Source organism: Oncorhynchus clarkii, chromosome 17, assembly GCF_045791955.1.
Source record: "Oncorhynchus clarkii lewisi isolate Uvic-CL-2024 chromosome 17, UVic_Ocla_1.0, whole genome shotgun sequence".
Lineage (NCBI taxonomy): Eukaryota > Metazoa > Chordata > Actinopteri > Salmoniformes > Salmonidae > Oncorhynchus > Oncorhynchus clarkii.
The window spans coordinates 63,955,877-64,218,943 of record NC_092163.1 but is presented as its reverse complement, the minus strand read 5'-3'; the positions used below and the strand labels follow the sequence as shown (position 1 = coordinate 64,218,943).

General features: G+C 43.1%; 7 protein-coding genes and 2 pseudogenes across 29 annotated transcripts; 3 read left to right on the top strand and 6 right to left on the bottom strand.

The window, feature by feature from the left end:
* Nucleotides 1-6,260: 6,260 nt before the first annotated feature.
* LOC139369876 (protein snail homolog Sna-like) lies at nucleotides 6,261-10,863 on the top strand. The gene is made up of 3 exons (XM_071109157.1): nucleotides 6,261-6,605; nucleotides 7,329-7,841; nucleotides 9,426-10,863. Exons 1-3 carry the CDS (start codon nucleotides 6,530-6,532, stop codon nucleotides 9,608-9,610), a joined length of 774 nt encoding a protein of 257 aa, XP_070965258.1. The 5' UTR covers nucleotides 6,261-6,529; the 3' UTR covers nucleotides 9,611-10,863.
* A 32,514-nt stretch (nucleotides 10,864-43,377) lies between these two features.
* LOC139369480 (myosin-7B-like) lies at nucleotides 43,378-50,929 on the top strand (annotated as a pseudogene).
* Nucleotides 50,930-52,418: 1,489 nt separating this feature from the next.
* On the top strand, nucleotides 52,419-70,708 carry LOC139369479 (myosin-7-like; annotated as a pseudogene).
* An 842-nt stretch (nucleotides 70,709-71,550) lies between these two features.
* On the bottom strand, nucleotides 71,551-83,560 carry LOC139371253 (short transient receptor potential channel 4-associated protein-like). 2 transcript variants are annotated; one of them, XM_071111509.1, is made up of 17 exons: nucleotides 83,294-83,560; nucleotides 80,769-80,897; nucleotides 80,534-80,650; nucleotides 80,274-80,331; nucleotides 79,962-80,017; nucleotides 79,726-79,854; nucleotides 79,381-79,582; nucleotides 78,964-79,152; nucleotides 77,969-78,111; nucleotides 77,733-77,864; nucleotides 77,542-77,600; nucleotides 77,358-77,459; nucleotides 76,882-77,197; nucleotides 76,638-76,749; nucleotides 76,370-76,482; nucleotides 73,685-73,891; nucleotides 71,551-71,905 (listed from the first exon to the last, which is right to left on the bottom strand). In XM_071111509.1, exons 1-17 carry the CDS (start codon nucleotides 83,417-83,419, stop codon nucleotides 71,768-71,770), a joined length of 2,328 nt encoding a protein of 775 aa, XP_070967610.1. In that variant the 5' UTR covers nucleotides 83,420-83,560; the 3' UTR covers nucleotides 71,551-71,767. The 2 variants fall into 2 exon arrangements, with proteins under 2 accessions (XP_070967610.1, XP_070967611.1); XM_071111510.1 differs by lacking the exons at nucleotides 80,274-80,331; nucleotides 80,534-80,650; nucleotides 80,769-80,897; nucleotides 83,294-83,560 and having other exon boundaries at nucleotides 79,726-79,851; nucleotides 79,962-80,018.
* Nucleotides 83,561-83,806: 246 nt separating this feature from the next.
* On the bottom strand, nucleotides 83,807-90,614 carry LOC139369875 (src-like-adapter 2). The gene is made up of 8 exons (XM_071109156.1): nucleotides 90,111-90,614; nucleotides 89,655-89,770; nucleotides 89,428-89,527; nucleotides 89,261-89,347; nucleotides 85,976-86,079; nucleotides 85,641-85,790; nucleotides 84,808-84,940; nucleotides 83,807-84,605 (listed from the first exon to the last, which is right to left on the bottom strand). The coding sequence occupies exons 2-8, from the start codon at nucleotides 89,725-89,727 to the stop codon at nucleotides 84,470-84,472; spliced, it is 783 nt and encodes a 260-aa protein (XP_070965257.1). The 5' UTR covers nucleotides 89,728-89,770; nucleotides 90,111-90,614; the 3' UTR covers nucleotides 83,807-84,469.
* Nucleotides 90,615-94,976: 4,362 nt separating this feature from the next.
* Nucleotides 94,977-144,776, bottom strand: LOC139371252 (protein NDRG3-like). 4 transcript variants are annotated; one of them, XM_071111504.1, is made up of 16 exons: nucleotides 144,529-144,706; nucleotides 130,026-130,109; nucleotides 127,120-127,152; nucleotides 107,499-107,604; nucleotides 107,072-107,255; nucleotides 106,902-106,962; nucleotides 105,531-105,617; nucleotides 105,349-105,405; nucleotides 105,087-105,190; nucleotides 104,897-104,962; nucleotides 104,626-104,677; nucleotides 104,421-104,468; nucleotides 104,255-104,290; nucleotides 104,097-104,148; nucleotides 96,930-96,968; nucleotides 94,977-96,413 (listed from the first exon to the last, which is right to left on the bottom strand). In XM_071111504.1, exons 2-16 carry the CDS (start codon nucleotides 130,080-130,082, stop codon nucleotides 96,241-96,243), a joined length of 1,155 nt encoding a protein of 384 aa, XP_070967605.1. In that variant the 5' UTR covers nucleotides 130,083-130,109; nucleotides 144,529-144,706; the 3' UTR covers nucleotides 94,977-96,240. The 4 variants fall into 4 exon arrangements, with proteins under 4 accessions (XP_070967605.1, XP_070967606.1, XP_070967608.1 ...); XM_071111505.1 differs by lacking the exon at nucleotides 96,930-96,968 and having other exon boundaries at nucleotides 144,529-144,776; XM_071111507.1 differs by lacking the exons at nucleotides 127,120-127,152; nucleotides 130,026-130,109; nucleotides 144,529-144,706 and adding an exon at nucleotides 112,580-112,965.
* Nucleotides 144,777-145,241: 465 nt separating this feature from the next.
* On the bottom strand, nucleotides 145,242-166,596 carry LOC139371251 (PHD finger protein 20-like). Of its 19 annotated transcripts, none has more exons than XM_071111491.1 (18): nucleotides 166,457-166,596; nucleotides 165,381-165,513; nucleotides 163,528-163,631; nucleotides 163,125-163,296; nucleotides 162,865-162,949; nucleotides 162,694-162,770; nucleotides 157,763-158,378; nucleotides 157,448-157,498; nucleotides 157,078-157,347; nucleotides 156,779-156,979; nucleotides 156,190-156,288; nucleotides 154,829-154,984; nucleotides 150,479-150,660; nucleotides 150,130-150,229; nucleotides 149,262-149,457; nucleotides 148,700-149,171; nucleotides 148,371-148,557; nucleotides 145,242-147,686 (listed from the first exon to the last, which is right to left on the bottom strand). In XM_071111491.1, the coding sequence occupies exons 2-18, from the start codon at nucleotides 165,408-165,410 to the stop codon at nucleotides 147,544-147,546; spliced, it is 3,141 nt and encodes a 1,046-aa protein (XP_070967592.1). In that variant the 5' UTR covers nucleotides 165,411-165,513; nucleotides 166,457-166,596; the 3' UTR covers nucleotides 145,242-147,543. The 19 variants fall into 19 exon arrangements, with proteins under 19 accessions (XP_070967592.1, XP_070967591.1, XP_070967589.1 ...); XM_071111490.1 differs by having other exon boundaries at nucleotides 163,116-163,296; nucleotides 166,457-166,593; XM_071111488.1 differs by having other exon boundaries at nucleotides 156,761-156,979; nucleotides 163,528-163,628; nucleotides 166,457-166,589.
* Nucleotides 166,597-169,374: 2,778 nt separating this feature from the next.
* LOC139369478 (rho GTPase-activating protein 39-like) lies at nucleotides 169,375-217,847 on the bottom strand. Its single transcript, XM_071108734.1, has 10 exons — nucleotides 217,715-217,847; nucleotides 192,882-193,886; nucleotides 178,860-180,123; nucleotides 176,153-176,792; nucleotides 175,881-175,970; nucleotides 173,697-173,770; nucleotides 173,100-173,299; nucleotides 171,679-171,770; nucleotides 171,428-171,597; nucleotides 169,375-171,147 (listed from the first exon to the last, which is right to left on the bottom strand). The coding sequence occupies exons 1-10, from the start codon at nucleotides 217,726-217,728 to the stop codon at nucleotides 170,953-170,955; spliced, it is 3,744 nt and encodes a 1,247-aa protein (XP_070964835.1). The 5' UTR covers nucleotides 217,729-217,847; the 3' UTR covers nucleotides 169,375-170,952.
* Nucleotides 217,848-219,184: 1,337 nt separating this feature from the next.
* On the bottom strand, nucleotides 219,185-237,434 carry LOC139369873 (extracellular sulfatase Sulf-2-like). The gene is made up of 19 exons (XM_071109155.1): nucleotides 237,260-237,434; nucleotides 230,335-230,574; nucleotides 230,071-230,222; nucleotides 229,650-229,819; nucleotides 225,160-225,310; nucleotides 224,887-225,062; nucleotides 224,615-224,743; nucleotides 224,469-224,525; nucleotides 224,166-224,295; nucleotides 223,748-223,964; nucleotides 223,205-223,466; nucleotides 222,796-222,892; nucleotides 222,553-222,707; nucleotides 222,259-222,428; nucleotides 221,884-222,026; nucleotides 221,677-221,785; nucleotides 221,533-221,566; nucleotides 221,171-221,224; nucleotides 219,185-220,807 (listed from the first exon to the last, which is right to left on the bottom strand). The coding sequence occupies exons 1-19, from the start codon at nucleotides 237,432-237,434 to the stop codon at nucleotides 220,777-220,779; spliced, it is 2,652 nt and encodes an 883-aa protein (XP_070965256.1). The 3' UTR covers nucleotides 219,185-220,776.
* Between the last annotated feature and the right edge of the window lie 25,633 nt (nucleotides 237,435-263,067).

The window sequence follows — 263,067 nt, the reverse complement described above, 5'->3', positions numbered from 1 at the left end:
ACATTCTTGGTTATTTATGTATTTCTCAATTTTTTTCAAGAATTCTCATACATAGTAAACACAAACCCTTTATCCATTGACAACAAGTTCGAAAGCTAGGTAGGCCGCGTGATGTGTCAAATGTATGATAGCTATAAAGTGTGTTACAATGTATACAGCCTACAATGCATTCAATTCCCTTTCGTGCACTCACTTGATTTGACGCGGTGGGGGTGTGTGAGGGTCTACTGGGACAGGGTGGTTTACTGTGGCTCGGGCGGGATCTAATTTGAAAGTCGCATTTACAACTAGCCAGTGAAAACCTCGCGAGAGAGATAAACTAGGTTTGCGTTCGTAAATTCAGAGCACCGAATAACTGCGGAATTTACGAACGTGCAACACCCTTGAATATGGCCTGTGTCAGTAAATTTACTTAAATTGTTACAGTCATCAACGCTCTAGATAACATGTACACAGCATAACTAGGGTTACTCGGCCTCTCCTAGGGCGAGTGAAATGAGTTCTCTCATTTGTGTCTGGAAGTAGCTAGCCAACTTTAGCCAGTTTACTTGGGTGCTCGAGTGCCATTGTGAGGTCAGAAAGCTCGGATCAACCCTACTTACTCCTTGGCCAGAGCTTCCAGTGTGCGCTCTGAATTTATGAAAGGACAATCTGAATTTACCAATGCGCCCTCAGGCACTCCAGAGTGAATTTATGAACACACCTTATGTAGATGTCAGATAAGTGCAGTGTCAGTAGATGACGGAATATGGCCCCTTTTTGTTAGCTGAACTCATATGGTATATGATACCTTTTATAATTGTATAATTCCTTCTCACATCTATGCGCTCTCCTCCTCTCACCTTTTCCCTTCACTTGTGGGCAGACTTCAGTGCACAACACATTAGCTGTCTGTGACCAGGCGTAAAAACCTTTCCAAGCAAAACCTTCAAACCGCTACACACAGCCTACATCGTTGTCATCATGTTCGCTAGCATCATGTCAACATAGCTACTAGAACTAAAATTTGAGTAAACTGCTACAATCATGCAGTACAGTGCACAGTCAGCAAGCAGTTTAGTAGTTACACTGGTGGGCCCAGGTGGCATTAAATTAATAAAACCAAAAGCTTACCTTGACTTGGAAGAGTTCCAGTGTTGGATAGCCAGCTAACTAACATATCATCCCTTTCTGTTTGAGCCAGGTGTTCGAGTAGGCTAACTAGCTAGAAGCATTCGTTAGCTAAGTAAGTGAAACATTTTATTTTTATTTCTCCTTTATTTAACCAGGTAGGCTAGTTGAGAACAAGTTCTCATTTACAATGGCGACCTGGCCAAGATAAAGCAAAGCAGTGCGACACAAACAACAATACAGAGTTACACATGGAATAAACAAGCGTACAGTCAATAACACAGTAGAAAATAAATAAAGTATATATACAGTGTGTGCAAATGGCGTGAGGAGGTAGGCAGTAAGTGAAAATACAACCAAATATCCCTCGCTTGCTTCTTAATTTTTTAAGAAATGAATTTGTTCAAAACAGTTCAATTATTGTCTTTCTCTCTCATGGTGTCAACTACTCACCACATTTTATGCTATGCTGTGCAGTGCAGTGATAGCTAGCTGTAGCTTATGCTATCACTACTAGAATTATTCTCTGATCCTTTTATTGGGTGGATAACATGTCAGTTCACGCTGCAAGAGCTCTGATAGGATGGAGGATGTCCTCTGGAAGTTGTCATAATTACTGTGTAAGTCTATGGAAGGGGGTGGGAACCTCGAGCCTCCTAGGTTTTGTATTGATGCCAATGTACAGAGGACAGGAACACCATGGTGCTACCATATAGAGTGCGGTTGAGGCTACTGTAGATCTTCATTACATAACGGCGTGTTTAATCAATTATTTGGTGATGTGAATATATTTAGCATAGTTTCATCTACAAATGATAACTTTTTAAATGTTTCACTATTTTTATTTTTATGAAATTCACTGAGCAGGTTTTGGTCCTCCCCTTCCTCCTCTGAGGAGCCTCCATTTTGACACACACACACACACACACACACACACACACACACACACACACACACACACACACACACACACACACACACACAATCACACAGGGCCAGATTAAGAAATCATAGCCTTTGTTTTTTTTCTCTTCCAGGCACACCATCATTTTCTGTAAACAAATCTGTGCACTAAGATGCAATTCAATGTGTGGTAAAAAATAAATAAATGTTTAAAAAAAATAGCATTTACAATAAAGCCATAATAACGTTTGCCATGTGGTATAGGCTACAGTTGAGCAGAGGCATTTTTAGAATTTCCACATATGAAGATGTTTTGTTGCAGGGTTAAAAAAAAATCTGTCTTTTAAAAAAGCATTTCATGCAATTCTAAGTAATTTACATGGCAGAAGACAGCTGAATTTGTTTTAATACCACACAAAAGGCATGAGTGAATACTCTATCTGACAAATTGAGATCAATTCAAACAAACAATAGCCCAGGCCAACGAAGTGAATATTAGGAGGAAACATATACAGCTGAAGTCGGAAGATTACATACACCTTAGCCAAAAACATTTAAACTCAGTTTTTCACAATTCCTGACATTTAATCCTAGTAAAAATCCCCTGTCTTAGGTCAGTTAGGATCACCAATTTATTTTAAGAATGTGAAATGTCAGAATAATAGTACAGAGAATGATTTATTTCTGCTTTTATTTCTTTCATCACATTCCCAGTGGATCAGAAGTTTACATACACTCAATTAGTATTTGGTAGCATTGCCTTGAAATGGTTTAATTTAGGTCAAATGTTTCGGATTGCCTTCCACAAGCTTCCCACAATAAGTTGGGTGAATTTTGGCCCATTCCTCCAGAGAGAGTTGGTGTAACTGAGTCAGGTTTGTAGGCCTCCTTGCTCGCACACGCCTTTCTCAGTTCTGCACACAAATTGTCTATGTGATTGAGGTTAGGGCTTTGTAATGGCCACTCCAATACCTTGACCTTGTTGTCCTTAAGCCATTTTGCCACAACTTTGGAAGTATGCTTGGGGTCATTGTCCATTTGGAAGACCCATTTGCGACCAAGCTTTAACTTCCTGACTGATGTCTTGAGATGTTGCTTCAATACACACACACACACACACACACACACACACACACACACACACACACACACACACACACACACACACACACACACACACACACACATACACACACACACACACACACACACACACACACACACACACACACACACACACACACACACACACACACACACACACAGGGGATTTTAGGTTGATGGTCAAGGTCATAAGGATTAAGTAAACGTAGGCCTACTTCTTGGTATCCTTTTAGATAACATGACGTTTAGCAGCCTCTTGTGCATCCCTACAAGGAGGCATCACCCAGCCTTGTCCCTGGCTGTGCAGGGAGCAGGTGCCAAGGACAAGCTATGCCTTTACTAAGTAAACACAGTAATACCAGGGACTCCCTCTCTCCCCCCTCTCACTCTCTCCCACTCCCTTCCTCTCTCACCCCCCACCCTCTCTCCCTTCCCTCTCTCCCTCCACTCTCTCTCCCTCTCTCCCTCTCACACCTGTTTTTACAAACAAAATATTATGTAATGTTTCTTTTTGACTGAGTCTAAAATATATTTTTGTAGGTATTGCACTTGTACACAACATTTTGTTTCATTCTCCTTACCCCCCTTACTTTGTCCTGTTTTATTTCAAATTTATGTAGCAGAACTCATAACATAGACCTACTACAGGCTGATACCGCTGTGAGTCATTCTCCCTATCTCATCCATTGAGTTCCATACCGAATAGGCTACTTTCAAAAGCAAATAACAGACACAAAGATTATGTACTACGGAAGTCTAGATATACCAGAAAAGTATATCTTGACAAAACAACTTTGTAATGTAGGGATCATGAGAAAAATAAGTTGTAATAAGAAGAGACATTTGACTTTTATTCATATGTCCTCGCTGGACTTCCGTAGATCTGTCCTTCAGCAACACAATATTGTGCCCACCATTTGTGCAGCCTTCATGAATTGTCACTTTCCCCGTTTTACCAGTTTTATTTTTCTGTACTGCTTGTTAATTGTTGTTTGTGACTGTGTTTTTGCTGCTATTGACAGGCCAACCTCTCTGTTAAAATTATTAAAGATATTAAAATAAACTTTTATTGGTAGTCTCGTAAACTTTCATTGGTAGTCTGCAACCACAGACCTCAATGTTAACTTTTCTTGCACTGAACATTCCACATTCCACATTCAATCCATTTCAAAACATGTCTTTAAATTTGAATTGTATTGGAGACAAAACTGGAAGCCACCTATAACTGACAGACATAATGACATTTCTGCCTGGGTTCATCTCTAATAAAAATGAATGTGTTGATCCACCTTGGGCTCTGCAGCCTATCATCAATACTGCCACTCCTATTTAAATGTAACCGCATGAAATGGCCTGCTAGTTAGCGGGGTGTGTGCTAACAGCGTTTCAATCGGTGACGTCACTCGCTCTGAGACCTTGAAGTAGTTGTTTCCCTTGCTCCACAATGGCCAAGACTTTTGTGGAGCAATAGGTAACGATGCTTCATGGGAGGCAGTTGTTGATGTGTGCAGACAATCCCTGGTTTGAGCCCAGGTAGGGGCGATGAGGTGGGCGGCAGCAACACTGTTACATAGAGTTTATTTCATGATTTCCACACACCAACTTTTGTTATGTCTTGATCATGAGAAAATTTTATTGTGATCTCGACAAAACAACTTTTGTTATGTTGTGATCACAAAACATATATATTGATCTAGACAAAACTAGTGATTTGTTTTAATTATTCATATGTCCTCTCTAGATTTCTGTAGTGGACTTCTATACCAGGCTGCTTATTTGTACATTTGACTGGAAAATTGTTCATGATAAATAGGTTGCATGCCTAATAGAAATGCAGGAAATTAACTGCATTTCATTGATTTCAAACTTCTCTGCTTTTGCAGGTGACTCATTGTCAACCACTCTTCGAAAATATGTGACATAGCGCCATCTTGTGTGTATTTATCGAACTGAAACATGCTGCTATTGAACTTGTTTCAGCTACTATTTCTTCCCAAAGGGTGGCGCCATGACATACCAGGAGTAACCTAGGCACTGGTGGCAACTGTAAATCAGACCTATTTTTCACAACATGGTCTCAGAGCATTTCGTATTATTCTGTACGTAATTCCGAGACACCCTGTTTAGTATGATATGTTACGTTTGGTATGGTTACATAAGAGAGATGGTTACATAAATATGGCAGAAACTGAAGTATGGTGGTTGGTCGGATGTTAAATGGAAATGCCTGGCAACCCAAAGGTTGCTAGTTTGAATCTTTTGAACTACATATACTTTTTTTGTTGCTAATTTGGCACTACATAGCATGTTAGCTAACCCTCCCCTAACCCTAACCCTGAACACTTTTACCTAACACTTCACCTAACCCTAAACGTAACCCTTTTAGCTAACCCTTCCCCTAACCCTTTAACCGAACTCCTAAACTTAACCCAAATCCTAAACCAAATTCCTAGCCACCTTGCTAGAATTCATAACATATATGTTTTGAAAATTCGTAACATATTAAACGTTTGGCAAATTCGTAAAACATACAACACATTTAGCAAATGTGTAACATATTGTACGTTTAACAAATTCCAGATTTAAATAATAATACGAAATACTCTGAGACCAGGTAGATTTCTTTACATAATAAACGCTTGCCAAGTATTAATCCCACAATATTTAAATTATTTATCGTTTCTGAATAAGGAGTCCCTTATCCAAATGTTGCACGTTGATCATGCTGAAGAAAACAATAAAAAATGGACTGTCTCGCCCTATGTGGCCTAATCAGTTGGACTGTTGGCCTATGGACCTATTGATATAATCGACACACACAGCAGTCAAACCATCATTCTCCTGTTTCAGACATACTGGCGTCTTAAAGAACAATCATTATTGTCTTGAAGTCGAATAAATGAGCTGTTTAGTGATCTGACACGTTTGCGCAATTGTCTCCATGCACGTCTCCAGATGGGTCAATCTGTTTATGGAAGCGCGCTATTGCCCTCAAGTGTTTAATTTGCGTAATCGGAATGGTCAAAGACTATTGCATTGATGTGTGTTGTATGCAGGTCAATTTGATAGATGGCCATTGTTATCGCTTTTGGGGCACATGTTTTTGTTTCGGAATGGGTTAGCGAGTGTCGCTTCCTGCGCTCATATGTAGGTGGGGTGTGCCCTCGGAGCGAGCACACCCCCATTGCCTGTGTCAGAGTATTTCAGCAAAGCGAGAGCAGCATTTTGGAGACAGTCACACAGTGGTCCACAGTTGAACAAGTTCAGACAAACTGGTGGACTATACGTTTCAGTAATCTTTTATTCTTTCTATATACCGCCATTCTCATGTGGATCTAAATCCTAGACGTCTGCCTATTTCCACAGTTTGAACCAGTGGATATTTTGCGCACATATTTCGCAAAGTGGAAAAATGCCTCGGTCTTTCTTGGTAAAAAAGTATTTCGCCAACAAAAAACCCAACTACAGTGAACTGGAGTGTCAAAATGGTGAGTAGCTTTACTTTATTTATTCCTTGTATGAAGCTGAATACATACATGTATAAAATATTACAGAATAGGAGACACCTATTTTCTCTATTCGTGTTCCTTACAATAAACCTTTGGAAATATATATATATATATATATTTACATGATCTTAAGTTTTTACAACTTTATCCATTACAACTTTCTCCTTGTATGAAGCTGAATACATACATGTATAAAATATTACAGAATAGGAGACACCTATTTTCTCTATTCGTGTTCCTTACAATAAACCTTTGGAAATATATATATATATATTTTTACATGATCTTAAGTTTTTACAACTTTATCCATTACAACTTTCTCCTTGTTGGCAACCTTTATAAATTATACTCTCTCTCAGTTTTCAAGTAAGGCCCATTATAAAAGTTCCCCCTAAACTGTACAGAGCTACCATTCATGTTTCTACCCCATGTAAATATGTGGGAGGAAATGGCCCATGAAATCTCAGCTTTGCTGAAACTTCTTTTTTGTGTGTGTAAAAATACTCTGGAGAAACTTGACAGTGGCAGTTGTTGCTTTACAAGTTGAAAATATGTTGCCTATCCAAATATCATTATATATTTTTTATTGTGTTGTGTCGTTCCAGTTACATTAATCGTATGTACATGATGAAAACATCTTAGTATCTGACAACAGTGCTGTAAATGTACCTCTGTATTCTAACCCTTTTCCTCATCCCTCAGCCACCTCACTGGAGAGGTACCCACTAGCTGAGCTTCCAGCAGGAGACAACAACTCAGCTACCACCTGTTACACAGCGGGACTGGTATGGGACGTGAGCTTCCTTCCAGCTCTCTACGTCCCCACATTCCCCACTGATGCCTCTCCCACCCCCGGTCCCCTGGACCTCAGCTCCCCCTCCAGCCTCAGCAGCAGTGCCAGTAGCAGTGGGGAGGAGGACGAGGGGCGCACCTCTGACCCCCCCAGCCCCGAACCCACAGACACCTACCACCCCTCTCAGCGCCCCAAACGCACCAGCACCAAGAGTCATGGGGCCCCAAACGAGGATGAGAGGGTGGCCCCAGTCACTGCAGCAAGGCCAGCCTTCTTCTGCAAGCACTGCCCTAAAGAGTACACCAGCCTGGGGGCTCTGAAGATGCACATTCGTTCACACACGCTACCCTGTGTCTGCCCCACCTGCGGGAAAGCCTTCTCCAGGCCCTGGCTGCTGCGCGGCCACATTCGCACACACACTGGTAAGAACTCCTACACTTGCCATTTGGTATGACTTTGGTGGAAGGGAGGTTTGGTTACTCAGTTGATTGGATCATCATTACAGTGTAGTGGTAGACATGAGCACATGAAGAAGCCCTGTGGGCTCGTTGGTCATTGATCACTCATAGAGTACCACAGTATGAGTCATGGTACCCATAAAATCTAACGGTCAAATAAGGAAATAGTTCCAATAGTTTTTTTCCCCCCACAAATAATTTTTCCCATAGGGGATTTTTAGAAACACTTACAAGACTGTGAAGTTGAGGAAAAGGTCATAATCTCTGGATTAACTATCTAATGTTAGATAAATGTAGTAATTCATAAATTAGTTACATTTCTTTAAATGTGCCTGTTAGCAAAGGTGCCAGCTAGAGATGATGTGCAGGAGCTCGCAGGGATTTGTTGTCTTGCATGATGTCTACTTTGATGCTAGTTAGCATTTTCGAAACTCTGAGAGTGAATAGAGCCGAATATATTGATGAAAGTCACCTTGTCTGAGAAACATTTACATGGCTATCAAAACGTCACACCAGGGTAAGCCTACACTAAACGGCCTGTATTTTAAGCGTTTCTAAAATCCCCTATAGGAATAATGAATGGTTGAAAACCAATTGGAACCATTTCCCTGTTTGACCTCTAGGTTTTATGGGTATTATGACACCTCCACCATGGGGCTCTATTGTGCTCTATTACTGCATTTTTTATATATTTTTTTTATTGTATCTATTATTTAACTAGGCTGGTCAGTTAAGAACAAATTCTTATTTATAATGACAGCCTACCCCGGCCAAACCCGGACAACGCTGGGCCAATTGTGAGCCACCCTATGGGACTCCCAATCACGGCCGGATGTGATACAGCCTGAAATGAAACCAGGGACTGTGGTGACACCTCTTGCTCTGAGATGCAGTGCCTTAGACCTCTGCACCACTCGGGAGCCCAAACAATGACTCACTGAGAATGATCGTATCATTGGCTACTGTTTGAGACAACAGAATGCAGGATTATTTTATGATGAAGGGGACAAAGAGCATAAGGAAGCTCTCAGCTATCAAACTGCCCACTTACCACCAGCAGCAACTTGAAAGTAGTAATCTAATTTGGCACTGATTTAATCATGTTAATTCAAGCCTGGTAGTGATTCACCTAGCCTGACACCAGATTCATCATTACCCTTTAAATGAGCTTTGAGGGTGATTCACTAAGGTGTTAATGAACCACTCTGCTGAGCCTGAGACAACCAAATTGATATTATTGTGTGGGGGAGAAAAGTTAGCATTGTATTGCTAATCAAAGCCAAGGTTCACAGACCCCGTCTCATATACAGACAGAGGCTTAAAGGCTTGGACACACCAATAGCATTTGCGGGCCGAGAGTACTTCGCCCCTCTGAACAGAGTGCCGGCTGTGTCTGTCGGTAGTCAGACGTACATCAGCAGATGGTCCCTAAAACACACCACACAGATGAACGGCAGATCAACATTCGGTGCGGTGTGTGTGGTCCTTAAAGTCACAGTTAGTGTCATGCATCTCTAACCCATGCTCCTCCTACGATCTCCTCCTTAGGTGAACGCCCGTTCTCCTGCCAACACTGTAACCGTGCCTTTGCTGACCGCTCCAACCTGCGGGCGCACCTGCAGACTCACGCTGAGGTGAAGAAGTACCAATGTGGCGTGTGTTCCCGTACCTTCAGCCGCATGTCCCTCCTCCAGAAACACAGTGCAGCCAGCTGCTGCTCCTCCACAGCGTGAGCAGGAATGAGCCAGGCAGTTATCCGCAGAGGGACCTCAGGGCGGTGGGGGCATCTACAGACCCATACCATAAGCAAGACTAGAGGAGCCTGAACCAATCTGCCAACAGAGACCATAGATCCACCATTTACTAGTAGAAGAGGAAGTTGACCCTGACTATTCTCTTTGAATGCAACTTCCATAGCCATCTCAGTTTCTCTGTTTCAATCACATTTAAGGAACTCCTCAGATTTTCAAACTCCTCCCATTGCAAGGCAAATCTGGTAGATGTTCTGAACTCTGTAATCCTGCCATTCTCCCAGTCCCAACATTGTTATTTCTCATACATATTGTAGACTCATGGGGGTTAGTGTGACCGTGTACTTTTGAGTCTAGCCCAGCCTCGGTGTTGGCCAAGCCAGCTCTGGATCATCATGGCCTAGACACAGACACAGCTGCTGAGAGATGTAAAGGTGCGTGGGTGGGATACATCTCTCAGCATGACATACACACACAGCTGTCGCTGGTAGAGTGGTGTAGATAGACAGGGTGCTAACAGGTGCTCTGGCCCTGACCTCTACTGGGCCGATAACAGGTGACTTCCACCGCCCCTAGAAAGAGGAAGTATGTCATCGTCACAAAGAGGATGGAGTCCGTTGGTCCCTTTGTATGCTTTTGTCTCCAGTGGGTTTGTCTTAAGCCGTTATTTTGACCACACCAAGCCCCACTGTAATCTGATGTGTTTCCGAAATAGGATAAAGCCATTTGTATCTGTCGTCATTCCTCATGGTAGCTTTGCTCCTTCAATGTTGTTTAAATTCCTGAAAGCCATGCACTCCAGGTTACCACAGTGTTAAATATTCCCATTGTTCTCGACAATGGTAGAGAGAACCATCATTTTTGTAAGATATAAACTTGTTGTATGAAATGTATTATTTTAAACCAAAGATGTGCCGTGCCTTCTTACCTCAACTGGTAGTAGTTTTTTAAATGTTGACTAAGTGTATTAATATTATGCATCAAACACTCAGAACTGGGGGAAGAAGGGGCCAAATAAAATGTCTCATAGAAGCACGGTTTCACAGCCCTGGCTATACAGAGATGGATAAAAAAAAATCCTAAGCCTTATATGGTGGTGTTTTACAGTGCAATGTTCAGATTGTATGTAGTCTTATTTCAATGTTTTACTGTGTTTGTTTGTCTTTCACTTCTATTTCAAATATTTCATAGCTGATGGATTTACATTCAATAAAGTAATTTATGTAAAAAAAAAAGTGTTGTTTTAAAAGTGTTGTTTTAAAAGTGTCCTTTTAAAATGAGCAATTTTTTAAAAGTCTGAGTTAACACTGCTTATGCAACAGCCAGGTATGTACATGTTTGGTTAGAGACTGATAATTGGGATATGGCTCTCTTTCAGCAACTGTAAATGTAGTGTGTTGGACATTGTGAGTTTGGAGAGAGGCAGGTGAACACACTGAGTGATGGACAGGTACAACTGCATGCACCTGCTCAATGTCTCCACCTGCCACTCGCCTCCTGCAGCCACTGTTTAAACACTGCGCAAGTGTGTGAAAGAGAGAGTAGATTTGTTGGCCAACATTCATCTTATTTAACCTTGTTCCAAGTCTTTATTTCCTTGTTTTGAGGGGGTTAAGTCTCCTACTCTGTAGCCCAGACAGTGAGTCAGAGTCTGTGTAGCCAGGAGAGTCCAAGTTCCCATGGTTTTCTGAGTGATCAGGTCTGGTCACAGAGCAGTGAGGGTGCGTGGGCTGTGGCAGAAGGTGATGTAAACTGTTCCACTCAGCCTCTGTCAGCTGGAGCAGCTAGCCACATGCTTCTTAAACTCATCATTTCCTTCACAGTCAGGAAAATATTCACAGAGCTGGAGATAAGACTTCTGTTGTGAGTTTTAGTCTGTTTAGTGAATCACATGACACATGCTAACCACTGGGTCTGGGTAGTTGTTAGAAAGAAGAGCTCTAGACATTTGGTCATACAGCTGTGTACTAACAAAGAGTCTTATATGAGTCATTTGGTTGTTACCATTGCACCTTTGACCTGGATGTTCTTGTACAGCAGGCCTTTTAAGTTCCAGCTGCTTGGAATGAATTGAGAGCAGTTTTATGTTGTGCATTTTTAACCTGTTCTCAGGCAAGGGTATCAGCTCTTCAAATAATATCACACAGCATGGCAAGTTGAAGTGACTAATGGTTATAGTCGGATTATGCTCTCTAGTTAGTCAAAACTTCTTAATACTACATTGGAATCACTCTTTCTGTTGTATGAATCATGTCTCTGTAGTTTAATCGGATCTTTGCCACAAAGTTTATGTAGAACCATTTTAAACACAAGCTACCATTTGAAACCCCACAATATCATAACCCTCACCACACTCAGAGTTACTGTATATATTTCAAAACATTTTAATAACTGAAAACAGTACATGACACTCCTCTTCCTTTGGGAGTGTAGAATGCCTGGTTCTGAAATCGGAGAACTTTTTCCTGCTGCGCGCTTCCCAGTGCCAGAACACTCACTGTAATTTACCAAAAGTGGCTGCTATTTATGCCATAAAGCATGTGTTTAACATTCCAGAGCCCCACTGTGTTTGTGTATTTCTCTCTCTCTCTCTCTCTCTCTCTCTCTCTCTCTCTCTTGGTTGTATATCTATTTATGTATATGTATGTGTGTTAGTGTGAAGTGTCCCTGCAGAGAAGCAGCCCTCTCTCTCTTCACAGGAGGATCATCTCTCCCCCTCAGAGACAGGCCGGCAGGAAATGGGAGTTTACATTGGCCTACTTCACCCAAAAAAAGACAGGCTAGGAGCCGAGGGGCTAAAGTGCTAACCCTCACTGCTTACTGCCACTGCACCAAATCCCATCCCCCCCACTGCTCCCACCCACGCCCGCTCCCAGGCCCAGTCCCAGTCAGGGGGGAGAGAGAGAGAGCGGCCTTCAGTGCAGCAGCAGCCAGGGCTCACAGAGGGCTCAGGGCCTGGGATACAGGAAGGAGCTGTCAGCCTCCCATAAACACGACTCATCCTGCACCGATGATACAGAAGGCCTGGGGGTAGCTCTCCCTGGCCACACCGCTGCCGACCCGCAGCTTTACACTGAGTGCTGCTGAGTTCTACACTTGTGGATTCCTACGGGGCTTTCCTTCAGGTGCCAGTCCCTGTCTGTGGTTCTCTACTCTGCATGTTTCCCAACATGGCAGTGCAGTATGCTGATTTCAGGGGGCAGTTACATTGTTTTTTCAATGTGTGCCGTGCCAAGAAATATAAACTCAACAACTAAGTAAATTGTCAGGAGAAATGTTAAGTGCAACTAGTTTTATGTTGATAGTCTTTGTAAGAAATCGGGGTGTGTTTTACTTGCATTAAAGGTATAATCTCCCCTTGAATAGCTATCTAAGCACCTCTCACCCATGTACAGTACCAGTTAAAAGTAAGGACACACCTACTCATTCAATGGTTTTTATTTAGTTTTACTCTTTCCTACATTGTAGAATAATAGTGAAGACATCAAATCTAAAAAAATAACACATATGGAATCATGTAGTAAACTAAAAAGTGTTAAACAAATCAAAATAGATGTTATATTTTATATTATTTTAAGTAGCCACCCTTTGCCTTGATGACAGCTTTGCACACTCTTAGCATTCTCTCAAACAGCTTCATGAGGAATACTTTTCCTACAGTCTGCTGAGCACTTATTGGCTGCGTTTCCTTCACCCTGCGGTCCAACTCATCCCAAATCATCTCAATTGAGTTGAGATCAGGTGTTTGTGGAGGCCAGGTCATCTGATGCAGCACTCCATCACTCTCCTTGGTCAAATAGCCCTTACATAGCCTTGAGGTGTGTTTTGGGTCATTGTCCCGTTGAAAAACAAATGATACTCCCACTAAGCTCAAACCAGATGGGATGGCGTATCTCTGCAAAAATGCTGTGGTAGACATGCTGGTGTGCCTTGAATTCTAAATAAATCACAGACAGTGTCACCAGTAAAGCACCCCCACACCACCAAACCTCCTCCTCCATGCTTCACAGTTGGAACCACACATAAAGAGATCATCTGTTCATCTACTCTGCGTCTCACGAAGACAGTGGTTGGAACCAAAAATCTCAAATTTGGACTCATCAGACCAAAGGACAGATTTCCACTGGTCTAATGTCCATTGCTCGTGTTTCTTGGCCAAAGCAAGTATCTTCTTATTATTGGTGTCCTTTAGTAGGGCTTTCTTTGTAGAAATTTGACCGTGAATGCCTGATTCATGCAGTCCCCTCTGAACAGTTGATGTTGAGATGTGTCTGTTACTTGAACACTGTGAAGCATTTATTTGGGATGCAATCTGAGGTGCAGGTAACTCTAATGAAATTATCCTCTGCAGCAGAGGTATTTCACTTTTTATCTAACCCTTATTTTAGAAGAGGTAACTCTGTGTCTTCCTTTCCTGTGGCGGTCCTCGTGAGTGCCAGTTTCATCATAGCTGTTATTGTCATGCCCTGGCCATAGAGAGGTTTTTATCCTCTATTTTGGTTAGACCAGGGTGTGAATAGGGTGGGCATTCTATGCTCATTTTCTATGTTTTGGATTTCTGTGTTGTTTGGCCGGTGTGGTTCTCAATCAGAGGCAGCTGTCTATTGTTGTCTCTGATTGAGAACCATACTTAGGTAGCCTTTTCCCACCTGTGTGGTGTGGGTAGTTAATATCTGTTTAGTGTGTGTTGCACCTGACGGAGCTGATTCGGTCGTCTCTTTGTTGTTTTGCATTTTAGTGTTCAGTTTCAAATAAACATGACGAACACGTACCACGCTGCACTTTGGTCCTCACTTTCTTCCACCAACGGCCGTTACAGTTATGTATGGTACAACGTGCTGTTCGTCGTACTGTACGTTGTTATGGTTTAAGAGAGTGTGTGGCTTTACGGATGAATGGATTGTCAGAATGTCAGAATGAGTGGCACAGGTCTTTAGAATGAGAGCAATGTGAAACTGTGCAGATGTGCATTCTTTGACAGCTAAGCTAGATATAACAATAGCGTTTGATGGTTTTTGCGACTGCAAAGTTCTTGAAATTTTACGCATTGACTGAACTTCATGTATTAAAGTGATGATGGACTGTCATTTCTCTTTGATTATTTGAGCTGTTCTTGCCATGATATGGACTTGGTCTTTCACTGAATAGTGCTATCTTCTGTTTTCCACCCATACTTGTCACAACACAACTGATTGCCTCAAATGCATGAAGAAGGAAAGAAATTCCACAAATTAAAACTTCTTCAGGCTAGGGTCCTTTTTTCTCAATTTCCGACTGACTGACTTGCCCAAAGTAAACTGCCTGTTGCTCAGGCCCTGAAGCCAGGTTATGCATATTATCGATACCATTGGAAATAAGACAGTTTGTAGAAATGTTAAAATAATGTATAACACAATAGATATGGTAGGAGAAAATCCAAAGAAAAACCAAACAATTTTTTTTGAGAGCCCATGCTCTTACAATGGAACGTATAAGGAAATAGTTAAATCTAGCTCCCAGTATGCAATTCCTATGGCTTCCACTGGGTGTCAGTAGTCTTTGTTAAAGGTTTCATGCTTGTTTCTTCCAAAACGAGTAAGAATAATGAGTTTTAGTACAAAGACATCTGCTTGGAAATTCATGTGTGCACCGGCCATGAAGACAAGGCGCACCTGCTAATATCGGTTTCCTATTGAACATATTTATTTCAGTATGGAATATTTTAGATTGTTTACATTTTAGGGTATCTGAGGATTAAACAGAAATGTAATTTCACTTTTTAAAACAAAGTTTAGGGGTAGATTTTCTGATTCCTATCTTGGCTTGTTGAACGAGTGGATTACTCAAATCAATGGTGCCAACTAAACAGACTTTTTGGGGTATAAAGAAGGATTTTATCTAACAAAACGACACTACATGTTATACCTGGGACCCTTTGGATGACAAATCAGAGGAAGATTTTCAATAAGTAAGTGTATATTTAATCGCTATTTGTGAATTTATGAAACCTGTGCCGGTGGAAAAATATTTTGATGTTGGGCGCCGTATGGCATGCTTTCGCTGTAAAGCCTACTGTAAATCGGACGGTGCAGTTAGATTAACAAGAATTTAAGCTTTCAACCGATATAAGACACTTGTATGTACCTAAATGTTTAAAATCCATAATTTTTATGATTATTTATTTGAATTGTGCACCCTCCAGTTTCACCGGAAGTTGTCCCACTAGCGGGACGCCTAGCCTTCAAGACTCAACTGTTAATTGAAATGCATTCCAGGTGACTACCTCATGAAGCTGGTTGAGAGAATGCAAAGAGTGTGCAAATCTGTCATCAAGGCAAAGGGTGGCTACTTTGAATAGTCTCAAATATAAAATATATTTAGATTGGTTTAACTATTATTTTTGGTTACTACATTATTCTATTTGTTTTATTTCATAGTTTTGATGTCTTCACTATTATTCTATAATGTAGAAAATAGTAAAAATAAAGAAAAACCCTGGAATGAGTAGGTGTGTCCAAACTTTTGCCTGGTAGTGTATACTCGCCAACCCTCCTATCGTACAGAAAATAATGGTCTCCTCTTTGTATGTTGCCTGTGAAGAGAAAGCTCACACGAACAAATTCACCTATACTGCCATTTCTCTGTCTGCAAATAGGCCATGGACAACTGCACCTGGTAAATAAAGAACCCAACAACAGTAACACCACAAGTATGTCTAATGATGGATTTCATCAGGGTTTGGAGTCTGCCTGAGGACAGGATTGGAGAGGTGGTCGAGTTGTTGGGGTGAATAGAGTGCATATTAAACAGTAATGAATCACACACTCAGTCACAGGGTCGCCAGGGATGAATGTGCTCTCTGTTGGTTTTCCTGGAGCCTGGAGTTTACTAACTGATGACGCAGGCTGCACTTGATCAGAGACATGTGTTGCTGAGGACTCAGTGCCAGTGAGAAGCAAGGAGAGGGGGAGAGGTTGAAGGACGGATGGCACTTAAGCCCTCTCCCTCTCTCCCTCTATCCCTCCTGGGCATTGCCTCACACTGGGGATTGGGGAGGAGGGGTGGCCCGTCCCACTCTGGGAAAAATAAACCCAGCCTTTATGCCAGGACAGGAAACAAGGGATCTTGACCTAAATCCACCCATTCCTTACAGTGGAGGTTCCTCAGAGGAGGAAGGGGAGGACCATCCTCCTCAGTGAATTTAATAAAAACGTAAATTGTAAAACATTTAAAAATAAATCATTTTTAGATAAAACTATACTAAACCAAATAACTGATGAAAACACACTATTTAGCAAATAAGGACTGCAGTAGCCTCAACAGCACTCTGTAGGGTAGCAACATGATGTAGCCGGAGGACAGCTAGCTTCCATTCTCCTCTGGGTACATTGACTTCAATACAAAACCTAGGAGGCTCATGTTTCTCACCCCTTCCATAGACTTACATGGTAATTATGACAACTTCCGGAGGATGTCCTCCAGCCTATCAGAGCTCTTGCAGCATGAACTGACATGTTGTCCATCCAATCAAAGGATCAGAGAATTAATCTAGTACTGAAAGCATACACTTAAGCTAGCTAGCATTGCAGTGTTTAAAATGTGGTGAGTAGTTGACTCAAAGAGAGAGAAAGACAATAGTTGAATAGTTTTGAACAAATTAATTTATTCCAAAATGAAAGAGAAGCAAGAGAGAAATAGAGTGTCCATTTTTTTCAGTTTCACTTACTTAGCTAGCAAGCTATGACTTTACAACACAACATTGGAACTCTGCCAAGTCAAGGTAAGCTTTTGGTATTACTCATTGCTTACTGACTGTACACCAACGTTACTGCATGATTGTAGTGGGTTTACTACTGCGGTAGTTCTAGTATCTATGTTTATGACATTACTTTAGCTAATATAGTGACAACGATGTAGGCTGTTTGAAAACGTTTGGCTTGAAAAGTTTATTTTTGCTCATTTTGTCTGTCATAGTTGAAGTGTACCTATGATGAAAATTACAGGCCTCTCTCATGTTTTTAAGTGGGAGAACTTGCACAATTGGTGGCTGACTAAATACTTTTTTGCCTCACTGTATTTTTGAAACAGTAAAATGTACAGAAATGAGCAATGCCACTGATGTACTCCAGCCAAACAGCTACAGGGGAGATCATTGTCAGTCAATGTCGTTTAAGATGAGGGAGGATGATTATGAAATTAAATGAAAGTTTATGAATGAAAGTTTACAACGTAGATGCACAGGTTGAGAGAACTTTGAGTGACACAGTGACACATTCAATACTACCTTGCACACTCTTGTCTGCATCTAGCTGATCTAGGGTGTAATCATTAGTCTAACCGTTGCAAATGAGAGTTTCAATTGAACAAATTCAGGTATGTTTATCCCCGTTTCGTTCCGTTTGCTTTTGTTTAAGAAATGTTTTTCAACAGAATCGACTAAATGAATACACTCCTGATCACGCGCAAAAGGTTCATAGCAGCCACATACAAACAGCATGATCACTTTGCTCGTTGTATAATTCCTTGTCGCAACTATCTACGCACTATCCTCCTCTCACCTTTTTCCTTCGCTTGTGGACTTTAGTGCACAACACATCAGCTGTCTGTGACCACGCAAAAAAACCTTTCCATGCCAAACCTTCATATCATGACTGCTAACCGCTACACACAGCCTACATCATTGTCACATTGGCAATATGTGCCATGTTAAAAAAAGCTAATGTTTAAGTTCCTTGCTCAGAACATGTGTCACGTTCTGACCTTAGTTCTTTTGTTATGTCTTTGTTTTAGTATGGTCAGGGCGTGAGTTGGGTGGGTAGTCTATGTTCGTTTTTCTATGTTGTGGTTTTGTGTTTGGCCTGGTATGGTTCTCAATCAGAGGCAGGTGTCGTTCGTTGTCTCTGATTGAGAATCATACTTAGGTAGCCTTTTCCCACCTGTGTGTGTGGTGTGGGTGATTGTTTTCTGTTTTGTGTCTTCACCAGACAGGACTGTTTCGTTTTGTGTCATTCTCTTTGTTATATTTGTTTTAGTGGTCTGAGTTTAATAAATATCATCATGAACACGTACCACGCTGCACATTGGTCCTCCGATCCTTCATCCTCCTCAGACGAGGACGACGAACGTTACAACATGAGAACATATGAAAGCTGGTGGTTCAATATTCCCAGTTAGGAAGTTTTAGGTTGTAGTTATTATAGGAATGATGATGCGTCGACTATTTCTCTCTATGCCATTTGTATTTCATATGCAGTGCCTTGCGAAACTATTCGGCCCCCTTGAACTTTGCGACCTTTTGCCACATTTCAGGCTTCAAACATAAAGATATAAAACTGTATTTTTTTGTGAAGAATCAACAACAAGTGGGACACAATCATGAAGTGGAACGACATTTATTGTATATTTCAAACTTTTTTAACAAATCAAAAACTGAAAAATTGGGCGTGCAAAATTATTCAGCCCCTTTACTTTCAGTGCAGCAAACTCTCTCCAGAAGTTCAGTGAGGATCTCTGAATGATCCAATGTTGACCTAAATGACTAATGATGATAAATACAATCCACCTGTGTGTAATCAAGTCTCCGTATAAATGCACCTGCACTGTGATAGTCTCAGAGGTCTGTCAAAAGCGCAGAGAGCATCATGAAGAACAAGGAACACACCAGGCAGGTCCGAGATACTGTTGTGAAGAAGTTTAAAGCCGGATTTGGATACAAAAAGATTTCCCAAGCTTTAAACATCCCAAGGAGCACTGTGCAAGCGATAATATTGAAATGGAAGGAGTATCAGACCACTGCAAATCTACCAAGACCTGGCCGTCCCTCTAAACCTTCAGCTCATACAAGGAGAAGACTGATCAGAGATGCAGCCAAGAGGCCCATGATCACTCTGGATGAACTGCAGAGATCTACAGCTGAGGTGGGAGACTCTGTCCATAGGACAACAATCAGTCGTATATTGCACAAATCTGGCCTTTATGGAAGAGTGGCAAGAAGAAAGCCATTTCTTAAAGATATCCATAAAAAGTGTCATTTAAAGTTTGCCACAAGCCACCTGGGAGACACACTAAACATGTGGAAGAAGGTGCTCTGGTCAGATGAAACCAAAATTGAACTTTTTGTCAACAATGCAAAACGTTATGTTTGGCGTAAAAGCAACACAGCTGAACACACCATCCCCACTGTCAAACATGGTGGTGGCAGCATCATGGTTTGGGCCTGCTTTTCTTCAGCAGGGACAGGGAAGATGGTTAAAATTGATGGGAAGATGGATGGAGCCAAATACAGGACCATTCTGGAAGAAAACCTGATGGAGTCTGCAAAAGACCTGAGACTGGGACGGAGATTTGTCTTCCAACAAGACAATGATCCAAAACATAAAGCAAAATCTACAATGGAATGGTTCAAAAATAAACATATCCAGGTGTTAGAATGGCCAAGTCAAAGTCCAGACCTGAATCCAATCGAGAATCTGTGGAAAGAACTGAAAACTGCTGTTCACAAATGCTCTCCATCCAACCTCACTGAGCTCGAGCTGTTTTGCAAGGAGGAATGGGAAAAAATTTCAGTCTCTCGATGTGCAAAACTGATAGAGACATACCCCAAGCGACTTACAGCTGTAATCGCAGCAAAAGGTGGCGCTACAAAGTATTAACTTAAGGGGGCTGAATAATTTTGCACGCCCAATTTTTCAGTTTTTGATTTGTTAAAAAAGTTTGAAATATCCAATAAATGTCGTTCCACTTCACGATTGTGTCCCACTTGTTGTTGATTCTTCACAAAAAATACAGTTTTATATCTTTATGTTTGAAGCCTGAAATGTGGCAAAAGGTCGTAAAGTTCAAGGGGGCCGAATACTTTCGCAAGGCACTGTACCTTTGACTATTAGATATTCTAATAGGCACTTTAGTATTGCCAGCCTAATCTCAGGAGTATATAGGCTGCTCAGTCAGACTGCTCTATCAAATCATAGACATAATTATAATATAATAAACACAGAAATGCAAGCCGTTGGCCATTAATATGGTTGAATTTGGAAACTATTATTTCGAAAACAAAACGTTTATTCGTTCAGTGAAATGCGGAACCGTTCCGTATTTTATCTAACGGGCGGCAACCCTAAGGCTAAATATTTCTGTTACATTGCACAACCTTTAATGTTAAGTCATAATCATGTAAAATTCTGGCAAATTAGTTCGCAACGAGCCAGGCGGCCCAAACTGTTGCATATACCCTGACTCTGCATGCAATGAACGCAAGAGAAGTAACACAATTTCCCTAGTTAATATTGCCTGCTAACATGAATTTCTTTTAACTAAATATGCAGGTTTAAAAATATATACTTCTGTGTATTGATTTTAAGAAAGGCGTTGATGTTTATGGTTAGGTACATTCGTGCAATGACTGTGCTTTTTACGTGAATGAGCTCAAATCATCCCCCGTTTGGCGAAGTAGGCTGTGATTTAATGATAAATTAACAGGCATTGATTATATGCAACACAGGACAAGCTAGTTAACCTAGTAATATCATCAACCATGTGTAGTTAACTAGTGATTATGTGAAGATTGATTGTTTTGTATAAGATAAGTTTAATGCGAGCTAGCAACTTACCTTGGCTCCTTGCTGCACTCGCGTAACAGGTGGTCAGCCTGCCACGCAGTTTCTTTGTGGAATGCAATGTAATCGGCCATAATCAGCGTCCAAAAATGCTGATGACCGACTATGAAAACGGCCCTAATTAATCGGTCATGCCTTAATTAATCGGTCGACCTTTAGTGAGAACCATGAACCTCTTAGGTTTTGTATTGAAGTCTATGTACCCAGAGGAGGACAGAAGCTACCTATCCTCCTGCTACACCATGGTGCTACCCGACAGAGTGCTGCTGAGACTACTGTAGATCTTCATTTCAAAACAGTGTTTAATCAATTATTTTGTGATATGAACATATTTAATATAGTATTATTTAAAAATGATAAATTTTTAAATATTTCACTATTAATATTTTTATGAAATTCACTGAGGAGGATGGTCCTCCCCTTCCTCCTCTGAGGAGCCTCCACTGGGGAGATTCACATCCACTACAAAGACAGTATTGTTCTAACCAATGTTATTGATATAAAGTTTACATTGGGGATCTAAGGATGAAGTAATTCCACATGCAAGGAACTGAAGTTATAATTTAAAAAAATCTCATGTAGCTTTCCATTCTTTACCTGATGCAATTGTATCAAAACTCTTGCTCCAGCTTTGAGGTCTCAAAGAACCTGCTGTAAACCTATTGTAACGAACCTTGCCTCGGTAGGCCTAGGTGGATTGTTACGACCCTTATTGGAGCAGTGGTTAGCAGGTCTGCCTATAGGCTGGGAGACCTGAGTTGCCATTCTCAAAAATCGTTGTAGTGGGATGGTGCCTTGCGGGCCATAGGAGAGGTGTGCATGCGTGAGGGACTTGGTATAGTGAAGTGTGGGGACACGCTCTCCCTAACGGAGGGGATAGTGAAATGAACCTTGCATAGGTAGGCCTGTTACGACCCCAACTCCTCTGGTATTGGCACGTGTGCTCTAGAAAACAGTGCTCTGTGCAGATAGTATCTGAGTGCAGGTATTTACATCAGCAACATACATCAGGGGTCTCCAACTGTCACGCCCTTTTCTTTATTGTTTTGGTTAGGTCAGGGTGTGACATGGGTGATATATGTGTTTTTATACTGTCTAGGGGTTTTGTAGGTTTATGGGGTCGTTTACTATCTAGGTGTTTATGTATGTCTATGGTTGCCTAGATTGGTTCTCAATTAGAGGCAGCTGTTTATCGTTGTCTCTAATTGGGAACCATATTTAGGCAGCCATCTTCTTTGGGTATTTCGTGGGTTATTGTCTATGTCTAGTTGCCTGTGTCTGCACTAGTATTATTATAGCTTCACGTTTGTTTTGTATAGTTTGTTAAGTGTTCTTCGTCTTCATTAAAAGTATGTATTCATCTTACGCTGCGCCTTGGTCTCCTCCGTACAACGAACGTGACACCAACCCTCTTCCTGGAGAGCTACCCTCCTGTAGGTTTTCGCTCCAACCCCAGTTGTAACTAACCTGGTTCAGCTTATCAACCAGCTAATTCTTAGAATCAGGTGTGCTAGATTAGGGTTGGAGTGAAAACCTACAGGATGGTAGCTCTCCAGGAACAGGGTTGGAGAGCCCTGGCCTACATGATGAGATTATTATGGAGAAAAGAGCGAGATTATTTTATTTGTCAAATGGCAGCCAGCCAAGTGTTGATGATCATGTAACCAGAATAAGACCCTCGATATCTATTGAAAAGGAGCATCAAGGTCATCATCACCTTGCAATTTCACAACCATGTGAAGTTAATCAATATTGATGTTATCTGTAGGCTAATAAACTGCATGCTTTCCCAGCGAGTCATGGGAGGATCACTCAACGTGTCAATGTGCGACTCCAAGTTTACTTCAATATGATGGTTATTATATCAATATTCGAGCATAAAAGCATTTCCACCATTATTTCTCTCAAAATTCATTTTACCGACACAAAAAGATTCCACATTGTATATCATATTTTGTTTTGTCGACATTTGGAAAGTTTACGTGTCACGTTCTGACCTTTATTTCCTTTGTTTTGTATTTATTTAGTATGGTCAGGGCGTGAGTTGGGTGGGCAGTCTATGTTGGTTTTTCTAGGTTTTGGGTATTTCTATGTTTCGGCCTAGTATGGTTCTCAATCAGAGGCAGGTGTCATTAGTTGTCTCTGATTGAGAATCATACTTAGGTAGCCTGGGTTTCACTGTGTGTTTGTGGGTGATTGTTCCTGTCTCTGTGTTTGCACCAGATAGGACTGTTTAGGTTTTCACTTTTCTTGTTTTGTTTAGTCTGTTCATGTATATGTGTATGTCTTTATTAAAAACATGAATAACCACCACGCTGCATTTTGGTCCGCCTCTCCTTCACCACAGGAAAACCCTTACATTACGGGGGAAAAAACCTGTTTCCATCAGGCCTGTCAAGACATTTTTTTATCCGACATGTACTTTACGCATAAAAAGGTTGGATGGAAACCTGATTACTGTTGCCATTTGCAGAAATAGCTACATTATTTAAAGCAGCCAGTCAAGATTTGGCTCTACTCTAAAGGCCTACTCTACAATCTGGAATCAGCAATTTAAAGCTGCAATATGTTACTTTTTGGATGAACTGAGTTATAGATCTGTCATTCTCATTGAAAGCAAGTCTAAGAAGCAGTAGATCTGTTCTATGTGCACTATGTTTATGCTTCCTGTGCTTAAGTTTTGTTTTTGCTACTTTCGGTTTTCTACAGCTTCAAACAGCTAAAAAGACAATATTTTTGGTAATGGCAAATATAGCGGTTTAGATGGTACAATGACGGTACTCGGTTGTTTTGTCACATAAAATGACATTTGGCAAACTATTAGAAATTTAGCAACCAGGAAATTTCTGCATAGTGCATCTTTAACATTTGTGGCTAATGCACCTGCGTGTATTTTCCCAGAGTAGGTGAAAGGGGATGTTAACAGTTGCTGGAGGCAATGTGAGAGTATTGTGAAAGTAGCAGTGTCAATTTGTGTCTTCTTGTCAGGGCTTGTCAGCTTGAGCATAACCAACTAGAGACAGTGTGTTGAGAAATATACTGTTTTGGTAGATTATTACTGGCTCACATGAAGCATTCATTTTTCCCAGGATTTGACTTGATGACGACCATTGGTGCAAGTGACATCTTGCTTAAACAAGGATTGCTGAATGTTGGAGAGTACAGAATGTGTCGATACAATTTAAAACTTTATTAATAGAGTGTGATAGTTTCACGTAGGAAGCTGTCCATCATATAGGTCTACCACTGCCTCTCTCCCATGAACAACCCCAAAGGTGCATGACGTTCTGGCTCAGATCCAGACCCCACCCCAGTATGACACACACAGAGAGATGTGTTCTGTGGGAACATGTGCACAGTCTGTCACTGTCACTGTTCCAGTTAACTGTAAGGTGCTGGAGCACCTCCTCCCAAATGGAGAATCAGAAGGGATCAAAGAAAGTTAAGAGTCTGGCAACAGCTGAAATGGCTGGAGTGGTGGAACAGATGCATAAAATCTAAATACTTTTACAGATAGTAACACAAACACTGACCATCAACAGCTGTCATATTGCATCACAACCCTGCTGAAAAAAATAACTGGTTTATGCTGGTCAAGCAGGTCTGACCAGCTGGTCAAGCTGGTGATGCTGGTATGCTGGTGACCAGGTTAAGCTGGTGACCAGGTTATGCTGGTGATGCTGGTATGTTGGTGACCACCTTATACTGGTATGCTGGTTATGCTGGAATGCTGGTGACCAGCTCATGCTGGTATGCTGGTAGGCTGGTGACCAGTTTATGCTGGTATGCCGGTGACCAGTTTATGCTGATATGCTGGTGACCAGTTTATACTAGTATGCTGGTGATGCTGTATGCTGGTGATGCTGTGATGTTGGTAATGCTGGTGATGCTGGTATGCTGGTCCAGCATGGTATAGCTGGTCTTGCAAAACCACCCCCAGCAATATCATATATTCCAAGCATGCGCGATTGCGGTTAGATTTTTAGAATTGTTTTTATCCTTTTAGTTTGTGTTTTTGCATGTGCATTGATTGATTATGCTACACAAAGATAAATAACATACACCTTTCCAAACTAATCCAATCTGTTAATTGGACTTATTACACCTTTATTGTTTGAGTTTAGATGGTTGAGCTAGTCTCATTCATTTACATTTCCAACCCTGGAATTCATTCAGAATGCGATTGTTGGTGAACAAAAGTTCAAATTGTTGGATATCCCCACTCTTGCTGGATTCCAATAGGAATTAACCATCACTTTGCAAGCCAGCATAATGTGACTTGCAGGCCTGATGTGGCCACTGTACTAAGGAAAAACTAGGCCTTCAAAGTAAGGCCTTGTGACACGGTACATGTAATGTACTATCTCAAATAATTAAGAACTTTGTTGCTGGTTTTGCTGGTGACCAGTGTCCAACACACACGCTGGTATTCTGGTCAACAGTGTCCAAAGCCCAGTAAAGGTTGGTCACCAGCAAAAACAAAAGGGAAGGCACCAGAAAAAACAAATCGAAGGCACTGCAAAAACACAGTGAAGGCTGGTCGCCAGCAAAAACACAGTGAAGGCTGGTCGCCAGCAAAAACACAGTGAAGGCTGGTCGCCAGCAAAAACACAGTGAAGGCTGGTCGCCAGCAAAAACACAGTGAAGGCTGGTCGCCAGCAAAAACACAGTGAAGGCTGGTCGCCAGCAAAAACACAGTGAAGGCTGGTCGCCAGCAAAAACACAGTGAAGGCTGGTCGCCAGCAAAAACACAGTGAAGGCTGGTCGCCAGCAAAAACACAGAGAAGGCTGGTCGCCAGCAAAAACACAGTGAAGGCTGGTCGCCAGCAAAAACACAGTGAAGGCTGGTCGCCAGCAAAAACACAGTGAAGGCTGGTCGCCAGCAAAAACACAGAGAAGGCAGCAACAAGAAGACAGTGAAGGTGAGTCACCAGCAAAAACACAGAGAAGGCTGCAACTGTCACGATCGTCGTAGTGAGGAGACCAAAGCGCAGCGTGGTGTGAATACATACGAATGAACACGAAGAATACACAAACAAACAAACAAACAAACAAACAAACAAACAAACAAACAAACAAACAAACAAACAAACAAACAAACAAACAAACAAACAAACATACTAAGTTGACCGCTATCAATACTGTGTGCAAACATGCAACATCAAATAGACAATAATCCACAAACCACAATACAAAACAGGCTACCTAAATATGGATCCCAATCAGAGACAACGACAAACACCTGCCACTGATTGAGAACCATATCAGGCCAAAACACATAGAAACAGACTAACTAGACATGCAACATAGAATGCCCACTCATATCACACCTTGACCAAACAAAACATAGAAATAAACAACTCAAATAATGGTCAGAGTGTGACAGCAACAAAAAGACAGTGAAAATGAGTCACCAGCAAAAACACAGTAAAGGCTGGTGACCAGCATGAATAGCCTATGCTGTTTCAGCAGGGAAGCCATCAAACACACCATCCCCCCCAAGACACACACACACACACACACTGAAGAGTGATTCTCTGCGTGGGAGGCCAAAGCAGCAGCTGGATATGATGGAAAACCTCCTGCACCCCCCACTGACTTACACCCCACAGGCTGTCCTTGTCACACAGTGACACACGAAGCACTATTGCCTTGGAAGGTCTTATTCTCTAAGGAACTCAAGGAGAGGGGTCCGTTCATTAATGGTGCACAGCTGTCAAAGTACAATTGGATGAGAGAATATTATTCACACACAGAGGAATAAGAAGTCACACACTCACATATGCTCACATAGTCACATGCACAAGTACACACGCACACACATTTGCACTCACACATGTTGAAGCCATTACTCTGTAGCTTGTTAAGTCATTACTCTGTAGCTTGTTATTTTCTCAACCCGAGAGAAACCAATCTATCCAGAGAGAGCTTGGAGAGATTTGCCACTGGATTGGGCCTTAGGATATAGAGGTTAAACTGAAATCCAAAGCATGTGAGGAAGCCTGGTTCAAATCCCCACTCTGTCTTGGTGAAAAATCTGTCAATGTGCCCTTGAGCAAGGCACTTAAACCTAATTACTCAGTCACCAGATTAATAAAAAATGCATAGATGTGTTACGGATGGTGTCTTTCAAAACTTGCCCGAATCAAAAACCATGGATTGATGGCAGCCTTGTCTGGAAACTGAATGAGAGAGATGCTGCTTATTAACAGGGCAAGGTGACCAGGGACAATTGTATGGTTAAACAGTAGAAATTTGACCTATGCAGATCGATCAAGATCGCAAGACACAAGTATAGGGACAAAGTGGAAGAGAAATTAAGCGGGTTGGACACAACGCAAATGTGGCAGGGGCTTCTAACGATCACAGATTACAAAAAGAAGGACAATCACGTTGCCGACATCAATGCAGCCCTACCGGACGAGCTAAACATATTTTTCTCATGCTTGGAGCTTAACAACTCTGAGCTACCGAGCAGAGTCCTCAAGCACAACAAGGACTACATGATTATGCTCAATGGAGGAAGTATGTAAGTCATTCAAACGTGTTAACCCTCGCAAGGCTGCCAGCCCAGACAGCATCCCTAGCTGTGCCCTCAGAGCATGTGCAGACCAGCTATCTGATGTGTTTTCTGAATTTGAAATCTCTCTCTAGCTCAGGCCACTATCCTCACCTGCTTCAAGATGTCCACTAGCATCTCTGTTCCCAAGAAAGGGAAAGGAGCTGAACTGAAGGACTACCGACCCGTAGTTCTCACTTCCGTCATCATGAAGTGCTTTGAAAGGCTAGTCAAAGACCACATCACTTCGATCCTCCCCAACACACTCAACCCTCTCTTTAATTCGCCTACCGCCCTGAAAGATCCACGGACGCCACAATCGCCATTGCACTGCACACTGCCCTCATCCCTCATTTGGGGGCTCCCAAGTGGCGCAGCGGTCTAAGGCACTGCATCTCAGTGCAAGAGGCATCACTACAGACCCTGGTTTGAATCCAGGCTGTATCACATCTGGCTGTGATTGGGAGTCCCATAGGGCGGTGCACGTTTGGCCGTCATTGTAAATAAGAATTTGTTCTTTAACTGACTTGCCTAGTTAAATAAAGGTTAGATAAAATGTTTATTATTTAATCCACCTGGACAAAGGGAATGCATATGTGAGGATGCTGTTCATCGACTACATCTCGGCCTTCAATACCATGGTGCCCTCTAAGCTTACCACAAAGCTCACAGCCCTGGGACTGAAGTCCTCCCTATGCAACTGGGTCCGGGCCACCCCCAGCTGGTGAAGGAAGGCAACATTACCTCCTCCACACTGATCCTCAACACTGGTACATCTTCCGTCTCCTCCTGTACTTCCTGTGTACCCTCGACTGCGTGGCCTCACACAGTTCCAACTTCATCATCAAGTTCGCTGACGACACGACAGTAGTAGGCCTGATAACTAACAATGACGAGGTAGGCACTCTGACGCCGTGGTGCCAGGTAAACAACATCTCCCTCTACGTCAGCAAAACAAAAGAGCTGATTGTGGACTTCAGGAGGATCCAGGCTTGGCACGCCCCCATCATCATCAGCAGGGCAGCGGTGGATACGGTCCAAAACGTCAAGAAATGTAGTCTGTCCCCTCCCAGTGTTCTACAGGAGCACCATTGAGAGCATACTGTTGTGCAGCATTACAGCAACTACACCACACAAGGATCTACAGATTGTAGTTATTGTTTTATTCACTTCTCTTTAACATGCAGTGTTGAAGCTCAGAGATGAATAATTTCATTGTTTATTTAACTACGCAAGTCAGTTAAGAACAAATTCTTATTTTCAATGACAGCCTAGGAACAGTGGGTTAACTGCTTTGTTCAGGGGCAGAACAAGAGATTTTTATCTTGTCAGCTCAGGGATTCGAGCTTGCAACCTTTCGGTTACTAGTCCAACGCTCTAACCACTAGGCTACCTGCAATTACAGCTGCAACCCAGTACATGTGACTAATAAACTCTAATCTATTCTAAATATAATTGCTCTTGTAAGTTGCTCTGGATAACAGCGTCCGCTAAATGACTAACATGTAAATGTGAAATGTAAGCCTGTAATTTTCCATCAGAATCATGTCTGTAAATCGCAGACAGCTCTGTGCTGCCCATGGGGAGCCCCAGTTGTGCAGACATACTGATGACAATGCAGAACAGCTTTACTCAGCCAGACGGACTGGGAGGAACTGACACGGTCCAAGAGCTTTGACGTGTTCACAGCATATCCTCTAGATCTGTATTCCAATTCCCCCTCTCTCAAGACAGTGAGTTTTGGCAATTGTACCTTGAAATGGTTGTGTCTATTAAACTTATTGTGTTATCACTGGTAGGCTACATGAGTATAAAAAATAACATGAGAAAAACTGAAACAAACAAACACCTATAGGCAACACTAGATGGTCAGTGTGTGTTCCCGTGGTGCTGCTCTCGCCCCATATTTCTCTCCCAGAGCCCAGAGCCCCCCCCCCCCCCTTCCCTCATGGTTCATTGGGGTTTATTATCAGAAACACAACTGGCAGGCCTTTCACATCATCCCTCCCAACATGGCTGAAGCAACCCTCCCAGAGCCTGGCTGGGCTGGTCTTCATGGCTGGGCTACTGCCACTCTCACCGGAACACTAACGGGTGACACATGCCCTACAGCTCCGCCACTTACACCTAAGATCAAAGCATGTGTCCGGGCAAGGTGGAGGAGGGGGTTGTTTTACACTCTAGTGTCCCCCCACCCTGTCATTGACACCAATATGATATGACTGTCTGTGGGACCAAATGTGGAAGCACCTGTCCTCTCTGGTGCTGGGCTTAACATAAGCAATAATGCAGCGTAGGTCAACTGTTTCAACTTGACAAGTCCCCCTTCAGATTTTATTGATTTATTTCCCATCTGGATGTGAAGTCAGCTCAGATAACATATGGCACACTGTGGCAGATAACACCCTCTTAGGCCTCACTCCCCCCATCTGAGATACCTACTGCAGCCCTCATCCTCCACATACAACACCCATTCTGCCAGTCACATTCTGTTAAAGGTCCCCAAAGCACACACATCCCCGAGTCGCTCCTCTTTTCAGTTCACTGCAGCTAGAGACTGGAACGAGCTGCAAAAAACACTCAAACTGGGCCGTTTTATCTTCATCTCTTCATTCAAAGACTCAATCATGGACACTCTTACTGACAGTTGTGGCTGCTTCCAGTGATGCATTGTTATCTCAACCTTCTTGCCCTTTGTTCTGTTGTCTGTGCCCAATAACGTTTGTACCATGTTTTGTGCTGCTGCTGTACCATGTTGTGCTGCTGCCATGTTGTGTTGCTACCATGTTGTCATGTTGTGTTGCAAGCATACAGTGTTTTCATGTGTTTCTGCCTTGCTATGTTGTTGTCTTAGGTCTCTCTTTATGTAGCGTTATGGTATCTCTCTTGTATTTATTTGATTTATCCCAGCCCCCGTCCCCGCAGGAGGCCTTTTTCCTTCTGTTAGGCTGTCATTGTAAATAAGAATTTGTTCTAAACTGACTTGCCTAGTTAAATAAAGGTTAAATAAGCAATAAATAGGCACAATTCAGCTTGATTGTAGGTAATCGAGAGATGCGCAAGACTCAAATTAGATATGCATCAGTGCAGTCACAGTCAAAACTATCCGTCTCAACATTTTGGTGGAAATCCTCAATGGAAAATGAGTAAATAAATGGAAACTGGATTGCAGTGGTTTGGAAGTATCCAACAACTTTTAACTGAGAATCCCTGAAGTATCTTACATTATGTGGAATAATTTACCTCATCCATCACAGTTTGGTGAAATACTCTGTGATTAGTTTCCATCTCTCAAAGAAAGAGAGATATAGAGGGTAGGGAGAGGTGGGGGGCTGGCAGGGCAAAGACAGGAAATCCCAATGCAACCTGAACTTCTTCTACATAGTTCTACATAGTTCTACCAGAGTAGGCTGTTGTAGCAATCCTCCACCCCCTCCATCCTGCCTCTCAACCAACCTCTAACACGATATATTGCGGCACTGTGACCCCCCCCCCCCCCCCCCCCCCACACACACACACACACACACAACAGAGAGAGAGAGAGACAGAGAGAGAGAAAGAGAGACATATACAAACTCCAGCAGTTCACTCACAGGCCATTACTCAGCAGTGGGGCGGGGGATCAAAAGCTCAGGGTTCCCCAATGTCTCCATGCACAGTCCCACTGTGGTTAGGTCTGAGACAGATAGGCACCACTTCTAAACAGAGCCCCCAGATGCCAAAAAAAACTCCAGTACACTGTACACCAATAGTGTACACCAATAGTGTACACACAGACACACACACACACACACACACACACACACACACACACACACACACACACACACACACACACACACACACACACACACACACACACACACACACACACACACTTCCTGTTTCCCTGCACAAATTCCTTACGGGAGGAAAGTTATCCGTGACACATTGAAGCCTTTCTCTTCCACAGATTTGCCCGGCTCTTTCTTACATTCCACGGCAGTAATTCTCCACACAGTATTCCTACTATCACTTGTTCATTGAGGGTGCATATGCTCTTCATGTGACTCCAATGAAGACAGCTCTGTAAAAACAATTGACAGAAACCCTGCTCTGTTCTCTGTATCCTTGTTTTACAGTTATACTAATTTACAAATGCTAATTTCAAATCAGAGATTGTAAATGAGTGCAGTACAGGTCAAAGAAAAAACACTGAAACATTTTGAGGAAAAAGTACAGATGGAAAATAAGTTTTTGGAATCAATCTGATTTCCTGTATGTCGTGCTGAGATCTCATGCAGAGTCAGGTCCTCCAAAAGCACAGCAAGGTTTTTCCTGATGAACCGAGTGCTATGGAAGTGGCAAGTGTGAGAGGACAGGGTTGGGGGATGGATAAGGCACCTTGCAACAGCTGGTCTGAATTATCCGGAGGGGTCGAGGGTGGCGGGGAAGGGGTGGTGGGTACAGAGACTCCTGGCGCCAAGATCGGGGCAGCAGGTCAGGGAGGATGATGATTACCAAAATACAAACGGGCAGCCGTACCCTGGAGAGCAGGGGGTGTTCTTGGCTCAGAGAATCCCAGCTAGAGGCTGGGGAGGCTAGATGACTGCTGCGGTGGAGCGACGAGGACAAGACAAGGACAGGGACGGGGGGCTCCTACTCCGACTTCCTATCAGATAACCCCTTCCTTTCCAAATGACAGCCCAAAAGAAACCTATTGAAAGTGGAAAGACTATTTCTAAGAGTTGCCATTACTCAAACTGGTCAGTTTTATTAGATGAAAAGTTGTGTAGTTCCTTAACCATACAGTTAGTGTGATAATTTCACCCACATGTTGTTATTGCCCACACAAGCTTGGCATGTTACTGGTGTGGGATAAAATGACTGGATGCCTGTTTTCTATTCTTAAGGTGTAATGTAGGTTTTTATAAGAACACATTTACAATATCATCTTCACAAGCTCTGTAGTATGGATCAGAAGCAGGGTTTTGTAAATTTGGTTTATCAATAGAAACCTGGTAACACTGCTGTTTGCAACACACTGTTTGTTTATCTGTCACATGTCTGTCCTCAGGTCATTTGTGATCGACCAGACCAGTCAACTGATTATTGACGTCATGGCAGAGCATGGATCCCTCTGCTGGCAATTTGTTTATTTGCATCCCCATTAGCTTTTGTAGAAGCAGTAGCTCCTCTTGCAGGGGTCCAAAAGCAGCGTACTGCTGCCACAAGCCTTCATCATTACAGTCAGAGAATTCAGAGGTGGAGGAGCCCTATTTGGAGGGATTAGGGTAAGAGTTGAGCCAGGGTTGAAAATAAGGCTATGGTTATGGCTAAACCAGGATGTGGACATGAAGCTAGGGTTAGGGTTATGGCTAAATTGGGGTGTGGACATGAAGCTAGGGGTAGGATTATGGTTGAGGTTATGGCTTGGGTTAGGGTTGAAATGGGGTGTTAACATGAAGTTAGGCTTAGGGTTTTTTTTTTTCAGTCCATTGAATGACATTGAATTTATGAAATGTACATTTCTGAATTGCACATACGGTATGTGGTTATTATAGTTGTAACACTTGCACCTCCATACTTGCCGTAGTTGTGCCGCAGAGCATCATGGGGGTTTGCATGTGTTGTAGATGATCACGTTCTAGATAAATGGTTGGGCTGAATTTCTGTCTTCTGTTTCATCATTATTGATTTGTTATAAAAAAAAGTGGTTATGAAACCCACAGTATGGTTGTCTGGTCTACTTTTAGACTACAAGCATCTCAATATTCACATCACTGGGCATTCATAAGAAGATCCATACAACACCCCAAAGGAGAACTGTGCTAAATACAAAACATCACTGTCACAAACCAAAATGTGTAATGGATGGATGGATGGATGGATGGATGGGTGGGTGGGTGGGTGGGTGGGTGGGTGGGTGGATGGGTGGGTGGGTGGGTGGGTGGATGGATGGATGGATGGGTGGGTGGGTGGATGGATGGATGGGTGGATGGGTGGATGGATGGATGGATGGATGGATGGATGGATGGGTGGGTGGGTGGTTGGTTCGGTGGATGGATGGGTGGATGGATGGATGGATGGATGGATGGGTGGATGGGTGGATGGATGGATGGATGGATGGATGGATGGATGGGTGGGTGGTTGGTTGGGTGGATGGATGGGTGGATGGATGGGTGGGTGGGTGGGTAATTGAATGAATGGTGGGTAATAAAAATAATTATGCGGTTAGCCCCTTGTTGCAATTAGAGGGCGACATTGTTGCTGTAGACGGCAGCATTATTCCAGTAGAGGGCAGCATTGTTGCAGTAGAGGGCAGCATTGTTGCGGTAGAGGGCAGCATTTTTGCAGTAGAGGGAAGCATTTCATTTTCAAATTCTTATTTCCAATGACCCAGGACGACGCTGGGCCAATTGTGTGCCAGCCTATGGGACTCCCAATCACGGGCGGTTGTGATACAGTCTGCATTGTTGCAGCAGACTGAGTCTACAAAAGGATATTAGCTGTTCAGTCTCCTGCTTTTCTTTCTGCTAACTTGTCATACAGCTGGCTGCATTAAGAACTAATCTGTTAGGCTGTATGGTTATTCATTCAAATACAAGTTTGACAAATCAAATGAGATAGATGACCTTTTGCCTTTCATGCGTCACGCTCTCAACAGGTAAAATAACACAAAGTTCTCCGTGAACAGGACACAAATCTTTACTGTCACTCAAGAAAACAATTGACCGTAAATGTTTAAAGGATAGTGTAATGTGCTATTGTGTGCTATATTGTGTATTGAGACACACTTCTATCAGTGTCTGTTCAACTGTCTGGCCTGATGCCAGGAAGTAACACTTCTCAGGATGCCAACTAATCCCCTTCACCTGCTGCTGCTGGCTACTGGGACATCACACAGCTCCTCCAGACCTCTACACACAGAACAGACAGAGTATAGAACAGAGTATAGCTCTGGTAAAGCTTAGATTCATTGTTTACCACTGGCAGAAGCTGAATTATTTCACAGAACCAGGGAAGCAGTGTTGTTGTGATCATTGACAAAATCAAATAGATTGTGTTAAGGTGCCCCCTGCTGGCTAGACCACTAACATGACAGGAGTCAATCTGTCAACCAGTTGTGTTAGTAACATCTCGTGGACAGATTCTGGGAAGTAACAAACTTTCATGAGAATTTTGCATCTAGAAAACTGAGATTATGTTGTTAATCATCATAGATAGATAGATTACTGTTAGGGTGGCATTAGCTTTAGCAACATTCCTGAAATTCTGGCTGGATGTTTTCAGGAATTGTGAGGGAATATGCAGGGGAACCTGGAATCCTCCAACCAGGATTTCTAGAAAACCAGGGAATTTTTGGAAAGTTACCAGAATTTTGCAAACCTAATTACTGTAAAGTATTACATCAACCTCCAAAATAGTTAATATGTGCTATCTATTCCAGAATTACATAAAGAGATATTACTTAACCAGCCTCATCAGTGGGCTGAATTGCCGGGACACACTGATCATCATGGTGTAAAAAAATTCAATCCCTCTGCTTGAAACTGAAATTCACAGTTTGACAACTTTGTTCAGACTGCTGCCACAGACGCTGGTGTAAATGTACTGTGCGAGTGTGAATGCTCACATGCAATCTAATCAGGCAGTCAATATGCAATGAGGCAGTCACCATGCAATGGAATTTAGCATTTAAGTGACACTTGTAATTTCACGGGACTCCAAACCCACCGATTCGATCTTTATGGATGTGTCTGTCTGCTCATGAAGTAATTTGTCACTTTAACACATGCACCGCCTCAGACGGTCAGTTGTGTCTGTGTTTGAGCAGTTGCCGTGGGAAATAGGTGCCATTGTCTTATGGTGTGTGTGTGTGTGTGTGTGTGTGTGTGCTAGCGTGCGTGTGTGGGTGCATATACAAGTATGCGGGAATAGGTCAGGACTTGGAGACTGTGTAAACTGTGAAAGAGACCCTGTGCACCAGTCACACATCCCTGTTGGTTTATGGTTTGACACTGGCCCATTGGCATTCCTCTTATTGTCACCAGAGATTTCATATCTCATATCAAAACACCATAGTGGCAAAATCCCTATCTCAGGTCTGTGTAGCCACCTGTACCCCATGGGCCTGTTTAACGGATCCCCAGGGGCCCCAGAGACACGCCTGCCTGCTTGTAAAATAGGTGAAGATGCGTCTACCCTGACAATGAGATGTCAAATGGTAACATACTGCAGCTCTCACAAGCAGCCAGACAAATAGCCTCCAAGTCTATTGTAGGTCATGCAGAGCAACTGAAACCAAGGCCCACAGTACAGGACATATTTTTATGTTAGGCTACTACTAAATCTCCAATATTATGGAAGATCATCTTTCGATACTTTCATATATTCATGCCCAAAATACACAAGACAAGTTGACAATAACTGAATTGTCATATAACATGCACAATACCAACAACAAGTGGACTACTTCTTGTTTTGGAACTTTTATCCACTGATAACTTGAGTAATATTTGTCTGTACTGTTTGCTTTGCCTTGTTCATCCCTCTCTTTTCTAGTCAGTCTCCGTGCGTAATGGGGAGGCTGGAACAGGCTTTCAGTGGGATCCCAGAGTACGTTGGATTGTCTGCAGGGCTGTGATAAGGCAGCATGCCCATTGTCTCTGATGGGCCGCGAGGCTGAGCTATGCCTCCATGCTCCGGAAATAGAAAGACAGTTGAGGGCTTCCATACCCCGGGCAAGGCCGGGCGCACAGACAGAGACTTAACACAATGAAAGAGATACCATTGTTTGGAGACGGGGTAATGGCAGAGGTACTGTATCTCAACCAAACAAGTTGCTAAAAGACTGATCGTGTTATTGTTGCCTGTGTGGGCAATAGCTGCTCAGTAGGAGGTGGCATGGAGGGAGCTCTAACAGAGGAATGATTGAGGCTTTGGCCTGTGTGACCATCTTTTTGTCTCCTCTCTGACAAATTGATTACTAAACTTGAGCTTCTACAGTTGATGCCAGCTTTTGTAGACAATCACTGGGCGATTACAGAAAAATGATAATCCAATCAAATGTAGAATAGAACATGTACGTCCACCACGGTGTCTATGCCGCTCGGTTTTGCTTATCTAGAATGGAAAAGTATGCGAGTGGATGCTGTATTCTTCTCACTAATAGAAATGGGGAAGAGAGGGGAAAGGGGTGAGAGTTTGATCAACAGGTCTTACTTTTGTTATTGTGTAATTGTGTGCATGTGTGAGGTGGAGAGAGAGTAAGAGAGAGACAAAGAGCATGTGTGGTGTTTAACACTGCTGAATGTAGTACACTCGTAAATCTCAATCTCTTTGGATCCCTCTGTCTTAACCACATGGCATTCTGTGAACGAAGATCTAAAACAACTGTGGCCCTTCAGAACATCCCAGGTCTGATTCCTGGGATTCAGGTCTTGTCATGACGTCCCAGGTGACTACACTGGCTCTCCACATTGAGATCACTTTACTGTTGGTCCAGTAAACACACAAGCATACAGTCTATAATCAAAATATGGGCATTTTGGTAGAGTATTTTCAGGATGTAAGGAGAGCTGTTGTTTTCAGGACTCAGCTGTTGCATTGGGATGCAGTGTGGGCGGCACTACAGAGGCATGCTGGGAAGGTCCATGCTACATTACAGAACATTTCATACAGTGTTCTAAAGCAACATCAGTGGACTTTGGAGATTCATCTCTCTCATTTGTTCATCATCATGCCAGCTTTTTTTTTTTACTCACACAGTACACAACACAGCCACCACTACTCTAAAGTGCACAGCAGGTTGGTGGCACCTTAATCAGGGAGAACGGGCTCGTGGTAATGACTGGAGCGGAGTTTGTGGAAGGGTAACAAATACATCAAACACGTGGTTTCATTTGAGTCATGCCATTCCATTTGCGCCGTTCCGGCCATTATTATGAGCCGTTCACCCCTCAGCAGCCTCATGTGCTAAAATGTCCTGAAATAGCTCTGGCCTGCTATATCTAACCGATGCCCAATAAAGTTTAAGCCATCAACGCAACACCTCTCGCCCTCCCATGGCAGGATATAGTGCTATCAACAAAGATGGCTGCCTCTTAATCCTAGATTTCCATGTAGGACTTTGTTTTCTCCTATCGTCACAATGGAGCCCTGCACTCTCACACATGAGAAGATTTGAACCCTGTAATTTGTGTACTCTCTCTGTTTGTACTGTGTCTTAAAATGTATCCCAATCACATTTTGGGCACTTCTTCAGTACTGCTGTGGCTACAGCACTGGAACATGAACGTGTGCTACTGTGCCTGTTTAACAATTAGATATGTCTAACAATGAATCTTTCATTCAGAAATGCTGGACTCTGGCTTTGTCTATTCTGGGACACTTTGAAATGTGTTTAACCCAACCCCTCTGAATCAGAGAGGTGCTGGGGGCTGCCTTAATCAACATCCACGTCTTCGGCGCCCAGGGAACTGCCTTGCTCAGGGGCATTGGGCACAACATAATCCGAAAAACAATCAAAACAAACTGCAAACGCATCCAACAAGTTTGTAAGTGTCACAAGCTTGATGCAGTCATTGCGTGCTAGGAATATGGGACCATGTACTCGATAAGTGAATTTATCCAAATACTTATGACACCTTGAAATGGGAGGACAAGATACATAAAGTGCTTTCATTTCTAAAGGGTAAAACAGATAAGTATGAAAATACCATCAAATAAACATCAAATAAAACATTTGATCTCAAATCCAAAATGCTGGATTATAGAGGCAGATTGAAAGTTATTTAGACAATTATTTAGAATAGATTTCAGGATGACACTTTTATAGACCTATCTGCTCAATTGCATTTTCTCTTTTTAAACCCCTTGGGTTAACAAATTCGCAGGGACCTTAAGCAGATGATCAATAAAAACGTATTGTGTTTCAGTCCAGCTAATAGCAATTACGCATTTTCATCCTGCATCAAGTAGATTGTGGTTCCACAGCTAACAATGACTCCAACGTGTAAAAAGCACGCTCAATCATATTGTATTTCTGTCTACCACATCTCCATATGTACCCTACATAAAATAACACAGCTATAAAATAGCCCTCGAGTTTACCCAAAGATAAAAACGTTGCGTTCCTTTTGTGTCAATTGAGACACGAGGTCACCACCAATAGGCGATGGAGGAGGTGGCATATGCTAATTAGGGACGGATCTACTCTGACAGTGACCTTGAGAAAGACAATAAAACGCGCACAAACCTCTCATAATAGTAATCCTGTTTTGAGCACCCTGAGGTCAGTTTACAACTTTCAACTCGTCTGTTTTTGTTGTTGTTTTTTGTTGTTTTTGTCACTACGCACCGGTACCATATCCATGTGTAGTTGTTTCTCATGTTTAATTTTTCATACAATTATATTTATTCTTGCTAAAAAAAAATATCTTGATATTTCTGTTCTGCTAAAACAACTTTTTCGTATATTGTCAATAATGGATATACTCGTTATATTACGCGCGAATTGTACATTTTGATGTCTTCACTATACATCTACAATGTATAAAATAGTAAAAATTAAGAAAAACCCTTGAATGGGCAAAAAATGTAACAAAATCGGGTGGGTCTGCGTTTGGAGTTGCCAGTGCCATCATGTCCTGCTTTGATGCGAATAAGTTCGGAGAGGCTGGTCCTTTTCCACGAAAAACTGATCTGGAGTTGCTGGCTGCGCGAATCTTCTAATTTGATGGTAAAACGCCAGCATGGGTTCCAGACGAAAAGGAGGCTTACATTGAGGATAAGAACAAGCAGCTCGACGGAGACAATGTTATCGTTGAGACCAAAGATAGAAGAAGGGTGAGTGCTGCGCTCAGGGATTTGACACTACAGTTGACACACAATCAGAAAATATTACCATGCATCAACCCTTAATTTCTTTGCAAGTGTTTATAGATATAATAAAATACTACTAATAAATATAATATAGTCATTTATTCTGATACATCATTATGAGTTGTTTTTAAGAATAAAATGGTATATAGTTTGCAGTGACTGAATATGATATGAAAACATAACCAGAATATATATGACGACAGAAGCAGACCTCCCCAGTTCACCCTTGCCCAATGCCCCAGTCTCACTGCATTGCCTCTTCCTCCTTCCTCTCCCCAGCTCTACAGTCTCTTACAGTGAAAGAGGAGAACATCCAGCAAATTAATCCTCCTAAATTTGACATGATAAAGGACATGGCCATGCTGACACACCTAAACAAGGCCTCTGTGCTCTGTCAATTATCTACAGTACACACCTGCTCATTCAAGGGATTTTTTATTTATTTTTTTATTACTATTTTCTACATTGTAGAATAATTGTAAAGACATCAAAACTATGAATAACACATATGGAATCATGTAGAAACCAAAAAAGTGTTAAACAAGCCACCCTTTGCCTTGATGGCAGCTTTGCACACTTGGTATTCTCTCAACCAGCTTCATGAGGTAGTCACCTGGAATGCATTTCAATTAACAGGTGTGCCTTGTTAAAAGTTAATTTGTGGAATTTCTTTCCTTCTTAATGCGTTTGAGCCAATCAGTTGTGTTGCGACAAGGTAAGGGTTATGGCAAGAACAGCTCAAATAAGCAAAGAGAAACAACAGTTTCTTCAAGTGCAGTCACAAAAACATCAAGCACTATATGAAACTGGCTCCCATGAGGACCACCAAAGGAAAGGAAGACCCAGAGTTACCTCTGCTGCAGAGGATACGTTCATTAGAGTTACCAGCCTCAGATATTGCAGCCCAAATAAATGCTTCACAGAGTTCAAGTAACAGACACATCTCGACTTCAACTGTTCAGAGGACACTGTGTGAATCAGGCCTTCCTGGTCAAATTTCTGCATAGAACACTACTAAAGGACATAAATAATAAGAAGAGAATTGCTTGGTCCAGGAAACACAAGCAATGGAAATATATCCTTTGGTCTGATGAGTCCAAATTTGAGATTTTTGGCTCCAACCGCTGCGTCTTTGTGATACGCAGAGTAGGTGACCAGATGATCTCCTCATGTATGGTTCCCACTGTGAAGCATGGAGGAGGAGTTGTGATGGTGTGGGAGTGCTTTGCTGGGGACAATGTCAGTGATTTATTTAGAATTCAAGGCTCACTTAACCAGCATGGCCACCACAGCATTCTGCAGAGATATGCCATCCCATCTGGTTTGCGTTTAGTGGGACTATCATTTGTTTTTCAACAGGACAATGACCCACACCTCCAGGCTGTGTAAGGGTTATTTGACCAAGAAGGAGAGTGATGGACTAACAAACTCCAGACAGTAATGGAATATGACTTGACTAAAGTAAAGCTTTACCAAAATACATGGTGACGTAGCACTACACTACACGTAGCACGTACACAAGCCTTTCGTAACAGCTTATTCGGTATCATATCTGAACAGATCAAGAGAATCAGTCCATGCTCATTTAACCTTTAGTTAACTAAGAACAAATTCTTATTTACAATGACAGCCTACCAGGGAAGAGTGGGTTAACTGCCTTGTTCAGGGGCAGAACAAAAGATGTTTACCTTGTCAGCTAGGGGATTTGATCCAGCTGCCTTTCAGTTATTGGCTCAATGCTCTAACGATTAGGCTACCTGCCGCCCCACCAATCACATAATTAAATCCATGTCAGAATGTTTTGCTGTAATTACTGTTACAGTATACCCTGTATAGTTTGCTGATATTTCACATACTACTACTAAAGCAGAAGTAAGTTGTGACATTCACCTTGTCACTGTATGATAAATCTTACAGTATTCAGCATCCAAACACAGCCACTGTTAAAGCATTTTTCTACAAAACAATATATACAGTTGAAGTCAGAAGTTTACATACACTTATGTTGGAGTCATTAAAACTCGTTTTTCAAGCACTCCACAAATTTCTTGTTAACAAACTATAGTTTTGGCAAGTCGGTTTGGACATCTACTTTGTGCATGACAAAGGTACATTTTCAGGTGATTTCACTTATAATTCACTGTATCACAATTCCAGTGAGTCAGAAGTGTACCTACATTAACTTGAGTGAGCCTTTAAACAGCTTGGAAAATTCTAGAAAATAATGTCATGGCTTTAGACACTTCTGATAGGCTAAATGACATAATTTGAGTCAATTGGAGGTGTGCCCGCGGACGTATTTCAAGGCCTACCTTCAAACTCGGTGCCTCTTTGCTTGACATCATGGGGAAATCAAAAGAAATCAGCCAAGACCGCAGATAAATAATTGCAGACCTCCACAGGTCTGGTTCATCCTTGGGAGCTATTTCCAAATGCCTGAAGGTACCACATTCATCTGTACAAACAATAGTACGCAAGTATAAGCGCCATGGGACCACGCAGCCGTCATACCGCTCAGGAAGGAGATGTGTTCTGTCTCCTGGAGATGAACGTACTTTGTTGCGAAAAAGGCAAATCAAACCCAGAACAACAGCAAAGGACCCTGTGAAGATGCTGGAGGAAACAGGTACAAAATAATCTATATCCACAGTAAAACAAGTCCTATATCAACATAACCTGAAAGGCCGCTCAGCAAGGAAGAAGCCGCTGCTCCAAAACTGCCATAAAAAAGCTAGACTGAGGTTTCAACTACACATGGGGACAAAGTTCGTACTTTTTGGAGAAATGTCCTCTGGTCTGATGAAACAAAAATAGAATTGATGGGCCATAATGACCATCGTTATGTTTGGAGGAAAAAGGGGGAGGCTTGCAAGCCAAAGAACACAATCCCAACCGTGAAGCACAGGGGTGGCAGCATCATGATGTGGGGATGCTTTGCTGCAGGAGGGACTGGTGCACTTCACAAAATAGATGGCATCATGAGGAAGTAAAATTATGTGGATATATTGAGGCAACATCTCAAGACATCAGTCAGGAAGTTAAAGCTTGGTTGCAAATGGGTCTTCCAAATGGACAATGACCCCAAGCATACTTCCAAAGTTGTGGTAAAATGGCTTAAGGACAACAACGTCAAGGTAATGGATTGGCCATCACAAAGCCCTAACCTCAATCCCATAGAAAATTTGTGGGCAGAACTGAAAAGGCGTGTGCGAGCAAGGAGGCCTACAAACCTGACTCGGGTACACCAGCTCTGTCAGGAGGAATGGGCCAAAATTCACCCAACTTATTGTGCAAAGCTTGTGGAAGGCTACCTGAAACGTTTGACCCAAGTTAAGCAATTTAAAGGCAATGCTACCAAATACTAATTGAGTGTATGTAAACTTCTGACCCACTGGGAATGTGATGAAAGAGATAAAAGCTGAAATAAATAATTCTCTACTATTATTCTGACATTTCACATTTTTTAAACAAAGTGGTGATCCTAACTGACCTAAGACCATTTTTACTAAGATTAAATGTCAGGAATTGTGAAAATGGAGTTTAAATGTATTTGGCTAAGGTGTATGTAAACCTCTGACTTCAACTGTATATATATATATATATATATTGTGGCAGACCAGGGGGTTTGGTCAAGACGTTTTACACAGATCAGACACGGACAGAGTATGATTAGCTCGGTTTCAAGGGTGTTTATTAAATAATAAATCAAAAGAAAAGGAAAGGTCTCCCCCATGAGACCCTCCCCGGGATACTGTCTTCTGGGCTCCGGGTCTTGCTATATCCTGTTTGGCACACAAACTCCCTCGGGCACCGTCTCCAACTACACAGAAGTCACCTTACTTCCCCCAGTCCTCCCCTGTGTGCTGCCCTTCTGGCAGCTTTATTGGCCTTGCACAGCTGGTGAGCAATCCTCCCTTGATTACACACCGCCTCCCAATCAGCCCCAATTTGTCCTGTCCGGAGAGCCCGTCGAGACCTGGCACGTCCAGCAGATGGAGCCACCGCCTCGTGATGTATACGCAGTCTGTTACAAGGCCTCGATGAGTCTCCCCCTGGTGGCTGACCTGCTGTACCCCACAATAAATATATATATATATATATATCTATCACTGCTCAAGAAAATAAAGGGAACACTAAAATAACATCCTATAACACATCCTAGATCTGAATGAATGAAATATTCTTATTAAATACTTTTTTCTTTACATAGTTGAATGCAAAAATACAAAAAAAATACAAAAATTATCAATGGAAATCAAATTTATCAACCCATGGAGGTCTGGATTTGGAGTCACACTCAAAATTAAAGTGGAAAACCACACTACAGGCTGATCCAACTTTGATGTAATGTCCTTAAAACAAGTCGAAATGAGGCTCAGTAGTGTGTGTGGCCTCCACGTGCATGTATGACCTCCCTACAACGCCTGGGCATGCTCCTGGTGAGGTGGCGGATGGTCTACTGAGGGATCTCCTCCCAGACCTGGACTAAAGCATCCGCCAACTCCTGGACAGTCTGTGGTGTAACGTTGCGTTGGTGGATGGAGTGAGACATGATGTCCCAGATGTGCTCAATTGGATTCAGGTCTGGGGAACGGGCGGGCCAGTCCATAGCATCAATGCCTTCCTCTTGCAGGAAATGCTGACACACTCCAGCCACATGAGGTCTAGCATTGTCTTGCATTAGGAGGAACCCAGGGCCAAACGCACCAGCATATGGTCTCACAAGGGGTCTGATGATCTCATCTCGGTACCTAATGGCAGTCAGGCTACCTCTGGCGAGCACATGGAGGGCTGTGTGGATCCCCAAAGAAATGCCACCCCACACCATGACTGACCCACCGCCAAACCGGTCATGCTGGAGGATGTTGCAGGCAGCAGAACGTTCTCCACGGCGTCTCCAGACTCTGTCACGTCTGTCATGTGCTCAGTGTGAACCTGCTTTCATCTGTGAAGAGCACAGGGCGCCAGTGGCGAATTTGCCAATCTTGGTGTTCTCTGGCAAATGCCAAACGTCCTGCACTGTGTTGGGCTGTAAGCACAACCCCCACCTGTGGATGTCGGGCCCTCATACCACCCTCATGGAGTCTGTTTCTGACCGTTTGAGCAGACACATGCACATTTTTGGCCTGCTGGAGGTCATTTTGCAGGGCTCTGGCAGTGCTCCTCCTGCTCCTCCTTGCACAAAGGCGGCGGTAGCGGTCCTGCTGCTGGGTTGTTGCCCTCTTACGGCCTCCTCCACGTCTCCTGATGTACTGGCCTGTCTCCTGGTAGCGCCTCCATGCTCTGGACACTACGCTGACAGACACAGCAAACCTTCTTGCCACAGCTCGCATTGATGTGCCATCCTGGATGAGCTGCACTACCTCAGCCACTTGTGTGGGTTGTAGACTCCGTCTCATGCTACCACTAGAGTGAAAGCACCGCCAGCATTCAAAAGTGACCAAAACATCAGCCAGGAAGCATAGGAACTGAGAAGTGGTCTTTGGTCACCACCTGCAGAACCACTCCTTTATTCGGGGTGTCTTGCTAATTGCCTATAATTTCCACCTGTTGTCTATTCCATTTGCACAACAGCATGTGAAATGTAAGTTGTTTAAGTATTCCATTTATTTTTTTGAGCAATGTATTATTTTTGTGTTACATCTCAAGATGTGAAAACAGGAGTTTTTTGGTACTCGTTTTTGTTTCAGAGAGAACATTCTGGTATTTTTCCCACACTCCTATAGCGGAGAATCCGGTGCTGGCAAAACTGCCAACCCAAAACGTGTCATTCAGTATTTTGCCATTGTAGCAGCTCTTGGGGAAGCAGCTGCTAAAAAAGGAGTAAGGTCAATATGGCATTGCGAATTTTTGTTTCCCTCCCCCTTTTAAAAATGTTTTGTTGTTTTTTTTCATAAGAACTCGCTCAATGTTTTCCCTCTTCCTTTATGGTGTCTTGGTCATACTCCATCATTGAGCATCTAAACAGTGAATGTACATTTTCATTCTTACTGTCCTTTGTGGCTCAAAGTCTGTTCTTATTTGTCATGTGTACAGCCCTCTTTTGTTACTGCTTGTTATCTTTCAATTATTTTAATGATTTTTTTTATTCATTCAATTCTTACAATTTCCCTTTTTGAAATCGTCTGTTGTTATTAACATCGTTACAGCCCCACCATCTACATTTTCTTCTCACTCCCTATTTAGATTTTCCTCTTTAAACCTTTTATAAAAATTGATAAAGTTTAAAGAGGAAAATCTAAATCAAAAATCTAAATAGGGAGTGAGAAGAAAATGTAAATGGTGGGGCTGTAACGATGTTAATAACAACAGACTGTTTCAAAAAGGAAAGTTTTGTATTTTTAATACATTTACAAAAAAACAAACTGTTTTTGCATTGTGTGTAGATTGATGAGGGGAAAAAAACAATTGAATCCATTTTAGAATAAGGCTTTAACGTAACAAAATGTGGAAAAAGTCAAGGGGCCTGAATACTTTCCGAATGCACTGTGTGCCCATGATTTATTGTTTATTTTATTTAACTATGATTTATTTTCTTTGAGATATTCTGGAAAATCCAGAGGTATATTTCACTAACCTGGGGAGAGGAGCTACCATCTACTATCAGATCATGTCTCAGAAGAAACCAGAACTTATTGGTAAATTAGGATCAAATCCAATACTACTCAGAAAGTACTGCAGTGTTTGTTGACCCAATCACATGAGTTTTGATTGACTAAGATCGTCTCCTCCACAGGCTGAAGGCACTGAAAGTAAGGGGGACTACCAATTTGAGACATTGCACAAAAGTGGACTGACTATTGTCTAATAGTCAAGACATACATAGAGACCAGATCAGGACCATATACATTGTAGCCTCCAACCAACAGATTGTTATGCATGTGTGTGTCTCATCATTAACATCTTTTGTATGTTTGTCCAGGTGCTGACAAAGCCTCCTCCCTAATGGAAGTCAGTTCAGCTGACCTCATCAAGGGGCTCCTGCACCCCAGTGTGAAGGTGGGGAACGAGTAAAGGTACAGAGCGTCGAACACCCCCACGTAGTCAAAGGACATTAATCAACTGCATCTGTACGGTAAATGTAGGTTCATTTGTCTTAATTTAGCTCCGTGATTAGCATTCCAGCAGGGATAGGTTCTTAATATTCAATCAATCAAATACTCAACACATCACAGACCATAGAATCTGCTATCCAAGCAACAGGGAGTACCCATGCGAATGACAGCTGCGTACCCTGTGTGTGCCGTGTGTGTGTGTGCATACAGTTGAAGTCGGAAGTTTACATACACCTTAGCCAAATACATTTAAACTCAGTTTTTCACAATTCCTGACATTTAATCCCAGTAAAAATTCCCTGTCTTAGGTCAGTTAGGATCACCACTTTGTTTTAAGAATGTGAAATTTCAGAATAATTGAAGAGAGAATGATTTATTTCAGCTTTGATTTCTTTCATCACATTCCCAGTGGGTCAGAAGTTGACATACACTCAATTAGTATTTGGTAGCATTGCCTTTAAATTGCTTAACTTGGGTCAAACGTTTTAGGTAGCCTTCCACAACCTTCCCACAATAAATTGGGTGAATTTTGGCCCATTCCTCCTGGCAGAGCTGGTGTAACTGAGTCAGGTTTGTAGGTTTCCTTGCTCGCACATGCTTTTTCAGTTCTGACCACACATTTTCTATAGGATTGAGGTCAGGGCTTTGTGATGGCCACTCCATTACCGTGACTTTGTTGTCCTTATGCCATTTTGCCACAACTTTGGAAGTATGCTTGGGGTCATTGTCCATTTGGAAGACCCATTTGTGACCAAGCTTCAACTTCCTGACTGATGTCTTGAGATGTTGCTTCAATATATCCACATAATTCTACTTCCTCAGGACGCCATCTATTTTGTGAATTGCACCAGTCGCTCCTGCAGTAAAAAAAACATCACAACAAGATGCTGCCATCCCCGTGCTTCACGGTTGGGATTGTGTTCTTCGGCTTTCAAGCCTCCCTCTTTCTCCTCCAAACATAATGATGGTCATTATGGTCAAACAGTTACATTTTTGTTTCATAAGACCAGAGGACATTTCTCCAAAAAGTACAAACTTTGTTACCATGTGCAGTTGCAAACCGTAGTCTAGCTTTTTATGGCTGTTTTGGAGCAGTGGCTTCTTCCTTGCTGAGTGGCCGATAGGACTCGTTTTTACTGTGGATATAGATACTTTTGTGCCTGTTTCCTCCAACATCTTCACAAGGGCCTTTGTTGATGTTCTGGGATTGATTTGCACTTTTCGCACCAAAGTATGTTCATCTTCCTGAGCGGTATGACGGCTGTGTGGTCCCATGGTGTTTATACTTGCGTACTATTGTTTGTACAGACGAACGGGGTACCTTCAGGCGTTTGGAAATTGCTCCCAAGGATGAACCAGACTTGCGGAGGTCTACAATTATTTTTCTGAGGTCTTGGCTGATTTCTTTAGATTTCCCCAGGATGTCAAGCAAAGAGGCACTGAGTTTGAAGGTAGGCCTTGAAATACATCCACAGGTACACCTCCAATTGACTCCAATTGACTCAAATGATGTCAAAAAGCCATGACATCATTTTCTGGAATTTTCCAAGCTGTTTAAAGGCACAGTCAACTTAGTGTATGTACATTTCTGACTCACTGGAATTGTGATACAGTGAATTATAACTGAAATAATCTGTTTGTTAACAATTGTTGGAAAGATTACTTGTGTCATGCACAAAGTAGATGTCCTAACCGACTTGCCAAAACTATAGTTTGTTAACAAGAAATTTGTGGAGTGGTTGAAAAACGAGTTTTAATGACTCCAACCTAAGTGTATGTAAACTTCTGACTTCAACTGTATATGGTTGGGTGATGTAGGTTAACTATTCCGTTGAAGCTCTGGCCAAAGACACTTACGGCCGGCCGCATGTTGACATGGCTGATGGGACGCATTAACAAGACCCTGTACAAATCCCTGCCTTGCCAGTTCTTCATAGGAGTGCTGGAAATAGCTGGCTTTGATTTTTGTTGTAGGTCTATCCACGCCACAGTTTTCACAGGGTGATATCTTTTGAGGCAATTCACAAACAAACATCTTTCTACCTGGATCTTTCACTGCTAGTTAGCAGAAAACAGATGGTTCGTCATTTGGGTGTGGTCTGATAATGTTTACATAATTTTTCAGCAACATATCACAAGACTAAAATCTGAAGTGCTTTATGCATTCTTAAAATCCAAGGATTTTATTCCACTCTATATGTAGGCCGTCATTGTACATAAGAATTTGTTCTTAGCTGACTTGCCTAGTTAAATAAAGGTTAAATAAAAAATATATATACAAAAATATGCTTATTCTGAACCCATGTCCCTTTCATTTCAGCTCAACAGCTTTGAGCAGCTGTGCATCAACTTCCCCAATGGGAAACTGCAACAGTATTTCAACCACCACATGTTCATCCTGGAGCAGGAGGAGTACAAACAGGAGGGCATTGAGTGGACCTTCATGGACTTCTGGCTCAACCTACAGGCTGGCATTGACCTCATAGAGAAGGCATGGGGAACAACCACTTCTCAAAGACATTGCACTGACATCCCACCTCAGATGAGGTATTGAACCTAAGGATGTGTTTGCTTGCTGGTATGTTTTATGATAAGAATCTGTATCTGTTTGCAGGATTTGTTTTATGTATTGTACTGTATTTGATTGCATGATGCATCTCAGATTCACAATCTGTACTGTATTTGATTGCATGATGCATCTCAGATTCACAATCTGTACTGTATTTGATTGCATGATGCATCTCAGATTCACAATCTGTACTGTATTTGATTGCATGATGCATCTCAGATTCACAATCTGTACTGTATGTTAAGTTGAGCCTTGTTTCTCCAGCCCCTGTGGGATCATGTCCATCCTTGAAGATGAGTGCATGTCACAGGAAGGCCAAAAAGATCATCAACCACCCGAGCCTGTTCACCCCGCTACCATCCAGAAGGCGAGGTCAGTACAGGGGCATCAAAGCTGGGACCGAGAGACTGAAAAATAGCTTCTATCTCAAGGCCATCAGACTGTTAAACAGCCATCACTAACACAATGAGCCTGCTGCCTACATACAAATCATTGGCTAATTTAATTAATTTAAAAATGGATCACTAATCACTTTAATAATTCCACTTGAATGTTTACATATCTTGCATTACTCATCTCATATGTAAATGCTGTATTTTATACCACCTATTGCATCTTGCCTATGCCACTCGGTCATTGCTCATCCATATATTTATATGTATATATTCTTATTCCATTCCTTTACTTAGATTTGAGTGTATTAGGTAGTTGTTGTGCAATTGTTAGATCACTTGTTAGATATTGCTGCACTGTCGGAACTAGAAGCACAAGCGTTTCGCTACACTCGCAATAACATCTGCTAACCATGTGTACGTGACCAATAAAAATGTATTGTATTTGTTCCCCAAGGCGACAGACGACAACTTTAAAGCCAAGTTTTACGACAACCATACTGGAAAGTCAGCTAACTTTCAGAAGCCACAACCTGATAAGAAGCGCAAGTACAAGGCCCACTATGAGCTGATGCACCACACTGAAGTGGTAAGTATGTAACAATGGTATACTATTGTATTACTTTAGATAGTGTTATTTGATATAACTTCCATAATGACATGTCTTAGCGAAGTAATAATATTTTTTTCAATTGAAGTTTATTGTTTCTTAACAATACAATTGGCACAAAGCAATCCAATCAAATTTTTGTAACATCAGCAGATGTCAAAGTGCTTATACAGAATCCCAGCCTAAAACCCCAAACAGCAAGCAATGCAGACAAACAGTATAGGTTTTATTTTTCACCCACAACTCTCAATATGACTCTTTTGGCAGTAGTTAGAGCAACTTGTAGCCATATGAGCTTCTCAATCCATCAATATCAGTGATATTCAGTAAAAGCAGAGCAGGATTTTGTGGTACCCCGAGTATCTCATTTCTATACCAGAAAACCATGTGTTTTCTGCTATAGGGTGCATTGTAATTATCTTGTACTCCATATGAAAACAGAAACTATTAAGACGTTATCCTGACACTCCAGGTACTGTACAACATCATTGGCTGCTTGGATAAAACAATGACCTGTTCAATAAGACGGTGGTGTTGTGCTTCCAGAAGCCCTCCAACAAGCTGCTGGCCTGCCTCTATAAGAACTATGTTGGCTCTGACTCAGACCAAATGACTGGAGGCAAGGAGAAGAGGAAGAAGGCTGCCTCGTCCCAGTGAGTCACAGCTACATAAGGTGAGGGACAACTTCCTCTGTTGGCAAGTTGCTCGCAAAGTATTTCATATAGCTAATATAATGCAATCATGCTAGTTTATACTTTATCTAGTAGACAGTGAAATTATACAAGTATTACAGTTTAATAAACAAGCAGAAAGGACATAGCTAGTTAGGCAGTGAAGCTGATTCTACATTGAGAGATAATCTATCCAGTGCTGAGAAGGAGACAGTTAAGACTTGTAGTGATGTCTAGGGAAATTATCACATGAACATCACTTTAAGTCTCTGCTGGCTCCACTCTCATATGCATCACATACTGTTTCCTCCCTGAAGTCAATGGATGAGCTTCAGCTGTGCACAACAACTGAAGGAGTGAGGGAGAGCATATTCTCATTAACTGCAGCAAGAACTTAGATATTGACTAGTTTATTTTGAAAACGCTATATCCACACATTTTTCTAATTTGTATTTATTCATCAGAAAGTATTGCTTATGGGTACCTTCATGTGTTTGTAAAATATTCTTATTCTCAGACTTTTAATTAATAGATTTTAGATGTGTATGAAAATGTGTTTTTTTGCTAAACACTATATATCCATTGTGTTGCTGAAATGGAATGTTTGTATCCTGTATATTTGACTGTGATATGTGGTTGTCTCACCTAGATTATCAGGAATCAAGGTAAGACCCAAGTGCAGGGGCAAGCAAACGACAGGTCAAGGCAGGCAGGGGTTGAAAATCCAGAGTGGAGGTCAAGGTACAGGACGACAGGCAAGCTCAGCGTCAGGTCAGGTCAGGTCAAAATACCAAGAATTTTCAATCCCAATGATAATAACTAACAATCAATAGCTTTGACCAATCCCAGAGGTTTGTAAAACCATGGGTATAATAATTAGGCAAAGACTCAGTTTATGCAAAAGGTAAATATAGTTTATTCAGAGAACGTTCTAAAATCAAAAATGCAAACACAGTCTTTATAACACACACAAACAAGTTCAAATCTTAAGCTACGCCTTGCTCAGACAGTCAGCGTTTTTCCACTACATAGATACATTGTTTCTTTAATCTGCAACGTTTCATAATTTTCTGCAAGCCTAACAGTTTCTCCCCTCCACGGGTGGAGACAGCATGTCCTGTAAGGAACACAGTAGTACAACTCATCTGTCGATAGCTCCTCTTATCATTTGTTTCCCACTTGCACCCTGCTTACATACTAAAAAGGATTGAAATGTCCTTGTTCTAATTCTGACTAAAACTACACACATCATCAGATTATAGTTTTATGATTCTAATACATTTCATACAATTATATGTTTTCAGAGTGGAATTATTTAATCATTATCTTTAAACATAGAAATTATTTTATCACAGAGGTCGGTAATCCAGAGGTGGAGCAAAGGTACAGGACGGCAGGCAGGCTCAGAGTCAGGGACAGGCCGAGTGGTCAGGTGGGCAGGTACATGGTCAGGACAGGCAAGGGTCAAAAACCAGGAGGGTGAAAAAAAGAGACTGGGGAAAAACAGGAGCTGAGACAAAACGCTGGTAGGCTTGAACAAACAAGACCAGACAAACTACCCAGGGGATAAGTGGGGAAGATGGGCGACACCTGGAGGAGGTGGAGATGAGCACAAGCACAAGGACAGATGAAACAGATCAGGGCGTGACATAGATGAATGCACTTACTTTATGTCGCTCTGAATAAGAATCTGAACAAGCTGATGACTAACCTCTGCTGCACTCACTTTGTCCTTAGCCTTATCCCCAACGAGACCAAGACTCCAGGTATAGCATTCAACTGAGATCCAATTAAATCTGAGTGCCAAGGAAATCGTAGGAACATATGTTATTTACTGTAAGTGCTCCAGAGAGCGTCTTCTCTCTGATTGATAACCCCCTCTGCCCCGGTCCTCTGCAGTGATCATGGATGCCTTCTTGAAGCTGCACCAGCTTCGCTGGAACGGTTTGCTGGTGGGTGTCAGGATCTGCAGGAAGGGATTTCTAAACCACATAATCTACGCAGAGTTTTAAGAGTGGTGAGTGTGATAACACACTTTCATTCCCACAACACACACACATAAAATAAATTTGGAATCAATCATATACAATACAATGTTTTCTTTTTACTCTCAGCTATCACATCATGAACCCACATGCCATCGCTGATGATGCGTTTGTGGACAGCAGGAAAGCAACAGAGAAACTGCTCGGGTCCCTCGAGGTCGACCACAACCAGTACAAGTTTGGACATACTAAGGTAGAAGGCTGAGGGTTTACATGTGTTTTTGGTCAATTAATCACAAACACACATTGGATATATAGGCAAATTAAGTTGTACAGTGGCTTGCTAAAGTATTCCCCCTTGGCATTTTTCCTATTTTGTTGCCTTACAACCTGGAAATAAAATATATCTTTTTTGTGGGGGTTTGTATCATTTGACTTCCACAACATGACTACCACTTTGAAGCTGCAAAATATTTTTGGGTGAAAAAAAAACAAGAAATAACACAAAAAACAGAACTTCAGCATGCATAACTATTCACCCCCTCAAGTCAATACTTTGTAGAGACTCCTTTTGTAGCAATTACAGCTACAAGTCTCTTGGGGTATGTCTCTATAAGCTTGGCACATCTAGCCAATGGGATTTTTGCCCATTCTTCAAGGCAAAACTGCTTCAGCTCATTGAAGTTGGATGGATTCCGCTGGTGTACAGCAATCTTTAAGTCATACCACAGATTCTCAATTGGATTGAGGTCTGGGCTTTGACTGGGCTTTTCCAAGTCATTTAAATATTTCCCCTTAAACTACTCAAGTGTTGCTTTAGCAGTATGCTTAGGGTCATTGTCCTGTTGGAAGGTGAACATCCGTCCCAGTCTCAAATCTCTGGAAGACTCAAACAGGTTTCCCTCAAGAATTTCCCTGTATTTAGCTCCATCCATCATTCCTTCAATTCTGACCAGTATCCCAGTCCCTGCTGATGAAAAACATACCCACAGCATGATGCTGCCACCACCATGCTTCACTGTGGGGATGGTGTTCTCAGGGTGATGAGAGGTGTTGGGTTTGCGCCAGACATAGTGTTTTCCTTGATGGCCTAAAAGCTACATTTTAGTCTCATCTGACCAGAGTACCTTCTTCCATATGGTTGGGGAGTCTCCCACATGCCTTTTTGTGAACACCAAACATGTTATTTTTTTCATTAAGCAATGGCTTTTTTTCTGGCCACTCTTCCATAAAGCACAGCTCTGTGGAGTGTACAGTTTAAAGTGGTCCTATGGACAGATACTCTCATCTCCGCTGTGGAGCTTTGCAGCTCCTTCAGGGTTATCTTTGGTATTTTTGTTTCCTCTCTGATTAATGCCCTCCTTGCCTGGTCCATGAGTTTTGGTGGCTGGCCCTCTCTTGGCATATTCTTTCCATATTTTAATAATGGATTTAATGATGCTCCGTGGGATGTTCAAAGTTTCTGATAATTTTTTTTAACCCAACCCTGATCTGTACTTATCCACAACTTTGTCCCTGACATGTTTAGAGAGGTCCTTGGTCTTCATGGTGCCACTTGTTTGGTGGTGCCTCTTGCCTAGTGGTGTTGCAGACTGGGAATCTTTCAGAACAGGTGTATATATACTGAGACCTGTGACACTTAGATTGTACACAGGTGGACTTTATTTAACTAATTACATGACTTCTGATGGTAATTGATTGCACCAGATCTAATTTCGGGGCTTCATAGCAAAGGGGTGAATACATATGCACGCACCACTTTTCCATTATTTTCTTTTTGAAACAAGTAATTTTCTTCATTTCACTTCACCAATTTGGACTATTTTGTGTATGTCTATTACATGAAATCCAAATAAAAATAAAATTACAGGTTGTAATGCAACAAAATAGAAAAACGCCAAGGGGGATGAATACTCTTGCAAGGCACAGTATGTGATCTTCCTGACTGGGTCTGGATGGGGTTATCCTTCTCTAGGTGTTATTTAACACAGGTCTGCTGGGGCAGCTAGAGGAGATGAGGGATGAGCGTCTGGCCAAGGTCCTCACGCTGCTCCAGACTGTCAGCTGAGGATAGACCTCCAGAATGTGATGGCGAGAAGGTAACAGATCATGGCTTAATTTGCTCTAGTAAAGTACCTAAATGAATTCCGTTGTCCTAGAGTATTGGGGAGGTACTGTATTATCTCTTTGGAGTGCAGGAGTGTTGTCACATCATAATGGAACAATTCCGGAACACTTCATAGGAATATAAATACATCAGTGAAAACAAACCAACTTCTCCACCAGCTGCTTCCTCCAGCAGGTTCAATAGTAATGTGATCACGTGCACCTTTCAGTTTGTGATATATTATAACTTTGTGCACACTCTCATGGTCTTGTATGTGTGGTATGTAAGGGCAATGTTAGCAGTGTGTGTGAGGCGTGTGCTTGTTCATGTATGGTTGCCGTGCAAGTGTGTGGCCCCATGTTAATATTGACCCCATTCCCCCCTCGCTCACACAAATTCTTCCCCACTCGTCCCCACCCCTCTCCCCTCTCTGCTCTTCCTAAATTAAACAATGCTGATGGTGTCCTTAGAGCCAGGTGGCGACATGTGTCAAGTAGCAGCTGCTCGGGCCCACACTAAAAGTACCCCCGCCTGCCCCGTGGCCCCTAGCCTCTTTTGTTCCAGGCGCCTGCAGTTCTAAGTGAGCACATAGATGGGATATGTGGTGGGTGACAGAGGATTATAGCCTGTCGTCTAACAGAGGGCTTTAGTTTCTAAATAAACACAGACGCTCACGTTTGAGAAGCAATGAGCACAGAGTCACGTCTGAAATGCAATCATACTCATACCACAGCGACCACCCATTCACCCATTCACCCTGCTACCCCCGACACCCTGCCTGGCCATGGCCCTGCACTCACTCACGCACACATTCACAACTCTGACAGGAAGTGCCTGACCATGTTGCAAAAAGGTCATTTTTGTCTTCATACAATGCCACATCGTATTGCCTGCCTGTTATTAGATTTCTTAGTTTTACTTTTTTTCCAGCCACCTAAACTTTGACATTCCCCATAATCTTCCCTAAAACAGTAGGGAGGTTGTTTGGAGCAAGAGAAGAAGGTGCGCATGGACCTGGAATGGGTCAAGTGCAAGCTGGAGGGGGACCTGAAGCTATCCACGGAGTCTGTCATGGACCTGCAGAATGACAAGCAGCAACTTCAATAGAAGCTGACCAAGTGAGAACAATCTACTTGATTGAAGACTGATCAGTTCTCTGGTCAATGATCAATAAAAACATATTAATGTAATCTACTCTTCTTTCGAATCAGGAAAGACTTTGAAATTAACCAGATCACCACCAAGATTGAAGATGAACAAGCCTTGACCATTCAGCTCCAGAAAAAGATCAAGGAATAACAGGTATGAATGTACAACCGGGTCTAGAAATACTAACAGCAATTTCTCATGAATATAATATAATACTATTACATTTCTCAATAGATTACAAAGATCATAGATCACAAGCTGAAAATATCCATTGATCTCTTCGTCTATGCCCATGTCTTCTCCCAGGTTCGTATCGAGGAGCTGTAGTCTGACCGGGCGTCCTTTGCCAAGGTGGAGAAGCAGCTGGGTGATGCCAAGATAGAGGCGAACGATCTGGCATCCAACGTGGAACAGCTCTCCAAGAGCAAGGTAGAGAGATGAGCATACACACACCTGTTCAGAAGTATGTCAAGTATATGTGGGCTGGTTCTGCAGCTGATCCCACTTGTATTTCCAGGCTGATGCTGAGAAGATGTGTCGTCTGTATAAGAACCAGATAAGCGAGGCCAAGGACAAGGTGGATGAGCACCAGAAGTAGAACAATGACACCAACTCCCAGAGAGCCCGCACTCAGGCCGACTGTGGTGAGGCCCTGTCCTAGAGTATTATAGAGACAGAATGTGTAAAACCAAAGGTTCCATTTTAAAATCCCCCTTCTCTGACTGACTGGTCTCCCACTCTCTTCCCCATCCCTGTAGCCGAGTTTGGCAGAAAGCTGGAGTAGCGGGAAGCCGTGGTCACACAGCTGCAGCGCACAAAGCATTCCTTCAGTCCAACATTCCATGTCAGCAGCCCTATTCTGTAGTGGAGTGCTTATTCAGAATTGGGAATGACATGGAAATGAATGGGATTGGGAATAATAGTATTTCTGGTTCCAGCATCAGTCTGGTAGCAAAATGAATGTGTATAACCATCTCAATATACATACACCACCTAGTTGTGCTTAAAAGTACGACTGACCTTACCTCCTTCCACCTTCTTGGCGCTATCTCCACTATCATTGTCTTCAGACATAGAGCGCCCTGGGCCATGCTTTCCAGTCCTCCTGCCATGACTGTGACCTGCTGAGGGAACAGTATGACGAGGAGCAGGAGACCAAGGCTGACCTGCAGGGAACCCTGTCCAAGGCCAACGCTGAGGTGGCTCAGTGGCCGTTACAGTCAATACTACTCACCAATGTGCTATCATTGGACAATAAACTAGACGAGGAAACCACTCACCCAGAGGCGGCGCTCCTACTGGCCGGAGACTTTAATGCAGGGAAACTTAAATCAGTTCTACCAAATTTCCATCAACATGTTAAATGTGCAACCAGAGGGAAAGCAATTCTAGATCACCTATACTCCACACACAGAGATGCGTACAAAGCTCTCCCTCGCCCTCCATTTGGTAAATCCGACCACAACTCTATCCTCCTGATTCTTGCTTACAAGCAAAAATGAAAGCAGGAAGCACCAGTGACTCGGTCTATAAAAAAGTGGTCAGATGAAGCAGATGCTAAACTACAGGACTGTTTTGCTATCACAGACTGGAACATGTTCCGGGATTCTTCCAATGGCATTGAGGAGTACACCACATCATTCACTGGCTTTATCAATAAGTGCATCGAGGACTTCATCCCCACAGTGACTGTACGTACATACCCCAACCAGAAGCCATGGAATACAGGCAACATTCGCACTGAGCTAAAGGGCAGAGCTGCCGCTTTCAAGGTGTGGGACTCTAACCCGGAAGCTTACAAGAAATCCTGCTATGCCCTGCGACGAACCATCAAACAGGTAAAGCGTCAATACAGGGCTAAGATTGAATCATACTATACCGGCTCCGACGCTCGTCTTATGTGGCAGGGATGGCAAACTATTACAGACTACACAGGGAAACACAGCCAGATGAGCCCAGTGACACGAGCCTACCAGACGAGCTAAATCACTTCTATGCTCACTTCGAGGCAAGCAACACTGACGCATGCATGAGAGTGTCATGACATTGGCCTGTTGGGGGAGGTTTATGACCCCCATATATTCCTTTCCCCTTTTCTCTCTCTCTACTTTATAGATTTGACTCTTGTAAAGCCTTTGTAACATAGAGAGAGTCTGGTAGCATCAAAAGTTGGGAAACGGAACCATATTTCGGTAATCCAACCAGTTGAAAATATGCGTTGGTACTTAATGAATATGATCTCAGATCAATTGTTTTCTGAGACATTACTACTAATGACAGGATGACATAAACTGTATCTTGGAAAGTCGACACATGGAATTGTTGTGCAATTTAAATGTTTAAATATGAAACTATTTGTGAAAAGATTAAATGTAATTTTAGCTTCTTAAATGAGAGAACGGTTTGTCATAGAGAATTTCTGCTCACTCAGAGGCGACGCCCAAGTGAACAGACATTGGTTGTAAACTATGAAACACGCCCTTCTTTTACCACTATATAAACCCGTTGACGAAAATTCATCTTTCTGAGGACTTGCGGTCCCCACGTTGAAAGGACAAAGATCACCTACAGAACTAAGCCAACCTCAGGGTGAGCTCTGGTTGAACGACAAGAACCTAACAAAATTAGCATCGAATTTCAACGTGAAGATGCCAATCAACTCACCGAAAGGATGAATTTCGACTATACCAGCCAGAACATAGCATGGGCTTGAAGTATGGCAACTTGGTATGAACTTTGAACTCTTATTCACTAAAGAAGTGATACTTCCTAGCCGTTGCATTAGCAACAGCAGCTGTAAACGTGGGCTAGGAGAGGATGGACAGAGTATCCATTCTACTACGTTCCAGTTCACAACTAGACATTCCTCAGAGGACAAGAGATCCATGCTGGACAACCCGGCCTTCTATCTACGACCAATCTACCGAAGCGCAGCTCAGAGTAAATATTTATATTTACCTTTTTCAAATGGGCGGTTATTTAGAATGCATAAGATACTGTATTTACGATAGCATAGCCTCCTACGGCCCGAATGAGACACAAAATATTTTTGTTCCTCAGTCTTCCCGGTCTTTCATTCAAAACCCAACCCCCTTTCTTTGTGTTTTTTTATTTTTACTTAACTAGGCAAGTCAGTTAAGAACAAATTCTTATTTTCAATGACGGCCTAGTGGGTTAACTGCCTGTTCAGGGGCAGAACGACAGATTTGTACCTTGTCAGCTCGGGGGTTTGAACTTGCAACCTTCCTAGTCCACCGCTCTAACCACTAGGCTACCCTGCCGCCCCAGGGTAGCCTAGCCGTCATATCTGTTCCGTCCGCCAGGGATGTTTTCCTTTATGACATATTTTGTGATCAATGTATGATCCATTCTGTGTAGATGTAATTCTGTGTGATTATTTAGGTATTAAGTAAATAAATAATTCAACCAAATTTTGAATTGCTGATTCAACTTGTTAGCCAGGGTCTGTGAAGATAACCGAGAATTTACAACTTTCAGATGAGACTGAATAAGGTGAGGATTAAATATTGACTGTTAATAAGGTAAAAGATGACCAGGTCTTTAAGAGTTTATTCAGAAGATAACAGCTCCATAAACATTATTTTGTGGTGCCCCGACTTTCTAGTTAATTACATTTACACGATTAGCTTAATCAGGTAATATTAATTACAGAGAAATTATTTTATAGAATAGCATGTCATATCTCTTAATCCGGCATAGCCAAAGACACGACAAGAGCACAGCTGTTCCGGACGACTGTGTGATCACTCTCTCCGGAGCCAACGTGAGTAAGACCTTTAAACAGGTCAACATACACAAGGCTGCGGAGCCAGACGGATTACCAAGACGTGTGCTCCGGGCATGTGCTGACCAACTGGCAGGTGTCTTCACTGATATTTTCAACATGTCCGTAGCCATGAAGTGCTTTGAAAGGTTGGTAATGGCTCACATCAACACCATTATCCCAGATAACCTAGACCCAGTCCAATTTGCATACCGCCTAAACAGATCCACAGATGATGCAATCTCTATTGCACTCCACACTGCCCTTTCCCACCTGGACAAAAGGAACACTTATATGAGAATGCTATTCATTGACTCCAGCTCAGTGTTCAACACCATAGTACACTCAAAGCTCATCACTAAGCTAAGGATCCTGGGACTAAACACCTCCCTCTGCAACTGGATCCTGGACTTCCTGACGGGCCGCCCCCAGGTGGTGAGGGTAGGTAGCAACACATCTGCCATGCTGATCCCCAACACTGGAGCTCCCCAGGGTTGCGTGTTCAGTCCCTCCTGTACTCCCTGTTCACCCACGACTGCATGGCCAGGCACGACTCCAACACCATCATTATGTTTGCAGACGACAAAACAGTGGAAGGCCTGATCACCGACAACGACAAGACAGCCTATAGGGAGGAGGTCAGAGACCTGGCCGGGTGGTGCCAGAATAACAACCTATCCCTCAACGTAACCAAGACTAAGGAGTTGATTGTGGACTACAGGAAAAGGAGGACCGAGCACGCCCCCATTCTCATCGACGGGGCTGTAGTGGAGCAGGTTGAGAGCTTCTAGTTCCTTGGTGTCCACATCAACAACAAACTAGAATGGTCCAAACACACCAAGACAGTTGTGAAGAGGGCACGACAATTCCTATTCCCCCTTAGGAGACTGAAAAGATTTGGCATGGGTCCCCAGATCCTCAAAAAGTTTTACAGCTGCACCATTGAAAGCATCCTGACCGGTTGCATCACTGCCTGGTATTGCAACTACTCTGCATCTTAAACTAAGGCGCTACAGAGGGTAGTGCGTACGGCCCAATACATCACTGGGGACAAGTTTCCTGCCATCCAGGACCTATATAATAGGCTGTGCCAGAGGAAAGCCTATAAAATTGTCAAAGACTCCAGTCACCCAAGTCATAGACTGTTTTCTCTGCTACCTGCACGGCAAGTGGTACTGGAGTGCCAAGTCTAGGACAAAAAGGCTCCTTAACAGCTTCTACCCCAAAGCCGTAAGACTGCTGAACAATTAATCAAATGGCCACCGGACTATTACATTGACCCCCACCCCCTCCATTTGTTTTATACACTGCTGCTACTCGCTGTTTATTATCTATGCATAGTCACTTCACCCCTACCTACATGTACAAATGACCTCAACTAACCTCTACCCCCTGCACACTGACTCGGTACTGGTATCCCCTGTATATAGCCTCGTTATTGTGTTACTTTTTATAATTTTTTATATATTTTAGACTTTCATTTATTTGGTAAATATTTTCTTAACTCTTCTTGAACTGCACTGTTGGTTAAGGGCTTATAAGTTAGCATTTCATGGTAAGGTCTACATATTTGGCGCATGTGACAAATAAAGTTTGATTTTATTTTGATGGTTTTTGCTACTGTACTTGAAGAAAATGTTCAAGTAAGTTCTTGAAATGTTCCATCTTGACTGACCTTCATGTGTTAAAGTAATGGTGGACTGTTGTTTATCTTGCTTATTTGAGCTGCTCTTGCCATAATATGGACTTGGTCTTTTACCAAATAGGGTCATCTTCCGTATTCCAAGTCTACCTTGTCACAACACAACTGATTGGCTCAAATGCATTGAGAAGGAAATAAATTCCACAAATTGGCACATCTTGTTAAAATTGTAAAATTGATTGAAGTGCATTCCAGGTGACTACCTCATGAAGCTGGTTGAGAGAATGTAAAGCGTGTGCAAAGCTGTCAAGGCAAAGGGTGGTTACTTTGAAGAATCTCACAATTTGTTTAACACTTTTTTGCTTACTACATGATTCCATATGTGTTATTTCATAGTTGTGATGTCTTCACTATTATTCTACAATGTAGGAAATAGTAACAATAAAGAAAAACCTTGAATGAATAGGTGTGTCCAAACTTTTGTCTGGTACTGTAAGTATTCACACCCCTGAGTCAATCCATGTTACAATCTCCTTTTGCAGCGATTACAGCTGTGAGTCTTTCTCAGTAAGCCTCTAAGAGCTTTGCACACTTGGAGTTGTACTCAGTGATGTGTTGTGTTGAATTTGCCCCAAATATAACGCTTTGTATTCAGGACAAAAAGTGAATTTGTTGGAAAACCTCCCAGGTCTTTGTGGTTGAATCTGTGTTTGAAATTCACTGTTCAACGGAGGAACCTTACAGATAATTGTATGTGTGGGGTACAGAGATGAGGTAGTCATTCACAATATTATTGCACACAGAGTGAGTCCATGCAACTTACTAACTGACTTGTTAAGCAAATTTGTACTCCTGAACTTACTTAGGCTTGCCATAATAAAGGGTTTAAATACTAATTGACTGAAGACAAATAGTCCGGGTAGCCATTTGATTACCTGTTCAGGAGGATTATGGCTTGGAGGTAAAAACTGTTGAGAAACCTTTTTGTCCAAAACTTGGCACTCCGGTACTGCTTACCATGCGGTAGTAGAGAGAACATTCTATGACTGGGGTGACTGGGGTCTTTGACAATTTTTAGGGCCTTCCTCTGACACCGCCTGGTGTAGAGGTCCTGGATGGCAGGCAGCTTAACCCCAGTGATGTACTGGGCCTTACGCACTACCCTTTGTAGTGCCTTGTGGTCATAGGCCGAGCAATTGCCGTACCAGGCAGGATGCTCTCAATGTTGCAGTTGTAGAACCTTTTGAGGATCTCAGGACCCATGACAAATCTTTTTAGTTCCTGAGGGGGAAAGGTTTTGTCGTGGCCTCTTCACAACTGTCTTGGTGTGTTTGGACCATGATAGTTCATTGGTGATGTGGACACCAAGGAACTTGAAACTCTCGACCCGCTCCACTACAGCCCCATTGATGTTAATGGGGACCTGTTCGGCCCACCTTTTCATTTAGTCAACGATCAGCTCCTTTGTCTTGCTCACATTGACAGAGAGGTTGTTGTCCTGGCACCACACTGCCAGTTCTCTGACCTCCTCCCTATAGGCTGTCTCATCGTTGTCGGTGATCAGGCCTACCACTGTTATCGTCAGCAAACTTAATGATAGTGTTGTAGTCATGTTTGGCCACACAGTCATGGGTGAACAGGGAGTACAGAAGGGGACTAAGTACACACACCCCTGAGGGCCCCCAGTGTTGAGGATCAGCGTGGCAGACGTGTTGTTGCCTACCCTTACCACTTGGGGGCGGCCGGTCGAAGTCCAGGATCCAGTTGCAGAGGGAGGTGTTTAGTTGCAGGGTCCTTAGCTTAGTGATGCGCTTCGTGGGAGCTATAGTCAATGAACAGCATGCTCACATAGGTGTTCCTTTTGTCCAGGTGGGAAAGGGCAATGTGGAATGCAATTGAGATTGCGTCATCTGTGGATGTGTTGGGGCAGTATGCGAATTGGAGTGGGTCTAGGGTACCCGGGATGATGCTGTTGATGTGAGCCATGACCAGCCTTTCAAAGCACTTAATGGCTACCGACGAGAGTGCTACGGGGTGGTAATCATTTAGGCAGGTTACCTTCGCTTCCTTGGGCACAGACACTATGGTGATCTGCTTGAAACATGTAGGTATTACAGACTCAGTCAGTGAGAGGTTGAAAATGTCAGTGAAGACATTTGCCAGTTGGTCCGAGCATGCTTTGAGTACACGTCACGGTAATCCATCTGGCCCCGCGGCTTAGTGAATGTTGACCTGTTTAAAGAGTGTTATCACCCAGTAATCCAGAACAGCTGGCACTCTCATGCATGCTTCAGTGTTGCTTGCCTCAAAGCGAGCATAAAAGGCATTTAGCTCGTCTGGTAGGCTTGCGTCACTGGGTAGCTCACGTCTGGGTTTCCCTTTATAGTTCTTAAAAGATTTCAAGCCCTGCCACATCCGATAAGCGTCAGAGCCGGTGGAGTAGGATTCAATCTTAATCCTGTATTGACGCTTTACTTGTTTGATGGTTCGTCTGAGGGCATTATGGGATTTCTTATAAGCCTCCGGATTAGTGTCCCACTCCTTGAAAGCGGCCGTGCTTCACTGTGGGGATGATGTTCTCAGGGTGATGGAGGTGTTGGGTTTGCTCCAGACAGCATTTTCCTTGATGGCCAAAAAGCACATCTGACCAGAGTACCTTCTTCCATATGTTTGGGGAGTCTCCCACATGCCTTTTTGCGAACATCAAACATGTTTGCTTGTTTTTTTTCTGGCCACTCTTCCGTAAAGACCAGCTCTGTGGGGTGTAAGGCTTAAAGTGGTCCTATGGACAGATACTCCAATCTTTGCTATGGAGCTCTGCAGCTCCTTCAGGGTTATCTTTTGTCTCTTTGTTGCCTCTCTAATTAATGCCATCCTTGCCTGGTCCGTGAGTTTTTGGTGGGCAGCCCTCTCTTGACAGGTTTGTTGTGGTGCCATATTATTTCCATTTTTTTAATAATGGATTTAATGGTGCTCTATGGAATGTTCAAAGTTTCTGATATTTTTTTGGAACCCAACCCTGATCTGTACTTCTCCACAACTTTGTCCCTGACCTGTTTGGAGAGCTCCTTGGTCTTCATAGTGCCACTTGCTTGGTGGTGCCCCTTGCCTAGTGGTGTTGCAGATTCTGGGGCCTTTCAGAACAGGTGTGTGTGTAAATATATACTGAGATCATGTGACACTTAGATTGCATCCAGGTGGAATTTATTTCACTAATTATGTGACTTCTGAAGGTAATTGGTTGCACAATATCTTATTTAACAAGTACTTTTCTTCATTTCACTTCACCAATTTGGACTATTTGGTGTATGTCCATTACATGAAATCCCCCCCAAAATGTACACTGCTCAAAAAAATTAAGGGAACACTAAAATAACACATCCTAGATCTGAATGAAGGAAATGTTCTTATTAAATACTTATTTCTTTACATAGTTGAATGTGCTGACAACAAAATCACACAAAAATTATCAATGGAAATGAAATTTATCAACCCATGGAGGTCTGGATTTGGAGTCACTCAAAATTTAAAGAGGAAAACCACACTACAGGCTGATCCAACTTTGATGTAATGTCCTTAAAACAAGTCACAATGAGGCTCAGTAGTGTGTGTGACCTCCACGTGCCTGTATGACCTCCCTACAACGCCTGGGCATGCTCCTGATGAGGTGGTGGCTGGTCTACTGAGGGATCTCCTCCCAGACCTGGACTAAAGCATCCGCCAACTCCTGGACAGTCTGTGGTGCATCCATCTGTTGGTGGATGGAGCGAGACATGATGTCCCAGATGTGCTCAATTGGATTCAGGTCTGGGGAACGGGCGGGCCAGTCCATAGCATCAATGCCTTCCTCTTGCAGGAACTGCTGACACACTCCAGCCACATGAGGTCTAGCATTGTCTTGCATTAGGAGGAACCCAGGGCCAACCGCACCAGCATATGGTCTCACAAGGGGTCTGAGGATCTTATCTCGGTACCTAATGGCAGTCAGGCTACCTCTGGCGAGCACATGGAGGGCTGTGCGGCCCCCCCAAAGAAATGCCACCTCACACCATGACTGACCCACCGCCAAACCGGTCATGCTGGAGGATGTTGCAGGCAGCAGAACGTTCTCCACGGCGTCTCCAGACTCTGTCACGTTTGTCACGTGCTCAGTGTGAACCTGCTTTCATCTGTGAAGAGCACATGAACAGGGAGTACAGGAGGGGACATTTGCCAGTGGCGAATTTGCCAATCTTGGTGTTCTCTGGCGAATGCCAAACGTCCTGCACGGTGTTGGGCTGTAAGCACAACCCCCACCTGTGGACGTCGGGCCCTCATACCACCCTCATGGAGTCTGTTTCTGACCGTTTGAGCAGACACACTGCTGGAGGTCATTTTGCAGTTCTCTGGCAGTGCTCCTCCTGCTCCTCCTTGCACAAAGGCGGAGGTAGCGGTTGCTGCTGGGTTGTTGCCCTCCTACGGCCTCCGCCACATCTCCTGATGTACTGGCCTGTCTCCTGGTAGCGCCTCCATGCTCTGGACACTACGCTGACAGACACAGCAAACCTTCTTGCCACAGCTCGCATTGATGTGCTATCCTGGATGAGCTGCACTACCTGAGCCACTTGTGTGGGTTGTAGACTCCGTCTCATGCTACCACTAGAGTGAAAGCACCGCCAGCATTCAAAAGTGACCAAAACATCAGAAAGGAAGCATAGGAACTGAGAAGTGGTCTGTGGTCACCACCTGTGGAACCACTCCTTTATTGGGGGTGTCTTGCTAATTGCCTATAATTTCCACCTGTTGTCTATTCCATTTGCACAACAGCATGTGACATTTATTGTCAATCAGTGTTGCTTCCTAAGTGGACAGTTTGATTTCACAGAAGTGTGATTGACTTGGAGTTACATTGTGTTGTTTAAGTGTTCCTTTTATTTTTTGAAGCAGTGTATTTCAACTCCATGTTGTAATGCAACAAAATAGAGAAAATGCCAAGGGGGATGAATACTTTTGCAAGAATCTGTACGAACCGAAGAGGACACAGCAATTTACTTGGTTAGAGATATTCACCTCTTCACCATTACTGAACAGTAAGTGTAGATCAGTGGTGTGACAGTGTACTATTGACAGAGCTGGAGAATGAGCTAGAGTCTGAGCAGAAGAAGAGCCAAGAGTTCCAGAAGGGTGTCTGCAAGTATGAGAGGAAGATCAAATAACTCACCTACCAGGTACTGAAACACAGCACCTTCATTAGCCATGGGGAAAATGTAGGAAGAGATCTGTCATGCAGTTCCCCAATGTTATGATTTTGCACTTCATTAGGTTCAAGTGATCATCTTAATGATGGATCATATTGCTGATTATATTATTTTTCTATGATGTAGTGATGATGTAATGGTGTAGTGCTTCATGCTGCCCCCTGCTGTTTGTTTGTCCCTGCAGACAGAGGACAGGAAGAACCTGGCTAGTCTGCAGCAGCTCATAGACAAGCTGCATGCCAAGGTGAAGAGCTACAAGAGGCAGGCTGAGGAAGCGGTAAGTCCCCATACCACTTCCAGTTTACTGTTGTGTTACTGTATGGAATGGGGGTCTGTTTCCAAATGACCTACAGTGGTATGATCTAGTTACCTGCTCTCTCTGATCTCTCACTTTGTCCACTTCCCTCAGGAGGAAGAAGCTAACTTCAACCTGACCAAGTTCAGTAAGATCCAGCATGAGCTGGACGACGCAGAAGAGGGCTGAAATGGCCGAGACCACGGTCAATGAACTCAGGTCAATAAACTCAGAGTTCGCACTCGGGACCAAGGGCCCAAGGTCAGTAGTACATTTTATGGAAGATACCGGTTTATCACATAACATGTGGCTAACAATTGAGGGAAAAAATATTATATTTGGATTTGTAACAAAAAATTCACTACACTCAACCAGTCAGCTGAAGTTGGTCTGCTCTGGAATATTTAGGGCATATAACTGAAGCATATTTAACTTGTGGATTTCAGTTTAGAGTAATCCAGAGGATAATTCCCCAACCAAAGATATCACAGCCAACCAGCTGCAACAGTTGTGGTGTGACTGCAATATAGACCAATAAAGACTTCTGAAAGCATTTATAGTACAATCTGTCTCATTACTGTCTGCAGTCAGTGTTGTGTGGAGAGATGCGTTGAGTAAAGGACGGAACACACCATAAGGAATGTCGGCCGTGTGCAGGAGTTTATCTGCTGGGTGTCGACAATAGCGATTCAACTTGTGGAATCTTCAGGAAATATCATTGTTTTTACAGCCTGACGTTCTGAGGCAAGATGACATTTGTTATTGTGTCCCATCAATAAGACCACTGAACAAAATACACCACACACATTCGAGAGAAAGTTGAGAATTTATTATGCTTATCCTTATATTAAATTCACAAACAAGACTTAAATAAATGAAGTCAACATCAACATTAGATGAACAAAAAGAGTGGAAAATGGAATCTTAGGGGGAAGATGGTGGACTTTGCGTCAGGATTGAGAGTGGTATGTATAAGGTAAGTCCAATGCACACCTAACACTTCCTAGGTACAGATGGCTCCTGTGTGATATCAATGAATTACAAACAAGTGTTCATATGATCGCCACCCCCATATCCAATGTCAAATCAAAAGCTCCACGTACAAAAATGATTTGATCATGTTTCAGAAACATGTTGAAGTCTAAATGATAAAGGTTTGCTGAACAAATTTCTCTAGGTACACACACAATCATGCTTTTTAACCCAGTCACTGTTATACCACACACAGTCAAAGGAAACTAACGTGCAATATATGGCAAAAAACAAAGATTTACATAAAATGTACCTACTGTAAGAAGGGTAGTACAATCAAATTCAAATAATTAAGCACCAATTAGCTATTTAATCAAAATATCAAAAAAGACCAACTGTTTCTCAACATGTATTGGATGTAGAGTATGAAGCCTGCTATCTTAGCGTGAAGCAAATCTGCAAAACCACATTTTGAATGGATTGCTTTTATACATTCATTCAAGTGAACATACGAAAAGGTTTAAGAAAAACATTTGAACAGGATAAGTTCCACTTCGACACACACTGACTGACAAAGTGGTTCAATCCGGCAGGGTAGCCTAGTGGTTAGAGCGTTGGACTAGTAACCAGAAGGTTGCAAGTTCATACCCCCGAGCTGACAAGGTACAAATCTGTCGTTCTGCCCCTGAACAGGCAGTTAACCCACTGTTCCTAGGCCGTCATTGAAAATAAGAATTGGTTCTTAACTGACTTGCCTGGTTAAATAAAGGTAAAATAAAATAAATATGGTGCTGGGTTGAAAAATGCCGTAGCTCAATCATTAGTAATTTTCTTGGATTCTCATTTAAAATAAATCAACTATTTCACCTTTATTTAACCAGGTTGTTGAGAACAAGTTCTCATTTACAACTGCGACCTGGCCAAGATAAAGCAATGCAGTGCGACATTCTTTTGTTGGAGAGAAGCAAAATGCTTACTGAGCTCAGAATCCATTTCCACGACAACGTCAGCACATTCTAGCCATAGCAACATGACCACACCTCTTCCCCCTATAGCCAATCAAAGGTGAAACCAAGCACAGAATCATCACACAAAGACGAATGAAGATTGTCTGTCTAGGCCCGTGGTGAGAGAAGAGAAGTCAAGAGTTAAGTGGTCCACTGGGGGAGCAACAATCAAGTGATGCAGCACAGAGTGGCTGTTTGGTTGAAGGCCATTCATGCTAAGAGGATTTAAGAAACCTTAGGGCGGCAGGTTGCATAGCGGTTAATATCGTTGGGCCAGTATCCGAACGGTCGCTGATTCGAGCCAACCAGGTGAAAAATCTGTAGATGTGTCCTTGAGCAAGGCACTTAACACTAATTGTTCCTATAAGTCTCTCTGGATAAGAGCGTCTGATAAATGACTAAAATGTCAAATGGAACCGTTGTGAGAAGTGTCTGGGACAGAGAGAGTGGGTTTGAACACGAGAACCTGCATAGTTTATTATTCTATAAAACCACCCTTCACTTGATGGATACAAAGTACGGTACAAAATGTAAATGTATTTGATCAAAATAAGTGTTAAAATACAATAAAGAATGCACACAATTCCAACAGTGCATTTTTTTTTATCTACAATTTATTTATAACTAAAAGCAATTCTCTTAACAAGACACAAACAAAAATAGTGTCTGAAAAACAAAAAGGTGAAGTCATGAATGGGTTGGTGGCATCTTGGGAGTGGTACTTCCAAAGCCCCATCTCACCCACCACATGGCCCCACAGACTATGAACCATCAACAGATCCACAAGCTACCTGGACGGGCTGAGTAAAGCCACAAGCACTGGTCAACTAGATTCATCCTAAAAGAGACAGGCCAACATCCATACAGATCAGTGAATATGCTGTTAATTCAAAGACCACTGGACAAGACTGATGCCACCTCTGCATCCAATCATGATGAGCAGCCTTCTGTGGCATTGTGTTGTGTGACAAAACTCCACATTTAAGTGGCCTTTTATTGTCCCCAGAACAAGGTGCACCTGTGAAATGATCATGCTGTTTAAATCAGCTTCTTGATATGCCACATCTGTCAGGTGGATGGATTATCTTGGCAAAGGAGAAATGCTCACTAACAGGGATGTAAACAAATTTGTGCACAAAATTGGAGAAATAAGCTTTTTGTGCATATGGAAAATTGCTGGCATCTTTTATTTCGGCTCCAACACTATACACACATTCAAACTATTGACTTGTACTGTGTGTATGAGTAGGTGTGTCCAAGGGTTTTTATTTTTACTATTTTCTACATTGTAGAATGATAGTGAAGACAGACATCAAAACTATGAACAACACACATGGAATCATGTAGTATCCCCCCCAAAAAAGAGTTATATCAAAATACTTTATATGTGAGATTCTGCAAAGTAGCCACCCTTTGCCTTGATGACAGCTTTGCACATTCTTGGCATTCTCTCAACCAGCTTCATGGAGTCACCTGGAATGCATTTCAATTAACAAATGCTGACATTGACCTTAGAACGGTAGAAATCTGTCCAAATTAGAAATTTTTGGTTCCAACCGCTGTGTCTTTGTGACGCAGAGTAGGTGAACGGATGATCTCCGCATGTGTGGTTCCCACCATGAAGCATGGAGGAAGGGGTGTGATGGTGCTTTGCTGGTGACACGGTCAGTGATTTATTTAGAATTCAAGGCACACTTAACCAGCATGGCTACCACAGCATTCTGTAGCAATATGCCATCACATCAGGTTTGAGCTTAGTGGGACTATCATTTGTTTTTCAACAGAACAATGACCCAACACACCTCCAGGCTGTGTAAGGTCTATTTGACCAAGAAAGAGAGTGATGGAGTGCTGCATCAGATGACCTGGCCTTCACAATCACCCAACCTCAAACCACTTTTGATGGTTTGGGATGAGTTGGACTGTAGAGTGAAGGAAAAGCAGCCAACAAGTGCTCAGCATATGTGGGAACTCCTTCAATACTGTTGGAAAAGCATTCCAGGTGAATCTGGTTGAATACCAAGATTGTGCAAAGCTGTCAAGGCAAAGGGTGGCTACTTTGAAGAATCTAAAATATATTTGTATTTGTTTAATTAACACTTTTTTGGTTACTACATGATTCCATATGTGTTATTTCATAGTTTTGATGTCTTCACTATTAAGTAAAGAAAAACCCTTGAATGAGTAGGTGTGTCCAAACTTCTGACTGGTACTGTATACATCTATTTTGTTGCATCGTACAAATAGATTTTTCCATATATTTATGTAATATATAAAAAAAGCTTCATTTGATTTCACCTAAAGCAAACCACCAACAAAGGAGTATTTCAAGGTCCAATAAATGTATATTTCTTTACTGTGGGGTCTGGGACAGGTGCAGTCTTCTCTTCTTCTCCTACAAAGAGAACAGGAGCATAGAGAGAAGATGTCCAGCATTGTAGAATCATCCCTATTATCTTCAGTAATGGCCCCCTGGCCAAGTTACAGACAGCATAGCAGCGAGTTGGTGTCCTGCCGCAGTCACATAGCACTTCCAGGTCGCTGGATGACCCTTGATCTGGCTATGCTCTTTGGCGGGGTCATCAACCATGATAGGTGTCCATACCCTAGCAACCCCCGACAAGCCCAGCCCAAACTCTCCTAGGGTTAACACTCTAGCAGGTCCATGTCCAGGTCCATGAAGGGCTCATCTATGTAGCTGGCTATGGCACACAGAGAAGTCCTGTCTGAGCGCAGCAGCACTGACACGGTCTCATTCCAGTAGCTGAAGGGGATGCAGGAGCTCTGAGGGAGAGAACAAAACCGAGGGTTAGACTGGTGAAAGACAATTTCCCCAAGGAGGAGAAGGGGATATACATTCATGGTAAAAAAAATATTAAAAATCCTGACGTGAAACTTCTCTGCCCGCAAACATCTAGAACGCCTATTAAGAAGACCCCCAGTCTCCGGGCAAAGACAGATCAGATCAACTCACTTCCCCACATTTATCACCTTTCAATGCTGTTAGCTAGCTACATGCTCCTCTAACCCCTTACACTCGTGGAAATTGTCCTATATGGCTAGAGCCAAATTTAAATGTTTCTAACAAAATAACTATAAAAAGCATATGCATGACCATGGTAGCAACTGTTGGTTTTATGTGCATTTTACATTTACTGTACTTTTCTCAGCATTTGTCAATAACGAGATCTGAAAATACTATTGATACATTCAGTAACATATGAGAATTCATTGACATTTTGGAGTAGGTGCATGATAAGAAAAACCAATGACAAGGGTTTGAGTGAGAGGTCTAACTGGTGTCTCCAAGTGGCCACACACCTCTCCAAACTGGGCACAGTTCCTAAGCAATTTCAATGCACTTTTATCAAGGAAAGAGCCTTCAACTTTTTGGTGCTCTTTTTGAGCTCTCCGAGCTTTGCAATTGAGGAACTGAAGCAAGCACACTTCTACATTTCTGTTTGGAACACAGCTCCTGTGTCCCCACCATCACACAATCTAAAAATGTTCCATTCATTTGAAAGCTTGTTCTATTGCCAACATGGATAGTGAAGTTATAAAATACGATCTTACAGTGTTAGGCTTTCAAAAGACACTTCAGACAAACCGATTGTAATTTTGGTGCGCATAGAATGGAGTCATGAGTGCATTCAAGTGTGTGTTCGGTGGCTAATTTTCTTAACAATACGATGAAAATATGTTCATTCTGTTCAGTACAACCCAGGGCATGAAGCCATGTCATCCTTATAACTGTGGATCAAATGTAGCGACCATAAACATTGATACTGTAAATGACATGTTTTGACATATGGCTGTGGTTTTGACATATGGCTGTGGTTTTGACATATGGCTGTGGTTTTGACATATGGCTGTGGTTTTGACATATGGGTGTGGTTTGCTTGTATGACTTTGACATCAACGCAATGTTTATTATAATCCTCAACATCTCATCTTTCAGAACACATCAACTCCATTCGATTTACAGCATTTCCCTCATTCAGACAACAACAAATGTACAAAAGTAGCCTAATTAGCGGAAGGAATAGGGGCATCTTGTCGTGCACGGTGCTCAAATTTATAATGGCTGTCAGCAAAACCCATACAGCACTCAGAAGCGAAGAGCCTGAGCCCTGATGTCATGTATACTATGTTATTGTACAGCCACTGCATTCCAATTTTGGCACGGAGCAATGAAAACATCTGCCATTTTCGGGATGACGGTGTGTGACAGGAAAGGGCTACTTCGAAGCATTAAAAGATGTCAAGTTGAACATTGTTTGCACAACACCAGAAATGGTTTCTCATTTGAAAACGTATTTGTTTTTAATAAACAAAAAGGTGGTGGACTGCCTAATGAAAACATAGTATAAATGTATGGGGCTAGTTAATGACAGGCCGGCCAGTCTACAGGCTGCAAATAGATAGTAGAGCAGAGAAAGCAGGCTTGATCAGGTGGGCTAATAACATTCGTAGGAAAGATATTCTGAATGTAAAATATACTATTGGTGAGTTTGACGGTTTTTCCCTGTTTGGGACGGATCAGGCCAAGAAGAGTACACTCACGTTCTCCAGACAAGTGCTGTCCTTGTCCCTGTTGAGGTAGTGACGCTGCCAGAAGCGCAGCAGGTTGTGGAAGTTGTTGAGCAGGCAGCCGGGGAACTTCTCTGCATGCTCCTTCTCTCTCAGGGCTTTGAGATAGAAGGGCAGCTTGCCCCTCCTCCTGGCCAGCATCAGGACCACTAGGCTGGTGTTCAGACAGCTCACATTCTCCTGGGCAGGGCAGAGGGGGACAGGTGAGCACCACATGTGGGAGAAGAACAGCCTCAAACCCTCAGAAACTGGGGCTACATTAATCTTAAAAGAGCGGTACAAGGTGGTCTTGCTCTCGAAAACTCTAGGCGGCAGTCTGCCTTCTCCCTACAGTTTTCTGCTATTAGCTTTGCCCACGACTACCTCATGTGAACTACAACCCCAACACTGTGTTTTAACTTTTAAAAACGTCAATAATAATCATTGCTTACAATATGGCTTTTTGAAACATATGGTCCTTATCTTTCGTCAGAGAGAAATAATACTTCAAATACAGATCCATACAGCTACGGAGCCTCCATCTGACCAAACTACACTGTAGCAGTTACAGAACCATACAGCCACGAGTGCCTCCATCTGACCAAACTACACTTCCGCTACACTTCCTGAGTTGAGCCGAAACACCTGTGTGTAAGTGTATGCTAGATACAGTTGAAGTCGGAAGTTCACATACACCTTAGCCAAATACATTCAAACTGTTTTTCACAATTCCTGAAATTTAATACTAGTAAAAATTCCCTGTCTTAGGTCAGTTAGGATCACCACTTTATTTTAAGAATGTGAAATGTCAGAATAATAGTAGAGAGAATGATTTATTTCAGCTTTTATCTCTTTCATCACATTCCCAGTGGGTCAGAAGTGTACACTCAAATAGTATTTGGTAGCAGTGCCTTTAAAGCTTCCCACATTAAGTTGGGTGAATTTTGGCCCATTCCTCCTGACAGAGCTGGTGTAACTGAGTCAAGTTTGTAGGTCTCCTTGCTCGCACACGCCTTTTCAGTTCTGTCCACAAATGTTCTATAGGATTGAGGTCAGGGCTTTGTGATGGCCACTCCAATACCTTGACTTTGTTCTCCTTAAGCCATTTTTCCACAACTTTGGAAGTATGCTTGGGGTCATTGTCCATTTGGAAGACCCATTTGCGACCAAGTTTTAACTGATGTCTTGAGATGTTGCTTCAATATATCCACATAATTTTACTTCCTCATGATGCCATCTATTTTGTGAAGTGCACCAGTCCCTCCTGCAGCAAAGCACCCCCACAACATGATGCTGCCACCCCCTTGCTTCACGGTTGGTGTTCTTCGGCTTGCAAGCCTCCCCCTTTTTTCTCTGAACATAACGACGATCATTATGGCCAAACAATTATATTTTTGTTTCTTCAGACTAGAGGACATTTCTCCAAAAAGTACGATATTTGTCCCCATGTGCAGTTGCAAACTGTAGTCTGGCTTTTTTATGGCGGTTTTGGAGCAGTGACTTCTTCCTTGCTGAGCGGCCTAACAGGTTATGTCGATATAGGACTCGTTTTACTGTGGATATAGACACTTTTGTACCCGTTTCCTCCAGCATCTTCACAAGGTCCTTTGCTGTTGTTCTGGGATTGATTTGCACTTTTCGCACCAAAGTACGCTCATCTATAGGAGACAGAACGCGTCTCCTTCCTGAGCGGTATGATGGCTGTGTGGTCCCATGGTGTTTATACTTGCGTACTATCGTCTGTACAGATGAACGTGGTACCTTCAAGCATTTGGAAATTGCTCCCAAGGATGAACCAGACTTGTGGAGATCTAAATTCTGAAGTCTTGGCTGATTTCTTTTGATTTTCCCATGTTGTCAAGCAAAGAGGCACGGAGTTTGAAGGTAGGCCTTGAAATACATCCACAGGTACAACTCCAATTGACTCAAATTATGTCAATTAGCTTATCAGAAGCTTCTAAAGCCATGACATAACTTTCTTGAATTTTCCAAGCTGTTTAAAGGCACACTCAACTTAGTGTATGTAAACTTCTGACCCACTGGAATTGTGATACAGTGAATTATAAGTGAAATAATCTGGTTGGAAAACGTACTTGATGTCATGCACAAAGTAGATGTCCTAACCGACTTGCCAAAACTATAGTTTGTTAATTACAAGAAATGTGTGGAGTGATGGAAAAACAAGTTTTAATGACTCCAACCTAAGTGTATGTAAACTTCGACTTCAACTGTAGCTAATGAGCATAGGTGGTCGCGTCTTGTCTGTTTTCCGTAAACAAACGATGTAACATGGAGATATGGCCGTGTGGGAACACTAACCCTAACAAGGTGTATCAATTTAACCTTTTGTTCAAAATAATAATAATCTCACTGATATGAAAGATGAAGGTCTTTAAACTTCCAAAACTGTACCATGACGTGTTAATATTCAGATTGAGCAACGGGGTTTTAACAAAACTCCCACGTACAGAAGACGCCTTCGTCCTATGACTTATGTGTAATGTAATGTAACAGAGTCATGATCAAGGGCTCAAGGTTGTCCAATCCTAGCAAACATACTGGGAAACGTTATTCTTCTTTCTCATGGGCTGATGTGTGTGTGTGTGTGTGTGTGTGTGTGTGTGTGTGTGTGTGTGTCTGTGTGTTTTTTGGTGTTAGAGAGAAAGAGGGAGGAAAGACCTGTGTGAGAGTCTGCACGTTGATGATGTTGACCAGCCTGAAGAGGAAAGACAGTCTGTTCTCCACCTTGGCCAAGTAGGACAGCAGACAGCATTCAGACAGCACCTCCACCACTGCAGGACCACAGTCAGCAACAATTACATCATAAACAACACCTTTATAATGCAGTCAAGGCTTGAATTTATTCAAACATTGGCAGCTTGAGATCATACATCTGACCCGCTCTCATTGGTCTATTCACTTGCTATGGGAATGAGTGGGTGTTTACCTTTTCTGTCCTCTGTTTGGGTCTCGAAGTGGTCCAGGGAGAGAATGATGCAGCGCACCAGCATGTTGGAGTCTATCAGGGAACTGTTGATCTGGCTCATGAAGGTCTGGAACTGCAGCCGAGCCAAACAGAGGGATGGGACACCCAGCATTATAGAACACACACAACTCTGGGGACAATGAGGACTGACAGGGTTCTCTCACATTGTGGGGGGGTTGCTATTTACTAAGTGTTTCACCTTCACCTTGTTATCTGTGCTGACGTATATGTTGAACCTCTTGAAGGCGTCGATGTTGAACTTCATGAGTTCCCCCAGGAGGTCGAAGTAGCTCTGCAGGACATCTTTGGACTTACAGCCACTGTCTATGATGCAGAACAGCATGTTTTCTAGAAGCCCCCTCTTCAGCAGAAACATCTGGTCTGCATAGGAGGTGGCTCCACGGAGGAAACTCTCCACTGCTCTGGCCTGCCAGAACCTGAAGGAGGAGTCTGGAGGCTCCTTCTTCATGACAGTGAGGAGACGAGTGAGGAGACCTTTCTTCCCATCACACACTAGACTCCTGCAGGAGCACAAGGAGACAGGGAGAGGGCATTTGTGTGACACACAATATAGTATTTAATTTAAGTTCAGAGAACATAATGCCTCTTTTGCACTGTAGTGTGAAGTATTGAGGGTGGAGTTAATGATGGGAATAGATGATGGAACCAGATGATGCATACCTGTCTGTATTGACTAACGCCTCCACCTCTGGAATGTTGGCCTTCAGAGAGATGGCACTCAGCTCGTTCAGCTCCTGACTGTTTAGAAGCAGGTACTTGTTCCTGAAATAAATGAAATGTTGTGTGTTAAATTCAAGTGAAGCTAGCAGGGAACTTTCAGTCAGACTGTTTGAAAGTTACTCACTCATGGTGGTCGCTGAAGCTCTGGAGAAGCCTCAGAAACTGGATCTTGAAGGATATTTCCTAAGGGAAGGACAGAATCAGAGTGATTAACATTACAATGTTTATAACACTGCAATGGTAATATGAACCCAGAGCAAGGATCCCCAAAAAATTTACAGTGATAGCGGAGTTTGAGAGGAGTGCACTGCTTACAGGACTGCAATCACAGTTCTCATTCTGGCCATGCACCACATGATTGGATAAGGTGTACTTCCTCCAGATTAGCTTGTCAAACAAGTTGTTGAGACCTGGGATCAGACGGAACTCTGCTAGCATCTTGTGTACCTGAAGAAACATAATGGTCAAATAAATGCAAACAGACAGGAGTGGCTACTCCTACGAGAGCCCTGCATTGGGTGAGTTATCTGTTTTGGCCCCTAGCCCCTCACCTGGTTCCTATGACTACCCATAAGCAGCACACAGAGCACGTACAGCACCTCCACCTTGTACATGATCTCATGGACAATCTTCATGGACTGGGGCAAGCGGTGCATGAGAGTACTGGTGGCCAACGAACTCTCGTCTGACGACTCTGTGGAGGAGGCATAATAGAATGACAAAGATGTAATGAGATGTTCATAGATCGACAGAGGTACAAGGGTAGGTGGCAGAAAGGTCTTCACGAAATGGATCCGGGGATTTCCCACTGAGACCCGATTATGCATAAATATATTTTTTTTAATATAGAGACCCATTCCAAACAGACCAGAGGACAACTAGACCTGTTCCATATAGACCTCGTCGGATCCAGACCCGTTCTGAACAGAGTGTGGTAAGCAGCAGAAAAGTCATTTTTTAACCTACTTTATTACCCGGAGATGATAAAGCGTGAGGAGTGAGAGAGAGATGCCGATCTGCCAGGCAGGGGGGGGGGGGGGGGGGGCGTACCATGGGGAGCACGGGGAGCAGGGAGGGAGCGACAGCAACCAAGCTGATTCGCGCTAGAGTAGATAGTTGCCATAGCTAGGTTATTTATCATCCAATATGATTATGTAGTACCGGTCTTGACTGCATCAAACTGGGAGAAGCTAGTTAAGCTAGCTAAAGGCTAATTGAGGATGCAGTGCATGCACTTTCTGATCTGACAGTTACAAATCACAACAACTCCATTTAGAATATTAAGTAGCAGCCTACCTGTTGGCTCTTGGTCGATGTAGCCTATCTTGACTAGACATCTCCTAACTTTTGCCACACACGGCGCCTCTATGACTGTAGCCTAATGCCGCTTTGATTACTTATGATTGGTCAACAACAAGCTACACGCGCCACACTCCACTCTCTGTATAGTACTATAAATAAGCATTTCATAAAGAGAATGGTTAGACCTTTTCAATGATAACTGACGTTTAAGGCAGTGGTACAGAGCAGAGGAGAGGCTGCTGACCTGTGCTGGTGTGCTCAGCCTGCTCCATGGCCATCTGCATGAGGGCGTCCAGCACCAAGGCGTTGTCAAGCCACGTATACCAGTCCTCCACCTCCTGCAGGAAGTTAGACGCCCCCGTGGCCTCAGACACCTTTCTGGTGGCCAGCTTACACAGGCGCTCGATGAAGCCCGGGATGTTTAGGAGGGTCACTGGGAACAAGGAGGCAGCAGAGTGGGCTCATTCAAAGATCATGTACTCTCCTACAGTTTTAGGTTAAGGGCTGAGAAAACTTTTGGACAGATTAAGGGCATCAAATCAAATAAGTACTACAAATCAACAGATTAATGAAACAAATCCTTCAACAAGACCCAATGATAGGGTAATTGATCTAAAGAAAAAGGTAATTTCTCCACTGTGTTTCTATATCCCTGTCCTACCTTGGTTGACCTCTGCACATGAGAGGCTAGAGTCTTGTTTCTGCTGGGCATTCTTGGCCAGCAGGGTGTGTTTTTCATCATTCCCCACGTCGGGTTCTGAGACTGTGACAGAGAGGATGCGGCAGAAGTTAGCCAGCTGCTGCTGGTCAAAGCTCTGGACCAGACCAGACAGGTTAGCAATCCCTTCCAACTGGATCATCGCCTGTGGCAGAAAGAGGACCAACATATGGGTCACCATTGGCAATAAGATGACCATGGGATATAAAATCTCCACCCAGCGCAAACCCACAAACTCTCTCGAGGTGAGCAATATTGTAAAAGATTTTGATGTGAAGTTCTTCTGACCTTCTTGACTCCGAGAATATCCTCGATTAAAGTGGCAGTCTGTAGAAAAGTCTTCTTATTCGTCATCAAGGTAAAGAGAAACAGGACAAAGTAGTCTCTGGCTGCAAGGCTCTTTGTTACCCCTTCCTTCTGAGAAAATTAGGGGAGAGATTTAATGATTAATGAATGTTTATATTAAAAGGGCAGACGTTATTCCTTTTTTTAACGAAGTGATGTTCTGCGGCAAGTGTACTTACACATATGCAGCAGTTGTAAAGAACACTAAGGCAGTCATTGACCAAGTCATCATTCACTGCAGGGACAAAACATAATGAATGTACTTTATTCTCCCGGATAGTCACCAGTTGAAGTATCCTGGGGTAAGGAATGTTTTGGGGATTTTCAAGTCCCTCAGTTGAGACCTGATCCCCCATTTAAGCTGGGCTGAAGTGCATTTGGGTATACCTTTTTTTACACACTCATGAATATCAATGTTCCCCTATGTGAAAAGCGCAGCCTTTGAGGTTATATCAGACCTAAACATATCACACCTGACTTTTTCTACTTACTTTTAAGTTTCTTCTTTTGCATAGTGAGTGTAGGCCTCATCAAGATCTCTACAAGCAGCTTTTATTGGAGGAAAAAGAAGCAGCAATGAACAAACTTCATATCCCACCTGATAATATCTCAGAAGGCACTGATACACAAAGACACTGCAGGATGAGGTAACATGGTTGATTCAAGACATACAAACAGGTAACTGATATGTTTCCACCACAACACAGAACATAGGAGTAACAAGCGCATAATAAACCGCATGTTAACTTACATCGACTCCACCAAAGAGGTCAAAGGTGTATGTGACGGGAAAGGTTGATTCCTGAGCACTCTTCCTGTCTTCTGTGACAAAAGACATCGCCTCCATGGAAAGTAGGGATGATAGTTCCTGTTATGAAGAACTGATAATTAGGCCTAGTCTTAATCTTAGAGTAAATGGCCCAAAATCAGCAAGGTTAAAGCCTAGGAGCTTTACTGATGTAGTGGTGTGTATACTATGTGGGTACCTTTAGTACACTGTGTGTGTAGGAGAGGTCACTGTTGGGATGGCTGCTTTCATGGAGCTCCTGCAGCAGCTCGGGGATACTGTGCCATTTGGCCTGCTTATCCCTCTCCTGGAGAAGAGCCTCTGGGAGCTGGAACAATGAATTAATGGTCAATACAGGAAATATACATGGACAGCTTAGAAAATGTATCCAGTATGTTACGATGTCAAAAGAACACTGACAGTTGATCATTTTACCCTACCCTCTGCACACCCATACAACCTCAAATCAGATTAAATAAGTCTAGGTCTTCGATGTTGGTGCCAAATAAACACATCCTCTCCTAATTCCAGTTGCAGATGCTGTCTCTTGGCACCAGTTAAGTCGGAAGTTATTTCAAATCATGCCCAACTGAAATCCATCACAAATGGAACACAATACATAACTTTCAGTTCTCATAGCTCAATTATTACAAATGAGGCTCAAACTTCCATTTCAGACTTTTTATTGGAATCAGTGGAGCAACACATAGGCCTTTGGGGCAAGTTGGCAGTGAGTTGAATAGGTCACTTTTCACCACAATGGAATTCGATGGGCTGGGTGTCTGAAAGGAGAATTCTAGAGCTAAGTGCTTTTCATGTCAAATATACAATTCAAGGAGAGTTAAAAATCACCACCACAGAATTCTGCAAATCAGATCATGACTCTGTACTCCTGCTTCCTGTATACAAGCTGAAGGTCAAACAGGAAGTAACCATGAGAAATGGTCATCAGAATCAGAAATTATGCTTCAGGACTGCTTTGCTAGCGCTGATTGGAATATGTGCAGAGACTCAGTCAATCAAGTCAACGAGCTAACCACGTCCGTCACTGGCTTCATTAGGCAATGCATCAGAGCGACGTTGCCCCCAAAGTAAAGGTTTGCTGCTTTCCCAATCAAAAACCCTGGATCAACACAGAGGTTGGCACTAAGAGAAAGGACAGGGCTACCGCACAGTTCTATCACAGACAACCCAGATGCTAGGGCTGAGGACAGGAACAAGATGTCATGCTACGACATCAGCAGATTCATCAAACGAGCAAAAGGACAATATAGGAATAAGGTGGAATCATATTACACATGCTCCAATGCCCACAGCATGTGGCAGGGATTACAAATGAAGACCCAGCTGTGATCTGCCCAAAAATGCCTCTACCAGATGAACTCAATGCATTTCATGTATTGACAATAACACCGTGCGTGAGGGCCCCCACTGAGGACTGGGTCCATTGAGGACTGAGGACTGGGTGACACTCGCAAGGCAGTAGGGCCGGACGGTATTCTAGGGTGTGTTCTAAGAGCATGCGCAGAACAGCTGGCCGACATTTTCAACCTCTCCCTGTCCAATCTGTAATCTTAAACTGACCCAAGAACTCTAAGGCTTCATGCAACAATGACTACCACCCTGTAGCACTCACATCTGCAATCATGAAGTGCTTTGAAAGGCTGGTTACGGCAGATATCAAGTCCATCACACCCTATACCTACTCAAATTTGCATACTGACCCAACAGATCCATAGACGACGCAATCTCAATTGCACTCACCCACCTAGATAAGAAGAATATGTACACTATATATACACAAACGTATGTGGACACCCCTTCAAATTTTAGCTATTTTGGCAATTTCAGCCACACCAGTTACTAAAATCGGGCACACAGCCATGCAATCTCCATAAACTTTGGCAGTAGAATGGCCTTACTGAAGAGCTCAGTGACTTTCAACGTGTCACCATCATAGGATGCCACCTTTCCAACAAGTCAATTCGTCAAATTTCTGCCCTGTTAGAGCTGTCCCAGTCAACTGTAAGTGCTGTTATACGTGCCCAGTCACAGTCCACAAATGGGCGTGGCTGGTATCGTCACGTAATCACCCGTGCTGTTCATCCAGTATAAACCCACATTATTATTAGCCCTAGTTAGATAGATGGAAGAAACAGCCTGTCTGAATACAATGTAATGGTTTACTCCCACTCTGCTGATGAAACCCATAACCAAACTAAGGGCATTAGCTAGTAGTGCACACTTTCAGTTGAGGAAACCCATGTTGACGTTAGCCAGCTAATATAACATTGAGTAATATAGCTAGCTAGAGATGCCAATTGCATGTATAAATGCGAACAAACAAACCAAAGACGTTAAGCTAGCTAATAGTTAGCTAAAACGGGCATCCTGGATCAACAAAAGAGTTAGCTAGCTAGTGCAGGCTACATGGAGGTTCTCAGCTGGCACTGTGTAACTGGTTCACGGTGTATATTCCAACTTTGTCATGTAAATGAACACATTATTTTGGAACACAGCCATCTAATGTTAGCCACCTAACCAGCAAGACAGGCAAACAGCTACTTCATCCAGGCATCCAGTGTGTGCCTGTACTGTAGCTAGCTAGTTACTGTACTACTAGCTCTCTGCAGGGTTGCAAATGCAGGTCCCAGGCTTAATTGAGTCTTGCTCCCCCTTTTCAGATCGTTTCATTGTCAAGACATGGCACTAGTTGTGTCTTACCTGTGTCCCTCGGCTGAAACCCCGGCCAACGATCTGACTATGTCTGATCTTTGCAATAATATTTCCATTACGAACACTTCGTTTTCCTCCAGTCCAAGGGGACTCCAACCCCAGAAGCGTCGCCATTGTTTGTTATCCCTGAACTGTTCCAAGCAGGAAGATTTAGCTAGCTAGATCTCATAAGATTCCACAGTCACAAGGTCAAAATTGGCTACAATTTGTTTGTGTTAATTCAAGGTTAGGGCTAGGCATAAATTAGCGGTTAGATTTTAAGAAGATCAATTGTAGAAATGGGCGGTGTTTATGACTTTGTGGCTATATAAGCTTGTGACGACCGCTAAGTCTTGATACACATATTCAAAAGTAGCGGCATCTAGTGGTAGGATTTGAAAATAGTTTTGACATGGGACGCTTTCTGCGTGTGGCCCAGATAACTACAGCATCTGTTGTCTTGTTTTGATGCTCTTTTTTTGTATGAAAAGGTTGGCAATGACAAGAAACAAAACTGTCATATACAACTTAATGTATTTATTCCTAATTCTCACAACCAGAGCATGCAGAACCATGCTGCCACGAGCCAAATGCGCTAAAAAGTCAGAGTTCGTTTCAAGTTAGTTCAGACATGGCATTTCATTCATATACAAATGGATTGCAGAGTAACAGATTGCAAATCAAACTAACAATCGATTCAACATTTAGTACAATTAAAACGTCCTTGTCGTTCAGTGATCTTCCTTCTTTGGTAAAAAAATAAATAGACCAATGCATGGGCATTTCTGTGTGGACAAGCGGAATGGAACCTTCCTAGAGCTGAAAGGAAGTGCTCATCACATCATAATACCAAAGACAGTACAGATAATACCTTTCGGTTCCAGCCTCTGAAATGTGCTCTTGAGCACATGCACAGCTACAGCATTAGAAGACTTGAGAAGTGCCACATAACATGGCTTCCCTGTGGCTACCTGAACCCTAACACACATTCTACCATCAAAACATTGATTGTGCTTGTAGTTTTCATTTTTTTCATTGTGGTTGTAAATGGTAGGCTTACTTCTATCAACTTCCACTATGCTTTTATGTAGATCATCCTTTCTGGCCTAGTACCATTACATCTACACAACAGCAGACCAGACAGCATAATGTCTGGCTATTTTACTCTCATAGTCCTCCCTTTCCTCATGTATCCCAGTGTTTGCCACAGTTCTGGCAGCTGGCCTCTGTCATATAGAGGTATGAGCTGACGGCCTCCCTCAGACCTTCGCTCACTAGAGAGTCCTCTGAATCCACTCTGGCCTTATTGAAGATCATTGAACTAGAAAGACAGAGGCATATGGCATGTGATTTACTTTTAACTACCATCAGAATGCATCATCTTACAATGTGTATACAGTGCAATTGATTGCATAGACAAATCATCACATTTCATTTCATATTGAAAAACAGTGAAATAAATAGTGTGTAGGTCACTTTGGACACAAAATATGATAGATGGAAGATTTAGGAATGTGCCCCACCTGTCTACGTCATTCCAGTTGAGTGTGGGCCTCCTGCTAGCTTTGGGATACGGTCTGGTGGTCAGGGTATTTTTGTTTGAGCCTTGGATGATGCAAGGCTCCCTCAGTAAACAGCACAACCCATCTGCTGACTCTGTGGATAGACACGTTTCCAAATGTTTAAAACATTCTGTAGCCAAAAAACTCCTTATGATTGACAAGAGTGTGAAAGCTGTCGTCAAGGCAAAGGGTGGCTACTACGAAGAATCTCAAATATAAAATATATTTGATTAACACTTGTTTGGTTACTGCATGATTCCATGTGTTATTTCATAGTTTTGATGTCTTCACTATTATTCTATAATGTAGAAAATAGTAAAAAATAAAGGAAAACCCTTGATTGAGTAAGTGTGTCCAAACTTTGACTGTTAGTGTATTTTTCATGTGTAAACCCCCATGTTAAACACCAATGGCATTCACTGTTGATTGTTTATATTTAGGATAATGTTTTACAGCTTTGTCAATATATATATTTTTTTCAAAAATCATCTTCATGTATTATTTTATACACTGTATATTACATGTGATGAGGCCGCAGAGAGCCAGAGATAATTAAGACACCTGTGATAATCTGAAGTACCCAAAAGGCCACTAGATGTCATCTGATTAAAAACATGTTGTTAGTGTACTGTTACACTTCGAAGGTTTCCAGTAATATAACCTCCCCTTGCAACCCTAGTAAACAGATCGCTACAGTAGTACCATACAGTCCGCCCTATTTGCATACTAGAGTATGAACTGTGCTACATATTTAATAATAATGCATTTGAGCCTGTTGATGGGCTTGTACCCACCAGAGTAGTGTTCCACTAATTGGCCCAGGGAGTAGAAGGTGAGGCTGGGGGAGATGTAGAACCAGCCGTTTTGGAGGCGACAGATGCGGTAGTGTTTCACTGTGGCCAGATATGAGTCCATCTTCACAAGGACTGAGAGGGAGTAGGTTTCTGTGAGTAAAAATAACACCGGACTCTTGTCACGCTACAGTCAAGAAAAAGTGCACGCAATAGTTATTGTGCTTATATCAACTTTTTTTTTTAGATAACTCATGGGAACATTTTTAAAAACTTTACATAGCATTCACTAAAATGAATTTAATGAAATGAGCGTAAAGCCATGAACATCACCTAACCTGTGTTTGTCTGACTCTCTCGGATCAGGAAAGCCCCTGTGTGATTGTGTGGCAGCAGCAGCAGCTCCTCTGCATTCAACCTGCTGATGCCATTATACTGCCACCTGATTAGAGCGGGATGAGAAAGTTAAAATATTGACTATCAGAAGAAGAAGAATATACAATGAAACTCCCACTACTAGGAAACTACAGTAGTAATTTCCTACGGTTGTAGGCCTACACACTAAGAAAAGAGGGTTCTTGGGAAGGGTGATGGTGCTATGTGGAACCATAATGAACCCTGTGAGCCATTCAATGGTTCTTTGTGGTTCACAAAAGTAATTTTTTTCTCTTTTAGTGATAAATAAAATGAAGGGGCGGGAGCTCATTAGAATAAGTGGTTTGCTCACAGCTCTCTTTGTACAACCGTGTGTTTGTCATTCCAGTTGATCTAATCTGTTGTGTTATGCCATTACACGTTATACATGACTATGGCCAGTGACGGTGTCTTGTGAAAGACTTACATATGGCCTTGTGTGAATTGAGAACGGTAGAATACAATTCATCAAATGGCCACCGGGCTATTTACGTTGACCCCCTCCCCATTTGTTTTGTACACTGCTGCTCCTCTCTGTTTATTATCTATGCATAGTCACTTCACCCCTACCCCCATGTACAAATGACCTTGACTAACCTGTACCCCGGCACATTGACACGGTACCGCTTGCTATTGTTATTTTATTGTGTTACTTTTGATTCTTTTTTTTACTTTAGTTTATTTGGTAAACATTTTCTTAGCTCTTGAACTGCACTGTTGGGTAAGGGCTTGTAAGTAAGCATTTCACAGTAATGTCTACACTTGAACCCTGTATGGTTCTTCAAAATGATCTACAAGGAAACTTTGAGATTGAGAAAGGTTCTTTATAGAACCATTCTCCATAAAGGTTCTAAAAATAACCATTAGAAAGGGTTCTATATAGCCCCAAAAGGGATTGTAACCATAATGGAAACCTTATTTTGGTGCTATATAGAACCAGAGAAAATTGTCATTTATAGCACCATACAGGTCCAATTTAGAACCTTATGAGCATGGTTCTTTATATAACCTTTAAAAAATGCTATATATAGATATACAGTGGGGCAAAAAAGTATTTAGTCAGCCACCAATTGTGCAAGTTCTCCCACTTAAAAAGATGAGAGAGGCCTGTAATTTTCATCATAGGTACACTTCAACTATGACAGACAAAATGAGAAAAAAAATCACATTGTAGGATTTTTAATGAATTTATTTGCAAATTATGGTGGAAAATAAGTATTTGGTCACCCACAAACAAGCACGATTTCTGGCTCTCGCAGACCTGTAACTTCTTCTTTAAGAGGCTCCTCTGTCCTCCACTCGTTACCTGTATTAATGGCACCTGTTTGAACCGCCCGGGCAACGAAGGAGTGGCTTCGTAAGAAGCATTTCAAGGTCCTGGAGTGGCCTAGCCAGTCTCCAGATCTCAACCCCATAGAAAATCTTTGGAGGGAGTTGAAAGTCTGTGTTGCCCAGCAACAGCCCCAAAACATCACTGCTCTAGAGGAGATCTGCATGGAGGAATGGGCCAAAATACCAGCAACAGTGTGTGAAAACCTTGTGAAGACTTACAGAAAACGTTTGACCTCTGTCATTGCCAACAAAGGGTATATAACAAAGTATTGAGATAAACTTTTGTTATTGACCAAATACTTATTTTCCACCATAATTTGCAAATAAATTCATAAAAAATCCTACAATGTGATTTTCTGGATTTTTTTTCTCATTTTGTCTGTCATAGTTAAAGTGTACCTATGATGAACATTACAGGCCTCTCTCATCTTTTTAAGTGGGAGAACTTGCACAGTTGGTGGCTGACTAAATACTTTTTTGCCCCACTGTATAGCGGCAAAAAGGGATCCGTTATGGTTACAAGACAAATAACCCTTATTTGGCAAAATATAGAACCATTTGTTTTTAGAGTGTACATTACATTTTCACACTTCTCCACACTGTTAGGAAACTCAACTGAAACTACAGCTGCAATCATACCCCACTGAGGGGGGATGATGATGTCATTGAGAGCGAGAGAACAAAATAACTCTGCCTACATACACTAGAAAGTCACAGTTCACCTACGCTGTTAGAAAAAAAGGTTACTCGGCTGTCCCCACCCTTTGAAGAACCCTTTTTGGTTCTAGGACCAGGAATAACTATTTTGGTTCCAGGTAGTACACTTTTCGATTCCATGTAGAACCCTTTCCACAGTGGCTTCTACATGAAACCCCAAACAATTCTACATGAAACCAAAAAGTGTTCTGCTGCACTGTAAAAAAAAATCTAGTTGTTTCAACCAAATATTCTTAAGTATTTTTTTTGTTTACTCAACTTTTCAGTTAAAGTGTTACCTGAATTTAACATTTTTAGTTTTCCCAAATTTAGCTCCAACACGAGGAAACGTAGGAAAACATTCAGTCAACTTTAAATTATGTGTTTGCTCAATTTGTCTCAAATGTTCCATCAACTCGAAATTATTGTTTTGGCATTTTACAAAGGAAAAGGCTGTGAAACTAGTCACGCACAGTACATGATTACATTCTGTATGTTCATTTATACAGTAATTGGCAATCAACATGACCTAATCTGGGATTGGAACTCACACCTTCTTGGTTCACAGGATTCCAATCTTCCTGCTACGCACCTGTATTGCTACACTTTGCACTTCAAAGTAAATCTGAGCTCTGTTAAAAATACATTCAAGAAAAACTATTTATCATAGCGATTAAGGAGTAACATAAAAATAGAGAAATATGACCTACCAACATTCGATAACTACTCAAATTAAATAAATTAATGATGAGAGAATAGTCGGATTAACTGATTATTGACACAGACATGGTGGCGTAGCAGGAAGGTTGCTGGATCGAATCCCTGAGTTGACAAGATAATAATCTGTTGTTCTGCCCCTGATCAAGACAGTTAACCCACTGTTCCCTGGGCGCCGAAGACGTGTATGTCGATTAAGACAGCCCCCCGCACCTCTCTGATTCAGAGGGGTTGGGTTAAATGTGGAAGACACATTTCAGTTGAAGGCGTTCAGTTGTACATCTGACTAGGTATCCCCTTTCCCCTTTAGTGTACACACAATCTCCCACCCTTAAGTGGAGTCCCCACCTCTCTCTCTTTCCTATTGATGAATTCCAATACCCACTCTCTCATGACATCCACTCAACGTAAACAGCTGTGACAGTCAGAAATAAAAAGTGAGAGCAAGTAGTAGTTATTCTTACCTGTTAATTACTTTGGCAGTGTAGTTGCTGGGGATATAACTCTCATTGCCTGTCGTTGTGGATCGCACCACCGAAAAATCCCCATCGCTGCAATTAAAGAGATCAGTGTTTTCAACCAAATTACCACATACACTACATGTACAGCTCCATGCAGGTATGACACTTACTCTAATAACACCGTGAGCCTCTCCCCTATATGGATGCTGGATTCCAAGGGACCTTGGGAGGGGATGTCATAGAGGGATACCACCATGGGCCTGTTATCGTCTAAAAAAAGAAGAATGTTTTTTAATAGTTGCAATCAGCATTCAGGCTGGCTGGAGGATTCTTTCAGATTGAGTTAACAAATCAATAATTCAAATGACCTATGGAAAAAGCTGGTGTTTAGTCTTACCTGACATTGCAGGTTCAGTTGGATTCTTCAGAGTTGGCATATTGGACCATACTTTGATCGGGCAAGTCCCCATGACCAGCTGCTTCTCTAGCTGTATGTCTGGATGGCTCCTTAGGCTGAGAGAGAGAGGAGTGTACTGTCAGCTATCTTCTTTTGTCATTCGGGTTACACAAACAAGATGACACAGGGACAGAATTAACCACAACAAGAAACCATCATTTCCTCAATAATCTGACAAGTTTCCATTCAAAAATTATTATGACGAGCCTTGTACGTAGTCCTTATGATCTAAACACTGACTCTGACAAAATAAAGGGTTCAGGTACACTTTACAATACACAGGCCTTATAGAAGTATAACTACCAGTGGAATAACTTTTCATTAGTGTAAATGCAATAAAACATGCTTCCATGGTACTGTATGTTAATGAGTTCTAAAGTAAAAACTGAAACTTACCTTATTGAATTGGTGTTTAACTGTTGGGTAATTATGGTGGGTCACCACACACAGCTGTCTATATCCTCCTCTGTGTAGCTGATATACACTCAGCAAAAACCAGTGCTGCAACTAAGATCATGAGTGTTATGTGTCCTGTCTTCAGTGTCTGCCTGAACACTGTACATTCAAATGTATGTGTATGTGTATGTGTGTGTGACAGTGTGGCATCAACACCTTGTCCTATCACAATCTGTGAGAAAGAGAAGGTGTCTCTCCCTCTGCTCCGTTTCTTGGGAGAGTACTCTATCTACACAACTGTGGCTGAGGGGGTAGATAGATGAGGACTCAAGACAGAGGCCCACTCGATGAGGACAGGTTTTTTTGTCTCTTGTAGCTTTCTGTGATGCCAAAGTTCCTGACATCCTGACACAAAACAGTGTGTATTGAGGGGTTGACATCATTTTTCATGTCCTTAAAATCGCATTTCTGCAGAAGTGTATAGTATGCACAAAAACATGAGATAAAAATTCTGCTTAAATGACATACTACTTTTCTAGGCTAATGTAATCTATCAGCAATCAGCATCAGAGCTTTGAGTCATGAATACACCACAAGAACGTATACGCCTACTGAAAATACCATAACCAGCTGGGAGGACTGAGTGTGTCAGATTTACAGTAATATGTATACGCTTCTCTGAAAACAAGTTGCAGATTCAAATGAAGTAGAGGAATGTTACATCCTGTAATGTTATGATGCATTTGATCAGTGTTTTTTCCACAGCACTGTAAATATGTTATTATTTTATACTGTAATGGGTAGGATATATACAGTGGGGCCCGAAATTAGTGACACCCTTGCTAAAGATGAGCAATAATTACTATATAAAATATATAATTCTAATACTGAGATATATCGTATGCTCAACATCTTTCGGAAGTTCTATTATTTTAATCTAATGCAATTGCTCAGAGAAAGAGATTTTGTTCAACAAGTCATATTGATTTAATAATGATTGACACCCCTAAAGATTCCTAAAAAGTAAATTAGTCAAAAGTTTAGTATTTGATCCCAGTTTTGCTAGCACGGAATGACAACATCAAGTGTGTGATTCTACAAACTTGTTGCATGCATTTGCAGTTCGTTTTGGTTGTGTTTCAGATTATTTTGTGCCCAATAGAAATTAGTAGTAAATAATGCTTTGTGTCATTTGGGAGTCACTTTATTGTAAATAAGAATATAATATGTTTCTGAACACTTCTACATTAATGAGGATGCTACCATGATTATGGATAATCCTGAATGAATCGTGAATAATGATGAGTGAGAAAGTTACGGAGGGTCAAAGATCATGCCCCCAAGACATGCACACCTCCCCTGTTATTGTTAATGGTGCAGTGAGGCTCCTCAGAGGAGGAAGGGGAGGACCATCCTCCTCAGTGAAATTTCATAAAAATTAAAATAGTGAAACATTAAACTATACTAAATATATTAATGTCACCAAATAATTCATTAAAACACACTGTTTTGCAATAAAGGTCTACAGTAACTTCAACAGCACGGTCGGGGGTAGCACCATGGTGTAGCTGGAGGACAGCTAGCTTCCGTTCTCCTCTGGCTACATTGATTTCAATACAAAACCTAGGAAACTCATAGGCCTCACCCCCTTCCATAGACATACATGGTAATTATGACCACTTCTGGAGGACGCGGTCAAAGATTTTTCAGTAATAACTGACATATTGTCCATCCAATCATAGAATTAGGATCAGAGAATTAACCTAGTGTGTTGTATTGGGGTTGTGCCACAGAGCATTATGGGGGTTGAGAGGCTTGGTGGCATTGTTGAATAGAGATTGAGAGAGAAAAGTGTCGCAAACACCATTATATCAAAGTAGAAGAAGAGAGTAAAGAGTGATAGTTGAGAATTTTGGGGATATTATTCAACTCAAATTTAAAAAATCTAATTACAGGTGACGGGGAGGTATATTATGAATTGTTTTCTTGGTTTCAGAACTTTATTTCTGTGTCCAGTTAGCAGTGGTGTAAAGTAGTTCAGTAAAATACTTTAATGTACTACTTAAGTCGTTTCCTTTGGGTATCTGTACTTTAATTTACTATTTATATTTCTGACCACTTTTACTTTTACTTCACTACATTTCTAAAGAAAATAATCTACTTTTTACTCCATACATTTTCCCTGACACCCAAAAGTAGTCGTAACATTTTGACTGCTTAGCAGGACAGGAAAATGGTGCAATTCATGCACTTATCAACCGAACATCCCTGGTCATCCCTACTGCCTCTGATCTGGCGGACTCACTCAACACAAATGCTTCATTTGTGAATTATGTCTGAGTGTTGGAGTGCCCCTGACTATCTGTAAAAAAAGAGAAAAAAAAGAACATGGTGCTGTCTGGTTTGCCTAATATTTTGTATTTTTATTTTATTTACTTCACCTTTATTTAACCAGGTAGGCTAGTTGAGAACAAGTTCTCATTTGCAACTGCGACCTGGCCAAGATAAAGCACAACAATTCGACAAATACAACAACACAGAGTTACACATGGAATAAACAAAACATAGTCAATAATACAGTAGAACAAAAGAAGAAAAAAAAGTCTATATACAGTGAGTGCAAATGAGGTAAGATAAGGGGGTTAAGGCAATACATAGGCTATGGTGGCGAAGTAATTACAATATAGCAATTAAACACTGGAATGGTAGATGTGCAGAAGATGACTGTGCAAGTAGAGATACTGGGGTGCAAAGGAGCAAGACAAATAAATATATACTGTATGGGGATGAGGTAGGTAGATAGATGGGCTGTTTACAGATGGGCTATGTACAGGTGCAGTGATCTGTGAGCTGCTCTGACAGCTGGTGCTTAAAGCTAGTGAGGGAGATATGAGTCTCCAGCTTCAGAGATTTTTGCAGTTCGTTCCAGTCATTGGCAGCAGAGAACTGGAAGGAAAGACGACCAAAGGAGGGATTGGCTTTGGGGCTGACCAGTGAGATATACCTGCTGGAGCGCGTGCTACGAGTGGGTGCTGCTATGGTGACCAGTGAGCTGAGATAAGGCGGGGCTTTATCTAGCAATAGACTTATAGATAACCTGTAGCCAGTCGGTTTGGTGACGAGTATGAAGCGAGGGCCAACCAACGAGAGCGTACATGTCGCAATGGTGGGTAGTGTATGGGACTTTGGTGACAAAACGGACAGCACTGTGATAGACTGCATCCAGTTTGTTGAGTAGAGTGTTGGAGGCTATTTTATAGATGACATCACCGAAGTCGAGGATCGGTAGGATGGTCAGTTTTACGAGGGTATGTTTGGCAGCATGAGTGAAGGATGCTTTCTAGCCAATTCTAGATTTAATTTTGGATTGGAGATGCTTAATGTGAGTCTGGAAGGAGAGTTTACAGTCTAACCAGACACCTAGGTATTTGTAGTTGTCCACGTATTCTAAGTCAGAGCCGTCCAGAGTAGTAATGCTGGACGGGCGAGCAGGTGCGGACAGTGATCGGTTGAATAGCATGCATTTAGTTTTACTTGCGTTTAAGAGCAGTTGGAGGCCACGGAAGGAGAGTTGTATGGCATTGAAGCTCGTCTGGAGGTTAGCTAACACAGTGTCCAAATAGGGGCCAGAAGTCTACAGAATGGTGTCGTCTGCATAGAGGTGTACCAGAGAATCCCCAGCAGCAAGAGCAACATCATTGATGTATACAGAGAAGAGAGTCGGCCGGAGGATTGAACCCTGTGGCACCCCCATAGAGACTGCCAGAGGTACGGACAACAGGCCCTCCGATTTGACACACTGAACTCTATCAGAGAAGTAGTTGGTAAACCAGGCGAGGCAATCATTTGAGAAACCAAGGCTGTCGAGTCTGCCAATAAGAATGTGTTGATTGACAGAGTCGAAAGCCTTGGCCAGGTAGATGAATACGGCTGCACAGTAATGTCTCTTATCGATCGATGGCGGTTATGATACCGTTTAGGACCTTGAGCGTGGCTGAGGTGCCAATATAAGGAATTTGAAATCATTAGTACTTTTACCTTTGACACTGAAGTATAGCTTAGCAATTACATTTACTTTTGATACTTAAGTATATTTAAAACCAAATACTTTTATACTTTTACTCAAGTAGTATTTACTGGTTGACTTTCCCTTTTACTTGAGTCATTTTCTATGAAGGTAGCTTTACTTTTACTTGAGTCATTTTCTATGAAGGTAGCTTTACTTTTGAGTCATTTTCTATGAAGGTAGCTTTACTTTTATTTGAGTCATTTTCTATGAAGGTAGCTTTACTTTTACTTGAGTATGACAATCGATCATGTAATGGACCAAGATCTGCGTATTCAAACTACACACCACAACGAGAAAGTAAGAAGAGACAGGGATTTTCTCAAGCGGTTTATCGACACCACTGCATTTTTGGTTATGCAAGAATGAGCTTTTAGAGGACAACAAAGAGAGGGAAAGTTCCATTAACATGGGCAACTACATGGAGCTTGCAGAGGTAGTTGCATGTTATGATGCGTTACTTTCTAAACATTTGGAACTTTCTACTGTCTTTTCTGGTATCATTCAGAATATGATAGCTTCCATCACATCATCCATTAAAAGTGAGAGTACAAGAGAGGTGAACTCTGGATGTAAGGCACACCTACTGTACAAGTCTCGGATAGCATGGAGGTACAAAAGCCTGGACAGCAAGCGATTCCTGGAGTTGTTAGATGGTAGTTAATTTGATTCATTCAAGACAAAACAGAAGTATGTCACCTGTTTTAATCTGAAATGCTGACTATTTTTCTTAACCCTTTGCTAGTATTAGATTGAGTGTTATCGTGGAAACACAAGATATAAACAAAGAAAATGAACTATTTTTCATCTTCTAGCTTTATTTAGTAGCACAGTAGTATAAATGAGTTGAATCAGCAGACAGTGGGAAGCACCACTGACCCTCAGTGAAGACTGAACACATTTCCACATCATAACAGGCTGAAGTTGTTATTCATTGTCTATGTCTACTCAAGAGATGAGTCAACAGACTAAAAAAACTACAAAAGTGTAAAACAGAAAAAGATGACATCAATTACGAAGAAAAAGCATTTTTAAAACACACAGATGAAAGGAACATGTAATCTACACAATCACATTGGCCCACAGTTCTTTCCTATTGCCTTTCTTTATGCTTTTCCATATTCCTCCTAAAAAGCAAGTATAATGTCCTAGTCCAACCATAATACAGTGCATTCATTCTGTGAATTGGGCCACTATATATTTGTTCATGTGTTTTTTTTGTCACATACACCTGGGAAAAGAACACAATGCAGAGAAATGTATTGAAAATCATGAATATTATGTTTTGTACCCAGCTTGAGTGATCATTCTACAGTGTGAATGGAGTGACTCGGCAGAACAGAGCAATGCAGCAAGGTACAGTACAGTATATCACACATCTACACTTTGCCACACAATCAAAGGAGGCGTGTGTTCACAGTTCACAACGTAAAAAATATCAATTAAAAAAGTGGTCTAAATATGTGCAATGAATGTAGGTATTTAGTGTAATTGTTTTCTAGATAAGAGGAATAGAGAAGGACTGAGGAGGGAGTGTGTGTTTGGGCTACAGTGAATGTGAGAGATGGGACTCTTCAACCCTTCCTGTGACACAGGAACCAATCCTCTACACACAGACACATGGTGAACCAAATAAATAAAATACGAGAAAGGCAATAATGGGAAAAACTAAATAAGAGGAGGGACATATAGTAATTGAATCTGGAAGAGTAAGTCTCCAGATTCACTTTGCACAAGGAGACATGCACACGTATCAAATGAAAGGTGGGGGATTGTACCATCTCTAGACCCTTTGCGTATACAGTATATGTATATCTGACTCATTCTTTATTTTGTCCCCTCCGCTTGTGACTGGAAATTTGACGTGTATACAGTATAATATTTAATATGCATTTGTATATATATTCTCATATTAATCACACAATTCATCACATAACCCCCTGGGATTGAGTAATTTAGGAGCAGGGTTGGAGAGAGAGACAGGGAGACATAAGTTACTGGAGGAGGATAGGGGCACCACTGAGGGCTGCTACCCAGTGTGGAGTGAGGAAGAGATAGGGAGGTTTAGCAGGAGACCTCCATGGTCTGGGGCCCAGGCTGGTTGTCCAGACCCCCAGTGGTGTTGGCTCCCTCCAGCAGGTTGTTGATGTTGCGGCTGCGGCTGCTGTCCATGGAGGTGATGCTGGTAGAGGAGGTGGTGCGGGATCGGGCCAGACGAGTCATTCCAGCCGTGGGCACTACGACACAACACAGGAGTGTTAACATGCCAGTCACAATGCCAGTCACTTCATGCAAATGCAGGAAGCATTATGATGTGTTCCCTCTGTTTGGGAATTACATTCATAAATCATACAACTACTGAAGATATTCACCATGCAGACAAATCTGAGGAAATAAAGGCACCGATAAAATAAAGAAAAAGCTTAAATACAGTATGCAAGTCAAAGACGCTGACAAGAATGCCTTGCAATTAAGGCAATGCAATACGAGCATAAAGCACAGAAAAAAACATATAAATGAAGGCAAAATGAAGCAAAACATATCAAACTGAGGGCAGTCAGAAGCAGATCGATGCTTACAGGAGCAACATAACCACCTGACAAAATGTCAACGTATGCAGACAGTTCTCCACTTAATTGAACAATACAGATGACTGAAAATACCAATATGTCATGACTTTCTGAGCATACCTTGACATTCATCTAATGTGTGTTAGGCTGAATGGAGACTGCTACTGCTTTAAAACCTGGTACCTGATTCGTTGCTCAGGTGACTGAGAAGAACGTAGGGAACTGTTAGCATTGATGGAGGGAGGAAAGGATTGAAAGAAGAAGAAAGGAGAACATATTGAGAGGGAGTAAGGTTCATGAAAGAGCAGGTAATGAATATAAGTATTTTTTTAAGGGAAAGACAACTGCTGTATACCACAGAGACAAAGGAAAGAAAAGATGTGTTCTTCCTGGGTCTGATTCTATCTGGGGTAGGTAGGGGAGAGACAGAGATAGCCCAAAGGGACAAAGCAGAATTACTCATACTAAGATGATGATGAAAGATAACAGTATGAATGAGACAAGATGCTGTTTATGTAAATAGGTCGTCTTGATAACTATTGTGAGACACGACTGTGAGAAACTGTAACCACAGAAAGGTGTTTGATGTCATGCTGAGTTGTTATTTCTATTCGGAATCCTTCTCTAAATGAGAAGAGGCTTTAATCATCTCTAATCTGGCTGTGACATTTCCTCTGCAGGGAGTGATTCTGTGCTCCCACTGAGGAAGGCTGGGGGAGGAAACAGAAGAGCCTACTACCATAGAAATACTGTGCTGGGGCCTCATTTATAAAACAGACTTACGATCAATTTTGATCTTAAGTATGACTTACGCAGAAAACCACGTGTAAGTAGTTATTTATAAAATCTCACTTTGACATGGAAATAATCTTATCTCTACGCAAAGTAGAGATAAGCTGCTGATGTTTACCCGTTGTTGTCTTAGCTAGCTCTCCCAATCAACACGTGATTGCTTTACGCCTCGCTTTATATCTCTCTCTGTCAATATGCCTTGTATACTGTTGTTTAGGATAGTTATCATTGTTTTAGTTCACTGCAGAGCCCCTAGTCCCACTCAACATGGCTCAGATACCTCTTTTGTCCCAGCTCCCACCCATGCGGTGACCTCACCCAGCATAACTAGTGCGTCCAGAGATGCAACCTCTCTTATCGTCACTCAATGCCTAGGTTTACCTCCACTGTACCCGCACCCCACCATACCCCTGTCTGTACATTATGCCCTGAAACTATCCTACCACGCCCAGAAATCTGCTCCTTTTATTCTCTGTCCCCAATGCACTAGACAACCAGTTTTGATAGCCTTTAGCCGTACCCTCATCCTACTCCTCCTATGTTCCTCGGGTGATATGGAGGTTAACCCAGGCCCTGCGTGTCCCCATGCCCTCTCATTTGTTGACTTCTGTAACCGTAAAAGCCTTAGTTTCATGCATGTTAACATCAGAAGCCTCTTCCCTAAGTTTGTTTTACTCACTGCTTTAGCACACTCTGCCAACCCTGATGTCCTTGCCGTGTCTGAATCCTGGCTTAGGAAGGCCACCAATAATTCGGAGATTTCCATCCCCAACTACATTTTCCGTCAAGATAGAACTGCCAAAGGGGGAGGAGTTGCAATCTACTGTAAAGATAGCTTGCAAAGTTCTGTCTTACTTTCCAGGTCTATGCCCAAACAGTTCGAGCTTCTAATTTGAAAAATTAATCTCTCCAGAAATAAATCTCTCACTTTTGCTGCCTGTTATAGACTGCCCTCAGCTCCCAGCTGTGCCCTGGACACCATATGTGAATTGATTGCCCCCCCATCTATCTTCAGAGTTCGTACTGTTAGGTGACATAAACTGGGATATGCTTAACACCCCGGCAGTCCTACAATCTAAGCTAGATGCCCTCAATCTCACACAAATTATCAAGGAACCCACCAGGTACAACTCTAAATCCGTAAACACGGGCACCCTCATAGATATTATCCTGACCAACTTGCCCTCCAAATACACCTCTGCTGATTTCAATCAGGATCTCAGCGATCACTGCCTCATCACTGTCAAACGCTCCCTAAAATACTTCAGCAAGCAGGCCTTTCTAATCGACCTGGTCCGGGTATCCTGGAAGGATATTGACCTCATCCTGTCAGTAGAGGATGCCTGGTTGCTCTTTAAAAGTGCTTTCCTCACCATCTTAAATAAGCATGCCCATTAAAAAAATGTAGAACTAAGAACAGATATAGCCCTTGGTTCACCCCAGACTTGACTGCCCTTGACCAGCACAAAAACATAGTGTGGCATTCTGTATAAGCATCGAATATCCCCTGTGATATGCAACTTTTCAGTGACGTCAGGAACCAATATACGTAGTCAGTTAGGAAAGCTAAGGCTAGCTTTGCATCCTGTAGCACTAATTCCAAAAAGTTCTGGGACACTGTAAAGTCCATGGAGAATAAGAGCAGCTTCTGCCAGCTGCCCACTGCACTGAGGCTAGGAAACACTGTCACCACCAATAAATCCACGATAATCGAGAATTTCAAGAAGCATTTCTCTACGGCTGGCCATGCGTTCCCCCTGGCTACCCCAACCCCGACTAACAGCTCCGCACCCCCCACAGCTACTTGCCCAAGCCTCCCCAGCTTCTCCTTCATCCAAATCTAGATAGCAGATGTTCTGAAAGAGCTGCAAAACCTGGACCCGAACAAATCAGTTGGGCAAGACAATCTGGACCCTCTCTTTCTAAAATTATCCGTTGCCATTGTTGCATTCCCTAACCCCTAGACCCAAACTGTTACAGACCTATATCCATCCTGCCCTGCTTTTCTAAAGTCTTTGAAAGCCAAGTTAACAAACAGATCACTGACCATATAGAATTCCACCGTACCTTCTCCACTGTGTTATCCGGTTACCGAGCTGGTCACAGGTACACCACAGCCACGCTCAAGATACTAAACGATATCATAACCACCATCGATAAAAGACAGTACTGTGCAGCAGTCTTCATCGACCTGGCCAAGGCTTTCGACTCTGTCAATCACCGCATTCTTATCGGCAGACTCAATGGCCTTGGTTTCTCAAATGACTGCCTTGACTGGTTCACCAACTACTTCTCAGATAAGTTTAGTGTGTCAAATCGGAGGGCCTGTTGTCCCGACCTATGGCAGTCTCTATGGGGCTATCAAAGGGTTCAATTCTTGGGCTCTTTTCTCTGTATATATCAATGATGTCGCTTTTGCTGCGGGTGATTCCCTGATTCACCACTATGTAGACGACACCATTCTGTATACATCTGGCCCTTCTTTGGACACTGTGTTAACAAACCTCCAAACAAGCTTCAATGCCATACAACACTCCTTCAGTGGCCTCCAACTGCTCCTAGACGCTAGTAAAACTAAATGCTTTTCTACCGATCGCTGCCATCACTACTCTGGACGGTTCTGACTTAGAATATGTGAACAACTACAAATCTGGCTAGACTGTAAACTCTCCTTCCAGACTCATATTAAACATCTCCAATCCAAAATTAAATCTAGAATCGGCTTCCTATTTCGCAAAAAATACTCTTTCACTCACGCTGCCAAACATACCCTCGTAAAACGGACTATCCTATTGATCCTCAACTTCTGCGATTTTTACAAAATTGCCTCCAACACTCTACTCAGCAAACTGAATAGCAGTCTATCACAGTGCCATCCATTTTGTCCCCAAAGCCCCATATACCACCCACCACTGCGACCTGTATGCTCTCGTCAACTAGCCCTCGCTACATATTCGTCGCCAGACCCACTGGCTCCAGGTCATCTATAAGTCTCTGCTAGATAAAGCGCCGCATTATCTCAGCTCACTGGTCACCATAACAACACCCACCCGTAGCACGCGCTCCAGCAGGTATATCTCACTGGTCATCCCCAAAGCCAACACCTACTTTCGCCGCCTTTCCTTCCAGTTCTCTGCTGCCAGTGACTGGAACGAATTGCAAAAATCGCTGAAGTTAGAGACATATCTCCCTCACTAACTTTAAGCATGAGCTATCTGAGCAGCTTACCAATCGCTGCAGCCGTACACGGCCCATCTGTAAACAGCCCATCCAATCTACCTACCTCATCCCCATATTGTTTTTAACTTTTTTGCTCTTTTGCACACCAGTATTTCTACTTGCACATCATCATTTGCACATCTATCACTCCAGTGTTAATTTGCTAAATTGTAATTTCTTCGCTACTTTGGCCTATTTATTGCCTTACCTCCTCACGCATTTGCACACACTGTATATAGACTTTTTCTATTGTGTTATTGACTGTACGCTTGTTTATTCCATGTGTAACTCTGTGTTGTTGTTTTTGTCACACTGCTTTGCTTTATCTTGGCCAGGTCGCAGTTGTAAATGAGAACTTGTTCTCAGCTGGCCTACCTGGTTAAATAAAGGTGAAATAAAAATGTTACACATTTTAAAAAGTCTGGACTTGACCTAAGTGATATTCCTGCTGGTTATGTATGGCTAATTGTTTTTCCCCTTGCAGTTTAAGGTCAGACCATTTATTTTTCACATCAGCTTTTCTCTTTTGGTCCATGGCTATTCCTGACTAAACCATCATTTGTGCTAGCATTCTATAAGGGGAAATTGCTGATTGTAAGGCATGTTCAGGTGCCGTCAATTTTAAGGTAATTTGAGATTTATAGATTACAAAGAGCCTGTTTAAGTCTGCACTTTGCTTTGTGTCACAGGAGGAGATGCATCTTAAACAGTTTGGGTAGAAAATAAAAGTACACAAGGCAGGTCGAGAGAGTCTCTCCCACGCAGAATTCAACAGGAAAGTCAATTGCTGTTCAGTATGTCTTTGGTGCAAGTCATTCATGCTACAATCACAATTTCTCACCTACTGACAACTGAGGCTATGCAACACTGCAAAGATGAAAGAGGAATTGGCAGCTGTGAGGCGTGAGGGGTGGCCTCCTCTCCGTGACCAGTGTGACAAACAGAGGGTCTTTTCAGAAACTACTGGCTACACTCCAAACCCAGGAGGGGGTCTAGCAAAAGCTCATGGGGAAACCGTGATGAAAACAATACTTAATTGAGCAATAGTTGTTATTTTTCTCACGTCAACAGGAAATACATAGAGAACACAGATCTTAACCACAAATACGTACAACAGCTTGTTAGTGGATAATCAATAAGAGTAAAGTTCCAGAGAGTAAAGCGGCCAGAGTCAATAAATGTATCTATGTAAAAAGTATATACAGTGGGGCAAAAAAGTATTTAGTCAGCCACCAATTGTGCAAGTTCTCCCACTTAAAAAGATGAGAGAGGCCTGTAATTTTCATCATAGGTACACTTCAACTATGACAGACAAAATGAGAAAATCACATTGTAGGATTTTTAATGAATGTATTTGCAAATTATGGTGGAAAATAAGTTTTTGGTCACTGACAAACAAGCAAGATTTCTGTCTCTCACAGACCTGTGACTTCTTCTTTAAGAGGCTCCTCTGTCCTCCACTCGTTACCTGTATTAATGGCACCTGTTTGAACTTGTTATCAGTATAAAAGACACCTGTCCATAACCTCAAACAATCACACTCCAAACTTCACTATGGCCAAGACCAAAGAGCTGTCAAAGGACACCAGAAACAAAATTGTAGACCTGCACCAGGCTGGGAAGACTGAATCTGCAATAGGTAAGCAACTTGGTTTGAAGAAATCAACTGTGGGAGCAATTATTAGGAAATGGAAGACATACAAGACCACTGATAATCTCCCTTGATCCACGCAAGATCTCACCTCGTAAGGTCAAAATGATCACAAGAACAGTGAGCAAAAATCCCAGAACCACACCTAGTGACCTAGTGAATGACCTCCACTTAGGAAGCAACACTGATTGACAATACATTTCACATGCTGTTGTGCAAATGGAATAGACAACAGGTGGAAATTATAGGCAATTAGCAAGACACCCCCAATAAAGGAGTGGTTCTGCAGGTGGTGACCACAGACCACTTCTCAGTTCCTATGCTTCCTGGCTGATGTTTTGGTCACTTTTGAATGCTGGCGGTGCTTTCACTCTAGTGGTAGCATGAGACGGAGTCTACAACCCACACAAGTGGCTCAGGTAGTGCAGCTCATCCAGGATGGCACATCAATGCGAGCTGTGGCAAGACAGTTTGCTGTGTCTGTCAGCGTAGTGTCCAGAGCATGGAGGCGCTACCAGGTGACAGGCCAGTACATCAGGAGGCCGTAGGAGGGCAACAACCCAGCAGCAGGACCGCTACCTCCGCCTTTGTGCAATAAGGAGCAGGAGAAGCACTGCCAGAGCCCTGCAAAATGACCTCAAGCAGGCCACAAATGTGCATGTGTCTTCCTAAACGGTCAGAAACAGACTCCATGAGGGTGGTATGAGGGCCCGACGTCCACAGGTGGGGGTTGTGCTTACAGCCCAACACCGTGCAGGACGTTTGGCATTTGCCAGAGAACACCAAGATTGGCAAATTTGCCACTGGCGCCCTGTGCTCTTCACAGATGAAAGCAGGTTCACACTGAGCACATGTGACAGACGTGACAGAGTCTGGAGATGTCGTGGAGAACGTTCTGCTGCCTGCAACATCCTCCAGCATGACCGGTTTGGCGTGGCATTTCTTTGGGGGGCCGCACAGCCCTCCATGTGCTCGCCAGAGGTAGCCTGATTGCCATTAGGTACCGAGATGAGATCCTCAGACCTCTTGTGAGACCATATGCTGGTGCGGTTGGCCCTGGGTTCTTCCTAATGTAAGACAATGCTAGACCTCATGTGGCTGGAGTGTGTCAGCAGTTCCTGCAAGAAGAAGGCATTGATGCTATGGACTGGCCCGCCCGTTCCCCAGACCTGAATCCAATTGAGCACATCTGGAACATCATGTCTCGCTTTAGTCCAGGTCTGGGAGGAGATCCCTCAGGAGACCATCCGCCACCTCATCAGGAGCATGCCCAGGCATTGTAGGGAGGTCATACAGGCACTTGGAGGCCACACACACTACTGAGCCTCATTTTGACTTGTTTTAAGGACATTACATCAAAGTTGGATCAGCCTGTAGTGTGGTTTTACACTTTAATTTTGAGTGTGACTCCAATTCCAGACCTCCATGGGTTGATACATTTGATTTCCATTGATCATTTTTGTGTGAATTTGTTGTCGCTACATGTTGTCAACTATGTAAAGAAAAAAGTATTTAATCAGAATCAGAATTTAATAAGAATATTTCATTCATTCAGATCTAGGATGTGTTATTTTAGTGTTTCCTTTATTTTTTTGAGCAGTGTATATATATATATTTTTGTATGCTAGAAAGGAGTGGTTATTGAGATCACACAGTTACAAAGAAAAGTAAGAGAGTTATATACTTACTATAACCCATACCCTGAACAAAGTACTTGAAGGCCTCTGCCAGTTTCCCTGGCTGTGGAGGAGATTACAGTAAGTTACTTATCAAAAATATATATTTTTATGACAATGATTTAAAACCTATATTAACATATAATAACTTTCAGATCATCAAACCTCACCTGCACAACCTGAGGTAAGCCTCCACAATCAGCCATCTACAGAGAGAAGAGGGAGAAAGAGAGAACTTCTGAGTCGCTACACATGATGCAATAGCTTAGCATATAATATTGATTATTCAGGAGGAAAATGCATAACACACACAGAATATAACATGCTTCGCTTAACCTTAAACAGTGTAGTCTTGGTTGGATTTAACCTGGAATTGCACTCCACCTGAAACAAGTTTAAAGAGAGTAAATTAACATAATTCATTACATAAAGGAACTGATATTCAACATTTAGTTCCATCATCCTACTATATATGCACAAGGATGTATAAGTGCATGATCTATAATCACAAGCTAAACAACAACCACCCTAACTAACTCACCACTGCCTCCACTGCAGGAGATGTGTCTCCAACCACCAACAGAGAAGGGCACCTGGAGGGGAAGAGGAGGTTCTGCTTGAGCATACAAATGCATACAGCCAGTAGTGCCATTCACCCCAAACATCGGAGGCTGCTAGGTGGCTAGTAGTATTTATTTATTGTATTATTATAATAATTATTTTAAACAGGACAAATCTGCGCCCCTGTGCCCCCTATCGGCATGACGCCTGTGCATTCTGCCGAAAATACAGTAACACCAGTTGAAACTCACGTCAGTGTGTTCACTGTGTCCTCATTAAGACCAATGACTGGCCTCTCGATTTCCAGATCCCGACGACTGTTATTGTAAAAGAAAAAAAAAAGACAAGGTTAAAGCCACATTCGTCCAGCCAGTAGTAGAGCCAACGACTATGGTGGGCAGGAGTGAATCCCTGCTCCCTCTCCACTCCTGCCCAGCGTACCCGTTGTAGGAGGCACAGAAGAGGGCCAGGTTGTCCTGATTGATGTCCTGGGCGATGTGAAGGCGGTAGGTCTGGACCAGCTCCTGGTTGTCTGTCAGCTCATCCTGGAGGGACACACAAGGCGTCAGAATGTGTGTGGATGGTATCATGATGTCGTCTTATCACTTTTAAAACTATACAAATGTTCACTTTCAAACCAGATTATCAAAGGTGAATGGAACTCCTAGTCAAAGATGGGCAGATGACAACCCATCATACTTACAGTGCTGAAGTGATGAGCCATCACCGTGTCCACAATGTTACTGGTCCACCCAGAGAGCTGTTGAGAAAAAAACAGGACAAGGTCTATAAATAACGCATAGCTAAAGTGGCAGTCTTCTGGGAGATCACAAGGATCTATGGCTTTGCATTCAAAGATGGGTGATTGGTAAGAGAACTACTGACCTTGGAGGCAGCCCAGTCGATCCATCCCTCGGCACACGGATCCACGTTGATCAGAACCAGGCCCTCTACCAGAGTAGGGTTGTTCAGCTGCAGGCGAGAGGAACAACATGTCAGTCCCCAACATGAGCTGAAGTAGTATAGGAGCATACCAGTCTTCATAAATGGTATAATAAGGAAGGAATGATGATGATGAACATCTTAGGGAGATGTAGTGATTGGCATTATAACTGCATTCAGAATGCTACAAGCTTTTGTCATTTTCAAGACAGGCCAGATGTATCAACAGAGGCTGCTGAGATGCTGGTTACCTGAAACTACGTTTCTAGAATTTGAAAGTCTAATTAATTCAGAATGAGAGCAGACGTCCAGAAGAACATCCAACTATGTGACCCTTATAAATGGACTTCTAGGCCCTTGAGGTCTAGAACATTAAAAAAATATATATTGTTTTTCCATATCCAATCTTTTTCAATCTACACAAAGAGCCTCTGGGTCTGTGTTGGGGGCTCTGGAGTGGGTGGGATGTGGACAGAGATTTATGGATCATATTCTAATAATAGCTTACTACATCATTAATCAGATATGAGAAAGACAATAAATGCCAAACAAATTGAAAATCCAATCATGTGTGAGTACTTATGACTGAGTGTGTACAGACTACAGAGCTTCCTGTCTCCTTTCCAGAGCCCTCTCAGACGGGACAAGGAGGAGCTGAGAGTTAGCACCGGGCAGAGGATCAGCTGGTTCCCTTGGAGATTTTAAAATGCACTGCTCCCGAGGTATGACTGCGCAAAAATCTAGAATCATCAACTTCTCTGAAAGCTTGTCCTGTTTTTAAATCAAATGCAGCAACAGTTGTTACCAATCTAACTTGTTTCCAATTCATTCCAACTGATGGAATTAGAAAATCTAATTTTCCTCATTAATTCTGAATGAGAGCAGACCCCCAGAGGAACATCCAACTCTGTGATTCCTAAATCCTCCAGACTAATTCCACCCCAACACCCCCCTCCTCCTCCATCTTTCAGTGCTCTTTTTCTACTCCTTCTCTACGTGCTCTTTCTGCTCTCTTGTAGAGAGAGAATTCAGCAGAGCTAAAAAACAAAACAGGCATTGAGTGCAGAAAGAGGAAGAACACGAGAGGGACAGTGAGAGATTGAGAGTAAAACCAGGTGATTCACCTCCCTCAGAATGGCAAGGTTTATAATAAACAAGAGGACTGGTGAAATGCTGCTGCAGCGGTCTGATGTGAAGCACTGATGTACAGACTGACAAACAACCTCTATAATAGACCAGAATGAGAGAGACAGGAGATTTAGAAAATTAAAATGGACAGATGAGAGAGTTGCTGTCAGTGTTATGTAGACTTACTGCAAACCGGGATAGGATGTAGGCTCCTGCTCCCACGCCAATCCCAATCACACTGTTCACCCTGTGGACACCAGGAAATAGATCACACCATCAGCAACACCAACTTACTGGCATTACAGTCTATCCATCACCACCTAATGAGTCAACTGGTCAATGTCCATGTCACTCACTTGAGCTGAGTCATAACCGAGGGCAGCATCTCAGACAGTTCGTCCATAGTAGGGTACTGGTACCCTGTGGGGAAGGGTGGTGCCGCCTCCTGCTGTCCAGGGGCATCCACATGGACCACAGCAAAGTGCTGCGTGATCTCCAGCATGTCCTCAAAGTTAAACAGCGTGTTGAAGCATGACTTATCTGTACAGAGCGGGGAACAAAAAGATAGCAATGCAAACCCATTCATAAGAGATAAAGAATAAAATGCATCTAGAAACAAGATACACAGGAATGGCACAAATCTGTACATATCATACATCAAACACAGATCCATGGCATAAACCTAAAGCATTACTCATAGAAGTTATGTTACATGTTTAGAACCACACTGCATCTTAGATAATGTCTTAGATAATTCTATACGGGTTAATCGTGCACACTCACGGTTGAGGCCGATGTCATGGTAGGTGAGGATGACTGGCCGGTTGCCCTTGGGAACGCCCCTCATGGTCACATGGAGCACACCATGGGTAGTCTCGATATCATGCTCCTGCAGCCAATCAGAAAGGAGAACAGATAGGTCAGGGTGTAGGCAGACAGATGTAAACAGTATGGAAGTAGGGAGGGAGACATCCTGGTGGCCAGACAGACCCAATAGGTCCTTTGAGGTCTAGGATATTTTAAACATTGTTTTTCCATATCCAATCTTTTTCAATCTACACAAAGAGCCTCTGGGTCTGTGTTGGGGGCTCTGGAGTGGGTGGGATGTGGACAGAGATTTATGGATCATATTCTAATAATAGCTTACTACATCATTAATCAGATATGTGAAAGACAATAAATGTCAAACAAATTGAAAATCCAATCATGTGTGAGTACTTATGATTGAGTGTGTACAGACTACAGAGCTTTCTGTCTCCTTTCCAGAGCCCTCTCAGATGGGACAAGGAAGAGCTGAGAGTTAGCACCGGGCAGAGGATCAGCTGGTTCCCTTGGAGATTTTAAAATGCACTGCTCCCGAGGTATGACTGCGCAAAAATCTAGAATCATCGCCTTATTTGAAAGCTGCCACTGCAGGGAGGAGTAACCCTCCGCTATTAAAATTCAGACACTGAAGCTGCCTTCACTTCTCTCCATGCCTCTCTCTGTGCGGTAATGTCTTTATAAGAGAGTACAGAGACTACACCAATCCATAACATTATGATTCCAAGTCTGTGCATTAAGTTGTCAGTGTAAATGAGTCTTGGTGAGTGGGGCAAATTGAGCTTCATCGATATCATGACTTGAAACAGGAAGGGATGTAACACACCAAGAAAATAACATCATCATTCCCTGACGCGCCTCCAAACGTTCTACAGACCTATCCTGGACCTTTCTAGACTCGTGACAGAAGTATCTGCTGACGTCACACACCACAACGCGGCGCAAGGTCGGCATGACTTGGGACTGCGTATCTGAGTGTGGGTGTGTGTTTAACAGCATGAGGGAGTGCTGGGCCTAGTCTCAGGGCCCAGTGGTCATCAATAATAAAGAAAGAGAGAGAGGGGGGGGGGGGGAGCTTCCTCTGCTCAGAATCAGGGCTGGGAATACTGCAGCAGGCACCATTTTAGAAATGAGAATGGTGGCTATCAAAGTTCCTCTGGAGATGGTGAAGGTTAAACCTTCCTGTCAAGGACAAGGCAGCAGTATCTCTGTCTGAGATCTCAATCAGACACACCAGCCATTTTCTATGCTTTAAAATGCACTAATATGAGGTTATTGTCAGATTAAGACTTCAATGAAATGACAGAGACAAGTACATGCAGTAATAATCAACCAGACACCCACGGAGTGTAGACACAAACAGCAGAACAGAAACATGAAGACACATGCAACAGGTTAACGCCTTTACTATTATCCGTTGTACATATGAACGTACTATAAAAAATAAGAGAAACTTTAAAAATTTAAACAACACGTGCACACACACACACACACACACACACACACACACACACACACACACACACACACACACACACACACACACACACACACACACACACACACAGTATTGGAAAACTAACCTTGTGGGGACATACAATTCAGTCCCATTCAAAATGCTATTTTCCCTAACCTAAACCTAACTCTACCCCTTACCCTAACCCCAAAACCTAACCTTAACGCTAAACGTGAACCTAACTCTAGATCCTAACCCTAAACATAATTCTAACCCTAATTCCAACTAGTAATAGCATTTGACCTTGTGGGTACTAACAAAATGTCCCCAGTTGGTAACATTTTTGTTAGTTTACTATTCTTGTGGGGACTTCTGGTCCCCAGAAGTTAAGTTAAACACGTCATCTACCTCAGATCCAGTCATCTACCTCAGATCCAGTCATCTGCCTCAGATCCAGCCATCTGCCTCAGATCCAGCCATCTACCTCAGATCCAGTCATCTACCTCAGATCCAGTCATCTACCTCAGATCCAGTCATCTACCTCAGATCCAGTCATCTACCTCAGATCCAGTCATCTACCTCAGATCCAGTCATCTACTTCAGATCCAGTCATCTACTTCAGATCCAGTCATCTACTTCAGATCCAGTCATCTACTTCAGATCCAGTCATCTACACTATATATTCAAAAGTATGTGGACACCCCTTCAAATTAGTGGATTGGCTATTTCTGCCACACCCGTTGCTGACATGTGTATAAAATCGAGCACACAGCTATGCAATCTCCATAGACAAACATTGGCAGTAGAATGGCCTTACTGAAGATCTCAGTGACTTTCAACGTGGCGCCAACATAGGATGCCACCTTTTCAACAAGTCAGTTCGTCATATTTCTGCCCTGCTAGAGCTGCCCCGGTCAACTGTGCTGTTATTGTGAAGTGAAAACTTTGAGGAGTAACAATGGCTCAGCTGCGAAGTAGTAGGCCACACAAGCTCACAGAACGGGACCGCCGAGTCCTGAAACACGTAAAAATATTCTGTCCTCGCTTACAACACTCACTACCGAGTACCAAACTGCCTCTGGAAACAACGTCAGCACAATAACTGTTTGTCGGGAGCTTCATGAAATGGGTTGAGCAGCTGCACACCATGTGCAATGCCAAGCGTCGACTGGAGTGGTTTAAAGCTTGCCACCATTGGACTCTGGAGTATTGGAAACGCGTTCTCTGGAGTGATGAATTACGCTTCACCACCTGGCAGTCCGGCAGACAAATTTTGGGTTTGGTGAACGCCAGGAGAACATGACCTGCCCCAATGCATAGTGCCAACTGTAACATTTGGTGGAGGAGGAATAATGCTGTTTTTCATGGTTCGGGATAGACCCCTTAGTTCCAGTGAAGGGAAGTCTTAAGGCTACAGCATACAATGACATTCTGGACGATTCTGCACTTCCAACTTTGTGGCAACAGTTTGGGGAAGGCCCTTTCCTGTTTCAGCATGACAATGCCCTCGTGCACAAAGAGAGGTCCAAACAGAAGTGGTTTTCGAGATTGGTGTGGAAGAACTTGACTGGCCTGCACAGAGCCCTGACCTCAACCTAATCGAACAACTTTGGGATGAATTGGAACGCTGACTGCGAGCCAGGCCTGATCCCCCAACATCAGTGTCTGACCTCACTAATGCTCTTGTGGCTGAATGGAAGCAAGTCCCTGCAGCAATTTTCCAACATCTAGTGGAAAGCCTTCCCAGAAGAGTGGATGTTATAGCACCAAAGGGGGGACCAACTCCATATTAATGCCCATGAGTTTGGAATGAGATGTTCGACAAGCAGGTGTCCACATACCTTTGGTCATGTAGTGTTCCTCAGATCCTTCTCATTGGGTAGTACTGATCTTTCTAGGAGTAAGACATGCTCACACTCTGTTTTGCTTCTTCCCTTCACCTCTATCCCTTTACACACACACACACACACACACACACACACACACACACACACACACACACACACACACACACACACACACACACACACACACACACACACACACACACACACACACACACACACACACACACACACACACACACACACACACACACACACACCGCAGTTGTGCCTCAGACGCAAACAGACCTGGGGTGGGGCTGCTGGCCTGGACAGGGAGGGGGAAGAGTAGTGAGCACTGCAATGGCTGCTGCGACCCTTTACCCTTAATTAACAACAGTGGAACTAGGCTTCTGCAATGGGGGTTTAGACAAACTTCATAGAATGTGGAGGAGAATGCTAATGTGGGGTTTAGGTTTGTGTATGGTCAGAGATGGCTGATAATTATCTATAACAGACTAAGCTGAGGGCTAAGCTGAGAGGTGTCTGCAGTGACACCCAGAGGAATTTGCCAAAGATGGAAACACAGTCACACAGAGAAGGAAAAGAGGGAAATAATGAGGAGAGGGAGACGGAAGAGGAGGGGAGAGGAGAGAGATGGTGAGGAGAGAGAGGGTGAGGAGAGAGAGGGTGAGGAGAGAGAGAAGGAAAAGGTGAGGGAAAGTGAAAAGGCAGAGTAATGTGTCATGCCTCACCTATTCCTGCCAAGGGTGTGTGTCTCAGTCACCAGATCTCAACTCAATTGAACACTTATGGGAGATTCTGGAGCGGCGCCTGAGACAGCGTTTTCCACCACCATCAATAAAACACCAAATGATGGCATTTCTCATGGAAGAAGGGTGTCGCATCCCTCCAATAGAGCCCCAGACACTTCTGTGCCAAGGCGCATTGAACCTGTTCTGGCTCATGGTGGGCCAACACCCTATTAAGACACCCTTTAAGTTGGTGTTTCCTTTATTTTGGAAATTCAAGACCAGAGAGAGCCTGTCTATGTCAGGGGGTTGAAAACAGCATTTAGCCTGGAAAGGCACTTGTGGGATATCTTTCTGACTGCACATCTGTTGTTGCTATGTGGGTGAAAGATCAATTCCTTTTCACTGTTGCAGTTCATACGGATACATACACAGGGATTGCAAGGCCTGTTTAGCTGGTCTCTGTCACCACTGATCTGTACAAAGAAAATAGCTATTTTTTCTTCACGATCTGGCAAACACAGACACAAAAAAATGCAGTATGTGCAGAGATGAGCACACACAGACAGACAGACACATACCCATATTCTCCTGTATGCTCAGACTCCTGAACGCTTACGCACATTCATATTTCATGCCATTATATTGACATGCACCTACAACGCACAATAACATATTCATGCCATCTATGTTGAAAACACACACATGCACAAATACACGTACTCACTCACACACAAACATGCACTCCCCCGCACACAAATTACGAACAGTCTCGACAGTAAGTGCACTAAAACACACAAATACAGTGTCCACCCGCACAAACACCTCTCTGCACACTGAAACGGCTCAGCTGCTTAGCTGGCTGTCTGAAGAGGCAGTTAGGCAGGCAGGTATTCTGCCAACCAGCCAGGGAGACCAGCCCCTCCCATAGAGCCAGGGTCTCTCTACCCAGACCCTGACCCAGCCCCGTGAAACTAAACCCAGCGAGGTGTGTCAGTCAGACGCACTCACCACTGCATTCCCAGAGCATGCGATCTGGTCCAGGTCCAGAATGGCTGACATGTTTCCCAGGCAGGAGAGGACTGTGTGCTGCTGGGAGCTTTAAAGATCTCCACAATGAGGGCGGGAGAGAGGGAGGGAGGCAGCGCAGGAGGGAGAGTGAGAGAGCAAGAGAGAGAGAGACAGAGAAAGAGAGAGAGCGAGAGAGAGAGTGAGCGCAAGAGTGTAATGGGGAGTTAGAGAGACTAACTGCACCAGCTAGACCAGCAAGAGGGAAAGGAGATAGTGACAGAAAGGGTGAATATTTTTTATGAGAGTGGGAGGGATGGAAAAGATGCAGAGCGAGAGGACGGGAGATAGAAGGAGAGACAGAGTGAGTGAGACTGCAATTTGCGATTGGTAAGCACAGCGCATCCGTGCTTCCAGGGCTGTGTACCAGTTATTCTAATTGGATTTCAGCAGGTCAGGTGGGCGGGAAAGGGGGCGAGCTAGAGGAGAACAGGGGATAGGGATGGGGGATGGATGGATGGATTGATGGAGAGAGAGCGAGAGAGAGAGAAAGAGAGCGAGAGAGAGAGAGAAAGAGAGAGAGAGAGAGAGAAAGGAGAGAGGAGGGGGTATTAAGTGGAGGCATGCAGGCAACCCAGGAGACAAACAGCACTCTGACGTCACAGAGAGAGAGAGTGGTTTTGTAGAAGGGATGCTGACTTTGACGATTGACCGCTTCCTTCCAGTGAATTCTGCAGCTCAGCAGCAGCAGTGAAATCAATGTCTGATCCTGATTCAATTTGTGGGCTAGAATTGGATTAAACACTATACCTGTCATCAATGAGCAACCAGGCTAATCATATGAAGATAAAATAATATCTTCTTGTTGCAGAGTGAAAACTCAAATGGCAGTGGCAGTGAAACATCAAATTGCTGAAGGTATTTTGGGCTCTGAGGGAAGAAGGTCTGCATTGAATATCAATAGGATCTCAGTCTTCTAATGCACCAATATGATTTTGTAACATCAGATTTTCCAGTAAGAAGACATTCAGTAATGATTTTTCTCAATAACGACTTCGCAATGAACCAGCTGTGACCCCATGGTCATCCAAAGAACCATCACCATGACGGGCTGCAAAAGAGAAATTTGTATCCAAAAGAGATTGACAAATGTCTATATTACACTGTAATAACAATCCATGTTGCGCTAAATCACGTCTGTGAGTGAGTGTGCGTGTATGCATGCATTCACTGGAGTCAGTATATGTGAGAGAGTGGTGCATACAGCGATACACAGATCTTTCCCTGTAAACGTCTCTCCTTCTCTATCGAACCTGATAACCTTTTTTTATTTTAATTTTTATTTCACCTTAATTTAACCAGGTAGGATAGTTGAGATCAAGTTCTCATTTACAACTGCGACCTTGCCAAGATAAAGCAAAGCAGTGCGACAAAAACAACAGCACAGAGAAACACATAAACAAACGTACAGTCAATAACACAAAATAAAAATCTATGTACAGTGTGCGCAAATGTAGAAGATTAGGCAGGTAAGGCAATAAATAGGCCTTAGAGGTGAAATAATTACAATTTAGCATTAACACTGCAGCGATAGATGTGCAGATGATGATGTGCAAGTAGAGATACTGGGGTGCAAAAGAGCAAGAAGATAAATAACAATATGGGGATGAGGTAGTTGGGTGTGCTATTTACAGATTGGCTGTGTACAGGTACCGGTGAGCTGCTCTGACAGATGATGCTTAAAGTTAGAGAGGGAGATATGGGCCGTGGGGGGAGACAGGGATGCAGCTTAAGCCCCACCCTCTTCAACATATATATCAACGAATTGGCGCGGGCACTATAAATGTCTGCAGCACCCAGCCTCACCCTACAAGAATCTGAAGTCAAATGCCTACTGTTTGCTGATGATCTGGTGCTTCTGTCACCAACCAAGGAGGGCCTACAGCAGCACCTAGATATTCTGCACAGATTCTGCCAGACCTGGTCCCTGACAGTAAATCTCAGTAAGACCAAAATAATGGTGTTCTAAAAAGGGTCCAGTCACCAGGACCACATATACAAATTCCATCTAGACACCGTTGCCCTATAGCACAAAATAAACTATACATACCTAGGCCTAAACATCAGCGCCACAGGTAACTTCCACAAAGCTGTGAACGATCTGAGAGACAAGTCAAGAAGGGCATTCTATGCCATCAAAAGGAACATAAAATTCAACATACCAATTAGGATCTTGCTAAAAATACTTGAATCAGTCATAGAACCCATTGCCCTTTATGGTTGTGAGGTCTGGGGTCCGCTCACCAACCAAGATTTCACAAAATGGGACAAACACCAAATTGAGACCCTGCATGCAGAATTCTGCAAAACTATCCTTCGCGTACAAAGTAGAACACCAAATAATGCATGCAGAGCAGAATTAGGCCGATACCCAAAAGATTATCAAAATCCAGAAAAGAGCCGTTAAATTCTACAACCACCTAAAAGGAAGTGATTCCCAAACCTTTAATGACAAAGCCATCACCTACAGAGAGATGAACCTGGAGAAGAGTCCCCCAAGCAAGCTGGTCCTGGGGCTCTGTTCACAAACAGACCCCACAGATTGGATTGGAGATGCTTAATGTGTGTTTGGAAGGAGAGATAACAGTCTAACCAGACACCTAGGTATTTGTAGTTGTCCACATATTCTAGGTCAGAACTGTCCAGTGTAGTGATGCTAGTCGGGCGGGCGGGTGTGGGCAGCAATTGGTTGAAGAGCATGTATTTAGTTTTACTAGCATTTAAGACCAATCCGAGGCCACGGAAGGAGTGTTGTATGGCATTGAAGCCTGTTTGGAGGTTTGTTAACACAGTGTCCAAAGAAGGCCCAGATGTATACAGAATGGTGTCGTCTGCGTAGAGGTGGATCAGAGAATCACCAGCAGCAATAGCGACATCATTGATGTATACAGAGAAAATAATCTGTCCGAGAATTGAACCCTGTGGTACCCCCATAGACACTGCCAGAGGTCGGGACAACAGGCCCTCCGATTTGACACACTGAACTCTATCTAAGAAGTAGTTGGTGAACCAGGCAAGGCAGTCATTTGAGAAACCAAGGCTATTGAGTCTGCCTGATAAGAATGTGGTGATTGACAGAGTCGAAAGCCTTGGCCAGGTTGTTGAAGACGGCTGCACAGTACTGTCTTTTATCGATGGCGGTTATGATATCGTTTAGGACCTTGAGTGCGGCTGAGGTGCACCCCTGACCAGCTCGGAAACCAGATTGCATAGTGGAGAAGGTACGGTGGGATTCGAAATGGTCGGTGATCTGTTTGTAAAATTGTCTTTCAAAGATTTTAGAAAGGCAGGGTAGGATGGATATAGGTCTATAACAGTTTGGGTCTAGAGTGTCTCCCCCTTTGAAGAGGGGGATGACCGTGACAGCTTTCTCAGACAATGCGAAAGAGGGGTTGAACAATAGGGATTGCAACAATTTCGGCTGATAATTTTAGAAAGAGAGGGTCCAGATTGTCTAGCCCGGCTGATTTTTAGGGATCCAGAACTTGCAGCTCTTTCAGAACATCAGCTGTCTGGATTTGGGTGACGGAAAAGCGGGGGTAGGAGTGGGGCTTGGGCAAGTTGCTGCTGGGGGTGCAGAACTGTTGGCCGGGGTAGCCAGGTGGAAAGCATGGCCAGCCGTAGACAAATGCTTATTGAAATTCTCAATTATCGTAGATTTATCGGTGGTGACAGTGTTACCTAGCCTCAGTGCAGTGGGCAGCTGGGAGGAGGTGCTCTTATTCTCCATGGACTTTACAGTGTCCCAAAACTTTTTGGAATTAGTGTTACAGGATGCAAATATCTGTTTGAAAAAGCTAGCCTTAGCTTTCCTAACTGACTGTGGATATTGGTTCCTGACTTCCCTGAAAAGTTGCATATTGCAGGGGCTATTCGATGCTAATGCAGAATGCCACAGGATGTATTTGTGTTGGTCAAGGTCAGTCAAGTCTGGGGTGAACCAAGGGCTATATCTGTTCTTAGTTCTACATGTTTTGAATGGGGCATGCTCATTTAAGATAGTGAGGAAAGCAGTTTTAAAGAGCAACCAGGCATCCTCTACTGACAGGATGAGGTCAATATCCTTCCCGGATACCCGGGCCAGGTCAATTAGAAAGGCCTGCTTGCTGAAGTATTTTAGGGAGCGTTTGAAGATGATGAGTATGGTCGTTTGACCGCAGACCCATTATGAGGCAGTGATCGCTGAGATCCTGGTTGAAGATAGCAGAGGTGTATTTAGAGGGCAAGTTGGTCAGGATGATATCTAAGAGGGTGCCCATGGTTACGAACTTAGGGTTGTACCTGGTAGGTTCCTTGATAATTTGTGTGAGATTGAGGGCATCTAGTTTAGATTGTAGGACGGACGGGGTGTTAACCAGTTGGATATAGAGGGCGCTATTTTAATTTTTGGATGAAAAACGTTTGTTTTAAACAAGATATTTTGTCACGAAAAGATGCTCGACTATGCATATAATTGACAGCTTTGGAAAGAAAACACTCTGACGTTTCCAAAACTGCAAAGATATTGTCTGTGAGTGCCACAGAACTGATGTTACAGGCGAAACCCAGATAAAAATCCAATCAGAAAGTGCCACATTTTTTGAAACCGCCTCATGCCAATGACTCCTTATATGGCTGTGAATGAGCTAAGAATGAGCTTACGTTTTCCACGCATTCCCCAAGGTGTCAACAGCATTGTGACGTCTTTTTAGGCATTTCCATTGGAGAATAGCTGTAAGGGACCATATTTGGCGAGTGGTCACATGGTGTCTCCCGGAGAAAATCTTGCGTAAAATACTGAGGTAGCCATTTTTCCAATCACTTCTTATGAGAAAACAATTGCCTCCACGGATATATTATCGAATATATATGTTAAAAACACCTTGAGGATGGATCCTAAACAACGTTTGCCGTGTTTCTGTCGATATTATGGAGCAAATGTTGAAAAAAGTTTGCCGTTATTAGTTTAAGTATTTTTCGGTCGATTTCTCAGCCAAAACTGATGAACAAACGGGAGCTTTTTCGACCTACAAAAATTTTCTTTTTGGAAAAAAGGAACATTTGCTATCTAACTGGGAGTCTCCTGAGTGAAATCATCTGAAGTTCTTCAAAGGTAAATTATTTAATTTGGTTGCTGTTCTTATTTTCGTGAAAATGTTGCCTGCTGCCAGCAGAGCCTAGCATAGCATTATGCCATGCTAAACTTACACAAATGCTTGTCTAGTGTTGGGCTGTAACGCATATTTTGAAAATCTGAGATGACAGTGTTGTTAACAAAAGGCTAAGCTTGTGTTTGAATATATTTATTTTATTTAATTTGCGATTTTCATGAATAGGAAAAGTTGCGTTATGCTAATGCATTTGAGGCTATGATTACGCTCCCGGATACGGGTTTGCTAGTCGCAAGAAGTTAGCATATCCTAGTTTAGGTCACCTAACAGTACGAACTCTGAAAATAGATGGGGGACAATCAATTCACATATGGTGTCCAGGGCACAGCTGGGGGCTGAAGGGGGTCTATAACAAGCGTAAACGGTGAGAGACTTGTTTCTGGAAAGGTGGATTTTTCAAATTAGAAGCTCGAACTGTTTGGGCACAGAGCTGGATAGTATGACAGAACTTTACAGGCTATCTCTGCAGTAGATTGCAACTCCGCCCCCTTTGTCGGAAAATGTTGTAGTTGGGGATGGACATCTCAGGATTTTGGTGGCCTTCCTAAACCAGGATTCAGACACGGCTAGGACATCAGGGTTGGCAGAGTGTGCTAAAGAAGTGAATAAAACAAATTTGGGGAGGAGGCTTCTTATGTTAACATGCATGAAACCAAGTCTTTTACGGTTACAGAAGTCAACAAATGAGAGTGCATGGGGAATGGGAGTGGTGCTGGGGGCTGCAGGGCTTGGGTTAACCTCTACATCACCAGAGGAACAGAGGAGGAGTAGGATAAGGGTACGGCTAAAGGCTATAAGAACTGGTCATCTAGTGTGTTCAGAACAGAGAGTAAAAGGAGCATATTTCTGGGTGTGGAAGAATAGATTCAAGTCATAATGTACAGACAAGGAATGGTATGGTAGGGTGTGAGTACAATGGAGGTAAACCTAAGCATTGAGTGATGATGAGAGAGGTTTTGTCTCTAGAGGCACCAGTTAAGCCAGGTGAGGTCACCACATGTGTGGAGGGTGGGACAAAAGGGCTATCTAAGGCATATTGGGCAGGGCTTTGGGCTCTACAGTGAAATTAGACAATAATCACTAACCAAAACAGCAATAGACAAGGCATATTGACATTAGGGAGAGGCATGTGTAGCCGAGTGATCATTGGGTTCAGAGAGTAGCGATAGGTGAGTCAGGGAGCCGATTCAGTAGTCGCAACTACGCTAGGCGAGCTGGAGACAAGGCGATTTAGACAGCTAGCGGGCTGGGGCTAGCAGATGGGCCTTCGGCGATGTCGCAATGGAAGAGCCTGTTGAAACCACCTCGGACGATTACGTTGGCAGACCAGTCGTGATGGACTGGCGGGGCTCCGTGTTGGCAGTAAAGGGTCCAGGGAAATTAGCAAAAGAGGTATTGTAGCCCAATAATTTACTGGTGGACCTCTTCGACTAGCCGGGAGATGGGAGTAGCCACTCAGATTGCAGCTAGCCAGCTGCAATGATCCGGTGTAAAGGTTCAGAGCTTGCGATAGGAATCCGGAGATGTGGTAGAGAAAAAGTTGTCCGATATGCTCTGGGTTGATATTGCGCTGTGCAGACTGGCAGGTAATGACGGAGCTGAGGCTGGCTGGTGTCCGAGTTAGGGGTGAAGACCACTAGCAGTAGCTAACTGACTACTAGCTAGTAGCTAGTTAGCTGGCTAGCTGCTGATGGGGGTTCCGGTTCTAAAGTATAAAAATAGCAGATCCGTACCACATTGGGTGAGGCGGGTTGCAGGAGACTATATTCAGCCCGTAGATGGAAAGTGAGATTTAAATCAATTTTTAAAAAACAGAGGAAAACTATATTTACACGGGACAGGACAAGACAAAACACATATCCGACTGCGACGCCATCTTGGAATTTTGATTCTTCATAATAGCCACCCTTTGCACACGCTTGGCATTCTCTCAACCAGCTTCATGAGGTAGTCACCTGGAATGCATTTCACTTAACAGGTGTTGTTAAAAGTTAATTTGTGGAATTACTTTCCTTCATTTGAGCCAATCAGTTGTGTTGTGACAAGGTAGGGGTGGCATACAGAAGATAGCTCTATTTGGTAAAAGACCAAGTCCATATTATGGCAAGAACAGCTCAAATAAGCAAAGAGAAACAACAGTCCATCATTACTTTAAGACATGAAGGTCAGTCAATACGGAACATTTCAAGAACATTGAACGTTTCTTCAAGTGCAGTCACAAAAACCATCAAACGCTACGATGAAACTTGCTCTCATGAGGACCACCACAGGAATGGAAGACTCAGAGTTACCTTTGCTGCAGAGGATAAGTTCATTACAGTTACCAGCCTCAGAAATTGCAGCCCAAATAAATGCTTCACAGAGTTCAAGTAACAGACACATCTCAACATCAACTGTTCAGAAACAGCGTGAATCAGGCCTTTGTGGTCGAATTGCTGCAATGAAACCACTACTAAAGGACACCAATCAGAAGAAGAGACTTGATTGGGCCAAGAAACATGAGCAATGGACATTAGAACGGTGGAAATCTGTCCTTTGGTCTGAGGACTCCAAATTTGAGATTTATAGTTCTAACCGCCTTGTGTTTGTGAGACGCAGAGTATGTAAACGGATGATCCCTGCATGTGTGGTTCTCACCATGAAGCATGGAGGAGGAGGTGTGATGTATGGGAGTGCTTTGCTGGTTACACTGTCAGTTATTTATTCGGAATTCAAGGCACACTTAACCAGCATGGATACCACAGAATTCTGCAGCGATACGCCATCTCATCTGGTTTGCGCTTAGTGGGACTATCATTTGAAACGACATCCGCTCTTCATTCAATCAGCCTATTGAGTCCACTGGTCCCACTCACACAGACGGACCCTACAACTTGACCTCTTTTTCCCCTCTCTTTCCAGAAGAAATTCTGTGTCTAGTGAGGTCTGGCCGCCCAACAACCTGCCTGCTTGACTCCAATTCCTCACTTCCCTCATCAACTCTTCCCTGACCAATGGCTGCGTCCCCTCTGACTTCCAAATGGCCCGAGTCGCTCCCTGCAAAACCTAAACCCATAGGGGAGGGTCCGGGTGGGCATCTGTCCGCGGGGGCGGCTCTGGCGCGGGACGTGGACCCCACTCCACCATAGTCTTGGCCCACTTAAGTGGTGCCTTTGGAGCGGCGACCCACGCCGCCGAACTCGGACTGGGGACCCTTGCAGCGGGCCCCGAATAGACGGGCGACTCTGGCAGTGCCGGAGTGACGGGCGACTCTGGCAGCGCCGGAGTGACGGGCGGCTCTGGCAGCGCCGGAGTGGCGGGCGGCACAGGATACCCTGGGCCCGAAACGGCATACCGGAGACCAAACACGCTGAGCTATCACAACACGCCCTGGCTGGATGCCCACTCTCGCATGGCACTTGCGGGGGGCTGGCCTATAGCGCACCGGGCTATGAGCGTGTACTGGCGAAACCGTGAGCTTGACCGCATAACACAGTGCCTGACCAGACGCAGAGTATGTAAACGGATGATCCCTGCATGTGTGGTTCTCACCATGAAGCATGGAGGAGGAGGTGTGATGTATGGGAGTGCTTTGCTGGTTACACTGTCAGTTATTTATTCGGAATTCAAGGCACACTTAACCAGCATGGATACCACAGAATTCTGCAGCGATACGCCATCTCATCTGGTTTGCGCTTAGTGGGACTATCATTTGAAACGACATCCGCTCTTCATTCAATCAGCCTATTGAGTCCACTGGTCCCACTCACACAGACGTACCCTACGCCTTGACCTCTTTTTCCCCTCTCTTTCCAGAAGAAATTCTGTGTCTAGTGAGGTCTGGCCGCCCAACAACCTGCCTGCTTGACTCCAATTCCTCACTTCCCTCATCAACTCTTCCCTGACCAATGGCTGCGTCCCCTCTGACTTCCAAATGGCCCGAGTCGCTCCCCGCAAAACCTAAACCCATAGGGGAGGGTCCGGGTGGGCATCTGTCCGCGGGGGCGGCTCTGGCGCGGGACATGGACCCCACTCCACCATAGTCTTGGCCCACTTAAGTGGTGCCTTTGGAGCGGCGACCAACGCCGCCGAACTCGGACTGGGGACCCTTGCAGCGGGCCCCGAATAGACGGGCGACTCTGGCAGCGCCGGAGTGACGGGCGGCACAGGATACCCTGGGCCCGAAACGGCATACCGGAGACCAAACACGCTGAGCTATCACAACACGCCCTGGCTGGATGCCCACTCTCGCATGGCACTTGCGGGGGGCTGGCCTATAGCGCACCGGGCAATGAGCGCGTACTGGCGAAACCGTGAGCTTGACCGCATAACACGGTGCCTGACCAGACGCAGAGTATGTAAACGGATGATCCCTGCATGTGTGGTTCTCACCATGAAGCATGGAGGAGGAGGTGTGATGTATGGGAGTGCTTTGCTGGTTACACTGTCAGTTATTTATTCGGAATTCAAGGCACACTTAACCAGCATGGATACCACAGAATTCTGCAGCGATACGCCATCTCATCTGGTTTGCGCTTAGTGGGACTATCATTTGAAACGACATCCGCTCTTCATTCAATCAGCCTATTGAGTCCACTGGTCCCACTCACACAGACGGACCCTACAACTTGACCTCTTTTTCCCCTCTCTTTCCAGAAGAAATTCTGTGTCTAGTGAGGTCTGGCCGCCCAACAACCTGCCTGCTTGACTCCAATTCCTCACTTCCCTCATCAACTCTTCCCTGACCAATGGCTGCGTCCCCTCTGACTTCCAAATGGCCCGAGTCGCTCCCTGCAAAACCTAAACCCATAGGGGAGGGTCCGGGTGGGCATCTGTCCGCGGGGGCGGCTCTGGCGCGGGACGTGGACCCCACTCCACCATAGTCTTGGCCCACTTAAGTGGTGCCTTTGGAGCGGCGACCCACGCCGCCGAACTCGGACTGGGGACCCTTGCAGCGGGCCGGAGTGACGGGCGACTCTGGCAGCGCCGGAGTGACGGGCGACTCTGGCAGCGCCGGAGTGACGGGCGACTCTGGCAGCGCCGGAGTGACGGGCGGCTCTGGCAGCGCCGGAGTGGCGGGCGGCTCTGGCAGCGCCGGAGTGGCGGGCGGCTCTGGCAGCGCCGGAGTGACGGGCGGCTCTGGCAGCTCCTGACAGACGGGCGGCTCTGGCAACTCCTGACAGACGGGCGGCTATGGCAGCTCCTGACAGACGGGCGGCTATTGCAGCTCCGGACAGACGGGCGGCTCTGGCAGCTCCGGACAGACGGGCGGCTCTGGCAGCTCCGGACAGACGGGCGGCTCTGGCAGCTCCGGACAGACGGGCAGCTCTGGCAACTCCTGACAGACGGGCGGCTATGGCAGCTCGGGACAGACGAGCGGCTCTGGCAGCTCGGGACAGACGGGAGAACCTGGAGGGAGGAGACGGAGAGACAGCCTGTTGTGTGGGGCTGCCACAGGACCCACCAGGCTGGGGAGACCTACAGGAGGCCTGGTGCGTGGAGGAGGCACCGGATGGACCGGGCTGTGGGGGATCACTGGAGCTCTGGTGCACTCCTCCAGGCTGGATGACCCCTTTAGCCCGGACCCTCCAGAGTGCAGGCACAGGTTGAACCGGGCTGTGGGTGAGCACTGGAGATATGGTGCATACCACTCGCACCTCTCCCTTAGGCTCAATGCCCACATTCGCCCGGCACGGAGACACAGCACGCAGCGCCGGCACAGGATACCCTGGGCCAGAAACGGCATACCGGAGACCAAACACGCTGAGCTATCACAACACGCCCTGGCTGGATGCCCACTCTCGCATGGCACTTGCGGGGGGCTGGCCTATAGCGCACCGGGCTATGAGCGCGTACTGGCGAAACCGTGAGCTTGACCGCATAACACGGTGCCTGACCAGTATTGCGCTTCTTCCGGTAAGCACGGGGAGTTGGCTCAGGTCTATCGCCTGACTCCGCCAATCTCCCCGTGTGCCACCCCCCTCTCGTGCTTGTTGCTCTGCTTTACCTCATATCGCCGCCGCTCAGCTCTCGCTGCCTCCAGATCTTCCTTGGGGCGGCGATATTCCCCAGCCTGTGCCCAGGGTCCCTTGCCTTCCAGTATCTCCTCCCAAGTCCAGGAGTCCAGAACCCTCTGCTCCGGGTTACCACACTGCTTGGTCCTTTGGTGGTGGGTAGTTCTGTAACGGTTTTCCTCCTCTTCTGAGGAGGAGTAGGAAAGATCGGACCAATGCGCAGCGTGGAAAACAACTACCCACAAATCATAGTGGGAAAACAGGCTGCCTAAGTATGGTTCTCTATCAGAGACAACGATCGACAGCTGCCTCTGATTGGGAACCATACCAGGCCAAACACAGAAATACAAAACATAGAATACACAACATAGAATGCCCACCCCAACTCACGCCCTGACCAAACTAAAACAGAGACATAAAAAAGGAACTTAAGGTCAGGACGTGCCAGACACATTTACAATGTACAAGCACATGTTGACTGGTCTAATGAGGATGCATGCATCTCTGGTAAAAATCCCCCCCACCTGGATTATCAATAATCTATTCACAAGTGACTGCTATCTCCACACACACTGAGAAATCACCACCATTTTATTTCAGGTATACATTTCTGATTAGAGTCTGTTTTGTTTTAATTCCAATGTCACCTCAGAACGCAATCATAGAGACTGTTTCTATGTTTCTCTGCCAAAGGCAGGCCAGTGACAGTGTCATAGCCAAGCTGTCACCTCTCCATCCCTGTGAGTCATACAGACACTGTTGTCTCAGCACCAACCACCCCATCCAAGGAGACGGACGGACAGAGGAGAAAGTGGAGGACAGGGATAGCAGCTTAAAAAAGACACTGATGTACTTCTTCTCATTGCACTGTTTTCCCCACTTCTCCTTCAGAGCTACATTAACCAATATATTAACCACATTAGCCTTCTGCATTGTACAGGCACATCTTAGACACAAAAGTCTAGCGCCTCTGCTCTGCACCATCAGTCAGGCTTAGAGCGCCCTCCCCTGGGCTAAACGAGGTCAGCAGAACACAGAGGGCCAATGACTTGCAATCCCAGTTTGATTTCATATGAAGCCATTTGCTCCACCCACCGAAGAGGAAGAGAGAGGAGAGTGCATTCCTGGAGGAGGCTAAGATCAAGCCTAAGAGGTTGTCAGGTTTTTTAGCTTATAAAGTGAGTTCCAAAAGGATTGGGCTGTTTTTTTGGCTCTGTGTTCCAGCATTTTGCATTTAATTTAACCTGATACAATGACTATGAGCATAAAGTGCAGACTGTCAGCTTTAATTTGAGGGTATTTTCATTCATATCAGGTGAACTGTTTGGAAATAAAACACTTTTTCATTTCATAGTCCACCCATTTTAGGGGGACAAAAAGTATTGGGACAAATTCACTTCTGTGTAATAAAGTGGTTAAAAGTGTAGTATTTGGTCCCATATTCCCAGCACACAATGATTACGTTAAGCTTTGCTGTTTGTTTTGGTTGTGTTTCAGATTTTGTACCATATAGAAATTAACGGTAAATAATGTGTTGCGTAATTTTGGAGTCACTTTTACTATTTATTAAAAATAGAATATGTTTCTAAACACTTCTACATTCATGTGGATGCTACCATGATTACGGATAACCTCTCAACAGGGCAGGTTAGCATTTTTGGGGGGTAGGATATTTATGCGTCTGTAACTTTCTCACTATGTACAAAAAGTGATGTAATTTCTAAACGGTTCACTCGATATGGATGAAAATTAAAGCGGTCTGCACTTTAACCTCACAGCCATTGTATCATTTCAAATCCAAAGAGCTGGATTACAGATCCAAAACAACAGCAAAAAATGTCATTGTCCCAATACTTTTGGAGCTCACTGTACATAGAACAATATATCTGAAATGGATCACACCATTGTCTCTGCTAGATCTAAGGAGGACTGAATTGTTATGTTGAACAGAGCTGAGCACCCCGTTACTCCCCCCTCAGTGCCACTGCAGCTCCCAGAGCACGTCTCCTGATTCTGCACTCATTTATTAGCATCACATTTTGAATAGCCATGTCTAGCTCCATCATTTTGTTCAGAATTCCTGCCAAGAGTGTAAACATATAAGAATGTGTGAAGGGAGGGAGGGTGACACACATCTACTATGCTATGTTTTTGTCTTACTTCTCTCTTTATGTAGTGTTGTGGTGTCTCACTTGTCGCGATGTGTTTTGTCCTAAATAAATGTAAAAAAATGAATAGATTGTGGCTACCTCAATGTGATGTAAGAGAAACATCCTCAGGTTGGGACTGCATCATCCAGGTGGAGAATGAAGACTGATACCCTATGCCACACCATCGGGCCCTGTCGTCACTTCCCATCCACATCCACACACACCGTCTCTGGGTGATGACGTCACAGCAGTGCTGCAGTAGAATGACTAATGGGAGCTCTGTAATAATTATACAAATCCTGGTGGATTTACTGGCTAGATGCAAACTCTGCTGGTACAATGTCCCGATGGATGTGGTAAAAGGAATATGTCTGAAAGTGTGTGTTTGTGTGTCTGACAATGCCTATACATGTGTCTGAGTGTATGCATGAAGGGGGGGTGGGTGCGCAGACAGGCCCACATGGAGGAAAAGAGCACCAGCCCTGCTCTACTGAGTATGTTTACCATCCTACCTGCAGTAGCTATATTTAGCCCAGGATGTGATGCAGAGAACAGGCATGACTGCATGGAGGCTGGGAAAGCCAGCATTAGTTAACTGTTTACAGTCTCTGGGAAAGGCAGCATCCACCTTACTGTTGAAGTGCAACCTTCATAAGCATGTACCTTGCACTGTGCAAAGACCACTGTCCACTGTCAGCAGATACAAAAATAATGAAGATCCATTTCTGACTGTAGCCTATGCATGTAGCCTAATAATAACCCTGTATTGTTCTATCTGCATGTGGAAAAGTATGTAGGGGTGGCAGGTAGCCTAGTGGTTAGAGCATCGGGCGAGTAAGCGAAAGGTTGCTAGATCGAATCCCAGAGCTGACAAGGTAAAAATCTGTTGTTCTGCCCCTGAACAAGGCAGTTAACCTACTCTTCCTAGACCGTCATTGAAAATAAGAATTTGTTCTCAAATAAAAAATAAATGTAGACACACCTTCGAATTAGTGGATTTGGTGATTTCAGCCACACCCATTGCTGAAATGTATATAAAATCAAGCACACGGCCATGCAATCTCCACAAACAAACAGTGGCAGTAGAATGGCCTTACTGAAGAGCTCAAGTGTCTGGGCCCTTCATTTTCACATCACTGAAAATGATCAGTACAAATCAACACCCTTCATTTAGAACTGGAGACACTCACCTGGCAGTCAAAGTCCTGGAAGTTACGTGAATTCTGAGAGAAAAGAGAAAAGAATGGTATATGTTATTGAGGTGTTGGATGGTAGAAATTCTTTCACCTGCAGTATTTTATACTGAACAAAACTATAAACCCAACTTTTAAAGTGTTAGTCCCATGTTTCATGAGGTGAAATTAAATATCCCAGAAACTTTCCATATGCACAAAAAGTTTATTTCTCTCAAATGTTGTGCACACATTTCTTTACAACACTGTTAGTGAGCATTTATCCTTTGCCAAGATAATCCATCCACTTGACAGATATGACATATCAAGAAGCTGATTAAACAGCATAATCATTACACAGGTGCACCTTGTGCTGAGACAATAAAAGGCCACTCTAAAATGTGCAGTATGGCCACGCAACACAATGTCACAGATTTGTCAAGTTTTGAGGGAGCTTGCGTTTGGCATGCTGACTGCAGGAACTCTGTTGCCAGAGTATTGAATTTTCATTTCTCTACCATAAGACACCTCAAAAATAATTTTTGAGAATTTGGCAATATGTCCAACCAGCCTCGCAACAGCAGACCACGTGTATGGTGTCATGTGGGCGAGCGGTTTGCTGATGTCAACGTTGTGAACAGAGTGCCCCATGGAGGCAGTGTGGTTATGGTATGGGCAGGCATAAGCTACAGACAAAGAACACAATTGCATTTTAGCGATGGCAATTTAAATGCTCAGAGATACCGTGACGAGATCCTGAGGCCCATTGTCGTGCCATTCATCCACAGCCATCACCTCATGTTTCAGCATGATAATTTACAGCCCCCTATCGCCAGGATCTGTACACAATTCCTGGAAGATGAAAATGTCACAGTTCTTCTATGGCCTGCATACTCACCAGACATGTCACTAAATTGAGCATGTTTGGGATGCTCTGTATCGACATGTACGACAGCGTGTTCCAGTTCCCGGCAATATCCAGCAACTTCGCACAGCCATTGAAGAGAAGGACAACATTCCACAGGCCACAATCAACAGCCATCAACTTTATGCGAAGGAGATGCTGACTGGTTTTATGGTCCATGCACCAACAGATACATATCTGTATTCCCAGTCATGTGAAATCCATAGATTAGATCCTAAAGAATTGATATCAATTTACTGATTTCCTTCTATGAACTGTCACACAATAAAATCTTTGAAATTGTTGAATGTTGCGTTTATATTTTTGTTCAGGATAGAAAACACCACTGCTTAATTGACATACTCTCAATATGCTATCCTATTTATCACCTGTATGCCTCTCCTGTCAACTCATTACTGTCTGTCTGTCCTCACATCTATCCTGCAGGCTCCTGTCTGTTGGATTCTTAATGAGATGGCCTGGCCACTAGGTGGAGTGAGAGGTCAGCCATAAACCCATTCATTCAGAGGAGCTCATGGTGCTGCCTTCCATCCACCTGTCTGTCCACAGCCAGCCCACTTCACCAGCACCACTGTCAGGTGATGAATGGCCTGTTCAGCCCATGATGTATGACACAATACCCTCTGCCTCAGCCTATACATCAACTCATGTCCTGTGATGCAGGGAAAGCCTAACAGTGGGTTTTGACCAGAGGCCGTGCCTCCTCTTGACAACGCTTCGCTCCAAGGCTTCACTTTGATTTACATTTGCATAAAGTAGAGCATAGCATAACTTTTTCTACCACTCCACTAGCATGGTTCTTTCCGCTCACCTTCCCACAATACCCTGCACATTTATCCACGTGACTTTGTTGAAAACGAATGGGGGCTGAACTTCTCCTGCCAAATTTGTTTTTGGTGAAAACCTTCTTTAACTGCCTGTAATATCGCCCTGGAACTGTCTGGAACAGAATAGTACCCTCTGAATATAAAACGGGTCAATTTACACAGATGGGCTGACTTCCTTCTACTTGCCCCAACCCAAGGCAGGCTGGGAGCTCATCCTCTCCTCGATGCTGGAGGTCCTTAAGGAATGGTGGGAAGAAAGCTTTGATCTGCTAATTTTTCTCTCTCTCATCTGAATCTTTCAAGCAAAAGAAATATGCGTTTCTGCAAGGTTCCCCTTTGATATTCCTGTTTTTCCTCCCCTCCCTCTTGCTTTCAAGCTTCATCTGCCTACTCTCTCTCTCCATCTCTCTGCATCTCTCTCTTAAGCCTAACTCCATCCCTTGATTTTTCTTCTATTGACTCTTATTCCTCTATTTTCTCGAGTCTTTTCTCTTCCCTCACTACAGTGAAGCAGGGATTCTAAATAATTCACTTTGATGAACAGAGTTCTGGAGTGGGGAGGAAAGCACTGTTCACGATGGATAAGATTGAATAAGTCTCAAAACATGAGTCTACAAAACATTAAGAAAACCTGTTCTTTCCATGATATAGACTGACCAGGTGAATCCAGGTGAAAGCTATGATCCCTTATTGATGTCACTTGTTAAATCCACTTCCATCAGTGTAGATAAAGGGGAGGAGACAAGTTAAAGAAGGATTTTTAAGCCTTGCGACAATTGAGACATGGATTGTGTATGTGTTCCATTCAGAGGGTGACTGGGCAAGACAAAATATTTAAGTGCCTTTGAACAGTGTATGGTAGTAGGTGCCAGGCGTACCGGTTAGTGTCAAGAACTGCAACACTGCTGGATTTTTCACGCTCAACAGTTTCCCATGTGTATTAAGAATGGCCCACCACCCAAAGGACATCCAGCCAACTTGACACAATTGTGGGAAGCATTGGAGTCAACATGGGCCAGCATCCCTGTAGAACGCTCTTGACACCTTGTAGAGTCCATGCCCCGTCGAACGCAACTCAATATTAGGAAGGTATTCCTAATGTTTGGTATACTCAGTGTATAGGCATGTGTATGTGTGACTCTCCCTCGCAGGTGGTCATCTCATACTCTCACCTTATTGGTCAGCAAGGGCTTGATCTCAGTCAGCTGCACATCCTGTAGCTCATCCATCTTCCTGTCTGGTCACTCTACTCAAAACTGAGAGGAAGACAGAGAGAGAGAAGAAGACAATAAATGATCCTATGTAAGCCACACATAACATACTTTCAGAAATGAGAGCTACACAATTATAGCACATACTATCATACAAAGACTATTATTTGCGTATTCACACACACACACACACACACACACACACACACACACACACACACACACACACACACACACACAGAGAACATACCAGTGATCTGAGAGACTGCTGCGTCAATAAGTTGTTCAGATTCATGTCAGCTTCACGCTATTAGTTAATATGGGAGTGGTTAGTAACAACACATCAGGCTGATTGATCTATTTGTATTGGATGAGAGAAGTAGGCAATGTGTCGTGCTGTGGCTCTGGCCCACCTGGCCCTGTCATTCCTCCCCTGAGACCCTCATACACAGACCTGAGCTGTATCGCCGTGACACGCATGTGATGAGGATGAAGCTGAAGGGTTGAAGGATTGAAGGGCATTCTCCCTCTCTGTTTGCTCTGTGAAAGGTCATCCCAGCCTTACATAGCGTACACCTAAGGACCAGGCAGCAGTAAGGCAGGGGGGCAGGCAGGGGGGCAGGCAGGCAGGGACACCACACAAATCCCTCCTCATTTGTTTTCCCTTGGAGGAAAATAATTACACAGAGAGAGACTGAACGGTGTTCTGTTACCTGGCTCTCTGAGAGAAGATCATGTGACTGAGGGGATAACAGGGGATAGAATCTAAAGAGACAGGCCTAGGTCAATGCTTCTAACAACATGTATAATAAAATAAAACTTATCATATTGTAATTGTCTCTCACTTGCATTTATTAGTAAGTTAATACTCATATATTAACAAGCTCGACAATTCATTGAAAATCGCTCTAAAAAGTAACAGTACAAATACAGTGAAGGCTGGTCTACAATAGAAAAGGGCATGGCTATTGGACTGACAACAGCCAATGGGAGTTCCAGTACTATAAACACTTCCTGTGTCAGGGCCCACCTCTCTCTAACAACCTTGAGCTGAACATATAACCTACTGAGTAGGCTGGTGATGTGCTTGAATAGCCTGGAACTCAACCAACCAGAACAGCTCCACTCCACAGATGACATCATCCCAGTTTGAGTCAGAAGGAAACATTAGGTTGCTCTCAGACCTGCTATGGTGTCTCACCCGTGTGCATAACCTCCATCTGATGAGTGAAATATAATATAGCCCTGTGGCAAGACATTATTACCTTCCCGGAACAGACTGGACATACCATCAAAACCATAACCTATGCCTGCACATCAATCGTCAGAAGTAGTCAGTATGATGAAAATATGCCCAGCAATGCTGCTGACAAATACGGGTCAAAGGAACAAAATATTTAGACAAGGAGCGAGAAAAAATAAAAACAAATATCCTACATGCTTGAGCAGATTCAGCGTATTGGCTGTATCATTCCAACACTTCCTCGGGCTGACGCAGAAAGTGGGCCGGTAGCAAAGGCCAACTGCAATCGGGAAGGGTCAGGGTAGACTTATACCCAAATGACAGACAGACAGTTCCTAAAAGCTATCCTACAATATGAAGTTGAATTGTATTGTCCTGTATTGTATTGTATTGTATTGTACAGTACTGTACTGAATTGTAATTCATTGTACTATATTGTAGTGTATGATTGTATTGTACATTTCCTATGGCCCGACCCTGTTCCAACTATAATAACACCAGGTCTCCAACAGACTCACATTCCATTGTACGGTGTGTGCTGTGGTTGCCATAGAGACAAAGCCAGTGATGTTTATTCTAAGACAGGAGCGCCTTGGGACAAATGAGAGACAAAGAGACAAAGGGAACATATAGAGGTTGTAATGGGAGAAACAGATTGGGGCAGTGCAGGTCTGGGGAGAGACGCTGCATTATCTGGTTTTACCAATGATAACTTCTTCCGATCCAGTCATTCAGATACACATTATCCAGACAATGAGAGTTGAAGGAGAAAGCCCAGGCCAGGGTTTCCCAGACTCAGTCCTGCCCGTAGCACTACACAGCTGTTTAAAATAATCAAAGCTTAATGATGAGTTGGCTATTTGAATTAGCTGTGCAGTGTTAGGGCAAAAAACGAAACGTGCACCAAGGGGGGAACCCAGGACCGAGTTTGGGAAACTCTGGCCCAGAGGCCAGATGGATAGACAGGGAATGTGTTTGCTTTGCTGTGGGGGAACATATTTGACTGGGAATCCATTAGAGATGGTCACATTTGGTTAAATACATCTGACATCAGACGATGCTCAGAACATGCTATGTGCGTGGATGAATATATAGTATGGGGGAAGGGGAAATTCTGGAAACAGCTGACACAGTACAATGAGGTGCATACATGTGACCTAATTGTCTGGAAAGTCTGACTGGTGGTGCATTATGGATATTCTAAATACATTATGTCTCTTAACTGTCTTGTTTATGAAGACCAATACACACACGTATAAACACACATGCACACACACAGTTCCCCTGGTCAATTTAGCGCTCAGCAGGTTGCTCCTGTAGTGCCACTTACATCACGCTACACTGCACCACAGTGACTGAGAACCGAGCACTAGGAAAAACATCCCCGAAGATCATGTCTGAGGAAAACCACGAGTCACGAAAGTCACCACAGAATTAAACAGACAAAATAGTCCTATTTTAAAATGTCTGAATGTGTATTCTTCTGTTCCCAGTCTTCCATCCTGTGTGTGAAACTACACTGGGCCCCCTGACCTGGGCTGGAGAGGTGTTATTAGCTTTAGCGTAGTACTGATACACACACACACACAAGGGAGTCCTGTAGCCGCCTTGTCAGCAGCCGGTGCTGAATGATGGATTGAGAGGACACATTCACACTCCTCCCCCTGCCTCATCCTCCTGCCTCACCCCCCTCTCCATCCATCTATCTCCATCTCACCTTGGAGAGCAGTGCACTCTGGGAGAGGCTCCTATTATGGATTACAGTTTCCTAAGAGTCGTGATGCTGACCCTGAGGTAGCCCTCCTTAAATGGCAAATGTTGCTATGGTGACCTTATTTCTACCTACCAAGACGTCGCCATGGAAACGCTAGGCCTAGGGTAACCTATAGACGTTGGCATGGTGACCCTGATTTGACCTACCAAATGTCACCATGGTGGCTTGAGTTAACCTACCTGTATGTTGTCATGGTGACACTGATTTTACTTACCTTAATGTCACCTATGACAGGCTGATGGATCTGCTGTGAGAGCAGGGCCCTGACAACAAGCTGAAATAGAGGGACTGTCTGTGTTGTGTGGCTGTCCCTTTTATCTTTGGGTCAAATAACTTTGATGACACAGTCCCAATTAAAGAACAGAGGAACCTCTGTGTGGGGGAGATGCTTTGGGGTAAGTAGTCAGGCATACAGAAAAACACAAGGAAAACAGGGCAAGACAAATTCCTTAGTAGCTCCCGCCTCCCTCCCAGCCAACCAGTGAGAACAGATCCCAGTCCTGCTTTCCTTTATGTGACTCAGTGGTGCTGTTATGGCAACCATCTGAAAGGAACAACTAACTGGTCTGTGGAACATCTGAATAGAAACGTCTGCCCTGGCTGCTCCACATCGCTGCCCCCACCCCCTCAGACACACGGTTTACAGCGCTTAGTCTGTGTATAATCCGCCCCAGAGTATAATTCTGTGACTGTGTCGGGCTCAGTTCCAGATTATTCTTAGCACTCTAACCCAGGCCATTCGTTTGGTAAGAGAATTAGAGGGAAAATCTCTCCATTTGACATTTTTCCCTTTCACTTCCTGTCAGGGGATTAACAACACAACTATAGTGTTAGTCTTACGTTCTGATCCAATCCCTCTGCTCTGTTCTGATCCAATCCCTCTGCTCTGTTCTGATCCAATCCCTCTGCTCTGTTCTGATCCAATTCCTCCGCTCTGTTCCGTTCTGATCTAATCCCTCTGCTCTGTTCTGGCCGGAGGGGGAGAGACAAGTCGGACAGACAGAGCAACAGAACTGGGAGAAGATTCTCTCTCTCCCTCCCTCCCTACCATCACCCCAGGAGATTCCTGTGAAGCAGGAGCACCCAGGCTTGAGAGGCTGCAAGCTCCTAGTGCTCCAGCCTTAATTACTCTACTCCTTTCCCAGTCTGTTCTCCTGGGGCCCAACTCTCTCTTGTTACTGCACTGAGGCCTATTGATACAAGCAAACTAAACCTCTCCTTTGTCATAGTGCACACGCAACCTCCCAACACAGGGTCGGTTCAAAAACCATAGACTTCAACTGAAGAGCACTCACACACACACCTTTGCCAAAGTATTCAATCTAGAATCAACACACACATCATTCACACATTTAGAATTCACAATTCTTATTCACAAGCAGTGTGTGTAGTAGCATAACCATGTGTTCATTCAGGTGAACGCAGGGAATTATTGAGGTGACCATTTAAATGGACTTCCCTGGATCGTTGAAGGATTAGCAGCCAAATCCATTAATCCAAATACATAATCCATTAATATAATTAACTCATAATCATATTGAAAAACACAACCACAATCTCACACACAGATTTCATTTCCTGGCCCTCCTATAAGCATTACTCAAAAGACTGGCAATAATTCCCTGGTTCTATACAGACAGTTGATGAATGTTAAGAGCCACCCCTCCACCCTCCCCCCCTCTCTCTCTCCCTATCTGGTACTAGATTAGGGCTTTGATAGGGAGATCGTAAAGGGGCGGAGGGACATGACCTTGTGGAGTCTCCTCCTTCTTACTCAATATCAGTATCTGTCTATCTATCTTATCTCTCTGCCTCTCATTTCAAATCAAATCTAATCAAATTGTATTTATCACATGCGCTGAATACAACAGGTGAAGACCCTACAGTGAAATTCTTACTTACAAGCCCTTAACCAACAATGCGGTTTTAAGAAAAATTCAAAAAAAAATAAAGAAATATAAAAGTCGCAAATAATTAAAGAGCAGCAGTAAAATAACAATAGCGAAGCTATATACAGGTGGTACTTATTTTCCACCATAATTTGCAAATAAATTCATTAAAAATCCTACAATGTGATTTTCTGGATTTTTTTTTCTAATTTTGTCTGTCATATTTGAAGTGAACCTATGATGAAAATGACAGGCCTCTCTCATATTTTTAAGTAGGAGAACTTGCACAATTGGTGGCTGACTAAATAAATACTTTTTTGCCCCACTGTATTTGTTGAAAAAAAGGAGGAAAATAAATGTACAACTGAAATGTGTCTCCTGCATTTAACCCAACCCTACTGAATCAGAAAGGTGCGGCAGGCTGCCTTAAATCGACATCTACATCATCAGTGCCCGGGGAACAGTGGGTTAACTGTTGGAGCGGTAGGTAGCCTAGTGATTAGAGCGTTGGACTAGTAACTGAAAGGTTGCAAGATCAAATCCCTGAGCTGACAAGGTAAAAATCTGTTGTTCTGCCCCTGAACAAGGCAGAACAAGGCAGTTAAACCCACTGTTCCTATGATGTCATTGTAAATAATAATTTGTTCTTAACTGACTTGCCTAGTTAAATAAAGGTAAAATAAAACAACTGCCTTGCTCAGGGGCAGAATGACAGACTGATAGCTTGGGATTCGATCCAGCAACCTTTCGATCCGGTAATCACTAGGCTACCTGCCGCCAAGAAGGTGGGGCTCATCCCACGGCCTTGTGGAAAGAAATTGTGTTCTTTGCCAATTCTCTTTGTTACAGTCTCTCTTTTCATAGTACATCACCCAGTTTTGTGTCAGAGGAAACCCTGCTCCACAGTCACTGGTGTGTGAGTGTGTGTGTGTCTCTGTGTGTGTGTGTGTGAGAGAGAGGCTCAGATCATTATCAGAGCCCTTACTGGCACACAGCAGTCACTGATCTGAGAGGGGAAGCCCCTCTAAACTCAGGACTGTCACATCCACAAACAAACAAACACATAACCACACACATTCAAGTGCACGCGCACACACACACACACACACACACACACACCAGTGTAACATGCTGTCAAGTCTCTCTCTTTCAGCACATCTACTACTACTCTCATTACTCTCAGAGGGCTTTTAATGCATTGCATTATTCCCTGCAGGGGGCACTTTATCTGCCAATGGTCTTGTGAGATTAAAAAAGGCATTTCCCATATTGATTTAAGACCTCATATCTGTAGGCATCAGGGCAATTCCACAGTAACAGAGTGACACTGAGACTCAAACCAATGATTGCAAAGTTAAGCATAAGTACTATTTTTAACAATTTCCACTGAAAATGATAATAAAACACATTTACTTGAAGAACAGTGCAGATGCAACGTTTGGTAACAGAATGACAGTTTGGGCTTTTTGTTTGTTTAGTCCAAAACAAACAAACAAACAAACAAACACACACACACACACACACACACACACACACACACACACACAGCCTCAAAGGAATTGTGTCCTGCTCCAAGAAGTACATTGATTCCCAGAACGTATTATGACCTAAATCATTATTTCTCCAAAATTCGGAGAAAAACTGGATGCTAGATTTACTATAAATAAAGCAAAAAACCTGCAGTGTATTTTGTGCCACTAAAACTAACAAACGGGATAACTCAATTTAAACATTAAGTCCAACAGGGAAGCATATGTATAAACCATAAACAAGGCATCATCGTGACATGATGGTCTGTCTATGAGAGCTGATTGTTTGAGTAAGTTTCCCATGTTTCCAGTGTGTAGCCTACATCCTCAGCCTCTCCGACTCAGCAAGCTCTATTTTGGGATTCATGTATAAGTCATGTGGTGTTCTGAGCACTACACTCCATGCACTTTTTGGGCGATGTGATTTGACTGTTCGAAGCGCTTGTGTCTATTGCTCTCCCTCTCTTTGAGGACACAAAAAGCAATGATACATCAAGGAGGGGTTGATTATACAGCATGAAGATTGCACTGAACCACTGACTCAACACTAGCAGTGAAAAATGCAATACGTGTATGTTCACACCACATTATGTTATATCCACAGATTGAAAAAGAACACTGGTTAACTTCTACCTATTCAAAATAGTCTGTTTTCTACCAGCTAAAAAATGGTGAGGTGTCTCTAACATTCCAAAGTAAGATTAATTAGAGAATGGACACTCTGCCCTCCTATTCTGACAATAGCAACTTGTATGCATTATCGCTACGACCCAACACGGCCCTCACAAAAGGCATAGGAGCAACTCAAAAAAACATACTACTGAGCGGAATGACAATAGATGGATGACTACTAAATCTACTGCAAGCTATAAGATGGGCCTGGTCGCTACCAGCGCTACTCCTGCTAAAAATAGGCTGATGGTTCTCAGTGCTGCTAATAGAGTACCTGCCTGCCTCTGCCTGTTGGCTCCACTCCACTCAGCTCTGCTTGCTGGCTGCCCTGCCCGGGAGCTGGTGGGGACTGTCTGTAGGGGATTCCTAGCACTGCTTACTCGTGCAGATAGGAGTGGAGAAGTGGAGTGGATAGGCCGGGCAGAGGACAGGGTAAAGAGAGATAGAGGTAAAAAGAGGGGTAGAGAGAGAGGTACTGTAGAGAGAGAAAGAGCAGCTGAGTCAGGGGTTCACACCAGAGTTGAGTCACAGTGACAGTGAGCCTAACTCCAGATAACAGGTATACAGGGCTCTAATGTGTCTACACTACAGGACATAACACTGGCCCAGAGACGGATGACAGAACCCCAAGGCCATCGGTACATGTTAGTGTGACAACAGCAAGGTTCACACTCAGAGATAACCAAGACACTGCCACACACACAAAAACCTAGGTCGTTTTCTTTATTTAACACCAGTTTCTGAAAGTATCTATGTGGATGGCAGGTAGGTAGGTTGGTTCTAGGTCAGTCTGTAGAACTGTATGGACCTGTTGGTCTAACCAAGCAAGGCTTTCTCCTGATAGAGCCATCACACACAGCCATGGCTGGCTGTCACTGAAACAGATCAGGACAACCTAATCTCCCAGAGAGAGACAGAGGTGGACCCTCTCAGAAAACCACTGGCACCATCTCTCCTCTCCCGGTCGCCAGGGAGGATGGCTGTGTCCTTGACAACCACAGGGGGCTGTCGACCCCTCTACGCAGCACTGCTGGTGAAGGCATGATGACCTTTTCATGAACATTTACATAAAACCGCTCATCAGACCAACCCAAACAGCTTAGCAACCACAGTAGGGCTCAACAGTGTAAAAACTGCCCTTAGTATTATGGAATAAGAGCCCGAAAGCTGACCATTCAGATAGGCTAGATGGATAGGGATAACGTATAGATAAATAAAGACAAAGTACAGGAACTAAAAAAATACAGTGAGATAAGAATGCAAGCTCTGAATCAGATTCCTGCATTCTGCAGCACAGATATATCCTGTACACTACAAACACAGATCTATCCTGTACACTACAAACACAGATATATCCTGTACACTACAAACATGGATCTATCCTGTACATTACACACACATATCTATCCTGTACACTATACACACATATCTATCCTGTACACTACAAACACAGATACAGTGGGGAGAACAAGTATTTGATAACCTGCAAAATCGGCAGTGTTTCCTACTTACAAAGCATATAGAGGTCTGTAACTGTTATCATAGGTACACTTCAACTGTGAGAGACGGAATCTAAAACAAAAATCCAGAAAATCACATTGTATGATTTTAAGTATTAATTTGCATATCATGTACACTACAAACACAGATCTATCCTGTACACTACACACACAGATCTATCCTGTACACTACAAACACAGATATACAGTGGGGCAAAAAAGTAGAAGTTACAGGTGTGAGAGAGCCAGAAATCTTGCTTGTTTGTAGGTGACCAAATACTTATTGTCCACCATAATTTGCAAATAAATTCATTAAAAATCCTACAATGTGATTTTCTGTAGAAAAAAATTCTAATTTTGTCTGTCATAGTTGAAGTGTGCCTATGATGAAAATTACAAGTGTACCTATGATGAAAATTACAGACCTCTCATCTTTTTAAGAGGGAGAACTTGCACAATTGGTGGCTGACTAAATACTTGTTTGCCCCACTGTATCCTGTAAACTACAAACACGGATCTTGTCACGATCGTTATAATGAATGTCGGACCAAGGCGCAGCGTAGATAGAGATCCACATGTTTAATTGAAATGAAACTCACAAAAACAAAGAGCAAAACGAAATGTGAAGTCAAACATAGACATACAATAACCTAGATAACCCACCCTGGTCACACCCTGACTAAACCAACATAGAGAATAAAAGGCTCTCTATGGTCAGGGCGTGACAGTACCCCCCCCCCCAAAGGTGTGGAACCTGACTCAATAGGGAGGATCCGGGTGGGCATCTAACGTCCGGTGCGGGGCAAATTATCCATTCCGCTCGCGGATATGGAGCCGGGTAGAACGCCGTGCCTGGACTGGGCATCGGCACAGAGAAGGACTCCTGCCATGGAGCTGGACTGGACGCCGTGCTCGGACTGGGCATCGGTTCAGAGGAAGGGTCTCCATGGAGCGGGACTGGACAGCGTGCCTGGACATCGGTGCAGAGGAAGGCCCCTCCCATGGAACGGGACTGGACGCTGTGCCTGGACTGGGCATCGGCGCAGAGGAAGGCTCCTGCCATGGAGCGGGACTGGACGCTGTGCCTGGACTGGGCACCAATGCAGAAGAAGACTGTGGCCTTGGAGCTGAACTGGACGCCGTGCTCACACTGGGCATCGGCGCAGGGCAAGGCTCCGGCCATGGAGCTGGAGGTTCCAGACTGTTGACCGTCGTTGGAGATTCCAGACCGTGGACCGTCGTTGGAGGTTCTGGACTGTGAAACGTCGCAGGAAGCCTGGTGCGTGGGGCCGGCACTGGTGGTACCGGGCTGGTGACACGCACCTCAGGGCGAGCGCGAGGAGCAGGCACAGGACGTACTGGACTGGGGACACGCACTGGAGGCCTGATGCGTGGGGCCGGTACAGGTGGCACCGGACTAGTGACACGCACTTCAGGGCGAGTGAAGGACAGCACAGGGTATCCATAGGTCCCGCTTGGAATCACTCCATCTTCCTGGATCAACGAGCCAGCCACCTGCGCTCACTCTCTCCCTTTTCTCTCCCGCCCTCACCACCGGACTGGTTCCACATGTTTAATTGAAATGAAACTCGCAAAAACAATAAAGAGCAAAAACAAAAGGTGAAGTCATGGAGTGCTCACAGGCCACTACACACAAACAATATCCCACAAAACACAGTGGGGAAAATGGCTGCCTAAATATGATCCCCAATCAGAGACAACGATAAACAGCTGCCTCTGATTGGGAACCAAACCAGGCAAACATAGACATACAATAACCTAGAAAACCCACCCTAGTCACACCCCGAACCAAACCAACATAGAGAATAAAAGGCTCTCTATGGTCAGGGCGTGACAGATCTATCCTGTACACTACAAACACAGATATATCCTGTACACTACACACACAGATCTATCCTGTACACTACAAACACAGATACATCCTGTACACTACAAACACGGATCTATCCTGTACACTACACACACAGATCTATCCTGTACACTACAAGCACAGATATATCCTGTACACTACACACACCGATCTATCCTGAACACTACACACACATATCTCTTTTGTACACTACAAAAACAGATATATCCTGTACACTACACACACCGATCTATCCTGTACACTATACACACATATCTCTTTTGTACACTACAAACACAGATATATCCTGTACACTACACACACCGATCTATCCTGTACACTACAAGCACAGATATATCCTGTACACTACACACACCAATCTATCCTGAACACTACACACACATATCTCTTTTGTACACTACAAAAACAGATATATCCTGTACACTACACACACCGATCTATCCTGTACACTATACACACATATCTCTTTTGTACACTACAAAAACAGATATATCCTGTACACTACACACACCGATCTATCCTGTACACTATACGCACGTATCTCTTCTGTACACTACAAACACTCCACAAACAGCAGGGTCACGACTCACCAGGGAGCCGCACGATTAAACACAGGCCCAATCTCCCTGAGTGCTATTCACTCAGTAAATGAGTGTTTGATGTTTGTTTGTCATGTTCCTCTCGCTCTCCATTTAACTACACTCACAGAAACACAGCCCTTGGAGGGATTCAATTTGCTTCACTGCAATTACAACTGGTAGGGTATTTCATTTTCTGGACCTGATAAAATCCTTCTACTCTTTACCTTATCTGAGACATTCCATCGTTTGACTCCCTCCTCTGAAGGCTGAGTGTGTAGTGGTTATCACAGGAGGCTGCTGAGGGGAGGACAGCTCATAATAATGGCTGGAATGGAGCGAATGAAATGGCATCAAACACCTGGAAACCATGTGTTTGATGTATTTAAAACCATTCCGCTCCATCTATTACCACGAGCCCGTCCTCCCCAATTAAGGTGCCACCAACCTCCTGTGGTGGTTACTAATGCATGGGAGGAGCCTGACCACAAGCATTGACCTGTCTGTGAAATGTTTTGTGGAACAGAGCACAGACCAGCAAAGCCCTCACAAGAGGTGCTTTAGCTACAGAACATTAGAAACATCAGAAATCTATAACCAAAGGTAAACACAGCAGAACTGCAGTCTTTCCATTAACAGAAGACAAAGAACGAATAGTAAACATCCATTAATTACTGTCCAGTCCATAGGCCTTTGAGTTTGCAAGAAAGGCATTTCACTGTACTTGTGCATGTGACATTAAAACCTGAATCGATCAGAGTTTTTAAGTTCAGTCACTGGACACTCTCACAGCAACTTAAAGCTTGTTGAGAATATCCAACTGTGTAGAGATAGCCGGATGTCGACTGAGTAAGTCTCTGTGGTAATGTTACTAGACTACATTTCTGTCTCCAGAGCCGATGTTTCTTTTTACTGCAGCAGAGATGTGTGTGTGTCCCAGGCAGCAGTGAAGGACAGCACAGGGTATCCAGAGGTGTGTGTGTGTCTCAGGCAGCAGTGAAGGACAGCACAGGGTATCCAGAGGTGTGTATGTGTGTGTGTGTCCCAGGCAGCAGTGAAGGACAGCACAGGGTACCCAGAGGTGTGTGTGTGTCTCAGGCAGCAGTGAAGGACATCACAGGGTATCCAGAGGTGTGTGTGTGTCCCAGGCAGCAGTGAAGGACAGCACAGGGTATCCAGAGGTCCAGCTTGGAATCACTCCATCTTCCTGGATCAACAAGCCAGCCACCTGCGCTCATTCCCTTTTCTCTCTCTCTCTCCTTCCCTCCCTCCCTCCCTCACCACCTGCTGCTGCTGCTGATGCTGATAAAGAACAGAGAGAGACAGCTCCCAAAGGTCTGATCCAAGAGATTAGCATTACCGACAAATGTGAGGAAAGGATACCACAGGAGCTTCATATGACCACGAGGAGACTGTACAGGGGCTTAGAGAGGTTTACAATGTCCAGCACAGACTATACACACCAATCACCTCGGTATTGTGTGTTAGGAGATATAGACTAGGTAGGCCTATGTACTTAGTGTTATTACAATGTAACAAGACTGACCATATAAGTATAGCATAGCCCCAGGTTGTGAAAATTAGATATATAGGCACTGCCACAGGACAGGATCCTGTGCATCAGCTCTTTCCTCTGATAGTTCCACTTAGCAGATAACCTGCTGCGCAAAGCAGGTACCGCTACAGACTGCTGGGACTTGCAAAGCTTGAATTACATGCACACTGTTCGTCTACAGAAACTAGAGACACATCACTGCTTTAGGGGGAAATAGGTGAATTTGAATGAATGTGTCAAACAAACACAACACATTTAGATAAGGGTATATAGATACAGTAGCACATAACTATACTGACCAGAGAGTGAGAAAACAACTACAATCAGTGAAGTTGTCTGATACTCTAGGCCAGGGGCTTCACTACTAGAAAACTCACTATCAGAAATGTTAACAGCCTGAGAGTAAGACATGGATGTGTTCCTGGAGGTGTGAAAACGTCAAGACGTTGAAGACGCATGACTCCTCTCGTTGCCATGGTTTACAGGGCTTTGTTTTGCCCTCTAGCCATGACAGACAGACAGACAAGCTGAGGTGATTGTTAGGTTCAATCTGACTGGCTGACAGCCAGCACAGCTTAATTAAATATTTCATCTCCCCTGTGGCCAGTATTCCCTGACATTCATCTTTCTAACTCCGTTAAAAGTCTCACGTCTCTCCATCACCAAACTCCTCACTTATGGGAATGGGGTAGTCAGGAATCTCCTTTGTGTGTGTGTATACCTGTGGTGTTTACCTGTACACCATGGTTTCAGGTGTAGTATATGTAGGAGAAATGTCCAATACATTGGTCTCCTTCTAAACAACTTCTCAGCATGGACAATGGCTAATCAACAACTTGTAAACACTACAACCAGTTAGGCATGACTTTTTACAGTGATAATTAACCATGATGGACTGCAGTTCCCTCCCAATTGAATAGAAGGCTATTATGATAACACTGTCCAAAGTATACTTTTGGTCAATCTTTCAGTCACATACTAAAGCCTCGTAAGACCATAATAAACTCACAAAAAGCATGTAGTGGTATTTGAATGGGAGCACTGTTGTGAATGACAACTGGAAACTATGTCACTGTTTGTTGTGTAAACTCTGCCCTGCTTTGGTAATGATATGGCATTGTTGAGATCATTCAATAAGGGAGGACTCCCTCCCAAAAACTAAATTCAAACACCTGCGTTGAGGTCACACCTGAATCCAATGACCTACACCAGAGTGACCTTCACCAGGTGACTGCTGACAATGTCATGTAGTGCCAGAAGAATGATAAGTAATATCTCCACGCCACCAGTTGCCAACTACAGCATGGACTTGCCAAGTCATGTCTGTTTCATTCAGCACTAACATACATTAATTTATTGAGCACGAAGCAAGCAACCATATAATTCCGTAAACTATGCATGCTTTGTAACGTGGATATTATAATGAAAGGTTCCAGACACGAGGGTCGAACAGGCACCAAGTTGTAGATCGAGGATGGTGAAACAGTAACATAAATATTCAGCAACAGTAACCTTCCTAACCGTTCGATGTTGAATTTGAGTCATTATAGATATGGGCCAATGATACGGTATTAAGTAACAAACCTGTGACTCATGAAAAATAAGTTACTCATTCAACAGGAAATATCCTAAAAATGGGAATCGCGGATTGATACAATTGTGATGTTTGACTACTCATAGAAATAACCTAGGCCTACAATAGAACTGCCTGGAAAATGGATATGGAATATCATATCAAAATTAAACCGCGAGCTGGTGGGTTATCGACACCAATGGCCACATCTGCATTTGGCACAACAGCCTATTAGAAAATTCTGTCTCGATCGACACTTACCGTTTGGGTTGAAGACGTATCCGTTCGATCCGCGTCAAATCCTCCAGGATAGATTTATGTTTAAATACCGGTGTTTAAACCGCACCTTCTCTTTGCCTAATTCCTTTCCTATTCCAACTAGTATTACTATTTCGATGTCACTCTTTCAAGGCGGAACTACACATTGCGTCCTAGACATTAGGGAGGACAAGAGAAACGAACGAAGCAGCCAATACGAGGCGGCAGTACAAATTAAATTCGAACGCCCCCAAGAGGTTAACTGAGAAGATGTCCAAATACTGTGTATATACAGTACACAATTTTTTTTCTTATTTTCTTTTAGATGGGGCCCATCATTCCCATCAATGTGTTGACCCATTTCTCGGAGATTATGCGCTTAGAATTCACATGGAGTTTATATTTTCAAGCCTCAACTGATTGTATAAGCATACAAACAGGATGTGCTGCTGTAACATGTTACAAACTTATTTTGATCTAAATCGCCAGCTTGTTTTCTTGTTGTATTTCCAGACCAGCTGTTTAAATGTAGGGCTCAGTAGGACTGTTTACTGAAAGTGCTCATGCCATGGAGACAACCGACATTAATTATTATTATATATTGGGGGGGGGGGGGGGCTGAATTGTGTTGTAAAATGTGTGGCCAAGAGAGCACAATTGATGTTCAAAACCATGTGCTTCTTTATCCTCAGACAGATCAACAGTATTCATATCAATGGGAGGGATAGTAGTTTATTTATGTACCAGCATCTGTTGCACTTCTTTCAACATCTCGTTTGGTTCTTAACCTGGCTGACACGAGTAGGGCAAGGTTATTTTTGGAGGACTGTTTAAAAATAACTAATCAATACAAATTCAACCCAAGAAAATAACATTCAGATGCATTTACACAAAATATTGCAAATAAACAGTACAGGTGAAAGAATACAAGAGAAATGTATAGGTCCGTCAAGTCTTTCACTGAGAACAGAGCACATAATGCTGAGGTCATAGCAGACATCTCCACAATTATTTGCAGCAAGCCAAAGGTCAAAGGCTACAGTGAAGCAAAGTTGAAGGTCGAGTTCCTACCCAACTAGATGGGCAGGTGTTGCATTGCATCAACCAATGGTATTGTGATAAGTCATCGACTGTGGAATCAGGCACCTGATTGCGAGATCATTTGATGTGGCTAACTAAAAATGTTAAATACCTATCTATACATGCTTTCAAAGATCTGGCATACAGCTGCAATGTAGTCGGGCAGGGATTCAACCAAAGACATCGAGACAAGAGTGAATAGGATAGAGGATATCCACAAGAAAACAATGCGAATGGAAAGAAACCAAACATTTCAACTAATATATATATATATATATATATATATATATATATACTTTCAATCCACAAATGTCACTTGTCAAAATGTGTGACACTGTCCCTCCAGTGTCTATAATACAGACACTAATTGTATAAGCTGTAGCAATATAATTCACTGCGTAAAATCAGAAAGACAGTACTTATCTACCTACAGTGCCATTATATAAGAATATATAGTTTGTATTTTCACTCCCTATTTAAAATCTTATGAAGTAGGCCTGTGACAATACCGGTATCGCAAAACATTTCCCATGGCAAAAATGAAAACAAAACTGACTAAACTTGTTTATCCTTTAAAAACCTGCCTAATGTAAAATAGTGTGCTATAGCTTGAAATATAAATAAAATGTGACTCGATGACAACAGAATGATGTTTGTTTCTAACATTATGGCTGTTTTCCTAAGTAAGTTAAATCCACAGTGTTATGTTTCCTTGCCACGGCACTAAATGAGTATTGAAATACTGGTATCGTCCCAGCCCTAATATTACGGCTATGCTCCGTAAAACAGTCCACATGTTCAACCAACATAAGCTTAACAATTATGCAATGGGAGATAATCAAATACTAAGTACTTTACAGAAAGGAAAAAAGTTTGCTGAACATGGCTCCAAGGAAAGAGTTCAGTCAGTTACTGAAAGTTGACATTATGAAGATTAAAAGTGTGCCTATCAGAAGTTCAGGTGAAGTCTTTGAATACACATTGCAGCGCAACAATTTGGTAAGTACTTGACAGCAAGCTTCAAACTGAACCTCAGACCAAGGCATTAATATGATGCAGGTTTGCACCAACAAACCCATACTACCATAAACTGTCCCTGTTGGTTCTCTTATATTTACTCCATCCATTACCATCTGTATCTTTGACTATGATACAGTACACTTCCATTCTGTGGAGTTTTCCCTGTACAGACATGAGGTCTTAAAGAGGAAGACCAACTGACATCCTCAAGCATTCAACCCCATGCCGTGAGATGCGCCCACCAGTCTACAGCATAATGAAAATAAGTGCATTTGCATTAAATTATCTGGTAAATTCTCCTCAGTCCAACCCCCCAATGCCATAGATAGACCAGTTAGTGCTGCTCTCAACTGCAATGAGGGAGTTCAATTAAGTGCACCGGGCTATGGCCTGTGACGGGTAAAAGCCGTGATGGAGGAGCGCCCTTCTCAAATTGAACAGTGATCTGCGCCACTCGGTCATGTTGTCAACAAGGCAGCCTCCCACTGGGCACAGATGCCAAATCAACATCTATTCCACATTGGTTCAACGTCATTTCATTGAAATGACATGGAAACATTGAATCAACCAGTGTGTGCCCAGCGGTGCATCATTCCGAAACATATTTTATGGAAAAGAATAATGTGTTTTCATTGGGAAGGCAGATAAAGCCTTCTCAAAAGCAATCACTTTTGCATGTGAAAACAGAACCCTACTCATTACTCCACATGCTTAACCTACGTCACTTTAGTTTGGAGCAGACTTTGTGGACGGCCAAAACGGGGCACCTGGCTCACGTCCGGGAGGCAGCCCAGTTCCAAAACTAATGCAAACAATGCTGACATGGTTCACACAGGGCCGGCCCGGGGCATTAATCAAATCCCCTCATTGTCTCTCTGAGTGCTGTGAACATGGATGTCACACTGCTCACTTGCGCCCTCATGTGGAGCAGCACAGAGCGATCTGCTGCACCTTGGCCAGCTCTGTAAGCAGCAGCTTCATGCGGTGTTTGAGCTGAGGCAGCCGGGCCAGGGGCTCTGGGGGCTCCAGCTCTCCTGTGTAGTCCAGCCAGCTCTCCAACACTGAAGAGGAGAGATGGAACATTGTCAATCACTGATGTTTAGTTCACAATACATAGCGGAGAGATTATTATTATGAGTCTCTCCGACTACCTCAACTAACCAGTGCCCCCCGCACATGGATTCTGTACCAGCACACCCCAGTATATATTGTTATTTTTTACTGCTCCTCTTTATCTACTTGTTACTTTTCTCATCTGTATTTTTTGAAACTGCACTGTCGGTTAGAGCCTCGTAAGTAAGCATTTCACTACAAGGTTTGTTGTACCTGTTGTATTAGGCGCATGTGACTAATACAATTTGATTTGATTATTAGGGCAGCAGGTAGCCTAGCAGTTAAGAGCATTGGGCCAGTAATCGAAAGGTTGCGGATTTGAATACCCGAGCTGACAAGGTGAAAAATCTGTCGATGTGCCTGCCCTTAAGCAAGGCACCTAACCCAAATTTGTTCCAGGGGTGCCTTACTATGGCTTACCCTGTAAAACAACATTTCACTGCACCCATGTGGCAATAAGAAATAGGTTAATTGATTGTAGCTACAATTGTGATGGACAAGAAAGAAAACTCCTGTCTTTATTTGACTTGTTTTGCATGAAACTCTTATTCACTCTACATATACGATAATTGTGGCATTAAAATGCTTTCCTTGCTAATAAACAGAAAACAGAGGGGCTGTTGTCATCTCACCATCCAGCTCCCTCTCGATGAAGTCCATCCTGTGTGTGACCTCGTCCTGGACAGCATCTATGTGATCCAGCAGGTTGATCTGCCACTGGTGCTGCTGGCCACTGCCGTCCACGTCCCCTCCCCCACCGCAGCCAACACCCTCCTCTCGCTTCACCTCGGCCTGGCCCCACCGACCAACATCTGAACCCTGGACATATGGGAAAGAGGACTTTTTAGAGTATCTACCACTCTATAGTGTATGCGGGATGTATGGATGGATAGATGGTACAATATAGACAGACGGGTAGAGATGTTGAAGAAGAATGTCTGAAGGCTGAAACAGAACTGACCTTGGTGTGAGTGTTCAGATGTGTGGGGGCTTTGGGCCTGGCTGTCTCCAGCATGCCTCCATAGCGCTGCTCTCTCTCCAGCAGGTCCTCAGTGCTTCTTAGGCTGTCCTCCAGCTCAGATCCCCTCCGTGTGGTCTCCACCACCAGCCTCTGCTCCACTGCTGGGTAGTATGCCCGCGGCTTCTGGTAGCAATGCTCACTCATTATGTACGAGTCCTGGAACGACTGATAGGGCGAGGAGGAAGACGAGGAGGAGGAAGAGGAGGCTCGGCTAAGCTTCTCCATGGCGGCTGACATCAGAGCTTCTGCGCCACCACGGGCGAGACTCTTGTGGTCCTTCTCGGAACCCTCGTCTGTTAGCGCAGGAGAGGGTGCTGCGTCGGTGCCCGTCCCCGAGCCACCTCTCCTCCAGGGCCTCTCTGCTCTCTTCCAGGGCTGGCACCACAACTGCAGGTCTGGGTGGGTCTGGGTCCTACAGGGGAACACAAGGGCAATCAGACTCCAAACATTTTGTAAGGATAGATATTGATTCATATGAGTTTTTCCATTCAACACTACTTACTGTAGGACGCTCATTTTGAGCTGGAGGCCATTGAGCACCTCCACCACACGCTGTACGTCTCCTAGTAGCTGGTGTGTTGCTGCAATCTTCTTGGCATTCTGGTGGGAGTAGTTCTCATCCAGGAAGGACAGACCATACATGTGACCACTGCTCAGCCAATCACGGTCATACCGGTAGCGCAGGCTTTGCCTCTGACCTGGAACAGAGGTTACGTGATATCATAAGTGTGATGGGAAAATGTAAGGTGAAAAGTTCATATTAGAGTGATTAACAATGTTTAGCATATTTATATATTTTCCCCTTTCTGTAACACACACGATTTCTAGTGTTCTATTTGTCACACTCGTGTGTAGGATGGTGGTCACTAGAATTGATACTGAACATTACAAAATGTCCTCATATCTGTTGATCGTCAGAGCTACTGAAGATACGAAAGAGGACACTGATTATTATTCTATTGATGACATAAAACAATGATTCTGTAGCAGCTGGCAGTCATTGCCTTTTGTTCGACTTCCTACAAACCTCTCGAGCTGGTGTTTGGAAAATACTTGGTGCCACCTGATTAGAGTAAAAAGGTCCTCTATCCAGAAGGCTAGTTAGACATTGTCTCTGCTTCTGGGCTGAAGGTGTCTCCCTGTTGCAATTTGTAATAAACCGGATTGATTTTTGATTGAACTTACCAAGGACTGCTCTCCTTTATGTTCACCTGGAAATTCTTATTACAATAAGACACAGACCCAAAAACCACAGTTAAATGTACTGGCTTGTCTTGTGTTAACCTCTCCTTTCCCTTCCCCAAGTAACCCCATAGAGAAACCTGAGATGGAGTTTCTATTAAGCCAAGTTGTGTGTTGCTGGCTCTCACCTGGTGGGTCTCTGCAGACGTAGCAGGCGTATTTGTCCGGGACGTTCTCCTCCAGGAGGCCCATGCAGGTGCCATGCTGCCAGCATAGACACTCCTCACACTGGAGAGACAAGGCCAGGGAGCAACACTATCAAACTGAGTTTTCCTCCCTCCTGCTAACTGTTGGCCTGAGCTTGCTTTTAGAGAAACTGAGTTGGGCTCGACCTTGAGTTTGGTGCGGTTTGACAAATGTGATTGATTTAAATGATTGAGAGACTAGTGGATTGCCACCAACTATTTATTTCAGACTCAATTATGTGTATTGGAGGCAGATCAGGGCTAGAGTCAGGTAAAGCCCCAAGCAGCTCACCTGTATCATGAAGTCGTTTTCCTCTTCTGCCTCACAGACGCAACGCACAACCTCCTGACTGCCTGTCTCCAAGGCAACAGAGCCCAGACTTAGGGGAGTTGTTGCATTGTCCAGCTCCGCCCCCAGCTCGTCATCACTCCACTCACAACTGTCAGTGGACCAATCACTGATGCTATCCTCATCTAGAGGAGAAATCAAGGGATGGAAAGGGTTAACTAATAAAGACAACCCTGGTCAGTGACCCTAGTTTCCATTAGTAACATTGTAACGTCGGGATTTCCTCCATGAGCTGGTTTCAGTATATTTGCCAATGTGAGTCCTCAGGAGATAATGTCATCTGGATGTAACTGATATGTTTGATCAAGAGATTATTGCAACACAAGCAGAGGGGGTTCTCCATGGTAGAAATATAGGAGGAAACTATAGCTCATTTTATCTACAGCATTGTAACATACTAGAGGTTGACCGATTAATTGGAATGGCCGATTAATTAGGGCCGATATCAAGTTCTCATAAATCGGAAATCGTTTCTTGGACACCTTTATTTAATATCTTTACTTAACTAGGCAAGTCAGTTAAGAACACATTCTTATTTACAATGAAGGCCTAGAAACGGTGGGTTAACTGCTTCGTTCAGGGGCAGAACGGCTGACCTTGTCAGCTCGGGGATTCAATCTTGCAACCTTACAGTTAACTAGTCCAACGCTCTAACTACCTGATTACATTGCACTCCACGAGGAGACTGTCTGTTACGCGAATGCAGTAAGAAGCCAAGATAAGTTGCTTGCTAGCATTAAACTTATCTTATAAAAATCCATCATAATCACTAGTTAAACTAGTAATATCATCAACCATGTGAAGTTATCTAGCGTGTCCTGCGTTGCATGTAATCGATGCGGTGTGTATTCGTGAAAAAGGACCGTCTTGCTCCAATGTGTACCTAACCATAAACATCAATGCCTTACTTAAAACACAAGTATATATTTTTAAACCTGCATATTTAGTTAATATTGCCTGCTAACCTGGCTCGTTGCAAACTCTGTGAAGACTATTTCTTCCTAACAATGACAGCCAACTTCGCCAAACGGGGGATGATTTAACAAAAGCGCATTTGCGAAAAAAGCACAATCGTTGCACGAATGTACCTAACCATAAACATCAATGTCTTTCTTAAAATCAATACACAGAAGTATATATTTTAAACCTGCATATTTAGCTAAAAGAAATCCAAGTTAGCAGGCAATATTAACCAGGTGAAATTGTGTCACTTCTCTTGCGTTCATTGCACGCAGAGTCAGTGTATATGTAACAGTTTGGGGCCGCCTAATTTGCCAGAATTTTACGTAATTATGACATAACATTGAAGGTTGTGCAATGTAACAGGAATATTTAAACTAATGGATGCCACCCCTTAGGTAAAATATGGAACGGTTCCGTATTTCACTGAAAGAATAAACGTCTTGTTTTTGAGATGATAGTTTCCGGGTTCAACCATAATGACCTACGGCTCGTATTTCTGTGTGTTATAACTAAGTCTATGATTTGATAGAGCAGTCTGACTGAGTGGTGGTAGGCAGCAGCAGGCTCGTAAGCATTCATTCAAACAGCACTTTTGTGCGTTTTGCCAGCAGCTCCTCGCTGAGCTTCAAGCATTGTGCTGTTTATGACTTCAAATCTATCAACTCCCGAGATTAGGCTGTGTAACCGATGTGAAATGGCTAGCTAGTAAGCGGGGTGCGCGCTAATAGCGTTCCAAATGTCACTCGCTCTGAGATTTGGAGTGGTTGTTCCCCTTGCTCTGCATGGGTAACGATGCTTCTAGGGTGGCTGTTTGTGTTCCTGGTTCGAGCTCAGGGAGGAGCGAGGAGAGGGACGGAAGCTATACTGTTACACTGGCAATACTAAAGTGCCTATAAGAACATCCAATAGTCAAAAGGAATATGAAATACAAATCGTATAGAGCGAAATTGTCCTATAATTCCTATAATAACTACAACCTAAAACTTCTTACCTGGGAATATTGAAGAATCCTTAAAAGGAACCAATAGCTTTCATATGTTCTGAGCAAGGAACTTAAATGTTAGCTTTCTTACATAGCACATTGCACTTTTACTTTCGTCTTCAACATTTTGTTTTTGCATTATTTAAACCAAATTGAACATGTTTCATTTTATTTGAGGCTAAATTGATCTTATTGATGTATTATATTAAGTTAAAATAAGTGTTCATTCAGTATTGTTGTAATTGTCATCATTACAAATAAAATATTTGATTTTTATACATATACATACATACAGTGCCTTGCGAAAGTATTCGGCCCCCTTGAACTTTGCGACCTTTTGCCACATTTCAGGCTTCAAACATAAAGATATAAAACTGTATTTTTTTGTGAAGAATCAACAACAAGAGGGACACAATCATGAAGTGGAACGACATTTATTGGATATTTCAAACTTTTTAACAAATCAAAAACTGAAAAATTGGGCGTGCAAAATTATTCAGCCCCCTTAAGTTAATACTTTGTAGCGCCACCTTTTGCTGCGATTACAGCTGTAAGTCGCTTGGGGTATGTCTATCAGTTTTGCACATCGAGAGACTGAAATTTTTTCCCATTCCTCCTTGCAAAACAGCTCGAGCTCAGTGAGGTTGGATGGAGAGCATTTCTGAACAGCAGTTTTCAGTTCTTTCCACAGATTCTCGATTGGATTCAGGTCTGGACTTTGACTTGGCCATTCTAACACTTGGATATGTTTATTTTTGAACCATTCCATTGTAGATTTTGCTTTATGTTTTGGATCATTGTCTTGTTGGAAGACAAATCTCCGTCCCAGTCTCAGGTCTTTTGCAGACTCCATCAGGTTTTTTTCCAGAATGGTCCTGTATTTGGCTCCATCCATCTTCCCATCAATTTTAACCATCTTCCCTGTCCCTGCTGAAGAAAAGCAGGCCCAAACCATGATGCTGCCACAACCATGTTTGACAGTGGGGATGGTGTGTTCAGGGTGATGAGCTGTGTTGCTTTTACGCCAAACATAACGTTTTGCATCGTTGCCAAAAAGTTCAATTTTGGTTTCATCTGACCAGAGCACCTTCTTCCACATGTTTGGTGTGTCTCCCAGGTGGCTTGTGGCAAACTTTAAACGACACTTTTAATGGATATCTTTAAGAAATGGCTTTCTTCTTGCCACTCTTCCATAAAGGCCAGATTTGTGCAATATACGACTGATTGTTGTCCTATGGACAGAGTCTCCCACCTCAGCTGTAGATCTCTGCAGTTCATCCAGAGTGATCATGGGCCTCTTGGCTGCATCTCTGATCAGTCTTCTCCTTGTATGAGCTGAAAGTTTAGAGGGACGGCCAGGTCTTGGTAGATTTGCAGTGGTCTGATACTCCTTCCATTTCAATATTATCGCTTGCACAGTGCTCCTTGGGATGTTTAAAGCTTGGGAAATCTTTTTGTATCCAAATCCGGCTTTAAACTTCTTCACAACAGTATCTCGGACCTGCCTGGTGTGTTCCTTGTTCTTCATGATGCTCTTTGCGCTTTTAACGGACCTCTGAGTCTATCACAGTGCAGGTGCATTTATACGGAGACTTGATTACACACAGATGGATTGTATTTATCATCATTAGTCATTTAGGTCAACATTGGATCATTCAGAGATCCTCACTGAACTTCTGGAGAGAGTTTGCTGCACTGAAAGTAAAGGGGCTGAATAATTTTGCACGCCCAATTTTTCAGTTTTTGATTTGTTAAAAAAGTTTGAAATATCCAATAAATGTCGTTCCACTTCATGATTGTGTCCCACACTTGTTGTTGATTCTTCACAAACAAATACAGTTTTATATCTTTATGTTTGAAGCCTGAAATGTGGCAAAAGGTCGCAAAGTTCAAGGGGGCCGAATACTTTCGCAAGGCACTGTATATACACATATATATATATTTTTTTAATAGTCCGATTAATTGGTATCAGCTTTTTTGGTCCTCCAATAAATCGGTATCGGCGTTGAAAAATCATAATCGGTCGACCTCTATAACATACAGTATATCCCTTATGCATAGCACTGTGAGTCGAACATATAACAAACTGATGAGAATAAAGCAAGCCATAGCAGCAAAGAAAAGGCCCCAGATTCAATCAATAAACTATAGAATCAGTCCTCAACTGTGACAACAGGACTACTTTGTTTGAAAGTGTGGAAAATGATTAGCAAGATCAGTTTGATACGGAATGGAAAAGATACACAGGTAGACGGTTTGAACAAATTACTTATGGACTGAAACCAGGCAAAGAATAATGGCAAAGGGTAGAGAGTGACGCACACACTCAGACACACAATAATACCCACCATCCACGTGCATCTGCTCTGACTGGTTGTATCCGGGCCTGAAGTGGTAGGACTCAGGCTTGTGATTGTGTGAGAGGGGGAATTTGAGTGGCAAATTCAATTTGGACTGAAGAGCGAATATTGAGATGTCAATATTCTCCTCACTACCTGTGTACTCTGTTAATAAAGGGGAGGGGGAAGCAGACGTAGAACAAAATATGTCAACTTTGGAAATGCTGATGAGGACAAACAAGAGCTAATCTTTTCGGGGGGGGGTCAAACAGACAATATATGAAACCAAACTGTGTGTTTCCAGCTGAAGATACTATTATGGGTGTGAGAATGTCATTACAACAAAGACAACAAACAGTAAACTTGTGTCCACAAAACCCCTTTACATGAGTGTTTCTGAGAGCTGAACTGGCCAAAACAGTCCAAATAAAGTCTAATTGTGTGTGAATGTACACAGTGAATAAACCATCCTCTTAATACTGTATGTGTGTTATAACAAGTGTCATCCACAGATCCAGAGTGAATTTAAACTAGGTCAATAGACCAATAGTGGTTCAAACTTGGTTACAAAAGTGGCATCACAGTAGCTTGTGCCTAGCAGTAGAGTTCAAACAGATGAGTCAGATGGTTAATAAAACCAGAATAAAGGCCTGTGTTATTATATGAACCAAACATGAGCAAAATATGTGCAAATCATCAGTCAGAGGAAAAGGGGTAAAAGCACAAGACGTCTGATTCAAACAAAATGATCAGCGGCTATTTGACTGATGAAGTGACATAGGTCAGTAGTGAGGACACAGCAGTTGTAGTGCTACTCCAACCCCTACCACACTGCTGGTTTGCCTCTGAAGCGAAGCAGGGTTATCCTGGTCGCTCCCTGGATGGGAGACCAGATTCTGCTGGAAGTGGTGTTGGAGGGCCAGTAGGAGGCACTCTTTCTCTAGTGTAAAAAAAAACATATACCAATGCCCCAGGGCAATGATTGGGGACTTTCCCCTGTGTAGAGTGCCATCTTTCAATGGTCACTAAAGATCCCATGCCTCTTATTAAAAGTAGGGGTGTTAACCCCGGTGTCCTGGCTAAATTCCCAATCTGGCAGTCATACCATACCTAGCTTCCAATTGGCTCATTCATTCCCCTGTAACTATTCTCCAAGTCATTGCTATAAATGAGAATGTGTTCAGTTAACTTACCTGCTAAAATAAGGATATATATATATTTTTAAAGAAATAAAACACCTACCAAGAGGTGTGAAGGTAATATATCAGGGGTCTTCCCATGGCCTGAATGAAGCGGTGCACATGCAGCGGCGCTAAAGCTATAGGACAGGAGCCCCATGCAGAACAGTAAGACGACTAGGGTCTCCTTACCACACTTGGCCTTCTTTTTCTTCTTCTTCTTCTTCAGATTAATACGAAGGAACTCCCTCTGTTTCTTATCCTTCAGCCGATCTCGTTCTTTCACCACTGCTGGAGTGACACGGGGGAACCAAGAGTTAGGAGTGCTCTAGACACTGAAGGCGTGTTCCGCCATTACAAACACTGGAGCATGCACCATTACACAATAATCCTGTTGTGTCAGCAAATCAGCAAAGATAACTACACATTTGCTCATAGCTAATGGCCTATTTAAAGGAAAGAAATCCACTCAAACTATCTTTGAGTATTTTCTTTAATTAGTCCACTGTTGATAAGAGTCCCAAAATGTTTAAGATTTAAGAAGCAAACTGTCACACTTGCCACATCACGATTTTGCATCATATAATGCCTTTCTCATCATGATGTGGCAAGTGACACTTTGCTTATTGAAAGTCAATATCATGAGAACTTTAAATTTAAAAAAAAAAAAAAGTTAAATTGGGACTATTAACAGCGGACGAAAATTTTTTATATAGTTGAGAGGATTTTTCAGAAGCCTTCTCGTTGTCGTTCCACATCTTACACAGACATATGTCCATACCACTGCTCTCAGTAGTCTCCGTCTCCACTGGTCTCTGGCCATTTCTGTCCAGTTGGTTCTCTTTGCTCTTCTCCCTCAGTAGAGCCCTCTGCTGCTGGCGCTGGGTGTTGACAGCAGGTGGAGCTGATGTGCGTCTGTTCATTGTCTTGGCCTCACTACGTGGAGATGGGGGAGTTCTAGTAGGACTGTGCACATTGGAGTCTGTCGGGCATGGAAACACAATATTAATATTATGGATAAAACTGATTTCCTCTTTGGGTGAATCTATCATGTAGCTAAGTCCCTTTTTTGATACTTACGCATTGAGGCGGAGATGGTGCGTCTCCTCTTAGGACTTTCCAGAGAGGTAGGGGAGGGGTGCTTCTCTGAGGCCCGTGTCTGGGCGCTCCTGGTGGGGCTTAGATCGTCCTCTAGCTGCTGCTCCTCTCCATGGTAGTATTTCATGTGGTAGTGAAGCAGTTTGGCCTTGCGGAACGACTTGGTGCAGCCTACAGCGCTGCATTTAAATGGGTTGTGGTCCAAGTTGATGGACAGGACTGGGGGAGGCTGGTTTTTGATCACTCTGTACACTGAAAACACAATGGAGACATGTAAGAGGATGGACAAACAGCTAGGAGTGGAGAGATACGCATGTAAACTGATGTAACAGAGTGCTGGGCGAGAACTCACATGGCTCTCTGCTAAATCGGTTGGGGTTGTGGAAACCCTGCTTCCTTATCGCTGGAAATAAAGACACAGAGACAATATAAACTGACTGACAACAAACTGTCACTGACTGACAACATTCAACACACATTAAAACAATTACATTCTCATAAATATATTTTCAAACTTTTTATAGTATTTTGACGACTTGTGAGAAAAGAAACCTCTAAAATGGACAGAACCTCTAAATAAAAGGTACAGTGCACTGACAGCTACGTTAATTGGAAATAGAAGGAAGCCTTTTGGATCGTGATTTTCTGAAGAGTTATGTGGTCTTACGTTTCACTGGGAGGGCCAATGGTGCAGGTTTGGCGCTATCCGGTTGGCTTTCTGACATCTGCTCCACTCGGTCAATGGTGGACATAGCTGAGGGTAATGGGACAGACACTGGCCCGGTCTGTGTTGACATCTGATTGGGTGACTCAGTGGATGGCTTAGTTTCATTAGGTGAGCTCAGGACTGTGTACTCAGTTTTCATTTCCACCTCTTCTTTCTTTATCCCTTCATTTAAATGAGTAGGCTTCTCCTCACTCTGTCCTCCGTCTTCTTCCATTTTTACTTCAGTCGGGCCCACAGTGGCTGCCACGTGATCCCCGAGGTTGTTCTGTCCTGCATGTTGCTCTGTATCCTCCTCCTGCTTAACTATGGATGGTGTCTCTTTGGTGACATCCCCCTCACTATCCTTCCTCTTTGTCTTCTCCTCCACCTCCCTCTCATGCCATTCATCTTCATCATTATTGTCACCATCCTCTGTGTCACTGTCCCCCTCCTGGTCAGAGGTACTGCGTCTTGTTATTTTATTTTTTGGGCCATATTCCTGAGGCCTCCGGTCTCTGCCATTCTGGGGCTTCTTCACGCCGTTCCTCTCAGTGGACCGAGCCTTTCCTCCTCCTCTCTATTTCCACAAAGAGGGGGGATGAAAACATTTTGGAAAATTAGGTAAAGTACAACCCAAAGAAACATGATCCTCTGCATGGCAAGCCAACACAATATCAACAGATATACAGCACCAGTCAAAAGTTGTTCAAGGGTTATTTATTTATTTTTCCACATTGCAGAATAATAGCGAAGACATCAAAACTATGAAAGAACACATGGAATCATGCAGAAACAAAAAAAAAGTGTTAAACAAATCAAAATACATTTTATATTTGAGATTTTTCAAAGTAGCCACCCTTTAAATTGATGACAGCTTCAAACTCTTGGCATTCTCTCAACCAGTTTCATGAGGTAGTCAGTCACCTAGAATGCATTTCAATTAACAGGTGTGCCTTGTTAAAACTTCTTAGGGCTGCAATCCCGTTACCGGGATCGACAACAGCCAGTGAAAGTGCAGAGAGCCAAATTCAAACTACAGAAATCTCAATTAAAATTCCTCAAACATACATGTATCTTTAAAGGTAATCTTGTTGTTAATCCCACCAAAGTGTCCGACTTCAAATAGGCTTTACAGCGAAAGCACCACAAATGATGATGTTAGGTCACCACCAAGTCACAGAAAAATTCAGCCATCCAGCCAAAGAGAGGAGTCACAAAAAGCACAAAGACATAAAATTAATCACTAACCTTTGATGATCGTCATCAGATGACACTCATAGGACTTCATGTTACACAATACATATATGTTTTGTTCGATAAAGTGCATATTTATATGTAAAAAAAATCTCAGTATACATTGGCTTTCAGACAACAAAGCAGCCAAAAAGATATCCGCCATATCGGGTAGTCAACATTATTCATAAATAGCATTATAAATATTCCCTTACCTTAGATGATCATCAGAATGCACTCCCAGAAATCCCAGTTCCACATTAAATGTTTGATTTAGTTCGATAATGTACATCATTTATGTCCAAAGAGCTACTTTTGATAGCATGTTTGGTAAACAAATCCAAAGTCATGAAGCGCGTTCCCTAGTTGCAAACGAAATGTCAAAAAGTTCCGTACCTGTCCGTAGAAACATGTCAAACAATGTATGGAATCAATCTTTAGGATGTTAACATAAAACGTAAATAATGTTCCAACCGGAGAATTCCATTGTCTTCAGAAGTGCGATGGAACAGAGATCCCTCTCATGTGAACGCGCATGGTCAGCTCATGGCAGACCTGACTCATTCCTCTCTCATTCGGTCCCACTTCACAGTAGAATCCTCAAACAAGTTTCTAAAGACGGTTGACAACTATTGGAAGCCTTAGGAAGTGCAACACAACCAATATCCCACAGTGTATTCAATAGGGGCTGGGTTGAAAATCGACCAACCTCAAATTTCCCACTTCCTGTTTGGATTTCTGCTCAGGTTTATGCCTGCCATATGAGTTCTGTTATACTCACAGACATAATTCAAACAGCTTTAGAAACTTCAGAGTGTTTTCTACCCAATACTACTAATAATATGCATATATTAGCAACTGGGACTGAGCAGCAGGCCGTTTACTCTGGGCACCTTTCATCCAAGCTACTCAATACTGCCTCTGCAGCCATAAGAAGTTAAAAGTTAATTTGTGGAATTTCTTTCCTTCTTAATGCGTTTGAGCCAATCAGTTGTGTTGTGACAAGGTAGAGTTGGTATACAGAAGATAGCCGTGTGTGGTAAAAGACCAAGTTCATATTATGGCAAGAACAGCTCAAATATGCAAAGAGAAACAACAGTCCATCATTACTTGAAGACATGGTCAGTCAATGTGGAAAATGTCAAGAACTTTGAAGGTTTCTTCAAGTGCAGTTGCAAAAACCATCAAGCGCTATGATGAAACTAGCGCTTATGAGGACCACCACAGGAAAGAAAGACCCAGAGTTACCTCTGCTGCAGAAAATAAGTTCATTAGAGTTACCAGCCTCATAAATCAGCAATGAACTGCGCTTAATGGGACTATCATTTGTTTTTCAACAGGGCAATGACCCAAAACTCATCCAGGCTGTGAAAGGGCTATTTGACTAACAAGGAGAGTGATGGAGTGCTGCATCAGATGACCTCAACCCAAATGAGATGGTTTGAGATGAGTTGGACCACAGTGAAGGACAAGCAGCCAACAAGTGCTCAGCATGTGGGAACTCCTTCAAGAATATTGGAAAAGCATTCCAGGTGACTACTGTTTGAGAGAACACAAAGCTGTCATTAAAGAAAAAGGGTAGCTCCTAGAGGTCGACCGATTAAATCGGAATGGCCGATTTCAAGTTTTCATAAAAATCGGAAATCTGTATTTTTGGATGCCGATATGCCGAGATATATATATATATATTTTTTTTTACACTTTTATTTAACTAGGCAAGTCGGTTAAGAACACATTCTTATTTTCAGTGACGGTCTAGGAACGGTGGGTTTACTGCCTTGTTCAGGGGCAGAACGACAGATTTTCACCTTGTCAGCTCTGGGATTCAATCTTGCCGTATGGTTAACTAGTCCAACGCTCTAACCACCTGCCTCTCATTGCACTCCACGAGGAGACAGCCTGTTACGCAAATGCAGTAGAAGCCAAGGTAAGTTGCTAGCTAGCATTAAACTTATCTTATAAAAAACAATCATAATCACTAGTTAACAACACATGTTTGATGATATTACTAGTTTATCTAGCATGTCCTGCGTTGCATATAATCGATGCAACGCTGGGGTATGATTTAACAAAAGCGCATTAGCGAAAAAAGCACAATCGTTGCACGACTGTACCTAACCATAAACACCAATGTCTTTCTTAAAATCAATACACAGAAATATATATTTTTAAACCTGCATATTTAGCTAAAAGAAATCCAGGTTAGCAGGCAATATTAAGCAGGTGAAATTGTGTCACTTCTCTTGCATTCATTGCATGCAGAGTCAGTGTATATGCAACAGTTTGGGAAGCCTGGCTCATTGCGAACTAATTTGTCAGAATTTTACATAATTATGACAGAACATTGAAGGTTGTACAATGTAACAAGAATATTTAGACTTAGGGATGCCACCTGTTAGATAAAATACCGAATGGTTCCGTATTTCACTGAAATAATAAACGTTTCGTTTTCGAAATGATAGTTTCCGGATTCGACCATATTAATGAAAGACTCGTATTTCTGTGTGTTATTATGTTATAATTAAGTCTGATATGATATTTGATAGAGCAGTCTGACTGAGCGATGGTAGGCAGCAGCAGGCTCGTAAGCATTCATTCAAACAGCACTTTCGTGCATTTTGCCAGCAGCTCTTCGCAAGCACAGCGCTGTTTATGACTTTAAGCCTATCAGCCTAATGGCTGGTGTAACCGATGTGAAATGGATAGCTAGTTAGCGGGGTGCGCGCTAATAGTGTTTCAAACGTCACTCGCTCTGAGACTTGGGAGTAGTTATTCCCCTTGCTCTGCAAGGGCCGCGGCTTTTGTGGAGCGATGGGCAGCGCTGCTTCGAGTGTGGCTGTTGTGGATGTGTTCCTGGTTCGAGCCCAGGCAGGGGCGAGGAGAGGGACGGAAGCTATACTGTTACACTGGCAAAACTAAAGTGCCTATAAGAACATCCAATAGTCAAAGGTATATGAAATACAAATGGTATAGAGATAAATAGTCCTATAAATACTATATTAACTACAACTTAAAACCTCTTACCTTGGAATATTGAAGTCTCATGTTAAAAGGAACCACCAGCTTTCATATGTTCTAATATTCTGAGCAAGGAACTCAAACGTTAGCTTTTTTACATGGCACATATTGCACTTTTACTTCAACACTTTGTTTTTGCATTATTTAAACCAAATTGAACATGTTTCATTATTTATTTGAGGCGAAATTGATTTTTATTGATGTATTATATTAAGTTAAAAGTGTTAATTCAGTATTGTTGTAATTGTCATTATTACAAATAAATAAATAATTTTTAAAAAATGTTTAAAAAAAAAATATATATATTTTTTTATTTTTATTATTTTTTTTAAATCGGCTGATTAATTGGTATCGGCTTTTGTTGGTCCTCCAAAAATCGGTCGACCTCTAGTAGCTACTTTGAAGAATCTAAAATATATTTTCATTTGTTTAATTAACACTTTGGTTACTACATGATTCCATGTGTTATTTCATAGTTTAGATGTCTTCACTATTATTCTACAATGTAGAAAATAGTAAAAAGAAAGAAAAACCCTTGAATGAGTAGGTGTTCCAAACTTTTGACTGGTAGTGTATGCCCTTTGAACAGATAAAAACTACTATTGACAGTCCCTGATGAGAGAAGGAAACAAAGAGCTTACCTCTCTTACAAAAGGTTTCACGTGGATCCCCTTTACCGTCTGGACGACGCCATCATAAAACTTCACGGTGTAAGATGCTGAGGGCAAATGGAGGTCAGATGGATCAGGTTAATGCTGAACAGAATCCATAAATCTCTTCAATATGCATACGAGTACTTCCAAACCACTCACCATCTTTATTCACTGCCAAGACCTTGGCAGGGTAGAAGCGGCAATCAGACCAACTGGCGAGGACCTTGTCATTCACATGAAATCCCTGGACAGACAGATGAAATGAAGTGTCACTGTCAAACATGGATCCAGTATCAGCCTGAGCAAATTAAATCAAATAGAAGTAGGCGGAGCAAACAGAAGGCCAGGTACAGCTAAATAGAGCAACCAGTAGGGATATAATAGGGAGAATAAGTAAGTAAATAGAGTACATCTCTTACAGGGATAGGACAGTCGTCCAGCAGTCCCTGTCGTCTCAGCTGGATCCTCTCTACAGGTCTCAGGTAGGGGCTGGTCCAGTCAAACCACTCATCATAGCGGTGGCTCCACTGACGGTAGTGGATCAGGACCTTCTCGTCATCATAGTCAATCTTCTCTATGTTGGCCGGATACCTAGAAGCAGGGTGTATACGAGAGGGGTGATTGAGATGGGACCAAAGGAACTCAACTGAAGACAAGAGATCATTGGTGTACAGGTAATAAGAAAGGCTAGGATAACAGAGAATAGCAGACAGTGAGAGAAAGAGACTGAAAAGGAGCTGAGGAAAGCAACAAAGAGAGATTGCAGGTAGAGAAAGACAATTTACTGACAAAGAGTGAGAGAGGAACTGAAGCATGACTCACCAGTTTTTGAGGGCGTCTCTGGCCTCCAGCGTTGCTCCCACCTCAAAGGTTATTCCTCTTCTGTTAGGGGTTGTCTTGCTCATTGTGTCCACATCCACCTCCTGCTGACAGGCAAAGTTCTACCTGGTTAAACACCAGAAAACTCACAATTCCAGTACCTAAATTGCCAATGGTGCGGTTCCTACACAAGGTCACACAAAAAATAACCAGAGTTGCTAGGGACTGGCTTAGAGCGAACTGGCTTAGATAGGACCGATACCATAATCAGTGGAGAATTTTGTCAGTTTTCTTAATTTCTTTTGATCAGAGTCTACTTGTTACATAACGAATCACATTAGTGGAACATGAAAGCAAACAACGGTTCTAAGGGCCTTAGTCATTTTGAGGGGACTGCCATCAAGAGAGGAGAGAAAATTGGATGACGCTTGAATATATGGCTGAGAGAGAAGGGAATTATTACATAAATACACAAACAATAATATGCCATTCGTCAGACGCTTTTCTCCAAAGTGAAGCAAAAACACACACACACACATACATACATACGTGGCCAACAGCGGTAGTCAAACCCAGGACCCTTGGCATTATAAGCACCATGCTCTACCGACTGAGCCACTCAGGACAACACAAGGGGATTCCACCAGGCATGGGGGTTGTGGGCGCGGCTTAAATCAGTCCAGAGTTGTCAGCAGAGAGAAAAATGTGCCGTTTTCCAATTTCCTGCAATTCTATACTTTTTGCCATGGCTATTTGTGTTCTTGTGATCGAACATTATCAGTAATCCTATCAGTAATATCAGTAATCCTGCCGTGCCAAAAACACTTGACTGTCTAGATTATATTTTGGTGACTTCTAGTTCTCAACAATGATATTATAAAATATATATATATATATCTTGGTTTGTTTCATCCAAAGATAAGTGGACATTGTAGTCTACGGAACTCAGTGAGAAAGAAAAACGTTCAGGCATTAGAGCATGCATAAAGTAGTCATTATCATAAGCACTACAAACTCTATTAGCAAAGTCATACTACATAAAATGTGATGTAAAATCCCCTTACATCTGGTGCTCTTCCAAAGATGGCATAACCATTGACACCCTTCATATAGCTTGATATTCAGTTTGCATGATTTCTGAAGCATATTCCTAAAGGGTTTTATGAACCCTTTACGATATCAAATATATATGATCCATCATTTATCATACTCTAATGTTTATCCAAAAAACACTTAGCAAAGAAACCCCTATATGCCTCCTGCCTACCTCAGATCTCAACCTATGGCCACCTGCTTGCTTCACAAAGGATGCTACCTAAATTGAGGTGAATAGAAACCGGTCCTCCAGGGCAAACCAGCACACAAACCTTCCTCTTTGAAGCTTTGCAAGCAACCCTTATGAAAGACCATCGATTTGTACATGAACTGTCTAATCCGCGTATTGAGCATCTTTCTGCAGCCAGTAGCATAATAAATGAGGTCAAGAGCCAGAGAGCTTTCGAAGACGTGGGCAGCACGCTATGAAATTCCGACAGTCTATTCTGTTTCCCTATTTTTTTGTTCAATCGGGGTGATCAAAGTATAACGATTCATCATAATTTTGGTAATTTACTAAAATTTTCATTTTGATTGTGAAATTTGCTCAAATAAAATATGCATTGCTACTCAAACGGTCCATCCATTGTCTGGTCCATTGCTTAGCGTTACATTGTTGTCTCGGGCCCTGGATACATTGTATCCTCTCTATCCCAGTCAAACACAATCACCTTCAAATCACTGGGAAACACACCATTCTAAACATATCTATGCAATACATTAGCCTACTTTGGGGAGGCCAAACTCACCGCAAAACTCACCTTCGGGGAGAGACTTTGAGCATATTCCATATCAATGCAACCTAGCTAGTAGCCGGATATCTTCACGCTACTTGGCAAACCACGTGTTCTGGTCAGGCGAACATTCCACGTATTGAGACAATAGCAATGGTCTCTGAAATTAGATTAAGCTAGTTATGCAGATAGGCCAGTTCAATAAACACACCTATTCCGAAAAAACACTTGTGAATGAATAGGGCATTATTATTTGTTGGACTGACCGTGTCGCTCAAGACGCACGGAAGCAACCACAATCAAATGAAGCAAATGGCGCGCAATACACATCTGTTGTTTAATATACTACGCCTGATAAAGGGTGAAAATAACCTTCAATTTGGACCCTCAACTAAAGGCCTACTAATAGTCCTTGGCTTTAAATGTACTATGTAGCCTGAGAACAGAAGCCTGGCACAAAAAATATCGAAATATAGCCTAATCCTGTCCTGCTATGCCATGTTTTTTATCCCAATTTTTGGGGGGAAAGCCGTCTGCGCGTTCTGCGTTTAAGCAATCACCTAGCATCCACTCAAAAGTGAGGCTCAAATAAAATGTGTAGGATTTTACACAATTCACGACTGCAAAACTCGCTTTGTTGACTATAGTTTCTGAAAGCTTATTGTCAGATATTCTGTAAGGTGTGGGAGTGTTCATTATATTACACTGTAGTTCGTCAGTAATTTCAACAAAGCTAATTGGTTAAAGTGTCTGATAGGGGCGGGCTTTAGAAATCTTACAGGCCATTCAGATTGTCATTCTTAAGGGAATCGCGGGGCCTCTGTAGGCCACACTTTTCTTACGGTACTAAATACTGCATGGAAATATAGCATTTTTTACTTCCTTGAAGCTGCCGAACCCTCCAGAAAAACAATTACAAGTCAACCTTACTCCAAACAGTATAAGATATCCAAAAGGCAAAATACGTCTACATTACAAGTATTTTAAAGTTATTTGTTTAGAACTCAGGAAGCACAAGCAGCATTCACAATCTTTTGTGTTATTGATGCATAAAACTTTTGGCTATTATGTCGCTAAGACTAAAATGTTGCATCAAATGTTACCTTGATTTCTGAGTATTCTTTCCGATGGTGATGTGCAATGAGCGATAAAATATTTTCGTGTGGTGCCTCCACGTCTGATTCCAGTGCACGCAGTAAAATTTTCTTCCCGATGCACTCGAGTCTCACTACCGGCGAATGGCACGCAACTACGCATGTGCCATTATTAAAAGGACCTTCTGTTCTCGCATCACAGGGGTGCATGGCAGAGGCTACTTGTGCCAGAGCCATATATACATAAATAATAGGCCAACTTCTATAATTTTGAATGTTGTTCTAATTCTAGACATTCAGTTTAAAACTATTGATTCAATATTCCCCATGGGATGTTAATAGGGAGCTAACATGGCTGCCATATTCAAGTGTCATGTAAATGCATCATAATGCAGAAACCGCATTGCCCAACTCTACATATATACACGACATGGTAAAAAGTATGTGGACACCCATTCAAATGAGTGGATTCAGCTATTTCAGCCACACTCGTTGCTGACAGGTGTATAAAATCGAGCACACAGCCATGCAATCTCCATAGACAAACATTGACAGTAGAATGGCCTGTACTGAAGCGCTGAGTGACTTTCAACGTGGCACCGTCATAGGATGCCACCGTTCCAACAAGTAGGTTGTCAAATGTCTGCCCTGCTAGAGCTGCCCAGTCAACTGTAAATGCTGTTGTTGTGAAGTGGAAACATCTGGGAGCAACAACAGCTCAGCCGCAAAGTGGTAGGCCACACAAGCTCACAGAACGGGACCGTTGAGTGCTGAAGCGCCTAGCACTTAAAAATCGTCTTTCCTTGATTGCCTCTGGAATCGATGTAAGCACAATAACTGTTAATTGGGAGCTTCATGAAATGGGTTTCCATGGCCGAGCAGCCCCACCCAAGCCTAAGATCACCATGTATAATGCCAAGTGTCGGCTGGAGCGTCGACTGAAGCTCGCCGCCATTGGACTCTGGAGCAGTGGAAACGCGTTCTCTGGAGTTATGAATCACGCTTCACCATCTGGCAGTCCGACGGACGAATCTGAGTTTGGCGGATGCCAGGAGAACGCTCCCTCCCCCAATGCATAGTGCCAGTTGTAAAGTTTGATCGAGGAGGAATAATGGTCCGTGGCTGTTTTTCATGGTTCGGGCTAGGCCCCTTAGTTCCAGTGAAGGGACATCACTAACGCTACAGCATACAATGACATTGTCGACAACTTTGTGTCAACAGTTTGGGGAAGGCCCATATTAAAGGCCTTGATTTTGGAATGAGATGTTCAATGAGCAAGTGTCCACATACTTTTGGCCATGCAGTGTTTATACTGTATACAGTTGCGGCCCAATATATTGGCACCCTTGCATTTTTCTTAAATAATTCTTTATTCCTTCTAAAATAAATTGAAATTGAAAACACATTTGTTCTCCACACCTTATGGGATTTTCATCATTGCAGAACCAATTACATTTTTGTGAACTGTGTTAGTACTTGTGTTAGTACTTCGTTGCACAAGTTTTGGCCAACAAATGCTAATTTTAGTTTGACCTTTCTACTGGTAATTCAGCTCATCCTTCAGCAGCAAACTGTTCTAATTCTTCAACGTTTTAGGGGTTCCCTCCAACTGCTGTTTTCCGGTCTCACCATAGGTTATGGTTGTGGTTCAGATCTGGACTCTTCACTGGCCACTCCAGAGTAGTCCAGTGTTTCTTCTAGAACCACCGCTACAATCAAAGATGGGGGAGGTTTAATTCATGCTGTGGGGTTTATTTGCTGCCTCTGGTACTGGGGGCCTTGGATGTGTGCAAGGCATCATGAAATTAGCAGATGATCAGGTGTTTTTAAATCCAATGTTCAACCCAGTGTCTGCATTGAAGGTTGTCAGTCTTCCATCTGGACAACGACCCCAAACACACATAAAAAAGCACTGAGGAATGAGATGCTGGACTGTTCTGGAGTGGTCAGCGAAGAGTCCAGGGCTGGTTACCCAAAAGCACATTAAGGCTAAGTTCATCGTTAGAACCATTGAACTTAGCCTTAAGATGCTTTTGGTTAACCGGGCCCAGATCTGAGTCACATCCAAATCCTATGGTGAGATCTGAAACAGCAGTTGGTGGAGGGCACCTCTCAAATATCCAAGAACAAGAGCAGGTTGCTGCTGACAAGTGGGCCAAATTGTTGAAATGTGCAGCAAGATCATTGATGTCTACAAGAAGTTTGTGTGCAGTTATCTTGGCCTAAGGTTGTGCAACCAAGTACTAGCTCCAGGGTGCCCATAATTTTGTCCATGCCATTTAATTATTTTCCTAATTATAATTGCACATTTAAGTTTACAAAAAGAACATTGGTTCTGTAATGTTGAAAATCCAATAACAATCGACCAAATGTTTTTATAAATCTCAATTTATAAGAAATCGGGAATTATTTAAGAAGTGCAAGGGTGCCAATGTATTTGGCCACAACTGTATGTGGCTCTGACTTGTACCACAAGCCAATTATTTAATGTTTTATTTTTACAGTCGGCTTATACTGCATGTACTTCCAATGGCAAATTGACATCAATAGTAGGCTAGGCTATTTGACATCTTATCACTCAGCACATTTATCATGCTATTATTTCTTGAAAAGTGCTCTCTTTTTTATTCCAGGCAAAATGTTGTTTATTTAGAGACATGGTTTTAACCCAATCATATTGTTAATTTCATTTTCTGCAACTTCTGCTCTACATTATGTAAAAAAATAAATAAAAACAAATTCTAGGACAATGACATGACAACCATAAAGAACGGAGGACCATGATCATGACAATACTCAAACAGAACAAAGACATACAAGACATTTGGACCAGACATGAATGTAGGGAGTACCATGGGGCAATACCCTCTACCAATAATAGAGAACTTTGTTATACACTTAATCAAGTAAATCAATGATAACCGTTCTACAAAGAAACAAATCTTTATTTTTCATTAACAATCCTTCCATAGAGTAACAGAGGTTATGTTCACATAATAAACGCACACACGAGTGGTTGAATCAGTACTATTGTCAAAGGCAAGTTTACAGCAAGGAAATGAACAGTATTTAATAAAACTAACAAAAACACCTGTTTTTTTTCTCTATCGCAACAGAAATATTCACCTTTACCCTGGATCATTAAAAAAAATACACCCATAGATTTGACTATTTACAAGCATTATTTACATGAGCAAAGCCTTCAGGGACAGTCTTATCTGCCCCATCTATTGTTTTGGAGCACGTAAAAATCGGACTTTCAGGTAGACCGGGAAGCAGAGAGCAGTCATTACTAAAACTGTTGTAACAGAACACCTGAGCCAAAAGATCTATAGACCACAAATAAAATGTGACAGTAGTACTTTATACATTTGTTTATGCCTCTTTTCAACGAGATATTGGTTTATCGCCTTGAATAGATCTCCCATACACACAGTACAGTACAACACATACATGTACCAGACAGTATACATTTACAACCTCCTTCCTCAGCAGTTTAACACCAGAAGGTTTTTAGTGCAGAACACTCTCTCCACAGACCACTAAAAAAGGGCATTTTACATAAGCTCCAAAACACATGGTCTTATTTCTTACAGTTTGTACTTTGACACGTAGGCTCTGACTGTACAGTATATTAAAATAGCTGTGGTGGTACTCTGCCGCTTCAGATAAAAGCATCAACATAGCATTGAGACTAATGCAGGCTCTTGTTATATACAACTACTAAAACATCACAGGCAAGCTTATTTCCAATGAGACATTTTAAATATATTTTCCCCCTCATCACACACACACACGCACCCAAAAACACACACACGCACCCAAAAACACACACACGCACCCAAAAACACACACACGCACCCAAAAACACACACACGCACCCAAAAACACACACACGCACCCAAAAACACACACACAGCCCGACAAAAGAGGCCAAATATCAACATGATTTCTATGTAGATATAAATAAGGCAGGGACCCCGGGTCTGTTTGTCAGTTGCCCTGTTTCCTGACGACAAAGTCCTATACAAACTATATGAAACTCCTTATGCACAGCCCACATATCCAGTGGAACAATAGCACTTCACATTCAGTCATAAGGACATTTAGATTTGACATGCAGTTAAAAAATCATCAAAACGAACTGGATAAAAACCGGTACCTATGATGTGAAGTCATTTTGTAGTATTTTTGAGTGTCATCATTGTGGGGTTTCCATCAAAGAGCACAATATCTCCTCTGCAGTCAGCACATACAGTATGTATTGTTCTGCAGCCAGCCAGTAGAACAGAGGGCGGGTCCAATGTCAAGTGACAGTATTAAAGATGCACTCCAGGATATTAAGCACAACAAATTCGTAACATATACTATGATTTTCCACTGCATGTGTTGCTGCTTCGCGCTTTCAGACCAGTCAATGGAGTGGGGCAGGCATCATACAGAAAAGCAGAGTGAATCTCTCTGTGACCATGGGGCATGTGATGTCAGGGAAGGCAGGAGTCAGTCTATACAACACCCTCAATGAAAGTGGTGTCCAGGTGAACGATGAGCATGCGCAGGAAGGACATCTCCTTGCGTGTGTTCTCAAAGATGATTAGTGGATCATCAGACTGGCAGCGGAGGCAGTTTGGGGCCATCACCATGGCAAGGTTATTGACATCCATCTTAGTAACAGACACATTGGCAGGCTGAGCAAACACCTGGGGATAATTAGTGGAGGACAGGGAGAAGTTGTGAGGGACAGAGGGAGAGTATGTACAGAATCTTGAAACTGAGAATGACCATATTCTGTATTAATGATACAGACAATGAATGACTAAGGACAAGTTTGTAGTAATTTGTTCCATTTCAACTGCATGACCAATGACCATGTCTCCAAGGTTGAATATGATAATAGTTGTATGACAGGATGACTGTCTAGTGTTGTCCTGGACAGGTACAGTGCATTAGCTGTAATGTTCAGTGTTGTGTGATTACTACCTGCAGGAAGTGGATGAAGTAGCACAGCACCAGTCTGTTGAGCTCAGGCAGGCACTGGACAACATTGACAGCTGCCACAGGGTCATCATAGTTACTGACACACTGCTTGTAGAAGGCCATGGGGATGAGAGGCTCCTCCAACTCACGATACCAAAGCTTCATAAGGGAGGCTGGAAGAGAGAGGGACAGTGTTAACACTAGTGCACACGAGCATGCACACACACAGATAACAGAGGTACAGACTACCTCACCATATACGTTGGGGTCTGAGCGGTTTTCTGGGATCCTCCATTGGTCGACCTGAAGCTTAAGTGCGTTGACTTCATCGATATCTCCTGGCACCCTACAGAAAAAGCAGTATTCAATGATCAGTATTTTTCAGTACAGTTGCACTGCAAGGCCACTAGGAGGAACTATAACCCCACAATTAAAAATCTAATGTTGAGTGGCTGGTTGACATCATTTTACACGTAGAATTGGTTTGCAAATTACGGCTGGTACTCTGTTCTATGGATGGGCATTTGAAATTATTTTACTATTCAAATAATATCATTACATTGTTTTGGATATCCAGATAGTTGTTTTTTTGAAAAAATAAATAAATAAAAATGTATGAAAAAAATACATCCGGCAGAGGTAAACAGTGGACATGCTGCTTTTCGCCAGTAGTTTGGCTGACAGCAACAGTGAAAGAGAGGTCTGATTTTCGCCATGAGAGAACTGATTCTGTTACTAAAAGGTTTTCTGGTGAGTATTTTGCATTGATCTGTGTTTATTTAATTTCATTATTTCACTTTATTTATTTAACCAGGTAGGCCAGTTGAGAACAAGTTCTCATTTACAACTGCGACCTGGCCAGATACTGTGTTAGGTATTGTGGAAACTATGTTAGGAGAGCGCCTGTAATTGCTATTTGAAGTGGGGAAAATAGCATACCGATGCGCAGCAGTAGCTCAACGCATGCTATAAAAACTACATTCAAAAATGTTTTATTACATTTCAAATGTCATGGCATATCACTTTAGATCATATTTAATTTAGACAAAGTTTTTCATTGTAACCAAAAAATAAACAAGTAATCAAATCTTAATGTCCATTCAGATATGCGGACATTCAATTAAGCAGGTGCGAAGTACTCTTGGCTAGCAAACGCTACCGATGTGTCCGAGCCTTAAAATCGTATGGAATTGAATCAGCTACAGAAAGACCAAACAAAGACTAACTACACATTAAGCATTGCTGGTCTCCAGGGGCTCTTGAGCAGTGGTAGACAATGTTTGCTCTGTTTTTTTGTCTCTGTACAGTAGGCTGCACAGGGAACATTGGCTTTAAACTGTACTGCTTCAGGAGACCACCCCCCAAGGCTGACACATACATTTGTCTAGATACTTGCTTTGTCTAGATCTCCTCTTATGACTGCTACCTTGCTAAACACACAACACTACCCCACACCTCATTGGTGAATACCAGGGTTGGAGTCCATTCCATTTCCAGATAATTCAGGAAGTACACTGAAATTCCAATTCTCTTCAATGCTTTTCAATTAGGAAAATGTGGAATTTGAATTTAGTTTACTTTCTGAAATGACTGGAATTGAAATGTAATTCACCCTAACCCTGGTGAATACACCAAGTCCAATGAGGTGATTGGCTGACCTGTCCGTCAGTCTCACCTGAAGATGCCCTCGGTCTGGGCCCCTCCCAGTGCCAGGACGTATTGGGAGAGCTGCACCTGTACCCAGGGTAGCTTCCTGTCTGGGAAGAGTTCACTCTGGCGCTCCATCACCTCGTCCAGGGAGCTGCCAAACAGGGAGGGGGTCACGATGGCCCGTCTGCTGTGGTCAATCTCCTCCAGAGTGGGCTTACGAAGACCCTGCAGGGGAGGTTCACAGATCGTGACTACTAGGACATTTTGTACTGTACATGTACGACTATGTCTGTGATTATGTCTATGACTGTCGACATTAAAGATGATATCTGGAATAGACTATAACTATGTCTTATCTTTATGTTGAAGTCTGTGACTGTCCCAATAAGGATCTATCCATGATAATATGTTTCTGACTAATGTCCATATTTATGTATTTAGCATGACTTATCTCTCTATCAACATCTGTATTGGTTCAGTCCACTGTGGGTATTAAAAAAGAGAGGGAAATTCTTGGCGGGGTTATGTTTTGACTGCATTCGGGCATTTTTGGACTATTGCCCAAGGCTTCCCCACCTGTTGACATTCCCCACCCCCTTTCCCTGCTCATATCTCTAATCACCTTTTTGCCTCCAGTTACGGCCACTTTCTGTAGTTTGCGATAGCAGAACTTTGCGTACGAGCTGATAGGTAGACCTGTAAAGAGAGAAGGAAGACAGGGCCACTGTAAAACTGAGGAATGAGACTCATGGGAAATACAGCTCTCATTGTAGCTGCAGTTCACACCTTCACAGATACATCCTCTCAGTGAGGGAATCATGTGGGAAACTTTCCAACCGAGCCAACATATAAAGGGTTAAACAATTCCTCACTAAAAGGACAAGCTATTTGTTCCCACAGATGTCAGATATTTCCAAGAAGGTAATTGAAGAGACATGTTCGCAATGTGATTCTGCCATATGGGGATCAGCGCATACATGTCTCAACTGTCACGGTACAGTAAGAAAATCTGGGAGGCTGGTGTCAGCCAACCAGCCAGCACATCATGTCCCAGGTGATTCATCAGATAAGACACCTAGGACACTGGAGGGAGCAGAGGTATCCCTACCTACACCCCTGTCCGTTGTCACTGTGATAACTCAAGTTTACGCATAAACCAGGCCTCCACTCCCCCCCCCCCCCCGCCCCGAGCCTCCCCATCACACCCATGGGGTCCCGTCCATCGTCCTTCCTTCCCAGAGAACTCTCTCTCAGGTGGCTGAACCCCGGCCAGATGGAGAACTTTGTGCTGCGATGAAAAACATCCTTACCGGAATGTTCCCTAGACTGAACTGAAAGCCCCTGGATTTATAGCAAACGGGTGACGGACTCCCATGCATGTTCACAGCCATCGTTAATCTGCCCCAGTTTGACTGTAATTACAGCTAATTACAGAGATCATACCGATATTTTCCCTCTTGATCTCTGAGAAAACACACTGTTTTCCTCAAGACTCCCTGAATTCACTAGTCAATAGAGGAAGAAAATAAAGAGTTGGGTTCTTTTCTTTACCCAGCCTGAGAGCAGGTTTGAACACCAGCGGTGGTCCAAATGAACATGTTGTTTTGACAAGGCAGAAGCAACAACAAAGCAAACTGAACCCGTGAGAAATTACTACTTATTAGAGGATTAAGAGCACAAGGCATAGAATGTGATGACACCTGCCAACACATGGGTTCAGAAAGTATCTCTGAGATTCTCCAAGCTGTCTGTTTAGTCAGTGTTGCTACCTCAGTCAAGTCTCATTTCATAGCTAAGTGTTTCAATCCAAGTAAGCAAGGCCGGCCTCAGCCCAGCCTTGGCCCAAGAGAAGCCCAGCCTTGGCCCAAGAGAAGCCCAGCCCTGGCCCAAGAGAAGCCTAGGCCAGGCCAGGCCCAGACAAGAGGCCTCCAGTTCCCACACGTGACTCCCTCCCACCCCTCTGTTCACAGCTGCTCCGTGCCGTGGTCACAACACCACCCTTAATTTCAGCCCGTCTATCCATCAAAGAGACAGCAGCTCTCATTGTGCTGTTTGTGAGGAGGCTTTCCCATGTGGTTGGCTGGTGGGCCCACATCGTGAGTAATGTAGTAGCCCTCTCCCTCGAGTCATTATTCCAGCCAATATCTGAAAACCTCTCAATGAGTCACACCCATGAAGGGTAACCATTCCTCATGGCTTATGAGTCACTGACGTTGTCCAGTGTATAGGTTGGTGGCACAGTCATTGCTGTACAATGTGTGTGAGTTCACTAGTGTGATCAATGCCACGAGATGAGTATTGGTCCTCGCTGATGACACTATCAAGGCTGGTATTGTGAGTTGCCCTAATGGGGTAATGTGTAGTGGCTAGGCTTTCCTTAAATCATCGATGGACACGTAATGTGGGATTGCCAGAGAGAACCATTAACATGGCTCCCATGTCGTCAATCTGCTCTTTTATCACCTCCTGTTGTATTTTGTGAAAACTAGTCATAACTATTCATAATCTACCAGGGAAACTCTAAATATCAGCATGGTAGTCAAGTGACATAGTATGAATTTCCATTTCACTCCAAATTCTTCACATATCATGACACATTTCTATTTCGCTCCAAATTCTTAATCTGCAGTGAGATAGATATGAACCATGTTTGGCTTGTAATGGTTTCTAACCCATAAGGAAATAACAGACAATCTTGACAAGTTACAAATGATTTGTCTCTCACTTCAGCACTCCCCAACAGACTTCCTCCTTGGCAACTTTGGAAAACGCCCCCCATACTAAACATGAGTGATCTCAGACCTACCTTCTTCATCTGTATTCTGTTTCCGTTTCTTTCTGGACTTTGAGTTCTTCTTCAGTTTCATGTCTTGCTGCTCTAGTATGAACTGAGTCACTGGAAACCAGAAGGCAGAGGTTAAAGGGCCATTCAGAAAATCTAATAACATCCACAAAGAGCAAACAGAAGAGAAGAGGTAAAAATCAATTCAAACCATCACACCCCTCAAACTAGACCTGTCATGCTGATAATGACACCCATAGACAGAGTGACGTAGGAATCAGGGAAATACGACCCACCCTGTTTCTTGTCGCTGCTCGGATCCGAGTGCCTCTGGATGTATCCCTCTAGGTAGCAGCGGAACTTGGGCGAGGGGGCAAAGAAGGCCAGGCTGACGGCCATCAGCTCCCAGCCTGCAGCCAGGCTCCTTGGGCTGGTGTTGCCCGTGGTCTGCCTCACCAGCTGCACATACAGCTCGTCCCTCAGGCCCTGCGTGCCCCAGCACTTAGTGATGATGAGCAGGGAAGTGTGGCGGCGGTCTAGGCGGGAGGGTCTGTCTCCCATGTAGGCCTGGACCAGCTTGAACATCTCACAGGCCTCCTTCCTCACAGCGCGGTCGCTGGTCACCAGCATGGGCTTCTTGATGGAGCCGCGGTTCCAGGAGAGCATGTTGGCGATGGAGACACGGCGGCGGAACAGGCCCTGGGTGTGCATGTTCAGGTGCTTGCTGGCCCAGTCCGCCATGCCTGAGGTGTCTGTGGTCGGGGGCTGGCGCAGTGTGGCGTAAGAGAGCTGGTGGTATGAGCCTCCTATTCCTCCTCCCTCTCTGTTGTCATGGGAGATGGAGAGTTGGTGGTGGGGGCCCAGTGAGCCTGTTTGTCCATCTACCGTACCTTTCTTCCTGCTGTCCAACTGAGCCTTCAGTTCCAGGGTCCCCACCTTCAGGAGAAGGAGAGAGGAAAGACAGAGGAGAGAGAGAGGGGTGAGGGAAGAGAGAGGGAGAGAGAAAGTGTCAGTGCAGCAGTATGTGTGTGTATGTATGTATGTATGTATGTATATATGCATGTATGTATGTATGTATGTATGTATGTATTGATGTACTGTATGTCCACAGCTGCAGTCTTCTCAATGTGGATGAGCTGCCTTTCCTCTGCTCTGCAGTTTTGAGGGCTCCAGGGGGAATTGTGCAGGATAGGCACATTAATTTTCTAAAGATGGAAAGGAACCTCATCACCCATAAATGCCCCAATATCCACATTGGCCTTTTTCGTCAGGAGCAGGTGAGGAGCCCCTACCTTTGTTCTGCCCCAACCTCTCATTCAACACTACATGTGCAAATCCACCATCTGATCGCATGTGGGATTTCTTGCCTATAAGGAGCCCTATCCACAGTCACAGCCCCTTCACAGTGAAAACCAAACCAGTAATCCAGCTCTGGTCAGCCTCAGAAAAACATCCAGGAACAAAAAGAAACCCAGGCCAAATCAAATCAGGAATTTACTATCTGAACATACAATGTTAAACATATTTCTTCAATGTGACCATGATGTAATATGGGGTTGGAATGTGCCAAAGAGCCTGGAATTTACATTTAGGGTTCCTGATTAAATAGTGTAGATCTCCAGATTTGGGTTTGGTAGTACTTCTTTATGGTCATATGGACTTCATGGTCTTAAATGAGTGGCATGGGTCACTGTTTAAGATCAAATGGAACAAGGCAAAGGAACATTGACAGTATGAACTATATCTTCTATAATTCCCCCTCTCTTTTATACAGATTGTTTTAAGATGCCCCATGATACGGTAGAAATTCAACTCTGCATTTCTATTTAAGGAGGCCAATAATGTCCAAAGTCCTTAAAATCAGATTTGTATATGAAACATTCAGGGTTGTATATACAGATTACACAGTTAAAACCGATCACATTTCCGTGCTGGCTTTAAACCCTTGGGTTCACTGGGTTTTGAAAAATTAGTAAATCCTCTGCTTCTCTACAGTGGAAAGGATAGAACAATATAGGCAAAGCTATACAGGGGTATAGTCAACAACCAGAAGTGTGTGTGTGAGCATTCTGTACGTGCATATCTGTGTGTATCATGATATAACAGCAGGTCTGTGGACTATTCAAGAACAGGCTTAGGGGCCCATTTCCAATATTTTTTTTAAATGTGATTGCTTCAGTACCAACCCCCCATGGCACCAGTCCCTGAGCCCCACCCCTACCCAGCTCTCTAACCCTGTGCCATATGGGACACAGTGGCCTTCATTCCTGACCAGGGGGAACCATGTAATGGACCAGTGCGGCCTCTGAGCCTGACACTCCTACCATTGTCCAGTCTAACAGTTATTTTTACAGGTCTTGTTTTATACAATATTTTTTTTATTCAAACATCATTACCTTTTTGGATCTGTAGTTTCATTGGAATACTGAAACTCACATGATATGGAGAGGGGTGCGTTGTTGAGAGGGCGTTTGGGATTATATTTGGCAGTGCTCATAACACTAAAGATCTGCTATGGCTCTAAACTGTTGCTTATGTAAATTGTTCATGAGAAGGAAAATGCTCCCCTAACTCAAATCATGTGCACCTGTACTAGCCTAATAAGTCAACCCCCTGACAGTGTGTGTGTGTATTATATTACACTGCCGAGTCAAAATTAAATGAATCACATTCATCTAGTTATATGATAGGTCTAATGAGCTAATCTGTCCTTACTGTGGTGTGCACAACTTTAACTTGGAATTGAGACGCTCTCACTAGTCTAGCAATGAAAGTAGTCCTGGAAAGGCACCAGCAATTTTACTACCTCCAGACAAAACAAAACAGAATCCAAACAAAACAAACCGTTCTACATAAACAGGCTGCACAACAATAAGGACCAGTCAGGGTTTTAACCAAGTAGACAAACCAGAACTATTCAATTTATCAGATCTAATCTCTCACAGACAGTGAGAGACGGGTGACAGAGACGAGACAAAGACAAACACCGGAGCGTATGTGTACCTGTAAGGGGGGTCCAGGGGTGTCTGGTGAGGAGAGGCTGGCTTGGCTGGTGATGCTCTTCTTCAGGCTGTCCACCTTCTCATAGGTCCTCTTCTGCCTTCCTGTCATCTCCAGCGGCGCCAGGGCCGGGATGCTATGATTACCTACCCTGCTCAGCAAACGGCTGGAGGAGTGGACGTCTTCTCGCGCCCCCAGGCCTCCAGCCTTCATCTCCCTCATGGTGTTGGAGCGGCTCACCACCTCCCTCATCTCCAACATCAGCCTCTCGTTGAGGGCACACAGGTCCCCGCTGCTGCCCACTGAGCCTGGTCTCCCCCCGGCCCCCACCCTCCGCCGGCTCTTCCTCCTCAGGCTGGGTGAGGGCCCAGTGGAGTAGCCAGAGTCCTGGTAGGTGATGGTGGTCCGGGGCCCTGGAGGTGTGTGGAAGTCCTTTCTGCTCTGCCTGTTGTGGCGAGCCTCCATTGCCCTCAACACACTGGCCTCCAGGGCCCGCCATGTCTGCTTCTTCTCCAGGATACCTGGCATCACTGGGGTCCCTGACTCCCTCTCGGGCTGGGCCAAGAGAGGGTCCGGCCGTGGGGTGGGGGTGCGGTTGAGGCCAGCGGAGTTGGACAGAAGGGCCTGTTTGGGGTCCACATTGACCATGTGCCTGATGCCCTCCAGGCCAGCAGGACTGTAGTCAGAGGGGTTCCTCTTGTGCCTAGAGATTGAGTGAGAGGAGCCAGGGTGCTGGAGGAGCCTGAGCTTCTGCAGGCTGTGTGTGGGGGTGAGGCGGGACAAACCATCAGGCCCATTATGGAGGTTAGCCCCCTCCACCTCCATGTCCGCAGGAGGCTCATCATAGATGGGACACTGTGATCCCTCGTCATCGTAGAGGGGAAGTGTGGAGGCATACTGGGGTGACACTGACCTGGGGGTGCTGAGCTGGGACCTGAGATTGCCTGGGGTTTGGGGAGGGTCAGAGGACACCAGATAGAAACTTCCATTGCCCATCTTCCTTAGGTGGTGGGCATCGGTGGCCATCTTGCCAGAGGGAGCGGTCTTGTAGCCCTGGGCAAAGCAGGAGTGGGCCCACGGGGGCTTGCTGCTGACGGGGAGGAGGGTGAAGGTCTGGTGGCCACTGGGCTTGGTGTGTGTGTTATGGTGACGGAGTTGCAGGGCCGGGCTAGATGGGCCTCCAGGCTGGATCCGACTGACACTGTTCACGTTGACCAATATGGCTGCCTTAGACACTGGGGAAGGCTGCCATCTCTGAGAGAGCTCCCTGGAAAAGAGAGATAATGAGGTAAAGGATGAGATCTGGGTTTAGATTTAAAGAGATATCGTACACTCATACACTACCACTCAAAAGTTTGGGGTCACTTAAAAATGTCCTTGTTTTTGAAAGAAAAGGAAATGTTTTGTCCATTAAAACAACATCAAATTGATCAGAAATACAGTGTAGACATTGTTATTGTTGTAAGTATTTTACAACAATAACAATGTTGTAGCTAGAAAAGGCAGATTTTTTATGGACTATCTACATAGGCGTACAGAGGTCCATTATCAGCAACCATCACTCCTGTGTTCCAATGGCACGTTGTGTTAGCTAATTCAAGTTTATCATTTTAAAAGGCTAATTGATCATTACAAAACCCTTTTGCAATTATGTTAGCACAGCTGAAAACTGTTGTCCTGATTAAAGAAGCAAGAAAGCTGGCCTTCTTTAGACTAGTTAAGTATCTGGAGAATCAGCATTTGTGGGTTCGATCACAGGCTCAAAATGGCCAGAAACAAAAAACTTTCTTCTGAAACTCGTCAGTCGATTCTTGTTCTGAGAAATGAAGGCTATTCCATGTGAGAAATTGCCAAGAAACTGAAGATCTCGTTCCCTGCTGTGTACTACTCCCTTCACAGAACAGTGCAAAATGGCTCTAACCAGAATAGAAAGAGGAGTGGGAGGCCCAGGTGCACTACTGAGCAAGAGGACAAGTATATTAGAATGTCTAGTTTGAGAAACAGACGCCTCACAAGTCCTCAACTGGCAGCTTCATTAAATAGTACATGCAAAACACCAGTCTCAATGTCAACAGTGAAGAGGCGACTCCGGGATGCTGGCCTTCTAGGCAGAGTTCCTCTGTCCAGTGTCTGTGTTCTTTTGCCCATCTTAATCTTTTATTTTTATTGGGCAGTCTGAGATATAGCTTTTTCTTTGCAACTCTGCCTAGAAGGCCAGCCTCCCAGAGTAGGTGTTCTAAAACTTTTGACCGGTAGTGTATGTGGAAGCCAGGAGATACTAAATGTGTTTATGTTAATTAACAGTCAATTACCGCGAGACCAGCAGTTATTTGCTTGACATTCAACGAATACAACATTTTGTGTGACCGCCACAGCCCTACACACTTCTATCCACCTGACCAAATGTGACTGAAACAACTCCTACCATCTATCTGATTACTTTAAGAATCAAAAGGTTAAGCATGCGTTACAATATTAGCAGCACAGACCAAGGATTAGAAAAGCCCTTCTGCCCTCCCCCTCTACTTTATAGTCAATAACACACTAAACAATATTAAACCTGAATACCTCTGTCCTTCTGCAGCCAGATATCTAACAGACTGACCCACTGCGTCACACACTTCCTCCTAAGGCTCAGGACAGGAGTCACTGGGGAGCTGAGCAGGGGTGTAGGAAGAGGACAGAGAGGAGGGAAAAAAAGAGGCGGAGTGGTCTCTGTCCCCACACCTACCCCCTAGCTACCGTCTGTAGTTTGTAACAATACAGAAACAATTCCCCTGGGGCTAGAGCTTCCCAAACCAAGCGCAAAACGTATTTACACCCTTCTTACCTCCCAGCCACTGCATTGCATTCTCTCTGTCTTCCTCTCTGTCTGAGTCACGCCATTTCAGTGATTTGAATGTAAACAGTCTCTTCAAACAGTTGATCAGATATAGCTTCCACAGCCCATAAACAGTTAGGCCTGAGCCCCCTCCCAGCATAGCATTGCACATACAGCCCTGTCCCAGAGGAGCAGAGACTAGTAACACGCTGCAGAGAGGATTTTAAAATGTTTTATTTAACTTAGACAAGTCAGTTAAGAACAAATTCTTATTTTCAATGACGGCCTAGGAACAGTGGGTTAACTGCCTCGTTCAGGGGCAGAACAACAGATTTTTACCTTGTCAGCTCAGGGATTCGATCTTGCAACCTTTCGGATACTGGCCGATGCTCTAACCACTAGGCTACCTGCCTCCCCATGGAAGCCATTTCAAAACGGCCAGTGTCTGGGCTGTGTTAGTTCTCACTGCAGAGTGTGACAGCCTGAGGTGGGAGACAGCTGTAAATGTGCTGCTGCTGCTGTCTGAGCTCTTTGAAATGGGGGACCTTCTGTCATGGTCTGGGTTGGTGATGTGAGTGATGTTACCTCTACTTACGATCTTGAATTTTGGTCTGATATTGATACAAACCTTTCTATTGCAAAATTACATAATTTGCCAATGCAAAAAAACAAACATGTAAAATGACTGTTATTTATACAGTGGGGCAAAAAAGTATTTAGTCAGCCACCAATTGTGCAAATTCTCCCACTTAAAAAGATGAGAGAGGCCTGTAATTTTCATCATAGGTACACTTCAACTATGACAGACCAAAAAAAAAATCACATTGTAGGATTTTTAATACATTTATTTGCAAATTATGGTGGAAAATAAGTATTTGGTCAATAACAAAAGTTTCTCAATACTTTGTTATATACCCTTTGTTGGCAATGACAGAGGTCAAACGTTTTCTGTAAGTCTTCACAAGGTTTTCACACTGTTCCTGGCATTTTGGCCCATTCCTCCATGCAGATCTCCTCTAGAGCAGTGACGTTTTGGGGATGTTGCTGGGCAACACGGACTTTCAACTCCCTCCAAAGATTTTCTATGGGGTTGAGATCTGGAAACTGGCTAGGCCACTCCAGGACCTTGAAATGCTTCTTACGAAGCCACTCCTTCGTTGCCCGGGCGGTGTGTTTGGGATCATTGTCATGCTGAAAGACCCAGCCACGTTTCATCCTCAATGCCCTTGCTGATGGAAGGAGGTTTTCACTCAAAATGTCATGATACATGGCCCCATTCATTCTTTCCTTTACATGGATCAGTCGTCCTGGTCCCTTTGCAGAAAAACAGCCCCAAAGCATGATGTTTCCACCCCCATGCTTCACAGTAGGTATGGTGTTCTTTGGATGCAACTCAGCATTCTTTGTCCTCCAAACACGACGAGTTGAGTTTTTACCAAAAAGTTATATTTTGGTTTCATCTGACCATATGACATTCTCCCAATCTTCTTCTGGATCATCCAAATGCTCTCTAGCAAACTTCAGACGGGCCTGGACATGTACTGGCTTAAGCAGGGGGACACGCCTGGCACTGCAGGATTTGAGTCCCTGACGGCGTAGTGTGTTACTGATGGTAGGCTTTGTTACTTTGGTCCCAGCTCTCTGCAGGTCATTCACTAGGTCCCCCCGTGTGGTTCTGGGATTTTTGCTCACCGTTCTTGTGATCATTTTGACCCCACGGGGTGAGATCTTGCGTGGAGCCCCAGATCGAGGGAGATTATCAGTGGTCTTGTATATCTTCCATTTCCTAATAATTGCTCCCACAGTTGATTTCTTCAAACCAAGCTGCTTACCTATTGCAGATTCAGTCTTCCCAGCCTGGTGCAGGTCTACAATTTTGTTTCTGGTGTCCTTTGACAGCTCTTTGGTCTTGGCCATAGTGGAGTTTGGAGTGTGACTGTTTGAGGTTGTGCACAGGTCTCTTTTATACTGATAACAAGTTCAAACAGGTGCCACTAATACAGGTAACGAAGGGAGGACAGAGGAACCTCTTAAAGAAGAAGTTACAGGTCTGTGAGAGCCAGAAATCTTGCTTGTTTGTAGGTGACCAAATACTTATTTTCCACCATAATTTGCAAATAAATTCATAAAAAATCCTACAATGTGATTTTCTGGATTTTTTTTCTAATTTTGTCTGTCATAGTTAAAGTGTACCTATGATGAAAATTGCAGGCCTCTCTCATCTTTTTAAGTGGGAGAACTTGCACAATTGGTGGCTGACTACATACTTTTTTGCCCCACTGTATAAAACCACCAGTTTAATAGAGTTTAATATGGCACAGATTGGGCTACATTACAGTAACCATTGCAGGGGAAAGAAGGAATTTATGCAAATTGCCAAAGACCACATATAACGTAGCACAATGATCACATGCTAAGCACATTATACATACACCCACATATCATCAGGTTACAACTCAAGACAAGTGGTCAATTAACTTAATGGATCTGTCTTATTTATGACTTGTCTCATTCTCCAGTTGTGAGTGGTTTGGTTTATGACTGATGTCCCTGTAGAGAGAGAGAGGGGGGGGGGGTCTATTTCCTGTCTTGGCCTGTAGAGCATCAATATATGAAAGCACATTGTCTAGGTCCCCACACAATGAGCAGAGATCAAGACAGCATCACTGCCATGACACTACATTCCCTTACTATTTTATTTATTTCATTTAACTAGGCAAGTCACTTAAGAACAAATTCTTATTTACAATGACGGCCTATCCCGGCCAAACCCCGGACGATACTGGACGAATTGTGCACCACACTATGGGACTTGCAATCATAGCCGGTTGCGATACAGCCTGGAAACGAACCAGCGTCTGTAGTGATGCCTCTAGCACTGAGATACAGTCCCTTAGACCTCTGCGCCACTCTGGAGCACAAATCTACCCGAGTTCTAATTCTATCCACACGCTAAATGATGTCAGTTCTGTTTAACATGACCAGTAACAAAAACATAAACACAATCCTCTGCTTGGAAGTTGTTTTGAGGTTAAACCAGAGTCACAGAATATAATGATAGGATAGGAGACATGCTAAGTCTAGCTCCCAGTGGTGAGAGCAGAGCTGGGGATTTCATCTGGCTTTGTGTCTGTTGTTCACTTGTCATTGTCACACCACACCCAGGGTGGTACAAACCGGGCCAGGCTAGTTTTTTCAGCCCTGCAGCATTGGCACATAATGTTGATTGTTAGCACAGCCAGTGTGCAGTAGAAGATTATCATGATCATATCTGTCTTGATGCCAATGCCCACAGTAGCGCTATATACAAGCTTTCCTCACTGTAGCAGTCCTAATCCAACTATACTGTACTTACCACCCAACTAGCCTGATCTCACTTCTAAAAGAGAGACAGAGCGTTAGAAAGCACAGTGGTAAGAAAATGGGAGTGAAGTGGGAGGACAGAGAAAGAGAGATTCCACTTGCTTTGGTAATCTAAACATATGTTTCCCAAGCCATTTGAATTGAACTGAGAGATGGAGAACGAGAGAGAATGAGAGGGAGATTAGTTGTGGGAGAGTGCCATCGGGAATGAGTGGAAATATTGGCAAGATAATCCTCTATCCATCTTTTTAAAATTTTCTATACTCCCTGACTGTCTTGCTTTAGTGAGCTGGACAGTTAAGTAACTGTATAAATGTAGGTCCATTTGAATTCCTACACAGTTTCCGTTCAGTTTTTGTTATTTTAAATTAGTGAGTTTGTTCGATTATTTTATAAAAATAAAAAAAATCACTCAAACCACCCATGTGGTCCGTATGTTTGACATCCTTGCATTAGGCAATGCATGGTTCTGCTATCGTCATGGCAACACCCCTCTATGGAGCAGTGGCCCATCTAAAGACTACCTACAGATTTTCTTAAGCAGACAGACACTCTTAAGTAAGATAAATATGTCAGTCCTGAGCTTACTGGTTCATTGACACTTTGTCAACATGTGTGCTTTACCAGAATCATAAATAGCCTGTGTTGTAGCCCTGTGTTCCATCACACCGACCACAGTGGCTGTTGGGTTCTCTTCACATAATGTTAACTAAAGGGATTATATTCCACAATCAAACGGAATATGAATATTACCAGTGTCATGACGTTGCCCTGTTGGTGTGGTTTATAACCCCCATAAATACCATTCCCCATTTTCTCTCTCTACTCTACAGAATGGACTCTTGGAAAGCCCTTTGTTAACATAAAGAGAGTATGTTCATTTCAAAAGGTTGGGAACAGAACAATATTTCAGTAATCCAACCAGTTGAAAGTATCCGTTGGTACTTAAAAATATGATGTCAGATCAGCTGTTGTCTGAGACATTATTACTGATGATTGGACGACATTAACTGTATCTTGGAAAGTCTACAAATTCTAGTCTACACATCAGATTCACATGGAATTGTTGTGCAATTTAAATGTTTAAATATTAAACTATTTGTGAAAAGATTAAATGTAATTTTAGTTTTTAAAATGAGAGAATTATTTTCATAAGTCAAATATGCTCAATCAGTGGCCACGCTCACGTGAATAGGCATTGGTTGGAAATGATGAACCAACACCTTTTCTACATTTCTATAAGATCCCCAATGACCCAATTCACGGCGAACTAAGCCAACTTCAGCATGAGCTATGGTTGCAAATGGTTGAACAACTACAACCTAACGAAATTAACATTGTGTTCCCGATGATGTGAGGACTGTTTAAAAGAGCAAATTTCAATGTGAGGGTGACGATCGCCATGCTGGAAAGATTAATTTTGCCTATATCAGCCAGAATACAGCATGAGCTTATAGTATGGCAAATTGGTGTGAACTTTGAACTCTTATTCACTAAAGAAATGATACATCCGAGACATCGAGTTATCAGCAGCAGCTGTAAATGTGCGTGGCCTAGGAAAGGACGAACAATCTCCTCAGAATGACAGGGTACTTTCAACGCAACCCAGCCTTCCATCTTCGACTAACCTATCGAAGCGCAGCTCAGAGTAAATATATTTCTTGCATTTTCCTTTTCCGAATGGGCGGTTATTTAGAATGCATAAGATTCTGTATTTACGATATCATAGCTTCATAAAGGTTTGATAGAGATCCAATCCTTTTGTTCCTCAGTCTTCCCGCGCTTTCATTCAAACCCAGCCGTCATATCGGTTTCGTCCTCTAGGGACGTTTTCTTTTATGACATAATTAGTAATCAATGTATGATCCATCCTGTGTATATGTACTTCTGTGTGACTATTTAGGTATTTAGTAAATAAATAATTCAACCAAATTTTGTATTGCTGATTCAACTGGTTAGCCAGGGTTTGTGAAGATAACCAAGTTTTACGACGTTCAGATGAGACTGAATAAGGTGACGATTAATAATTGTCTGCTATTGATATAAAAGATTACCAGGTCTTTAAGAGTTTATTCGGTCTTTAAGAGTTTATTCGGAAGACAACGGCTCTATAAACATTATTCCGTGGTGCCCCGACTTCCTAGTTAATTACATTTACATGATTAGTTTAATCAGGTAATATTAATTACAGATAATTGATTTTGTAAAATAGCATGTCATATAATTGAATCCATAGTAAAGACACGGCACCAGCATTCAGACAAAAGAACAGCCCGTTTTACATGATGCATCTGGTTTTACACAGGGATCATCTTCAGATCACCAAGTCACTGTTGTCCATAGATATACACATTACTTAAGGCGCTGGCTAATATACGTGACCTTGAGGAAAACCGAAAGATGAAATTAAGTTAGAATCCTTTGCCTGACTGGGTAATTAGATTGGGTTAAGGAGCAGCAAATCCACTTAACGGTCAGCAAATTTTAATTTGTCGACAGCTCTAGTGTCTTACGCCCCTGTCCGCTGCTCCTACCTCCACTCCTTCAGTGTGATTGTGGTAGGAAAAGCTATAGCTGAATATACATATTAAGCTATTAGCAAGAACTGTTCTTTCTTTCTTTCCTTCCAGGAATAACCTTGGTTGGAAAACTCATCAGCTCAGTCACTGTGGGGGATAGGGATATGGATTGGAAAGTACCCCTAACATACAGGCAATAGCGGGGGGTCTGAAAACAGGGGTTATTATTATGATCCACTGGCAGACAGGAGAGGAAATGAGGTCGTCTAGGCCAGGCTCTGAGAACAAACACAAACACCTCAGAGCTTGGGACAATGAGATCACCACACTCAGAATAGAGGAAGGAAACAAGTCAATTTCACAGCCAATCCACAGATACTACTAGCCTCTACCCATGACACATGGTTCAATACATAACTTTATGCCATAGGAAACCAACAAGAGGAATATGCCTTGGCAAAACTGATAGAACAACCTGTAACAGAGACAACCCAATCAAGACTTAGAAAAGCAGGAGTGGCAGAGGGGTGAGATGAGAAACAGGGGACCTGCAGAGACACCTCTGAGGTTAGAGACCCAGCTGTCGTGAGACAGCTGAACGCACCTCCCTGCTCTGAGACATCATGTCTACCAGCTACACATAGCTCCCACTTCCACCCTACGCAATCTCCCCACCCAGCTAGGAGCCCTGGGGCAGGGCTGGGGACAGTCACTGGGACGCCCACCAGTATCCAGGCTGTGGGACATGGTGACAGGGAGAGACCATCCCAGCATTGGGTCAGAGAGACACATATGGAATCAGATACACCATCAGAACACACTCCTCGGATTACAGTGATAAAACCACATCCTCTCAATTAACACTGATCTGGAGGTGTGTCATGTGAGCCACAGAAACACCATGCTCATATTGCTCATTGATTCTCATGGTTGAGGTGAATGGATACTTTAAGTCAACTGATATAGCATGCTTGTCATGCCAGAGACTGGTGCACATGTGGTGCCACTGGCCTTCATCAGAGCAATGGAAGGCGTCTCAGCATAGCACAGTACTCTGTATATGAAGACATCTAGGTCCAGTAACATGGGAATGCTTAAAGCAGGCTGGACGTGCTGCTCTAGTTAAAAAAAAAACATAAAACAGTTGGTCTGTAATCTAGTTTTCTGAGGACACCATAAAACTTCAACTTCACAAAGAAGAAAGTGAAACTGGAAGAGAAAGAAATAAGGACATTGTCACAACGAGCGCCAGCCACCCAGACCCATTTAACCAGATCGTTATGCTTAAAGTTCAAAGTGTTACCTCTTAACTGGAAAAAACGACACCATAAGAGTCTGACTTTAGTCGACATCTGGCGAGAGCCAAGAAATGATCTTACCAAGCCAGGAGCACAGAGATAAAAGAGTACACGTGCTATTTCCAAAGTCTTTAAAGTGCTGCTGTTAGTCCAGACTCAGAGAGCACGCACAGACGAAAGTGGCAGAGCTTGTGTCAGACCTGTAAACATCCAGTCAATGTGTGACTCAACTATTTAAAACACAGACTCCTCCTAATTTCCTAAATCAATCTACTGGTGATGTCTCTACTATGAGTCAGAGAAATGTGATGATAACCAGGTTGTATGTACTTTTGCTTTCATTTGACGAGCCGAGCAGGGACTTTTTTTAATCTTCCAATTCTCAAAACCCCCAAACATAACTTTTACTTGCCCTCATATCATCACCATACAGTCTCATAGGGATGTGTCACAGGGCTTTTGTGTTGTGTCAAAATATGGCAAAGAATCAAGTTTAAAGTTTTATTAGTCTTATGTACATGTACATGGTATACCCCATTCAACGAAATACTTACTTGCCAGTTCCTTCTCGACAATGCAACAACAATAATAGATAATACAATATAAGAATACGAAAATAAAGTAAATGGCTCAGTAGAATAGAATAAACATTTTAAATTGAACATAATACAGGAAGGCACAATTTATAGTACAATACTCACACTTGTATCAGAGAAATGGGGGATCGAGGGGATAATTGTGTAGTATTAGGGCTTCCTATCGCTACGTATTAGGGCTTCCTATCGTAATGAAATCTGGACCCAATGAGCTACATCTTGGCACAGAAAGAATGTGTCTTCATGAGAATCTCGTTGTGCAACGCCGATAGCACACCGACCCGAAACAACAAGTTAAAGGTGTGCTTGATCTTCGCCAGGCTGCCTTGGATTGAATCCTTTTGAGTGTGGCTATATCACTAGGCTAATGAAAAGGCACATACTATTAATTTGGTCCCTTGGTTCACTATTCACCATACCTTCACTTCTTCCTCAGAGAGGAACACTTGTGCTTAACTGAGGGCATGTCTTCCTTTGGTGACCCATTCTAACCCCGAGGCCAGCCCACAGGACAATAAAGTGCTATGACCTGTATGTGCCTTCAACAAGCGGGACACTTCCACGACAATGTATCAGTACCCTTGAGGTCCAAATACAGAAAAAGCAACACGGCAAGATATCCCAACTTCTACCCCACATGTAAGCCCCCCACATACACACACAGGTCATCAGTTGTGAAATCCAGTACAGATGTTGTAAGCAAGGTGCTCCTGAACCCTTTTTGACCCTTCATCATTTAAACAGATCAGATTCTCTTGCTCTAGCACTTCTGCATGTGATGGACATGTCTACCCCGGGAGTTTCAGGTATTTTCCCGATGAGTCGTACAGGGTCAGAATAACCAGAAATACCCAGGTCATGTGACAAGAGTTAGCCAATGAGTAACAGATTTAGCAGTCTGCTTGCTGTCACATGAGAAAGTGTGTGAGAGAGAGAGACTATTTGCACATCATTACAACATTGTATCTAGACATAATATGACATTTGAAATGTCTTGATTCTTTTGGAACCTTTGCAAGTGTAATGTTTACTGTTAATGTTTTATTGTTTATTATCTAGTTCACTTGCTTTGGCAATGTAACCATATGTTTCTCATGCCAATAAAGCCCGATAAATTGAAAGAGAGAGAGAGAGAATCAACTAAACAGTGCATAGGATAAGACAGATGGTATGTTGTTGGAAATTCAACAGGTAGATGTACACTGAGTGTACAACACATTAAAAACATCTGCTCTTCACTGAGCAGGTGAATCCAGGTGAAAGCTATGATCCCTTATTGATGTCACTTGTTAAATCCACTTCAATCAGTGTAGATGAATGGGGGGAGACAGGTTACAGAAGGATTTTAAGCCTTGAGACAATTGAGACACGTATTGTGTATGTGTGCCATTCAGTGAGTGAATGGGCAAGACAAAAGATTTAAGCGCCTTTGAACGTGGTATGGTAGTAGGTGCCAGGCGCACCAGTTTTTGTCAAGAACGGCAATGCTGCAAAGTTTTTCACACTTAACAGTTTCCTGTGTGTATCAAGAATGATCCACCACCCAAAGGACATCCAGTCAATTAGACACAACTGTGGGAAGCATTGGTGTCAACATGTGCCAGCATCCCTGTGGAACACTTGACACCTTGTAGTCCATGCCCCGATGAATTGAGGCTGTTCTGAGGGCATAAATGGGTGGGGCAAGTTAATATTAGGAAGGTGTTATTAATGTTTTGTACGCTCAGTGTTTACTGTATAACAACTCCTGAGGTGTATTGTTTAGAACTAAACAAAGGAAACCTTGATTGTAACAACTGTGATTTGGAACTGTTTCCTCTGAACACTTCTTTCTCAAACGTCATCAACGACTGTTAAATATGATTTTCTGAAAAGATTCTTTGAAATACCGCCAATATCAGCAAAGAAAGAACGGGGAACTTGGTCAAACTGAAGTAGACATTATACACAAAATAGAGGAACCTAATTTTCACTCCTGTAAAAACGGATGCCATACTTCCCCCCAAGTCGTTGAACAAACTAAGGCTAATTGGTCTGCTTCTTTCAAAAAGACATGCCACATGTGTCTACCAGTCTCAGAGCCTTCAACACTACTGAACAGCTGAGCCTAGTCATGACGAATCAGCCAGACAGATGGGAAGAAGAGAAGAGCACGGGTCTGAATTGTTCCTCTCCTCTCCAACCCCAAACATGAAACTCTAACTCAGTTTGTTTTCATCCATTTAGTGTTGTCACATTCCAGCTTCTCTCCTCATTTCATGGTGATATGTAATTAAAAGTCCAGAGAGAGACCAGTGAAAACCACCATATGGCTAACTGGGATGCACAGCCCATAAGAGTCCCACACAGCTGCCCATTGTTTTGTGGAGACATGGAGACTTCTGAGAAAAGTTTAGTAATTAGGTATGACCGCAGAGTGGTGGAGTTCCCTGTGGAGCAAACCCTTCTGAAGGACGGAAGGTCAGCAGTCAAGCAGGCTGTACCTCCACCAGGGTCCTCTGACAGAGAGGGGTGAGCAATTAGTTTCCCTTCTACCTTACATAATCAGGGTCGGAGGTCAGAGGGTAGGAGAGACTCCTGCTGGCCCCAGTGAGGATAGACCCAGGAACCAAGCAGAGAGCAGACGGACAACTGACAAGACACTAACACCTCTAGGAACAGCAGGGTCTCCTGTTTAGAACTAACTGGAATGTAGAGGTTCTGCATGTTATTACCCAAGAACAGACAACACTCTTTCACATCTCTTGTCTAAAATGATATTAAAGAGGACCTCAGTCATGTGTGATTTGGCTTCCCCCACCAGAGACCCCCATTTGACTTTGATGGGGGGGCCTTGGGTTGTTTTAGTAAAATGAAATGAGTGTATATGGGGCCGGAGAGGAAGTGAGCAGCACAGGGGCACTGAGACAGCACTAGTGGCTGCGGGCAAGGGGAAATAAATAACTGGCATGTCTGGAATCTGCCTCTGAAGGGGAGATGCTGGTTTGGACAGTGTGTGTTGCCACAGCGCTGAGCACATGATGGGGTCTTTGAATGGCTCTTACTGTTAGGGGTCTTTCTACCAACGTGAGGGGAGAGGGCATGTCATGTACTTTATGACTGCACTCGTCTTCGCATTTGGTAGCAATTTACTTTAAATGGCCGCGGTGTGATTCACAGAGATATTTATGGAAATATGGGGCATGTGGAATGTCAAGATAAGTGAGAACGAAAATAAAGGAGTCTGAGATCTCACTGGTCAAAAGTCTAAATAATACAACAATGTCTCATGCCCAAAGCCAACATGCCACATGGTGAGATAACAATACATTTTTTGTTATTACCATGTCCTCTTTACTGAAATATAATCCTCAAATGTTTAAGTACAACTACATCCCCCCTATTAACAGTCATTTGATTCAACAGTAAAACAGAGAGATCAGACATACTTCAGTGACTCCTCGGTTCCGTCCGAGCTGCTGCCTCCCTGAGTTGGTCCTATGTCCTTGGTCTCACTCTCGCTGTGGGTCTCAGGGGTTTTGGGGACGGAGTTCTCCTGCTCTGGGAGAGAAGTGCGGTGCCCCAGGCTCCCTGCCCCATGGTGCTCTGGAAGAGGGGTGCGGCATCCCTGGCTCCCTGTACTCCCGAGGCTCCCTGCCCCTAGGTGCTCTGGAAGAGGGGTGCGGCATCCCTGGCTCCCTGTACTCCCGAGGCTCCCTGCCCCTAGGTGCTCTGGAAGAGGGGTGCGGCATCCCTGGCTCCCTGTACTCCCGAGGCTCCCTGCCCCTAGGTGCTCTGGAAGAGGGGTGCGGCATCCCTGGCTCCCTGTACTCCCGAGGCTCCCTGCCCCTAGGTGCTCTGGAAGAGGGATGAAGCATCCCTTGCTCCCTGTACTCCCAAGACTCCCTGCCCCTAGGTGCTCTGGAAGAGGGGTGCGGCATCCCTGGCTCCCTGTACTCCTGAGGCTCCCTGCCCCTAGGTGCTCTGGAAGAGGGGTGCGACATCCCTGGCTCCCTGTACTCCCTAGGCTCCCTGCCCCTAGGTGCTCTGGAAGAGGGGTGTGGCATCCCTGGCTCCCTGTACTCCCGAGGCTCCCTGCCCCTAGGTGCTCTGGAAAAGGGGTGCGACATCCCTGGCTCCCTGTACTCCCCGCCCCATGGTGCCTCTCTCTGCTCTCCCCGGCCCGCTTGGCCTCAGAACAGTGCTTTATAGCCTGTAGCTGAGACAGGGGCACTATGTCACCCCCCTGGGGTCGGTGCCAGATAGTCCGCCGTTCCACGGAATTGTAGTAGTAGAAGCGGCCGCTCTTGGGGTCAAACAGCTCCCACCACTGTTTACCATCGGCCTGACGAATGGCGGTGCCCAAAGGAGGGTCCCATCCGCATTCGCTGGTGGCCAGGTTCAGGTACATGTGCTCTCGAGAGCGTGGCTCCAGGATCTCCACCCAATCAGGACTGAAAACAGACACAAGAAATAGTGTTGTTAGAACAGAGAACAACGAGGAAGAGGAAAACAGATTTGAAGTCATTAATAACACAAACAATTGGTTCGGTCTGGAAATCCTGCTGAAATGACCATCCCTGTTACATGCTGCTCATCCAACAAACAATCTGTAAACAACTTACACAGTCAAACACGGACTACAACGCAAACACCTTCAGATGACCCATATGGAGAGTATGAATCAAATCAAAATCAAATCAAATTTATTTATATAGCCCTTCGTACATCAGCTGATATCTCAAAGTGCTGTACAGAAACCAAGCCTAAAACCCCAAACAGCAAGCAATGCAGGTGTAGAAGCACGAATGTTAGCGACCACAACACGTGTCCATCTGTATGTGAGACAGTGCTATAGAACGCTGGTTCAGCAGTGATGTCAACCATCTGGTGGGCAGAGGAGCAGCAAGAGTCGCACAGTGTGTCTGTAATATGCGACAGGTGGACACACTCAGGACAGCACTAGGACCACAGCCAGCAGGCCTGGAAAGCACCATCCGCTCCAGCAGCATCACACAGGGAATGGCGTAAGGAACACTAGCAGCTAACTCAGCAGAACACAGAGGTTCGGGTGGGGATTGGGAGACACTGGCCCACATACACACAGACAGGGTACAGGGGAATGTGTCGTTAAGGGGGTAACCTGTCAGATTGAATCAAAATGTGTTCCTGACTTAACTGAAAAGTGATACAGTTCTACAAGCTCATTCTGATATTTGATGATGAGTGTGATGATGTTATGATCTAGTTATCTGATGCAGAGCAGCTTTAAGTGTGCCAATGAATCCACGAGGGACCACAGCCAGCAGGAGCCTGTGTCCTTCTACTGGGCTGAGAACCAGGCTGGGGGCTGGTGGGGAGAGAGGTAGAAGGTAGACACAGGGTCTCTTTCCCTTTCCCTCCAGTTTGGGACATGTCCAGGGTACCTGTGGTAGCGAGGGGGCGCAGGGTGCCCAACACGGCCCACAGTACCTAACGCATGCCCACATTTGTTCCTTGTGATCCTGCCAAATAAGTCCCCTGCACTCCCAGCCTCAAAATAGACTCAGAAGGGCAGAGTGCCAGCCAAGTTGACAAGACCGTCTTTGCATTGGGCATAAAGCTCAGTGGAAACTGGAAACAATCTATGTGTTGCCCTGTTCTTCAGCCACATTCAGGTGAAAATACAAGGGGACAGAGGCCCTCTACACCACATATGTCAGAGTCAAGGCCCGCGGGCCACATCCGGCCCGCAAGAAGGTTTTTTACGGCCCCTGGGATGATCTTGATTTATTATTAGAACCGGCCCGCAGCAAGCCGGCAGCCCGCAGATCTTTTACACGCACCAATACTACATTTCCCACAATGCAAAGGTGACGCACCGAGCAGTAGGCTGCTTCATTTCAATATTTATTGGCACAGCAGTCGTCAGCATCACAGTAAAATTAACTTTCAGATACCCATCAAAAATGGCAAAACGGAAGGTGGATACTGAGAACCGGGGGTTTCAAACAAGGTGGGAGTCGGAGTATATGTTCACGAAGGTAGCTGGAAAACCTGTGTGTCTTCTGTGTGGAGAAAGTGTGGCGGTACTGAAAGAGTATAATCTGAGACGACATTATGAAACGAAACACGCGGACACACACGCGGACGCAACTGTCAAGGCCAGTTTTATTTTGGCAGAAGAGATCGCTAAATCAGCCCGGCCATTTACGGAGGGGGATTTCATCAAAAACTGCATGATTAAAGTTTGTGACGAAGTTTGCCCAGAAAAAAGGCAACTCTTTTTAAATGTGAGTCTGAGCAGAAACACCATTGCCGAGAGAGTAGACCAGTTGTCCATCAATCTAAAAGAGCAGCTTGTGAAAAAGGGAAAAGATTTTATTGCATATTCCTTGGCTGTGGATGAGAGCACCGACATTTCTGACATTGCCCAGTTGTCAATTTTCATCCGCGGAGTGGACTCCAACCTAAGCGTGACAGAGGAGTTTTTGGCTTTACGTCCTATGCATGGCACAACTACGGGGCATGATTTGTATGAAGAGGTGTCAAGATGTGTAAATGAGATGGAGCTGCCTTGGGAAAAACTCGTGGGTTTGACAACCGACGGAGCACCTGCGATGTGTGGACACAGGAGCGGACTGGTGGCGAAGATACGGGAAAAGATGCAAGAGGAAAACGCGACAGGTGAGCTGACAGCTTATCATTGTATCATACACCAGGAAGCGTTGTGCGGTAAAGCCTTGAAAATGGAGCATGTAATGAGCATCATCACGCGCACAGTTAACTTTATCAGAGCCAAAGGTTTGAATCACCGCCAGTTCAAGGCATTTCTGACGGAGTTAGAAACGGAGCATGGTGATTTGCCTTATCACACAGAGGTGCGATGGCTAAGCCAGGGAAAGGTGCTTCAAAGATGTTTCGAGCTTCGTGAGGAGATTTGTCTGTTCTTGGACAGCAAAGGGAAAGACACAACACAACTCCGAGACGAAATGTTTCTGTGTGAAATGGCTTTTCTGTGTGACATTACGAGTCATCTGAATGCAATAAACTTGCAGCTGCAGGGTCGGGATCGTGTCATCTCTGATATGTACAGTACAGTGAAGGCATTTAAAACCAAACTGACTCTGTGGGAGACGCAGATGCGGAAAGAAAATTTGAGCCACTTTCCCAGCTGCCAGACCATGAAAGAGAAGCTCTCTACCAGTGCGTTCCCGAGCACACAGTTGGCTGATAAAATAGGTATGCTTGCCGCTGACTTTCGACGCCGATTTGCTGACTTTGAAGCACAAAAAAGCAGGTTGGAACTGCTCGGTAACCCATTTGCTGTTGACGTGGAAAGCTCACCACCAAACCTCCAAATGGAGTTGATTGACCTCCAATGCAATGATGCACTGAGGGCAAAATATGCGGCAGTGGGTGCTGCGGAGTTCGCCCGTTTCCTCCCCGGCACAATGCCCCAGCTGCGCATCCAGGCTGCTCAAACGTTGTCTATGTTTGGCAGCACATACCTGTGTGAACAACTGTTTTCTTTGATGAACCTGAACAAAACATCACACAGAAGTCGACTTACTGCTGAACACCTCCACTCAATTCTGAGGATTTCTTCAGCTCAGAGCCTTACCCCGAACATTGATGAACTTGTGGAAAAGATGGGACACCACCAAGTATCACCCTCAACCTCAAACAAGTGAACATTACTGTGCAATCACATATTTAGAGTTTTTACTCAGTTCAAGTTTAAAAGTTAAAATTTAATATTTGTTTTCACTGCATGTTACTTCTCCTTAAACAAAGTGTTGTTTTTGATTAATAGATTTTTGCACTTTATTTTTTTGTATTTCAATCCAATTATATTTTAAAAATATTTCAGTTGAGTGGATGATAGAAAATTGCTATTATTGTTTTTTCTTTGAAGTAAATTTAGCCCACTTTTGCTAAAATAGAAAATATAGTCTACTGATGGTGCCTTGAATACCGGTTTCTTTCATTTAATGTTCATGTTATGGGGATATTTATATAAAGGAAATTTGTCTTTTGTGTCTGTTGAAAATTAAAGATTACTGACAGAGCCATAAGAAAATATTGCTTTATTTATCTGATCATATTGTAATATATTTGTTAGGTTTTCAGTAGGTTCAATTAGGTTCACTAGACTATATGCGTCATTTAAAAAATTTTCAATGAACATTCGAACAGTCCGGCCCTCGTCTTGTAGCTGATTTTTTTATTTGGCCCTCCGTCCATTTGACTTTGACACCCCTGCTCTACACCATCCCTGCCTGTGTGCTGTCACTGTGTGTGTCTCTACTGTCTGCTGGGAAACCACCTGGCTCCCACTCTGAACAAGCACACATTATTCACTGTCACAGAATATGGCTATAATAGGACCAACCTCTTCAAGAAAGAGAGACAAATACATCTGTATCTAATCTGTAAATTAGCCCTTTTTTCTTCTGAGTATCTGCAATGAAAGTATTTAAGTGTCCACATACATCACTATGTGAGTGCGAGAGTAAGTGAGTGAGTCAGAGAGAGAGCGAGGGAGAAAGAGAGACAGAAAGAAAGAGAGAGTGAGAGAGAGAGTGTTTGGATCATGACGGATTGGCATGATGTGAGGGGGCAACGTTTACAACGTTTACTGGTATCGTCCTGGACCTACCAAGCAGTCAATAGTCCTATTCCACACACCCCACCCACAATTGGCCCAGTATCGTCCGGGTTAGGGGAGGGTTTGGCCGGCCGGGATTTCCTTGTCCCATTGCGCTCTAGCGACTCCTTGTGGTGGGCCGGGCGCCTGTAAGCTGACTGGTCGCCAGCTGGACAGTGTTTCCTCCGACACATTGGTGCGGCTGGCTTCCGGGTTAAGTGAGCAGTGTGTCAAGAAGGAGTGCGGCTTGACAGGGTCGTGTTTCGGAGGATGCATGGCTCTCGATCTTCCCCTCTCCCGAGTCCGTAGGGCAGTTGCAGCGATGGGACAAGACTAACTACCAATTGGATATCATGAATTTGGGGAGAAAAAAAGATAAAAGTACAAAAATAAATAAATGTTACTACTGATGCTCTGTGGCTAAATTATGCTCCTGTGGTTGGATATTATAATATTATTTTGAAACGTTATATATTTTTGTATTTTATTTTTGCCTCTTGGGACCCCTATGGGTTTAGGCCCTGACTCACACAATTGACCAGCCACATTTATTTATTATGCAGTTTATTAATTTTTAAATTATTAATTCATTTATGAATATACATTTTTTATTTTAGTCTTCCCTGGTGGTCTAGTTTTGAGTATTCGGCGCTGTCACCGCCACGGCCCGGGTTTCGATTTATTTATTTGTATATATATATATAGCAGCATGGATCAGCATGGGGTACAATGGTTGCATAAGGGCCTTACTTCCTGGGAAATAAACAGTTGTTAGGACTCAAAGTGGAACCAGTGTCTGGCAGTCTGCATAACCACAGGTAAAGTTAAACACTACTCTAAATGTTTTATAACAATCTAAAATTAAAACATTACACATGCTCGTGTGACACCTGATTTTCTTCAGGATAACGTATTCTAAATTGAAGCAGGCATGATGTATTGGGAGATTGCTATGGTTATACTCCTGAGAGAGGCACTTAACCCCACAAAAATCAGAACGGACAATATTGTATGTGAAGCCTAGACACAAAACATCCACTATGCCAGAGGTAAGACAGTGCTTCAGAGAACATTGTAAAATATATGTTCTCATAATGCTGGTGTTTTGCTCTTAATATTCTCTAGATCTGATAACACATTCCCTCTTCTCCATGGAAGGTACACTGGCCCTTTGTCCCCCATCTGGGTCAAGGAGACGTCTGTACCACATGGTTATTCTCTAGGATGACTAAAAATAAGTCAAATAGAAAAAGACCTCTCCAAACAGAGAACAAGTGGCAGAGCAGAGCGCTGCACCGAAACCAAAAGACCAACATACACACGCAGACTCTGTGTCAGAGGTCTCATTCTGAATAATAACTTTATCTATCACCCACAATTGACAGTTTGGTCCCAAAATAACTTGAATATGTTAAATGGCGTTTTCCCAGAAGGCAGAACAGCTGCATTCTGCTCATGGTATCTCCTACATTGTTTTAAAACAACCCAAAGTGTAAATGGCAATTTTCCCAGAAGTGCAAAACATAGGAGTGGACATTACATTGTCTAAAAATAGGGCAACACACTGGCAACACACAACACACTGTCATTGTTATGTTTTGGCTTTTAATCTAACTCAAATTCTAGTCCAGCTTAAATTGATTCCTTCAGAGAGAAACTATTGTGAAGAAACGGTTTTCTTCACAATAGTTCATGTTTTTGTGGAATGAACAACTGACGGAACGGCCGGGCATTTGTGTGGTTGAGCCCGTTACTGCCGTAATTTAATTTAACTAGGCAAGTCGGTTAATTCTTATTTTACAATGACGGCCTACCCCGGCCAAACCCTAACCCGGACGACGCTGGGACAATTATGCGCCACTCTATGGGGCTCCCAATCATGGCCGGTTGTGATACAGCCTGGAATCGAACCAGGGTCTGTAGTGACACCTCTAGCACTGAGATGCAGTGCCTTAAACCGCTGCGCCACTCGGTAACATGAACTCTTCAACAACCTATGAAACGTTGTTGCTCCTTGCTGAAACAAGCAAAGTGTTGTAGCCTCGGCAACACTCCCCACAATGCAGCAGCATCACACATGGAAAATGAATGACTAGAACAGGCTTGAAACCTCTAACCCTGTCAATTTGACTGGTAAACTCAGAGGGCTTGCAGTTGCGTCACAAATCACCTAGCAAACGTACCAGGCCCCATGTTGGAAGACCAAATTCAGTCTGTTGGAATGCCTCCAATTGTCAATGTATTATTAGCTAGCTTGCTATAGAAACTTAGTGTGCAGGCTAACTCAAATGAGCTGCTAACGTAATGTCCGCTAGTTAGCTAGCTATACAGTATGTAAAGTTAACTAAGTAAATTAAATATCACCAGCTTAAAAACGTAATATTTGCTAGTTAGCTAGCGATCTTGATGTATTTATCGATGTAATTCTAAATGCATTTGAGGCTAGGTTCACTACATAACCAATTGTATGTGGACACCTGCTCATCGAACATCTTATTCCAAAATCACAAGCATTAATATGGAGTTGGTCCCCCCTTTGCTGCTATAACAGCCTCCACTCTTCTGGGAAGGATTTCTGCTAGATGTTGGAACATTGCTGCTGGGACTTGATTCCATTCAGCCACAAGAGCATTGGTGAGGTCGTGCACTGATTTTGGGCGATTAGGCCTGGCTCGCTGTGGGTGTTCCAATTCATCCCAAGGTGTTTGATGGGATTGAGGTCAGGGCTCTGTGCAGGCCAGTCAATTTCTTCCACATCGATCGACAAACATTTCTGTATGGACCTCGTTTTGTGCACAGGGGTCATTGTCATGCTGAAACAGGAAAGGTCCTTCCCCAAAATGCTGCCACAAAGTTGAAATCAAAGAATCGTCTAAAATGTCATTGTACACTGTAGCTTTTAGGGGCCAAGCCCAAATCATGAAAAACAGCCTCAGACCATTATTCCTCCTACAACCGTTACAGTTGTCTCTATGCATTAGGGGAGGTATTTTTCTCCTGGCATCTGCCAAACAGATTCGTCCGTCGAACTGCCAGATGGTGAAGCGTGATTCATCACTCCAGTGAGAGCGTTTCCACTGCTCCCCAGAGTCCAATGGCAGCGAGCTTTACACCATTCTAGCCGACTTTTGTCATTGAGCATGGTGTTCTTAGGCTTGTATAAGGCTGCTTGGCCATGGAAACCTAATTCATGAAGCTCCCGATGAACATTTCTTGTGCTGACGCTGCTTCCAGAGACAGTTAGGAACTCGGTAGTGAGTGTTGCAACAGAGGAGATTATTTTTAAGCACTACACAGTTCAGCACTCGGCTATGCCGTTCTGTGAGATTGTGTGGCCTACCACTTCGTGGCTAAGTCGTTGTTGCTCCTAGATGTTTCCACTTCACAATAATGGCACTTACATTAGACAGGGGCAGCTCTAGCAGGGCAGAAATGTGACGAACTGACTTGTTGGAAAGGTGGCATCTTATGACAGTCCCACGTTGAAAGTCACTGAGCTCTTCAGTAAGGCCATTCTACTGCCAATGTTTGTCTATGGAGATTGCTTGGCTGTGCTCAATTTTATACACCTGTATACACAGCCGAATCCACTAATTTGAAGGGGTGTCCACACACTTCTGTATATATTGTGTATGTGTACCCATGTTAGGACATCTTGTGGAAAAAAAAGTTTTAAAGTCACACACAATGCATAAACCTATTATAAACAACAGCAGACCAACCCTGCTGGGAGTGCAGGCTTCTGTTTGAGCGCAGCACTGAGACACCTGATTCAATGTGTCAAACCTAAATAGTTAATAATCAAGTGTGCTATTGCTGGACTGGAAAATAAGTCTGCTCCCCCCATAGATCAGGGATCAGTGGAGCGAGGTTGGTCACCTCTGGTGTTGACTTTATTTTGTACACCTGAAATTATGCTTGAGTAATAATAGCTTACTTGTTGCTAAAATGTCTAACCTTTACATACAGTATGAGTTAGCTTACTTGTACATTTTAAAATTATATGAAAGTCCTGATTCTTTGAAGTGAAGTGTTTTAAACTTGTTTAAAAATTGTTAGCTTAAATGTTATTCAAGATTAACTAGTGTCGATGTTGATTAATACCAGATCACAATCCTGAAATATAGAGGGAAAGGAAATCAGTCTCTAATTTGTCTGTTTCTGTGTTGTATTCTCATATGAACATGACCTTTCTGTTCAGTCATAAGCTCTCCAATTAGTTTTATTTGATTGTCACACTCTTTTCAGGATATCAGCCATGTGAATCCATTTTGCAGCTTATAATGGCATGCAACACCAATGCAGCCATAGGCTTACAGCAGTAGTTCCCAACTCCAGTCCTTGAGTACCCCCAACAGCGCACATTTTTGTTGTGGCCTTGGACAAACATACCTGACTCAACTCTGAGGACCTGATGACTAGTTGACAAGCTGAATCAGGTGTATTTGTCCGAGGCTACAATAAACCGTATTGTTGAGGGTACGCAAGGACCGTAGTTGGGAACCACTGGCCTACAGTATGATGGCATTTAGCCTTATGGGCATTTGCAATGCATCCCTTGACATTGTGCATCTGAATCAGAGAATAGCTTTACTCACACATTGTGTACATATTGTTCAGCTATATGTTCTCAATTTTAAAACGATACCAGTAGACAATGTATATGAGGCTAATCATTATATTGGATTTTGTACATGCCTTGAGCTGACATGAAATTGTTAAGTGAAAATCCAACCCTTGTAATATAGGTGGTGAAATGTCTGGAGGCAGGAGATGATGGGATCCTTAGCCGCCTCCTACTCCTACCAAATTCAATGCCAGATACTTTTCTCCCAGAAGGTCTGAGTGGCACTTGGAGGTACTGTGATAAACCATTCAAATCGTATTGGTTGCATACACATACAGTTATTGCGGATGTAGTGAAATGCTTATGTTCCTAGCTCCAACAGTGCATTAATATCTAACAATACACACAAATCTAAAAAGTTAAAGAATGGAATTAAGAAACATTAGGATGAACAATGTCAGAGTCCAGAGAATAAATATACAGTATATATAAATACAGTGTACATACAGTACCAGCCAAAAGTTTAGACGCATCTACTCATTCATTCAATTCTTTATTTTCACTGTTTTCTACATTGTAGAATAATAGTGAAGAAGTCAAAGCTATGAAATGACACACATGGAATGTGGTAACCAAAAAAGTGTTTTATATTTGACATTCTTCAAAGTAGCCACCCTTGCCTTGACAGATTTGCACACTCTTGGCATTTTCTCAACCAGCTTCATGAGGTAGTCATGAATGCATTTAAATTAACAGGTGTGCCTTGTTAAAAGTTAATTTGTGGAATTTCTTTCCTTCTTAATGCGTTTGAGCCTATCAGTTGTGTTGTGACAAGGTAGGGGTGGTATACAGAAGATAGCCTTATGTGGTAAAAGACCAAGTCCATATTATGGCAAGAACAGCTCAAAAAGAAATGAGAAACAACAGTCCATCATTACTTTAAGACATGAAGGTCAGTCAATACGGAACATTTCAAGAACTTTTAAAGTTTCTTCAAGTGCAGTCACAAAAACCATCAAGCGCTATGATGAAACTAGCTCTCATGATGACCGCCACAGGAATGGAAGACCCAGAGTTAACTTTGCTGCAGAGGATAAGTTCATTAGAGTTACTAGCCTCAGAAATTGCAGCCAAAATGTTTCACAGAGTTCAAGTAACAGACACATCTCAACATCAACTGTTCAGAGGAGACTGTGTGAAATCAGGCCTTCATGGTCAAATTGCTGCAAAGAAACCACTACAAAAGGACGCCAATAAGAAGAGACTTGCTTAGGCCAAGAAACACAAGCAATGGACATTAGACAGGTGGAAATCTGTCCTTTGGTCTGATAAATCCAAATTTCTAATTTTCCGTTCCAACCACTGTGTCTTTGTGAGACGCAGAGTAGGTGAACGGATGATCTCCGCATGTGTGGTTCCTACCATGAAGCATGGAGGAGGAGGTGTAACGGTTGTGGCGGTGCTTTGCTGGTGACACTGTCAGTGATTTTTTTTTATTATTCAGGGCACACCTAACCAGCATGGCTACCACAGCATTCTGCAGCAATATGCCATCCCATCTGGTTTGCACTTAGTGGGACTATCATTTGTTTTCAACAGGACAATGACCCAACACACCTCCAGGCTGTGTATGGGCTATGTGACCAAGAAGAAGAGTGATGGAGTGCTGCATCAATCAGATGATCTGGCCTCCACAATCACCCAACCTCAACCCAATTGAGATGGTTTGGGATGAGTGGGACTGCAGAGTGAAGGAAAAGCAGCCAACAAGTGCTGAGCATATGTGGGAACAGTTGGAAGAGCATTCCAGGTGAAGCTAGTTGAGAGAATGCCAAGAGTGTGCAAAGCTGTCACAAGGCAAAGGGTGGCTACTTTGAAGAGTCTAAAATGTAAAAAAAATATTTTGATTTGTTTAACACTGTTTTGGTTCCTACATGATTCCATATGTGTTATTTTATAGTTTTGATGTCTTCACTATTATTCTACAATGTAGAAAATATTAAAAATGCCACTCTGCCACTCATGGCACTCTGCCAGACCCCTGACTCAATCAGCTCTCATTCCCCCCTCCTTCACAGTAGAAGCCTCAAACAACGTTCTAAAGACTGTTGACATCTAGTGGAAGCCTTGGGAAGTGCAACATGACCCCATAGACACTCTCCTGAGGACCTGCCCAGGCTGATGTTCCAAACAGGGGCTGCCTTTCAATTAGCTAACCTAGCTTACCGTCTGCCAGCAACAGCCACCAGTGCCAAACTTTATAAGTCCTCCTGAGCGTATTTACACACCTGCTATTTAAAAATAACATTCTCAGAAATTCTGAGTTAAAATCATCTCTGCTCACCTTACAAAACAGGTTGCAGGGATCCAGTGGAAAAGTGTCAGAGGCCAGAATCAGACAATATAAAGACCTCACTGTTATATTAAGCCATCCAGCCCAGCTATGCTGGCAGTGGCATGTAGCTCAATATAATAGGAGCAATAATCTAGCAGAGGCCGCTTTCTGTTTGATTATGTATTAAGTTCAAAGTGTATACAACATAGCTGCCAGGCAACGTGCTTATCCAAATATTGTAAAACATTGTAATGCACTGTAAAGACATGGAATGAGTGTGCTCTGCAGTAGCTCCATTAGCAGTGTGTAATTCAGACTGTACCATGACCCCTGTAGTGTACACTGTGTGATAGAGAGAGGGGGCCCCCAGAACACACACCATATCAATTTCTCTGCATTGAACGCAAGGGAGCTAACAGCTTAAGTAAACAAAGATTATGTATGTAATGTATATATGTTAGTCACATGTAGACTACTGGTTATGAATTACATTTAGAGTGATGTTTGATGAATGTTCTGGTGTCTTTCTTTGTTCCCCTACCTGAAGTAGCCTACATCAGCCTGACAGGACTATTGCTCATATCTGTTCCAACTAATTGTCAACGCCTTCCCCTCCCTGAAGGGGCTCAACAGCAGTTGCTGTGGTCATTTTTCATGGAGGATATGTCAGGCATAATAAAGCTGGCCTTGTGTTAAGAGATCAGATCAGGCACAAGAGACAGGCATGGAGTGAGGGAGGGGAGGAGGGCAGGATGCCGAGGAGGGGAAGAAAGGTAAAGCACTTTAAGCCCCAGCAAGGCCTTCAGCTCTGGTGCCACATAAAGCCTGGCTAGCAGGGAGAGGCCAGGAGACTGTACATGCTGCCACTTTGCAGGGTCACCTCCACAAGGGCCATGGTGACTGAGTAGCCCCAGAATAAAATGCACACACATTCATTGGAGAGGAATATAACACCTGTTTTCTACTAAGTGACCTTAATCCCTGTAGTATCACGTGTGAGTGATACTGCACACCTCCAAATCTGACTGTCTGGTTTGTCTGTCTGGAAGCCATAAGGTGTGTCATAATTGGAGCTGGGTTCCGTCTGTTCCAACTCAATGGTCCAGCCCAAAGTGGACATTCCACAACTTGTCTTTTGCCGTCTATACTATGGCTGTCAGTTCTCTTCAGAAGTGAAGAAAAAAAACTCTTGGTCGACCAAGTGTTGTCTGTTCTTTTGACCATTCGATTGATTGAAATTTTCAAAGTGCATTTTCCATATATAAACACATCCTATGTGTTTTAATCAAATCAACTATATGCACTGAGCTTGTCTGATGCTTTAAGCAAACTGTTTGATGAAATAATTAAGACAAAAATGACTAGAGGGAGTCCGACCACAAATTATTTGATTGTGCCGCCTGGCTCAAACTTGCTGCATTGTGAAAAAAAAATGAAAAAAAGACAGCGATTGACTGTGTGACTAACACATTGTCTCCCTCTCCTCCCTGCTGCATTCATCCGTGTATGCAATTTCCGAAATTTAACTGTTTCGGCCTATTTATTGTTTACGCTTATTATTCAATGGTCGCTTTATTTTAAAACTAAAATGCTTGATTGCATTTCACATCATGAATGACTCGTATGGTGTGTGATGACAAGAAAAAATAAATGATTGATAAAGTAGCCTATATAACTATTGAAATAAAGGCCTCAGTAAGTTACGGTATTAAGACTAAACAGGAGGCCTACAGCTCAATGGTGGTTATACAAGGCTGGTATACTAAACCTACGAATGATAATGACATTAATTATTATTATAACGACATAATAATAATAATAATAGTTATAATAACAATAAGGAGATCAAGGAAAAAGGAGGGTTATTTTTATAAATAAAAAATGTCTGACAATTTGGAACAGTGTAAACACTTAATAAATTATAAATAATACAATTGTAAAGCCATTATTACAGCATAGCAAAAATTAAAAACACTCAAATTTCTGAAATTGTTGCGTGAGGCTTGGTGCTCACGGAATCAGTAGGCTATTAAACAAAACAACCAAACAGGCAACAGATGCAGGATCTGTCTTATTTTTTAGATATATTTGGATGATTTATAAAGCCAGGCACATTTAACAGTACGTCTACTGATTATACACTTAATTAAGTTGCCTTTCTCCTCACTTTTCTTAGACAATTAAGGCAACAACTGTTTTCCTGTCTCCTAACTCCTCTGCTGCCTCCGCCACATTGTTCTCAACACCAAAACGCTGGTTAACTTTGCTATTATGCACATGGCAACATGTTCTAGGAAAAGGCGCCAATTCAAGAGCGCACTGATGTGTTTCAGAAATGCAGACAGCGACCATTATCCAATGCCGGAGAAAGCTCATTTGTTATAAAGTAATCAAGTTTTATTTGTGTTGCATCATTGTTCTTACATGATATATCCATATATAATTTCAGTAGCACGTCTTAGACTGATGTGCTGTGCTGTCCCAGCGGCCTACACAATGGATCAGTCTACTAAGACAGACGTGAATTAGACAGGTGTCATGTTTTTTTTTATTTGCTACTGCTCGACTAAAGAAATCGTGGTCGAACAAAACAGCCTATCGACCAAACAATCGACCAGTCTACTAAATAGAGTCAGTCCTACTCTGCACCAAAACAAACTCATTACTAAGGACTTAAGTCATAACAAAAAATCTACAGGGAATATCCTAAATTGTTTGTCTTTGTGAGAAGTTTCTAGTGTTACATAAACCCAGAGGGTCTCCATGAAAGAGGAAAAAGCAGAGCTGGCAAGCCTATCCTGTGATGAGTCACAATCATATGCATTACAATGCGTGTGCAGTGCACCCTCTGCTAATGCCTGATGGCCAGGGACAATGGGCTCTGTTGTCAGATCAGCAATCAGACTTCATTCAACTAGAACTCTCTATTACCATTCCCACAATGGCCGCCAGCCAATCGGAGCCCTCCACAGAAGTCCAGTGGGTGGAGCTTGGGGCATGTTTAGGAGATGTGGGGTGACCTCCAACAGCTGCGATAATCCAAAACCAGGAACAGTTTCCACTTTCCACTTCTCCTGCCCTGGGATTAAGATGGTATTTAAGAGGTGGCCCTTGAAAATAGATTGGCTTTCAATGTCATTTCCAAAGTTTTACATTAGGGAATTCCACAGAAAAAGAATGATGCGGAGACTCAGATTCTTCACTTTAAAATATGTCAAACAATAACCAATGATTGCAAAGTTAAACAAACCATGCACATTTATGCACACTGACTACTTTTAACAATATCCATTGAAAAACAGATTAACTTGATGAACAGTGCAGAATCAGAATCAACGTTTGGTAACAGAATGACGGTGTGTGCTGTTTGTGCCGTCATTCTGTTACCAAACTTTGCATCTGCACTGTTCTTCAAGTAAATGTGTTTTGTAAAATGTTCATTGGAAATTGTTAAAGTAGTCGTTGTGCGTAGAGTTTTATGGTTTGTTTAACTTTGAAATCATTGTTTTCTGTTTGACACACTTTCCTATCAATACAAGGATCTCACTGCAACAAACTTGTTCTGTATAATCTTGTCTCACACACAGAGCCTTCCTATTGGTTTAGATGGAACATTTTAATGTTGGCAGCCCTGCTTCAGAAACCTTCTTTGAGCCCCGCCTACAAAATAACTAAGAAAAAAGCAGTGCTCTATGCTGGCTGTATGGAGGCTTTGTCTTGGTCTTTGCCCACTATCCCGCTCTTCCTCCCACTAATGCAGCAGTATTAAGCAGTAATGCTGGGAACTTCCGGCCCCTCACAGCTCAGCAGGACAGGGCCAGTGACTGTCTGTCGGTCTGTCTGAGACATGATGCAGCAGCAGGACAGGCCCAGTGACTGTTTTTCTGAGACACAAGGCAGCAGCATTGTCAAACCACAATAAATCCTCTGTCATAGGGGGCAGGCCTCGTCCAATCCTCCTCTACACCCTTAACAAATGAACACTTCATCAGATCAGAGGGCCTCTGAACGAGAAGGAGCATGTGGGACTGAGGGACAGAGGACAGTGTGTTTACCAAATACAGGATAGACTCCCTGCCTGTCTGGTACGCCAGCTGTCAATAACAAGAACAATGGGGTCACTTGTCCAAACAAATATGGAGAAAAATGAACCGATTCGGATGTAACCGATTAATGTTAGTTATTTCTTTCCCTCGTCAGCTCATGAGGTGAAATGTAACAAATGAAGACATAAACCAACATTTAGGTTCGAGAGGGGTTTCTGCCAAGAGTGAAGTTAAAAAAGGCCATAAGGAGTTACCCGCAGCCATCTGCTTGGAGGCTTGTCCAGCAATACCCTTTCCATTAGTTGTGTGGCTGTTTAACTATATAGTTGAGACAGTCTGTGTATGTTTCCACATTTTGAGTTGTGCCTCAGCCTCTACCCCCCATCCCCTGCTGACCTGACAAGCGACCCCAGTGTCTCAACCAGGGCCGAGTTACGGGGTGAGAAGGGGGTGGGTCAGAGGAAAGAGGCATCTGTCTGGGTGATATCCCTTGAGGACATGGGCTGCTGACGGCAGATACAGTTGAAGTGGGAAGTTTACATACACCTTAGCCAAATACATTTCAACTCAGTTTTTCACAATTCCTGACATTTAATACTAGTAAAAATTCCCTGTCTTAGGTCAGTTAGGATCACCACTTTATTTTAAGAATGTGAAATGTCAGAATAATAGCAGAGAGAATGATTTATTTCAGCTTTTATTTCTTCACATTCCCAGTGGGTCAGAAGCTTACATACACTCAATTAGTATTTCGTAGCATTTCTTTAAATTGTTTAACTTGGGGGGCCTCCTGGGTGGCGCAGTGGTGCTGTACTGCAGCGCCAGCTGTGCCACCAGAGACCCTAGGTTCGAGCCCAGGTTCTGTCGTAACCGGGCGCGACCGGGAGGTCCGTGGGGCGATGCACAATTGGCCTAGCTAGCGTCGTCCGGGTTAGGGAGGGCTTGGTCGGTCGGTCGGTAGGGATATCCTTGCTTCATCGCGCACCAGTGACTCCAACCAAGGTTGCCAGGTGCACGGTGTTTCCTCCAACACATTGGTGCGGCTGGCTTCCGGGTTGGATGCGAGCTGTGCGGCCCGTATGGGAGTTGTAGAAGACCCATTTGCGACCAAGTTGCTTCAATAATTTTCCTCCCCCATTTATTTTGTGAAGTGCACCACCCTCCTGCAGCAAAGCACCCCCACAACATGATGCTGCCACCCCCGTGCTTCACGGTTGGGATGGTGTTCTTCGGCTTGCAAGCCTCCCCCTTTTTCCTCCAAACATAACGATGGTCATTATGCCCAAGCAGTTCTATTTTTGTTTCATCAGACCAGAGGACATTTCTCCAAAAAGTATGCTCTTTGTCCCCATGTGCAGTTGCAAACCGTAGTCTGTCTTTTTTAATTGCTGTTTTAGAGCAGTGGCTTCTTCCTTGCTGAGAGGCCTTTCAAGTTATGTCGACTTATTTTACTGTGGATAAAGATACCTTTGTACCTGTTTCCTCCAACATCTTCACAAGGTACTTGGCTGTTGTTCTGGGATTGATTTGCACTTTTCGCGCCAAAGTATGTTCATCTCCATGAGACAGAACGCGTCTCCTTCCTGAGCGGAATGATGGCTGCGTGGTCCCATGGTGTTTATACTTGCGTACTATTGTTTGTACAGATGAACGTGGTACCTTCAGGCATTTGGAAATTGATCCCAAGGATGAACCAGAATTGTGGAGGTAAGGCCTAGAATTTTTTTTGGAGGTCTTGTCTGATTTCTTTTGATTTTCCCATGATGTCAAGCAAAGAGGCAATGAGTTTGAAGGTAGGCCTTGAAATACATCCACAGGTACACCGCCAATTGACTCAAATGATGTCAATTAGCCTATCAGAAGCTTCTAAAGCCATGTCATCATTTTCCGGAATTTTCCAAGCTGTTTAAAGGCACAGTCAACTTAGTGTATGTAATCTTCTGACCCACTGGAATTGTGATACAGTGAATTATCAGTGAAATAATCTGTCTGTAAACAATGGTTGGAAAAATGACTCATGCACAAAGTAGATGTCCTAACCGACTTACCAAAACTATAGTTTGTTAAAAAGACATTTGTGGAGTGGTTGAAAAACGAGTTTTAATGACTCCAACCTAAGTGTACGTAAACTTCCGACTTCAACTGTAGGTCCTGGATCAGACTAACACACAGGCTAGTTAAGCTGTTAACATTTGCACTGGAACTCAAGGGACCAGGGGGGCAGCAAGGATAATGTCCTCTCTAGGGGTCCAGGGTGTAGAATTGGATTAACATACTGTATTTCTAGTCACAACACAATTAAAGAGGGCTGAGAGGAATGGAATGGGCTGTTCTGATCAAACATGAAGACATCTTCCAACACCTGAGTGTAATGACAGGAAACAACTAGTGTGTTAGCACCTACCGTTGACGACTCAATCAGTTACTCAAACTGTACTACCTAAAAACCTGAGTGTGAGGCCTCCCGGGTGGAGCATTGGTTTAAGGCAATGCATCGCAGTGCTAGCTGTGCCACCAGAGACTCTTAGTTCGAGCCCAGGCTCTGTCACAGCCGGCAGCGACCGGGAGGTCCATTGGGCGACGCACAATTGGCCTAGCGTCGTCTGGGTTAGGGAGGGTTTGGCTGGTAGGGATATCCTTGTCTCATTGCGCACTAGCGACTCCTGTGGTGGGCCGGGCGCAGCGCACGCTGACCAGGTCGCCAGGCGCACGGTGTTTCCTCCGACACATTGGTGCGGCTTGCTTCTGTGTTAAGAAGCAGTGGGGCTTGGTTGGGTTGTGTTTCGGAGGACGTAACGGCACTTGCGAAGGTTGTCTCTCCCGAGCCCGTATGAGAGTTGTAGCGATGAGGCAAGATAGTAACTACTAAAAAACAATTGGATACCAGATAATTGGGGAGAAAAAAGGGGGTTCATTTAAATATATATGTTTTTTTTTTTTTAAACATGAGCATGAGGGTTTTATCTCTCTAAATCATGAACCTCATCTGAAGCTATTGGACTGTTCGTCCCAATGTAATCCTAACGGAAGGAGCAAGGGCACTTAAAACACTACACTATGTTTACCACGTTTACCACCGCTGAGGTCAAAAAGTTAAGCCAGCCCTTTATTCCTGCCTAAGATGTTTTCCAAATATCCAAGGTTGGATTGGGATGGGCCACACAAATTTGGATGGACAAAACAGAGCTCCATCACCATGGTAAAAGCCTAAGAGAATCATAGTGGGGTGAATGAGTGTTAGGATAAAATAATGTAGTCTTTCACTAAAGTTTTGACCCATCGCTACAGAAAATAAGCAATCGGCAACATCGTCACATTTGTCCCAAAAGGAAAAGCCCGGCTCTCTGCTCTGGGGTAATCTTGCTAGAGGAATGTAGTGTCCTGTCCTCCTTTGTCTGCAGATCATTGTGAGTCTACAGAGTAAACAGGGGGACAACATCCCATTGTGAGGCGTCTCAGCAGCTCACATTCATATCCTACTCTAACCTGCTGAAAGTATGTAAGAAATTAAAAAAGCTCAAGTAAGGTTAATTTGCTAGACTAAATTTAGGCCCTCTCTAACAAGAATGCTTTTTAAAATGGGAGTATTTTTGTCCCCCTCAATGTGAGAGTTGTTTTTGGAACTGTGTTTAGCTCAGAAAGAGCAGACAGTAAAGCAGACTGGTTTTGTGTTCAACTTTCCTCTGTTCCAAGACGCAGGTTCTTCCGATTCTGTGAGAGCACTTCTGAAATTTGTTACAATAAACCTAAAGATTTTTATAGAAAGGGGCTTTTCTGAGTCTTACTTCTTTGCATATTACTTCGTTTCAGTTCCAACAGTATCCAGGAGTCAGTGGACATCCGCTTATTTGAATCGATGTCTCCTGACCCCTCCTGTCTCAGCCTCCAGTATTTATGCTGCAGTAGTTTATGTGTCGGGGGGCTAGGGTCAGTTTGTTATATCTGGAGTACTTCTCCTGTCCTATTCGGTGTCCTGTGTGAATTTAAGTGTGCTCTCTCTAATTCTCTCTTTCTCTCTTTCTTTCTCTCTCTCGGAGGACCTGAGCCCTAGGACCATGCCTCAGGACTACCTGACATGATGACTCCTTGCTGTCCCCAGTCCACCTGGCCGTGCTGCTGCTCCAGTTTCAACTGCTCTGCCTTATTATTATTGGACCATGCTGGTCATTTATGAACATTTGAACATCTTGGCCATGTTCTGTTATAATCTCCACCTGGCACAGCCAGAAGAGGACTGGCCACCCCACATAGCCTGGTTCCTCTCTAGGTTTCTTCCTAGGTTTTGGCCTTTCTAGGGAGGTTTTCCTAGCCACCGTGCTTCTACACCTGCATTGCTTGCTGTTTGGGGTTTTAGGCTGGGTTTCTGTACAGCACTTTGAGATATCAGCTGATGTACGAAGGGCTATATAAATACATTTGATTTGATTTGATGATCGATGGGGGGATTTCTGCTCTTTTAAAGTGTGTGATCGTGTGATGAATTGAGACGTGAGTGTGTGTCGGCTAAGTGAACCAAACGAGCGTGCTCACATACTCCCTTAAAAAGATTTTCGCTTAAATACAGAGAAAAAAGCCGCAATAATACTGTTTGTCCATTTTGAGACTGTATAGCCAGTATACACTTCCTCAAAATAGTCAGAAATCTGTCATTAAATTTGGACCTTTTTGCCGAGGAGATCTTAGTCACACAATTTTACGGAATCGGATGGCCGATTTAATTAGGGCCAATTTCAAGTTTTCATAACAATAGGAAATCGGTATTTTTGGGCACCGATTTTGCAGATTGTATTTTTATTTGATTTTTTATACCTTTATTTTATCTTTATTTAACAAGGCAAGTCAGTTAAGAACACATTCTTATTTTCAATGACGGCCTAGGAACGGTGGGTTAACTGCCTTGTTCAGGGGCAGAATTACAGATTTTTACCTTGTCAGCTCAGGGGATCCAATCTTGCAACCTTACAGTTAACTAGTCCAACGCTCTAACTACCTGATTACATTGCACTCCACGAGGAACCTGCCTGTTACGCGAATGCAGTAAGAAGCCAAGGTAAGTTGCTAGCTAGCATTAAACTTATCTTATAAAAAAACAATCAATCAATCATAATCACTAGTTATAACTACACATGGTTGATGATATTACTAGTTTATCTAGCGTGTCCTGCGTTGCATATAATCGATGCAACGCTGGGGTATGATTTAACAAAAGAGCATTTGCGAAAAAAGCACAATCGTTGGACAACTGTACCTAACTATAAACACCAATGCCTTTCTTAAAATCAATACACAGAAGTATAGATTTTTAAACCTGCATATTTAGCTAAAAGAAATCCAGGTTAGCAGGCAATATTAACCAGGTGAAATTGTGTCACTTCTCTTGCGTTCATTGCACGCAGAGTCAGTGTATATGCAACAGTTTGGGCCGCCTGGCTCATTGCGAACTAATTTGACAGAATTTTACGTAATTATGACATAACATTGAAGGTTGTGCAATGTAACAGGAATATTTAGACTTATGGATGCCACCCGTTAGATAAAATACCGAATGGTTCCGTATTTCACTGAAATAATAAACGTTTTATTCTCGAAATGATAGTTTCCGGATTCGACCATATTAATGACCAAAGGCTCGTATTTCTGTGTGTTATGTTATAATTAAGTCTATGATTTGATAGAGCAGTCTGACTGAGCGATGGTAGGCAGCAGCAGGTTTGTAAGCATTCATTCAAACAGCACTTTTGTGCGTTTTGCCAGCAGCTCTTCGCAAGCACAGCGCTGTTTATGACTTCAAGCTTATCAACTCCCGAGATTAGGCTGGTGTAACTGATGTGAAAAGGCTAGCTAGTTAGCGGGGTGCGCGCTAATAGCGTTTCAAACGTCACTCGCTCTGAGACTTGGAGTAGTTGTTCCCCTTGCTCTGCATGGGTAACGCTGCTTCGAGGGTGGCTGTTGTCGATGTGTTCCTGGTTCGAGCCCAGGTAGGAGCGAGGAGAGGGACGGAAGCTATACTGTTACACTGGCAATACTATAGTGCCTATGAGAACATCCAATAGTCAAAGGTATATGAAATACAAATGGTATAGAGAGAAATAGTCCTATAAATACTATATTAACTACAACCTAAAACCTCTTACCTTGGAATATTGAAGTCTCATGTTAAAAGGAACCACCAGCTTTCATATGTTCTCATGTTCTGAGCAAGGAACTTAAACGTTAGCTTTTTTACATGGCACATATTGCACTTTTACTTCTCCAACACTTTGTTTTTGCATTATTTAAACCAAATTGAACATGTCTTATTTATTTGAGGCTAAATTGATTTTTATTTATGTATTATATTAAGTTAAAATAAGTGTTCATTCAGTATTGTTGTAATTGTCATTATTACAAATAAATCGTAAAAAATCTGCCTATTAATCGTTATCGGCTTTTTTTGGTCCTCCAATAATTGCTATCGGTATTGGCGTTGAAAAATCATTATCGGTCGACCTCTACTCCAAATCCAGCTTCTTCACCTGAGGGGTCGTCTGAGGCCAGCCATCCGGACATCTGATGAAATTGTGGTTTTGCACAACCGAAGAATTTCTGCACAAACTGTCAGAAACCATCTCAAGGAAGCTCATCTGCATGCTCATCGTCCTCACCAGGGTCTTGACCTGACTGCAGGTGTCGTAACTAATTGCTCACTTTCGATGGCCACTGGCATGCTGGAGAAGTGTGCTCTTTACGGATTAATCCCGCTTTCAACTATACCAGATGGCAGACAGTGTGTATGGCGTCGTGTGGTCGAGTAGTTTGCTCACCCACACGAGTACCCCACGGTGGCAGTGGGGTTATGGTATGGGCAGGCATAAGCTATGGACAATGAACACACTTGCATTTTATCGAAGGCAATTTGGATGCACAGAGATACTGTGACGAGATCCTGAGGCCCGTTGTTGTGTCATTTATCCGTCACCATCACCTCATGTTTCAGCATAATAATGCACGGCCCCATGTCACAAGGATCTGTAGACAATTCCTGGAAGCTGAAAATGTCACAGTTCTTTCATGGCCTGCATACTCACCAGACATGCCATCCATTGAGAATGTTTGGGATGCTCTGGATCGACAGCGTGTTCCAGTTCCCGCCAATATCCAGCAACTTCGCACAGCCATTGAAGAGGACTGGGTCAACATTCCACAATCAACAGCCTGATCAACTCTATACGAAGGAGATGTGACACACTGCATGAGGCAAATAGTGGTCACACCAGATACTGACTGGTTTTCTGCTCCATTTCTGATCCCTACCTTTTTGTTAAGGTATCTGTGACAAACAGATGTATGTCTGTATTACCAGTAATGTGAAATGCATAAATTAGGGCCTAATTAACTTATTTGACTGATTTCCTTACATGAACTGTAACTCAGTAACATCTTTGAAATTGTTACATGTTGAGTTTATATTTTTGTCAGTGTAGTACTTGAGAACCCCTGTTCTAGAATTTCCCACTGAACCACTCAAAACAGACAGCAAGGCTGTTGACACTGCAGGGGGTAGCTCAAGACATGAACACATAAATGCTTGCTTTAAACCATTGACACCAATAATACATTCAAATACATAAATACAATTTAATGTATGTTCATTAATAATTAGGTTTTTGGGTAGTAAAAATCAAGAACATTCACATAAGACTTTCTTTGTGCTTGTGGCTTAGACTTATTTCCATTGAACCATCTGTTTCACAAAACAACTTGAAAGCAGAAGATAGAGACTAAAATGTTTTAATGAGCAGCTGCACATCTGTCTTAAGGCATAGAGAGATATGTTGGAGAATGTTAATGTGTGAATAAACTAAGGCAAGTTAACTGCACCAGCCATCCTAACCTACATCAGTGAAACAGCAGTGCAACAAATGGGATAGGGACATTTGTCTACTGCCATGGTCTGTTAACCACAGAAATTGGTCTGTTAACCACAGCAAAGAGCCACTAAAGCCAATTTGCAAATCAGTTCAAGAATTAAACAGGAAACTGGCAATTCAATTAAACACAGGCAAACTAGATATTCCCCAAAGGGATCCAGCAGCTATGGGAAATACTGCCTTTATAGAGAACAAGTTCAATCATGCTTTGGTGTTAGGTGATTATAGCACTATAAAAGATTAGTTTTTAACTAGATTAGATGTGGCTGCTAATTGTCTCTATATGACAACGAAAGAAGATGACATGGGGTAGATAAAGAAAGCTCAACTCTGTTCTCATATGTTGAAGTGTTCTCTTATACTGCCTCGATATAAGAGAAAGGAGTTGAGCCTTCCTCAGCTAGACATGGGGGAAACTTATTGGTCACTATTCTAAATGATTATCCAACCATCTCTGACATGAATAACATTCACTATTAACGTGTAAACAGGACAGCAGACAGCCTACTACACTATAATAAAAGTTCTGCCCATAGCGTTGCAATATCACTTTCATCCACCATTCCTCATCTTCACAGGGATATTGGATTATTGGTAACCAAATATTGAATTCTAGTCTAAAGTAACATTGTTACACAAACTTTAAACTCAATGAAAACATTTTACACTTCACTTAGTCTGTCTTCCAAATTCAAAATAGTCCGCCTAACACATCCTGCGGTGAGGGTTGAGTGAAAGTTATTTCTGTTCTAAATCTTGTCTGGTAGGCTTAAATTCCCGTAGAATGTATCTTACCTTATCCCAGACATTGTTTTCACATTGTAAGCATTGCGTTGCCCAGGTCTTGAATTTATAATGTAGCTTGTTTACTTATTCATGTTAATTTTCCCACCTTGTTGGACGGTATGAACACGAGACAGTTGTCCCGTAGTAATTCATATGGTGTCTCCGCCTCTGCACGTGAGTCACGATAATGGGGTCATCCCCCAACTCCGCATCCCGGTAATTCTCGTTCATCCTGCTATGGCCATTCCTCTGATTGGACATGCGACACAATTATATATGGCTATTTAGGTGAATAATTATAGTCCAATGTTGATGCTTTATATTTATGACTCACGTGTCAGTTCTTCACTGTAAGGTACTCTTTTTTAGTATTGACGTTTTGAGATCTTGAGTCCAAAAGACCCTCAACATGGGACTTCAGAAATATAAAATGTCGGCCTACCTAAGGACTTCGCATTATAATAATAGGAAAAGCTCTTGGTTCTACATAGTTCCGCATCAAATATGATTAACCTTTCATTTGATTTTTATCAGTCAGAAAAGTGAACTGGATTAGCAACAAGAAAGCAAACAGAGACACCTGCTGGTGGAGTTTCATGGCACAGAACTCTAACTCATTACTCATCCTGAGCCCACTATGTAAGCCTATAGAGCCCCACATTGGAGGTGTCAAATGGGAAATGATTCCAATCGTTTTTCCACCATTCAGTTTTCCCATAGGGGATTTTAGAAACACTATGGGCTGTGTTTCATGTAGGCTTATCCTGTCGTGACGGTTTGATAACCATGTACATCTCTCCTGGAAAAGGGGAATTTCGTCAGTCTATTTGTCTCTATTTACTCTCAGATTCAAACATGCTAATTAGCATCAAACTAGACATCATGCAAAACTACAAATCCCTGCAAGCTCCTGCCCATCATATCTAGCAGACTAGATATCTAACTTTGCTAGCAGGTATTGTGTCAATTTAAAACTTGCACAAGACAGTTCACAGAATTGTTCATTTAAAGAAACGTTGCCAATTTATTCATTACTACATTTAGCTAATATTAGATAGTCAATCCAGATATTCTTACCTTTGCCTCAATTTGTCAGTCTTGTCCAGATCATCATGGCATTTGTAGTTCTTTATGATAGCTACATTAGCATTTCGTTTTAGTTTTTTTGGTTGTGGGGGGGGGGGTAAATAAAGGCAAATATATTGATAAAAGTCACATTGTCCTAGAGAGATTTACACAGTTATAAAAACGTCACACCAGGCTAACCCTACACAAAACACAGCCTTTATTTTAAGTGTTTCTAAAGTCCCTATGGGAAAAATGAATGGTGGAAAAACGATTGGACCCATTTCCCTGTTTGACCACTAGGTTTTATGGGTATTATGACTCATACTGCGGTACTCTATAGCTGTGTGTCAACAACAGAGAGTTGACAAATACATAGCAAGGTTAAAGTAGTAAAGAGGCATGAGGGCAATCAACACTTTATTCACAGTTACTCACTATTACAACTCTCTGCTATGGGAGTGTCACTGCTAAGAAACGAAGAAAGCAAAAAAAGGCAATATAATGAATATGCATGTCAAGCTGCATTACATTGTTGTGTTGTTTACTGTTGTGTACAGCAGACGAGCAGAGTCATTTTACAGGGAATTCTTTTCACAGTGAATATTTTCTAAGTGCTTTTTCATCATAAATACGTTTTTTTTTTTCAAACTAAAAGTGGGTTTTGACAGAGCAGAGAAGAAATTCAGAAAGATGTGCAGAGAGAACAAACGGACAAATACAGAACTAGGACAATTCATCAGGCTAAGTTCTTATCTAAAAGGTCATATTTGTCAACTCATATCGAACACAAAAGAGAAGTCTGCCTCCTTTTCAGTATTATAAAAAATTAACTGCACAATATACATTCAAATACATACTGTACAGCAAGTCCTTATTTTCACAATGTTATCATAGCACCATGTATAGCAAGCTGAACAAACTAACCTGACCAGACCTAGCTGGTGGCATTAGCAATACAAAGGAGTAAAATGACATCCACTAATGAAATGTAAGCGTTCTGCTGGTGTGAAGATGTTTATACCAATTGTTTGTACCATTGTCTAGGAGGGTGGGGTATTGGTTAGAGAAGTCCCATCCTGAGTTTGAAGTGAACTAGGGGGGATAAGCTAGATGATGATGTGATGTGTCATATCCTAACCAGCTTCATCCCCATACAGTCTGGTGTGTTGTCGTCATCACACCTGCCTCATTCTTGGGGGCTGTAAATAATCCTTGCATGAAATTTGATCAACGTTAATATTAGTTACAATACAAAAGAATGGAGTACATGTCCTGGGGGAATCATTCTGTAGCCGTAGCACCAACAAAAGGAGGTGAGGAGTCTTGAGTTGAGGGCCTTGAGGAGAGTTGCCTTGAGTGTGCAAAGCTTGACTTGATGTAATTGCCTGACATCATATACCATATACTAATGGCACAAGGCCATAAGGGATGATACACGTCAGGTTGTAGCAGCAGAGTTGACATTAAGCTAATCTCGGCACCCAATGTTAAGACGTTAACGAGAAACTAATATTAAACACACCTCACATTCACTGTTCACTCAGCGCGGTTGTTGAAAGTCAAAGTAAAGGTTCAGAGTGTATCCACGCTCAACTGATGAGTCTCCAACTCAGGTTGGTGGTCCTGAGATCTGGGGAGATAGGAGCGGTAAGGACATTTCTGTGTGAGTGTGTGCCGATGTGAATGTGTGTGTGTGTGTGTGTGTGTGTGTGTGTGTGTGTGTGTGTGTGTGTGTGTGTGTGTGTGTGTGTGAGAGACAGAGAGAAAGACGACGGGAGAGGTTATAGTTTTCATTTTCTTTGCTGTTTCAGTATTTTCTCTTCTGGGTGATGATCTGAGTATCAGTGGTAGCTAATGTTGGATCAGCATCCTCTTCCATAAACTCCTACAATAATGCTATTTCAGGTTACATTCCCATGAAGTCTGTACAAGGTCCTCAGGTTCTCCAGTTCTGGTCGTCCTCTGTTGGCACACTCTGTTGGTGGATTGTGCGACACAGGTTGCTAACCAACCCATCCTTCCCAAATCTGCCCTCTGTATAAACAACACCGAGATGGAGATAGATCAGAGTTTCTCATCAATCAATTGCTTATAACAGTAGTTCCAATGGGTCTTTTCCTAGCAACTCTAATAGGAAAACACAAGAAGGTGACACTGACAAGAAATGACCAGAAAAGACACCTCATCAGCACAATACCACTGACTTTGAAAAGGGAATCTATCTTATCCTTGAGGGCATGGCACTTAAATGCAGGTAAGTATTAGTTACATGAAAAGCCTGGACCGACAGGGCTGAGAAGAGCATGCTACCAGGCCATCTGACAAAGCAATGTAATCTGGATGAAGAGGGGGAGGTTGGCTGAACTGAGAGGAACAGATGGGTTATGACAAACTCACAGCGATTTGGAGGAGGGCTTCTTCACTTTTGGCTTCTTTCGACGCTGAACTGGCCTGAAGCATGCACAGCATGGACACATACAGTCCACATGCGGGGGAAACACACATATACACAAACAAACAGCGAAGACATTGCAAAATGAGGAACAGAAGCTGCTAGCATGCTTGTTTTTTAGAATTCATCTTGTGCTAAAAAGGTTTTCAAAATCAGTGTTCCATTCTATTACCTACCCAATGTAGAAAAATGTATAACCTACAGTACAACTTTAGTGATTAATTGTTAGTCGTATTCATCCTTGAAAAAACGTGAACAATTAGACAACAAAGGACAAAAAGACATCAAGCCAGAAAAATGAGGGTACCTGTATTCACTGAAGGAGTTTCTGTCTTTACTACCTGAAATAGAGAATGTTTTATAGAACATAATTAACAGAGTTGTGTGTGTCTGTGTGTGTGTGTGTATGTGTGTGTGTGTGTGTCTATGTGTGTGTGTCTTTCTTACTCACCTGTCTCTGGGTTGCATTGTTTGTGGCCTTTGCAGCTCCTCAGTTCCATAAGCTGCTGGTGCATCTGGTTGAGGGCAGTGCGGTCCAAGGTGCTAACCCCATTTATCAACTATAGACACACAAAGTAATAGAGGACACTGTAAAAAAAAATCACAATAGGCTATATCTCAATTGTGAGATTTAAAAGAGATAGGGAGAGAAAGATACCTGGTATGGGTCATTGTTCAGATCAAAGTACTCTATGAAGCCTGTAGCGAACTCGCAGAATATGAAGTTGTGTGTGTCGTTGATGGTCCTCAGGCACCAGTAGGTGTTGTTGTTTGCACTGGTACAAGCACAGAATGGACCCACTGGCAGGGGAGGGAAAGAGACAGAGGGGGCTATTCAAACAAGATGCATGGCCAATTTTAACTCACCTATACAGTATCTACTTTATCTTATTTTTGGAGCTTACAAGTAATCAATCAATATGTAATTTAGTGCCAGAGTGGTAGCAGAGTGGTAAAAAATCATGAATCCCACTTTTACAACAACTGTTTACTGTTCTGCATTTGATTTAGTCTGTATTCTATCATTCCATACTTGTCCAGAAGGGGGCTGTCTGCCAGTGCTGGTTGTCGTGGGTGAAGCAGGTGAGACCAGGCATGCTGCAGGTGTCATTGTTGCGGAGCCTCTTGAGCAGTTTACGGAGCTTCTTCCTGCGTTTCTGCTCCTTCATCAGCCACTGCTTCTTCTGCTTAGAGGGCATTTTGCTGAGGACATACCACGAGAGGACAGATACTGGTTTGTGGGGAGGTTTCTCTCTCTCTCGCATTCTTTCTCTCTCTCACACACACACACACACACACACACACACCACTCTCTCACATGAATTACCTGAGTGAGTAAATGCGACCTGCATTGAGTCTGAACATCCCTTTGTTTTTGGATAGGTAACTGGGGGTGTTACACTGGCACTCTTCAGGCCGAACCTTCTTCAGGTGACCCTTGACCTCACGCAGATTCTTTATTTTCGTCTGCAAGGTTTCAATCTACACACACACATGCAATATAGTTAACCCCCGAAATGACAGGAAAGGCTACAGAATAGGCCAGATAGGGGATCAACTAGAGCAGTACCTCATGCTCAATGTGGAGCTTATGGTCTTTCCAGGCCTGGAGGGATTTGTAGAGTCCTCCATCACACCTGACTGTGTCATTCATCAGGATGGAGCACCTGTGGGGTAAACACACACCAGCCATCCGCATCTTCACCTGACAACTGCATTTACCACAGTTAGCGTTTCCTTACAGAACCCTCTCTTACAGCACCCTCTCTTACAGCACCCTGTCTTTCAACCCCCTCTCTTTCAACACCCTGTCTTACAGCACCCTCTTACGTATATTACTACTACTCAAAACCCACTAATACTAAAACTCAACACACACACACACACACACACACACACACACACACACACACACACACACACACACACACACACACACACACACACACACACACACACATATACACACCCATGCACACCTGTAGGTGACTTTAAGAGCGGCAGTTGGTGTAAGGCTCTTGTTGGTTGGGGGTCTGGCTGTGACTCCCATGCCACTGAACTCCTCATCGTTGTCCTCCAGCAGGCCCGCTCCTCTCCTCCTCTCCCCAGGCCAGCTGGTGTTCCTGAGGCCCACAGGCCTGTAGCCCTCAACCAGGTCCACAGCATACATGTCTCCATCCAGCTCAAATGGAACGGACCGGGCCCTACGGTTCTTAGTCAGACTCTTACCGGACTTTACCTCTGATGGGGTTAGAAGAGTTATTAGTTACAATGTTATTATTACAAAGGTAATGCAATGTCAATGACCCAAGAGAGGGTGCTAAATTACAAAGCATTTTTCACTGTTTTCAAATGACGGACACTTGAAACTTAAATTGAATCCTGTTTCGTTGTAATTATTAGTGTTCATTTTTATAATCTGTCACTGGGTGGCAGCAAAGACTTGTCCTACTATTATTTGCAAGCACAATTTAGAAGGCATTGGTGTGGTAAATACATAAGCCACTGAAAGGACTACTCACTCTTCTTGGTGAGCAGTCTCTTCCTCTTCAGGGGTGAACGTTTGGGGCCTAGGGGGCCACAGTCACAGCTGTCTCCAGCATCGGAGACACGTCCAACCCACTGCTGGGACCCGCTGCTGGCCATCAGAGCCTGCATACGTGAGGCATAGAGACTTGCCATGCCCTTACACTTATACAGACTCAGCTTACCAGAAGGGTCCTCCACACACTGCCACTTCTTCACATGCCGAGAGAGGAGAAGGGGGGAGAGATTTAACTACATTTCTGCTAATGTATACGTGTGTGTGTGTGTGTGTGTGTGTGTGTGTGTGTGTGTGTGTGTGTGTGTGTGTGTGTGTGTGTGTGTGTGTGTGTGTGTGTGTGTGTGTGTGTGTGTGTGTGTGTGCCTGTGTATTTGGGTATTGTACAGAACTTTTACCTGTCCTGGCTGTTCACAGGAGCCCTGGTACTGTGCTCTCTGACACAGGTCTTTGACCCGCTGGTACTTTGGCAGGAAGTTCTCCTCCTGGGCCAAGTCCTTCCCATCAGACCTCTTGTGGAGCAGCTTCCTGTGTAAACAGGATAGAACCAGATGAGAGAAATAGAACATTGACCGAACATACAGTACATCAAACTTTGATCACTTGGCTGTGGACAATTATGAAGTAATTCTGAAATGTTGGTGAACTATCCCTTTAATTGCTCTTGATTCATGACTAGACTATGAATGAAACATACTGACCCTCTCTCTACCAGGAAGGAGTCCCTCCACATCTTCCCCTTCTTGTTCACCTGGAACCTGCAACAAGAGCAAGAAAGGTCAAGTGATCCTGAAGCATCCATTGTGTTGAGTCCAAAACGTGCAAATAAAGGTGTGACTTTCTCTACCTGTTGACAGGTCTGTCTGTGTCCAGGAGTTTGAGGATGGATTTTCCGTCCATGTCAGAGGGAACGTCCACTCCGGCCATGTCCAACAGTGTGGGAGCCAGGTCAATGTTCAGCACCACATGAGGGTTACTGCAGAAGGACACAGGAACAGGTGGAGGAGAGAGATGAGTGCTGCAAAAGAGATCCAGTAGCAGTAACAGTGAGATAAGAGCCAACGCTAACCGTTTCCATTCATAAAAATGTACTGTAGAAGTCTTCAAAGTTGCACTCACATGGCTCCTGCCTCCACGTTGGGGCCTCGTATGAAGAAGGGCACCCGGATGTCAAACTCATATGGCATGGACTTGCCTTTGACCAGGCCGAACTGACCAATATGGTAGCCGTGGTCTGATGTGTAGATAATGTAGGTGTTGTCCAACTCACCTGTCTCCACCAGCATGTTGTACACCTGAGGACGAGGACACAGAATGACACGTAGTCGGGTAGATTTAGCCAGTCTGTTCCTCCTTGTCCACACTGTCTTTCTCTCTTTCTGTCTGACCCACCTTGTCCACACTGTCGTCCACAGACAGCAGGGTCTGCATCCTCCGGCGCTGCAGCATGTTCGTGAACTGCATGTGGACAGGTTTCATGGGGCCTGTGTAGCGCAGGATCCAATGTTTGTCTGGGTTAGGAGCGTAGTTATAGCTTGGGGTTCTAAGAAAGGGACGGATGGAAAAACAAGTGTGAAGAAAGAGCCAGTAAAGGGGGGAAATAATTTCAGGTGAAAACTGTGCCTGCACATACTTAGTTACCAACACATTTTATCTTCATTGACGAGTCTTTGCTTTTCCTGTTATGGCACTTCCTTTCGTTACCAAGCACCTTAGACAGAAGAATGCTTATTTCTGTGAGATTATCACCATTATGCCTCCAGAAATCACAGAGGAGCTTAAAACTGAAATCTTTAGTCAGGGAAACTGCCACATCTGGTTGAGATATTACAACAACAAAGACGTTACTTCAAAGACGTTACTTCAAACATCATTGCACTCGTGATAGAACACCAGAATATGTACAGCAACTTTTTTACCATGTTGCTGGACACTCCTCTCCTCCGTTTCATCAACAAAACAAAAACAAAGGCATGCACTGGGAATACCTAGTCAGTTACACACCTGAATGCATTGAGCCGAAATGTGTCTTCCACATTTAACCCAACGTCTCTGAATCAGAGAAGCGCAGGGGGCTGTCTTAATCAAGGGGATTTGAACCAGCAACCTTTCAGTTACTGGCCCATCGCTCATAACCGCTAACCTACCTGCCGGACTGTGGTGCTATTTCCCACTCTACGGATTTCAGCTTTAACGACAGACATTATGCGAACATTTTAGAGCTCACATTTTATATTCAAGCATTAAGGCTCGAGGGAGCGTGGTATATAGCCAGAATACCACAGTTAAGGTCTGTTCTTACGCACAACGCAACGTGGAGTGCCTGAATTCAGCCCTTAGCCTTGGTATATTGGCCATATACCACAAACCCTTGAAGTGCCTTATTGCTATTTTAAACTGGTTACCAATGTAACTAGAACAGTAAAAATAAATGTTTTGTCATACCCGTGGTATACGTTCGGATATACCACGGCTGTCAGCACTCAGGACTTGAACCACCCAGTTTATAAAGAGAGGTAATGTATCTTTTGAATTAACACCGAATAGTATTATGGTTGAGAACATTTTAGTAGTGCATAATATTATTCATGGTAAGTGTTTATTTTGCATGGCTTTCTACATTTTACATTCTGGGGTGAATTAATCATTGTTGGATTACATTCTATTGCATTGCATTGTATTGCATTATACCAAGCTATAACTTGTTTCATGTTGTTTTATGATTGGCATGAACAACAATAGACTTTTCCAGTGCTTGCAAATGGCTCCAACCACACCTTTGAAAGTGATCTCAGAACTTATTGCGTAATGCTGAATTGGAGGCATATAAACCACAGAAAAGGCAACCAGCCAGCTGCCGTACTGATCAATTTCAACTAACACGGAGAGGACAGTTTAATCAATATTCACTCAGGGGCAGATGGAACCTTAATGATTATAAAATAAACAAACTACTAAATATCTAATGACGTTTTGGAGGCAGGGCATATTTAACATTTACAGCATATCGATTTGACTTGGAAAAAGGCAAATCGTTTTTGTCCTTGGAGCACAAGGTCCTGACAACAAGAGGGTATGGCAACTGCACTGTCCGCAACCGCAGGGCTCTTCAGAGGGTGATGTGGTCTGCCCAACGCATCACTGGGGGAAAACTACCTGCCCTCCAGGACACCTACAGCACCCGATGTCACAGGAAGGCCAAAAAGATCATCAAGGATAACAACCACCGAGCCACTGCCTGTTCACCCCGCTATCATCCAGAAGGCGAGGTCAGTACAGGTGCATCAAAGCTGGGACAGAGAGACTGAAAAACAGCTTCCATCTCAAGGCCATCAGACTGTTAAATAGCCATCACTAGTACATTAGAGGCTGCTGCCTATATACATAGACTTGAAATCACTGGCCACTTTAATAAATGGAACAATAGTCACTTTAATAATGTTTACGTATTTTGCATCACTCATCTCATATGTATATACTGTATTCTATTATATTCTACTGTATCTTAGTCTATGCTCATCCATATATTCATATATTCTTAATTACATTCCTTTACTGAGATTTGTGTGTATTGGGTATATGTTGTGAAATTCTTCGCTACAGACGCAATAACATCTGCTAAACATGTGTATGTGACCAATAAAATGTGATTTGATTTGAAGATAAGTGTCTGCAATGTGGACGAGGAAAAGGTTTTTCAGGAGGGCTGGAGTAAGAGGGGAGCCATTTTCTCTCCCTCCATATTGAAGGGAAAGTGAGATCCTCTACAAGCTCACATTGTGAGAATGTATGTAAATTCATGAGAAAAAGCTATTAAAAGTTGACATGAAAACAGCCTGGGCTGAACTAATTCACTGTGTAAAGTCTTAGTTCAAGACTTTAATGATGCTTATGTGATTCACTCTTACAGGAGAGAACATTCAACCAAAGACACAGGCGCATTACTGCCTCCATGTACAGTATCAGTCAAAAGTTTGGACACACCTACTCATTCAAGGGTTTTTCTTTATTTTTACTATTTTCTTCATTGTAGAATAATAGTGAAGAAATCAAAACTATGAAGTAACACATATGGAATCATGTAGTAACCAAAAAAGTGTTAAACAAATCAAAATATATTTTATATTTGAGATTCTTCAAAGTAGCCACCCTTTGCCTTGTGACAGCTTTGCACACTCTTGGCATTCTTTCAACCAGCTTCATGAGGTAGTCACCTGGAATGCATTTAAATTAACAGGTGGGCCTTGTTAAAAGTTCATTTGTGGAATTTCTTTCCTTCTTAATGTGTTTGAGCTAATCACTTGTGTTGTGACAAGGTAGGGGTGGTATACAGTGGCTCCCGAGTGGCTCAGCGGTCTAAGGCACTGCATCTCAGTGTTTGAGGCGTCACTACAGACATCCTGGTTTGAATCCAGGCTGTATCACAACCGGCTGTATTTGTTCACAATAGCCCGATTTGTTAGAAGACCAAGTCCATATTATTGCAAGAACAGCTCAAATAAGCAAAGAGAAATGACAATCCATCATTACTTTAAGACATGAAAGTCAGTCAATACGGAAAATTTCAAGAACTTTGAAAGTTTCTTCAAATGCAGTTGCATAAACCATCAAGCGCTATGATGAAACTGGCTTTCATGAGGACCGCCACAGGAAAGGAAGACCCAGAGTTACCTCTGCTGCAGAGGATAAGTTCATTAGAGTTACCAGCCTCAGAAATTGCAGTCCAAATAAATGCTTCACAGAGTTCAAGCAACAGACACATCTCAACACCAATAATAAGAAGAGACTTGCTTGGGCCAAGAAACACGAGCAATGGACATAAGACCGGTGGAAATCTGTCCTTCAGTCTGATGAGTCCGATTAAGAAATGTATGGTTCCAACCACCATGTCTTTGTGAGACGCAGAGTAGGTGAACGGATGATCTCCGCATGTGTGGTTCCCACAGTAAAGCATGGAGGAGGAGGTGTGATGGTGTGAGGGTGCTTTGCTGGTGACATTGTCAGTGATTTTTAGAATTCAAGGCACACTTAACAAGTATGGCTACCACAGCATTTTGCAGCAATACGCCACGCCATCTGGTTTGCACTTAGTGGGACTATCATTTGTTTTTCAACAGGACAATGACCCAACACACCTCCAGGCTGTGAAAGGGATATTTGACTAAGAAGGAGAGTGATGGAGCGCTGCATCAGATGACCTGGCCTCCACAATCACCCAACCTCAACCCAATTGAGATGGTTTGGGATGAGTTGGACCGCAGAGTGAAGGAAAAGCAGCCAACAAGTGCTCAGCATATATGGGAACTCATTCAAGACTGTTGGAAAAGCATTATTCATGAAGCTGGTTGAGAGAATGCCAAGAATGCACAAAGCTGTCAAGGCAAATGGCGGCTACTTTGAAGACTGTCAAATATAAAATATATTTAGATTTTTTTACACTTTTTTTGTTACTGCATGATTCCATATATGTTATTTCATAGTTTTGATGTCTTCACTATTATTCTACAATGTAGAAAATCGTACAAATAAAGAAAAACCCTTGAATGAGTAGGTGTGTCCAAACCTTTGACTGGTACTGTATGTCTCTCCCAGGGCCAATGGAAGACGTGACATTAGCTCCAGAGCATAAGAGAAACATTCAGGGCCAAGCGCTTATCTTCGGGGGTACTGTGCCAAGCAGACAAAGGCCGGAGCCCATAGTGTGTTATCATAATCTATGGATGCCTATCTATCATGAACCTTTTTAACAATGCCAGTCTAAATGATGCAATTTGAGAGGATCGTTACTGAGGCAAATCTCCACTTAGTGCACTACCACACTGCATCTTCTGTCAAATGAGTGTATGTGTGTGTGTGTGTGTGTGTGTACAATATACTCTTACATGTGCTGCGAGGCATTCTGGAAGGCAGTGCTGTACTGTGGTGCTGAGTCCTCCGGCCCATGGGGGGCAGCGTGGCTCAGGACCATCATCACTGGTCGGTGGGGGTACATCCTCTTGGACGAGCGGAAGTAGTTGATGCTGTCATTGGTGATGATGTCTGTGAGATAGTCCTGTGGAAGCAAGAATCACCTGACCATGAGGATCTGAACTGTAATATTACTTCCTCCCAGAAGGGGAAAGATGAATGTGAATAGAGAAATGGAGCTTGTTATAACAGCTTCCTTATAACAATATTTAAATTCAGAATAATCTGTTTACTATACTGTCTTATAACAGTATTATAATCATGAAATTGGATGATTAAATTATGATCTGAGTAGGTTACTCCAATGTGTGACTGAAAACTGAAACAGGATGAAACCTTTGGATATTGGCTGCCATGCTTCTCCCGCACGCTGTTCCTGCACAGAGTGTAGTTGTAGAAGCGAGAGTTCTTCACCAGTGCTACCCACTCCCTCCAGCCAGGGGGCACATAGGAGCCGTTGTACTCATTCAGGTACTTCCCAAATAACGCTAGGACATGGGGGGGGGGGGGGGGGGGGGGGGGGGGGGGGGGGGGTGATAAGTACAAAGTGATTCTCTATGCAATAACATGTGTGTGTGTGCGTGCACAGCTCACACTCACCCGTCCTGTACCCTGAGTTGTTAAGGTGCACAGCGAAGGTGTGAGGCTCATGGTGGGCCTGCCAGGAGGGTGAGGAACAGTTCTCGTTGTTGGTGAAGGTGTGGTGGTTGTGAACGTACTTCCCTGTCAGAATAGAGGAGCGTGACGGGCAGCACATGGGAGTGGTGGAGAAGGCATTAGAGAAATGGGTGCCTCCCTGCTCCATGATACGCCGTGTCTTATTCATGGCCTGCATTGAGCCTGGAGGAGAAAGAGAGGGGGAAGAGGAGATTGAGGGGAAGAGAGGCAAAATGATGGATGGGGTGAGGGAGGCGAGAGAGGAAGAGAGAGAGAGAGTGAACAGTTTTTATTGGGTCAAAGGGCAATACAATCATAAAAATAAAATACAATATTACACTTTCCCCCCTTTTTTTGTTGAACATCCCACACCACCTATTCCTCTGGCAGCCCCACCCTATCCTCAACCTTGGACAACCCATAATATATACAAATATATATATACAAATAAATAAAAATAAAAATAATAATAATTATTTATTTTTTGAACACGCCCTACACTAGAATATACACAGCAAAGTAATTTGCAAAAAAAAAACACTATCAAGTAAGCATTTTACATCACACACCTACATCATATCCAACAGTTTAGAGATTTCGGAAACAGCTACTTTCCATGTTCCAAAGTGCTAGGACTGTCTTTATTCATACAGGCAGTGGATAAATTCCAACATAATTACGTTTTGAAAGTATGCTAGCCATTTCCTTATATGAAGGTAATGTGGTGGCAACCAGCGCTGAACACCATGTTTTTCACAGCAGTCAACCCAGACAGCCAAAACTTTTGCTGGTTCTTATTAAGCTGCATACCTGTATCATCGTTAAGCAACAGCAGAATTGGTTCAAGGGGTACAGTTTTATCAACCATGTCAGAGAGAATAGACAACACTTTCCTCCAAAACTCATAAACTTCAGGACAATCCCATATCATATGTTTGTATGTGCCAAGTGTATTGAGGTTACATATGTCACAGTATGGGCTTTGAGCCTGTTTTGCATGAAATCTAACAAGTGGTGTCCAGTATGATCTATGACAAAGTTTAAAATGAGAATTGATGGTTTGGGTTCTTTGATGAGTACTTTGATGAAATATATTCTCCCAGACATTCTCCCAGTCAATAGCCTTATCATCGACAGCCAAATAATTTACCCATGCTTTAACCATTGATAGATCTTTCTGCTTTATTAGTTGAAGATGAGAGTAAATAGCAGACAGAACCTCTGGATGGGAATGTAAAAATCCACTCTATCACCAGGTGCCTTCCCAAACTTGTACCCCATAGGACCCCATATTCACAATGCTCAGACCTCAGTCTGAGATATAGAACCCCATAGGTATGAAGCGCTGACTGCAGTCTGAGATATAAAACCCCATAGGCAGGAAACGCTGACCGCAGTCTAAGATATAGAACCCCATAGGCACGAAGCGCTGACCGCAGTCTAAGATATAGAACCCCATAGGCAGGAAACGCTGACCACAGTCTAAGATATAGAACCCCATAGGCACGAAGCGCTGACCGCAGTCTAAGATATAGAACCCCATAGGCAGGAAACGCTGACCGCAGTCTAAGATATAGAACCCCATAGGCAGGAAATGCTGACCTCAGTCTAAGATATAGAACCCCATAGGCACGAAGCGCTGACCGCAGTCTAAGATATAGAACCCCATAGGCAGGAAATGCTGACCGCAGTCTAAGATATAGAACCCCATAGGCACGAAGCGCTGACCGCAGTCTAAGATATAGAACCCCATAGGCAGGAAACGCTGACCGCAGTCTAAGATATAGAACCCCATAGGCACAAAACGCTGACCGCAGTCTAAGATATAGGACCCCATAGGCAGGAAGAGCTGACCACAGTCTAAGATGTAAACTCAGCAAAAAAAGAAACGTCCTCTCACTGTCAACTGCGTTTACTTTCAGCAAACTTAACATGTGTAAATATTTGTATGAACATAACAAGATTCAACAACTGAGACATAAACTGAACAAGTTCCACAGACATGTGACTAACAGAGATGGAATAATATGTCCCTGAACAGAGAGGGGGGGGGGGGGGGGGGTAAAAATATTTTGTTTTTGAGTAAAGTTACAAATATTACTCATCTCTGTGTCCTGTGCCTGACTCTGCCTTACCTGCATCACCTAGACTTTTGACAGTCCAGCTGTTGTGTTTCATGTATTACATGCATTCATCAATGGACATTGTCAGCTTCAACCTTTCATAAAACCTGACTGCTCTATCTGAATGAACTTATCCTAACACAAATACTTTGCCATCCGTAATGTCAACACTTTTGAACAACATTTTTGGTCAGAATAAATTAAAGATATCAGACGACAATCTGTGTGATCTTTCCCTTTCTTTGGCAGTAGAGAGATTAACGCCCCCAAAATGTAGTAACATTTCAGATGGAATGGCATCCGGGCCAGGCGATTTACCCTTTTTAGCACCTTTCAGTACTGACTCCAGTTCTTCTAATGAGATGGGGCGGCCTAATATGGGAAAATCAAGATTATCTAAAATATGTTTGCATTTGTCTGTCTCAGACTGGATAGAATATTTATATAACTCCAGGTGAAAATACTTCAATGTTGCATTAATATCCTGCTGATCAGAAATTAAGCCTTTAGATGGGGCTGAAAAAAATCTGTAGAAGTACAAGATTCATTTTGTTTCAGTTTTAAGGCTCGACGTCTGCTTAGTTTGCTCCCATTAAAATTATAGTTCTGCCTCACTCTATGCATGATGAACTCAGCTCTCCTCCTTAATAAATCATTCAGTTCCAGTTTAACCCCCCTCAAATCATTTCTGACATTATTTGAGTAATTCCTTTTCAGGTTCTGCTCAAGTGATTTTAATTTTGTCTCCAATAACTTAATTCTGTGATTCCTGGCTTTATAGAGGTGAGACGCAAAAGATGATGTAAAGTCTCTGATAAACCCTTCAGTACCCATCCATGTAAACCTTGGGTCCTCTACAGAGTCCTTGTTAAGAATTCAACCTTTTACTTGAAATTCAGCAACAAACTATTTGTTTTGAAGAAGGGTCGTATTAAAACGCCAACGTTTTGTTTTATTCACTTTAAAGTTCACATCCAGTTGGGTAAGCAGGGGATTATGACCTACAAGAGTCGCAGGCAATATTTGTATTGGCGTGACATACATACTTAGAGTACCAAAGTATAGAAAACAATCAATTCTAGAGTATGATTTGTGATATGCAGAAAAACAGGTATAATATTTGATGCCCAGATTCTGAACTCGCCACACATCAGAGATATTGCGATTTTCCGTCATTGCATTCAATGCTAATGGTGCTGGTTGTTGGGCATGTGAAAAAGATTGTGTGGATCTATCAAGCTTGAGATCAAAAACTGCAATCATATCTGCTGTGGCGTACAGCAGGTCAGCCACCAGGGGGAGACTTGTCGAGGCCTGGTGACAGATGGAGTATACATCACAAGGCTGAACGTGCCAGGTCTCAACAGGCTCTCTGCCCAGGACTAATTGGGTCTGATTGGGGAGTTGGTGAGTAATCAAGGGATGATTGCTCACCAGCTGTACAAGCCCCATAACGCTGCCAGAAGGGCAGCACACAGGGAGGACTGGGGGAAGTAAGGTGACTTCCGTGTAGTTGGAGACAGTGCCCGAGCGAAGACGAGGGAGTTGAGTTTGTGTGCCCGACAGACATGGAGCCCAGAAGACGGTATCCCGGAGAGGGTCTCATGGGTGAGACCTATCCTTTTGATTTATTATTTAATAAACACCCTTGAAACCGAGCTAATCATACTCTGTCCGTGTCTGGTCTGTGTAAACGTCTTGACCAAACCTCCTGGTCTGCCACACTGCCCCTAAAACCAATTCATACTCTGAAAGTGCTAACAATTCTTTGGTAACAGCGGGTTTATAGATAGACACAAATGCTACTCTCTTGCCATATATAGACGTGCTACATTATAATAACTGGACCAAAGCGCAGCGTGATCTGAGTTCCACATCTTTTTAATGAATAAAGTGAAACTCACAGCAAAACAAAACAATAATCTCAAATGAAACGTGAAGCTAATAATAGTGCTAACAGGCTACCATAAAATAGTCAAGATCCCACAAAGTACAAAAGGGGGAATGGCTGCCTAAATATGATCCCCAATCAGAGACAACGATAAACAGCTGCCTCTGATTGGGAATCATACCAGGCCAACATAGATATATAATTACCTACATGACCCATCCTAGTCACACCCCGACCTCACCAACATAGAGAATAACAGGCTCTCTATGGTTAGGGCGTGACAGTACCGCCCCCCAAAGGTGCGGACTCCGACCGCAAAACCTGACCCAATAGGGGAGGGTCCGGGTGGGCATCTACCATCGGGGGCGGCTCTGGTGCGGGGCGTGTCGCCGGATGCTCCGGACCATGGATCGTCGTCAGAGGAACCAGACAGTGGATCGTCGCCGGAGGAACCAGACCTTGGGTCATCGCTGGAGGCTCCGGACCGTGGATCATCATCAGAGGAACCGGACCGTAGATTGTCCCCGGGGACTTCGGACCGTAGACCGTCGCCGGAGGCTCCGGACTGTGAAACCTCGCAGGAGGCTCTGGACTGGGAATCCCCGCTGGAGGCTTTTGGACCACAGACTGTCGCTGGAGGCTCTGGACCGCAGACCGTTGCTGGAGGCCCCGGACTGCAGACCGTCTCAGGAGGTTCCGGACTGTAGACCGTCGTTGGCGGTACCGGACTGTGGACCGTCGTTGGAGGTTCCGGACTGTGGACCATCGCAGGAAGCCCCGGACTGTGAAACGTCGCCGGAAGCTCTGGACTGGGAACAGTTGCCGGAAGCTTGGTGCATGGGGCCGGCACAGGTGGTGCCGGGCTGATGACACGCACCTCAGGGCGAGTGCGGGGAGGAGGCACAGGCCGTACTGGGATGTGAAGGTGCACTGGAGACCTGGTGCACTGGAGACCTGGTGCGTATAGCCGGCATCAATGGTACCGGAACTTTAACACACTTCCCACAGCGAGTGCGAGGAGCTGGCACAGGACGTACTGGGTTGTGAAGGTGCACTGGAGACCTGGTATGTATAGCCGGCATAAATTGTTCCGGAACTTTAACACACTTCTCAGGACGGGGAGCTGACTCAGGTGGCTGACAACATGTTCCTTTATTCCAAATCCGTGCATCCTCCACCAACTCAACAACTCTCTCATTTCTCTGTCCTCCAAATTCTCCTTCTTCTCCCAGACTGGCTCTGGTTCACTCCTCGGCTCCGCCGACTGCTCCATGTGCCCCCTCCAAATTTTTTATTGGAGTTTCTGTGGCCTTCCTCCCTGACTTTGTCGCGCTGTCCCTCCTTTGCTGCTTCCGCCTGCTTCCACAGAAGGCTCTTCGCTCCTGCCACTATGTCGTCCCAAGTCCAGGATGTTCTCTCCCTAATCTTGTCCAAAGACCAGGATGCCATTACCTCCCGGGCACGCTGCTTGGTCCGTTGTTGGTGGGATCTTCTGTCACAAACATTATAATAACTGGACCAAAGCACAGCGTGATCTGGGTTCCACATCTTTTTAATAAATAAAGTGAAACTCACAGAAAAACAATAATCTCAAACGAAACGTGACGCTAATAATAGTGCTACCAGGCTACCATCCATAGTCAAGATCCCACAAAGCACAAAAGGGAAAAATATGTGTCACGTTCTGACCTTTATTTCCTTTGTTTTGTCGTTATTTAGTATGGTCAGGGTGTGAGTTGGGGTGGGCAGTCTATGTTTGTTTTTCTATGATTTTGGGATTTCTATGTTTCGGCCTAGTATGGTTCTCAATCAGAGGCAGGTGTCATTAGTTAGGTAGCCTGGGTTTCACTGTTTGTTTGTGGGTGATTGTCTATGTTAGTTGCTTGTGTCAGCACAGTTCTCATTATAGCTTCACGGTCGTTATTAGTTTATTGTTTAGTATAGTTTGTATTCAGTGTTCAGTGCTTTCTTTAATTAAAAACTTCATCATGAACACATTTAATTAAAAACTTCATCATGAACACATACCACGCTGCATTTTGGTCCGTTCCTTACGACGATCGTGACAATATGATCCCCAATCAGAGACAATAATAAACAGCTGCCTCTGATTGTGAATCATACCAGGCCAACATAGATATATAATTACCTAGATGACCCACCCTAGTCACACCCCGACCTAACCAACATAGAGAAAAACAGGCTCTCTATGGTCAGGGCGTGACACCTGAAGTGTCCTTGCTAGTCTTTTCAATAACTAAAGTTAAATTCCTTTTAATCAAAATAACCAAGCCTTTGGACTTAGAGGCTCCACTAGTGGAAGCAGAAATGTTATGAGAGTAAATGTTTTCTGTGATGTGTCGCCCATTTTAATTCATGTGTACTAAAGGCTTTTCAGGCTGATGCCGATTATTTAGTGAAACAGATGCTCAACCATAAATTCCTGGTTTTCAATGGATGTTTTCTCACCAATCAGAGTGGGACAAGGGGTGTCAGCGAGGCCATTATACTGGCACTCCAGACCAATATGCAGTTTAAAGGCTAAAACGGGTAGGGAGATGGCCAGGGTTTGGCACTCAGACAATGGATACCATAGGCCACTCACTCCATGGCAATAATGGAGTTGGCCATGGGGTGCTTGACTTTGAGTGGGCAAATGGAGAATGCATGCGCACACACACATACACGCACACGCACACACACACACACACACACGCACACGCACACGCACACACACACACACACACACACACACACACACACACACACACACACACACACACACACACACACACACACACACACACACACACACACACACACACACACACACACACGTCCTGCTGTGTCTTACCCAGTTCAATGTCCTGGTCATCGGTGAGGATGATAATTATATTGGGTCGGACGTTGTTGCGTGCTTGACGGTCCCTCTGCAGACGGGTGCGGTGGCGCTGACCAGAGAACAAGGACGAGCCCTGGGCCAAGGAGACCACCCACAGGAGGAGGAGAAGGAGTCCCCATCCTGCCATGGCTTTACCCTGTGTTCTTCACCTCTTTTTCACTGTAGCACGGGGCACTCTGCTGCTGCCGCAGCTCCCTCACTCCACCTGACAGACACAGAGATGAGACCAGACCGAAGCATTACGTAACATACAAATTGCTACAATCTGCTAACAATTACAAAACATGTAATATTGACAAGTGAGAAACTCTGTGATGTATGGTCATCAGGAGTATCTCTTGGTCTCTCACTCTCTCTCTCTCCCTCCCTCTCTCTTTATCTCTCAACTATCTCTCTCACACACACTCTCACACACTATACTCTCTCTCTCTCACACACAAAAGCAGAGGCATTACAGGGTGCTCTCTCTTGACCTGTTCGGGCTCCCCTCGCTAGAGCGGTGCATTAGAGCGGTGTCATTGCCACAGTGTAATAATCTCTGCTTATAAACACATGGCTGCCAGTCTGGAGCTAATGGGCCTGGGCCTGAGCCAGGGGCCCGGGGCCAACGCTCCCTCACCAACCAGACAGAGCAGGGGGAATGTAGCGGGGCAGAGGTGAAGGAGAAGAAAGAGTTTAAAGACTGGATGAGGAGACAGAGATTATTTGGCGGCAGGTAGCCTAGTGGTTAGAGCGTTGGACAAGTAACCTAAAGGTTGCAAGATTAAATCCCCGAGCTGACAAGGTAAAAAATCTGTCGTTCTGCCCCTGAACAAGGCAGTTAACCCACTGTTCCTAGACCGTCATTGAAAATAAGAATAAAAAAATGTAAAAGTGTGTATTGAACAGTCAAATAACAAAGTGCTCATGAGATTGATTCCAGATAACGTAGACTTGGTGTTGTATTTTCTAATTATCTGATTTATTAACTTCGTTAGTACAATTTCCTCTAAATGATAGCTTCATGCGTAATTTGCTAAATTTATACTTGTTTCATGCTGACTTGATAATATAAGTACACCTCTGATTTATTACAAATGAAACCCCCATAGAGTTTGTCATGGAAACTGTTAATTACATATACAGTGCTTTCAGAAAGTATTCATATCCCATCACTTATTCCATATTATGTTGTGTTACAGCCTGAATTCAAAATGGATTCGATTTTTTTTCTCTCTCACCTATCTACACACAATACCCCATAATGACAAAATTAAAACATGTTTAGAAATGTTTGCAAATGTTTTGAAAATTAATTACAGAAATATCTCATTTTCATAAGTATTTACACCCCTGACTCAATACTTTGTAGAAGCACCTTTGACTGTGACTACAGCTTTGAGTCGTACTAGATATGTCTGTAGTTCAGCTTTGTACATCTGGACTTCAGGATTTTCTCCCATTCCTCCTTGAAGATTTTCTCAAACTCTATTAAGTTAGATGAGGAGAGGTGGTGAACAGCAATCTTCAAGTTTTTCCATTGACTTTCCATGGGATTCAAGTCTGGGCTCTTAGCTGAGCCACTCAATGACTTTCACATTCTTGTTCTGAAGCCATTCCAATGTTGCTATTTCTGTGTGCTTGAGGTCATTGTCCTGTTGGAACGCAAATCTTCGCCCCCAGTCTAAGATCATTCTCACTCTGAAACATGTTCTCATCAAGGATTGCCTGTATTTGGCTCCATTCGTTGTTCCCTCTATCCTTACCAGTCTCCAAGTCCCTGCTGTTGTAAAGCATCCCCATAGCATGATGTTGTCACCTCCATGCTTCACGGTAGGGATAGTGTTAGATGGGTGAAGAGCTGTGTCTGGTTTTCTCCAGACATAGCGCTTTGCATTCAGGCCAAAAATGATAAGACCAAAGAATCTTTTGCCTTCTGCTCTCAGAGTCTTTTACGTGCCTTTTTGCAAACTCCAGGCGTGCTGTTGTAACGGGTGGGAAATGGCTAGCTTGTTAGAGGTGTGCGCGCTAGTGACATTTCAATCGGTGGCATCAATCACTCTGAAAACTTGAACTAGTTGTTTCCCCTACTCCATAAGGGTTGAGGGTTTTGTGGAGAGATACAGTGCATTTGGGAAGTATTCAGACCCCTTGACTTTCTCCACATTTTTTTTTACGTTACAGCCTTATTCTAAAATGTATTACAAATAAAAAACTGAAATACCTTATTTACGTAAGTATTCAGACCTTTTGCTGGGAGCCATGAAGCCATGAGGTCAAAGGAATTGTCTGTAGAATTCAGAGACAGGATTGTGTCAAGGCACAGATCTGGGAAGGGTACCAAAACATTTCTGCAACATTGAAGGTCCCCAAGAAACCAGTGGCCTCCATCATTCTTAAACGGAAGAAATTTGGAACCACCAAGACTCTTCCTAGAGCTGGCCACCTGGCAAAACTGAGCAATTGGGGGAGAAGGGCCTTGGTCAGGGAGGTGACCAAGAACCCGATGATCACTCTGCGAGAGCTCCAGAGTTCCTCTGTGGAGATAGGAGAACCTTTTAGAAGTACAGCCATCTCTGCAGCACTCCACTAATTAGGCCATTATGGTAGAGTGGCCAGGCGGAAGCCACTCCTCAGTAAAAGGCACATGACAACCCGCAGTTTGCCAAAAGGACTCTCAGACCATGAGAAATAAGATTATCTGGTCTGATGAAACCAAGATTGAACTCTTTGGCCTGAATGTCAAGTGTCACGTCTGGAGGAAACCTGGCACCATCCCTACGGGGATGCATGGTGGTGGCAGCATCATGCTGTGGGAATGTTTTTGAGCGACAGGGACTGGGAGACTAGTCAGGATCGAGGCAAAGATGAAGGAAGATAATTGATGAAAACCTGCTCCAAAGCGCTCAGGACCTCAGACTGGAGCGAAGGTTCAATTTCCAACAGGACAGCGACCCTGACACACAGCCAAGACAACGTAGGAGTGGCTTCAGGACAAGTAAAAGATGGCGCCAAAGAACATGGCTGACATTTTACATTCTCCCAACCAATCGGGGTGTGACTAGGGTGGGTCATCTAGGTAATTGTGCAATTTTTTACATTTTGTGTAACTTATTTTTTTACTTAATGTGTACATAATGTTTCTGCTACCGTCTCTTATGACCGAAAATAACTTCTGGACATCAGAAAAACGATTACTCACCGCGGACAGAAATAAACTTTTTCCTTTAACGAGTCCGACGAGAAGGATACAGGGAACAGGCCCAGATCCACGCATTTTGCATGAAGAAAAGACACCGGAAAAGGGGACGCAGATCGGGGATCCTTCTGAGAATCCGGAGGCGAGCGAATAAACTCTCAATGCCTTCCATTTCCCTTCCTAACGTGCAATCATTAGAAAATAAAATTGATGACCTACTATTAAGATTATCCTACCAACGGGACAATAAAATCTGTAACATCTTATGTTTCACCGAGACGTGGCTGAATAAAGAAACGGACAATATAGAGCTGGTGGGATTTTCCATGCACCTACAGAACAGAGACGCTACCTCTGGTAAGACGAGGGGTGGGGGTGTGTGTCTTTTTGTCAATAACAGCTGGTGCGCGATGTCTAGTATTAAAGAAGTATTGCTCGAGGTATTGCTCGCCTGAGGTAGAGTACCTTATGATAAACTGTCGACAACAAGAGACTTCTTTCTCATCTGTATTATTCGTAACCATCTATTTACCACCACAAAGCGAAGCCGGCACTAAGATCGCTCTCAACCAACTCTATAAGTCCAAAAGCAAACAAGAAAATGCTCAGAAAATCAGTTTTACAACATTTTTACCAGCATGTCACATGTGCAACCAGGGGGGAAAAAAATCCTAGACCACCTTTACTCCACACACAGAGATGCATACAAAGCTCTCCCCTGCCCTCCATTTGGCAAATCTGACCATAATTCTATCCTCCTGATTCCTGCTTACAAGCTACACTACAGGACTGTTTTGCTAGCACAGACTGAAATATGTTCCGGGATTCATCCAATGGTATTAAGTCATCGGCTTCATCAATAAGTGCATCGATTTTGTTTTATTTTGTGTATGTGTGAGTTAAGTTTTGTTTTGTCCTCTAAATTGGCCATCCCATTCAACAGTACAATGAATGTCATTGTTAGTATTGCTGTCTTTTTTGTTTGATTTTTTATTGTAAAATAATAAACATATTATTAAAAAAATAATGTTTTAAAAAAAAAGACATTGTTCCCACAGTGACTGTACGTACATATCCCAACCAGAAGCCATGGATTACAGGCAACATCCTCATCGAACTAAAGGCTAGAGCTGCCGCTTTCAAGGAGTGGGAGACTAATCCGGACTTGTGTAAGAAATGCTGCTATGCCTTCAGACGAACCATCAAACAAGAAAAGCCTTAATACAAGATTAAGATTGAATCCTACTACACCGGCTCTGACACTCATTGGATATGGCAGGGCTCGAAAACTATTACGGACTACAAAGGGAAACACAGACGCGAGCTGCCCAGTGCCGCAAGCCTACCAGATGAGCAAAATGCATTTTATGCTCACTTCGAGGCAAGCAACACTGAAGTATGCATGAGAGCACCAGCTGTTCTGGATGACTGTGTGATAACGTTCTCGGTAGCCGATGTGAACAAAACCTTCAAACAGGCCAACATTCACAAAGCCGCTGGGCCAGATGGATTACCAGGACGTAGACTCAAAGCATGCGCGGACCAACTGTCAAGTGTCTCCACTGATATTTTCAACCTCTCCCTGACCGAGTCTGTAATACCTACTTGTTTCAAGCAGACAACTATAGTCCCTGTGCCCAAGGAAGCGAAGGTAACCTGCCTAAATGATGACTGGCCCGTGGCACTCATGTGAGTAGCCATGGCCAGGTCGCAATTGTAAATGAGAACTTGTTCTCAACTTGCCTACCTGGTTAAATAAAGGTGAAATAAAATCAAATGTGAGTAGCCATGCAGTGCTTTAAAAGGCCGCAGATCCATAGATGACGCAATCTCAATCACACTCCACACCACCCTTTCTCACCTGGACAAAAGGAACACCTATGTCAGAATGCTGTTCATCGACTACAGCTCAGCTTTCAACACCATAGTGCCCACGAAGCTCATCACTAAGCTAAGGACTCTGGGATTAAACACCTCCCTCTGCAACTGGATCCTGGACTTCCTGACGGGCTGCCACCAGGTGGTAAGAGTAGGCAACAACACGTCTGCCACGCTGATCCTTAACACTGGGGCCCCTCAGGTGTGTGTACTTAGTCCCCTCCTGTATTCCATGTTCACCCACGACTTCATGGCCAAACACAACTCCAATACCATCATTAAGTTTGCTGACGACAAAACAGGGGTAGGCCTGATCAACGATGAGACGGCCTATATGGAGGAAGTCAGAGAATTGGCAGTGGGGTGCCAGGACAACAACCTCTCCCTCAATGTGAGCAAGAGGCGCTACAGAGGGTAATCCGAACGGCCCAGTATATCACTGGGGCCAAGCTTCCTGCCATCCAGGACCTATATAATAGGCAGTGTCAGAGGAAAGCCCATACAATTGTCAGAGACTCCAGTTACCCAAGTTATAGACTGTTTTCTCTGCTACCGCACAGCAAGCGGTACCGGAGCGCCAAGTTTAGGACCAAAAGGCTTTTCAACAGCTTCTTCCCCCAAGCCATTAACCATTAAATTGTCACCGGACAATTAACATTGACCCCCAGGATGGGGGAGAGGAGAGGGACGAAAGCAGTACTGTTAAACTGCCATGTGCCTTTTTCTCAGGAGTGGCTTCCTTCTGGCCACTCTCCCATAAATTACAGATTGGTGAGGTGTTACAGAGACTGTTGTCTTTCTGGCAGGTTCTCCCATCTCAGCCAAGGAACTCTGTAGTTCTGTCAGAGTGATCATTGGGTTATTCACCTCCCTGACCAAGGCCCTTCTTGTCTGGATGCTCAGTTTGGTCGGACGGACAGCTCTAGGCAGAGTCTGAGGTGGTTCCATATCTTTTCAATTTCCCAATGATGGAGACCACTGTGCTCTTGGAAACTTTCAACGCCAGAAATGGTTTTCTACCCTTCCCCAGATAATATGCCTAATCACAATTATATCTCAGAGATCTACAGAGAGTTCCTTGGACTTCATGGTATAGTTTCAGCTCTGACAAGCACAGTCAGCTGTGGGACCTTCTATAGACAGGTGTGTTTCTTTCTAAATCATGTCCAAACAATTGATTTAGACACAGGTGGACTCCAATCATATAGTGACATCTCAAGGATGATCAAAGGAAATCGGATGCAAACATGGTTTCCATATGTCGTATTGTGTGCAGACGGGTGAATTCGTTGAATTCAGGCTGTAACACAACAAAATGTGAAATAATGTTCACAAATACATTTAAAAGAAGTGAAATGTTCTTGCTGAAATTGTTCCTAACAGACTGACATGACCTTGTTTTCATTACACAGTTTGAAGCAAAGACCTTGCTGAATAGAAAGGTGTTGTGGTGTTTCTTCTCACAGCTTTGAGTATTAGCATTTACTATGACATTGCTGCAACGCCATAACACTGTCTATGAGTCCAGGCTCACTGGTCAAATGTAAAAGAGCATCACAAGGCCTCTTCACAAAAACAATTAACCAACTGACTGAGCGCGTTGACAGGTTTCCATCTATTATAATGGCCTGTGTTTGCTCAGTGTTGTGTGGGTCTACAGGGAGAGCATGTCCCCCAGCATGGAACCTGTATGAACACAAAACAACACACAACCCCAGCCTCCCTCTGCTGCGTGGCAACACACTCAACAATATCAACCTCACTGGGATGCTTTTGAATAGGGGGACAATAGAGCACAGACACGCATGCATGCATGCACTCACTAACACACATGAACGGTCGCACACATACACACACAAACATGCATCACGGGGACACACACTTCACTTTAAAACTAAATAACTTACAATTCAAATCAATCAAAGGCTTAGAATGTGGGCTATTAATAACACTATTTCACCACTTCCATCAATCTCAAGAAAGTACTAAACTAACTAAGTCAGTTGGTTATGTTACTATTCCAGAGGAGGGGTGGCTACCTGTTTCTGCCATCCCCCTACCTCATCATAATGTTGATGCACAGGGATATCCTCATGGAGCACAGACCTCTATGTGCCAAAATGTACCAGTATCCAAGCAGGTCCTTCAGGCGGTGTACCTCCTGATTCCATAACACACTTATCCCCTCTCCATACTAACACTCAAGCTCTCACACACACATATTATGCGCATTCACCACACCCTCTTAGCATGCAAGTATGGACCCACACACATAATTTGCACCCATGCATAACTACACCCAAGCATGCACACACACGCGCGCACACACGCACGCACGCACACACACACGCACGCACGCACGCACGCACGCACGCACGCACGCGCACACGCACACGCACACGCACACACACACACACTCACAGCTGTGTTGTCTGCTTTAATTCCTGCTCCTCTCTTTCTCAGGGCTTTGTTCCCTCTCTGGAGAATGGATGAGGTTCTGACCTGGGGGGTCTCTGCTGTTTTACATTCTCCTCTGCTTCTCTCTTCCTCTTTTTACCCCTCCCGTACCCCTCTCCACCCCTCCCTTTTCCTCGCATCGCTGGCATGTGGTGAAAACTAAAACAACAACAAGGAACACTATACAAAAACTTCATTAAACAGCTCTGTCGCCAAACACCAGAAATGCCTGGCCAACACTGCTGCCAGCCAGGACTTAGTCAATATATAAAGGAATATATGGTTCACTCCTTTCCATTGTGAGTGTTTGTGCTGCATGAAATACTGCAGCAGCAGCATTACAATTTTTGTCCCAACTGCTTACACACAAAATATTTTCGTGTCACACGATTTTTGAAACCTCTCACTCAAAGTGCTAAACTACACACCAAATATCCAAAACCATAAGCTATTTCTCAGCCTTTGACTCAGTTGTCAATTGCATAAAACACTTTTTTCAAAACACTACACACAATTCTCTACCTAAAACACAAAAATCTAACAGGAAGTGACTTGCTTTCCTTTTCTAAACACAACCAATCAAAATGCTGCACTTATTCACCAGGTCACACACACACTCCTCACATGTGCAAACACTAATAGCTTAACTGATCACTAACCAATCACTGCTTTACTGTAGTATAGGCCTATAAATAGGTCAAAGGTCAGATTACCTGTTTTGAACAATGGATGCCAACAATGGACAGAGAGCAAGAGGAGTAGGAGGGAGAGGAAGAGGAAGAAGAGGACGAGGGCAAAGAAGAGAAGGAAGGAGAGCCACCTCTGATGAGATTAGGGCAACACTTGTTCAACCACGGTTTGACCATGAGAGAGGCTGGACTGAGAGTCCAGCCCAACTTGAGTCGATTTACAGTGGCGTCCATAATTCGAACCTTCAGAAATGAGAACAGGTATGCAACTATCTAATGACAATTTTAGCATTACAGTAATGTACTGTAAAATACAGTATATACCATGACTGCATAGTATTGCATAAACATTTGTAACTCTAAGCCATCCATTTACTGCACTGCATTGAATGAATGAGGTTGGTTATCATGCTGTACTACATTTTTTTGTACATTGTTTGCAGTTCCTATGCTGAACACATACTGTGTTTGAATGCTCTAAAGAGTGGAAAGGCAAAGACATCATGGAGGACGAGGACACTTGTTTACAGATGTACAAGAGACTGCAATTATAAATATGGTATTGGCCAACAATGCAATTAGGATTCGAGAGATATGAGAGCATATCTTGAATAATGACACCATATTTAACAACGTCAATGCTGTAAGCCTGTCGACCACACAACACATCCTCCAACGGCACCGAGTGACGATGAAACAACTTTACAAGGTGCCATTTGAGAGAAACTCTGGCAGAGTCAAGAATATGCGACATGACTTTGTAGACGTATGTATGCAACACTACTTCCAGTACTTCAGACATACCATATTTACTCATCTGTATATCCTTTTATCTGTTACAGAGAGTATTGGAGCTGGATGCCCATGTAATTCGCCATGAATTTATGTGGATGAGGTTGGTTTCAACCTCACCAAAACCAGGCGCCGCAGAAGAAATGTAATAGGACAGAGGGCAATTACCAATATCCCTGGACAGGCTGGGGGTAATATAACTATGAGTGCTGCCATCACTCAAAACGGGGTCCTCCATCACAATGCCACACTGGGTCCGTACAACACCGGAGCCTGCTAGATTTGTGGTTTTATGGGACAATGTTAGTTTTCACCGGGCTGTTATGGTCCAAAACTGGTTTGCCACCCATCCACAATTTGTAGTTTTGTTCCTACCCCCATATTCACCTTTTCTAAATCCCATAGAGGAATTATTCTCAGCCTGGCGCTGGAAAGTGTATGATCTCCAACCCTATGACCGCATGCCGCTTATCCAGGCAATGGAGGACGCATGTGGGGACATAGAGGTTGCCTTTGTCCAAGGTTGGATACGCCATGCTAGGAGATACTTCCCTCGATGTTTGGCAAGAGAAAACATATCTTGTGATGTGGACAAAGTATTGTGGCCAGACCCAGGCCGGAGAAGAGATGAAGCGTAGCTTAGCACTGGTGACTGTCTTCCCCCTACCAATTCTTGGACCCCACACACACAATTGTGTTCTTTACTGTATTCTAATGAATATACTTTTGGTTTACATATGTTTATGGTTTTGTTGTATGCTACTTTATACAACAGTAATGTTTGGCCTAATACATATTTTCTGTTTCTACATTGCATTGGTGTTAACAGTGTACTTGTTACCCCTCTCAGCAGATTCCTTTCACTGTAGAACATTGTATTGAAATGTAGATATAAGCCTATGAAAGACCAAAGAGCTTTAGATTTAGAACAACAGTGTTTACATGGTATATCCAAAAATGTACTATTATGAAAGCAGTGTTTGCCATTTGATGGAAATGCTTCATTCTGACATGTGTTTATGGCATTTTGAATGCAGTGTTACATTTTGAAGGAGATGTGAGGCCTTTTGCATTTTGTGTGTGCAGTTTTGGGAATTGTGTGTAGAGTTTTGAAAAAAAGGAGACAGTTTTGAAAACTTGTGTAAGCAGTTGAAAAAAACTGTAATGGTCTAACAATTTTTGCTCCTCTTCAGTATGTGTTAAAAAGATGATCAAAGCAACACTGGGTTCTCACGTCAGGGATGCAAACTCTATATTTGCACGGTTTGCAAGAAATGTCCAGCAAAATTTTACACGCTGCCTTGATACATCGATAGATAACATGTAAATGTGATCATATAGATGAGGAAAAACCGTGAAAACTGTCCAGTGTTATTCTCTTGAGACCTCAGGGTTTCCCTGATAAGAAGTCAGATTGGATTTAATGCATGTTATCAGTTACATGGACGCATTCAGGAGCATTCAAATTCACAAACGTTTTTGTTTGCGCTTTTCCTCCATCTCTCTCTCTCTCTCTCTCTGTCTCTCTCTCTCAGTCTCTCTCTCTCAGTCTCTCTCATTCTAACACATGGTGTGATGCTCAAAAAATACGTGGAAACAAAAATCTAACATACAGTACCAGTAACATTTTGGACACACCTACTCATTCAAGGGTTTTTCTTTATTTTGTTTTTTTACAATGTATAATAATAGTGATATCATCTAAACTATGAAATAACACATATGGAATCATGTAGTAACCAAAAAAAAAATGGGTTTTGAGATGTTATATTTGAGATTCTTCAAAGTAGCCACCCTTTGCCATGATGACAGCTTTGAAGACTCTTGGCATTCGCTCAACCAGCTTCACCTGGAATGCTTTTTAAACAGTCTTGAAGGAATTCCCACATGTACTGAACACTTGTTGGCTGCTTTTCCTTCACTCTGCGGTCCAACTCATCCCAAACCATCTCAATTGGGTTGAGGTCGGGTGACTGCAGAGGCCAGGTCATCTGATCCAGCACTCCATCACTCTCCTTCTTGGTCAAATAGCCCTTACACAGCCTGGAGGTGTGTTGGGTCATTGTCCTGTTGAAAAACAAATGATAGCACCACTAAGCGCAGAACAGATTGGATTGCGTATCGCTGCAGAATGCTGTGGTAGGAATGCTTGTTAAATCAAATCAAATCAAATCAAATTTATTTATATAGCCCTTGTAATGCTTTGTAGGTTAGCAGTAAAACCTTGAAATCCGCCCTTGCTTTGACAGGAAGCCAGTGTAGAGAGGCTAGCACTGGAGTAATATGATCACATTTTTTGGTTCTAGTCAGGATTCTAGCAGCCGTATTTAGCACTAACTGAAGTTTATTTAGTGCTTTATCCGGGTAGCCGGAAAGTAGAGCATTGCAGTAGTATAACCTAGAAGTGACAAAAGCATGGATTAATTTTTCTGCATAATTTTTGGACAGAAAGTTTCTGATTTTTGCAATGTTACGTAGATGGAAAAAAGCTGTCCTTGAAATGGTCTTGATATGTTCTTCAAAAGAGAGATCAGGGTCCAGAGTAACGGCGAGGTCCTTCACAGTTTTATTTGAGACGACTGTACAACCATTAAGATTAATTGTCAGATTCAACAGAAGATCTCTTTGTTTCTTGGGACCTAGAACAAGCATCTCTGTTTTGTCCGAGTTTAAAAGTAGAAAGCCATCCACTTCCTTATGTCTGAAACACATGCTTCTAGCAAGGGCAATTTTGGGGCTTCACCATGTTTCTTTGAAATGTACAGCTGTGTGTCATCCGCATAGCAGTGAAAGTTAACATTATGTTTTTGAATAACATCCCCAAGAGGTAAAATATATAGTGAAAACAATAGTGGTCCTAAAATGGAACCTTGAGGAACACCAAAATTTACAGTTGATTTGTCAGAGGACAAACCATTCACAGAGACAAACTGATATCTTTCCGACAGATAAGATCTAAACCAGGCCAGAACTTGTCCGTGTAGACCAATTTGGGTTTCCAATCTCTCCAAAAGAATGTGGTGATCGATGGTATCAAAAGCAGCACTAAGGTCTAGGAGCACGATTGTGCCTTGAATTCAAAATAAATCACTGACGGTGTCAACAGAAAACCAACCACACACCATCACACCTCCTCCTCTATGCTTCATGGTGGGAACCACACATGCAGAGATCATCCGTTTACCTACTCTGCGTCTCACAAAGACACGGTGGTTGGAACCAAACATTTCAAAATCAGACTTATCAGACTAAAGGACAGATTTCCACTGGTCTAATGTCCATTGCTCATGTTTCTTGGCCCAGGCAAGTATCATCTTCTTATTGGTGTCCTTTAGTGGTGGTTCTTTGCAGCAATTTGACCTTGAAGGCCTGATTTACATAGTCTCTTCTGAACAGTTGATGTTGAGATGTGTCTGTTACTTGAACTCTGTGAAGCATTTTTTTGGGCTGCAATTTCTGAGGCTGCTAACTCTAATGAACTTATCCCCTGCAACAGAGGTAACTCTGGGTCTTCCTTTCCTGTGACGGTCCTTATGAGAGCCAGTTTCATCATAGTGCTTGATGGTTTTTGCGACTGCACTTGAAGAAACTTTCAAAGTTCTTGACCTTTTCCTAATTGGCTGACCTTCATGTCTTAAAGTAATGATGGACTGTAGTTTCTCTTAACTTATTTGAGCTGTTCTTCCCATAATATGGACTTAGTCTTTTACCAAATAGGGCTATATTCTGTATTTAACCTTTATTTAACTAGGCAAGTCAATTCAGAACAAATTCTTATTTACAATGACAGCCTACACCGGCCAAACACAGATGATGCTGGGCCAATTGTGCGCCATCCTATGGGACTCCCAACTACGTCCGGTTGTGATACAGCCTGGATTCAATCCAGGATGTCTGTAGTGACGCCTCAAACACTGAGATGCAGTGCCTTAGACCGCTGAGCCACTCGGGAGCCACTGTATACCACCCCTACCTTGTCACAGCACAACTGATTGGCTCAAACGCATTAAGAAGGGAAGAAATTCCTCAAATGAACTTTTCACAAGCACATCTCTTAATTGAAATGCATTCCAGGTAGTTGAGAGGATGTCAAGAGTGTGCAAAGTAGTTTTGATGTCTTATTCTGTAATTTAGAAAATATTAAAAATAAAGAAAAACCCTTTAATGAGTAGGTGTGTCCAAACTTTGGACTGGTACTGTATATGGGCAATTACTCAAAACAGTTAGCACTGCTACACAAAAACCAGCAGAAATAACAACTCCTAAATAAACAAGAGCCATACAGTATGTTTTTCTGCTGAATGTGTGTCAACATAAACATTCCCTTTAGCGTAAATGCATTGAGTTGAGTAATGGTAGGTTTTTCATAATACATACATAGGAATATTCACACAGTGCTTTTGTGTAAATACTGATTATTTAAATGTAAACCATGCTGATACAAAAGGCAGAATGTTGAAGGCAGAATATTGCTCAGATCAGTTATTTTACACTAAATGAAAGGCCCTACCACAGTGCTGATACTGCTGAATGAGACAGAATCATAGCAGAAGTTTTCTATTTACAGTTTTTCTCAATTGCTAAAACACTCAAACCCAGTGGCTGAACAAAGTTCTCAGTTGCCTGGACTCATTTAGCTAATTATGCAGTCTGTTGTCAATACCTTAAACCATTTCACATGGTAAAACACAATTTGCAGATCTCACTTAGACTTTTCAGCAAAACTCTAAACACATTCTCATTCTCAAAACACATTCTGCACTCCAATGCACATGTCATCCATACTGGTAAACACAAGTGGCAAAAATCAAATACAAATAGAGAACACAATTCATTGATTGAACACAACCACTCAAAAATGATTTAACCTGTTTGAAATGATGCGACTCAACCAATATAAGCCAGTTCAGAGAGCAAACAGGTTGTTGAAGGTGGGAAGGAGAAAGTCTGAGAATGGATACTGTAGTACAGTGCATTGTAGGCTGTATACTGTACAATGGACAAATTGTATGGCCCTGAACATTGTGCTTTCCATTTATTAACAGTACTGACTGCTCAATAGATTTTGACTGGTTGCAGGTTCATATCAACAACGAACAAGAATTACAGTATCACAGAGACAAAGGACACGTTTGTGAGATGCAGGGTACAGTACTGTAAAAATAGGGGTAGAGCAAAAAACAAAATTGAGTAGTAATTTCTGATCAATTTTGAGCTACTATGATAGAACATGTTTTCGTTCATCAAAAGACAATGACGGAAAAATATGAATATTTTTTTAGATTAAAAATGCACTTCTCCCTGAGAATTGTATGTTTTGAACAATGTGTTTCTATTTTTCGGTGTATTGTTTACTGACTGCTTGAGAGTCTATAGCATTTTGATCACTTTGTTTATGATTTGAGAGCAGTGTTTGATTTTGAACACAGGTATAACTGTTTTGAGGCGAATGTTTCATTTTGCAAGAGGAGTCATGTAAATAGGAGGTTATGTAAATAGTGTTTGAAGATGAGGTTTTGTGTTTAATGTTTTCAGGAAATGGAGCAAGGTTTCGGAAATTGTGTTTTAGCAATTGAGAAAAACTGTAAACAGAAGCACAAACCACAACATGAATAAATGTGAATCTGAGTAGAACAGTGAGAGAGAGAGAGTGAGAGAGAGAAAGAGAGAGAGAGAGAGGAGTAAGAGAGAGTAAGAGAAAAAGAGAGAAAGAGAGAGAGTGAGAGAGAAAGAGAGAGAAAGAGAGAGAGAGAAAGAAAGAGAGTGAGAGAGAAAAAGAGGGAAAGAGAGCGAACACAGCATATTTTTGTAAACCTGATTGACGATCAATAACCATTATCCAAAGGTATATCAATGCGGTCTGTATCTTGGTTAAAAGTGCTGCACAGGAATCTGTTACACACTGAAATCCTCCTCATGTAAAGTGACCATTGGAAATTTGAATGTTGAACGCTCTACTTCACCATTGGATTAAACGTTAATGATGGCTGTATCTTCCATGGATACAAATGAATTATAAATGTCATGACAACAGAGCTGTGCCACACTATAGGCTGTTGTGGTAAAACAGAGGTGAGTGTAGGGGCCAAACGCTTTCCTCAGAGGAGAGAGAGACAGACACATTTTAGCAAGTAGAACAAAAACATCAATGCATAATATAAATCACCAAAATATTTAGCAGTGGAGTTAATGCAGTTTTCTCATGAATAAAATATGTTTGGTTGTTCAATGAGCACCATCTCATGCATGCAAGCAATGCCCCAGGAAAAGTGGGCGAAAAAATTGAGAATATGAGAAAATGCAGAGAACCAAACTGGTATTACATATTAAAGAAGGATGAATGATTCCATCCGTACATTTCTCATATTTTAATCAGCTCCCTGACTCATAATGCCAATGAAATATGGAAGAGCCCAGAAGCATAAACCAGACTGAGTCTGGCTTAACCAATGTTCCAACTGGAGAGCGTGAAAGAGACGGAGAGAGAGGGAAAGAGAGCAAAAGTGTGAGAAAGAGAGAAAGGGAAAGAAAGAGAGATAATCTTCTCCAGGTTCTGATGTTCTGTCTGTTCGACGAGTCTCTCCCCCTCCGGCCAGAACAGTGCATTGTTAGAACACTGTACATAGCCATAATATGACATTGGAAATGTCTCTATTCCTCTGAAACTTTTGTGAGTGTAATGTTTACTGTTCATTTTGATTATTTATTTTACTTCTGTTTATTATCTATTTCATGTGATTTGGCAATGTAAACAGATGTTTACCATGCCAATAAATCCCTTTGAATTGAACTAAATTGAGAGAGAGAGAATTTAATTGAGAGAGAGAGAGAGAGAGAGAGGGAGAGAGATTCAAATTAAACAGAACAATTCACTATCCATTTCACATTCGTGACACTCAATTTCTACACTCATCCACATCACACCAAACGAATGAAACACCTACAGTAAGAACGTGAAACACATATTCCAGCCCATCCAACTACCTCATCCCCATACTGTTATTTATTTTGTTTATTTATTTTGCTCCTTTGCACCCCAGTATCTCTACTTGCACTCATCTTCTGCACATCTATCACTACAGTGTGTAATTGCTATATTGTAATTATTTTGCCACTATGGCCTATTTATTGCCTTACCTCCCATATCCTACCTCATTTGCACACACTGTATATAGACTTTTCTATTGTATTATTGACTGTATGTTTGTTTATTCCATGTGTAACTCTGTGTTGTTGTTTGTGTCGCACTGCTTTGCTTTGTCTTGGCCAGGTTGCAGTTGTAAATGAGAACTTGTTCTCAACTAGCCTACCTGGTTAAATAAAGGTGAAATATATATATATATTTAAATAAATAAATGCAGGTGGTTGGTAACACTATCAACTAGATTCCTTTGGTTATATCTGAGCCTGACAAGGCTTTGAGAGTGTGTGACTTTGTTCCCATTGGACAGAATGTGCCAGCTCTCCAAGGACCCTTGAATTTACCAACAAAAGTTGGTATTCAGATGCAAATTCTGCAATGACATGCCTCTATGTTAGAGGGGAGAGAGTATATTTGGAGGATGATTGGTGTGTGTTGGGGGAGGGGTAGAGATTGGGATGGTGAATACTGTATATAACTGGAATCCCCCTTTTCACAATAATACTATATAGTTGTAGCGATTACTATTCATAATCTATTCTCCACTTACACATCCATGCATTACAGTTTTTTTTGCAATCGCTAGGACCCATTTCTCAATACTTAGGTCACTTTTCGCACAGTTCTCCTAACCAACTTTCAACATGGCACAGCAGTTCATTTCACATCAAAAATGCACTAAAACTACCAAAACACTTCATATGTCTCAAATCAACTCATTCTTCCATAACACTAGCAAAGGTTGTCACCCAACAAGCACACTGTATCACTCATGAAACAATGACCTAAAAAACATTAACATGACCTAAAAAAAACATTAAACATTAACAATGTTTTCTTTTGTCAAATATCTTTACAAAACAAGAATGACACCTCTCTACAGTTTAGAATACACTGCAGTATATATTACAGGAATGAATCAGATGATGCAATATGCTTCAATATGTTTTATGTCATTTTTTGACATTGACTGATTCCAAAATACAATCATTTGTGTGTACACCATCTACCGATACAGATACAGTAGCAATGCCCGTCAACCCTGTCTTCTGCATTTGGCACATCGCATCTTATGTCATCTTGTGCAATACACATAGGAAAGAATAATTTGGCTTGCCAGGTCCATCCCTGGCAATCTTCTGCAAATATGTCCAGGCATCCAGCATTCATTGCATCCAGGAGTGACATTTGATCATGTGGATGGTGGTCATAAACCTTCCACCTCCATGAGGAAATAATTATTCTATGGGGTTGAGGAGAGGAGAGTAAGGTGGGGGGGAAAGTGACACCATCCTGGGATGGGCTGTAAACCACTCTGTGACTGCACAGGAGTGGTGCAATTCCACATTGTCCCATACAATTACAAACGTTGGCCAATTTCACCTGACTGCAACCCTTTCCTCACCTGGCACAACCCTTCCATAGAGGTCATCCAAGAATGAAATGAGACGTTCGGTGTGTATGGTTTGTGTAACAGCAATCCATCAGAGGATATTGCTGCACACATTGTGATGTTGGCCTCACTCTGGCCCGGGACATCCACTGTGGCTCTTTTCCAAATCACATTCCTTCCTTGCCGCCGTATTTTGGCCAAGTTGAAACCAGCCCCATCCGCAAAGTTAAATATGTGGGGTGTTTGCCTGGCTTCAATCTTCATGACTCTCTAAAATAAATCCACAAGGCAACAGAAGAGTTAGGCTATTACGGTAGTTTACATTATGCCTAAAAACATGCCATTGTGTGCCTCTGCCCTGTTTGGTTTTGTTCAAAACCAGTTCTGTATTTTATAGGCATCTTACCTGGACATATTGGTTTCTAAGTTGCTTGAGTTCCTCTCAAAGGGGACAGTGTACAACTGCTTCATCCTGATTTGTTGTTGTTTCAGGACTCTAGAAATAGTTGTTACGCTTACATTGTGAATATTTCCAAATTTAATGTTGTCTGCCAACACTCTGTTCCGAATCTCTTTGAGGTTTATGTCATTGACATGGTCATCAGAAACAACGATTGCAGTTTCCTGCATAGCAGTGAAAATCCTACCTCTCCCACCTGTGGGAGGTAACCGTTGGGTCCTAAGCAGAAATGCAAAAACAATTACACACAAGTGGGTTTGGAGGCTTTGCTCAATTTACTTCTGTAATGTGCAGTTCAGTCAGATGCCCTTGCAGAATGTACATCTTACTTGTTGTTTTGCTGGAAATTTCGCACAATATATGCCACTGTTGAGCGTTGCAGATTTGGCTGCACTCTCAGACCAGCCTCTCTCATTGATAGACCATGATTTAATACATGATCAATTATAGTGGCCCTAATCTCATCTGAGACTACAGCTCTTGATCTTCCTCTCAGTCTTCTTCCACCACACATACGTACTCTTCTCCCTCTCCCAGCCACTCTTCTTCCTCTGTCAGCCACTTCTCTTTCTCTGGCTGGGTCCATGTTTACATTACAGTAAAGCATTATTCCTAAAATGTCCTTTTTTGTATAGATGGTAATGAAATTGAAAGACTAACACCTGGGTAGGTGTTCAGCTACAATGGAATCAGCTGTGGATGGTCTAATTGTTATGATAGTATTTCATTTTTTTAGATTTGGAATATATTTAATTACGGTATTACTGTAGAAATGTAGCAAATTGCTGTCTTATTCAATGTTGTGTTATGTTAGGTTTTGAACTTAAGTTTAGCAGTTTGAAAATAATAAGTAAATATGTGCAAATTTGCCTGTAGGTACATAGAGTTTTGGTGGTGGTTGTGTCTGAGTGAGAAAATAATTCATGAAATTTTAAAGATGTAGTCATTGAATGCATTTTGTGCCAAAGCAATGAAAAAGTATCCACAGTTTAGCCCACATAGAGTTGTGCTCACTGTGTGGAGAGTTTTGAAAAAGTGACCTAAGTATTGAGAAATGGATCCTAGCGATTGTAAAAAACTGTAACATATAGTACATGACATGGTATCCAGACATCATCCATGCATTAACACATAGTACATGACATGGTATCCAGACATCATCCATGCATTAACACATAGTACATGACATGGTATCCAGACATCATCCATGCATTAACACGGCATCCAGACATCATCCATGCATTAACACATAGTACATGACATGGTATCCAGACATCATCCATGCATTAACACATAGTACATGACATGGTATCCAGACATCATCCATGCATTAACACATAGTACATGACATGGTATCCAGACATCATCCATGCATTAACACGGCATCCAGACATCATCCATGCATTAACACATAGTACATGACATGGCATCCAGACATCATCCATGCATTAACACATAGTACATGACATGGTATCCAGACATCATCCATGCATTAACACATAGTACATGACATGGTATCCAGACATCATCCATGCATTAACACATAGTACATGACATGGTATCCAGACATCATTCATGCATTAACACATAGTACATGACATGGTATCCAGACATCATCCATGCATTAACACATAGTACATGACATGGTATCCAGACATCATCCATGCATTAACACATAGTACATGACATGGCATCCAGACATCATCCATGCATTAACACATAGTACATGACATGGTATCCAGACATCATCCATCCATTAACTCATAGTACATGACATGGCATCCAGACATCATCCATGCATTAACACATAGTACATTACATGGTATCCAGACATCATCCATCCATTAACACATAGTACATGACATGGTATGCAGACATCATCCATGCATTAACACATAGTACATGACATGGTATCCAGACATCATCCATGCATTAACACATAGTACATGACATGGTATCCAGACATCATCCATGCATTAACACATAGTACATGACATGGTATCCAGACATCATCCATGCATTAACACATAGTACATGACATGGTATCCAGACATCATCCATGCATTAACACGGCATCCAGACATCATCCATGCATTAACACATAGTACATGACATGGTATCCAGACATCATCCATGCATTAACACATAGTACATGACATGGTATCCAGACATCATCCATGCATTAACACATAGTACATGACATGGTATCCAGACATCATCCATGCATTAACACGGCATCCAGACATCATCCATGCATTAACACATAGTACATGACATGGCATCCAGACATCATCCATGCATTAACACATAGTACATGACATGGTATCCAGACATCATCCATGCATTAACACATAGTACATGACATGGCATCCAGACATCATCCATGCATTAACACATAGTACATGACATGGCATCCAGACATCATCCATGCATTAACACATAGTACATTACATGGTATCTAGACATCATCCATCCATTAACACATAGTACATGACATGGTATCCAGACATCATCCATGCATTAACACGTAGTACATGACATGGTATCCAGACATCATCCATGCATTAACACATAGTACATGACATGGTATCCAGACATCATCCATGCATTAACACATAGTACATGACATGGCATCCAGACATCATCCATGCATTAACACGGCATCCAGACATCATCCATGCATTAACACATAGTACATGACATGGTATCCAGACATCATCCATGCATTAACACATAGTACATGACATGGTATCCAGACATCATCCATGCATTAACACATAGTACATGACATGGTATCCAGACATCATCCATGCATTAACACGGCATCCAGACATCATCCATGCATTAACACACAGTACATTACATGGTATCCAGACATCATCCATCCATTAACACATAGTACATGACATGGTATCCAGACATCATCCATGCATTAACACATAGTACATGACATGGTATCCAGACATCATCCATGCATTAACACATAGTACATGACATGGTATCCAGACATCATCCATGCATTAACACGGCATCCAGACATCATCCATGCATTAACACATAGTACATGACATGGTATCCAGACATCATCCATGCATTAACACATAGTACATGACATGGTATCCAGACATCATCCATGCATTAACACATAGTACATGACATGGTATCCAGACATCATCCATGCATTAACACGGCATCCAGACATCATCCATGCATTAACACATAGTACATGACATGGCATCCAGACATCATCCATGCATTAACACATAGTGCATGACATGGTATCCAGACATCATCCATGCATTAACACATAGTACATGACATGGCATCCAGACATCATCCATGCATTAACACATAGTACATGACATGGTATCCAGACATCATCCATGCATTAACACATAGTACATGACATGGTATGCAGACATCATCCATGCATTAACACATAGTACATGACATGGTATCCAGACATCATCCATGCATTAACACATAGTACATGACATGGTATCCAGACATCATCCATGCATTAACACGGCATCCAGACATCATCCATGCATTAACACATAGTACATGACATGGTATCCAGACATCATCCATGCATTAACACATAGTACATGACATGGTATCCAGACATCATCCATGCATTAACACATAGTACATGACATGGTATCCAGACATCATCCATGCATTAACACGGCATCCAGACATCATCCATACATTACACATAGTACATGACATGGTATCCAGACATCATCCATGCATTAACACATAGTACATGACATGGTATCCAGACATCATCCATCCATTAACTCATAGTACATGACATGGCATCCAGACATCATCCATGCATTAACACATAGTACATTACATGGTATCCAGACATCATCCATCCATTAACACATAGTACATGACATGGTATCCAGACATCATCCATGCATTAACACATAGTACATGACATGGTATCCAGACATCATCCATGCATTAACACGGCATCCAGACATCATCCATGCATTAACACATAGTACATGACATGGCATCCAGACATCATCCATGCATTAAAACATAGTACATGACATGGTATCCAGATATCATCCATGCATTAACACGGCATCCAGACATCATCCATGCATTAACACATAGTACATGACATGGCATCCAGACATCATCCATGCATTAACACATAGTACATGACATGGCATCCAGACATCATCCATGCATTAACTCATAGTACATGACATGGCATCCAGACATCATCCATGCATTAACACATAGTACATTACATGGTATCCAGACATCATCCATCCATTAACACATAGTACATGACATGGTATCCAGACATCATCCATGCATTAACACATAGTACATGACATGGTATCCAGACATCATCCATGCATTAACACATAGTACATGACATGGTATCCAGACATCATCCATGCATTAACACATAGTACATGACATGGTATCCAGACATCATCCATGCATTAACACGGCATCCAGACATCATCCATGCATTAACACATAGTACATGACATGGCATCCAGACATCATCCATGCATTAAAACATAGTACATGACATGGTATCCAGATATCATCCATGCATTAACACGGCATCCAGACATCATCCATGCATTAACACATAGTACATGACATGGCATCCAGACATCATCCATGCATTAACACATAGTACATGACATGGCATCCAGACATCATCCATGCATTAACACATAGTACATGACATGGTATCCAGACATCATCCATGCATTAACACATAGTACATGACATGGTATCCAGACATCATATTGTTCATAATAGTCAGGTGCTGAGACAGAATAGAGAAAGCTGCAATACAAAAACATGCTGGTGAGGCAGCTGCAAATGGATTATAATGCCAATGACCTGTAAATCATTGACATCTCAGTCAATGAACACTAATTTGATGACTGCTAAAACATTGACTTAACAAGGTTTTTTCTTGATCAAAAGAGACATGGCAGAGGGTGTGGAAATGAGTGCGGTCGGCTGTGTCTAATGCTGTGTTCTTTTGCTCAAACATAATTATCACGTTCTGACCTTTATTTCCTTTGTTTTGTCTTTATTTAGTATAGTCAGGGCGTGAGTTGGGGTGGGCAGTCTGTGTGTTTTTCTATGTTGGGGTTTTGAGTTCAGCCTAGTATGGTTCTCAGAGGCAGTGTCGTTAGTTGTCTCTGATTGAGAATCATACTTAGGCAGCCTGGGTTGCACTTTTGAGTGGGGGGTGTTTGTTTTTCGCCACACGGTACGGTTTCATTCATGTTCACGTTTATTGTTTTGCATTTTCATAGTGTTCAGTTTATATCTTAAAATAAAACACTTACCACGCTGCGCATTGGTCCTCCGATCCTTCTAGGAATGGCGTTACAATAATAACAAAATTAATACTGCTAAATTCATTGTTTTTTGGAATTTTCAATTCTCCCTGAATGTCTAGCTTTTATTTTGGTGATTGTTAGTTCTCAATGATTATATTATTAAAAAAATATATAGGTCCATTATCTTTTCTACATACTTTATATCTGGTTTTATTCATTGAAGTTTACACTTAAAGCGTTTTCCCATCCCGATAATGTATTTAAACAAAATAAGTATATCTTTTTTAAATGCTTAGGCGGCCCGCCCAAGGATTACAATGGCAGAATAATCCTTGCTTAATAAATCAATGTAGAGACCCCCTCTGTATTCAAGAAAAAGCACATAACCCTGACAAGTACCAAAACACACATCCTTTTAATGGAGTGATTTTACTTCATGAGTACTAATAATATACAGTACGTAAATATCCCAGAGAAACAGGAGACACTTCCTCGCTGGTGGAAGCAGCAAAGATTTCATTTAGATTTTCTCAGGATGTGTCACGGTCGTTCTCCTCTTCATCTGAAGAGGAGAGGCGAGAAGGATCAGAGGACCAAAACGCGGCGTGGTATGTGTTCATAGTGAATATTTAATAAAGAAAGTACTGAACACTGCATACAAAACAATAAACAAAATAACGACCGTGAAGCTACAAATTAGACCTGTGCTGACACAAGCCACTAACATAGACAATCACCCACAAACAAACAGTGCAACCCAGGCTACCTAAGTATGATTCTCAATCAGAGACAACTAATGACACCTGCCTCTGATTGAGAACCATACTAGGCCGAAACATAGAAATCCCCAAATCATAGAAAATCAAACATAGACTGCCCACCCAACTCACGCCCTGACCATACTAAATAAATACAAAACCAAGGAAATAAAAGGTTAGAACGTGACAGGATGTGATGAGCTCCATGTATTTGTTATAAAACTTGACAATCAGATTCGGAAACAATTTCCCATTTTAAAACAAAGACACAATGGAACAGTTGCAGTAATAGTCTCTACCAGGTCTGAGGAAAAACAGACGAGTGATTGACGGCTGATGAAATAGTTTGTGATGGACAGTCCCAGTGTGTGTGTGTGTGTGTGTGTGTGTGTGTGTGTGTGTGTGTGTGTGTGTTGTGCGTGTGTATGTGTCTCAGTAGAATCATCAGGCAGTGTTTCCTCATGCAAGTAATCTCTGAATGCTACACAGGGACACTCTCCCACAGCCCTCCATATCAGTCTGGTACAGTGAGATCCACAGACAGTGAGATATGAATGTGTATACATTTAGTAGCACCTAACACATCATTAATCCTGCTACGGGTCTGTTTTTCTTTCTTTTTCAAGAGGACTGGGAATTGGTGATGTGTTCTGGCTGTTACAGGAAAATTGTACCACACAAACACACACACCATTCCCCTCTCCCTTCATCCATATCATACATCATCTTTAAAATTCCTTCGATGAGACAGAGAGAGAGATGAGATGTGTGATGATTGGGTTGTTGGATAAATGGGGAGGAGGGTATGTGATGGTCTCGCTACAGACAAAAGGCCCAGTCATGATAACAAAGAGCTCAGACAGGCTCCCTGTGGACTAGAAACGTACAATACAGACAAGACACAACATAACAGACTTCAAACAGCACTCTGCTGGAGTGTGATCCACAGTACAAAGGCATAGAGAAACATCTCATTATCTCTGAGATCTCTAGGAAACTAGCAGCGCTCTCTGAAGTGAACATGAGAAGATCCCAACTGCTCAAGCAGTTTTTCCCCTGTCTCGACTCCAACACAACTGTAAAGGGACATTGCTTTCTTACCTCTGCCTTGTCCCTAACCTCAATAAACTGCATGCATTAGACACCTCTGTCATTTGCTTGTTTTTGTGTAATTCAGTTATATCTTAAAAAACAATATTGGAAATTGTTGCAGAGGTTTTCTTTTGAATACGAGAAGCATGGAATTCAGTCACCAGCGGAGTCCTTCTCTCCGTATCCATCGGCAACAGGGCAGTATGCTGGCGAGTGTGGTAGTCTATGAGCGCTGCGGTTTGGGGACTTCCCAACAGAGGCCAGGACTGTGTGAGGTGACCCGGTGGGGTCGGCCACTTAGCCCCCCTCCGCGCTCCCTGCGGTACGCTCATAGAGAACCCAAAAAGAACATGGAGGTGCTAGAGAAAACACAAACAGAGCCTTGATTGTGCTGAAGAGGGCTTCACTTATCTGTTTCAGCCTGGATGGGTTTATTCTAGCAGACGGCTGAAAAAAGTGACTGAGCAGGTTGACATGGCCATCTTATTGGCACTTATTGACCAGAAGGAAACCCCCTTACAGTGTGTCACATGTAAACTAAACTGATTAGACATTTGGCTATCAGTAACCACCTTACAGA

Coding starts and splice junctions, on each gene's coding strand:
- LOC139369478 (XM_071108734.1), bottom strand. Junction 173,771..175,880: donor ACAGAATACAGATGAAGAAG/GTAGGTCTGAGA, acceptor CTCTCTTTACAG/GTCTACCTATCAGCTCGTAC. Junction 173,300..173,696: donor CCGTAACTGGAGGCAAAAAG/GTGATTAGAGAT, acceptor CCTCCCCTGCAG/GGTCTTCGTAAGCCCACTCT.
- LOC139371253 (XM_071111509.1), bottom strand. CDS start 83,419: ATGGCGACGCTTCTGGGGTTGGAGTCCCCTTGGACTGGAGGAAAACGA. Junction 79,583..79,725: donor ATATTCTCGGAGTCAAGAAG/GTCAGAAGAACT, acceptor TTTCTGCCACAG/GCGATGATCCAGTTGGAAGG. Junction 76,750..76,881: donor ACGTCAGCACAGATAACAAG/GTGAAGGTGAAA, acceptor GCTCGGCTGCAG/TTCCAGACCTTCATGAGCCA.
- LOC139369876 (XM_071109157.1), top strand. CDS start 6,530: ATGCCTCGGTCTTTCTTGGTAAAAAAGTATTTCGCCAACAAAAAACCC. Junction 6,606..7,328: donor TGAACTGGAGTGTCAAAATG/GTGAGTAGCTTT, acceptor CTCATCCCTCAG/CCACCTCACTGGAGAGGTAC. Junction 7,842..9,425: donor CCACATTCGCACACACACTG/GTAAGAACTCCT, acceptor TCTCCTCCTTAG/GTGAACGCCCGTTCTCCTGC.
- LOC139369875 (XM_071109156.1), bottom strand. CDS start 89,727: ATGGGGACTTGCCCGATCAAAGTATGGTCCAATATGCCAACTCTGAAG. Junction 85,791..85,975: donor AGAGAGTCAGACAAACACAG/GTTAGGTGATGT, acceptor TTTTACTCACAG/AAACCTACTCCCTCTCAGTC. Junction 84,606..84,807: donor AACTGGAATGACGTAGACAG/GTGGGGCACATT, acceptor CTGTCTTTCTAG/TTCAATGATCTTCAATAAGG.
- LOC139369873 (XM_071109155.1), bottom strand. CDS start 237,434: ATGGCAGGATGGGGACTCCTTCTCCTCCTCCTGTGGGTGGTCTCCTTG. Junction 223,965..224,165: donor CCTGTGAACAGCCAGGACAG/GTAAAAGTTCTG, acceptor CGGCATGTGAAG/AAGTGGCAGTGTGTGGAGGA. Junction 222,893..223,204: donor GCTCTTAAAGTCACCTACAG/GTGTGCATGGGT, acceptor TTTACCCCACAG/GTGCTCCATCCTGATGAATG.
- LOC139371251 (XM_071111483.1), bottom strand. CDS start 165,410: ATGGAATATGCTCAAAGTCTCTCCCCGAAG. Junction 162,950..163,115: donor GTCCTATCCCTGTAAGAGAT/GTACTCTATTTA, acceptor CTGTCTGTCCAG/GGATTTCATGTGAATGACAA. Junction 156,289..156,760: donor TGGTATGGACATATGTCTGT/GTAAGATGTGGA, acceptor GTGTCACTCCAG/CAGTGGTGAAAGAACGAGAT.
- LOC139371252 (XM_071111504.1), bottom strand. CDS start 130,082: ATGGATGAGCTACAGGATGTGCAGCTGACTGAGATCAAGCCCTTGCTG. Junction 107,605..127,119: donor TCCAGGACTTTGACTGCCAG/GTGAGTGTCTCC, acceptor GATTGGCTGCAG/GAGCATGATATCGAGACTAC. Junction 105,406..105,530: donor TCGACTGGGCTGCCTCCAAG/GTCAGTAGTTCT, acceptor TTTTCTCAACAG/CTCTCTGGGTGGACCAGTAA.